Source organism: Dryobates pubescens, chromosome 3 (assembly GCF_014839835.1).
Source record: "Dryobates pubescens isolate bDryPub1 chromosome 3, bDryPub1.pri, whole genome shotgun sequence".
Taxonomy (NCBI): domain Eukaryota; kingdom Metazoa; phylum Chordata; class Aves; order Piciformes; family Picidae; genus Dryobates; species Dryobates pubescens.
In genome coordinates, this window is record NC_071614.1 from 41,269,845 (window position 1) to 41,528,723 (window position 258,879).

At 40.7% G+C, this 258,879-nt stretch overlaps 4 protein-coding genes across 9 annotated transcripts; 2 read left to right on the forward strand and 2 right to left on the reverse strand.

Annotated features, from left to right (window-relative positions):
- Positions 1-8,120: 8,120 nt before the first annotated feature.
- Positions 8,121-131,142, forward strand: EML6 (EMAP like 6). 2 transcript variants are annotated; one of them, XM_054180038.1, is made up of 44 exons: positions 8,121-8,458; positions 50,791-50,950; positions 55,395-55,493; positions 60,391-60,459; positions 63,451-63,636; positions 65,458-65,593; positions 68,899-69,100; positions 74,134-74,271; positions 76,660-76,916; positions 77,276-77,488; positions 77,929-78,096; positions 78,989-79,095; positions 82,117-82,235; positions 82,859-83,045; positions 83,725-83,830; positions 87,492-87,585; positions 91,358-91,458; positions 93,047-93,249; positions 93,975-94,086; positions 94,805-94,932; positions 97,056-97,197; positions 98,353-98,505; positions 98,770-98,901; positions 100,653-100,741; positions 101,342-101,518; positions 101,630-101,831; positions 102,055-102,181; positions 114,428-114,442; positions 115,692-115,700; positions 117,314-117,392; positions 118,569-118,698; positions 119,158-119,256; positions 120,478-120,498; positions 120,869-121,042; positions 121,735-121,943; positions 123,301-123,458; positions 124,063-124,177; positions 125,150-125,338; positions 126,354-126,526; positions 127,265-127,427; positions 128,093-128,196; positions 128,959-129,112; positions 129,252-129,352; positions 131,006-131,142. In XM_054180038.1, the coding sequence occupies exons 1-44, from the start codon at positions 8,262-8,264 to the stop codon at positions 131,028-131,030; spliced, it is 5,922 nt and encodes a 1,973-aa protein (XP_054036013.1). In that variant the 5' UTR covers positions 8,121-8,261; the 3' UTR covers positions 131,031-131,142. The 2 variants fall into 2 exon arrangements, with proteins under 2 accessions (XP_054036013.1, XP_009900364.2); XM_009902062.2 differs by lacking the exons at positions 114,428-114,442; positions 115,692-115,700; positions 120,478-120,498.
- Positions 131,143-132,583: 1,441 nt separating this feature from the next.
- On the reverse strand, positions 132,584-178,971 carry RTN4 (reticulon 4). Of its 5 annotated transcripts, none has more exons than XM_009902059.2 (9): positions 178,444-178,971; positions 163,979-164,035; positions 160,743-163,175; positions 146,514-146,721; positions 142,804-142,942; positions 137,264-137,333; positions 136,535-136,581; positions 135,284-135,342; positions 132,584-134,886 (listed from the first exon to the last, which is right to left on the reverse strand). In XM_009902059.2, the coding sequence occupies exons 1-9, from the start codon at positions 178,895-178,897 to the stop codon at positions 134,844-134,846; spliced, it is 3,510 nt and encodes a 1,169-aa protein (XP_009900361.2). In that variant the 5' UTR covers positions 178,898-178,971; the 3' UTR covers positions 132,584-134,843. The 5 variants fall into 5 exon arrangements, with proteins under 5 accessions (XP_009900361.2, XP_054036011.1, XP_054036012.1 ...); XM_054180036.1 differs by having other exon boundaries at positions 132,585-134,886; positions 160,743-163,064; positions 178,444-178,970; XM_054180037.1 differs by lacking the exons at positions 160,743-163,175; positions 163,979-164,035 and having other exon boundaries at positions 132,593-134,886; positions 178,444-178,959.
- A 53,053-nt stretch (positions 178,972-232,024) lies between these two features.
- On the forward strand, positions 232,025-234,187 carry RPS27A (ribosomal protein S27a). The gene is made up of 6 exons (XM_054178683.1): positions 232,025-232,154; positions 232,240-232,301; positions 232,742-232,796; positions 232,902-232,987; positions 233,583-233,714; positions 234,006-234,187. The coding sequence occupies exons 2-6, from the start codon at positions 232,254-232,256 to the stop codon at positions 234,153-234,155; spliced, it is 471 nt and encodes a 156-aa protein (XP_054034658.1). The 5' UTR covers positions 232,025-232,154; positions 232,240-232,253; the 3' UTR covers positions 234,156-234,187.
- Positions 234,188-234,544: 357 nt separating this feature from the next.
- MTIF2 (mitochondrial translational initiation factor 2) lies at positions 234,545-244,878 on the reverse strand. The gene is made up of 13 exons (XM_009902057.2): positions 244,647-244,878; positions 244,056-244,161; positions 242,701-242,872; positions 242,078-242,238; positions 241,480-241,656; positions 240,825-240,964; positions 239,757-239,881; positions 238,605-238,809; positions 236,971-237,223; positions 236,123-236,263; positions 235,654-235,818; positions 235,299-235,439; positions 234,545-234,927 (listed from the first exon to the last, which is right to left on the reverse strand). Exons 1-13 carry the CDS (start codon positions 244,872-244,874, stop codon positions 234,758-234,760), a joined length of 2,184 nt encoding a protein of 727 aa, XP_009900359.2. The 5' UTR covers positions 244,875-244,878; the 3' UTR covers positions 234,545-234,757.
- Positions 244,879-258,879: the final 14,001 nt, after the last annotated feature.

Below are 258,879 nucleotides of genomic sequence, written 5' to 3' on the forward strand. Positions count from 1 at the left end.
TGGTTAAGTTTCTTATTTCATTTCTGAAGATGTTAAATCATAATTTTGAAAGAAGATAAAAAATAAAGTTATTTTAAAATGCCATCTCTCCTGTGCACTGAAACTCATGTCTTCAAATGGAATTCCATTGCTTGTGTCTGGAAGTTCATACTGAAATTGTATGAAATTTTCTCTCTTCCCACTTTACTTTACTTCCCTTTCCCTTCACTTCCCACTTGCCCTCCCTTTCACCTTGCCCCTCAAATGAAGTACCAAAGAATAAAGAGGGAAGGAATAAAAGCAGTGTTTTGTAAAATATTTCGATGTAGGTATTTTTGTGATAAATAACCCCATCAGAGCTGATCAATCATCATTAAACATACACTAGGGCAACTGAACGAGTTGCTGAACATCAGACTTGGTTGGGGTAAATATCCATGTGCTGGTTTGCAGCAAAAGAATATTCTTGTGAGGAAGCCCTAAGAGGCATTAGACGTTTTTAAAGCAGTGAAGTGGAATCTGGGTTTTGGTTTGGGGTTTTTTTTTGTTATTAAAATACCCTCAAATATCATTTTAGATGGAAAGCAGACTAATGTGTTTCCATGCCAGTTTTCTGAACATATGACCAATACAGTGTCTTCTTTTCAAGGAGTACGCTGTGTTTTCTGGGACTTCCTTGTTTTCCAGAATGTTTAATTGTTAAATAATACTCATGCATATGAGTATTTACTCCTGTAATATTACATTGTTCCAATCTAATTATTCATAAAATGTAGGATAAACCACTAGTCTTGTAAAACTCAAGAAAATAGAGAGAGATGAGATTGAACATTAGAAGAGAATATGAAGTATTTGTCTTAGCTGATTACACAAAAACATTGCTGCCTTACCATATTTATTGCTGCAATTAAGTTGTTATGATGAGTAACTTAACAGATTGATCTTGACTACCTGTTGTGTGTAATCCTGTAGTGCTGTGGTTGAACATGCCTTCAGAATTATTTTTATTGTTTATCTTGCCTCTTACTGCAAGTTTTTCCTGAATACTACTTAAATAAATAATGCTACTTAAATAAAAATCTTTTCTGTTTAGGAACTGATTTCAAGTTGCTGAGGAACACAAGTAAGTGCTAGTAAGCTTGGACTGTAAGGGTCCAGTTTCTGTGCAGAGAGAATTGGTGGGAGCCTTGTATCGCATTCTAAGCTGAGAGAAGGTATCAGAGAGCTGCATCTGAAGGGTCCCTTCCATGTCCTGATGAATTACATACAATGAGGGGGGGAAAAACCTCCAAACTCATTAACCATAGGAATTAAGCATGTGAGGGTTTTCTTTTAGATGGATTAACAGATTATGTACATCAATCTTCTCTGCATAGGGAACATGTTTTATTGTAGGATTGTAGTCTGTATGAGGAAGATTAGTGGTGAAGTAAAAGAAATGCATGGTTAATCTTATCCTGGAAAGTAGGTCTTGGACATTTTTCACTTCACCATGTTGTCTTCTTCATGACTGAGTTCACAGCAAATGGACTTTTAAGTGTGGAGGCTCATTAAGAATACACTTCTGCAGTAAATAACTTTCAGGTGTCGTCCAGGTTTGCTTTTGTATGTGTATCTTGGTTTTCTCCTACCTTAACTAATCACAGGTGGATGAATAAATACAGAAATGTAAATCACAATGAGTTGGAGTAAATGTTAGTCCTTTTCATTAAGAAAAGCAACTCAGAAAATCAGGCTGTGCTAAATGACTGACTTAAGAAATTGCCAGGAAATGCAGAATTCACCTGACACTACAGCTCCACTTGTGGAGTGAACAATCAAGGCCACATCTTGATAATGGGGAATGAACAAGGGGTTTTGACAACCAGAAGGATGCAGATTGCTTTTCTGTGTCCTTCTCTCAAGAAGTTACATTCTGAGATCAGGCAGAACAAAACTCAGGTAAGAAAGCATTGTTCTCAAGCGCATTTGGATTTGACTTGTCCCCATGGCTACAGGAGTTCAGAGCCAGCTGAGTCAGTAGTATGCAGTGCTTGAGATCTGTAATTTATTGCCTTCCTTACTGCTGAATGTAATTTATCAACTGTATTCAAGCATTTTTCTCTAGTCTTGTGACAGCAATTCAATAAATATTCTGGTTCTGGTGCGTTACTGGTTTTTTGTTTTGAACTATTTTAAACAAGATTAAAATGCAAATAAGGCAAGGCATAACCCAACCCCACAGCGCAGTCTGTAAATGCTGCAGTACCTTGAATGACTAGTGAAAGCAAATAGAAATATATTACAACATAGAGCAATTAAATGCAAAAAGCATAGCACTCGGGGGGGGTTGCTTCTCATTTGGCTTGTGCCCTTTGTTGCTCTGCATTCTGATCACAGTCTAGTGGGACGACATCTCAGATAATGTGCAAATACTATTGAAGCAAACAGAGATGAGTTGTGTGTGCTGTTGCCTGGCATCTGAGTCACTCCTCCCTGTAGCCAAGGCAGCAGTCTCTTCAGCAAGCCCACGTGGTCACATCTGCAGTGTGTCATAATGCAGCATATGCGGCACCAGCATGGAGCAGCCAAGGGGGAGAGCCCATTCTCCCCACTCATCACACCTGCAGAAGAGTGCCACAGCAGATCCTGAGACCCAAAGTTCTCTACTTTGCAATGAAATAAATTTATTCTGTAAAGTATGAAAGGAAGGATTTTGTGCATAGTTGTATGTTTTGTAATGGATCTTTCCTTTCTTCTGAAACTCAGTATCCTGATGAAGCTGGAGGTTGTGAACATCAAATCTACAATGCAGTTTAATGACATGTGTTGTTGCATGTTTGAAGTATCAGTTATTTGTATATTAATGATTTTCACATAATCACCTTTTAAGTGTTATATGGGGGGGAAGGGTGTCATTATCTTATAATGGTAACAATTATCTGGGCCTAACATGAATTTTATGACTAGTTTCTTATTAAAACTGCTATTCTTTTACTCCCACACCTAGATGAAAATCAGTTTTCCTTGTTTCCAGAACACCAGCATTATCCATGAGAGGTCACTGTATCCAGAGACATTCTTAGCTGCGACAGACCTGCTAACACCTGAGCAATACACCAAGTAGTACTTGTGCACTCAAGAGAATTAAGAGCTTGAATGAAAGTTTTCTTAGCATGGAAAAGTCAGATTTCAGAAGATTTATGTAAATTTGTGGCAAGATTTAGACATATCTTGGATGAATCATCATAGGAAGGAAGCTGAGTCAAGTGTGGCAGCCAGGATACTGAAAGGTAAGGAACATGAGCCACCATCCTTGCCATGACAGAAAATGTCAGAAGTGCCTGTGGGAAGAGCAAGATCTGATTGCTGAGATTCCATGAAAGGATTACTAAAATATAGCCCCAAATGCATGTCTGGATAAGGACAGGCAGTAGCCTGTGAAGAGATGAGGTCTCCCATTAGGTCTGGAGCCCCTTCGGGCAGGAGGTACAGCAGGGCTGTGTGGTGGTAGCAATGCAGGTGTACAGTGGACTCGGGCATGCTGTTTCTGAGGCTTCTGGAGACTCTCCAGACGATGCTCTACCTCTGTGCCACTGGGCTCTAAGCAGGGATGAGTACAGTAGACTAAGATGAGATTTATTGATCCACTGTACATAGCAGTCCTGGACTGCACTTAGACATGCAGCAAAATACATGTGTTCTCGTTGGTCAGAAGGACTTTCTCTCCAAGCTAGGATTTGAAGGAATATGGTGTGTCGGATCTTCCAGAAACGGGCTAGCTTTGCATTTGAGGGAGGATGGAAAATGCTCAGTTTTTTTCCTTTTCTCTTTTTCTCCTGACACTATTTCTGGCCACATCTTAGTATTTCATGAATGCAAATCAGTATTTCTACCCACAAGGAATAACAGCTTAGAGCAAATTCCACTGCTAATATTTTGTAGTTAAATTGTAAAATCACTGCAAGGCATCAGTCTGGATTGGATTAATGTAATGCCAGGCAAGAAACAAATAAATCACAGTTCCTGCTTCTGATCCCTCCCCTCAAGTTATGACAGATTTTATATAATTTAAATTATTTGCATCTCAGATAAGAAGTACTTATTTTGCAATAACCAATTAGTATGCCATCTCCATGCATCTGCTGTACCTTCATCCACAAAAATATGAGTTATGAATGATACTTTATGTAGCAAAAATCTAGAACATAGCATAGGTGTCTCTGTGGGGGAAAATCTCAAGGTTCATTGTTAATCACGGCTCTTATCTAAGTACAAAGTCAGAATGTGTCACAGAGGGTGAAGATAATCTGAGATATGTTGGGTTTGGGCATTTTCTGTACTAGGCATGCTTTAAAACACACACACAAATTAATAACAACAAACAAAAACCACCCCCCACACACAAAAAATAAACAAACCCCTCGAAAACCTCATCAGCCCTGGTGGTGTGGAGTATGGTATCTGTCATTCGGGTACTACTCACACAAAATGCTCCATTAGTTTGTTTTTACATTTAAAACAAGAAGTAGATGTCATGGAATGTATGTTCTAGACTAATAGGTTTCTTGCCACAATGAGAAAACCCTTTGTTTTCTTGATTTTTACAGAGTTATGATTGGAAATATGTTCCGACTACACTTTTTTTAAACATAAATGTGGGGTTTTTTTGACTGAGGTTGATGCTCTGCCTTGATTTGTTTAGGTTTCTCTCTCATTCAGAAAGGACCTCTAAGATCATGGAGTCCAACCCATTTGTGATGTTCAGTATTCAGTATACTGAACATCAGCTTTATTGTAGATGGGCAGCTGTGAAAAACACACCAGGAGTTCTTAAAAGTCCCTAGCATTAGGTCTTTATCTCAAGAATTATATTCAGTTAGATTTATGGATTCATAGAATAGTTAGGATTGAAAGGGTCCTTAAAGAATTACACCCAGTATGAATGCTAAAAAGAAAGCTCCTAATAGGAGCACATGAAACTCACTGTGGAAGGTAATTCAAACACCAGAAATATGTCACAAAGTCTTTGGGAAAACAAATCAAGCTGAACTTGCAGTTCCACATATTTAAGGTAAAGTTTTTTGTTTGTTTTAAGGTTTTTGGGGTGTTGGTTCATGGCTAGCTATGCTACAATAATGGTGATGATTTACAACACATCAGGGTTTTTTTCTAAAACTGAAGATTTATTTTTAGTAAAGCAATGGCTATTGTTTAATGCCTCCACACTTTGACCATACTAAATATTACAAATTAAAAACAATAAATATATATGCTAAGGTTTTACTGACAGATGAAATACAAGGTTCAGCTTTCTAGCACAGGTGGATTTGTGTGCCTGTGGGTAATGAAAACACAACATCTTTAACGATGTTCTTGCTCCTGCCCTTTAGAGGCTACAAGAATGTGAGAGGCTACATTAAGCTTCTCTTCTAGGAGGTAAAGCTCTTACCTACATTTAGCTGACTGGCAGCAGCATCAGTGGGACCACCAGATCTGTTACGTGACCAACGGAGAGAGGTGAGCAGATTAAGTTGGCAAAATGCTAGCAGTATTTTACTAGCGGTTTTCTGGTGATGGGAGGGAAATAGTAACTAAGAGAACAGTGTAAATAGTTACTCACATTCTGGGTAACTAAAACTACCATGGCATACCTAATGAACAGTGCCATAAGTGACAATACTGTGTTTGTGTCAAGACTGTTATCTTGAATTAATGCCTTATTTCCTAATTACAGTGTGTCTGAGCAGTTTGATGTACAAAGCTAATTTATTGTATTATTAATGCTGTTGACATGAGAAATATTTCAGGCCATGCTTTATTGGACAGAAACTTGTGCTCAATATTAAGCCATTTGCTTTTAAGACAAGAAGCATCTATTCAGGGACATCAAGGTTCATCCAAAAATTAATTTTGTAAGAAAAAAAAAAATCAAAATAAAATCAACCATCAGAAACCCTTAAGTATTTCTTTATGATGAAAGTTGAATATATTTTATAGCTTTAAACATATTTTAAACAGTTACCTTAAAGGAGGGTCGATTTAGTAATCACATATTACTGACATTTTCAAAGTCTCTACATTTATTTATCTAAATGAATGGGAGATAGTCACAAAGGCACTCATAAAAGTGTTACACCCTGTATGAATTTGAAATACAAAAAATATAGGTTAAAACCACGGGAAATGCATCACAGAGGTAACCCACGGTGTGACGAGAAAGGAAAACCAGGGTCGCTACCTCCACCAGAGGCAAAGAGCGGACCCTGGGAGGCCGGCCAGCCCCGAAGCGCGGGCAGCCGAGCGGCCGCCCGGGCCTGAGGGGCCGCGCGAGACCCCGCCGCGGCCGCGCTCTCTTCCAACAAATTAAATGGGCGGGAAGAGCTGCGGGCGGCCGTTGGGCGGCGCGCGCCGGCCCCATCTCACGCCGCAGCCATCACCACAGCAACCATGCGCGCGTCGCCGTAGGGCACCCTGGAAGCTGCAGTTCCAGCTGCCTCCTGCTCGCCAGCACTCGCGTCCCAGTGGGGTGCGGCGAGGGCTGAGGCGGGACGGGCGAACGCCGCTGTTGCCAGCCAAAGCCGGTCTCCGCAGGCGACGGCGTGGGCGCTTCCATGCTCGCCCGCTCGCTGAAGGAGCGCCGTCGCTTCCCGCCGCTTGCCGGCCTCCTGTGCTTGCCTCCGTTGCGCACGGGGAAGGGGCGGCTGTTGTCAGGTGGCGGGGAAGCCGCTGTCCCCTCACATTCCACTTCAGTGAGGGGGTGCGAGGGATAAGTCCTTTGCCGCTCACACGCCCAGGGTGTCGTTCCCCCGGTGCTGCCGTGAGGAGGAAGAGGGCAGTGCACGGCCTTAAGGCACGGAGGCAAGTCCGTTCTCAGCGAGGGCCGCCCCGCTCTCCCGCCCCTGGGTGCTGGGTACAGCGCTAGGCTGATCGCGATAGGAACTGCCGGCTTGGGGGCCGCGAGCGATAATACCGCCTTTGGGAGAACGTCGCTCTGGGTGTACTGCCAGTTTGCTTCAGGTGTTGAGCGTAATTCACTGAGGGCGGGTTGTGGCGCTTCCGGGTTCTATTGCCTGTGTCCCGGGGACCCTGGGGAGTATTGCCAGTGCTGTATCATCGGGTTTGGGCAGACAGTGAGTGTGAGGCGTGTTGTATGGGAAAAGCTAAAGGGGTTACCATTGCAGCGGGTACTTTAATCCTTCCTTCCATCTGGCACTATGCTCTATGAATGAATCTTTGGGTTTGCTGGTTTGATTTTAGCATTCTCTTCCCTGCCATCGTGGTTGCGTTTTTGGAGGGCTGGCTTTGGTCTCTTACTGAGTGATACTGTAAAGTGCTGGATGTCTTATAACAAACAACATGCAGCAGCTACTCTCGGCTAAAGAAAAAGACGAGCAAGGAAATGGGTTCCTTGGGAATATCTATCCAAAGGATAACAGTAAATAAAAGCACAAGGTCCCAATACTTCATGGCAAATTGGAGTGGTTTGTCACGGAAAAAGAGAAATATAACATTGTTTTAATTACACAGTTGATGTAGAGCCTGAAAGGAGGAAGTTCTGCATTGCTGGGAAGAAGGGAAAGTGGATAAATATTACCATATTTATGCTGGGTGTTGTGTATAATGCCTCTTTTTTTTCCACGGCATTGCACCCTGCTGAAAAGACTTGGAAGACCCTTGACCAGTCAGAACTGCCACAGCACGGATCCAAACACGGATCCTCCTCCCTAAAGTAGTCCCTTTGCATTTTTAAATGCACATGCATTCCGCAATTCAAACCCCGGGTTTTGTTACTTTGTATTTTTCAGTTACGGCCCAAAGATAGCTATATTGAAAAGAGCACCCAGGAAGCTTCGTGCAGGAAGCCAAGAAGGTGCAATACAGGAGACGCAAAACGGAGCCTTTGGCAGGTGGTGGTGACGTGCAGAAATTACTTTGCCTTCGGAAAGGAAAGGCCCTGTCTATTGCTTATGTAGGTGTATTTTTGTGCACTCCCGTCTCCGCCAAGAAGTTGTCCGGGTCGCGCAGCAGCGGGGAAACGGCGGCTGCTCGTCCTGAGCGGCAGCGGCAGCGGCAGCAGCAGCTGCAGCAGATTATGGTGGTAGCGCGGCGGCAGCAGACCTGATCCACGAATGCGTTTTTTACTTAAGATCGTCGCTCGAAAGTGCCACCTGAAGCTTCAGCAACTGGGCAGGGACCGCTTAACGTTTTAAAGGGGAAAACCCTGAAGGGGGAAGGAGTTAAGGGAAGGAGGGGCAGCGCTAGGTTTTGTGTGTGCTTGTGGGGAGAGGGGATTGGTTATCATGGCGGATCGGACAGCTCCTAGATGCCAGCTCCGTCTGGAGTGGGTTTACGGGTACAGGGGTCACCAGTGCCGCAACAACCTGTACTACACGGCAGGCAAAGAGGTGGTTTACTTCGTGGCTGGAGTCGGCGTGGTTTACAACACCAGAGAGCACAGCCAGAAATTCTTCCTCGGGCACAACGATGATATTATCAGGTAAGGGGGCTGACTTTTCTGGTGGTGGGGTGGGGTGGGGTTTAAAGGAAAGGGAGGAGGCGAATGTAGCGTTAGCAGAATACCCCCTTCTTGCTTTCTACAGCTCAGTTTGTACCTGTCATTTTAAAGCAGCTCAGATTCGTCACCATCAGTCTGGGTGAAAGATGGATTTCTAGATACTGTTCTTATTATTTTTCTTGTAGCAAAGCTTCAAAATGTTGCAATAATGACAGAAGGTAAGTTTTTCTCTTGCACTGCACCAAAAGCAAAGCGTTTTGTTTCAGTGTGGAAATACACTGGAAATACCTCGGTGCTGCAAAATTGTGGATCCAGCTCATTGATCTTTCCAGAGCTGGGACCCCAGCTCACTGAGGTTTTACAGGTGTGTGTAGTTCTCCTTTATACTCAGCAAAACCCAGCACAAGAGTGCTGTAAACCTGGCATATAGGCCAAACTAGGATTTTTTTAATATGTTGTCTGGAATATTTCAATCAAAACCAAGTTTAGCTGTTTGTACTCCATCCAGAAAAACCACCCTTCCAAACATGCTAGTGCAAGATGGCTACAGAAGCACAGGTCTTGCTCAAGATAGGATCAGGTTTTTATCTTTCTCTCAAATTCTGCCAAAGCAGTCGGTTTAATTGATGATGTTGTCATACAGAAATATTAATTGCACTGCAGCTCACAAAGTAATGCAATAAAAATTTGGTTATGGAGTTCAAGGTAGGATTTAAAAAGAAATGTCCAAAATACAGAAATTTACATCAGTAAAATAGAAATGCTGTCTCTACTACTTGGTGACAGAAATGTGAACCTAGAACATCTTTATAAAGGATGTTGCCTGATAATGACACTCCTCCAGGCACAGCTACCTGCTACCCTCCCTATTCACCAAATTCAGCATGAATGAAGCATTCCCTTGATGCTGTGAAACCAAAATAGTCCCAGGTGACTCATGGTGCAGTAATACTGTGGAAACTTCTGCTAAACTCAATTTTGACACTCAATAGCAAAATCATGTAATTGTGTAATCCTTCTGAAGCTTGTCTACAGCAAACCATCTACTTCTAGTGGGAGCTTTTGGCTGCTGTGTGTCCTTGTAGTGGTCTTCTCCTCCCCTTTATGATGCTTTACAGAGTAGCATCTCATGAAGTATGTTAGATATGAATAAAAGTTTATTCTTCTTTCAAAGATATTAGGAGTTTTAAAAAGGTGTTTATTAAATAGATACTTGGCTGCTGAGATACTTCAGAGAGGAATTATGTAGTTTAGATGCATCTGCAGTATCATGAAATTAAAATTTTGTGTTGTGTGGACACAAATTTTGATGCTCTATGGGTCCATGGCAGGGCGGTTGGAACTAGATGATCCTTGTGGTCCCTTCCAACCCTGACTGATACTGTGATATGGAATGTAATCCCTATACAGAGTTGTGTATTTCTGAGCTTATGTTTGAATTCTCATTAAATACTAGAAATATAATTCATTAATACACAGCTTCCTGAAAGGAGATTGTGGCGAGGCTGGTGTTGGTCTCTTTTCCCGAGTAACTAGCGATGAGAGGAAATGGGTTTAAGTTGTGCCAGTTAGTTTGGACTGGGCATTAGGAAAAACTTTACTGGGAGAGTGGTGAGGCATTGGAACAGGCTTCCCAGGGAGGTGGTGGAGTCACCATCCCTGGAGCTGTTCAATAATTGTGTAGATGTAGCACTTCAGGATGTAGTTTTATGGTCAGGGTAGTTGGCTTGTGGTTGGACTTGATCCTAAGGGCCTTTTTCAACCTTAATGATTCTGTAATGACATATCTGCATACATGCACTGGGTTTTGGTTGGACAGTGATGCTTTGGTTCTCTCTCTTTTCCTTTTTATCTTTTTTTGCAGTTTCTTTACCTTTTTTTTTTTTTTTTTTTTAGTATTCACCTGCTGAGGAAAAATTATTATACTTGACATCACCTCTTGTGTCAAACCAAATGGTACGCTTCTGTGGCCTTTATTTCCAGACATCTCGTATTAGGAGACTGCTTTTAGCAGTGTCACATTTAAAATGTACAATGGGAATATAAAGAATCTGAGTACCTGGTATTTGTTGTTTGACACTGCATGTGTCTGTTCTGCTCTTTAAGAACAACTAGCAACCACCTGCTGAAGTTCACAGGTGTTTTGAGGGACTGGCCATATATCCAGCTAATGGTTTGGAAAGATGAACTTGGGTTCTGATCTACAAGAAGATCAGAATTCTGTAGGACAACTGTAGTTTCAACACGGAATGAAACATCTGGGTCCAGCATGAGCAGGACCCAAAAACCGGTTAATTTCAACTTTCAGTGGTAAAGAAACATTGCTGTCACATGTGGTTTAAGGAAGCAGAACATCTCCAAAATACTCCTAAATGTTTTTTTTTGCACATGGTAATGGTTGCCTCCTTTGCTTTGATACATTTGCAGTCTGTTTTGCTGTAATAGCTCACCACTGTAAGTATTTTTAACTAGGTAGTTCCTTTTGTGGTCATCACTGTCGTGGCTAATAAATGCAGGGGTACAAGTTCTTATAATCTTACAATGCACAGCTGTCATCCGGTTGAGGAGAATGGGATGAATGCACTTACCCAATTTTTCAGCAGGTTGTAACTGCTAAAGAGATTTGAAACATGGTTTTAAAATTGGAAAGTTGCAGATTTTGGAAAATACTGCAAAACCATTAAGACTGGAAGGCCTTCAAGCAGGAATATCTGCTGCCAAGAATAGCCCTTAGCTCATTCTGTGTTGAAAACTTTCAGGAAAAACTGTTTTGTGGAAACTAAAATAATTGTCAATCTCCCGTGCTCATCAGAGGGGTGGAGAACTTGTGTATTACCCTGATCTGTTTATTAATGAAAATGGATGTTTGTCCTTGATGAAAAGGTCAGATGTTTAAAGGTATATGTTTAATGTGTTTTCACAAGACTAATAGTGATGTCTTTTGCTTTGTGTCAAGATAATGCAGTTGAACATAATGTTATTTGGGCTAAAGCAGACCAGACACTGTTGCATTAATGGAGAAATGCCATTTTTTCCCAGATTCTGTTTGTGTAAGGAACTTTACATACTGCATTTGGCTAATAACGTGTATGTTCAGAGTAAGCCACAGTGTTCTGTTTTCTGTGCCTTGCCACTATAAAAGGTGCTTCCAAGTCCTTCCTTTTAACCTTATGATGAAAAGAGCTCCTGAACTACACCATTTAACTCTGAAACGAACCCTGCTTTGTGGAGGGGTTGGATTGGGTGACCTCCAGAGCTCTCTTTCTGACTGAAAGTATTCTCTGATGATTTTATTACTTCCACTTGCATGATACAGTCCTCCTTGCTTGTTATTTAGTTGTGGAATAGTTAATACTAGTATCAACATGTACTGACATTCTAAAAGAGGATCAACACATGGTTAAAAGTAATAGTGTTAGTTGTAGTCCCTGAACACTACTGATACATCTTGTTTGGCAACTAAAAAGACATGTTAATTATGAAGTTTATAATAAAAGAGCATGAAACACAGCCTATCAGCTCAGCAGTGGTGAGGATCAGAACATTCCTCCTTTCCCTGACCTGGGAGCCCTACAGTTTACTTACTCTAAGGTCTGTGTTACAGACAACAGAGCAATCACAGAGTGTCTTGCACAGGAGCCCCACCTTTGATTGTTCTTTAAATAGGACCTAGCTGACGCACCACAGCTAATGCATAATAACTATGTGAAAGAGTAGCTATTGCATTGTTTTAATGGAGAAAAGTGTTGTGTAGAGAGATCATGACACGTATAACTGATTTTCACTGAGTTCAGTCATTTGTGCTTTGCAGGATTAGGTTTCAGAAGCTGTACTATATAGAAGTGGGCTTCTGCAACAGCTCATTGCAGTGGCTGTCAGTTCATGCATTAATGAGGGGCTTGCAATTCATGCAGCATCACTGCCTTCAACAGAACTGATGCAAGTGTAGGGTTTACATTTAGTATAGCCACTTCCACAACTAGGTAATTAGTTTTGACAGTAACTGAGCACTTTCAAAAGAAGAGAAGATTTTATTCCATATCATGCATTAGAAAGCACTTAGATGACTCCTTTTTTCTCTCTCTGTGATTTATGCATACAAAAGCCACATGGTGGGGGGGACAAAACAACAAACCAATAGTTGAGCTACTTCTCATTATAGTTTAAAATACAATGGGGTTTGTTTTTACAGAGTGAATTTATAACTCACTTTGAGAAATCTTTCCAGTGATGTGGTAATAAAGTTGTTGCATCTACATGTTTTTGTAGTTCCAAGAATTCATGCGCTCTTGAACTCTTTTGCTGAATATGTCAAAACTTACTGAGGGAATGCCTTTGACAGCATATTGAAGGCTTCACCTGCACTTTTTATATACCCCAGCTTCTTGTGTTTTCTGATGTGTTGTAGTATTGTGGATTTGCAAAGGTATATTTTGCATCCCAGTTGTCATCAAGCAAGTCACTTGTAAGGCAGAATGCATGAGAGACTGCTCCCTTCCTCGGATCTCTCTGTAGTGTTTACTGCCTGGGCATGGTACCTGGAAAGCCTTCCTGTTATGTGTGGATGCCAAGCATGTTATTTATGTAAGACTGCTTAAAATGTAATAGCAATGTCGGATTTATCAGAATATTGCAGTAAGTATGCTGGGTTGTGTGTTCTGCTCTGCTGACAGATTGAGATTAAAAATGCGGATGTACCAGTGGTGAGGAGATTTACTGGGCTGAGGCTGTGAGACTGAACAGAGGCCTGGTTTGTAGAGCGAACCTTGCAGGAGACAGGATGCATACTGGAACGTGGGGGAGCGTTTTCTTGTCTTTCTGCAGCTGGGAGAAAAGAAAATCTGTTGCTGTCATATGTTGCTGACTGTAGTAAAGGTAATTTTGGACTGAGTAAATTGATGGCAGAGGTAAGAAAATCAAAAGCTCAGAGATCAGATATCTAATTTTTACTTTAGTATTTAGTTTAAATTTATCTATTATAATAATAATTCTGTTGATAGGGTCATGCTTGCATTTATACAGCATTTATTTGCTACAGAATGAACTTCAGGTTGCTGTGGTTCTTATCATAAGTGCATGGAAGACTATCTGTAGCTTCTGCTAAGCCTTGACTTTACTCACAGAAAGTTCACATGCAGGACTGCTGTTGTGACTTTGTAGTAACCTCAGAGACAGCAGAGTAGCAATGAAGCCATCCCAGGTTTTCAACCACAGAAATTCCAAATGTGTGTCTTAAGCAAATGCTGTGCAGGTTCCCATGCAAAGCCAGTAAACCTTTACAGCCTTGGCTTTGGAACAGCTAGGGTGATGCAGAATCTGAGATTCATGTATGCTAATGTGCTTTGGGAACTGTTTTATTAAAGGAGTTCCATATTAGAGAACTTAATCCCCATAAAAAGCTCACCTAATCAGCTTTTGCTTTCAGTCTCAAAAAACAGGGGAAAATGCCATTTATTTCATGAAGTTCTGGTGGCTGCTCTTTTTGCTCTTCTGGATTGTTGTGCTGCTTTTAAATTCTAAGTCTTTACTGGGGCATGAGCTGCTATAAATATTTGTTTCTTAAATATCCATATTAAGGCATCAGACATTGGAATATATAGTCACAGTTTGTTGTTGAACATGATTTAAAAATACATACATCAGTTAAAAATGCAGAGAAACTCAACAGGCTTTTGCATCAATCTGTGAGAACAGCTGTCCCTCACCTACAGTATTTAAACAGAGCAGTCCCTACATCCCAGCAATACCTCAGATATGCCAGCAGAACAAGTGCCACACTGTTTCTGATACAGGCCAGGATGCCATTGGCCTTCTTGGCCACCTGGGCACACATATTGATGCATCTACACAAAAATTGGTTGTGTCTTTGTACATTTTCAGGAATTCTTTCATGTGCAGAGATAATTGCAAATGCCATTTACTCTTAGACTGTCTTTAGTGGTAACTTATTACTTGTAAGTATTAATTGCAAAATAGGAGTATTTGTAAGTTTTGGGGCAAGATGAACTGAACTTTTGAAGAATTCAGGATACAGTGTAGTATTTTCACCTTTTTTAAAAACCTTTTTTTTTATTCTAGAAATTAAGTTAACTATAGCCATCAATTGTAGGTAACTACATTAATCCACACAATTATCTTCCATAGGCTGTCATTCCACAGGCTATGAGGACAGGCTGAGAGAGCTGTGGTTGTTCAGTCTGGAGAAGGCTTGGCTCTGAGGAGACCATATTGTGGCCTTCCAGTATCTGAAGGGGGCCGACAAGAAAGATGGTGAAGGACTTTTTAGGGTGTCAGGTAGTGATAGGACTAGGGGGAATGGATCCAAGCTAGAGGAGGGTAGATTTAGATTAGACATTAGGAAGAAGTTCTTCACCATAAGGATGGTGAGACACTGGAACAGGTTGTCCAGGGAGGTGGTGGAAGCCCCATGCCTGGATGTCTTTAAGGTCAGGCTGGATGTGGCTCTGGGCAACCTGATCTAGTGGAGGGGTGTTCCTGCTCATGGCAGGGGGTTGGAACTAGATGATCCTTAAGGTCCCTCCCAACCCTGACAGCTCTGTGATTCTGTCTAGTTTAAATTTATGCAGTGAATTGGTGAAGGTGCTTTATTCCCTGCTAATACAGATTTGAGTAGGTCTTTAAAGCTTACATACACCTTTCTAAACCAAAGATTGTAATCTTATATTCATTGGGTTAATTGTTGTGGGGTCTTTATAATTACTGTACACTCTAATATTTCTGGTTGAGTGAAATTATTAGTTCAGAAATAGAACTAAGATGAGAAAATGATCAGGGATCTCCATCAAAAATCCCTGTGAAGTGAAGGACAAAATTGAAAGACAGTAATAAACCATGTCCATATACTCATACAAGGAGTGGATATTGTTTTAAGGATAACTTGGATGTTAAAGAATTTTGATGCAATGATCTCCAGATACTGATGTTTTAATGATATTTGCATTTAATTAAATCCCTCAATTTTTATCTAAAGATAGAATGAGATAAAAAATTATGGGGTTTGGTTTTGTTTTTTTTTGCTATGAGCAAAATGTATTGGGCAGTGTCTGGAGCTTTCTCCAGCCAGCTAAAAGGGAAATTCTAATCATTGAAAAGAGTGGGGAGCAGTGAATTGTCAGTTGCATTCTATTTAATTGAGCAGTAAATTAATCGCTCTATTCACTTTATGTCACAACTTTGTATCACTGATGTACAGTTCTATAGCTATTCTAATATTCCTGTAGCTTACAGATTTCAAGCTACTTTGCTGCTCTTGTACAATGCTGCTTCCATGAATTGCTTTAGCTGAAGATAAACTGCCAACAAAATAATTTTCAATACTAAAACATCTCTTCTATGACTAATGTCCTAGACTGTATGGCAGCCTAAACCAACTTGCTGCCTTTAAAAATTTCTTTTATCCTTTTAAATTATCCTTATATCCTTTTAGAAATTAACTGTCATAAATTCAAGTCTTCCCTGGCAGAACACTAATAGTTTTATTAAAAACACAATTTCATGAATAATCACTTTCTGGAGAGAATAAAGTAATTTCTTTCTTTGAGATAGTGTAGAGGGATTTGTATTTTTTCTGTTGCCTTGTTTTAATACTTACTTTTCATAGGATTCATGGGATCATTTTAGTTAGTAAAGACCTTTAAGATCATTGAGTCCAACCATTCTCTAATTCTGCTAAGGCTGGTGCTAAACCACAGCCCTCAGCACCACATTTCTGCCTCTTTGAAACCCCTCCAAGGATGTTTTCTCTTGGCTTCTATTAAATTTTCAGCTTTTTAAATTTGATTGTGTTTCTTCTTTTAAGAAGATTAATTTATTGGAGAGAGAAATAAAATACAGTATGAAAGAATATATTTAGTTTTGTGGAGTGGCAGCTACTGGCTATGCTAACGGAGGTCTCATACCTCCAAGGCATCACTGCTGCATTACAAAGCTAGGAAGCAGGCAATAAAGAGTTGTGATAAGCTGCCAGCAGTATCATTATGATAGAATCTATGGAAAAAAACTCCCCTCTTCATATAGTCAGAAAAAACAGAAGGTGATAAATGCTGGTACTGTTAAAGGTTTTTAGCACAATATGACCTACTGTTTTGTTATCTGCTCCATAGGTGTAGAGAGGAATTCTACAATCATGACTCTTCAGAATCACTGTGCTGGGTTCGAGGCAGCCCCCTCTCCCCACCACGGGCAGGAATAAAACACTCAGGACAAACGGATTGCAAAAGTGATGAAAGTTTAAATAGAAAGCAGTGAATGTTACAGAAACCCCAAAGCGCAGTGACAAAGAAAGATCCCAAAGCAAACCCAGAGGCATCCCATTCCCATCTGAGGGTACACCCAAGACCCTCAGGGCTCCTTCTTCCCCCTCCCTCTGCTGGGCTAGTCTCAGCTGGCCAGGCCTGAGAGTGCCCATCCCCCCGTGGCCTTGGGCCTAGCCAGGCCCAACGCCAGCAGACATCTCCCCCAGTTACCGGCTGGCGGAGGAGGAAGAAAAGAGAGAGTGCTAGACCCCGCACTGGATCTTACAGTGGTGCAAAGAATTATGGTAGGAAATACACACAATTTCCTGTGTCCATCCCTCTGGGCTGGACTTCTGGACACAGGAAGTGAACACATCAGGGGGCACCCAGCCCAAACTGCAACAATCACATGTGGCAAAAGCCTACAGTTGTCAGTTCTGCATTGATCTAGTTATTTCTGCGTCTATTTTAATAATTGTTATTGCAGCATAGATTAATGAATTACCAGAGAAATTATAAAGAATAATAATATCATGCATGAACAGAAAATCATGTTAACAATAAATGCCAGGAGTGGGGTAAATTATGGAGAGCTTGCCCATTGTGTTTTTTAGCTTAGGTTTATACTGAAGAATAAGGTGTGATACGCTTTTTTATAATAGACATCTTGCATGAGTGCAGTGTCATTGTCAATATTTTATGGAGACAGGATATTTTCTCAGGAAACCTATGAGAATAGAAGAGGAAGTTGGTATCTGAATTGTATACAAGGACACATGCCATCTTCTTTAAGAGCTTGTATTTTTAAAGCTCTGCAACTAGTATTTTTAATCAGTGAAGAAAAGGCCTGTGTCTTTATGTCTCTGCACACAATTAAGTCTATTGCTGTTTCACATTCCTGGCTGTCTGCCGTCATATGGTTGAATCTGCAAGTCTTCTAAACCAAACTGAATTAAGTTGATTAGCCTTTTTGACTGAAACACTTCCATCTTTGTACACTGGGATTATGCTCAAATACTCTGTTCTGTTTTAGGCAAGTATCGTATGAGCTATCAGCAGAACTCATTTTATATGTGTACAATACTTTGTCTATTGAGTAAATAGAAATGATGGTATGAAGAGGTAGATACATTTTGTTCTTTAGATTAACCTGGGAGTTGTGATATGAAGCCTACAATCTCTCCTACTGTGACATAGGAGACAAAAAGCCCTGTAACACCTATGATACCATAAACTAGAGAAAACCCAGAGTATTGGATGATGACAAGCAGAAAAACAGATTAGAGCTGGCTGAAATGATGTGCTGCCAAGCAGTTACGTAACTGCATGAAACTCTTCAGTCTCCACCACAGTGCTGAAGTGAAATACAGCAAAAAAGTCCCTGATAAAACTTGCTGAAAGCAAAACTCCAGAATCTCTGCTTTGAACAGTTTTCTAAAAAGTCAAGAGAAAAAAGGTAAATAGTAATAGGCAAGAGAATGAGTCATTGTGCTTACATAAAAAAGTCGTAATTCCACGTCATCTCTCTCAAATACAGCCTTTCATGGGTTTTGGTAGTGTAATAGCTTTATAACATTTGCTCTTTCTTATTTGTGTCCATGATTAGCTGAACATACAATAAACCAGGTAAAATTAATAACTACATAGCTAATTAAAAACTGTATATTAAGAAAAGATACTTATGTTTTGAATAACAGAGGGACCTATATTATGAGGGTTCCTAGTGCAGATGATTCTACTGAAGGGAAAAAAAGCTGAAGTGGTTTATGAGTATCTTTTATGAATGTATAACCAGTCATTGACCAGAACATGAAAATTAATGAACACTTCCAGAGTGACTCTGATTTTTCAGAAATTTAATACTGAAAGTTTGATTTCCTTATGTAAAGTGTTTATTTAACTACATGGCATTACTTTTTATGCAAAACTTGCTGTATTTACATTTTATAACAATGCCTTTTCTAAGCAACTATAAAGCAGTCCTGTCAACAATGTATAATTCAGAATAAGTTAATATCAAGTCAGATTGTGCATATAGTCTGTGGGCTTTGAACAGTGAGTCAATTATTTGCATAGTTTCTTTGTTACCTGGCTTAGGTGCTTCTTGAGAAACTGAAGTCAGGAGCCCAAGTTGTCAAAAGATAACTTTCTAGGTAGGCAATTCAAACCTCTACCAAATTTGTTACCTAGAAGTACTGAACAATTTCCTTTCATAGCTTTTTTCCATCCCTCCATTTTATATCTGGCACAGGAGAAGCACCCTGATTTAAAGAATGTGCTATATTTCCAAACTTCATCATTATTTTTGCTATTTCCTTTTGTAGAATTACCACAGCCAGAATCTGCATTTCAGTGATCATGATGACTCTGTGGGCACTACCTTATGTGCAAACATATAAACTGATCTGTTAAAGCAGATGGATCATTTTAAAAGTTTAGAAGTATATTATTCTTCAATGTCTGAAATTTCTAGAAAGTACTTAAATTTCCAGGGCTTATTTCTATGCTGTGATGGGAAGCAGGATGTAGATTTTTAACTGGACAATACAAACACAAGAAATCTAAAATTTTTTAGGCTTTTCCAAAATCTTTACAGTTACTAATGAAACTCTACTGAAAGATTTTTACACATTTCTGGGATTCAGTGGACAGTGAATCTAATTCTGAATGGTGTGTAAGAGAGCTGAAAGAGCAGCATCCATTTATCTGAGCAAGGAATGTGGTGGCACTTGTTTCTACATCGGTACAAGTTTACAATTCTGTTTCGGTTAACTGTCAGACCTGATGATGGGTCAAAAGATAACTTAAATTAGGAATAACCATTTGTCCTGTTTTTGCTGGGACAGAATCCAAGTCAGCTATGGGCTGCAGGCCATTAGTAGTTTGAAGTCAGCCAGGGTGGATGACTTGAGTTGGCTACAGGTATATCCCAGACCAGAATGAACACATGTGGTGTAAGAGGGTAAGTTTGCTGAGGAAGGGCTTCTTCCTTCAGTTCCTGCAGGGGAGCATTCTGGTCCTGCTCCTCTTCCTTCTTCTGAGGCTGCCTTTTTGTTTATTGTGATCACTGTCCCTTTGCTGGGCTGAGTGAAACTTCATATTGGTATTAGTCTTGCTGTTTCAACAAATCCATTTTCATTTCAGACCTCAGATCTCTCCTTTTCTTGATTTCCGTTCTCTGCTGAGGAAGGGTCATGGGGTGGTAGAGCAACTGCTTTGGTTTAGTCTCAGATACAGGCTAAATGTAGACATTTTGCTTTTCAACAGAGGACAGGTTAAATCAAGTATGAATATGCTGGTGTTTAAATAAGACAGCTTTTTACAATGTTTCTTGCTGTGTTTGATGGCATTGTTCAGAATGTGCTGTGTACACGGGGTATTGGATTTCCTGGTTTCCCTCTTGTGGTCGTTTGAGGCTGTGCCTTTAAGAACAAACACTGCTGGAACACACTGGCTAATGTTTTTGGTACTAGAACCAAAACATTCTGATATTCTAAACGAATTTCATTGGTTGATAAACAAAAATTCAGCTTTAGATTGTGAAGCGGTTGGAAAATTTTTTCCTCAGTTCAGTTCGGTTTGGGAGTTGGGGGAGTTTGGTGTTTCAGCCTGTTCTCCCTGCCTGCTTCTTCTGCGAACTGCTGGACTTGGCCTTCAGATAAGCAAACACTAATCCTGCATGGGCTTTTGAAGCTTGCTAACAACTCTTTTCCTTAGTAACTTGCCTTTCTCTCTCTCTAACCCCTTTTTGGGGAAAAAGGGAGGTAAGGGGGGGAGAGAGGGGGTTCCAAAGAGGGGATCCCTCCCTGAGGGAGGGATTTTTCAATGTGTTATTTGTCTTTGCTGTGTATTTCTGTGTATATATTGTAAATACCTGTATATATTGTGTTATATATAACCTGCTTTCCATATATGCTTGTAAATATATAGCTTTTGCTCTTCGACTGAGTTAGCTGTGGCTTCTTACTCTGTGGAGGAGGGAGAGCTAAGCCCTCTCTCAACCTACCACATTTATTGGCTGCCCAACTCGGGGTTTGCTGACAAATTAGTTTGATTTATTGCTTGCTTAAGTCGAATGAGCAAACATGAAGGTGTTTTGGCTTTTTGAGCGTCTGTTCTTCTCGGTCTTTGGTGTATTGATCTACAAGTATTGCCTGGGTATGATTATCGATAAGATAGGTAAATATATAATGCAAAAATTATATTTGTGGTTTAAGTACAAGATTCGGCTTCTGTATGATCAGTGCCTGGAATTCTTTTATGTTAAAAAGTACAGGAATGTTACATCTAGCACACTCCCTATTGAGATAAAAGAGTTTAAGATTCCGCTCGGTGAAAGGGTAATTTTAAGTGATGGCTGGGATTCAAAGCTGATTTTCTTGATGTGTGTAGTCCTGCTGCTGATGATAATTAATGTGTATTTGTTGGTAGCACTGTACCGGGAGAAAAAAGTGTCCAAGGCATGTTTTGTTATAAAACGGAGGGTTAAGAGACGAAAACGCCACCCTAGCTCTGTTTCAGGAACATCCAGTGAGGATGATAATGGAGAATCTGTGTCAGTTAAAGATAAAGCTAAAAAGTCAATCGGCAAGGCAGCTCTGAATAGCAATGGTGATGATTCTGGCAAGCAGCCAGGGGCTACAGTAGCCCCAAACATGGCGGCTCCTGTGTCCCCAGCAGCCACCATTAACGAGGCAAAGTCATTTCCTCCTTCTTCCATGGCAGGAGCGGAAGCGTCCTCCAAAGCAACTAATCTGTCTCAAAGCTTATCAGCTTCTGATAATAAGGCAGCTGGAAACCCAAACACAGCTCCAGTAAAGCAAGTAGCAGTTTTAACAACAAGGAAGGGTAAGACTAAAGCTGATTCAGGAGCTGACGGGGATGCACAGCAAGGTTCTTCTGCTGGGGAGGAAGAGAAAATCTGTCTTAAAAATATAGCTGACTTATTGAGATCATCAGAGGATCGAGATGCATCTCTTGGTAGGACAGCAGCTAGTGGTGGTGCTTCTCAGCTTAAAGGGATCTTTGAGAGGTTGTTGGGACCACAAGTTGAGGAACAGGAGGCAGAGGAGCAAGAACAAGATGACATAACCGACTGCTCTTCACCCCGGGAGGAGCTTAGAAATGTAAGAAAAGACTATCTCAGAGCAGATAAGGAGCCAGTTCTCGCTTGGCTTGGTAGATGCTATGATACAGGTGCTCCAGCTCTAATGGTTGGAGACAAGTCAGCAGCCCAGCTAGGAACTCTCTCAAAGGATAATGGAATAGATAGACATCTAGGCAAGGCTCTCGGTAAGGTTAATCTGTGGATACGCCTTCTGATGGCGGTTCTCATGAGATACCCTTCCCGAGATGATCTTCCATGGAATCCTAAGCCCTGGACTACCATAGATGAGGGAATCAAGCGTCTGAGAGAATTTGCTGTTAGAGAGGTACTCTATGGTGAACATGAATCTCTGAATCCTGATGATGTTCCTGTAGGAAATGGTCTTACTAAAAAGCTCATCAAGCTTGCTCCTTCCAATTATGCAAACATTCTGGCAAGCAGAATTGTAGCAAGAAATTATGGTGGAGCTCCTCTTACGGTTGGCCAATTCACTGATCAATTGAGACAATTGGATGATAGCATGACACGTGTTTCTTTGGTTTCAGCCATTGAAACTCTGTCTGGAAAACTGGAGAATTGCATGAAAGAGCTGAAGGATGAATTTAAAAACACCATCTCCCAATTGGCACAAAGAGATGATTCCAATTCTTCCTCCAGGTGGGTACAGGTTTCATCTGTGAGGAATAGACATCCTCCAAGGAGGTCATTCCAAAACAGATCAAACCAAAACAGACCACCAAGGCAGTCACGTAGGACTATTTGGATTACCCTGCGTGATCAGTTTGGTGAGAACATGAACAGGTGGGATGGTCAACCAACTTCTAATCTTTTCAGGAGACTGAGAGAACTGCAAAGTGGCAGAACCCGAGGTAGCAATACCAGAAGGGTAGCTGTTACTTCTACAGTTCCCCAGGACAACTCTAGTAGCTCCAACAGTGGCTCCAGTTCTAACACTGCACAGTGTGCTCGTTGCACCTGTGGACATGTTCCCCATAACTAGGGGTGCCCTGCCTCCCGCCAGGGGGAGGAGAGGGGTAATACAGATAACAGAATCTATTGGGATGTGTACATCCAGTGGCCTGGCACTTCACACTTTCAGAAGTACAGGGCCTTGGTTGACACAGGAGCTCAGTGCACCATATTGCCATCAAATTATCAGGGATCAGAGTCCATAACTATTCTGGGAGTCACTGGTGGATCTCAAGAGTTAAGTAAAGTGGAGGTTAATATAAGCTTAACTGGTAAACAATGGAAAAAGCATACAGTTGTGACCGGACCTGATGCACCTTGTATTTTGGGAATTGATTTTCTGAGAGAAGGGCGTTTCAAAGACCCTAAAGGTTACAAATGGGCTTTTGGAGTAGCTTCTGTAGAAATTGATGGACAAAAACTGAAGCTGTCTGCTAGACCTGAGCTTTCTGATGAATCTGCAGTTGTGGGACAACACAAGATTCAGGACATTAAGTTGCCGGTTGCTTCTCGGACTGTGCATCACAGACAATACAGAACCAACCGTGACTCTTTGTTGCCCATTCAGAATCTGATTCGTCAGTTGGAGAGTCAGAAAGTCATCAGCAAAACTCATTCACCTTTCAACAGTCCAGTGTGGCCTGTGCGAAAGCCGAATGGAGACTGGCGTCTGACAGTGGACTACCGAGCCCTGAATGAAGTAACTCCGCCTATGAGTGCAGCAGTACCAGACATGATGGAACTCCAGTATGAGCTGGAATCCAAAGAGGCCAAATGGTATGCTACCATAGACATTGCTAATGCCTTCTTCTCTATTCCCATAGCAGAGGAATGCAGGCCTCAGTTTGCTTTCACCTGGAGAGGAATCCAGTACACTTTCAACAGACTGCCAATGGGCTGGATCCACAGCTCCAGCATCTGTCATGCAGTAATCCATGATGCTCTGGAGGAAGGTGGTGCTCCAGAACACATCCAGTTCATCGATGATATCATCGTCTGGGGTAAAACTGCTGAGGAAGTCTTCGAGAAAGGTAACAAAATCATGGACATTCTCCTGAATGCAGGTTTTGCCATCAAGAGAGACAAAGTGAAAGGTCCTACCACAGAGATCCAGTTTCTGGGAGTGCAGTGGCAGGATGGACGCCGACACATTCCAGTGGATGTGGTAAATAGAGTCTCTACCATGGCAAATCCCACCAACAAGCAAGAAACTCTACGTTTCTTGGGGATAGTGGGATTTTGGAGACTACACATTCCTGGATACAGTCAGATTGTGAAACCTCTGTATGATGTGACTCGAAAGAGGAACAGTTTCCACTGGGGACCTGAACAGCAAGCAGCCTTTGACCAGATAAAGCAAGAAGTAGTTCAAGCAGTGGGTCTGGGACCTGTCCGAGATGGTCCAGACATTAAGAACATTTTGTACACGGCTGCAGGTGACAATGGTCCAACCTGGTGCTTGTGGCAAAAGGCTCCAGGTGAGACACGTGGACGACCTCTTGGTTTCTGGAGTCGAGGTTACAGAGGTTCAGAGGCTAATTACACTCCAACAGAGAAAGAGATTCTAGCTGCCTATGAAGGAGTGAAAGCAGCTTCTGAAGTAATTGGAACTGAGTCACAACTTCTCTTAGCTCCCAGATTGCCAGTTTTGAATTGGATGTTCAAAGGCAAAGGTTCCACACCACATCATGCCACAGATTCCACCTGGTCTAAGTGGATGGCCCTGATAACACAGAGAGCTCGAATGGGAAATCTTGAAAGACCTGGTCTGGTGGAGGTGATCTCAAGTTGGCCTGAAGATACCAACTGTGCTAAACCTCCAGAGGAGAGAGTAACTCGTGCTGAGGAAGCTCCTCCTTACAATGACCTTTCTGATGATGAAAAGAAATATGCTTTGTTCACAGACGGTTCCTGTTGTCTCGTCGGGAACAAGCGAAGGTGGAAGTCTGCCGTGTGGAGTCCAACACGCCGAGTTGCAGAGGCGAAGGATGGAGAAGGAGAATCCAGTCAGTTTGCAGAGGTAAAAGCTGTCCAGCTAGCTCTCGACGTGGCTGAACGTGAGAGATGGCCAAAGCTTTATCTCTACACCGACTCATGGATGGTAGCCAATGCTCTATGGGGTTGGCTAAAGAACTGGAAAAAGAATGGCTGGCAGAGGAAAGGAAAACCCATCTGGGCAGCTGAACTGTGGCAAGACATTGCTGATCGAATCGAGAGAATTCCAGTGAAAGTGAGACACATTGATGCTCACATTCCCAAGAGCAAAGCTACTGAGGAACAGCAGCACAACCATCAGGCAGATCTAGCTGCAAGAGTTTCTCAAGTAGACAAGGACTCTGAACTTGATCTCGACTGGAAACACCGAGGTGAGATATTCTTAGCTCGGTGGGCTCACGATTCGTCAGGACATCAAGGCAGAGATGCAACATACCAATGGGCTCGTGACAGATCCATAGACATTTCCATGGATGCCATCACACAAGTCATCCATGACTGTGACATTTGTGCTGCTATTAAGCAGGCAAAGAGAATTAAGCCCTTGTGGTATGGTGACAGATGGTCCAAATACAGGTATGGTGAAGCTTGGCAGATTGACTACATCACTCTACCACGTTCTCGTTCTGGTAAGCAGTACGTGCTTACTATGGTAGAGGCAAACACTGGATGGCTGGAAACTTACGCAGTTCCACATGCAACTGCACGCAACACCATTCTCGGTCTGGAGAGACAGATCCTGTGGAGACACGGAACTCCAGAGAGGATTGAGTCAGACAACGGAACTCACTTCAAGAACAACCTTGTAAAGAGCTGGGCAAAAGAGCACGGTATTGAGTGGATTTTCCATATTCCTTACTATGCACCAGCTGCAGGGAAGATTGAACGCTACAACGGTTTGTTGAAGACCACTCTCAAAGCCATGGGAGGTGGATCTTTGAAAAACTGGGAGAAACATTTAGCACAAGCAACCTGGCTGGTGAACAGTAGAGGTTCAGTGAACCGAGCTGGACCTGCACATTCTGATCTGCTACAGAAAGTAGAAGGTGATAGAGTTCCTGTTGTTAGAGAAAAGAACCTGTTAGGTAAAACTGTTTGGGTATTTTCGCCCTCAGGAGAGGCTAAACCTGTCCGAGGGGTGGTTTCAGCAGAAGGTCCGGGTCACACTTATTGGGTAATGCAAGAGAATGGTGAAATTCAGTGTATTCCACAAAGAGATTTAACTTTAGCTGAGAGAGTTTAATTTCAGAATGTTGTACAGCTACAGCGCGTCCAAAGGAAAGAGTCCCTGAGGAATCTAGGGTGCACGAACCCTGAGAACCCTGAGAGCCCTGAGTCAACTGAGAGTCCCTGAGTCCCTGTTTCCCTTTTTCTTCGCTTCGTCTGCGGAGAGACAAACTGTTTTCCATTTTCTTGATTTTGGATTTTCTTGGACTTCTGAATCATCTACATCTGAGTATAGCCGGAATGGACGATGAACTTAACTTACGAACTGTAAATATTGTTCTGGATTGGATGGACAGTACGAACAGCCAATGAAATTGTTTAGAAAGGGGTGGACTGTGGTCGTTTGAGGCTGTGCCTTTAAGAACAAACACTGCTGGAACACACTGGCTAATGTTTTTGGTACTAGAACCAAAACATTCTGATATTCTAAACGAATTTCATTGGTTGATAAACAAAAATTCAGCTTTAGATTGTGAAGCGGTTGGAAAATTTTTTCCTCAGTTCAGTTCGGTTTGGGAGTTGGGGGAGTTTGGTGTTTCAGCCTGTTCTCCCTGCCTGCTTCTTCTGCGAACTGCTGGACTTGGCCTTCAGATAAGCAAACACTAATCCTGCATGGGCTTTTGAAGCTTGCTAACAACTCTTTTCCTTAGTAACTTGCCTTTCTCTCTCTCTAACCCCTTTTTGGGGAAAAAGGGAGGTAAGGGGGGGAGAGAGGGGGTTCCAAAGAGGGGATCCCTCCCTGAGGGAGGGATTTTTCAATGTGTTATTTGTCTTTGCTGTGTATTTCTGTGTATATATTGTAAATACCTGTATATATTGTGTTATATATAACCTGCTTTCCATATATGCTTGTAAATATATAGCTTTTGCTCTTCGACTGAGTTAGCTGTGGCTTCTTACTCTGTGGAGGAGGGAGAGCTAAGCCCTCTCTCAACCTACCACACCTCTGGAATCTGTTATTTTTCATTTTGAATCTGTGGGACTCCCTACTGCCTAGAGGTAAATGTTCTTTTACCTTGTCATTTAGTTTGGTATGAATCACTTTATGCATGATGACAGTGACATTCACTACACACTTTTTTCCCCCTGCCTTCTTCATCCCTATCAGATTTAACTAGTTAATCAGCCTAACCCCCTCAAAACTGAGCGTTTTCTGCAACTGGCAGAGGTTACTACCAGTTGAGCTAGAGTTTTCATTACTGGCAAACCTGAGATTTATTTATTTTTTTCTGAGTTGTGACAGAAATTTAGGCTCCTAGGAAACAGTAAAAAAATTGTAAGGTCTTGTATTGTGACAGCGGGGGGGGTTTGGCACTGGTGTGTGCTAAAATTTGTTGTTGGTGGGTTTTTTAAGTAATAGCTGGGGGGTGAGGAAGTGCTAGCCACAACCATGAATTGTTCTTTGTGCTTTGGTTTCCTGGCCTTATAACATAGCCAAATGTGCTCTATGGGCAATAGCATATTCCCAATAAGTTACAAACAGAAGAGCTTCACATAAATTTTAATGTAAATTTAAGGCAAGAGCATAACACATTACATTCATGAGGATATCTAGATCCTGTTTCTTTGTGAAGACAGATCATGGCATTTTGCATGTCATTTTGAGTTATCTCTTGAAGTGATTTTTCCTCTGGGAATGTTAGCATACTCTTCCTAACATGTTATATTTCATCTGTTCCTTTGGCTCCCTTGAGTCAGTTAGCTACAACCAGTTTCTTGTTATCTTTGGCACCTGACACCCCAAATAAAATAGCTTTGATGGAACTGAAAACAAAGTACATTTGTCTCTCTCCTGTCTTGGATTACTCACTGATGTGGGAGTTCCCACAACCAATTGTTTTTACAATGTGCCAAATATTTTTTACCTTTTTTATTTTGAAAATTTTAGGAGATCTCTTTGATCAGCTCTTTCAGAAACCAGTAAAAACTCCAGTGAGTTATTTAGTTAATAGAAAAAGTTGGCAGCATGTCATAAGTTTTGAACATAATTTTTGTTGATAGACATTTAGTCTTTACTTTTCTTCATTGTAATCTTCATTTATATTATAAAGTATTCTCCTGATCTAATAAATTTGAGAAAAAAATGAAAATTATTAAACTTATTACAATGTTTTAAAAGAAAGCTCAGCTGACACAGTGAATAAAACAAATGTTTCTGGCTGGCCTTTCAGGAATTGACTTCATAGTTATCTATCAAACTCCCATGCAGCTGCGGCAATCTGCTTTGACTGATGACCCCATAGTCACCTCCCTAAGGGCTGGCTAAAGGTCTCTCTTCTGTACACTGTCTCAGAGACATTTAGAATCATAGAATCGACAAGGTTGGAAAAGACCTCAGAGATCATCAAGTCCAACCTTTCACCCAACACCTCATGGCTAACTAAACCATGGCTTCAAGTGCGTCATCCAGTCCTTTTTTGAACACCTTCAGGGATGGTGACTCCACTACCTCCCTGGACAGCACATTCCAATGGCCAATAACTCTTTCTGTGAAGAATTTCTCCTCATCTAGAGCCTAAATGTCCCCTGGTGCAGCAGAGTCTGTGTCCTCTGTCTACAACCTTCTTTCAGGTAATTGTAGACAGCAATAAGGTCTCCTCTGAGCCTCCTCTTCTCCAGGCTAAGCAACCCCAGCTCCCTCAGCCTCTCCTCATAGGGCTTGTGCTCAAGACCTCTCACCAGCCTCCTTGCCCTTCTTTGGACACGTTCAAGTGTCTCACTGCCTAGTAAGTGGAAAGTTTCTTTGCTGTCTTATTTTCTCTTAGTTCTGTTCGGCTTGCATTTTTTGCCCCTGTTTTCACTGTTATGTCTTAATCTAGATACTGATGTTAGAGTTCCTTACAGCCACCCTTGGGTGAAACAATTAGTTAGGAATCTGCATTGTTACACCATATCTGTGAGAGTTAGATGCTGAATTACACAGCTAAGAGGATTTATTTGTCTATGAAAATGAGGTTCATATGATTTTGACCTTTTGACATGAGGAGTTATTGTTGGGCCAAGGGACATCTGACTTCTAAATAGAGGAGTGAAGGCATTTGCTTCTTCAGCCTTGATATCAAATGGCACAGTACATCTTGCTCCCACACACTTTCCTGGTTTTCTTCCTCAAAAGAGGGTGACAGCATCCAGATCATAGGAAATATCTGTGCCATGTTTTGTCATCCAAACATTGTCTGTGAAAGCAATAAATACCATTGTGACAGATTAGGCTGTGTTTGGTGTGGCTGGGTTAAACCATCACAACCATGGGCCAAAACTGCGGCTGTTTCAGTAGCAGAGATGATGGTGGGTCCATGCTGAATCCATGATCTGGAGTAGTTTATTTGCTAGCATAGGCATAGCTATTAACATAGTTTATACTGGAGCTTGGAAATTAAATATACAATTCTAAATGACAAAAGTCAGTCAGGAAATTGCTAACAACCATATCTGAAAATTTGAAGCCCCTCTCTTATTGGAATTCTAATAGCATATTCACATCAGGCTGCTGTACAAGAGATCCTGGAAGTACCACAAGCCAAGATGGATACAGGCTGACAATCAACCACTTCAGAACTTGGTCACTGGTAGAACCTTTCAGGATCATGCTAAGTGTTTCAGTATGATCACATGGGTAGAAGCAGGTAAAATAAAACCCATCAGTGCAATGGTTTCCCTTTCTCTGCTCTGTGCTTGTATGGACTTGTATACAAGTCTGAGTATCTGAAAATAATTTCCTTTGGAAATAATAGGTGTGCAGCACTATTACACTGATTTTCAGGAAAGATTGCTTTCCCAGAAGAGTAATGCAGAAACTATTGGCATTTATCTCTCCTGCACTTTGGTGGCTAAACTTTCTTGTCCAAACTATCTGGACTAGTATAAACCGCAAAGAAATAATGAGATATCTTTCCTATTTGTAAATAGTTTATTTTACTGTACACACCCATAGTCTATTGTAGTTTCAGTATAGGTTTCTTATATTCAGTTGTGCAGAAACTAGTGAAATGTTCACCTTGTTTATCACTAAAAGTGTTTCTCCTGAATTAGAGATTTTGTTTCTTTTGAGGATTGTTTCCAAAACAATCAACTGAAACCTAAGAGAAAACATCTTTATATTTAACAAGTCATTTCCATCTGGCTAGGAGAAACTGTGATTCAAATGTGTGTATTATCTGTAAAGAGATTAAATGAAAGCACAAAAGGGATCCTTTTCCTAAACCTAGCATATAGATATGAAGGTGGGTTTAAAATGAAGAATTGTTGGAAGAATGTATGGCAAACTTAAATTTTTGTTTAATACTGTTGAACTGCACCTGGAAGGGTATTTAGGTTTGTTCTTACTGCATATAAACCAACTGAATGTATAGATTTATTCTGTTGTTTTCAAGAAGCCAACAAGGGGAAACATCTTGCTGGACCTCATAGTTACAAAGAACTGGTGAGGCATGTCAAGGCCAGGAACAAGGTTGGCTGCAGCAACCATTGAAATGTTGGAATTCAGGATCTGCTTGGCAGAACCCTGTTTATTATCATTTTATATGTATTGCTGTCGCTAATCTGTTATATACTTTTCATTTCATTACTCTTAATTTCAAATCTTTCTTAGCTGTGGCACACCTACTTGCTTCAATGTCGACAGGCCATCCCATGAAGTTATAATAAAGAGTACAAAAAGGTCCAGTGAGCCATATTTTCAGCTACATAAGATTGCGTACGCAATCAGTCCAGTCACTTCCCCGCCTGCCCCCCTCCCCCCAAAAAAAATTTATCTAATGCCATGTAAAGAAACCCCACAACTATTTTTAAAGGTGTTCCAGTCAAGTTATGAAGCACACTTACAAAGCAAAAATGCAAACATTTTCAAATAGATTTGACTTCATTATGAGATATAAAAGCTAAGATATATAATTCTACTATTTTAGCATTTAAATCACGAATATGGCATGAAACTTTGGCTTTATTCTGAGGTGCTTAAAGTTTGGTTTAGTTTTGGGTTTTGTTGTAGTTTTTTAGTTTTGTTTTGGGTTTTTTTGTGGTTTGGGTGGGTTTGGTTTGGTTTGGTTTGCTTTTTTTTTTACTTATCCCAGCTGCCTACATAATGCAAAAATAAATTTAAGCAAAATACACTACACAAATTAACATATATTACAATCCTGGTTGTTTCTCAACTAGTCTGGTATTTTTGCAAGAGAAAAGAAGAATGTAGATAAAGTGTCACACATCAGTTGGATGTATTAATATTTTGCTTTCAAAAATACAAGTGTAATCAGAAAAGTTGGCTGAGTTGCAAGTGTGTTGGTAATGCAGACTGTAATGTGCCTGGAGGTATTTTGAACTAACTAGCTTAGATACCACTATCAGGGAACTCAGAAAGGGCAAACTTATCCTTAGTTTGGTCATTCCTTCTATGGCAAACCTGGGAATTTCTCCAGTGCACCATTACTTGAAATATGTCTGCTGCCTGTTTGCCTACCCTGAGAGAACCACACAAAACTGGAATACCCATGTCAGCTCAGAAGCTGGTTTGTACATTTTAAAAGCTATCCCCTAGTATGCTGTGTATATGGTATATCCTATAGACTTTGCAGTTGAAGCAATTTGTATTGGGCAGATTTATTGTATTCAAATCTTAAATTCCTTTTTAACGTGTACTTAAAACACGATTGTGTTAAAAAGAAGCAGGGAGGGAGAAACACTATTTTGGTTGGTTTAACTTTCGGGACTTGTATTTACTGTCATAAGCTTCTCTTATGAAGCTAATAAAGAACGAAGTATTAATGTAAGTTCTAGCATTGCAGGCAAAGCTTGAACATATCAAGTAAGACAACTTTATTGTATGTCCTTCTCCTTTATGGAATTGCACATCTATGAAGGCAGTGCCAAATAATAGGTTTGTCTGGTGTCTTGAGAAGCTGCACAGGGCACTCGAATCCTGTTCTTTGACTTTCTCTGGTAAACATGACTGTCCCCATGACAAGAATTGACAGAATTTAACTGTCATTTAGATAGACAGCTTGATTCTCTTTGACCTTTCTTATCTGTAATTTCTATTGCTTTTAGTGATACTAATTTATGATGCCTCGCTTTGTAGAACAGAGACGTTTGGGACATTCTGCAGACCTGGTAGATGTTGGTGGCAGAGCAGAGACGCCTGGATCTTGTATCTGTCAGTATAGACTGTCTACTACCTTGCATGTGCATACTCTTTAAGGTGTATATAAATTATTACGTGTGTGTGTGTGTATATGTATATATAAAAAATATGCTTTCAAAGAGGTAGAGTGAAGATTACAGGAAGTCCTTGTATTCTTCCTACGTATCATGTGGCCATGGTTAACACAGTCTGCTCTTACAGTCTGCTGATTGACACCCGCCTAAACATGAGCCAGCAGTGTGCCCAGGTGGCCAAGAGGGCCAATGGCATCCTGGCCTGTATTAAGAATAGTGTGGCCAGCAGGAGCAGGGAGGTCATTGTGCCCCTGTACTCTGCATTGGTTAGGCCACACCTTGAGTACTGTGTCCAGTTCTGGGCCCCTCAGTTTAAGAAGGACATCGAGACACTTGAACGTGTCCAGAGAAGGGCAACAAGGCTGGTGAGAGGCCTTGAGCACAAGCCCTGTGAGGAGAGGCTGAGGGAGCTGGGATTGTTTAGCCTGGAGAAGAGAAGGATCAGGGGTGACCTCATTGCCCTCTACAACTACCTGAAAGGTGGTTGTAGACAGGAGGGGGTTGGTCTCTTCTCCCAGGCAACCAGCACCAGAACAAGGGGACACAGTCTCAAGCTGTGCCAGGGGAGGTTTAGACTCGAGGTGAGGAAAAAGTTCTTCACTGAGCGAGTCATTCGTCATTGGAATGTGCTGCCCAGGGAGGTGGTGGAGTCGCCGTCCCTGGAGGTGTTCAAGGGGAGATTGGATGTGGCACTTGGTGCCATGGTCTAGTTGTGAGGTCTGTTGGAACAGGTTGGACTTGATGATCCTTGGGGTCTCTTCCAACCTTAGTTACTGTGATACTGTGATACTGTGATACATGGGAAGGAAAATAACACAAAAAATCCCTCTGGGTTGAGATAGAGTTTAATGAGCCTATTTGCAGCAAAGCACAGCAAAATGCAGAAGCGGCAACAGAAGCCAGCGACCTACCCATATGCCCCCCCAACCCACAGCCAGCCCGGTGGAAAAGACCACACCTCAAAGCTGCAATCGGAACAGGAAGCATTTTATGTTACGTTCTAAACGTGAAGCCCCATATTACTTTGCTCCAAACACTGATTTGGAAGCTGGCATAACAGCAGCGTAGTATTGAATATCAGCAGCAGATTCAACTCAACCCATGATTATGAGTTGGTATTAACAGGCAGGAGCCTGGGGGTGATAAGCTTGAGCCAGAGGTGAAACCAGCAGCCCAGCTGAGGTGCATGTACACTAATGCACGAAGCATGGGTAAGAAACAAGAGAAGCTGGAAGCCTTGCTGCAGCAGGAAAGTTATGATGTAGTTGCCATCACAGAGATGTGGTGGGATAACTCATATGACTGGAGTGCTGCAATTGATGGCTACAGGCTTTTCAGAAGAGACAGGCAAGGAAGAAGGGGTGGAGGGGTGGCCCTGTGCATCAGGGAGGCACTAGATGCCATTGAGCTGGAGATCAGGGATCATCAGGTTGAGTGCCTGTGGGTGAGAATTAGAGGGAAGGCCAACAGGGCTGACATCCTGGTTGGAGTCTGTTATAGACCACCCAACCAGGAAGAAGAAGTTGATGAAGCATTCTATAGGCAGCTTAAGGCTGTCTCAAGATCGCCTGACCTTGTTCTCATGGGTGACTTCAACCTGCCTGACATCTGCTGGGATCTCAACACAGCAGAGAGGAGACAGTCCAGGAGGTTCTTAGAGTGCATGGAGGACAGCTTCTTATCCCAGGTGCTGAGTGAGCCTACCAGGGGTAAGGCTATGCTTGACCTCCTCTTCAACAGGGAAGGGCTGGTGGGTGACGTGGTGGTCGGAGGCTGTTTAGGGGCCAGCGACCACGAGATAAGTGAATTTTCAGTATTCGGTCAAGCTAAGAGGGGCAGCAACAAGACCTCCACTCTGGACTTCCAGAGGGTGGACTTCAGGCTACTCAAGAAACTAACTCAGAAGGTTCCTTGGGAAACAGCCCTTAGAAACAAAGGGGTCCAGGAGAACTGGACCTACTTCAAGGAGGAACTCTTGAAGGCACAGGAACAGGCTGTGCCAATGTGCCGAAAGATGAGCCGCCGGGGCAGACGGCCAGCCTGGATGGGTGATGAGCTTCTAAAAGAACTAAGGGAAAAAAAGAGGTTGTATCATCTTTGGAAGAAAGGTGAGGCAACCCATGAAAAGTTTAAGGATGTTGCTAGGTCTTGTAGGAAGAAAATTAGGGAGGCAAAAGAACATTTGGAACTTAGACTGGCCTCTGCTGTGAAGGACAACAAAAAGTCCTTCTATAAATACATTAATAGCAAGAGGAAGGGCAGGGACAACCTCCACTCCTTGGTGGACACGGAGGGGAACGTTGTAACAAAGGATGAGGAGAAGGCAGAGTTACTTAACACCTTCTTTGCCTCGTTTTTTTCTAGCAGGACAGAACGTCTTCCAGACAGCTGGCCTGCAGAGCTGGCAGAAAGAGTCAAGGAGCAGCATAGTTTTCCTCTGTTCAGAATGGGGTAGTTGGTGATCTGCTTAGCCACTTGGATCCCCACAAGTCCATGGGACCAGATGGGATCCATCCTAGGGTGCTGGCCGATGAGCTGGCCAAGCCGCTCTCCATCATTTTCCAGCAGTCCTGGCTCACTGGAGAGGTCCCAGAGGACTGGAAGCTGGCTAACGTGGTACCCATCCACAAGAAGGGCCGGTTGGATGAGCCAGGGAATTACAGGCCTGTCAGCCTGACCTCAGTGCCAGGAAAGATTATGGAATAGGTCATCTTGAGTGCAGTCACACAGCACTTAGAGGATGGCCAAGGGATCAGGCTCAGCCAGCATGGGTTTAGGAAGGGCAGGTCCTGCCTGACCAACCTGATCTCCTTCTATGATCAGGTGACCCGCCTGGTGGATGTGGGGAGACCTGTGGATGTAGTCTACCTGGACCTCAGCAAGGCCTTTGACACCATCCCCCATGGCAGATTCCTGGCCAAGCTGTCAGCCCATGGATTGGATGGGAGCACACTGCATTGGGTTAGGAACTGGCTGGAGGGCCGAGCCCAGAGAGTGGTGGTGAATGGTGCCACATCCAGCTGGCAGCCAGTCACTAGTGGTGTGCCCCAAGGATCAGTGCTGGGCCCCATGCTCTTTAACATCTTTATTGATGATCTGGATGAGGGCATTGAGTCCATCATCAGTAAATTAGCTGACGACACCAAGCTGGGGGCGGGAGTTGATCTGCTGGAGGATAGAGAGGCTCTGCAGAGGGACCTCGACAGGCTGGACAGATGGGCAGAGTCCAAGGGCATGAGATTGAACACATCCAAGTGCCGGGCTCTGCACATTGGCCACAACAACCCCATGCAGGGCTACAGGCTGGGGTCAGAGTGGTTGGAGAGCAGCCAGGCAGAGAGGGACCTGGGGGTGCTGGTTGATGGTAGGCTGAACATGAGCCTGCAGTGTGCCCAGGCAGCTAAGAGGGCCAATGGCATCCTGGCCTATATCAGGAACAGTGTGGCCAGCAGGAGCAAGGAGGTCATTCTGCCCCTGTACACTGCACTGGTTAGGCCACACCTCGAGTACTGTGTCCAGTTCTGGGCCTCTCAGTTTAGGAAGGATGTTGACTTGCTGGAGCATGTTCAGAGAAGGGCAACAAGGTTGGAGCACAAGCCCTATGAGGAGAGACTGAGGGAGCTGGGGTTGCTTAGCCTGGAGAGGAGGAGACTCAGGGGTGACCTTATTGCTCTCTACAACTACCTGAAGGGGGGGTTGTAGTGAGGCAGAGGTTGGTCTCTTCTCCCAGGCAGCCAGTACCAGAACAAGAGGACACAGTCTCAGGCTGTGTCAGGGGAGGTTTAGGCTGACGGTTAGGAGGAAGTTTTACACAGAGAGAGTGATTGCCCATTGGAATGGGCTGCCTAGGGAGGTGGTGGGGTCGCCGTCGCTGGGGGTGTTCAGGGCAAGGCTTGACAGGATGCTTGGTTGCATGGTTTAGTTGATTAGGTGGTGTTGGATGATAGGTTGGACATGATGATCTTGAAGGTCTCTTCCAACCTGGTTTATTCTATTCTGTTCTATTCTATTCTATCTCTTGATTTTTGGAATTATAGTCTTAAGGTTTTACAGAAGACTAAGAGATCATTTGTTTTTTTCTAGTCCTGATGAGCTACTGTTTCTCATCTGAAAGCACTGCTTGTGCCCACATTAGCCTGAAAAAATTAGTATTTTTAGAGCTGATACACTCTTCAGTAAGATTCTAAAAAGCAAAAGCAAAATAAGATTTTGCTTTGGCATGTGTAATTAATATTAGAATTTGCATGTGAAGCTGCTTCTTTCTTTTTCTTTGTTAAGCATTTAAAGCCATCTTTGAGGTTTGTGGAATGGTGTCTGTATTTGTGTTATACACAATTAGATGGTGCAGAAGAATTTCTGGAGTTTGACAAGAATGTGCTTCAGACTGATATAATGATCTTGTCACTAAAGCCTGGTAACTAGAAATTTAGGGTATAGACTCATATTTATGGTAAATATTGTTTCTATATGCTCTGCAGTATATCCTGTTCCAATGCAATCTTTGTTACTCAGTTCAGCACTCCAAACAAGGTGTAGATTTTCTGTACAATCTGCTATTTTTTCAACCATTGTTATACAGGGAAAGATAATTTCTCAGAGAACCAAATGGAACACGGGCTTTCATCTGATTGCAGCAAAATGGCATTAATAATTCTGTCCTCTTCGCAGTTTTTAAGCAAGGGGTCTTGGTTTAGTTGAGGCAGAAATACAATTCAGAATTACAAGACAGCATAGCCAATCTCAGACCTTCTCCAGCACAGGAAACATTTTCTATCTCCCTGTGACCTGATGATCACACAGTGTGTGATACTGCATTTTCAGAAAGTAGCTAAATTGCTTGTCTTGTCTTCATGTTTCTCTGAGATGGAGAAATGTCAGCTGGCAATGTTCAAAGGAGGAAAAAGAAACAGTCTCAGTAGGACTGAAAAGCTAAAAATGTATGTTTTCCTCCAGCTACACTTAGTGTTACCTCATTTATAATTTCTGGTAGACTTTCTGTGTTAAAACATCATCTGCTTCTGATCAATCAAATGCAGCTTAGAACATGTTTGTTTCATTTATTGTTGAATCAAATTCTTACTCTTCTCTACTTCTTTGCATTCAAGTGCTTACAGTCAAAATGTTGCCTAACGACGTTATAGTGAGAGTAATACCTGAGGAGGATGCAGCTGTAACATAATGCATTTATCCCACTTGAAGTAAGAACAATTTGCTTAAGGCTCACAGTCCTTACTTCTGCCAATCATTTAAAGGCAAACCTAGGCAAACAATGTTATTGTGCAAGTGTGAGATCTTTAACATGAGCAAATGAATTTTTTTAAATCATATGCCTTGTCATAGATGTGAATATACCTAGGGATTTCCAACAGAATGAGATGAAACCTCTTCAAATTAAAGTGGGAGTGATCCAGAGAAGTTAGGACAGCTGGAGGTTTTCCTTGTTTTCTGCAATATGTCTGTTTTCTTCTTGACTTTTCTTTTCTTGGCTTTTTGGTTATTTTTAATCATATCTTCTGTATTTTGTTGATTTTGTTGCTTCCTTTTCCCCATTTTGTAAGTTATATCATCTGTCCTGTTACCAAGATTTTCTTCCCATTTTTGATCTTCTCTTCCTCAGATGTTTTCTACAAATGTTTTGACATTTGATTCTGTCTTGAGCGATCTGCATTGTGATAGCTGTATTCACTGATGACTATTAGCTATGCAAAAAGTGGAGTGAATCCAGGAGATTCCAAAGCAGTTGGAAGTCAGCCTTTGTAAAGAATACTTTCAGCTGTGCTGTCAAGCGTAGGACTCATCTGCAGCAACACTGGTACAGCTTGATTGACATCTTCATGCTGTGGGCAATTAATTGGTGCAAAGATTTGCTGTTCATTGTGACCACTAGTTTTAGAGCTGTTGGCTTAATCTTTGTCTGAACTATGATCACATCTCTTTATTTGGGAGAAAAGGCACAGCTACATTCAGTCCACTTTTATTTTTTTTCAGACCTAGAGTGTGACAAAATCAGAACAGCATGAAACTGATTTGACTGCACTCAGAATCTGGTATTTCAACAGAGTTAGACTGAAACAGAGTGAGCACAGGAAATAAAGGCTACAACATGTGACAAAGACCCATGGCATCTTAACTTACAGATTTTATCCGATGTATAAATTGTATTTTCAGCCAAGAGTGTTCAAACTGGCCTTAAAATTATTTAATTTCATGTTCATCTGGTATAAATCTTTGCTGGTTTCTGTTGAGCAATATTAAATTTATGGCAGTGTATAATTTGCTTTCCCTGTGTTGAAAAAAATCATTGAGTTAGCTTGATAATGTTTTTGTTGCCTTTTTTTTTCTGTCTCAACAGCATAGACCAAGTATCTAGATGATGTTTTAGTACACATTTTATTTCAAAATTGTTTACATTGTCCATTTAACCATGATAAACACAGTAGCACAGTATAACTAAGGTTGGAAGAGACCCCAAGGATTATCAAGTCCAACCTGTCTCGACAGACCTCATGACTAGACCATGGCACCAAGTGCCACATCCAATCTCCTCTTGAATACCTACAGTTATCACAAATAACACAATAGGGAAGGAGACAAATACCATGCTGAAATAAATGTAGCTCTTTCCAGATCCTCTTGTTGTTAATGTCCAGTCCTAGTATAATTTTCTTTACAACTGATTGATTCATCTCCGTCTTGCTGAATTTTGTTAAATCACATAGCTTAAATTAAGAGGTGCCATGTGTATCTGTCCTGAGTATTTATTTACATGTCTACAGCCTTGATACCTCTTGGGTTTTAGTGGTTGACAGGGTTTTCAGACTTACATACTTCTCATTTTCAAGCAAGGCAAAATATGAGGCCAAGTAGCAAGAGGTTATGCAGAAATCCTTCAGGTGTCTAAAAAGCTGATACCCTCTCCTTTTTAATTTACAGCTTTGGTAGCTTCCTGCTCTGTTTCTACAGTAAAAATCCCTCTAAGCTTTATTTCAAACCAGAAAAAGTACTATAGCTATTCTGGAAAAACTCCATACCTCAATGCAACTTTACCTAACTCATGTTTGTTTAGCAGCATCTCCATCCTTCTTTCAGCATAGGCCAAGATCCTCTTCCCAGTATACCTTTAGGTCTTGAAAAAAATTGTCATACCATATTACATATGAAAAGTTCTTAAAACTCCATAGTTGTCTTTTTGGTAGTTATTTACAGAAACTGCAGCATGCTGCAATGGTCACAAATGCAAATACAAGTAGACACTGATGGAAATTGCATGGATGTGAAAGCTGAAATTGATATATAATAGTATAGTTCAGAATTACACAGTAAGGTGGTGTAGTGCAGTTAATAAGAAATACTGCATATTTTATCTTGATCATTTCTTGCTCAAAAGGCATAATTCATGAGGACATGAACAGTTGTTTCTGCAGTTTGGTCATAACAACCCCATGCAATACTACAGGCTTGGGGCAGAATGGCTGGAAAGCCGCCTGGCAGAATAGGGAGTTGGAGTATTGGTTGACAGCTGGCTGAACATAAGTCATCATTGTGCTCAGGTGGCCAAAAGGGCTAACAGCCTCCTGGCCTGTATCAGGAACAGTATGACTAGCAGGAGTAGAGAAGTGCTTATGCTCTTGTACTCAGTGCTGGTGAGGCCACACCTCAAATACTGGGTTCAGTTTGGGCCCCTCACTACAAGAAAGACATTGAGGTACTGGAGCATGTCCAGAGAAGGGCAGCAAAGCTGGTAAAGAGAGAACAACTTCCACGAGGAGAGGCTGAGGGAACTGGGGCTATTTAATCTGGAGAAGCAGCTGAGGGGAGACCTCTCCAACTATCTCTCTACAACTATCTAAAAGAAGGTCCTAGTAAGGTGAAGGTCAGTCTCTTCTCCCAGGTGACTAGCAATAGGATGAGAGTAAATGGCTGCACGTTGTTCCAGAGGAGGTTTAGATTGGATATTTTGAGACATTACTGAAAGAGTGGTCAGGCATTGGAACGGGCTGCACAAGAAGGAGGTGGAGTCACCATCCCTGGAGGTGTTTAAAAAAAATGTGTAGACATTGCATGTTGGGACATAGGTTAGTGAGCATGGTGGTGTTGGGTTGACAGACTGGATCATCTTAGAGGTCTTTTCCAACCTTAATTATTCTATGATTTTACATACCTTTCAATGTCATTAAAGAGGTTTTGGATAAAATCTCCTATGTCTTCTTTTCACTGTCAGAAGCTCATAATTGCTAACTGTCCATGACATATCTATATGAAATAAATATGCATGAAGAAAAGACATTGTTAGAGAACTGTGTGACCTTTGTGTTGCTGCAGCCATGTGTGATGAGGAACCACAGTACAGCAGTGTCATTCCTTTTATTAAATCTGCCAGAGTTTTCTGTGTACAGATGCACGAGTATAAATCAGAGCTGGCCTTAATTAAAGTACAGAACACGTTTGCTCAAAGCATTTAATTTTAAGAGTTACATTTTCTTGCTTTTCCACCTCCTGTTATGGAGGAAACTGTAATCACTTGATCAAAAACAATTTAGTCTTTGATGTCTCTGATCCTTCTGTAGCTCCACAGTGCAGCCACAGATTCCATGTTCTGCTGTGTTGTTTACACACCCTTATGGGCCTGATCTGTCAAGGCTTATAATAAGCACTGAGCAGCCAAATAAACTCCACTGAAATACAGAGGAATAACTTCATAGTCTCGAATAAAAAACACTGGCACAGGGAGTAAGTCAGTAGTCATTTCTCAAGGATAAAGAGGAATGACTTCAGGGCGGCATGAGTGCTTATTACTTTGCATGCTTCTGCCACCACTCTTTGCCACCACGCATTCTGGAAAATAGTCACAAATCAAATCCTTAGCAAAGTGCCCTTTGCTTTCCTAGGACACTTTAAATAGACATTGGCGTAACAGCTATTAACATATGTGCTTCAAAGACCTTTATTAAGACCAGCCAAGCTGCACATCCACTTCATAAATGGTTGTTAGACACAGTAGCCAAATTGAGTTAATCAGTGCCAAGCCAAACACAGTTATTTTTCAGTCTACATTGACTTCAGTCAGAACTGTAGGTGTTTACTTCCTCTGACAAGCAGATGGCAGCTGTCTGAGGCAGACCATCAGATTCAGAAACTGATGCTGACAAAGTTAGCCTGCAATGACTTGTTCTAGGTAGGAAGCCAATGCAGAATGATGAGAAATGCTAGAACCTCTATCTGTGTGTGCTGTTCCTACACAGGGAATATGGAAGGGGAAACCAAGCTGGTTAGCAAGAACTTAGACCTAAAAAGTACTTTTTTTGCCAGATGGTCTTAAAAATATAGTTCTATGTGCATATGCTGTTCTGTGTTATATATAAGCACAATATTGCCATATAAAAATCAAGTCAGTAAATGTCATTACTGAGTGGTTTTTTCCCATTCTTACTTTTTCAGGGCAAATATATTTAAAAGTATTACTAGAACTCTCTTTTCACTTGTGTGAAAAGCAATTCAACTGTATAAGTGTGTGTATTCATTGTATTGTACATGTATATATATGCACACACAGAGCCTGTGTGTATCAGAGCTGCTGTATCTGTGCTGTCTCTGTTGTCCCAGGGAGATTTGTTTCATATGCTTGCAGTTCGTTCTTCTAGCCTCCATCACCTGCGCTGTGGTACATGCCAAGTTATCCTGGTACATGCCATTGGTTATCCTGGTGCATGATCCACCTGCCAGCTCTTTACTGCTCGTGGGTGTCACAGGTTTGCACTGGAAAAGCAAAAGGTTGGGAGCTGTGTATGTGCATGAGTAGCAGTTTCCTTCATTAACAGAAGATTGATTTTCCTCAAATAAGAGCTGTGATGTTTGTGTTTCAGAAGTATTCTGGGGGATTATATACATAAAATTATATGCATAACAGAGTAAGTCTATCAGATTCCTTCAGTTTTCTTCCTAAAATTTATCTGTTTTTGCAGTGTGATCTAATGGGGTTTGTGCAGGTTGCTATGTTCTTTCCTTTTTTCCCTTCCATTTTCCTAGGTCCCCTTTCTTTCCTGTTTTTCCCTTGCTCCTGCAGGTCCACCACATCTTGGCTCATTTGCTGATAGTACCGGTCTGTCTGTACAATGATTAATAGTCTTCCCTTTTAACTGTGCAACTGAGGAAGGAAACTCATTTTGTTCTGTGAAATGAGGAATTTGTGAAAGAGTTTTCGTGTTCTGTGACGTGTGAAGACAGCTCTGTCTTTAGCATTGTGTGAGCAGTAAAATGTAGCTGAAAAGCTCCCTGGTCTTCAGACATGCCTGCTGGCCTGTCAAGATCTTGAAAGTGTCACTGCTTCCCATGCTGAGAAGAAACAGTGCAGAGCAGAAGGAGGCAACCAAGAAGAAAATACCTACTGGCACGTAATGGCCTATTTCAGAGCAGGCTTGGAGCTTGTTAGAAATATTTTTTTCTTCAGAGATATTTTTTGCTACAAAGTCTTAAGAAAAAAAAGTAGTTGTGTTATTTATCTGTCTGTCATTCAGGCATAGCACAGTCAGTGTCCTAAGTACTTCAACAAGTTTGACCTAAATTCTGAGGAAAGACCTGCTACGTTCTCTGTTCTGCTAAGCTGTAGGGTATGTAGGAGATTTTGAGCAAGAAAAAACATTCTTTCACTTATTTCTGAAGAGAATTAATCCTATACAAACAGCAAGTGCATTGCTGTGGAATTTAATTTTAAGTTTACCTTGAATTTCTCCCCAAATCTTTATTTCCATTGTATAGCATTGTGTTACATAAAACGGCATAATTCTCTGAAGGTTTGTCTAAGTGGGAAAGTTATTCCAAATTTAAAACAGAATGGGTTTGAAGTAGAGAATAATGTATAAAAGTTATTTTAGAATGGCATCATATTTGCATGCTGCTTTAAGGTGCATCCAGCCCTGGCACTGAGCATGAATTGTGTTGTCAAGAGGTAGGTGACAATTACAGCATGGACTTTATTCAGCACTGTAAGTACTTATTTCCTCTTTCAAAAAGCAGTTCTTCTTTGTGAGGGGGGACATTCTGAAAAATAGTTTCAGTTTGTATGAAAAGTATATTTACTGGATTGGTGATAGCCAAAGAATACTTAATAGCATCGTTATAAATCTATTCAATTTAATATAGCATTTCCTAAATAGAAAACATACTGTCATGGGCTGAGTTGAATCTGCTGCCTTCATCATGCTGGCTTCAAAAAGAAAATGCTGTCTGGAGCAAAATATTATGGGACTTGAAGTTCAGGTTATAACATGAGAGGCTTCCAGTTCTGGTTGCTGCTTTTGATTTCCAGTCTGGGGTGTTGGTTTCAGCTGCTTCTGCATTTTGCTGTGCATTTTTGGAAATAGGCTACAGTAATTGTGCATTATATTATCTCATTTCCAGTAAAACTCTTTATCTCAGCGTAGGGGGGTTTTGTGTTACTTTCCCTCCCATCTGTGTGTGGGGAGAAGGGTTTGTGAGAGCAGGCTGCGTTAACTCAGGACACATACCTTGAAAAATTATATACTCAAGACTGTAAAAAAATATATATATATATAAAAAATGTTCAGCCACTGACTGCTGTAGTGAAAAACTATTTTGACTACCTGATAAATAAGATGGTGCAGTGATATATTTAGAAGACCCAGAGTAGTGACTTTCAAACGGCATGAGATTTAACACATCCAAGTGCCGGGTTCTGCACATTGGCCACAACAACCCCATGCAGTGCTGCAGGCTGGGGTCAGAGTGGCTGGAGAGCAGCCAGGCAGAAAGGGAACTGGGGGTGCTAGTTGATGGTAGGCTGAACATGAGCCTGCAGTGTGCCCAGGCAGCTAAGAGGGCCAATGTCATCCTGGCCTGCATCAGGAACAGTATGGCCAGCAGGAACAGGGAGGTCATTCTGCCCCTGTACACTGCACTGGTTAGGCCACACCTTGAGTACTGTGTCCAGTTCTGGGCCCCTCAGTTTAGGAAGGATGTTGACTTGCTGGAACGTGTCCGGAGAAGGGCAACAAAGTTGGTGAGGGGTTTGGAACACAAGCCCTATGAGGAGAGGCTGAGGGAGCTGGGGTTGCTTAGCCTGGAGAAGAGGAGGCTCAGGGGTGACCTTATTACTCTCTACCACTACCTGAAGGGAGGTTGTAGACAGACGGATGTTGGTCTCTTCTCCCAGGCAACCAATACCAGAACAAGAGGACACAGTCTCAGGCTGCACCTGGGAGGTTTAGGTTGGATGTTAGGAAAAAGTTCTATACAGAGAGAGTGATTGCCCATTGGAATGGGCTGCCTGGGGAGGTGGTGGAGTCGCCATCACTGGAGGTGTTCAGGAGAAGACTTGATGGGGTGCTTGGTGCCATGGGTTAGTTGTTTAGGTGGTGTTGGATTGGTTGATGGGTTGGATGCGATGATCTTGAAGGTCTCTTCCAACCTGGTTTATTCTATGTATGTATTCTAAACTTTTTTCTCTCTTATCTGATACACACATTGCAAGATCTCCATGAATCTATCCATTCTGCGTGTATGTATTAAAAATAACAGGGATTGGCTGCTTTTTACAGTATCAAGGAGCAATTATCTAATGCAAGTAAACTGCTGTGAGCTAAGATGCATTTTTATTTTTATTACTTTGGACTTTCATGATGTAATTCAGTATTTGGAATCACAGAAAATTCTAGTTTGGAAGGATCATCCAGTCCAATTTTCTCTTAAGAGCACAGCTTTAGATTAGGTCATGCAGGGTCCTGTCAAGACAGGTAAATCTCAAATCATTTCTGATGAGGGACATTCTACCGCTTCTCTAGGCAACCTAGCCCAATCTGTAGTTCTTCTGTGCAGTGTTATTCTTCTATCCAGACAGAATTTCCCATGAAGCAACTTCTATCTCTTGCACTTTGTGCTCTCACTGTTCATCCTTGTGAAAAGAATGCCACCACCTTCTCTAGAACTGCTCTTGGTGTTCTGAAAGACTCTCATTAAACCCACCCTGAGCCTTCTCCTCTGTCTTTGAAACGTCTCTTTCTCAACCATCAAGTCCCTTAGCCCTTTTTTGGTTTTCCTGGTCATCCATTCTTTCTAGCAGCTGTGATTCTCTGTTCCCTGACTATGTGCTTCGTGAAGAAAAACACGGTCTATCTCAGTTTTCGAACAATTTAAATACAGATATTAACATTTACTATTCATTTAAACTATTTGTAATACTGAGTTCAACTACTTGAAATAGTTTGAGTTCCATACCTAATCTTTTCTACTTTGTTCAATCTCAATTTTAAATTTGAGGTCTGTATTATACAAATACAAGTGCATGGACACTACCACCACCCTCCAAAACACAATATAGAGAACAAACAAGTATTTTCACTCCCATGAAATTCTCTTGGGGTTGTAAAAGACAAAATAAAATCTTGGAGCTGGATGTTATTGCAACAGAAATTGTGGATGTAGTAAGAGTTTACCATCTGGCAAGGCCCCCAGACCAGATGGATCCACTAATGACTTTTAGAAAGCATTTCATCAGACCCTGCTGGAATGCATGACTAGCATCTTTAATTATCGTAAATTAACAGGACTCCAGCCTTGGATGCTGGAGTCAGAACTGTTGAACTTGGAAGGGAAGGAAAAGAAAATGCTTCCTGAAATTTCTTCTTCCTAATAGACTTTTTTATTAATAAGGTGTAATGTTAAAATCTGACCTAAAGTTTATTGGTTCATCTTCAATGGATTGTTTGCTTAAAATGGGTGCCTATCCAAGTTACTTTTATTAAAGACCTTTTCTGTAAGTGCATCAAAGTGCTTTTGCAATTCACAGGTTTATTCACTCACAAAAACATTTGGCTGCTCATAAGAGCAGACTGCCAAAAATCCCCTTGCTTTCTTTACCTTCCCTGGCAGGAAGGGAACGTGCACTTCCAGAGCAGTTGATCTCTGCCACTTACCCTCCATGTGCATCTGCTCCTATTGCTCTTCCCACAGAGAAAAGGTTGAGTCATGTGGGGAATTGACTGCCACTAGCAGCAAGCAGCACCAGCAGAAGTTTCTGCTACTTCTATCCTTTCCATTTCCACTCCAATTCTTTAGCAAGAGAGCCTCCACTTCTGCCCATCATACTTAAATCTTGTGGGACTGCAGTGAGGATACTGCCTGCACCATGGCTGCTCTGCTCAGCTTTCCTCATGGAGCAGTGCTGATCTCACTGCTTCTTGAGATTAAAGCCATTGTTTGTATGGTTTGTATCAAGTACTTATGGGAAAAACACAGAAACTGTGTGATTTGTATTTAAGGGGACTAGAATAGAATTGAATTAACCAGGTTGGAAAAGACCTTTGAGATCAAGTACAACCCATCACAAAATGCTTGCAATTTTAAGATGCAAGTCTTCATTTTATACTTCCCACTTTATTTTTGTTCTCATTAGGTACTGGAAATGTTATGTATTCTCAATACTGAGGTCTGCAAGTGTTCATCTGCTGGTAAGAGTGTGCAGCCTCTGGTAGATGATCAGAGCAAAGCAGTATGGGCTTAGGGAGGAAAAGTTGCATAGTAAGAAGTGTGGGAGGGAAGAAATTAATTGCTTGCTTAGAGGAGTAAAGTCTTCAGTAGTCCAGCTGTTCACTTCAGTCCAGCAGCTCTGATGTACACTATTGCATTTCAAATAGATGTCTGCAGACCTGTCACCTGTGACTTGCAGAAAACTGTCTGGTTGCATAATAAAGACTTGTGTTTCTAGGAAGTAATTCCCTAATAATATTATTCTATACCATAAATTGCAGGTGTTTGAATGCCTCAACTATTCTAATAATTTTCATATTGCATCGATATCATAGGATTCCTGCATTTTCCAGTGATGCAAATAGCAATGTGGTATTATTAGAAGTGGTATAGACACTGGATAGGATGGATGGTTAGAAAAGTTGAATAAACCTAACAGTTCAAAACACCAAACTATGAAGTTGGTACTTGAAAAGGCAAGTTAGATCATAGAACCTGTGTCAGCAGGAAATCTTGAGAGTCTGGAGACAGGAAGGGACCTATACAACTATATATAGTTATACATACAAGTTCTGTATTTCAATACACAACAAGCATTTAAATCACATACAGGTATCGAGCAGTCACTAAGGTTTGTCTGTGAAATTGGACTCTGTTTCCTTGCTCTGTAACCCACTGTTCTGTCAGCCAAAAATAAACACTCGGTTATCTAACAGCCAGACTGAGCGTAGGCTGTTATGGTGCATTGTAAAGGCTGTTAGCGGGAGACAAATGTCCTCAGTGGCTCTGAAGAATCAGGCTGTTTACTGAGCTGCCAAAAACTGATATTAGTGCCTAATTTTAGTTCCCCAATTAGTTGACTTCATGTATTAAAACCCCCAGCAAATCAACCAGCAAAAAAACAGATACATTTAGTACAGACATTTATGTTGTAGGAAATGTGTTCTTGTTTTTAACCTTATATCCAGGAATGGAAATAAAAAATAGGAAGTTCTGGTATGTGAAACCCAAATTGTAAACCAGTGATAAATGTAATTAAGCTGCAGTTCTGTTCTAGCAGTGAGAGAGACGAGCCAAATTAATCTTTTCCATCTGATTCTTATTATTGAGGAAAAATAGTCAAACTTAATCATAGGTATCACAGCTTAAGCATGGTGAAGTCATCCATTATGTCCATTACAGGTTTTGAATTGAGGTGAACTAGTTGACACCCAGTGCAATATAGAATCCAGATCTGTGAAGGGAAGGAGGAATGAGCAAGTGCACTAGCAGATTAAACAGTGATACTGGGCATTGTGCTAAAATTTGTTCTTTTTGCATGAAGCATTCTTTAACATGAAAAAAATATTGAATACTCTGTGAAACTTCATTAGGGTTTTTTGATGGCTATTTTTTAATAGTGTTGTCTACTTCTGGAATAGAAGAAGTATTCAGCTTCCCTAAGCCATCTGACAAATGTCAATGTATTAATAGGATGTGTTTCCTTATTCCATCTGTAGTTCACATGCTCAGACATGTTCAAACTTGTTTCCTGGCTAACAATATAAAATTGGTTTTGTGACCTTATGGAGGGGTTTTTATTATTAGCAACCCCAAACTAGATTTTCAAACTAGCTTCTCTGGGTTTTGTCAAAGAGAATACTTGAAATGTTAAAGGGTAGCAAAGAGGAGGTTCTGGTACTGTGTCACTACTGGTAGTCTGCATTCTTCCCATTAAGGTTGGGTGAAGTTTGCTAAATGGCAGTCATTTGTGTTACCATGAAAATCTGTTGCGTGATGAGGAAAAGATATATTTATTTTAAATTCTGCTATTGCTTGGTCCTGGGAAATGGTTGACATATAAAAGAAATTCTCCCAATATTAAAAAATAAAATGTAGGTAAGTATTAGTGTTCACACTTAGGCAGAGATGAGAGAGAAGGATTCTGTGGACTCCCTCGTGGAGATTTTTATATCTGAAGAATATGAAAATAGTTTGATTCTGCTAACAGAGCCTGCATTAGAATAATGCATACATAACCTGTCTCTGTACTAATACTACAGAGAAGAAAAAAAAATTGAGTGTTTAATACATGTATAAGAGAATAAGTCAAACAATTGTTCTGAATGCTGGTGGAGTTAATCACTGAAAACTAGGAAGCAGGTTTTGAAACATGGGCACCTTTCTTGGATTTAAGTAGTAGAAGTAAAGTTGGATGTGGCATGTTTTGTGCAAAGTACCGTTTCTGATCAGCTATGAGAGAAAACGAGATACACTTCTTGTACCTTTATTGTACCATCTTTATTGATGATCTGGATGAGGGCATTGATAGAGCATTGATAGAACATAGAATAAACCAGGTTGGAAGAGACCTTCAAAATCATCGTGTCCAACCCATCAACCAATCCAACACCACCTAAACAAGTACCAAGCACCCCATCAAGTCTCCTCCTGAACACCTCCAATGATGGTGACTCCACCACCTCCCCCGGCAGCCCATTCCAATGGGCAATCACTCTCTCTGTATAGAACTTCTTCCTAACATCCAACCTAAACCTCCCCTGGCGCAGCCTGAGACTGTGTCCTCTTGTCTACAGTGCTACAGATTTCTTGAGTCAATTTGTGGATGACACCAAGCTGGGGGCAGGAGTTGATCTGCTGGAGGGTAGAGAGGCTTTGCAGAAGGACCTTGACAGGCTGGACAGATGGGCAGAGTCCAACGGCATGAGATTTAGCACATCCAAGTGCCGGGTTCTGCACATTGGCCACAACAACCCCATGCAGTGCTGCAGGCTGGGGTCAGAGTGGCTGGAGAGCAGCCAGGCAGAAAGGGACCTGGGGGTGCTAGTTGATGGTAGGCTGAACATGAGCCTGCAGTGTGCCCAGGCAGCCAAGAGGGCCAATGGCATCCTGGCCTGCATCAGGAGCAGGATGGCCAGCAGGAACAGGGAGGTCATTCTGCCCCTGTACACTGCACTGGTTAGGCCGCACCTTGAGTCCTGTGTCCAGTTCTGGGCCCCTCAGTTTAGGAAGGATGTTGACTTGCTGGAACGTGTCCGGAGAAGGGCAACGAAGTTGGTGAGGGGTTTGGAACACAAGCCCTATGAAGAGAGACTGAGGGAGCTGGGGTTGCTTAGCCTGGAGAAGAGGAGACTCAGGGGTGACCTTATTACTCTCTACAACTACCTGAAGGGAGGTTGGTCTCTTCTCCCAGGCAACCAGCACCAGAACGAGACGACACAGTCTCAGGCTGTGCCAGGGGAGGTTTAGGCTGGAGGTTAGGAGGAAGTTTTACACAGAGAGAGTGATTGCCCATTGGAATGGGCTGCCTAGGGAGGTGGTGGAGTCACCATCACTGGAGGTGTTCAGGAGGAGACTTGATAGGGTGCTTGGTTGCATGGTTTAGTTGATTGGGTGGTGTTGGATGATAGGTTGGACACGATAATCTTGAAGGTCTCTTCCAACCTGGTTTATTCTATTCTATTAGTTTTGTTAGGCAACAGTGGCTAAATTATCTTTTAGTACATCTGTCATTGTTCTTCAAATGTAGAAGAAAGAATTGATTTCTCTGTCTCTTCTGAGGTTACTTATCTTTACATATTTAAAGATGAGAGGATTTCTTCTATGTACTTTTCACAGTGAAAAATACCCATTTTCCAGCCACTGGTCCGTATTTCAGAATATTGGAACTGAAGTGTAAAAGAGGAATAAATTGTAGAAAATCATCCACTGACTTTATAAAGCTATGAAAGACTGAAAGCTTGTGTGTTCATTCAGATTATTAATCAGAGGTACTAAAATTCTCTGGTTTTCTTTTCCTTAAATATTCTAGTTAAATATTATTGCACAACAAACTGTATTCCACACTAGCCACGCTGGTCTCAGTAAAACGTACTTTAAGTAAACAATGGCATAAACAGAGTTTTGAAAGCAGGTTGTTCCAGTGCATCCCAAGGAGCTGAAGTTTTGAAAACATTAACAAAACAAAACAAAGCCTGAAGGTGTTTGGGTTTTTTATTTGATTTTTACATTTTATGCTACTACAGATTCAGAAACTGTATGGTAACTGCAACTGTGTTCTATTTCAGCCTCGCAGTTCACCCGGATAAAACTTTAGTGGCTACAGGGCAGGTTGGGAAGGAGCCTTACATTTGCATCTGGGATTCCTACCGTGTACAGACTGTGTCTGTTCTTAAGGATGCACATACACATGGAGTTGCCTGCTTAGCTTTCGATTCAGATGGCCAGGTTTGTATATCTTCTTTCTTTGTCTTTGGAGTTTAGTTTGATTACTGATTCTAGAAAATATGCACATTAAAGCATTTTATGTTTCAGTAGCTATACGATTGTAGTGGCGAAACTCCTATTACAGCTTAATTTTTAATGAAAGGACTGCAAATAAAGTTCTTTCAAAGAAACTGGTTTTGAGATTAAAATTGCAGCCTAGCATTCAAGTTGAGGCATTTGGTGTAGGACTAATAATCACAGAAGAAATGACCCTCCGTGGCTTCAGAGTAATAATTTCACCACATACTTGTCACCTACTGCATATGGACATCACTTCCTGGCAAAGTCCTTACAATTGCATAGCTTTCTTGGCAAAGGAGCTCCAGTAATCTTACTGGTAGGAGAGGTTCATTGGCTGGGGTGCACAGCCAATTTAATTTAGTAACAGGGTTAGGACAGAAAGTGCGTGACTTTGTGCAATGTGATTTGATTCTCTGGTATTCTAAGACCAAACTTAAAACATAAAAAATAAATAGTGGGTTGCTCACATCTAAACACTGATTTTTATTTTGTTTTTCCCCTGGGAGCAGACTATTAAAAGCATTTTGTTGTGAATGAAGTACAAACAGAATAGATATACAGTTCATGTAGAATTGTAGATGAGGAATATTTCACATTCATAGGTAATGCTAAAACGATCTATGCAATTTTTGCATTGATATCCAAATGTGTTTTCTGATGTAACCTTGTGGTCATACTTTATAGCTTCTTGCTAAAGTGTTTTCAGGAATGCTTAGATCAGCTGATACCTTGATTCTTACACAGATCCTTTCTGTCACATCACAATTGAATCCCAAGGGGTCAGAACTGCCATTGGATTTTCTTAAATTCATGTACTAGGTGGTTAGCTGTCTGTTGAGAAGTGCTTTATTATCCTTTGCCTAGCTGCTCTTGAAGCTGACGACACACTGTTGTTATTAATCTTTCTGAGATCAGCACTGGCCACATAGTGTATAAAATGGATTTTCACATGAAGAAAAATTACTTTTTATTGCTCTTGTATTCCATTTAAAGATAAAACTGAAAGATACCAGCATAAGCAATTGTCTTTAACAGTTTTTAAAACCATTGGATAACTTGAATTACTAAACAGCACTATGTATTATATTTCCTCATTAAAAATTTGAACCAGCTTTCTATTTTAAGCCTGGTTTTCAACCATCTTCTTTGAGATTTCTTAAAGTAAAGCCATTTCCTCTGAAATCTCATGTGTTGATTCTGATTAAAGAAAGAGGTGTTCCTGGGAATTGTGGAATAAATGAAAAAATCACATGAGAAAACCCCTAAATCCATAGAACAAAATTTTGAATGCTGTAATATTTTAAAATGTATTATTAATTCAGAAATACCTGTTCTTAAAATTTTATCTCATTTTTAACTTTGCAAGACCAGTGCACAAACTATTTTTAAAGCCTTTTTAAGCACCTTAATGGGAAAACACTCACCAAAGAGCTGAGCCTGGATGAGTTAAATGTAGAGGATCTTCTGAAAATCCTGGTGGGTGCTTTCTGTAATTAAAACCCGAACTTAGTTCTGGGTTGACCTTGCAGAACAGTAACCTTCTGTTTCTGGAAGTGCTGGAAATAAAAATTTGCACAGAATGCTTTTATATTTGGAGAGGGACCAATGCTGAAAAACATAAATATGGTTAATGTATCTTGGCTTTTTGCTGCTCTTTCTGGCTTTTGCAGATGAAGCTGCTGTGCTGAGCCAAAAGTAAAGGGCATGGCAGAAAGACTGAGTATTTGGAATACAGAGCTGCTAGCAGTTTCAGTTTTAGTCAGTATGCCCAAGGAAGTTGGTATCTTGGGATAGGACAAAGCAGACTTTGCATACATTACTTGCACCTCTCCTTCTAATGCCTACTTGTAATTCCTTCATATTGAATGTCTATCAATATCCAAGAAAAATGTTAGCCACAAAACACAGATAAATTCAACAATCCCCTAAGGTATAGATGCAATCAGAAATGTATTGTTTTCTCCACTAACTCTGTCATCTGTTCCCTCTCTAAAGAAGAGCAAACTGAAGAAAAGCCTAGATGAATCTGCCGCTCTACCTGAGCTGGGTCCCATAAAGTCAGCTTCTGGTGCACAGCTTCTGGTTCCAAGCATAGCTGCTGTGTTGAGTGTTGTGCAGCTCCAGTATGCAGATTTAGCATGGGTCTCATAATAATGACAGTGCATCTATATTTTAGCCAAGTTAATTAACTCTTCTTGAACCAGAAGCAATGTGGTACCTGTTCCAGGCATTCCAGTGAATTAGTTCTGAAGTATTACTCCATGCTGGACTTCAGCTGACACATCATGGAGGCATCTTAGTTGTCTCTGTAGTGCTTCCCAGGCATAATGTACCACAAACCGGGTAACGAAAAGTGAGCAGGATTTGTTCTGTAATACATGGAGATAAATATGTAGCTTAAGTCAGGGGATAGCTTAGATACTTCCTTTATGTACCTTCAATGCATCTTTAAATTTGGAGACAAATATATTTTGAGTAAATTTCCTATTTTCTATTTATCTATTACTATTGTATTGTGTAAGTGCTGATGGGAGCTGAATATCTTGTAGAACTGCTACTGTTTAAAAATATGCAGTTTAGCTTAGTCTTTTTGGGAGGATGATACTTGGTGGGAGGGAGGCTGCACTTTGTTCAAATGTCTGCTGAAGTCAGGTTGCCTATACTTAAAAATATCTTCTGTTGCATTGAGAGTTAACTACAGTGGCTCCTTAAGAATACTAACATCTGTCTTTCACAGAATTACCTGCAAAGATGATGTCCTTTATATTGAAGTATTTTGCTAATATCCAGCTCAATTTCTGTTCTGAGTATTTTAGATTAACCCTTTTTGTGTTCTTTCTAAATCCAATTTATTTATTTTTTTAATGAAATGAGGAGAGCCCTGCCATAATATACCCATGCATTTCTAAGTTTGACATGAGGTAGCAGCAGGCTTCATTAGCCAGCTCTTCTAAATCCGTGTAGATTTAAAAATAATTGTTTCATTATGTGCCTAAGCTGCTTGGCAGATATTTTCTTCTGCTACTTCTGTGAATTCTTTGAACAGAATTCTGTCAAATTATCTTCCAGAAGAAGGACTCAAAGTAGAAGTGTTTCATCCAAAATGGAAATTCAGCATCTATCACTTTTCTGCTAGCAGGAGGCCTTCCATAATAGACCTATGGGAAAAGAAAGTAGAAAATATGTCTTCATTTCCCTTAGTACTTTCACTGTCCATCTACACCACTAATCGTGATTCCCTGACTGGTCGTTACAGTTCTGGTCTGATGTTGTTCACATCATGAATCTAAGATACTGTAAATACTGCCAGGGTTTCCACAGTGAAGAGATGAGTATCAAAAAGGTAAGAAAAAGTCATAATCAGTGAAGGTGCCATGAAAAATACCTTGCATTCTTTCTGATCAGTACTTCTGAAGACCTGGATAGGTGTAGATTGCTCAAGGGCAAATAAAACTCTTTTTGCTATGATAATAGTCCTTTCTGAAAAAAATGTTTTGATGTTCCATATGTAGTTTTCTTTTTCCTTCATTAACATATGTCTAATAATCCAACATGTCTAAATGCAGACTAAATGCAGACATTCAGTGCACATCTGAGACAGATTTAAGTAAAGTCTTCAAACATATTTTGATGTATCATAGCATAATCCAGCTTTTCAGTTACTTGGTGTCTTGCAAGTTCCTGTAGTCCATGTTTTGATGCTTACACATGGTCTGTAAAGGTGCAGAGTACTCGTGTCTGAATTATTTTGTAACTAAATGAAAACTGAAGCCTTCTGTTTATTTGTCAATAATGATTTAGTCTCTCTGTTGTACAGTAGTTGATAACCTTACCACAATTAGTATTAGCCTTACTGCAATTAGTATTTTTCTCATTTAGCATTTGAAATATACTTGTTTTCTTTGCTACCTCACTTGTGTTATTGTAGAAGTCATCACACTTTAAATGATTTGAGCCAAAACCCAGGTGACATTTCTTTAGAGGATATTCAATTGAAGAGATTCCGTTTTCAAGCCATCTTCTTGAAGCAAATCTTCAAGGAAAAGAGCTGTTCATTGTAGTCTCTGAAACATGTGTGTGTTTAGATCAGATGGTTCATCTACTAATCCTTATCTCTGAGGCCAAAATACAGTCTTTCCTGTAACAGGGCAAAATGCTTAGGGGCTTCAGTGAGACTGTTAATTCCTTGTCATAAGAAGTTGAGAGGACAATGAGAAAAAGGGACAGGTAGTATGGATCAGTGGATATGATGGTACCTTTGCAGTGTTGTTCAAACACAAGTCTCATGTGGGGAAATCAATTTGTACACATAATAATCTGAACTACAGTAAATTGGTTTTGGACTTACTTTTCTGTTAACTGGATTACTATTGTTCTTCCTTAGCGTTTAGCTTCAGTGGGACTGGATGCCAGAAATACAGTGTGTATTTGGGACTGGAAGAGAGGAAAACTACTGGCAACAGCTACTGGTCATTCAGACAGGGTAATTGTATGAAAGGTTTACTGATTTATTTTTTTAGGAGTTGCAAATGGGTTTTATTTTTTAATTTTTTTTTTTATTAGGTTAATGCAAAGGAGTTGCAAATGGGGTTTATTTATTTTATTTTATTTTAATATTAGGTTAATGCAAAGATAATATTGATCATTCTTCCTGGCTTTTGAAATAATAAGCAAAGTATTTATTTATTCTCATTCTGCCAGCCATAAAACAGAGCACTGTTAGGAAATAAAGTGCGTGATGGATTCTTGAGCTGACTCTAGTAATCCTAGGGAGGAAATGCTTTGTAAGTACACACTGATTAGGATGATTTACAGCTCTTCATATGAGATGTGAATGTTCTTTCTGAATATGTCTAAAAGACAGTTTGTCCTGAGGGGAATGTTAATTATGTACCTTCTATTTGGAAAACAATTACCTGTAGGAGTAACATAATTAGGGTAAGTATCCCTATTAACTTCAGTAAATATGAGAACTGAACAGGTTTGAGTTTAGAACATCATTCAGGATTAGGATTAAACTGGTTTATAACAAGCAAAGTAACTCCTCAACATGTATATGCACAAGAATGCATACATTAAAATAAATTATGAACACAGTCTGACAACTTTTATCCATATTATACTGTGTTAGGATGTTATGATATTGAGGGTTTTTTTGAGTATTTATGTATGCAAAGCAGCAGACTAAACCCTTGGGTTTGTGTACATGCAGTCTGTCTAGATCTTATATCATCTAAATTAATCTGGTAGTTTTACTTGCAGTGTTCACAACTCAACAGATTCTTATTTGTTATTCAAATTTCTCTTTCAGAAGTGATTCACTTCCTAGATACATCAGTAGAAGTTTTGTTACTGACAAGATCAGGTTCTGAATTAGCAGAAGACTCCAGAACAGGCGAGAAGTACTAAAATCTTAGTCCTAGTAGACTTTCACAACCAAAAAAAGGAGATTTGCTCAGAAGAGGGGGTGGGAAATGATGTATATCTAATTAGGCCACAAATTCTGATGTTTTATTGTTCAGAAATTATAAAGCATTTCTGTAGGTGACATATCTTGTGTGTTCTAACAACATTTAAATAGTACTTGAAGTACTGTAAATCCTAATGGTTATAAAGAAGATAAATATTTTGCAGGAAGGCAGTTCTTCCTTGTGTATAAAATGAGTGATGGATAAGCTTAAGGTAATACGTTTGGATAACACAATTTGAATTTATTCTTAACAGCTGAAGAGCTAAAAGCAGCAAAATGATCCATTGTCTTTCTCTACAGACATATGTTTTCTGAAGGAGCTAATGACTGTGGTAACCTCTTTGGTTTTCAGCTTGTATACTGAAAAGCTGAATGCCAGAAATAAAAACTCTAAAAATGATGTATTATGGTCCAGATTTTCAACAGTATAAGCTTTTTGTTTCCAAACTTTATACAGTATTTTTCATTTGTTATAATCTCATAGTCCTAGAATACACTGTAAATTTGTGCTGGTGAGTTACATAGGATCCGATACTTCAGTTTTTGATGTGTATTGTTCTAAATGCAAAAATTATCAAAATTAATTTAATTTGAACTCTGTAGATTATGTCAGGTGAATGATATTCACCCATTTTGTCACTGGAGTCTTTTGGTAATCAAGGTAAATTACATACTGTCACTTTTATCTAAAAAGATACAGATAAGTGTACCAGTCTTTCCTCCCTCCCCTCCCCTTCCCCTCTGCCCTTGCAAAACAAATATGGGGCACTGGAAGTTGAGGGTGAGGTGATTCTGATGCCAGAGGACGCACCATCTGAGGTGTTGCCTAAGGCAAAACAGCCTGCCCTCAGCATCAGGACATGTTCCCCCCAAAAAAAGAGGAAGGTTATTGGTGATTCCCTCCTGAGGGAAACAGAGGACCCCAAATGTCACCCAGACCCTTCCCCCAGGGAAGTCTGATGCCTCCCTGGAGCCCGGGTCAGGGATGTTACCAGAAGGCTGCCTAGTCTGATGCAGCCCTCTGATTACTATCCCTTAATAGTTATGCAGTTAGGGAATGATGATGTTGCAATCAGAGCTCCCAAGGCAATCAAAAAGGATTTCAAGGCTCTGGGAGAACTGGTTGAGGGGTCAGGGGTACAGATAATTTTTTCATCAATACCCTTAGTTCCAGGAAGGAATACCGAAAGGAACAGGTCAGCAGCTGTAATTAACAAGTGGCTCAGAGGCTGGTGCTACCAAAAGAATTTTGGGTTTTTTGATCTTGGGGAACTTTCTATGGCACCAGGTAAGCTAGCAACAGATGGAGTGCATCTGTCCCAGGGGAGGAGAAAGATCTTAGCACGTGAGAATGGCCTATCCCCCAAAGGGAAAAAGATTCTAGGGAGGGATTTGGAAGGTCTCATTAACAGGGCTTTAAGCTAGATTCAGAGAGGGAAGGGACTGAAACCAGTCCCCCCAGACAGGAGTCTGAGGGTGGTAAGCTGTAGTCAGGGGTGAAACCAGCAGCCCAGCTAAAGTGCATGTACACTAATGGGCAACAAACAAGAGGAGCTGGAAGCCTTGTTTCAGCAGGAAAGTAATGATGTAGTTGCCAGCACAGAAACATGGTGGGACAACTCACATGACTGGAGCACTGTAATCGATGGCTACAGGCTCTTCAGGAGACACAGGCAAGGGAGAAGGGGTGGAGGGATGGCCCTGTACATCAGGGAGGCTCTAGATGCCATGGAACTAGAGATCAAGGACAATCAGGTTGAGTGCCTGTGGGTGAAGATTAGAGGGAAGACCAACAAGGCTGACATCCTGGTTGGAGTCTGTGATACGACCACCCAACCAGGATAAAAAGGCTGATGAATTATTCCATAGGCAGCTAGAGACTGTCTCAAGATTGCCAGACCTTGTTCTTGCAGGCAATTTTAACCTGCCTGATATCTGCTGCGAACTTAACACAGCAGAGAGGAGGCAGTCTAGGAGTTTCTTAGAGTGTATGGAGGACAGCTTCTTATCCCAGTTGCTCTGTGAGCCTACCAGGGGTAAGGCTTTGCTTGATCTCCTATTTACAAATAGGGAAGGGCTGGTGGGAGATGTGGTGGTTGGAGGCTGTCTGGGGTCCAGTGACCATGAAATAATTGAGTTTTCAATATGCAGTCAAGCTAAGAGGGGCAGCAACAAAACCTCCACTCTGGACTTCAAGAGAGCAGCCCATCCACAAGAAGGGCCGGTTGGATGAGCCCAGGAATTACAGGCCTGTCAGTCTGACCTCAGTGCCAGGCAAGATTATGGAACAGGTCATCTTGAGTGCAATCACACAGCACTTACAGGATGGCCAAGGGATCAGGCCCAGCCAGCATGGATTTAGGAAGGGCAGGTCCTGCCTCACCAACTTGATCTCCTTCTATGATCAGGTGACTCTCTTGGTAGATGTGGGGAAGGCTGTGGATGTAGTCTACCTGGACTTAAGCAAGGCCTTTGATACCATCTCCCTGGCCAAGCTGGCAGCTCGAGGCTTGGACAGCAGCATTCTGTGCTGGGTCAGGAACTGGCTGGAGGGCCGAGCCCAGAGAGTGGTGGTGAATGATGCCACGTCCAGCTGTCGCTAGTCACTAGTGGTGTCCCCCAGGGATCAGTGCTGGGCCCCATGCTCTTTAATATCTTTATTGATGACCTGGACAAGGGGATTGAGTCCATCAGCAATAAGTTTGCAGATGACACCAAGCTGGGGCAGGTGTGGATCTGTTAGAGGGTAGGAGAGCTCCGCAGAGGGACCTTGACAGGCTGGACAGATGGGCAGAGTCCAACGGCATGAGATTTAACACATCTAAGTGCCAGGTACTACAAATTGGCCACAATAACCCCATTCAGTGCTACAGGCTGGGCTCAGAGTGGCTGGAGAACAGCCAGGCAGAAAGGCACCCAGGGGTACTGGCTGAGAGTAGGCCGAACGTAAGCCAGTAGTGTGCCCAGGTGGCGAAGAAGGCAAATGCCATCCTGGCCTGCATCAGGAACAGTGTGGCCAGCAGAAGCAGGGAGGTCATTCTGCCCCTGCACACTGCACTGGTTAGGCCGCACCTCAAGTACTCTGTCCAGTTCTGGGCCCCTCAGTTTAGGAAAGATATTGAGTTGCTGGAACGTGTCCAGAGAAGGGTAACAAAGCTGGTGAGGGGTTTGGAGCACAAGCTCTATGAGGAAAGGCTGAGGGAGCTGGGGTTGCTTAACTTGGAGAAGAGGAGGCTCAGGGGAGACCTTATTGCTGTCTACAACTACCTGAAGGGAGGTTGTAGCCAGGTGGGGATTGGTCTCTTCTCCCAGGCAACCAGCACCGGAACAAGAGGACACAGTCTCAAGCTGCATCAGAAAAGGTTTAGGCTGGATGGTAGGAAGAAGTTCTTCATAGGGAGAGTGATTGCCCATTGGAATGGGCTGCCCAGGGAGGTGGTGGAGTCACCATCACTGGAAGTGTTTAAGAAGAGTTTTGGTGGGGTGCTTGGTGCCATGGTTTAGTTGATTAGATATTGTTGGATGATAAGTTGAACTCAATGATCTCAAAGGTCTCTTCCAACCTGGTCTGGTCTGGTCTATTCTATTCTATTAATACCTAAAGTTGAGGACAATTAGCTTACATCATAATTCCCACTTTATTTAACACAGTAAATACTGTTTATTCAATCTTGGAGCTGAAATAGATTGGTAGTGTGAAGGCAGGAGTGAGGTGTGTTGACAGAAACATGTGAGGAAAACTGCATATTTGCCTTAATCTCTGTTTACAAAGAGTTCCAAATTTACCTAAGTAGTGTCCTTTCACTTTAAGTATAATATATTGCAACAGAAATAATGTCTAAAAATTGGTAAAAGTGAACTGAGCCTTGATGTATAACTTAAAATATCACCTTACTGTATTTCTTAACAGATATTTGATATTTCCTGGGATCAATATCAGCCAAATAGAATTGTCAGCTGTGGAGTAAAACACATAAAGGTAAATAGCTTTTGTTTACTTGTTAAAAAGTACAAGAAAGTCCTAATAGAAATGTATCCTCTTAGATAATGAAGGCTTTAAATGTAGGATAGTTTGTATTTTTCTGCCTCTATTTTTGTAACATTTCAGCAAAGCCTTTTTTGTTTGAAGCTTATTTAGACACGCAGCCGTGGCCAAGGTGTAGATCCACTTAAGTCAGGAAGATCATTTGGTGTAATTTTCATCATTGTGTACTTGTAATTTTTGGATTCTCTGTCCTCTCCATTCTACCTGAATTGTTTCTTAATTGTCTCAGCCTTTAGTGATTTCTCTCATCAAGAATCCCAAAGGGTCACTGAAGAATTATAGGAGGAACTAAGTTAAAAGTATTAATTGAATGAACTGCTGTTTGGCCTGTCATGCTGCCAGCATTTGTAGGAACACCACAGAGAAGGTATACAAGGCATGCAGAGACGAACAGATGAAAACTCTTGTGCCTCACTACTTGCTCCCTCTAAGTCACCTTTTGTGGAGGTGATTTAAATATGAACCTAGACATACAGTAAAAGTTTAGTATAAAACACTTTCTTGTCTGTGAAAATCTTAGAAAGAAATCCTTCTGTTTGCCAATATTCTCTGCAGGTTTCTGGTTTTCTTCTTTCTCATCAAACATGTTCCTAACAGATGGCAATTATTTCACATGACTGAGGTGGGAAGTGCTTTAACTAGAAGTTTAGGAAAACAATTAATATCTCTCATTCTGGTTATTGAGAAGCTTGTGCCCTTAAAACCACCACTACTTTCAAACTGGATGGTTGACAGCAGTGATACCATCTGTTGTATTCTGCAAGCTGTTTCCCCAAACCTATCTTTGTTTGGCACCTGTATTCTGTTTAAAGTGGCTGAAATTACCCTGAACATACATAATGCCAGGCAAAGCAAATGCGTATTGACAGAGGCATGCCAGGGGGGAAAAGTGTGGAGGGGAAATGATTAGACATTGCCCTGCAGTGGTGCTCAAACAATAGTCTGTGTACCTGTGTCTGTAGACTTTGGGAATTAGATAATTACTTTAACTTGCAACAAAGGAAAGGAACAACCCTAAAGTAATTGTATCACTATGAGAACTGGGACGAATACTTGGGAATAGTGCCATTTATTCCTTTAGCATTTCCACTCTATTGGCTCATTTGGCCAGACAGATATTAGAAGCTGTGGTAAAGTCTAGGAGCTAAGGAATCTCACACTGAGCTCAAGATCCTCCTCCATCCATTTTCTAACCCTGCTATCTACCTTCCTGCCCTTCTACAGTTAACCAGAAGTGATGATAATAAATGCATTCCTCACAGATTGAAAGCCCTGGGGGAAGTATTCCCACTGCCTTCTCATAAATTGGCTTATATTAAGAGGCAAAGGGAAGATATAATTGAATTAGAAATAGAGAAGGATGTGAAATAAAAATCCTTGACTCAAGGATTTTCTGGAATTCAGCTTTATAGGGATTTTATAGGAGTAAGTACAAAAATTATGGCACATTGGCATGTAGCCACTAAAAGGTGTAGGCCTGTAGTGGGAGTGTGATAGACATTATGTATCTGTGTCAGACACTTCATTGTCCCTGTTTGGTCTTTCAAGGTGTCTCTCTGGTGGCAATGAATCACAGAGCACAAATCATGGAATTGTAGAACTGTTTTGGTTGGAAAAGACCTCTAAGATCATCGAGTCCAACTGTTGATCTAACACCACCATGGCTATTAAACCATGTTCCAAAGTGCCATACATTTCTTGAACACCTCTAGGGATGGTGACTCCACCACCTCCCAGGGTAACCTATTCCAATGCCTGACCACTTTTTCCTTTTTTTTCCTTTTTTTTTTTTTTTCTTTTTAAAATATATCCAATCTAAACTTCCCCTGGCAAAATTTCAGGCCATTTCCTCTTGTCCTATCACCTGATACTAGAAAGAAGAGACTGACCTCCACCTCATTCCAATCTCCTTTCAGGTAGTTGTAGAGAGCAACTTAAAAAATTTCAGTTCCCTGAGCCATTCCTTATAAGATTTGTTCTCTAGACCCTTCACCAGCTTTACTGCCCTTCTCCAGACATACTGCAGCAACCCAGTGTCTTTCTTGTAGTGAGGGATCCAAAACAGAGCACAGTAGTTGAGATGTGGTCTCACCAGTGCTGAATACAGGGATACTATCCCTTCCCTATTCATGCTGGCCACACTATTCCTGATGCAGGCCATCATGCCTCTAGTAATAAAGACCTGAGCTGGCAAGTCTATTCAGGACTGTGGTACACTACATGGATTTATTGTTCTGATTTTGCCTGTGCCCAGAACATCCTAGTCCTGGCAGGCCTGCATATTCAGCACTTCTTTTGTGCATCTAGTTGAAATTATTTGTTCTGCCTTCCCCTTCTCTTGACCCTTTTCCCTACACCAGACAGTCTTAAATTCTCTTTTGCAGAATATTTCTGTGTCTGCTCTCATAGTCAGAGTTTTTCATATACAAACATTTGCAGTCTTTGTCCAACAGATGGTTTCTCAGTAAATTTGAGGGACATATACCTTTCAGTGCACTGGAATAGGGCAGAAATGTCTACTCCAGGAACATGAGATCCTAAAGATCAAGTATTTGATTACTTAGAACTGTAGTTGTATGTAAGATTTGCAGACAAGAAAAGTGGGATGTTCCTGGGACATTCCTGGCTTTAAAAAGTGTGTGTTCACATAGACATGTATCACCCAGCAAAAGATAGTGAGCTAATGAGAATGGGTAGCGTAGCAATAGTGAGTCAGAATCACGCCTCACTTTCTCAAACAGTTTGATCATTTTGTTTTGCTCTCACACTTACTATATTTGCCTGGGGGTTTCCTTGGTAAATGGGCAGTTTTTGGAGTAATGGGCCATCTAGTAACAGGAGTCACTTAAGTGTCTGTTCAGACACTGTTCTTTGTGGATGTACATCAGTGAGATCTGCTTTCCTAATATGCCATTTCCATTTCAGTTTTGGACACTGTGTGGAAATGCGCTGACAGCAAAGCGAGGAATATTTGGTAAAACAGGAGATCTCCAAACCATCCTTTGTTTAGCATGTGCAAAAGAAGATATCACATACTCTGGTGCTTTAAATGGAGACATCTATGTATGGAAAGGGCTAAACTTAGTCCGCACAATTCAAGCAGCACATAGTGTAAGTTGTGTTTTTAATACCTTTGCTGAAATTAACTGCTTATTGAGCTGGAAAACTTCTCAAAAATGTATCTACAAAGATTTTCTACTGTTTCAGTTATGTCTAAGACTGTTCATCAATTAAGAACTAAGATGTAAGTGTATAGTTTGTTTACATGTTATCAATAGATGCTAGCTGCTGAACTGATAACGACAGAACTGATATTCGTAGCATTGATTTGACAAAACACACTAAATCTAAAGTGAAGTTTCTAAGCCTGAAGTTTTGATCAGTTTACTTTAAGATAGTCGGTAACCAAATGATCTTATTTTGAATAGAATTTTAGCCTTAAAGTTCACAACACTGAAGACTGACTTTTCATTGAAGCTTCAATGTGGAGTAAACCTGGTTAACTGCATTCTGACCCTATTCTTAGGCAATTTTACTCCCATTGGCTCCATAAACAACACCATCTAACTTGGAGCACTTAAAATTACAGGAAGAAAGGGGAACGTAACGGATCATGTTAGACCACTGTAATATAATAAATGTATGTCTCTGTTGCTGCATCAAAGGCACATGAAGATTTTCATGTCTTGCTTCAAATGTATTTGAGAGCTACTCCTGTTCGGAATATGATTGTGGCTGCTGGCATTCTAGTACAGGTTTTCTGGTAAAAAGGAAACAGTATTTTCCTTAGAAAAGTGGTTTGAAATCTAACAGTTGTCACTGTATTTTGTTTTCTAGAAACCTTCTAGCAAAAATCCTGCAAACTTAGCAGTTTTTTCTGGCCTCGCAAAATCAGTTATGCTCGCAGTGCATAAAGATTCATAGTAGCTCTTCAATTGAGTTCTAAGTGTGTGGGAGAGTAGTCACTTATAGAAGTAATCACTAATTTATCAAAGCAGTCAGACTGAAATTAGTGGGACCCCTTACCTGTGATACTACTGTGGAATTGCCAGCATGTGGTTATGTGCAGTTGCAATAATTTGGATATAGCTTTGTCAAAAACTCTTGGAGAATTTTGTTCGCATTATTCTGTTTAGATTCCCTAGAATTATTAAATACAACATTTCTATATAATGTGTTCTGTAAATTATGGGGTTTGCTATGGCTAATATACATTCTCTTTTCCAATTTCTAATGTCTATGTAATTATTATAAAAGTGAATTTAAAACATTGAATGAGGCCACTTTGAAAACAGGTCTTCTTTTCATTGTATTAATGTCCATGCATTTCAACTTGTATCTTAACTGAGAAGTTTTCCTAAAATACTGAATCACCTTGCATTCCACAAGCTATTGCAGCGTAGCACAGCACAGTCATTGATAATGAGGCATTTTAAAAAAAAAGAAGAGGAAATTCAAACTGTGATAGAAGTTTATCTTTCAACAAAGAGAATGAATTGACACTCTTTCAGTTCCTGTCAGATTCCAAATGATGAATTGGAATTCATGAAAGAATGTCTTAGTCATCTCCACATCTGTAAGAATATTTGTATTGTTTGTTTGCTTGTTTTTGTTTATTCTGTGTAACTATTTTATTTGAAGTGTTCTCTGATTTGTTTAATAGTTCTTGTAGTAATAGCTTAACCAAATTTAAAGATATGCATATAGGCTGTATTGCAGCTATTTGTACAAAAAATTCTATGTAAATCATTGAAGTGGGAGCACTTGAAATAAAAGTATCCCCATGTGCTTGCTGATTTGCTTTCTGGATGGACAATATTTAACTGCCTGGCAGTTTCTACCCTTTAACAAAAGTCTGTTCAAAAATATTTACTTTGTGTGTTTGAATCTATTGTAAAGAAATTTATGACTTGTTACACTATTGATTAACAGGCTGGAATTTTTAGTATGTATGCTTGCGAGGAAGGTTTTGCCACTGGAGGGAGAGACGGTTGCATTCGGTTATGGGACACTGATTTCAAACCAATTACTAAAATTGATCTCAGGGAGACTGAACAAGGATACAAAGGTAATGAGCTGTTATTTTAATGGTTTTCCACACATCTGAATAATGGATTATGAGCCAATTTCATCTGAAGCATAAATGTCTGCATACTGCTGTGTTGGGTTTTTTTGACTGTTTACTTTTGAAATCGGTATTCCCTTTTTCCTCTGACAATGATGTAGCCTGAAGAGTTTTCCCTGTTTCATAGTATAAACTGCTGCTCCTCACTATCCAAATAGTAGATAAATAAAACCTAATTAAACACAAAAAGTTAGCTAACCTTTAATGCAATTAATTACTCGCAAGTCATTTGAGATTTCTGAAGCCTCGTATTGAAAGATGCTGAGCATCTAAGCAGCCCATTAGGTTGATTTGGAACATTAGCACATTGCATAATTAATAATGAAAATGTTCTTAAATTCTTGACCATCAAATTTGTTGAATCTCATTGCACTTCCAATGGTCACTTTATGATTAAACACTCAATGCACACTTTATCAAGATCTTAGTCTTCTGGGAATTCTACACATCCATTTTGTGTAAACTCATGGAATTTAGCCATCAAACAAATCAAAACCATCCAACCAGTAGTCCCTTTGCTTGGTAGTTCTGACTTTGAGGGCTTTTTTAATGGCCAGAATCATATCTTTAATATTCCTTTCTAGAAAACAATAGCAGTACCTTCTGGCCATTTGCAGCAGTTTCGATCAATTTAGAAATACATTTTTAAACTTGTGGAGAAATAAGCCTGTACATGTGGGTTAGATCATTCTAGCCAATACTAGACTTGCATACCAGTCCATTACTAATAAAATAATAATACATATATGAAGAGCTGCACAGAAAAACCAGTGGTTCACACAATAACTACCTCTTCAGCTTCATTGGTTCTTGTGAAGTGATCCTGAGAAGGAGCTTTATCACTCACATTTGTGAGGCCAGAGTAGCACTCAGTTTTTGCTCTTAGTGCTGTTTGGGACATGTCCACACTTAAAGTAAAACAGGCTTCGTGGCTTCAGTTACTTTTATTAAACTGTAGTTATCTTCTGTGGCAAATTATTACTTCAAAATTATAATATTACAGAGCCATCATGTATTCATAAATGTGTCCTATCTGCAGAAAGCACCTAGATACTCTTTGACATCAAGGAAAGGCTTATTGCAAGTGAATTCTCATTAGACATGCTATGGAGTGATTCTAACTTGATGCCATTATTTCTACTCAGTGGCTGAGTAAATCCAGCCACTGTAACGGCAGCTACATGTAGGAGGGGTTTTGCTATCTTCCTACTTGGCAAAAGTAGGAAAAAAATTCCCTTTGAAGAAAGTTAATTGAGTTGCCATTTAGTCTTTTGTATGCAGATGTTAGCAAATTGTATTAAAATGATAAATTATTTGATTTCTAAAAATTAAAAATGGGAACCCTGTCCAAATCTTGTCTCCAAATAATTTAAATCCTTTAGATTTATGTTTGTCAAAATAGAAACAGTGATTGCTTCAATGGCAAGAAACTGATGTAAGCAAGTCTGCAAAATTTTATCAGTGCTTAGTCAAAGACAGTGAGCCCATGAGTATAGTCATTGAAACTGCAAAGAAGACCTCATGGTGAATCTGTGAAAAGTGCAGTGGAACTCCTGGTCAGACTGGTGATAGAGTAATTAGGACTTTGGAGATGACTTCAGGTCATAAAATCCAAGCATGCACTTTGACCCTGTCACCATAACTTCTTAAAGATTTTTATCTTCTTTCCTGATTCAGGGCTTCTGCTCTCTGTGTACTTTCAGTGTGATACAACTCTTTCTGTGATGTTCCTGTTACGTTTCTGTCCTTTTCTGCTGTTTCTGTCTGATGCTTGTTTTCATTTAGTGTTTGCTGCTAATAGACAGTATATGTAACTTCAAGCAATGGTGGAAGCATTAACTGCTTACTTATGACCTTCTGTCCCTCCTCTCCAATAACTGCTTTTTTCTGAAGCAGCTTGCCAAGGCATCAGCTTTCAACTTAAAATTTCTTTCTAGGGCACTGGGAAGACATCCCCACCCTCTGTTCTATACTCACTCATTAGTCATCCTGCACTGAAGGGTACTGAACACTTTTTAAATAAACTGCATCACCAGTAACAGCCTGATCATAGGCTTGTCTTTTATATTTAAACATACATGCATATTAGTGAAAAAAAAAATCTGTTAATAGATAATGTTTCTTTACATGCAATTAGTCATGGAAAGCATTCCCTTTCCCACATCAAAAGATGTGATGTATATTCTAAACCTTAACAACAGGCATTTTCCACTTAATATCTAAACATCATTCCTTGTGTGGCCTTTGGCATGTATCAAGAAGACATGAGTCATAACCTCAGTATAAATTTATCAAAGTCACAAAATGAAGTTACCAGAATTAAAATGGACAAGACAATAATTTAAGATTAATTTGCCCCTTTCAAGAACTCACACAAAATGCCTACATTATATATTTATATGATAGCAAATAATATAGCGTATTAGGTTCCAAATCATGTAATATGATGACCTTGACTACATGACATAGGCATAGGTATCTAGACCCATTATCCAAAGTTTAATGTTCATATACTGGAACAGAAAATACAAATGCTGCAGGCAGTCAAGCAGAGTGTGCTGTCAAATTGGTCAGCTTGCAAAGAGGGTATTTTTAAGCTTGTACTTAGTAAAAAGGATCAGATTTGTGGAAGTAAAATCAAGCTCTCTAAAAGTTACACAAAGCAATTGCAAGTTTGCAGTTTGGGGTTTGTTGTTTTGGAGTGGGGTTTTTATGTTTGGTTGGTTGAGGGGTTTTGTTGTTGGTTGTTTTTTTTTTTAATACTCAATTGGGACTAAAGCAGAGAAGTGTGATAACGTGGGCACAAACCATTTAAATTCACCACTAAAATGTATTCAACACTGTGCAGGAAGGTAAAGTACTCAAAAAAAAGGAATAAAAGCAGCTTCCATCACAATTTTATATTTAAATCTTTAAATAATATATTTAATATTTAAATCTTTAAATAATGAGAAATTGAATTGTTTCTTTCAAGTCAATTCCCCAGGTGTATGCAAAGCATATGAGCCTGATCCTTTCAAAAACTGGTAGCAGGAATGTTAAACACATGATGTTTTCCTAGAATTGAGCCTTCTCCTTTTCTATCGAATGGAGATAATTTACAGAACTGTTTTGATTTTTAATGAGCTTTGATGTATTAGAAGGCTTCAGTATCAACAGTTGTCATAAATTAACTCTTGAAGTGTTAACGAGCTTTACTATATCACTTGTGATTGCTATTAATCTAAGATCATTCTGTCTCCTGTCAGGTTTGTCCATCCGAAGTGTCTGTTGGAAAGCAGACAGACTTTTAGCAGGGACACAGGACAGTGAAATATTTGAGGTGCTAGTAAGAGAGCGAGATAAACCCATGCTGATCATGCAGGGTCATTGTGAAGGGGAGCTCTGGGCCCTGGCGGTCCATCCAAAGAAGCCTTTAGCAGTCACAGGCAGTGATGATCGCTCTGTACGGTAAGGCTAGGTCTTACTTATTTATTATCACTTCATTTTTGTTCACATTAATTTGTTATGTATTTATTTTCTGGCATTGTGTTAAGACTCCATTAAGACAACTGGTTTTCTATGTTTTTCTGAGCCGCTTTGTTTTTTCTCTTCTGGCTCCACACATCATGTAAAAGAATCAAGAATTTGTGTTCAAAGTATGTGGATTTATAGACTCTGCTTTAAGTGCTAATTCATTACAGTTCTGAACAGCAGATGCAGGTATCTAAATGGAGAATAGTCACCTCATACTCCTGTTAATACTATGCAATGAACCTAAAACCTTTTGACCATATTCTTACACAGCAGGAATCTGCCTCAGCCTTGAGTGTTTAGAATATCTGATCTAAACCCAATTCAGTTAAAACGCCAGACAATGAGTTTACCATAGTGAAAAAGATTTTTCAGACACTCAGTTGAAGTCCTTGTGCCTCAAGCCTGTGTAGCAGGGATCTGAAGTTCTGTACATGTATTTGTAGAAGTTGTCACAAAGTCAAGGATGTTTCTTCCCTGTCCTTGTTAAAATTTGGCAAATTGATAAGCCTCTGAGTAAACCTAAGCATTTTTAATATGCTTAATAGACTTTACAGTAAAGTTTGCCCATTGTGACTAATTATTTACCTCTAGTTGAAGAGACTGAGATTTTCTAACTGCCAAAGCTACCCATAGGGACTGGAGAGATTTTTGGAAGTCATGGCTTTATTATGGCACTCTCCTGAGCCTTTCCCAACATTGTGGTTCTGATAGCCTTGCCCTGAAGCCCTATCCCTTGCAGCGTATCATGTAAAATAGGTTTCATGACAGCATGGTTTCCCGGGCTCCAATTTACCTAGCTTTCTCCTTAGTGGTTTCTTCTCACCTTACTATCTTAATTTCCAGCCTCTCCATCAGGTTTTTCTCCAACCCTACTCCAAATGTCCTCATATGTGGATTGGTTGTGTGTTTTCAAATCAACTCCAAATGGTTTTTATTATGGACCATTAGTCAACTTCTCTGAAAAACATACACGTGGGTTCTACTATTTGGCCATATTTCAGTGTTAAAAGAAATCTATCTTCGACCACAGATATAGCTTCTAACTTATGTTCCTTCAGATTCCACATTATGATTCACCTCTGCCAAAGCTTGCTGGTCAGTTGGAGTTCCTTTTTCTGCTTTACTTGTACTGGTTTCCTATTCCTGCCATCCCTCATCTCTTTCTAACAATAGCTAAAATCTAAAGTGTGAAAGTAACAGAACTGCCAGTTGTTCACTACAGTGCTATTTTCTCCCTGTTTCCTACACCTTATTTCTTTCTGTTTATAAAATGCATGAATAGTCTCTTCTGCTTGAGTTTGTCTGCACAGTTTTATTCTTAGGCACAAACTGACACTGCCTGCCTTCTAGCAGGCTGCAAGCCAGTTTTGGAGCAAAAGCTGCAAAGATGGGATTAGCATTGTAGTGCCCTCAAGCTAATAAGCTGGGCTAAGACTTTGGGTTTATTGTCTTGGTCTCATCTTCTGGTGAGCCTGGTAATTCAGTTCTGGCTTTGGGCTGGTTAGTGTGCTGCTGACTCACAGCACACTTCAACGGTCTTGTGCCCCTCAATGAAAGGTTGTGCCAGCATGCTCTTTGTGCACATAAAGCCCCCATGAGTGGTGCTCTTATGATTATTATCATGGTTATAGTTATTATTACATTAATTATGCCTTTGAACATCGCCATTCTGTAAAACATGCATTTGTTAGCCTTGCAGGTGTTTTACTGCACTACATCACACATCCATTTAGCTCTTTAGAGAGCATAGCATTTGGATTCTTTATCATATAAATCAAAATTGGTTTACAAATTACTTTATCAGTCAGGTTGTATTCTCATGTCCAAGTGAGATGTCTAAATGAAAAAGACTTCTGCAGAGTTAGGGAAATTCCTGTAGATGTTCCCTAGCACAGCTAAGAGAAGACTAGCCAAACTGAGGCTTACTACATTTTAAATCTCAAAAGCATATCAGCTAGAAAAGCTGCCTGCTTCCAGTCTCTTATAAGAGGACCAGAAAGAAAGCATCATTCTTATCTGAATGCTGAGAGGTATGCAGAGTTATACACTTGTTCAAGGCTCCTTATATGTCTGTCTTTAATGTCACATTAGAATGTCTGCTGCGGGACCACAGGTAGCTGCTGTTCTGGCAGAACATCTCTGGTCTGTTTTCTTGAATAATCTCTGTCTTCCTGCCTTTATAAGAAGATAGTTTTGAAACTTACCTTTATAAGAATGCATTTGAATATTTATCTGATTTTTTTTTTTTGTGTAGAGCATTTTTCTGCCAATCAACTAAAACAAACTAGCAGTAACGCTTTTGCCATCAGCTGTGGCTTGTTCTGCAGATGAAGCGGTTGCTAGTAAGCTTCACAGGAGTCTATAATCACTATGTGCTCCAATAAACAGAATCACCTGTCAGGTATATGACAGAAAGACTGGAATATTGACTAATAAAATAAAGCTTTATGAGCCTATTTGAGTGTTTTTTTTAAACTCAGTCATTTATGTAAATGCACAGAAAAGTTGCCAAAGAGTAGTAAACCACATCATTTTCTTCTTGGATAAAGCATGCACTTTTTCCATGGAAATAGTTAATTTAGCTGGCTTTTAAAAAAAAAAAAGTGTGCAGAAATATTTTGCCAGAAAGGCTACTTTTTCTATTTTCCTAAGCAAAGCTAGGCTTTTATTTTGTCAGTGGCATATACAGATGATTGTATGTGTGCAAATGTTGGGGTTTTTTTTCTGTTATTAAATTTAAAACCTCATATTTAGAATTACTCTTCCAGTAATTTGAAAGTTTTAGTTCTTTTTCTTTCTTTCTTTTTTCTTTTTTTAAACATCAATCTAATTATTCTGCTTATACTGCCATGTATTGCAATTACTCTACTAATGGATTGGACTAAGTGATTTGTGAGGAAGCTATATTCTAGAGGCAAAATTTATCCTGACATTTCCTTTGAAATCTTTCCAAACCCTTTCTGGTTCATACTTTCTTGTACTGAGCTGATAGCTTCTTCCCAGCAAGGCTGCTAAGATTCTTGCTTCTGATCCTACATCTGTTTTTTCTTTGAAAACTTTTCTGTTCTTTTTTTTTTTGCCAGGAATTGGTATTTGCCATCTCTTCCACAGAGAAGCCTGTTCAAGTTCTTTCTCTTCCTTGAATTCTCTTAGCCTAAGAGGTAACTAGTATTGTTCAGGGTTGTTGATTCTAGACTGATCCTCATAATATTAACCTTACAAGGCTCAAAGGGTTTCTGATTGAAAAGAAATGCACAGGTCATCCTTCCTTAGTGCAGGCAGTCAAATTCTTTAATGATTTTACCACATTTATCAAACTCTGTTTTTTTTTTTCTCCCATTACTCTTACATTAAGGCTGTATCTAAATGTTACTGATTGGGGTGGTCAGAAACTTCTTCTTTTCAGGTTCTATTTTTGCTATTTGTTCTTTGCCATTTATCATACTGATGTATTTTTGGAAGCAATACTCTCCTTTCCCATCCTTTGTTTCACCAAGGCATGCAAAGTAAACTCTTTTGGTCTTCTTTAATGTGATTATCATGCTCATTCTCTTAACCATCCTAATAATCCTTCACTACATCTGTTCCTGTTTTCATTCTGATTTCTTGACATAATTCATAAAGATGAGGTCACATCACACACTATTGTTTTTGTGAACCTCCTGGAATACCTCCCATATATATATTTCAGGATCAGATTTCTTTTTTCATATCTGCATTTCACTCATGGATCACAGGCATTCTGTAATAGAAAAATAGTGTGAGATCTTACTCCTTCTTGTTGATTCCGCTTATGTTCAAACCTTAAAGCACAGTGCTAGACCTAAGGTTCTAGAAGTGTGGACTTTGGTGAAATTCCATTCCATGTCTACTTGTTTTAAAATCAAGAAACTTCTTCCATCGCTGGATTCACAGTGCCTCTCAGCTTGCTGTCCATAGCAAAACTCATTACCATTTTCATCTTCTGTGCCAGTGTCTTCAGTGAAAATACTTAATGTTACTATTCCAAAGCTTGTCCCTAGAACTCTCACTAGTATCTCATTTCTAGCCTTTCTGTAAACTTGCTAGAAAACTTTGTCCAGTATCACATTACAGTTCTTGTAAAAACTGTCATTGTTTTTGAGTTTAGTCAATAATCACATATGCTACTATTCAAATATTTTACTTTTACAAATCTTTTAATAAATCTTTTACAAAACCATTAGATTACAGCACTCGAAATAAAAATAGTTGGGTATTGCTGACTTTTTTCTGCCCTAAGAGGTCTTTCATGTGTTTTATTCCATACTTCTCATTTGTTTTACCCTAAATCTCTCATAATACTGAGAGCTGATAACCAGTTTGTAGTGATCTGAGAAACTTCCTCCAGTCCTTCTTAAAAATATAGGTGCATTATTTGCCTTTGCATTATTATGCCATAATTCATTGGTTGATTCTTTTTATTTGAAATAACGTAAATGAACACATCAGCGTGCATGTTTTGTCTGCTAGTTTGTTCAGGGTTCTCATAAGACAGTTTTCCCCATGGTTGGAATATTTGTACTTTCTAAGTATTACTTTCACTTTCCATGCAATTTCAGTCTGATCCTCCTTGACATTTCCTGTCTACAGAAACCACATTTTTATTACCCATCAAGGAGAATTCTGTTAGATCAGTAAAGTCTGGAGATAACACCATCTTCAGTGTCAGAAAATTCTGTGTCTGTGTATCGGTTCAGGCCACCATTTTGCACCCTCTTTCTCATCTCTGCTAGACTGATAAGCAGTTGAGTGCTTAAAAACTACATTTCTGTAAGCTCAAGTCAGAGCTTCCGTGGCTGGAAGGAACTCAATACTGTATAAAATCTTAATACAAGTTGTGCATGAATATGGGCCTTTACCTGATGAGTTGGAATTTTCATAGTTACTCTTGAAATATAGTGCAGTTAGGAAAAATCTGCTACTGGTTTCAATTTCATTTGATGCAGATTGTGGAGTCTTGCTGACCATGCCTTGATAGCTCGTTGTAATATGGAAGAAGCGGTGCGGAGCGTGTCTTTCAGTCCTGATGGATCACAACTAGCACTTGGAATGAAGGATGGCTCCTTCATTGTTCTTCGAGTAAGGTAAGATGAGAAAACCTCACATTACTTTCGTACAATTAGTAGGATTTTTTCCATGTAGCTCAAGATCAGATCATACTTTATTCCTATAAAAAGAAAAAAAATCAATGGATATTTGATCAGAAATAGAGTAAAAATTGAGTGTGTTTCCATAATATCACTTGGTGTTTTAAAAGGTGGTAATTTGGCAATGAGGAGAAAACCCGTGCTTTAGTGGATTCCAAATATTAGCTCTTAATGTTGAGAACATTTAGGATGTTTTTCTTTTTTTTTTTTTTTCCTTAGTCTGAAATTGTACACATTTTTATTTTTTGTAAAGAAATGTAGATGACAGGGATAACACAGTTTTGAGTGGGATCTCCTTGATAGTTTATTTCCTGTCATATATGAGAATGGATCCCAGGCAAAATAATTGGTGATTGAAAGACATTTTTAAGCATTTGCAAAATGCAAATGAATTCTGCTTTTTGTATTAGATGACAAGCCTTTTTCTTCCTGAAGGCATCTTAAGCACTAGCTGTTTTCTGTCTGCAATTATAGACTCACAGAATGGTAGGGGCTGGAAGGGACCTCCAGAGATCCAGAGTCCAACCCCCATGCCAAAGCATGATCACCTAGGGCACCTGGAGAAGGAGACTCCACAATCTCTCTGGGCAGCCTGTTCCAGTAGTATGTCACTCTTACAATAAAGAAATGTTTCCTCATGTTGAGGTAGAACTTACTATGTTCTGGGTCCATTAATATTATCATGAATGATATACAAAAGCAGGGTCCATTAATACTATCACGAATGATATACAAAAGCAGGTTAAACATACAATTGTCTATAAGGTGAAACAGCCACACTAGCATGATTTCAAACCATAGAATCAATTTTAATTAATACTTGGAAGCATTTGCTGCTTCCTTAGCCTTGCTTCATGTTCACTGAGCATATTTAAAATAGTTTGAACCACTAGCTGATAGGTGGGGAAAGCCTGTAATCAATGGAAGATTGGTGAAAACCCTTGTAATTTACTACTTTAATGACTTGAACAAAACTGATCTGCTCATTAATTTAAAAATCATTTCAAAGGCTAGTATTTTTCTAAAGAAGTTAATCTTTGTCTCACAGTAATCTTGTCTTTGCTAGTTGGCCTGATACCTACTATTATTCATGATTCAGCTGGCAAAGGGTCATAATAATAAACCTGTCATTACTCATGGAAGAGTAGCAACACTCTTGCATGAGGCCCTGAATGCAACCACTTCTCCATCTGTCCTTTTCTGTGACAGGGTAACAGATCTGCAGCCCCTAGTACAGGATACTGGCAGTATGCTTTGTTGGCTTTTTTTCTTTTGAATCATGCACTTAGTGATGTGAGTCTTTGTTTTTGTTTTTCTTGGCCATGAAGTATCTGGATCTATGGAATAAACCAGCTGCTTTTCTCAGTAGCACTGATTACCACTATGGAATAGCTGTATTACCAGTTTTCAGCAATAAGGCGGAGATAAGAATGTTTTAATTTTTTCCAACACACTTTTTGAAGGAAAAAATGACTATGAATAAATAAGAATCTTCACAACAAAATTTCTACTGTTTCACCATTTTAAGATGAATTTGTAACAAAATTATTATTGTGCCTTTTTTTTAATTTTATTTTTAAGATCCTGGTCATCTGTGATATTAACCTTGTCATTCATACTGGTGTCACCCAGAAATCTGTGTCTTTGTTTACAGATTGTTCTCCTTTCAGGACTCTGGTTGTAACAGTGCTATGTAACAGCATTTTGAAGATATATTAACAAAATTTATTGTTTTCTAAATAAATTTGAGTATTTTAATGAATTTGACACTGCTGGCAGTAATTAATTTTTAAAAAATCGGGAAAAGTATTAAAAAGCTTAAAGTGGAGAGTAACAGAAGTGTAACACCTGGAGAAGACTCTTCCTCACAGAGTTCCTTCCAGCCCCAGTGTATAACCTCATATGATTGTCTTTGTAAAGAGGAAATTAATGAAACTGTGACTTGGCTTCTTGTTAGTTGACTCAAGGGAAGATTTGGGTTTAATTTGTTTTTAAATTCTTTCCTTACAACTGAAGAATTTGGGAAAAATAGACAGAACTCTTTTTCTGTTGTCTATGTTGTAGAATAATTGTCTGGTGTAGTTTAGACCAGACAGTTAACTGTTTTACAAATAAAATTATATGAATAGTATCATTGACAGATAAATTTGTTTCTAACTTTTGCTTTAGAAGTACTCTTCTGGCCAATGAAAGTAATAGAAACTTCTCAAAAAGAAAGATTTTTTTTTGTGAAGTATGCTTTTTGCCCTATGAATTATCCTTATCTTAAACAGGATTGCATGTTCACAGGTTTACAGTTCATATTTTCACTATTGGCTATTGCAGAGACATGACAGAGGTAGTTCATATCAAAGACCGGAAGGAAGTGATCCATGAAATGAAATTCTCACCAGATGGCTCTTACCTTGCTGTGGGTTCTAACGATGGCCCAGTGGATATCTATGCAGTTGCTCAGCGTTACAAAAAAATAGGAGAATGCAACAAATCTTCCAGTTTTATAACTCATATTGACTGGTCTGTGGATAGTAAATTCTTGCAAACTAACGATGGTGCAGGAGAGAGACTGTTCTACAAGATGCCCTGTAAGTTTACAAGTGGCTCATGTTATGAACAAGTAAACTGCATGTTGAAGAAAACAAGAAAAACATGATATGCATAGTATATCTGCAAGTGGAGTTTCTTGACTGGAACATATGTAAATATCTAACATTTTCCCCATTTTGTATGTTTTTAGCATGTTTGTGTGCAGCTGCACTAGTACTTGTAATGTACGTGATGTTCTCAAATACCACAGAGGCCATACTGTGAGATTACACTTATTTAAAGTAAAATTGTGAATCTTTGTAATTTATTGGGCTTTTTACACAGATAAATCTGATTAAAATAAATGGATATTATTGAAAAACAAATTATTAAACATTATTCATGTGCATATTTTCAGCTGGGAAGCATCTAACTAGCAAAGATGAGATCAAAGGAATTTCCTGGGCCTCGTGGACCTGTGTGGTGGGATCTGAAGTGAATGGAATTTGGCCAAAGTATACAAACATTACAGATGTCAACTCTGTGGATGGAAATTACAACAGCTCAGTGCTAGTGACTGGAGATGATTTTGGGCTAGTCAGATTATTCAGATTCCCATGCCTGAAGAAAGGTAAAACAGTATTTTGTATCTGAAGAATGCAATATTTAGTGTGCACTGTTTACTTCATATCTCTGGCAAGCTTTTGACACAGGTTATTTCCTCAGGATTTGTGCTGTACTATGCATAAACCCAACAAAACTAAATAAAAGCAACCTTTTGGCTTTCCATGATCTTCGCTGTTTAATTTGATATCACGGCAGTGTATTTTCTGATAGTAAATTTGAATTTGTTTATAGTACAGTACATACTATAAACAGTACAGTACTACTGATGTGAACATATAATTTACATTATTCTATGCCATTTATTTTTATATTATAATTACTTTTAATATCAAAAGCCTTCAGTTTTCTTACGAGTTTTTAGACTTTCCCTTAACAATGTAACGAATAAGAGTTAGACTTTTACTCCTTCTTACATACTAACAAGTTCTGGTTTGGTTTGTTTAGGAGCTAAATTTAGAAAGTACATTGGCCACTCGGCACATGTAACCAATGTCCGCTGGTCCCATGATTTTCAGTGGGTTTTGAGTACAGGAGGTGCTGATCACTCTGTTTTTCAATGGCGATTTATTCCAGAAGGGATAACAAATAGCATCGTTGAAACATCTCCACAAGGTAAAAATTATCTCTTCAAGGTATTTATTAAATAAAACCCACATAGAATGCAGCACTGGAGGAAAAACTTGCACTGGATTAACAGAAATTTTTGGATTTTAATTCTCAGAATTATGTATATTTGGCATGTTTGCGACATTTTACTTGTCATAGAAAACCACTTATTTCAGGCATTAAAAACTCTTTGGCAGTTTGTGATGAGGTTTGTTTAGGAATATGTGAGTATTATTCATCAAAGTATTGTGGAAAAAAAGACATTTAGAGGGAGGGGATAAGAACAAATTAAGTTTCCAAAATTAGCCATCTACCTTGCATTCAAAAGTCAGACTGCACATGTTGAATCGTTTCATTTTCTTTTCAGTGCAATGTCACATATACATGTGATAGCTGTACTTGACATTTTTTTTTCTTAAATGCATGACAATTAGAATATTCTACCAGAGCCATGTGAACTACAGTGGCAACTGCTGAAAATTGGATGCTCTTCAACAATTGGGCAAAACTTCACACCCTACCTGCACAGTTTGGTAAAACACCTATGTTACAGCAAGTCTTCTTAAACACAGACAATGATCACAATTAAAGGTTTTATTTACCATTTCTGTATGTTTTCACTCCGAAGCCTCTTGAGAGAGAAAACAGTATGGAAATGTGCCAGTAACTACTCGGTTATTCTCCTTCCCTCAGCCACCTTTCTGCCCCAGGCACTGAAACAGAAGAAACAGAAATGAAAACCGACACATTCAGCCCCCATGATTTTTGCAAGCTGCTTAAGCTTCTGAAGCTCTTGAATACTGCTTTGCATGTAGTCTAAATTATATAAAACATCATGTGCTATCTTCTTGTGATTAGATGTGTTCAATATGTTGATGATTTTTATTTTTTTATGTAGAGGGTGGCATTGATTCCTACAGTGAAGAATCAGATTCAGATTTATCTGATGTGCCAGAGTTAGATTCTGATATTGAGCAGGAAGCTCAAATCAACTATGATCGCCAGGTGAGTGTAAATTAACATAGTGTAGCAATTACCTGACAATTTATCTGGACTGTTTAGTAAAGATAAGTAAAAGCAGTTTGGTGCTAATTCATCTGAGAAGATTGTTTTGGTAGTATTTAGCTGCTTATGCAACATAATCACAGAGTTTACTTCAGCTGGAGATAATAATTTAAAAGGGTTAAGAAGAAAACATTGGTGTGTAGATATACCATTATATGTTAGAAAGCGGATCTATCTTTAAAAGCACAAATTTAAACACAAGATCTTAGTGCTATCCCCATTCTTGTGACAAGTGTTAGAGCAGACTTTTCAGTCCTTTCAAATTTAGAATTACAATTTGTAGAATATGGCTCATGGCGCTTTTTTATGACCTCTCTATATCCAAACCAGAATACTTTCAGTAAGCATGAAGCCTGAGGTGCTAGAGTCACCATCACTGCAGGTTTTCAGGAGGAGACTTGACAGGGTGCTTGGTTGCATGGTTTAGTTGGTTGGGTGGTGTTGGATGATAGGTTGGACACGATGATCTTGAAGGTCTCTTCCAACCTGGTCTGGTCTGGTCTGGTCTATTCTATTCTATTCTATTCTATTCTATTCTATTCTATTCTATTCTATTCTATTCTATTCTATTCTATTCTATTCTATTCTATTCTATTTATGACAGATTCTTTTTTTATTGCCAAGAACAGCAATGTCCAGAAATTAAAATTGCCCTAGTTTATGGGAACTAAGTAAAACTGTTCTCTAATAATCACTTAACATGTTTAATTTTTTTTCTGTTTTCAGTACGAGTGTGTTCTGAAATAAATTAAGATAGATTGCTTCCTTGCAAGAAGAAAAGCAAATCAAATAAGTATCTTTACTGCATTGGTGTTTTTTTTCAGAAACTAATGTATGCCATTCCGCTCTTTAACCTGATCTTTCAGTGGTGATTTATGCTCTGTCACTATGGGCTTTCTGAACTCGGTTAGTCACCATATCTGCTGGGCTTGTGTCATGTAGGCACCATGGGACTGCACCCTGATCTCAGCCGGCCTTGTTGTACACCACTCTTGGCTCTTCTTCTTACCTCCTCTTCATATCTAACAAAAAACTATTCAATCCTTTTTGTTCAGCAGGCTATTCCATGGCCACTTTCACTGCACTTAGCTCAAACATGTCTCTGAAAATAGAGTTATTTTTCTTGTGATTCTTTCTCTTCCATTCATGATACAGAGCACTTGGCAAACACTGATCCTTATTCTGTGATGTGGAAGAGTGCCACTTCCTTGTTTTGAAGGAAAAGAAACATGGACATCAAATTCTACTGTTTTCAGACTTTCTATTTAAAAACACCTGGGACCTCATTTTCAGGAGCTGTTGTCATTGTGAATAGAATATTACTTGTTGTCTTGTACTGTTCCTTTACCAGATACAATGGTGAAAGGTCAGAACATCTTCAGACCAGAACTGGGATGTTGTACCAATAATTATAAATATGCAGTAATCTTTCTTCATGCTAGTTTGGGTGATTTAATGGCTGACATAGAGTTGCTTTCAAGAATGTTCCATGCTTTATCAAGGGATCTTCCTTTCTATTTTCACCTCACTTTCTAGATTTTGCAATAAATTACATTGGTCCTTCTGACAACGATGTATTTTATGTCTTTATTACAGAGATTGATTGTGTTTGCCAAATGAAACAAAGGTTTTGACAAATTTTCTCCTTCCCCTCTCTTTTATTCCAAGTCTCTGAAGCACTTGTCCCATCTTCCTCCTCCTCTATCTCCTGATTTTGTATCTGTCTTCAAATTATCATCTTTCTTCATGCTGTCTACATGTTAGAAAGGACGTCGGCATTTAAAAACTTGAAGTGAAAAACCAGTTGTAGGCAGTTAAACAGCAATATTTCAGGCAGGTTAATGGATGAAAAAGCTAGAAGCAACTTAAAATAGAATCTTACACAGGAAGTGTAAGACAACCCCACGGGTGAGCTACACTTTACATTTTGTTAAGGAAAATTATTTACAAAAGAACACGGAAACAGAAACATGAATCTTGTTTTGAGAGCTAGGTTTGTGGATTTTTTGTTTTGTTTTGGTTTTGTATTTTTGTTAGGGCTGAAGCAGTACAGAGGATTCTAGAATTTGGGATTCATTAGAAAATGATGACCTTATATTCTGTTTCATTGGTAGCATTCACTGAGGAGCAGGAATAAATAGATGAGAATGCTCAAGATCAGGTATAGGACATATGAGTGACAGACACAATGTATTATGGCTATTTTAAAATGGTTAGCCAAAGCTCAGCTCATTATATGAACACTTCTCTTGTAACAGTCCAGTACTGCATTTTTGCAGTTGGGTAGATTTCTGTGAGAAAGGTAATTTCATTATCTTTTGGAATACACAAGGAATGTAGGTGCAGAAAACAACCTTTATTTCAGTATTGTATTGGATTTTGTTTGGTGTCACACCTTTGAAGATGCTTCAAACATCTTTAGCAGCTGCCCCAAGTTTCAGCATTATGAAAGATTTATGGGTATAGTCTATTTAGTGTAAAGTGCTGTAATTCTACTTTATGATTCTGGTCTCTGGCAAATCACTTCAGCCCTGCTATGACTGTATATTTCACCATAATCCCTAGATAGAATGAATGAATGATCTTCATTGTTGTGTATGTACACTGAAATACATCTGATTTTAAAAGACACTTAAAGAGTTCCACTCAATATTTAAATTCCTTTTCAGTGACACTGGTATCTTCTAGAAAAAATATGCTCTGATACTCCAGACTAATGTTCTGGGCCATGTTGCAGGACTGGAAAACATTAATGTTTATGTTTGATTATTATTATTTAGTTATGATGTTATGTTTGTTTATTTATTAAATACTTTCTCTGAAGGTCTTTAAGGACCAGTAGGGCCTAGCTCTCTCTTGTAACTACTGAACATCACATTAACATATATTAAATGTAATACTAACATTTTACTTTGATGCTAATATTTAGATGTAGAATTAACTTCAACAATTATTTTTCAGGTTTACAAAGAAGACCTACCTCAGCTGAAACAGCAAAGTAAAGAGAAAAACCTTTCTGTGCCCTTCCTTAAAAGAGAGCGAGCGCCTGAGGACAGCTTAAAGTTGCAGTTTATACATGGGTAGAGTAATATTAGATAATATTTGTTTTTTTCAGACTGGAAAAACAGCCCAGCAATGTTAATTGATTCACATTGGAGTGTATAGCAAAGCATTTTTCAGTGCTTACAATTAATTTGTTTGTCGTTACTACTGTGGGTAATTTTTGGAATATTCTTTTTTTGATTGTATTTGCTAGGGAACAAGAGGAGGTTACAATACTGTAGCCATATAGTAAATAACACACCAGCATTTCATTTTATATCATTACATTTTAAACCAGCTGTTAACTACACCTTACGTTCCTGGAGCAAAAATTCTGTTAAGCTGATTGTGACAGATTTCTGCTTGAATCCGAGTCTCTGTAAAACTGATCTAGACACAATTCTATGAGAGTTATGTATTCTTGTTCTGAAATCAGCACTAATTTAGCAGTTAGAGGTAAAGTAAAACATGATAAAATCCATGAATGCCTGCTCTTGGTAGGAATAATCTGTCTGCCTGTGTGCTGTGATATTTTTGAGCTGATGCTGACACCACAGCTGTACTCTTTTCAAGTTAATGCGCAAATTATTTTCATAACTTGTTACACAAATTACCAGAATAATTTTTAAATGGAATGTAACTTGGTTTGTGTTTACTTCAGCTACAGAGGCTATGACTGTCGAAATAACTTGTTCTACACACAAACTGGAGAAGTGGTGTATCATATTGCTGCTGTAGGTGTTGTATATAACAGGCAGCAACACACTCAAAGGCTCTATCTCGGTCACGATGATGACATCCTCAGCTTAAGCATTCACCCAGTGAAAGACTATGTTGCTACTGGACAGGTGGGTATTTAGTATAGATGATCTTAGCAAAATATGGAAATTAATTCCCTTTACAACATATAATTAGGAGAGATGTGGTATGCTTGTCCTTCAGTTAAAGTTTTTCCTTCTAAATATGCGTAAGCTGTGTAGCATTTCCTATAGCCCTGAAAAAATGCTGGGAGTACTGGACTGGAAGCTATTTAAGGTGATTATTAAAACATTACTATATGACCAAAAAAACCCCACCTTGCCAGCCTTATGTTGTGGCCTTGCAAAAAAGAAAAATCTTACTTTCCCTTTGAACTTCTGCTTTCATCTGTAGAATGCAAGAACTGTGTTTTAGCTCCATCCTAGGAGGTTTCTCGACTACTGTAGCAGCATTCAAAAGCCTTACTCAGACAAAGACTATTTTATGTTGGGCACTCTGTTGATACCTGGTGATGAATACAGTGTTCTCCATGTACATATATTAACATATGATAAATTATATCATTAATATGATACTGAATACTAGTATTTTAAAGACTAGCCGCTGATATTTCCCTAAGGGAGGAAACGGATCTTGAAAAAGATAAAATAGGGCAAGTGGAAAAGTAGTTACCTCCAGAGTGTTTTGTAGATGTGATGGTGCTAATTACTGATAGTAGTGTGCTTTGAACTTCTATGAGGACATATCGCAGTTAACCCCCTGGTTTAGGTTGGAAGAGATGCTGCTATCCATGTGTGGGACGCACAAACACTGAAATGTTTATCGTTGCTAAAAGGCCAGCATCAAAGAGGAGTGTGTGCACTGGATTTTTCAGGTAAGCCACAACCTACATTTATCTAAACAATTAATTAAAAAGCAGTCATTTAAACATTATTTTAATAGCTAGCCAATTTTACAACCAATACAAATTTTACACAAAATTTTGCTGACAGCTTTTACCAAAAGTAGTGTGTTTGTATAGTCAAGTCAGCTGTGGGCCTTTCCTCAACTGGTCAATAATTGATTCTTTCGATGTCTAACACATAACACCAAGTGGGCAGCAAAGACTCTGTCAGCTGACTTTGTGGTGGTATAATAATTTAAAAGCAGGTGGAATGGTGACTTGAAGTGTGTAAGTGAGGTGGAAATGTTATGTGTAGGCTCATAAAATTCTTCAGATTTGTTAACATTTTTCAATGAGTTACAGAAGTAAAAATGACAGGTGTCTGGCATTTCTCCTGTTTGTCTTTCTGAGATGGATGACCCAAGTTGTCTTCATTCTCAAAAGGTAATCTCCTGTATTCAGCTCAGACAAACATCACCTACATGGTGGTCACTTAAATACTTTTGCATCTTTATGAAAGTGCTTAGAAATCCATTCTCTTCCAGTTAAAGAATAAAAGGACATTACTCTCATTACTCATTTCTTAACTCTGATTTATTTATGTTTTTTTCAATGAGACTTCATTTATTTCATATTCTCCTCTCTAGAAATGCAGTAAGAATTCATTAGGACATAGATGACGTTTATGAGACAGGACTACAGGAAAGAAGTTTTACTTCCACAAAGATAGGTCTGTGGAACTGAGTCATGTTCCATTGTCAGAAGAGGAGTCTTGGTATCACAGTACATTAGAGGTTGGAAGGGACCTCAAGAGATCGTCAAGTCCAACCCCCCTGCCAAAGCAGAATCAGTTAGGTTAGCCCTCACAGGAATGCATCCCGGTGGGTTTTGAAAGTCTTGAGAAGAAGGCTCCACAACCTCTCTGGGCAGCCTGTTCCAGTGCTCTGTCATCCTCACTGTAAAGAAATTTCTGCTCATGTTGAGGTGAAATCTTCTGTGTTCAACCTTGAACCTGTTGTTTCTTGTCTTATTACTGCACACCACCGAAAAGAGATTGGCCCCATCCACTTGACACACCCATCCCTCAGATATTCATACACATTGATGAGATCCCCTCTCAGTCTTCTTAAGACTAAACAGCCCCCGGGGATTTCAGTCTTTCTTCAGTCTTAGTGTTCAGCCAAGAGCTGGAATTCAAATGTGAAATTGTTGATACACTGCAATGTTTAACCTATCCCTGAAAGTAGATTGTAGGACCAGTCTGATGACACTGATTCATGTATTCTGATTGCATTCATGCAATGTTTGGTTGTGCCCTCTGGTGGTTAATTTAAAATATATAATTTTGGGTATTAATCAGCATGCATAGCCCATATAAATGCGTAAAACCTCCTGTGTTAAGCAAATAAAGTTTAGATTGTATTCTTCCCAATAAAATTTTGTCAACCGTGTTCCATTTACATAATTGAGTTACCCCTAACAATAAATGTCATCAAAACACACAAATATACCTTTTAAATAATACATAATGCTTATATAGCTTTTGTATCAGCTATCTTTATAGAATATTATCTCACTAAAACTATTATTGAATGGTTTTTACTGTTTCCTTTGCTTTCCTTTCTTAGTAACTTCTTGAGTCTCCCTGTTTGGATTTTGGTTTTGTGTTGGTTTTGGGGTTTTTTGTTATTTCTTTTATTTTTCTAATAAGCTCACTGTTGGGTTTCTATCTTGTTTGTCAGCTTCTTTCATTCAGCTGTGAACTCTGGCTATTTCCATGATTCCTCTTCTCCCTGATTTGTTTCTCATTGCACTGTCACTAAATACAGTGAGCACAATCTAGCTGTGAGGACATATTCAGTCACATGTGAACTCTGAAGCAGTTCACAGCTTCACAGATTGCACAGGGTTGGAAGAGACCCTCAAAGGTCATCTTGTCCAATGCCCCTGCAATGAGCAGGGACACCTCCAACTAGATCAGACTGCCTAGGGCCACATTGAGTCTGATCTTGGATATCACCAGGGACAGAGCCTCAACCACATCCCTGGGAAACCTGTTCCACTATTTTACCACTCATTGTAATGAACTTCCTCCTTATGTCCAACTTAAATCCACCATCATCTTTGTGGACATCCTCTGGACCTGCTTCAGCAGGTCCGTGTCTCCCTTATGCTGGGAGTTACCTAGCTGGGTGTTCTACTCCAAGTGAGGTTGCACCAGGGCAGAGTGGCAGAATCCCCTCTCTCTATCCACTGGCAACACTTCTTTTGATGCAGCCCACGATGCAATTTGCCTTCTGGGCTGCAGGCACTCATCACTGGCTTAAGTCCAGCTTCTTGTCCACCAGTACCCTCAAGTTCTTTTCTGCAGTTCTGAAACAGAGTAGCTTATAGCAGTGGCACTCCTTCTGCTCCTGCTTAAGAACAAAGTCCTTAACATCTCTTAACTTCTACAAGAAGGAGCATTGTCAAGTCATTGTTTCATTCACGCTTTTGGCCATTGCCCCAGTTCTCTAATTCCTCTACTTTCAATTTCAGTTAACAGTCAGACAACCACCTCCTGCTACAACCTGTAAAGTTCAGTTCTCTTATCATACACTTAAGCAATCATGGTGTAGTTCTTTAAAAAAATTGGATTTTACTGATGGTTTGTCTCTAAACATTTGTTAACAATGGGCTTACATATTATTTCACAGATGTAGCAAGGATACCTAGGTACTGTTGATTTACATGTGATATGCTGGTCTTGGTTTTCTTCTTCTCATTATCAGTAGCACTGTGTCTTTCCTGCAGTAGAAGAGATGGTAGCCAGCAGTTAATGTTAGCCTTACAATTTTCTGTCATATTTGTAGTTTTGCCACATTGCCTATTAACTTTTAACCACGCATTTCATTATACACTAAACATTCTTGTCACTATTTTAAGCAAAAGAAAAGAAGCATCATCTGACCGGAAGTATTTCAAATAAAGTGTAATGTGATTTTGGTGTATTTTGGAAATTAACTTTTATTGTATTGTTTGATCCCACCTACCTTCCTTGTACTTATACATGGGAGTGTTTTGTGTCTACCTTTGGGAAAGACCAATCATTTGATAAGGAACATAAATACAAAAAAATAATCTAAAGTAGGTCAGTCATACAAACATCATAGGAGCTAATGAAATCAAAAGAATGCTTTTTTTAATACCCTCTCTTAGAATCATCCAGTTAAAAACCAAGCAGAAAAATCTTGGTGTGACCTATTAAAGAACCTGTTGTATCTGTGATAAGGCTATGTTTAAAGTCTCCATTTAAATCTATGGATTCCAGTCTGAAGTGTCATCACCCAGCACATATTCATTTTAGTGCTAAATATTGCAATATAAACCCTCCTTGTGGACAGAACTTTCAGCAGATACAGACTTCAGTCGCCTTATGAAGTTGGGCAGGTTGACTAGCTTTCTCAGTTTATTTGTCTAATTCTGTGGTCAGAGTGCTTTAGGAACTGAATCCTAGGCTCTCAAAGTAGTTTTTTGGGGGTTTTTTTTTGTGTGCTTCTTTTATAACACCTCATTTGGCATTCAGGTTGCAGTGTATTTGTGGTGTCCATTGCCTTTTACATTTTCAGCTAAGGCCCTGACACATTTAACACTAAGTATTCCTTTTCTACAGCTGATGGAAAATGTTTGGCATCTGTTGGGCTAGATGACAACCATGCCATTGTGTTTTGGGATTGGAAAAAAGGAGAAAAGCTAGCAACAACCAGGTAAGATTATATCTCTGTATGAATGTGTCCTGTGATTAGATTTTTCCAGCTAATATCATCCACATATATTGCTTTGTTTGTAGGAGAAAACAGAACACCTCTGAAAACAGAATGGTGTTTTAGAGCAGTTACATCCGGATTAAAAACCTTGGCATCCACAGCTTGGTGTTTGGAAATATTGTTGTCTGCTTCAGTCAGGAATTCCCTAGTCTTTCTTTTGGGATAGCTGCATTGGTATTATAGCTCATTTAATGATTTTCAAGTTAAGTTAATGTTTTCACCCAATTTTGTTTCCTGATTCATGGCAGAAGTCATCAGAGATGCAATTTTATTTTTTTTTCTGCGTTAGATTATATGCTGGGCTCCATCAGTATACATATGCAAATTGATTTTCTAAACAAAGGAAAAAAGTGTTCCCTCAAGGTTTTTCAAGGTCTGATGTTCTTGCCTTTCTTCAGAATCAGTGTTTCTGGGGTGTTTGCTCTTTGCAGTTAGTAGCAGAAAGCTTAGCTAATAACCCTGAAGTGAGGAAGCTTTTGCAGTTGCTTGAAGGGACCAGTGTTGGGTGGAGGGTTGGATTACAATTTACACATTTGCTTTTTTTTTCCTTCCAAAATGTTGAATTGCAACATTTTTTATATACCAATCTAGTTGTACCTGTCCAACTGTTTGAGAACCTGATTTCTGTCTAGCAATTCAAAAATACCTCTGAGGTTAAAATACAAGAATTCTGTAGAATTCACGTAAGTGTGGACTTACATACTAAAAAGACAAAGAGTTCATTTCATGTGCTGTCTGCAACTATGTAGGATCTAGCACTGGTCAGCAGAAAACAGTATAACTGCTTTATAAAACAAGATGATGGGCTACCTCTCTGTTTTTACTGAAATGAGAAGATTAAATACTTGGGTTCTTTTCAGTGAGTAATACTAGATGTACACCAATCTATCTACTATTATTGCTAATCTACTATTTTGAAAGTATGCACGGTCCTCACAGAAAGCATAGCAAAAAATTTAGCTTCTAGAAAGTTCCAGTTTAAATTGTTGTTCCATTTTAGCAGTTTCTGAAGGCAAGCACAGTAGGACATGAAGATTGAGAGAAACCCCCCAAGACAGGGGAGTTTACATCTAAATTTTAAACATGACCCTCACATGTCCCTAGCAGACAAGAAGAATAGAAGGATACCTACTTACAATCATATATAACCACAAGAAGAATTCATCTAAAGGGCTAAACCTAAAATATTAAGTGTACATTTACTATACATTTCTGTTTTGTGAATATTCTAATTGGTTGATCTTCTTAGGATGATTTATTTCGGCATGACTTTTCAGTGTTCTTGTCACAACATTCGGACTGTATCAATTTGTTTTAATTTCTCACTGGATAAATTATACAGCTTGTTTCCCTATCTTGACTTTACAGTCTTCTGTCTAGTTTCATTAAAATTCTGATTGAGTAAGTATGTACTGTTAGAATCAAAATATATCTGAACTTCTTTCACTAGCTTCTCATGCCATCAGCACAGCTGATGCAATGCTGGTCCTATTTGATCGCAGTAGTTCATGTTAGCAGACTGCAATTCCTAAGGGAGCAGAAGGGAACACTGCCAAATTCATTTGCAGTCTACATCAGGGAACATCTTGCTCTTTTACCTTCTTCATTCTGTGAAAGCAAATGTCCCATGCTGGTCCTCTGGAACACAAAGACACAAGCTTGCAGTTTGTTCTGGCCATTGCAGGAAATTGGGGAGACGTGGGCCATCCCATCAGGAACTCCTAGGGCATCAATCTTCATCCTATCACACAGGCAGACACACTTATGTCACAGGGGACACCTGTCTCAGTCCAGAGAGGCAAAGAGACTCAGTTCTGAATATTCCTGTGTTATGAAATTCAAGGCACAAACGAGGCCAAAACATCAACATCGAGGCTATTTATTACATAAATAAAGTGGACAGATCAGAAGGAGAGAGAGAGAGAGAGAGATGAGTAAAGTAATTCTGTTACTACCCCCAAGACAGTTTGGGTCTGTGGAGGAAGGGTGCTGCCTTGTTGGCTGTGCTGTCCTCCACTGGAGGAGGGGAGGGAGAGATCCCAAAGTCCAAGTCTTTCTCTGAGCAGCCGCTTCAGCTCCATGAGTTGCAGCAGGTGGAACTTAGGACACGGAGAGAGGGTTCCTCCTGGTCTGCTTCTTCTTGGCTACACGGTGATGTCTCTGACCTTTTCTCTCCTGGTATTTTCTTTGTTTTTCTTCAGAGTGGCATTGCCCAGGTCTTTTCCTTCTCCCGAGCCAGTAGTTGCTCAGGTCTTTTATACAGTTTTTTAGGTATGTGTCCAGGTGGTGAATCCATTGTCCTTTTCACCATTTTCCCTTTCTGGGGTAACTGATGGGTAGAGATGATCTTGTCTATGCACATTCCAGAGAGTCGTTATCCGGTCGTGTCTGCCCAATACACATCAGCTATTATCTGGGCAGGAGCAAAAGTGATTTTATCTTTGTTGATTCACATCGAGAGAGACAAGATTTAGTCTCTTGCAGCACCCAAATTGGGATGCAGTCAGTTTGATATTGGCCTCAGGGTTGTGCATTTTGCCTGTGTGATTATATGCTGCCAGAGGAGGCAGTGTAACTAGCCTGAACCAAAAGGCTGGGCATCACTATAGCAAAATGGAGGAACAGGAGAAGGAGGAACTGCAAGATGATGTACTTTAAATGTCAAAGGTGTAAAGGGCTACTTTTTGTCTAGACTGATTCACCAAAAGAAAGTAAAGAAACCAAGAGGGTTGTTAGAACCATGTGAATTTTCAGATCTGCTAAACCAGTCAGGCTCCAGTGGTGGCATCACAGTACAAAACCTGAAAATTAATACTGAACAGGTAGTTATTTTTTCTCTTGGTGTTTTATAAAACACCAATACAGAAATTATTCCCTGATACAAAGTAGGCTTTTTGGTTTGGTTTTCCTTTTTTTTTTTTTTTTTTTCCTAATTTTTGCAACAGTGAAACTTAAACATACAAATTCCCATAAATACATACTCAAACAAGAATAACTTCAGTTACCTAAGAAGTAAATTTGAAGGTGTATATCTGCTGCTGAATGAACTGTTTCTTAAATTATAGTTTTAAATTTTGTACTGGAATCTTCTAGTAGTATTTGTCCCTGCCTGTAACAGGAGGATTGGAAACAGAGGATCTTTAAGGTCCTTTCCAGCCCAGACCATTTACAATTATTTTATTTTTCCTCTTGAAGCACAGTAGGTTAAAGGTTTCCTCATTTTTCTTGACAGGGGATTTTAAATATTCATGGAGTTCTTATCCATTTAAATAGTTATGCTACCCTTTATACCTTTGTATTAATTGCATTGACCTTTGCTTCCTGTTTCTTTGTTATGATTTATCTGAACTGCAATTCAGCAGGAGACAATTTTTATTCACCACACTTCTGCAGTCTAATTCCTGTACAGTGTATACTCAGCTCCATGGGTCAGACTTCCAAGGCTAAACACTTGCAGATTAGAAATATAGCAGTACCTCTTGTTGGGTAGGGTAATATTGGTAGAGATGATGGACGCATCCTCTGCCAATCCTCAGAGTTTGATAGATCCATACTGTTGGATTTGCAGCAGAAGTATGACAGTCATGGTGATTAGACTCTCCCTGTTAAAGGCTCTCTTTGGATAGTCGAATATGTTGGAATGCCTATTTGAAAGAAATTAAAATGTTAAGTCAACCATTACTGTGGGTTTTAATTTTTATTTTTATTGCAGGGGCCATAAAGATAAAATATTTGTAGTGAAGTGTAATCCACATCATGTAGACAAATTAGTCACAGTTGGGATAAAGCACATCAAATTTTGGCAGCTGACAGGTACTGTACTGAATATTCTTTATTTCATTTACTTTAGCATGTGTATCTTTTTAATACAAGGATGTCATATTCTCACCTTGAGTTTGTTTTGTTTGTAAGGCAATTATATAGTTAATGAAAATACTAAAGAGCTCAAAATCTTCTTCTGAATCAGTAAATGTCACAATCCTTTCTCTTTGGCAGTCATTTCGAGCTAATTGGTTTTTTAACCCTAGTTCATTCCATTAAGGATTTCTCCTGAACACGTATTCATGGTTTTCAGAAAACATGCCATCCTGTAATTCACTTAGGCAGCTTATGACCCTTGTTTTGAAAATGCCAGCTGATAACTAAGAATCTGAGGTATCTCTGGCACACTACAAAAACCCTTATGTGTGCGCTTCAGGTCCTGATGTAACACTTCAGCAATGATGCAGGTTTAGGATAGAGATGTTTTTAAGTCATCAGAAGCGACTTCCAGAGATGGAAGTGCATGTTTGAAGGTCTCAGGTTGGAAAGATAGGTTTAAGAACAGACCTTAATATATGTGCCTGGGCAAAACAAAATAGAAATAAAGAAACAGATATTTTGCAGAAGTTTAATTGCTGTAATTTATGTTTTATCCGGCAGGTTAAAAATCCCAATGTGATATCACAAGAGTCAAAGTAATATTTTTTTTATGACTCAGTAATTTTGTTTCCTTTGCTAAATAATGAAATTGAGTTTTCCATTATTTGAAAAGAGGGTAAGATTCTGCAAACTAACAACCAAACATATTCCGAATGGGCCGTACCTCTCAGTCTAGACTGTTCTGTCAGACTGAGAAATCCAGCAGAGTTGGGTTCTGATCGAGGATGTCTTTTATTCAGGACTGCATTTTTTGTTCTTCATAACTTTGAATTGTATATACACCTCACAAGTACTTGGGGAAAAAAGATCTCAGAGGGCATCTTCTGTGTGTAAAACTCAGCAAAGGTAAGGAAGCACAAAGGTAGCTAAAAACAGAACTCAAGACAACTCAAAATTGGATAGTTTTAAGAAGTTCCTGTACTTTATAACACTGAAGTGGTTCAGGTGCTCTCAATTTTGAAATGACATTTCTCCCCCACTACTCCCTCTCCCCGCCCCCCCCCCCTTTTTTATTTCTGTAGTAATGAAATAGACTTGCATTGCTGTTTGCCAAGTTGTTACAAGAATTTGCATTAAGTGCTATCTTACTCCACAAATTCTCTCTTTGCAATAAAAAGGGTGTCTTCTGAATTAAGATTTGCTCAGTGGAATTGAGAATATTAGTCTGGTGTTACCTGTGAAATACAGTGATGACTTGAGGCAAGGATACCACTCTTATAATTTAGGTACCCTGTGCTAAAAATGTTCTGCCAGCCACTGTATTAATTCTTACACAATTCCTCTCCAAAATAATCTGAAAATAGAGCCTGGAACTGCTTCAAAACTGTCATTGCTAGCTTGCCTTTCTTATCGTTTGCCTTGTGCTCTGTTTTCAGTATTTCTGTTACTGTCTTAGGTGATGCGGCCAAGACATTTGTCCTTTACAGCACTATGGCTACAAATGGGAATATGAAGAGACTTACCTTAGTTTATACTGCAGGTGGAGGCTTTGCATCAAAACGAGGAACTTTTGGAATGACTGGGAAACTGGAAACTATGATGACTGTTTCCTATGGGCGAATAGAAGATCTGGTTTTCTCTGGTGCAGCTACTGGAGACATTTTTATCTGGAAGGATACTCTGTTGCTTAAGACAGTGAAGGCCCATGATGGACCTGTGTTTGCCATGCATGCATTGGATAAGGTATATATTATCTTATGTGATTCATTCATCACTGTCATTTTTGTTGCAGTACTGAATTGTGGAAGCATTTAACTCAGCTCCCAGTAAAGTGGCTCTGGGTTTTTATATGTATATGTAAGCAAGACATTGTCCTTCATTGCACTAGCATTGAAGGTGCTTTAATAATCAAAACCATAACACAAAACAAATTACACTGGATGACTCTGTGATTAAATCACAAACCCAATATTAATGGCTTTTGTTACTCAATAGATAGGTACTTGTAAGCTCCTGTTATATGTGCTCTTTCCCTGGGCAACAGCTTTCTGATCTAATTATGCTGAATTTATTTCTTACTGTTTTCACACATGTCACTTTCAGATTTGTAGACCACAGGAGAGTAACATGTAATGTTCATTGACTCTTCAACCTGATCCCAAAAATATTTTTGCATTGTCAGTTCTCAAAATTTGAAACATGAACTTTGAAATAATTTTATCACCTTATCTTAAACAAGCAAGACTTCAGATACCCAAAGGTTTTGTTTATGAGTGAATTATTCAAGATATCAAAAGTATTTTCTTTCAGTTGCGTCAATAATTCTTCAAAAGAAAAGGTTCAGTATTTTTAATTGGACACAAGAACAAAATGCAAGGGAGAATGTATACTGCCTTTGGACATGTCTATTTAAATGTCAACATATACGTGCTGACATTTTTCTGTGTTTTCATGCTGTGATCATACAGGGGTTTGTAACTGGTGGAAAGGATGGAATTGTGGCACTCTGGGATGATATGTTTGAAAGATGTCTGAAGACGTATGCTATTAAAAGAGCAGCACTATCTGCTAGTTCTAAAGGTATTCTTTTTCAGTGTGTTTTAATAAGGACTATATGCATGAAGGCTGGCAAAATGGCAGTAATAGGTATTAAATCTTAACCAGAACACAAAGGAACAGTAATATACTACTACAATTTTGTGCTGGAATTTTTCTGGTTTGATTGCTACAAGTTGTATTTCACACCATCTTTGCCATTTATAGTTTGCTCTGCTGTTTCCTCTATTCCATGACATTTGGCTTTGTTTTTGCTGAAGACATTACTCTAAAAGGAAATGTCACAAGCCTGTAAGTCTTCATGTTCCAAAATCTGTTCTATTTAGCAACTTCCTCAACTGGCCAGATTTCAGGCAGAGGGACCAGGGTCCCTATGAGTTAGAAAACCTATTAAATTGTACTTCCCCAGGCATCAGTGTGGAAGTCTGTAAAGTGATATTCACAGGTAATGACAGAATTAATGTCTGTGGTGCTGGAGCGTCAGAACTCCTTATACACTGTCACCCCTTAGAAAGCAATCAGATGTTAGTCCTTATATTGCCTCAACGCAGACTAGCATAAGGTCTCCTCCTTGGAATTAAATCTCTGGATTATGTGATAGTTTGATGAGGCAAGTGTATCTCATGTTTCATAATTTTAAACAGATTTTAATTATAGATGATACAAGCTGTATAAACTGTAGATGATATGAGACACTGATTTCACAATAAAACCCTAAAATTACTATCTTTGTATTCTTCAGGTTTACTTTTAGAAGACAATCCCTCTATCCGTGCTATCAGTCTAGGACATGGTCATATATTAGTAGGAACTAAAAATGGAGAGATACTTGAAATTGATAAAAGTGGCCCTATGACTCTACTTGTCCAGGTATGTGTGGATCTTCCACATCAAAATATTTCCTGTAGAATACAAGATCCGATAAGATTTCCTCAGGCATTTTCTTTCTGATTTCATTAATCTCTTGGTCAGCGTTGCTTTCCTTGCTCAGGCAGAAGTCAGCGCTTTCTTATATGAATTACTTTGAGATTAACTGTGGATTACTGAATTCTGAAGGTAGAACAAACAGTCCATTAAGTCCAAAGGCTGATGAGACTTGTTATGAGTTTTTCAGATATATTATTAGTTTAGGACCCAACATCAAAATGAAGAGTAAAGATAACTTATTTGACAGTGTGATTCAATTTACATTATTTTACTGAAATAATATAGTGTATTCTGAAGGATACTATACTTCGATGTGTGCAAAATTGTTTTAGACTTATGGCAGTTGTCATTGCAGATGTGCAAAGCACAAGAAGAGCTCTTTTGGCAAGATGGTATTTTGTGAAGTTTGATTTAAAAATTTTCACATATATGTCCACTGATGTATTCAATGTTGTTTTGGTTTAGTGTCTTGAATAATTGTAATCTCATTCTGTAGAACATTGTCTATATCATTTACTGAGTTATAATTTGTCAAGTTTTAACTTTTTCGGTTTTCTATAATTGACTAAATTAACATTGTTTTTTAAAAAAAAAAATTCTTTGGTTGCTTCTTTGGTATTTTTCTTTCCAGTTCTGATCACAAAAAATGATCTTTCAGATTTGTATTGCCTTCATGACAGCTTTGTTGATCTGTGTGCGAGCAGTTGCAGTTTACAAATTAACTCATTCACTGCTTTGAAATTGCCATCTCATCCTAATGATGAAAGATAGCAAAATTTCCTTAACATTACCTGATTGCTATGAGTTGTCTGGTAAAGTGAAGTGCTATACTTGTCATCCGGTTACATATATAAACTCCATCTAAACATAAGGAGGAACTTCTTTTAGAGCACTGGAATAGGCTACCCAGAGATGTGGTAGACTCTCCATCTCTGGAGATACTCAAAACCTGCCTGTGTGACCTTCTCTAGATGAACCTGCCTTGGCATGGAGCTTGGACTCAATGATCTCTGGAGGTCCCTTCTAACCCCTACTGTTTTGTGGTTCTGCGATTCTTGCATGCATGAAGTTGAGCTGCAATAGAAAATACATGAAGTGTAATCAAAGTGTCATGACATTTCCTCCCCTTTTTCTGTTCATGGTATTTCAACATCTCAAAAAAACCCACCAGTTACCAAAGTGAAATCCAGATAAGATTTAACCATGAAATGCAGCACCAACAAGATGGGTGCAACAAGAAAAGAAGACTAGAACAGGATGTATATGTTGGGCAAAGAGTATTCTCCAGGAGCTAAAAATTTGCATGAACCTTGAAGACAGATTAGCCCATATTAGGATTTCAGCATAAAGTCCTGTTTGGGGCATAGCTATTTGCTGTTTGTTTCAAGTCTGAAATAGCATTGGAAGAATGATAATACTAGGCTGGAGCACCTCTCCTTTGAGGACAGACTGAAGGAGTTGGGGCTGTTCAGTCTGGAGAACAGAAGGCTCCGAGGTGACCTCATTGTGGCCTTCCAGTATCTGAAGGGGGCCTACAAGAAGGCTGGGGAGGGACTTCTCAGGATATCAGGTAGTGATAGGACTAGGGGGAATGGAATGAAGCTGGAGGTGGGGAGATTCAGGCTAGATGTGAGGAGGCAATTCTTCACCATGAGAGTGGTGAAGCCCTGGAATGGGTTGTCCAGGGAGGTGGTTGAGGCCCTGTCCCTGGAGGTGTTTAAGACCAGGCTGGATGAGGCTCTGGCCAGTCTGATCTAGTGTGAGGTGTCCCTGCCCATGGCAGGGGGGTTGGAACTAGATGATCCTTGTGGTCCCTTCCAACCCTGACTGATACTACGATACTACTATGATACAGCTGATAGTAGTGGAGCAGATATGGAAGAGTCTATTTTAGACATTTATCAGAAGAAATGGACCAGACATTCAGATCTCTCTGAACATGGAGATTTTTGAGAGGAGACGGTGGAAACCTTCTTGCCCAACACATGAAAGGAGACAGAGCAGGTGCTTGGAAAATATGTTAACCCAAATGCCTTATTTTCTCTTCTATTAATAATTTCCTTTAGGGACATATGGAAGGAGAAGTCTGGGGGTTGGCAGCTCATCCTCTCTTGCCTGTCTGTGCAACAGTAAGTGATGATAAAACACTACGAATCTGGGAACTTTCATCCCAGCACCGCATGCTGGCAGTGAGGAAACTCAAAAAGGGTAATTCTCATTTGACCATGCTCTGTGGTAGTAATGATTCTGCTCTCTTTCTTTAACAGTTCCATCTCTGCTTTTGATGCACATCTCGGGCATAAATTAAGAGAGGAAGAAGACATGGTCATTAAGAAATCAGAAGCATAGGGAAAAAATTGTCTTTGGCATGTGCCAAGTCAATGAGAACGGTAGAAAGAGAAAAGATTCTAATCTATTGTAATGAATAATAATAACATTAACTTTAATAAATCTTACTCTGATTTCAAGGGGAATGAGTTGACCTCAGAATCATTTTTCTTCATAAGAACACTTAAGGCCATCATGCTGACATTAAAGTTTACTTATGAAGACAAACTGCATGTTGAGTACAATCAGCCTTCAGTGGCAATATGAGTTTACATGTTATACCAACTTCTCTGAAAATTAATAGTTTTCCTGCCCTCTCTTCTACATAGAATGAGATGAGCCATGTGGAAATGCTGCCTTGCAAAATTACCCTTATTTCATTTACTCATTGATGTCTTTCAGAAATTTTGTGATGTAAATTCAGTGTTTTCGTTTTCAGTGACAGATCCAGAGCACATGAACTCTAACTGGCTGAGAGAAAAGAATCAAGTGTTTTGGAGAGGTGACCTCAGGGGCACATGAGGATAGATGTATCAGAGAGTATGGTCAGAAATAATGCTAAGGCAAAAAGTGGAGGAAGTATACCACATCTCTCTTTTAAATGTGCTCCACCTGATAGGAACTATTATTCAATCATACAATGAAGAAGCTTTAGTGTAGTATCCCTGAAAGACATGTTGTTATTCTGCCTTGAGTCTTTGAATTTTCCATCTGAGTATCCTTGCTATGTGTTTGGTTGTTTGGGTTTTTCAATGTTTATCTCTGTCATTGGTGTGTTTAGACTTTCTTGGAAGGTGGTGTTTACACCTAAGCCCATCTCAGGACTGGTCAAGTCACCACTGTCAGCTCAGAGGGTACATTCCCATTTAGTAAAACATTAATCAGAGTCTTCCAATCATATAATAGATATGGGGTTTTTTAAATAACAAATCTATGTACTTGATACAAAAGCCTTTCTGCTGGAGTTTATTAATGGCTTTCTCAGTCAAATAAGTTTGTAAACCTTAAGATGCTCCTTTCCATTTTCTGTTACAGGTGGTCGATGCTGTGCCTTTTCTCCTGATGGGAAGGCCTTGGCTGTAGGGTTGAATGATGGGAGCTTTCTGGTGGTCAATGCTGACACTGTTGAAGACATGGTCTCTTTTCACCACAGAAAGGAAATGATCTCAGATATAAAGTTTTCACGAGGTATAATCAGATAATAAGTGGGAAGGGCACTGTTTGTCTTAGAGCCTTATTTTTCTCCACTAGACAGAAGACTCAATGTTTATAAGGTACACTGGTTTCTGTGTGCTCCATGCATTCAAATACTTCACAGTTTTGCGTGATTATATAGAGTTTAATGTGGGACCCACCCCAACTGATGCATTTGGATGCACTACAGTAATAAAAATATATGACAATAGTGCTTGTAACATGTACACCTTTAATAATCTCTGGGTCTCTTTGCAGAATCAGGGAAGTATCTGGCTGTGGCTTCCCATGACAACTTTGTAGATATTTACAATGTACTTACCAGCAAAAGAGTTGGCATTTGTAAAGGTGCATCTAGCTACATCACCCACATTGACTGGGACTCAAGAGGTAAACTGTTTGACTAAAGATACAGATTGAAATTGCCGGTAAAACAGAGTATCAGAAAACTGTGTTCACACCAGTTACTGAGATAAGCTTGTAACTACTAATACAAATGATTTTTCAGCATCAAGCACCATATGTGTTCAGCACAATTACATTTGTTGGTGGAATGCATACACACTTGTAGCATTTGTACCAGAGCACATGGTACTTCACTGCTGACAGCATATGACTAAAATGTCACTTAGGAACATAATACTGCATTTCTGTCCCCTGTTCTTTTTTCACTCTTGTAGCATGTGGCACGTTTTTCTTTTCCACCTTGTATGTCCAATTTCCTTTCTTCCTTACTGAGTGTGACATAGCAATCACTGCAGTGAAGTTGGAGAGACTTACTGTCACAACTAATTAAGTCTAGCAGGATTGATAATGAGCTCATGCAAATAAGCCTTCCCAAATCTAATATGATTCTGTGTGAAGCCACCTGTGTATCTGAGCCTTGCTTCCCTTGCTGTGCTAGTTCTGAAATGTGGTACAAGATCACTGACAACAACATTAGCTAATGTCCTTTCATAATTCACTCAGGTCCAGTTGCCTTTCTGAGCTAGTAAGCCATGCTGCAGCTGAGCTAGCACTGTGTGCCTGCTGACAGCCTGGTAATCTCAACTACTGGTAGTTACACACACAGCAATAGCAATGTGTCTTGATACTACCTGTGTACCTCTGTACCTCTAGTAGCCAGCTCTCTGATGTGTTGTATGTGCAGATATAAGAACACTGAAAATTCTTAGTGTGTCCTTAATGGTATTCATTGGAAACTATAACTGAACTTCTGGATGTGAAGGATTAATACACTAAGTTGTATGTGTTATATAGATGTTACAAGGATGGACATGGCACTGTTGTAGCCCCATATTACACTTGTTGTCAGTGGTTCCCACAGACTGAATGTAGGTCATGTAACAAAGGGCAAGATGCAAGATGTGCAGCTGGAGCTGCACACATTCATACCAGCAGATAATCTCATCCGGGGATTCTCAGAGTCCTTTCTCTGGCATTTATGCAGTTTAAATATTGTAGAACTGCTTTTGTATTAAATCCTCACAAGAATTCATACTCTACAACTCTACTCTAGAGTTGTTAATTTGAAAAATCCAGAAAATGCCTGTAATTTTCTTCTATCAGAGATACTGTATAGCTGCATTTGAAAGCACTTTTTGCTCCTTCATGCACAAAACCTTGCTAACATACTATTGGTTGCATACAGGATTATCTTCATAAAATCACAGTATTTGTATGGGTACGGTAAACTTCATCTGCAAAGGACAGTTTGCTGCAGAGCTGGTCTATATGGCAGTTAGTGAAAAAGCAGACAGGGGCCTACAGTGTTTCTTTTGGGAAAGTTGTCTTGCAAAATTCTTATGAACATTAATAGCATATGCTTTTGTAATTCTAACTATCCATTATCATGATGATGACAATACAAGTAAAACATTTCTTCTCAGAAGAAAGTGATTTGCTGCACGACTTAATTTTTATCAAGGCTGTTGGATGGTATTTAAATTATTGCTTCAGCCATGAATCAAGAGCATAGGATTTTTATGAGAGTGATTCTGAGCATCTGTTTTACTTTTGCTGTGAATAACTCTCTGGAGGATAATTTCATTGCTTACCCCCAGAAATCCTCACTAAAAAGAAAGTTGCTAATATTCATAATAATGAATAAGATTCACAATAAATTCTTATTTCATATCCAGGAAAGTTATTGCAAGTCAATTCTGGTGCCAAAGAACAACTATTTTTTGAAGCACCAAGGGGGAAAAGGCATATTATAAGAATTGCTGAGGTATGAACTATGCTTACTGGATTTTTTACTGTGAAAGTTATTATTGTGGGCTGTTGAAAATTAGCATCTTTTGTCTTCAAATGGCATTTTTTTTCCTTTTAAAATACTGTAATTGCAGTGGTTAGAATTATTTAATCATTCTATGCAGTGTCTTTCCTAACATTTGTAAAAGGGTAGAACTTGCAAGTTTCTGTTTGTATATCTGAACTTATTGTTTGTTTAATAGCAGCCCTTCCCAGAATCTCCTTTCCTGAACAATCACCCATTTGCTGTGTACTGTGTGTGCATACAGGTTACAAACCATCGTTAAACAGCATGACCTGGCTTTTAATGGTGTTGATTACTTAGAATACACAATTGTTCTACAAAACAGCCAATGTTTATCACCTTAGGAAATCTTTAAGGAGATTTGTATCCAAATCATTGCTCTACCTTGGGAAAGTATTAAGCCTTTTGATAAAGATATGCAGTTTGCATTAAGGAGCTAGAAACAGTGAACCTCGTCTAAAACTTCAGTTAATACATAGGAAAATATATACATGAACTGGTGTGTATTGGCCTGTATTAAGATTACTTCTCATGGGTAAATTTTGATTGCAGGTAGAGAAGATTGAGTGGGACACCTGGACATGTGTTCTGGGTCCTACTTGTGAAGGAATTTGGCCCATGCACAGTGATGTCACCGTTGTGAATGCAGCTAGTCTTACCAAAGATGGAACACTGTTAGCTACAGGAGATGATTTTGGTTTTGTGAAGCTTTTTTCATATCCAGTGAAGGTAAATAAGCATGTGTATTTCTGTTATTAGAAAGTGTGCAAGAAAAGCAATTAAGGCATACACTATTAGCAGTATGTCATCTTGCTAATGTGTGAATTCTTTGTGCTACAGGGCCAGCATGCAAAATTCAAGAAGTACGTGGGTCACAGCACACAGGTAACCAATGTGCGGTGGTTACACAATGATTCTGTGCTGCTGACTGTAGGTGGTGCTGATACAGCTTTGATGATCTGGACCAGAGAATTTTTGGGCATTCAGGAGAGTAAGCTGGTTGATAGTGAAGAATCAGACACAGATGCAGAAGAAGATGGAGGTAAAAAGGATTGTATAAAACAAGTCTTTAATTTCGTCTTCATTACACAGATTCACATGGGTGTTTAACTTGAAGTGGGCTAAGAAAATTTCATGTACTAAAGTCCAGTGTAGGGAGAGCTTGGTAGGATTTGTTTCCTTCCTTTTATTGTTACAGATCTTATTTTTCATTCTTCCACTATGAAACAAGGGTAGTTTGTTTTATTCTGTTATATTTTCCTCAGGTTATGATAGTGATGTTGCAAGAGAAAAAGCAATTGACTACACCACTAAGATCTATGCAGTAAGCATCCGAGAAATGGAAGGGACAAAACCACATCAGCAGCTGAAGGAGATTTCGGTAGAAGAGAGGTACGTCACACAAAGGCATGTGCTTCCAAATGTACATTGCATCTCTTAATTTAGCTAACATGAGTCCTTAAAAATAAGAGAGGCATTTTATCATTCACAGAATAACATTTAAAATAGTCTTCACAAGGTACAATTCTGAATGTGATGGCAAAAGATATGTGTATGTAAGGAAATCAGCTGTGAGCATTGTGTTCTTCTCTGCTGTTCACGTAGCATGTGTAGCTGTGCATATGTCTGCAGGAAGGCATGTGTGATAGGGTGAGCATGTAAATACTTTATAGGTGAAGCTTTCAGTGATGTTTTCACTGAAGATTTTCAGTTGCCTATAATTGCACCACATTGTTACTGTTAATGTTGAAATTCCCCATGACACATGTTGGCCTTATGCTGAATTATTGGGGTGGCGGGGAGAAGCTGGAATAAGAACAATAGTGGAGAGAACAGAAAAGAGAAGAGGTAAGAGCTAAACACAGAGGCTGAGGTCAGTCCAGTGAAACACAGACCTGGGGGAGTGGGAGAGTAAAAATTGCTTGGGACAGGACTGCTGAGACAGAACAGGAGTATCTCTAACCAACAAAGTACATTCTTCTCTGTAATATGGACCAGTAAATCTACACCCATGAATCTAGTTGATGAGTCAACTGTGAATCCATGAAGTGTCTTTTGATAAAATTTATTTTTATAAGCATTCTTTCTTTTATCATGTGTTTTCTTGCTTTTGTTCAGTGTTGGGCACTGACAAAAAAACTAACTGCTATGGGTTAACTCACATGAAGCATAGTTGGTTCCCCTCAGTCTACCCAGAACATGTGGCTAGTAACAATACTAGTGATGCAATGGCACAGGGATCCTGCCCTAGTTAGAGTCCTCAGGGAACAGAGCGGTTGCAAAAGGAAGTGCTGATGCACTGTAGGATCCCTGCTGCAGGTGCTGCAGGAGATGAAAGCTGTGTGTAGAAAATAGTTGGCACATCCATAAAAGACCTCTCTGGAGCATGTAGAGCTGCCTTCTTGCTCTTCCTGTCACACAGCTGCTTGGTGATGGTTGGCAAATAGAATATTGCTACAGACAGCCTCTAACTACCAACTTCTGAGATTTTTGGCTTTACATCTCCTTAGTGTCCCATTTTGTGAGATACAAAATTAAGTTAGTAATACTTCCTGATCTCATGTTTGAAAAATAAATGAGTTTATGTTTTTAAAACTCTCAAAGAATGTGGTGCTGAACATCATGGTCAGAAAGTAATAATAATTTTTCATTCAGTATTTGAACAGGAGAACAGATGCAGGGTGTGAAATGGGAAGAAAAGGGTTGCTCCCCTTTTATTTTTCTGACCACAGCATTTTAACAAATAAAGCAGGAGGATTAGTGATCTTTTCAAATAAAATGTTAGACCATAATAATTTCTTAGCCTGTTCTCATTTACTCATATGAAGTCTTTGTTTCTCCATTTTTCCATAAAAAGGTGTAGTGTGTTATCTAGCAAACATTAATGTTTTGAGATAGAGTTGAAAAAGTGGGAAAAAATATTTTGTTTTGGGTGAATACCACCAAGTTGTTACTGCACATCAACTAGCAAATGCCAGTGGTACAGTGGCCAGATGTTTTACACCAGAGGCCCTTGCACCTTCCAGCTGCTTTATTCTGCTTTGATGATGCAAAAGTAACTTGTAAAAGGAGTTTAATTGACCGATTAAGCTGAGCTTTCAATTGGTTTGTGCTAGTGAATTCCCAACAACATGAGCATAAGCATCAGTCTCTCCTGCAGCTTTTCAGCACTATTTTCAGTCTAGGAGAGGGAAAACACTGAAGTCCCTTTAGCTCCCTGCTAGGAAGCTTTGCTTCTCTTGGACTTGGCTCTGGGTTTGCTCTCTGATGCCAGCAAGTACCCTGCTTTTCAGAGTGTACTAGTCTGCCATGTACACTTCAGGCTGAGTCTGTCCACATTTTCAGTCCTGCACTGCCTAAGCCAATAGCCTGGAGAAGAGAAGGCTCAGGGGTGACCTCATTGCCCTCTACAACTACCTGAAAGGTGGTTGTAGACAGGAAGGGGTTGGTCTCTTCTCCCAGGCAACCAGCACCAGAACAAGGGGACACAGTCTCAAGCTGTGCCAGGGGAGGTTTAGACTCGAGGTGAGGAAAAAGTTCTTCACTGAGCGAGTCATTCGTCATTGGAGTGGGCTGCCCAGGGAGGTGGTGGAGTCACCGTCCCTGGAGGTGTTCAAGGGGAGATTGGACGTGGCACTTGGTGCCATGGTCTAGTTGTGAGGTCTGTTGGGACAGGTTGGACTTGATGATCCTTGGGGTCTCTTCCAACCTTAGTTATACTGTGATACTGTGATACTGTAATTGAGCTGAACCTGCCCTGTTGCTGTGGAGGAAGGCATTAAAATTAAGGCCCTGAAATTAACAGGCACTTTGACTCTTTCAACATACCATACTTCCAAAGCAGGATATTACAAGACAAAGGAGGCTTCCAGTTTGCCACACTAACACTGGTAATCCATAATGTGGGAAAAATGTGGCTTGTGCTGCCCAACATTTCAAAGCAACACTGAAGCTGGGAGCTCCTCTAGTGCTTCCACGCTACCTACTCTGTTTATAGCTGGTGGGTTAATCAGATGACTAGATACCTCCTCTGTGGTGAAGCTGCCTTCCGTTGCCATAATGGTATCTTCATAATGACTGTACATGAAAATAGCATGAAGGAATAATCAGTCCTGTAAGTTTTAGACTGATGAGAGCCAAAAAGGAAGTTCTAACAGGCACTGTAACCTTTTTTCTTCTTACTGTCTCTGTGTAATCAACAATTTTGCCCTTCGTTTTAAAATAGTTTAAAAATAAACTCTTGTAACTGTCCTTTCCATCTTTTCTGCTAAGGAGTCACAGCTATTCTATGTGGTTTTTATATGTCCTCTTCCAATTACAGCTACTTCAGTATAATCACATCTTTGGCATTTGGAATTTGCTGTTCCAACACATTTGTCAGCAGATCCCATTGTTTTCATATATAGCCTGTTAGGCAAAAATATGGTTACACTTCCCTTTTTACCATCAAATTAATATAAATTACCAGAAGTTTTAGTCATACAATTAGAAGCAGAAATGTTATGGTGAGGTGTAGGGAGAACTGCTGTTTCTGAGGGTGGTGTGCTGGGATAGGGTCTTAAGCTGTGAAAAGTACTGCAGCTTGGCTACAGTAAGATGGGACTAATATGTATAGCCTCTGCAGTTGTCAAAGACTTCATTTTTTACTAAAATTGTACCAATATGTGCACAGTTTATGCGGAATCTTGACACTCACAGTTATGAGAGCTCTGGAGTGAAGCCAATTTTTCTCATAAGACAGATGAATTATGAGGCAAACTTCAGAACTGTGCCAGATTCCATATTTTCTAAGAATGCAAAGAATACAGCAACTACTTTCAGCTTCCTGAAAGCACTGAGCTGACTTTTCACCTACAAGAGTACAAAGTGACAAATGATCAAGCCAGCTGAAATAAAAGGCCTACAGGTTCTCAACTGTCAGTGTTCAGGAAAACATGAGTGTTAATTCAGCAGGTCTTCAGGATGTAGAGTCTTGATATTTCTGTGCAGAAGGCTGAGTGAGATGGCAACAAGTGATACCAAAGCCAGTTCACAAAGTAGTTGCCATCACAGAGACATGGTGGGATAACTCATATGACTGGAGTGCTGCGATTGATGGCTACAGGCTCTTCAGGAGAGACAGGCAAGGAAGAAGGGGTGGAGGGGTGGCCCTGTACATCAGGGAGGCACTAGATGCCATTGAGCTGGAGATCAGGGATGATCGGGTTGAATGCTTGTGGGCAAGAATTAGAGGGAAGACCGGCAGGGCAGACATCCTGGTTGGAGTATGTTATAGACCACCCAACCAGGAGGATGATGTTGATGAAGCATTCTATAGGCAGCTTAAGGCTGTCTCAAGATCACCTGACCTTGTCTTTATGGGCGACTTCAACCTGCCTGACATCTGCTGGGATCTCAACACAGCAGAGAGGAGACAGTCTAGGAGGTTCTTAGAGTGCATGGAGAACAGCTTCTTATCCCAGGTGCTGCGTGAGCCTACCAGGGGTAAGGCTATGCTTGACCTCCTCTTCACCAACAGGGAAGGGCTGGTGGGTGATGTGGTGGTCGGAGGCTGTTTAGGGGCCAGCGACCACGAGATAATTGAATTTTCAGTATTCAATCAAACTAAGAGGGGCAGCAAGAAGACCTCCACTCTGGACTTCCAGAGGGCAGACTTGAGGTTGCTCAAGGAAATAATTCAGAGGGTTCCTTGGGAGAAAGCCCTTAAAAATAAAGGGGCCCAGGAGGGCTGGACCTGCTTCAAGAAAGAACTGATGAAGGCTCAGGAGCAGGCTGTGCCAATGTGCCGGAAGAGGAGCCGCCGGGGCAGACGGCCAGCCTGGTTGGGTAATGAACTTTTAATAGAACTAAGGGAAAAAAAGAGGGTGTATCATCTTTGGAAGAAAGGTGAGGCAACCCACAGAATGTTTAAGGATGTAGTGAAATCATGTAGGAAGAAAATTAGGGAGGCAAAAGCACATTTGGAGCTTAGACTGGCCTCTGCTGTGAAGGACAACAAAAAGTCCTTCTATAAATATATTAATAGCAAAAGGAAGGGCAGGGACAACCTCCACTCCTTGGTTGACATGGAGGGAAATGTTGTATCACAGGATGAGGAAAAGGCAGAGTTACTTAACACCTTCTTTGCCTCAATTTTTACTAGCAGGACAGAACGTCCTCCAGACAGCTGGCCTGCAGAGCTGGCAGAAGGAGCCAGGGAGCTGCATAGTTTCCCTGTGTTCCATGAGCAAGTGATTGGAGCTCTCCTCAGCAGCTTGGACCCCCACAAGTCCATGGGACCAGATGGGATCCATCCTAGGGTGCTGAGAGAGCTGGCAGATGAGCTGGCCAAGCCACTCTCCATGATTTTTCATCAGTCCTGGCTCACTGGAGAGATCCCTGATGACTGGAAGCTGGCCAATGTGGTACCCATCCACAAGAAGGGCTGGTTGGATGAGCCAGGGAATTACAGGCCTGTCAGCCTGACCTCAGTGCCAGGAAAGATTATGGAACAGGTCATCCTGAGTGCAATTACACAGCACTTAGAGGATGGCCAAGGGATCAGGCCCAGCCAGCATGGGTTTAGGAAGGGCAGGTCCTGCCTGACCAACCTGATCTCCTTCTATGATCAGGTGACCTGCCTGGTGGATGTGGGGAGGCCTGTGGATGTAGTCTACCTGGACCTCAGCAAGGCCTTTGACACCGTTCCCCATAGCAAACTCCTGGCCAAGCTGTCAGCCCATGGATTGGATGGGAGCACACTGCGATGGGTTAAGAACTGGCTGGAGGGCCGAGCCCAGAGAGTGGTGGTGAATGGTGCCACATCCAGCTGGCAGCCAGTCACCAGTGGTGTGCCCCAGGAATCGGTGCTGGGCCCCATGCTCTTTAACATCTTTATTGATGATCTGGACGAGTACATTGAGTCCATCATCAGTAAATTTGCTGACGACACCAAGCTGGGGGCAGGAGTTGATCTGCTGGAGGGTAGAGAGGCTCTGCAGAGGGACCTCGACAGGCTGGACAGATGGGCAGAGTCCAACGGCATGAGATTGAACACATCCAAGTGCCGGGCTCTGCACATTGGCCACAGCAACCCCATGCAGAGCTACAGGCTGGGGTCAGAGTGGCTGGAGAGCAGCCAGGCAGAGAGGGACCTGGGGGTGCTGGTTGATGGTAGGCTGAACATGAGCCTGCAGTGTGCCCAGGCAGCTAAGAGGGCCAATGGCATCCTGGCCTATATCAGGAACAGTGTGGCCAGCAGGAGCAGGGAGGTCATTCTGACCCTGTACACTGCACTGGTTAGGCTGCACCTCGAGTACTGTGTCCAGTTCTGGGCCCCTCAGTTTAGGAAGGATGTTGACTTGCTGGAGCATGTCCAGAGAAGAGCAACAAAGTTGGTGAGGGGTTTGGAACACAAGCCCTATGAGGAGAGACTGAGGGACCTGGGGTTGCTTAGCCTGGAGAAGAGGAGACTGAGGGGTGACCTTATTACTCTCTACAACTACCTGAAGGGAGGTTGTAGACAGATGGATGTTGGTCTCTTCTCCCAGGCAGCCAGTACCAGAACAAGAGGACACAGTCTCAGGCTGCGCCAGGGGAGATTCAGGTTGGATGTTAGGAAAAAATTCTATACAGAGAGAGTGATTGCCCATTGGAATGGGCTGCCTGGGGAGGTGGTGGAGTCGCCATCATTGGAGGTTTTCAGGAGGAGACTTGATGGGGTGCTTGGTGCCATGGGTTAGTTGTTTAGGTGGTGTTGGATTGGTTGATGGGTTGGATGTGATGATCTTGAAGGTCTCTTCCAACCTGGTTTATTCTATGTATGTATTCTATGTAAGTGTTAGAGTTTCTGCAAAAGGCACAGGAAAGGAGTGTCTCCAAGTCTCTTTAGATATGGAGAAGGGAACCAAGAGGATGTATTCTGTTCTTTTTCAGGCAGGTATGTGGGGAAACCTGGTAGTCTTTTGAGGAGGAAGATTGTCCTCTTAGTAATTGTGCCATGTGTCTGCCTGAATACCCCAAAGACGGTGCATGTAATGGGATGTGCACACTGTTCATATGCTCAGATTGATACACACTTGCCTGAGTTTTGACAACTATGTTATGACCTGGGAGGCCATTAATAAAAGCAGAGTCACAGGAGCTGAGTAACTGCCAGTTCACTTCATTACAAAATTCAGTGAGGTTCTAACAATAAAGCCTGCTTACTGTGTTTTCATTGTGTTTGAGAAAGGAAAAAGTGTGAATTGTTCATAGGTGTAGTGGGTAGAAACCCAGAATTACACAGAGTTTAAGAAAAGAAAGGAAGAGAAAAAAACAAGCTTCTAGCTTAAGCAACAGACATGAATAGCTGGGGCTGTTCTTATGAGCTGTTTCTTGAGGGCCAGGACTTCAGGCTCACTATGTTTATTTTTTTAAATAGTAATATTCAGAAGGTTAATTGCTGCTTAAAACAATTATTTCCCTGCTTACATAATACAAAGTTGCTATGTAGGAGACAGTTTGGTTCAAGAAGTTGGCTGGTTTAGTGCCCTCTATTATAGTTACACGTCTGTGTGTTTGCTAGAATAAGGCAGCAGGACTCTGTGACTCTGTGCTTCGGTAGTATTAGGAGTGGTGAATCTGAAATACTCAAAGCACATTATTTCTGTAGGAATAACAAGTCACTCTTAACAATTCAGGAAGGGTTTGATCTCAGGTATTGCGATGTGTCTCCTAAGACTGCAGGTGTGCAGTTGAGAGCCAGTACAGGCAGAAGTGGGTTATGAGTGCAGAGCTTTGCAACAAGGACCACCTTTCTGGAAAGGAATTGACAACTTCCAAGTCAGAAAAGAGGATCCATCAGTTCTTGTCCCTTCCCCATCAGAAAGACTAGGAGGACAGAGCTGACGAACGTATAAGATAACTGCCTTTGAGCAGCTGCTCTGCACCCTCATCAGCACCTAGCATGTGCTCTAGCATAATCCAGCAACACAGAAAGGAAATCCAAATTGCACTGATCTTTTCCAGACCTTCATGGTATTGAGCTCCTAAGCAAACTAGTCAGAGAAGTTTAATGATTGTAAAGGGCCAAAAAACTTGTATATGACAAACAGAATAAATAAAGCCCTTTATCAAATGTACTTTTCCTGTCTCATTTATCCACATAATGTGAATAATGATTCTGCAAATATCTTGGAGGAATACAGAAGTTACATGATGGATTTTATTTGCAGGACTTGAAATAAATCATAGTCTGGGGGTTTTTGTAGGAGACCCAAAGTCTTAATGTTTCTGTCATCAGTTACAGCTTTAGGATGGAAAAATAACAGAAGATAGGAGACTGAGGAAGAGTTTTAAAATGTTTTGCAGTTGTATTAGTCCATGCTTTTGATTAAGATGATTAACTGATTTTCACTTCTCTCTCCTCTCCCCAACCTTCTTGTTTTCCTTCTTCTCCCTTTCCATGTCTGTCCTCCTATCCCGCCTACCTGCCCTTCTTTTCCCTCTTCCTTTTTTGCTCCTCTGATTGGCATCCCCTTCTTTGCTCTGCTTCTGTGGTACAGAAGAGGGGTGCCAATGAGAGGTGCCACAGGAGCAGTCTCGCGGTGTGGGAGCTCCAAGAGCAGTGCTCCCACACCACGGGACCAGTTGGTCACTGGTGGGACTGTCCCAGACAATCCAGGACAATTGTAAGCTCTGCTGTTACGTAGAAACTGTTCTTCAGCTCAGAAAAGGGCTAACCTTTTAACTGGGACCATTTTAATGGACAAAGGGTTGATACAATAAAAAGTCAAACATGCTTCCGTGAAGACTTTATTTATGTTACTAATATGAAAGGCAAAGATATTTTTGCATTATGCTTTCTACTAACTGCTAACATAGATCTTGTGCTTGCAGCTTCCATTTACTTTGATTTGCATGAGCCTGTGTAAATGAGAATTCTTGTAATATACCTGGTGCTGGAAAATCCTTTAAATCAGGCTGAATGTGTAGAAAACAAAAAGCAACATTAGCATGTTTCTCCAGTTTTCTGGTTTTTAACATATACTGGCTGGTCTCACTCCACATTAATTGTCTCAGGGTTGTTATGCATCAGTTGTAATCATATGTCCTGATAAAGATGATAAGCTAAAAAAGCTTAAGAAGTTGGATTTTTCCCCTTTAAATATTATTCTTTTGATTATTTTTTTCTTTACAACTTCCGCTGAATTATATAAGCTTTCAGAAGAGCCCTGACAAGTGGCAAGTACAAGCCTTTGTGCCACAAACTGAATTATTAGACATATGGCTACAAGGTTTGTTCATGCACTTTTACATGCACACATCTGTGGGTTCAATGTAAAAACTTTGAATGTGACTCTGTGTTGTATTTACGTGTAGGTGGGAACTATTGTGGTGGTGCCTGGAAAAACACATCTCTAGGATGGAGAAATAACTCTGCTTATTTCAGCAAGAACCTACTGTTTGAGTAGCATCCTTTTGAATATGCACTTTTATTTTCTCAACAGCATTATGTCAAGTTAATGCATCCTAAATGGAATTTGGCAGCATGCTGGTTTCATCACATTTTACCCCAAGGCTTGCACACATTGTGACTGTATGTTTTTATGGTCCCTGCTTCTCCCACAGGTCAGCACAAAGCTGGCCCAGAGATTGTCTTCATGTGTGTGATACTTTTTAGGTGTTGAATTGAGGGATAAAATTCCTGTCTCGATGCACAATGTGTTACCAGTATTTCTCTGAACTTGAGTACTCTCTGCACTGAGGTTGATGCAAAATATTCAGCTTTTTTTGAAGGTGATCATGCAGCTTGTAGTCCAAGATGGATCGAAAGAGCTGTGCTTCATTCTTCAGGGGAAGGATGCTTTTTTCCTGCCTGTTGTGTTTTACCTCCAACCCAAAAGGTGTCCATATACTGTTGGTTGAGTATTTTTATTTATACAATGAGCACAGCTTCAAAACAGGTCAGAATTTATGTAAGGAATAACAAATCACATGGAAAAGACTCTTTGTCTTAAATAATCACAACACCCCCTTCCCCCAAAAAAAGCTTAGCGAGACATTCCCAAACAGGTTAAAGTTGGGTTGCTTCTGATGTCATAATAGTACATGGAAAGAGTTATCCTGAAGTTGAATTACTGAAGGAGTTCAAAACTTTTCAGCTCAAACCAAGAAGTTGAGGTTTAGGTGACAACAAGTTACAATGTGTTCCTTGAAGCTGTTCCAGGCAAAGGAGACCGATGAATCTTCCAGCCAGCCCTTTCTGTATGGTGTATTATGTATGGCAGATCTCTATGCCACAGGGCCAGCCTGTTATAGTAGGTACTCAGACTAACAGCTTTGAAAGATCCTTAGAACAATTAATTTGTTAAAAAACAAAGACCTTCAGATTTCATTCAGAAGTGACTACCCTTATTAATCTGATTTTCTTCTCGCTTCGCATTTGGAGACTGAACTAGAATGCCATGTGAATGCAATGACTAGCTTTCCTTACCCAATACCCAGATGGGTATCACCACATACCTTCTGCTATATCTCCTCTTTTCAGTTTTTAAAGAGTGCATCAGCACACATGTGAAATCATAAATACTGTAATCATGCTATAGGCTTTTTTAGTGCTAGGATTTTAATACAGATTACAACTGATGCTTCCCCCTAGTATTGTTTCAGATTTCTTTTGATCCACTGTATTAGTAGTGTGTCTTCATTTTTAATGCTATCCTTTTTTTGTTGTTTTGTTACATACAAGATGTACAGGAAAAGTGGCAGCATGTAAATCTCCTATGTATGTTGTGATGGGGAAATCCTAGGGTCTAGAATATACAAAATCTTTTAATAACTTCTTAAAGATGAAGTTCTGTGGCAGCTTCAGGGTACTTGTGAGCCCTCCTCCATCACCTGTCACCTTCCAAACCTCATTTTTTATCATTCTCATGCAGCATTGTTTCTGAAGGCCTCATTCTGTTCCCATTGGCCTTGGAACAGAACATTTGTGGTCTCACCAATTTATTACTGATGCAGACAGCATCTATTATCAGAGAGACATTACACTGTGTGCTCTAAAAATATGAGTTGGTTAGCCCTTGGTCCAGAGAGGGAAAGAGACTCGGTTCTTTTCAATATTCCCATGTTATGAAATTAGAGGCACAAACAAGGCCAAAATATCAACAGCAAGGCTATTTATTACACAAATACAGTGGATGGATCAGAAGGAGAGAGAGAGAATAGGGAGGGAGAGAGAGAAGAGGAAAGGAATTATATTACCACATCCCTCACCCCCCAAGACAGTTTGAGTCTGTGGAGGAAAGGTGCTGCAGCTTTGGAAGGGCGATGTTGGGTCTGTAGAGGAAGGGTGCTGTAGCTTTGGCTGTGGAAGAGATGTGGTCATCTGGGCATCCTCTTCAGCTCCATGAGTTGCAGCAGGTGGAACTTAGGACACAGAGAGAGGGTTTCTCTTGGTCTGCTTCTTCCAGGCTCCATGGTGATGTCTCTCTCATTTTTTTCTCTCCTGGTATTCTCTCCATTTTTCTTCAGAGCAGCATTGCCCCGGGCTTTTCCTTCTCTCGTGTTTTCCTTCTCAGTGGCATTGTCTTTCTCCTGTGTTTTTCTTCTACTGAACCAATAGTTGCTCAGGTCTTTTTATACAGTTTTTAGTCTTTAGGTATGTGTCCAAGTATTGTCCCCCAGGAAATCATCCTTAGATAAATGTCCAGGTATTGTTCCCCAGGAATTCTTCCTGTGTATTCCTTTCTGTTTGGACAGGGGTCTGGAGGAAGCTGGGGGGGTACACGATGACACGGGACGGGACTCCCCCTCCTCCTTCTCCATTTACCTGCCCACACACCCAATACACATCAGGGGCCAGGTGATGAACCCATTGTCTCACCATCCTCCCTTTCCGGAGTACCAGATGGGGATGATTTTGTCTTATGCATATTCCCGAAGGTATCAATGGCAGTGACCCTGGGTCCATTGTCTGGGCCAACAGCAAAGGTGATTTTATCTTTGTTGAGTCACATCAGGAGAGATAAGATTTAGTCTCTCACACTGTCCCATACAAATTTTTGATAACAGTATTTGGTCTTTTTCTGTCTAAATTGATGTAATCTTCCCCCCCCCGCCCCTTACTTCTGCCCTGTTCTCTAATATCACATGTCTCTTCTCCCTCAAGGTGCCCTCCTCTCCCAAACTCCTATTCCATTTTCTCCCCTGCCTGGCTCTTGCTACCTCCATCTGTTATTCTCTGCCTTGGTGCTGCCTGTTCACGCCACCTGTGATTTAGGCTTCTCTTCCTACTCATGGGTCTTGGCCATTTTAGGTGGCCTTCTTGCTTAGGTGAGAACGAATCATCTGTCACTTGCACTGCTTTACATTTCTGCATGAAGACCTATGAAGATAGTGGGTTAGACTATGTCAGTTTAAATCTGGAGTTCACTCACTGCTTTATAACTGTGCACAGGTATGTGTAAGCTTATCATCAAGATAATCATTAGTAACAGAACTTTTATTTGCTGTATTCGCAGTATCTAAAGAACTGAAAGCCCTCTAATGTCTGCCAGTATCTTATCTTTCCTGGAACTCATTTATCCCATAACGTAATATAAGCAGTTTTACTTTAAATTACTGGAAAGAAACCGTTAATGCTTGTATTATGTTTTAACTTGCTTTCCTTTGGAGGCAGGGAATTGTCAAGTAAGTACTAACGACACTGAGCACAGAAAAAGCACAGATTGCTGTGAATGTACAGGTTGCACTGGGCAAAAAGGGTAAATACATGTAATTTGCTACACTGCAAATTTCTGGTCTTGACACTGCCCTCTTATGTATCAGAATAAATCAAGTGTAGTCACAGACTTGTTAAAAATGAAATGACTGCTTAAAATGTTAACAGTTTAATGCTGCTTTACATTCAAAATTATGATAAGGCAATGAATGTGTACCTCTGTGTGTATACCTGTACCTGTGTATACGAGTGCACACGAGATTGTGTTTGTGTGCTGTGACTAGATAGACACAAAAGCATATGTGTGTATGTGTGTATGTTTCCAGATTGAATCTTGTGCTTACAGTCCAGTAATTATCAATCCTATCATAGTGGGAGTGTTCTCTGGCTTTCATAAAAAAATTTTGGCTTGCTGTTGTCATAAACTTTATCTGAAACTCCTAGCTAAAGAAACATAAACCAAATACCTTTTAAAATTAGACTAAAACAGAAAAAAGAGCGAGAAATAGACAAGAAAATTATTATGATTTCCATAAGTGCTGATTCAAAGACCTTAGTAAATCTGGGCTGAAATGGCTTTTGCTGTTCTAGTCACATAGTGACTTTATTTGGTAAGAGAAGTAAGTTTTGTGCTAATTTCCTCCACTCCTTCTCTACTGGTGATTGCATTGCTGCTTGGTCCAATTACCACTGGTGGTTATGTAATGTGACTTGATGGACCACTTTCAGAGGAGATAAAGCTACTTGTTTCCCTTGGAACAAAAAAGTACAAACTGTCCCCGTAAGTAAGTTGGCTACCAGTGAACAATTGGGAGGCTAAATTGCAGGCTGAGCTAGGACAGAGAACAAGCATCCATTGTGTGAAGTTCTCCACAGTGCTTATAAGGCTGTTCCATTTCTACCACTTTCCATCCCTGCCAGGCACCTGAAAACAAACACACAGGAAGTATGGATGCAGCTTCCTTTTTTCCCCTCCATCCCATAGGATCTTCAGTTCAGGGTACACCCAGGGCTGCCAGGGTACTGTGTTTCCAATTTTGTAGACTGGTGCACTCTCTAATTTCTGTTTTAGTTCTTGCTGGCATGCTTAACTAGCATGTTTTGTGCCACAAAGGAATGACTGATCGACTCTAAACGTGCTTGTGCATGAGTAAAGTGGTCAGAAGTACACCTAAACTGTATTAAGTTTCTTACTTGGCTTTGTTTGCTGCTTACAAGGGGATCAAGGTAACTCTCTTGCTTTTTTAATGTCACAAGATCACCTGCCTAATGTTCTGTGCTAGCACTTAGTGAGCTTGCTTGCTTGCTTGAAAAGTGGGTTAGTGTGTTTACCTCCAGCTTTGTTGTCTTTTTTAGAGCCCAGGTTTTCATGTTACTTACTCTTGAGATAAGTATTCTGTGTCTTGCATGAAGTGTTCTAGCTGTGCATTTTGTCAGCTGTTGCCTTTAATACCTTCCATAAAAAATGCAATTCCAGTAAAGGCAGCTTCCTCTAAGCAAAAGGGAATTAATTTTTCTGCAGCTGACTTTTGCAACATGAGAATTGCTGGTGGTTACAGTCTAAGGATGAGAACAATCTAATTTTTATAGAATAATTAATCTCAAGTTTGCCCCTTTTTTTGGATCTTAAGCTGTGGAAATGCTTTCCAATTGTGAGTGTTTAGTAAATAACTGGAGGCCAGGCATTTTGGATTTTTACTCACAGAACCCTGCTGTTGTTTACCCCTCTCTCCAGCATTTGCCATTAGAGTTTAAAGGCACACAGTGGGGTGGGTTTTGTACTATCAACAGCAGCCATCTAGTGAGGTTTTGGAGCAAGCATTTAACCTTATCCATTTTCATTCTACTGCCATCACCACTTCTGCCCCAGATCAGTTAATACAATTGCATCTTTTCTGTAAGTTGAGTATGTTATGGATGCATAAAGAATCTAGGCTAGGTTTCTGTAGGTTAATTTCTCTAGTAATCCATTGCAATTCTTATGGTTCTTTCTGCCATTGACAGGGTTAGAATTCGCCCTCATGAATTTCTGTTCATGGAAAGGGAGAATCCTTATGCTTAAATTAACACAACGGTCATCTAAAGTGGAGTCTGTGCAGCAGGCTTTTGATTTTGTAAGGTCATTAATTTACAAAGCATGAGCTCTCTCCTCTTAGGTTGGTGCCTCCTTTTTGTTCTCAGAAGGATTAATTGTAGGGTTATCTGTCTTTGAAGTCCATTTGCACAAAGGGAGTTTTGTTTCAGTCTATGTTCTACATTTGTCTTTTTAGCTACTTTTAGCAATTGTAATTGTATTAAAATGCTTTGCTGGCCATAGTGTCTGTTAAATTAACATGGATGAATGACTCATACGTTTTAACATATAACCATTTTACCTCTAATATGATTTTGAGAAGATTGTAATAAAGTCATGCCGAGGTTTTGTGATGGGTTTCTCAGAGAAGCGAGGTCGGGGGGAGGTCAACTGCCAGCTGTAGAAAGTCTTTTACACCATTTTTGAAAACAACAATTTACTGTCACTTAGTACTGAAGGATTTTCCCCATGTATTTAAATAGTTATGATTAAAAAAAAATTAAATTGCTGTACAGTGGTCTGTCCTGACACTCATCCACAATATCAACATTGGTGTTGTTTCTGCTTTTCCCATCCAAATGCATATGATTTCAGTTTATTGTACAGCTCCAAGGGAAAATAAAACAACACCCCAAACTGGGAATTCAGCTCATAGAGTTGCACTTAGCCATTTCCTGTTCATATTCAAAACATCTGCTGTGGCTTTGAAGGTTTATTTTGATTTCCAACATATTGATTGTAATCTTTTTTGCAATGTTTGTTTCAGGCCACCAGTTAGCAGAGCTGCTCCTCAACCTGACAAACTGCAAAAGAACAATATCAACAAGAAAAAGAAACTGGTTGAGGTCAGGCTTAATACCTTTTCTTTTGCTTTAGAAGTAATAAGCAATGAGCAAAATCCATCTCTATTGTGAAGGCAGCTAAAGTCATGGATAAAGAGAAAGAAAAGAATTTTCTAGAAAGCGCTTTCAAGCTCTGGTGGTGAACACCAGAAGATGCAAGACAACAACCTCTCAGAAAGAATCTTTGAGTTAGGGTGTTAAAGCTTACCAGTAATACCAGATCATTCCAAACCCCAGATTTGTCTCTTAATTTGAAGGGCATGTGGACTCAAAGTGTATGTCTGTCCACAGCAGAACCACCCTTGCTACCTAACCCCAAGGGATGCACAGTCAGAAACTGTATTTTCACACAGGAAAAATCATTTGCAGGATTTTGTAAGATGATATTTGCTCATTTACTTTAGAACATCCATTTCCCCCCAACCTGCAGGGCCCTCCAGAAAACTATTTTCAGTTTCTGCATAATGTGCTGAACAAGGAATAGTCTCTGATCTGCATGGACGACTGGCAACAACTGCCTGGTCTGTCAAGAATTCACATTGTTCCAAGGGGACTGTAATTATGTTTAGGACAGATTCAGTAAGTCTGTCTTCTGAGCTAAAAATCAACTATAACAACAATCCATTAACCATGACAGTTGTTCTGGAGGAAGTTTTGTTGGCAATTGCTTGCTGTGAGCTGAAATTACGCCTCCAGTTAATGCAGAGTCATTCATAGCCTGCTTTGCTTCTTGTAAGGACTTTAAGGCCAGAATTTGGTTAAAATTTGACAGCTTACAAGCATGATTTTTGAAGACGCTTCAAGCAGAAGTAAAGATATTTGCAAATACCCAATCCCCTACATAGCTATCAAACTGTGATGGGCAGATTAATACAATTGGGCCTTTTCTGTAAGTTGAGTATATTATGAATGGAAATCTATAGAAAAAAACATTTACAGCTGGCTGAATTATCAAAGAAATGACAATATAAATGCAGTGCCTCAGCTGGCCAATTAAAGCACTGTAGATTCTGTGAGAATGTCATGCCTCAACAAATTAGCAGAGATCAGTTATTGTTTAGTCATTCTACAAGATTTTTCTAGCTTTCACTTTAGAACTGTGCTTATGGGACTCCAAACTCTGTAATCTCCCTGTTGCTTCTTTCATTTCACTCTTATTCTCTCTTTTTATTTGCTCAGGAGCTGGCTTTAGACCATGTATTTGGATACAGAGGATTTGATTGTCGCAACAACCTTCACTACCTAAATGATGGTGCTGATATTATTTTCCACACAGCTGCGGCAGGCATAGTTCAAAACCTTTCTACTGGTAATTCAAATTGAAACCATGCATTGAGATACAAAATGTAGAAGTGAAATATTTCTGATTATAACTCTTAACTTTTTAACATTGCTGTAACTTTCTCACATTGTTCATCTTGATAAATAATGGGGCGGGGGGAAAAATAGGTAACTATTCTATCAGAATGACAGTTCCTTCTGTGCAGGTCATCCTGTTCCCTTCAGGAGGTAGAAGCTTCAGCTAGGAAGTGTCATAAAAACCTGCTCTGTTTCTGCTAAAATCCCTGCTGAAGATGCAGGAATGGCTTTCTCAGGGGAGAGACCTTGGGTTATTGTCTCATATTGAGCTGTTATCAAAGCATTCATCCAAGGAAGGGTACATTTTGATGTAAGACAGTGTGAAAAAGCTAACTCTTGATATGCTGTACTTCACTGGTGGTGGTTCTTTGATACTGTTGTGAATAAAACCATGTTTGAATTTTAATAGGTAGTCAGAGTTTCTACCTGGAGCACACTGATGACATTCTCTGCCTAACTGTGAACCAGCACCCAAAGTATAAAAATGTTGTGGCTACTAGCCAGATCGGTAGGTGACTCACCATATGATAAAGTTCTACTCTAGTATTACCAGGGGCACTGATCTGGGCTTTTCTGTGTAGGAATTTTACCAGGACATACCAGTGCTACTATCCTCAAACTTACTCTTTGATTTTAGAGGGGTGATCAAGCTTCAGGATTTTCATCTCTGTGAGTCATTAGAGTTTAGAGTTAATTGTAGTATAACCATATTTCATAAAGCAAGCGCTGCTAAATTGCACTAAATCATCTCATTAATCTGTACTCATAAGATTTACAGAATTCCCTCTTTCCTTCCTGTATCCAAGGCACTTGATTAGCAGTAAAGCGCCTAGCAGTGAAAATAAAATGACAAATATTTCCTATGCAGAAGTACAAAAGCTATCCAGAAAAGTAAAGAAAGAGTCTGAGATCCCAAGGGAATTTGCAACACATGTAAGGGACCGGTTGTGAAACCATAAGTATTTATGTCTTTGTTATTTACAGGGAAAATCCTGATAAATTCCCTAGGGCCTTTGGCAGGAGTAAACACTGTATTGGAAATGCAGGATCATTTGTTCCAAGCCTTGGAAAAATCTGTTGCCTTTCACTTAAACTGGCTTAATGCTGGGATAATTCACCTATTCTAATTTAGATCATTCTGGAAGGAAGCTGAAGTCCATGACTTCTGTATTAAGTGGGGACAGGGAAATGCCCATAGATGAACACCTTGACAAGCCACTGTGCTAAGTGCTGTCATTTCAGTTTGAATGTGGAGTAACTCCCAAAATCTGTACATATTGTCAGAGCACCAGTTCAAAATATTGATTTCTATGGCAGGGCAAAGGTGACTGTTTAAGGCTGGCTTTCTGTTGTGTCAGTAAGAGCCCATGAAATCAGTGCCTGCTGAGTTTGGTGGCTATTCTCTGTAACTGCACATTTATTTCACGTTTCGATTTAGTACTAGTTAAAAACTGCATGTCTTTAGCATTTCTTTTAAATGTCATTTTTAAAACTGAAAGGTACTAAATATTGTTGCTATATTTGTGTATAAAAAACCAATACACTCAAAAAAGTTCAACAATATTCCTGCTTATTTGCTTTATTGATTTAATCCATATCCATTTTCCAATTTTTAATTTTTTTTTCCCCCCTGGTGCTGATGCTGGCCCTTCAGCATTAGAAACATGACTTATTTCACCTATTGTTTTCCCTTGGTGCTTCCTCATTTGCCATTGCTCTCACACTGCAGGTGATATGACAGAATTCCCAGGTAAGGCTGATTCCTTTGTGAATTTTAGTCAGCAGAGTTCTTTAAAAGTTTCATGTTACCTCATTGTATCTGTGTGCATCGCGGATACAAGCGAAACACCCACGATGGTTTATTTTGCATGAGGGTTTTCATCAATGTTATGTCATTCTTTTAGAATTTGTCTTCTGTCATGAAATACTATTTCCCCCTATCTCCTGCAAACTGTGGTTCTCTTATTTATTTATTTTTAGTAGTGTTAATTTTAAACAAGGCAAAACTCCACAACTTCTGAATGTCTGTTTAGGTTAAATGTTCTTGAAAATGCTTGTTTTGCATTGAGGATTTGCAGATGCTGAATTAATTATCTTTTAACACGTCTTTTTGCATGTAGGTACAACCCCCACAATTCATATCTGGGATGCTATGAGTAAGCAGACGATTTCAATGCTGCGTTGCTTCCATACTAAAGGGGTCAACTATGTTAACTTCAGTGCAACTGGCAAACTTCTGGTTTCAGTGGGAGTTGATCCAGAACATACTATCACAGTGTGGAGGTGGCAAGAAGGTAACTCTGGGAAAATTGTATTCCTTCAGCCTTGCAGAACTGTGTACAGTTACTTGCTTTTCAAGCCTTTGGAATATATTTGTGTCATTCCCTCAGTCACATCATCAGTTAAAGGAGATGGCAAAGTCCTAGAAAATATGAATAAGAAAAATAAGTTTTATGCTTCTATTATGAATAGAAGTAAGTTAAGGAAATAATGTTGTTTACTATAAAGTTCCATGAAATTAAAGGAAGTATTTTCTTTTTCTTCCTGAAATACTTGGCCTGGGAATTCTGTGCCATATATATGCCTTTGGGAAGTAACTTGCAGAAAGGAATTGTCATCTTCAGAAATGATGGAGAGGAGAGGAGAAGCACATCAGCTCCTTAGCTGTGTTCTGTGATTTTGCTGGATGGTAACTCACTGAGGATATACAAAACCTCTGTGTTGTTACTGCACTGACCCAGGAGACAAATCATGCTCTGAAGACCTAAATCGGCATTTCCTGCAGTCGATGCAATGGAGTAGGCAGACAGCTTTCAGCTTGTGTGAATTAAGATGTTTGATACACTAAATGGGATTTGCTTAGTGCTCAGAATCTGGGACACAGTTCTCTAATCCAATATGAGGCCAATTTACTTTATAAATTTGTATCAGAGATTAATTTTGCAAGTAAATGTAACTTTATTTTTATCCTTTCCTATTAAAACAGGGGCCAAAGTTGCCAGCAGGGGAGGACACCTGGAGAGGATATTTGTTGTAGAGTTTCGCCCAGATTCAGACACTCAGTTTGTGTCTGTTGGGGTAAAACACATGAAGTTCTGGACATTAGCTGGCAGTGCTTTGCTGTACAAGAAAGGAGTCATTGGTTCCATGGAAGATGCCAAAATGCAAACCATGCTTTCTGTTGCCTTTGGAGCGGTGAGTTCCAATTACTTGCTACAGAATGTTATGTTTTTATTGAAACCACAGGTGTCAGTGTCCTGTGCTGAAATCCAGTAGTGTGGGCAGTGCAAGACCATGGAGCTCTTGCTTGTTGGTTAGAATTTGAATTTAAAACTTGTATGCCTGTCTTTTTCTAAGCAGGGTTGGATTTCTCTGCTAGTGAATCTTTTGTGTTAATGTCTGTGCATACCTACAGCTTCAGCAGCCATGGCTTTTAGTGCTCTACTTTGCTAGTTGTGGAGCACTTTGCTAGTTAAATAAGCAAAATGCAGTGTTATTTTGCTGTAGGCTCTGCCACTTTATTTTCTCCTAACAGTACTTGGTATGACATGTGCTAGTATATAATACTCTGCAGTGTGCTCATTAAGGAGCTATAGCACCATGTTTCAGCTTCATAGTTAACAAAAATGATGCAAGCCCCTTGGTTCTTTGAATTGTCCACCCTGGACAATAGTACTGCTGTGTGAAACGGGAGCGTATAAAACTGGGCGCCCAAATCTTCATCTTTCTGTCCAGACAAGCGACACTGTTGTCAGAAATTGCTGAATCCATGCTCTGATGGCATTAGCCCAGTATAAAACAGGGGTGATGGAATGGACAGTGAAGACCCCCAAAGTGATTTTTAAAAAGCAGCAGAATTCAATATTAGGACAAACAATTTGCTTGTTTGTGCTTTCCAAGTAGAAACAGACTTTTTCTTTTCTAAAATAATAAAAGCTTCAAACCCAGATGAACCCTGCTCCATTAGCATGTGTCATTACTGTGGGATGGTTTTTGCTTCCTGAATCCCACTTCAAGTCCATGCCACAGGAGTACACGTAAGAGTAAATTGCTCTTAATAAAGCCTTTAGAGCAAGTTTCATGGCTTTGATAAGTAATGACACTATTGCTGTGGTACATAAAGTAGGTAACTGCTTGAGTTAGTTCTGTGTTTAAGTTTAGACACTTTATTTTCAACATCTCAAAGGAGCTGCTTGCCAGTCCAGAGATTCTGACTGACACATACTCAAAGAAATGTCACTTAGCATTCAGCAGGGGTAACCTGCTATCTGTCTCACCAGCAGGACACTGACAGACCACATGTGTCTGAACGATCTCAAGATGAGGTGAATGTGCCCTACACATACACTTTAAACATCTGAAAGAAACACCATTAGAGTGCAGGCATTAAACTCATTGAACTCATTCTCTCAAAATGCAGATGGTTTTAATGCCTACGTTCAGTCCAGTTGACTTTCCCCAGGAAATTCGGGAGCTTAAAGAATTGTACTTCAAGCTGAAGAGAAATGCTAAGGTATTTACTATATCAGAGATGGTTGCTGTTTATTTGCAGAATAACCTCACATTTACTGGTGCCATAAATGGAGATGTCTACGTATGGAAGGATCATTTCCTGGTAAGACTTGTGGCAAAAGCTCACACTGGGCCAGTGTTCACAATGTACACCACTCTTCGAGACGGACTCATCGTCACAGGAGGGAAAGAGAGACCGTAAGACACATCATCTTCCTAAAGTGCACAACTTGTTTTTCTATTTGTCCAATGCCCTACACACACACACTGCACCCCAGAGATCCATGGTATCTCTTGTGTAGCAGTTTCAATGTAAATTTTATGTAACGTGTCCAGGTGCTGTGGTAAGTAAAAGACTAATAAAGCAGGACACCCAAGGGTCACAGTAATGTGTTATGCCTTGCTGTGAACACCTGTATAAGATCCTGCCAGCCCAGCATAAGGGGTTTTTCTGAATTTTATAATCCTGTCATACTACAGACAACCTCTCCCAGTGAACACTCTTGATTACTCACTGCTTCAATGTACTAAAGTCTTAGTGTCTTGGTGGCAGAGATTTGAGCTTAAGAGAACAAATTGGTTGTTACAAATAAGGCCTGATACTGTGTAAAACATGAGGCGTGATAGCATTTAGATTTGTATTCTTTACATTGCACAAGTCAGGACCCTTTATAAACAGTACAAGGTGATTCATTGCATGTTTTTCTGATTCAACAAAAAGAATACCAATGAGATTTACACGTGGAATTTGTTGTATCTTGTGCACAAGGTTCAGTGGGTAACACTGAACACTTTTTTTCAGCACTAAAGAAGGGGGAGCTGTGAAGCTATGGGATCAAGAAATGAAACGGTGCCGAGCATTTCAGCTTGAGACAGGCCAGCTTATCGAGTGCGTGCGCTCCGTCTGCAGAGGAAAAGTGAGTGAGCTGCCACAGCAAATGGTGCACTGCCTGTTCTTCTTGGTGGAAGTTGAGTGGTAGACATAGAGAAGAGCTTTGAAAAACTATGGGAGGAGGCTTTGTCTGCCTACCTATTGACATCACATCACCTTGTCTTCCTGAGCTCAGTAATGGGCTTTAAACTGCATGAGGATCTCATTTCTCACGCTTGGTGCTTGCATTTAGTCAGCAAGGAGAGGGAAAGGCCCCTGAAGGACAGTGCTCAGTGTAGGAAGATCTTTCACCAGGGTAGGACCTTGTCTCCTGTCTTTCTTATTGAATGACAGAAGGATCTTAGGAACCTGCTTTACAAGGTTTACTTCCCATGAAATGTAGACACAGCCTGGGTGCTTCAGTTAGGCCAAATGGATCCTAGCATTTTTTTTAAGTCACAAATAAAACAAGCTGCTGCTGAGAACTACTGATCGAGTTTTGGTAAAGTGGAAAACAGTACAAATAACAGAGTAATCTGACACGCTAAAGTCACTCTTGCCTGTGTTTAAATTGTACCTGTAAACATTGGGAAAGGAGCATGTGACGATGATTCAGCAGTGTTACTGCAAATGATGGGTGGCTGTGCTACCTAACACTTCATGAAAGTCTCAAGGCTTTGATGTGCTTTTTGATAGCCCCACTGAGGAATGTAGGCTTGCATTCCTAATCACGCTGCCATTTTGTGCTTTTTCCAAGTACTTGCCAAGGAAGCTCTAGCCATTTAGGCGATGACAGTCTAGCTGAAGTTCAAGAAGCATACTCTTGCACAGCCTTAACTGCACCTAAACCCCCATTGCATTTTTTTTATTAATGTCCAAATATGATATTTAGTTACCTCAGAGAGATGCCAACGTGTCTGTAAATAATTTTTCTGCAGTGCATTGGTACTTCACTGCTATTGCTATATTCTGTTTTACTGACAGTCCATCTCTTCTACTTTCTTGTGGCTACAAACAGGGGAAAATTTTAGTGGGAACAAAAGATGGAGAAGTTCTTGAAGTAGGAGAAAAAAATGCTGCTTCAAACTTGTTGATAGACTGTCACATGGAAGGGGAAATCTGGGGCTTAGCAACTCACCCCTCAAAAGACATATTTATCTCTGCAAGTAATGATGGAACAGCAAGGATCTGGGACCTGTCTGACAAAGTGAGTATTACTGTATTTAAAAGGCTATGATTAAAAATTATTATCAACTGTGCATTGTTCTGACTGTACCATGTGCCAACTACATATGCACTTTTGAGCATGTAGAGAGCCTTATAGAGAGAGCAGTGTTACTGTTCTGGTTTGGTACAGTTCCTTTTTTTTTTCCAAGGCAAGTTCCTGGGTGAGGTAGTGTGCTGCTCTTCCCAAAAGCAAGCCATCTGCAGAGAACTGCAGTCTGATGGAGTGCCTCTTGTGGTGTATTGCTGTTTTGATCTAAATGTACAGGCTGCCCTGGATTAAGGAAGCATTTCAATTCCATGCTGACAGACTGGCTGACACAGATTGTCCTGTCACTATCCCTGACAATAAGCTCCCTCCTTTCTAGTGTCTTTCTTCTGCTGCTTATGTGTAGTTCAGGATTTTTTTTCCTTTCAAATCCAATTGCATAACACCAAACTTTCTAAAAAATAACAAATAAAACAGTGTTTTAAAATAACAAGTTTCTGCCCATGCTAGTCTGCAGAAACCTTTTCTGAAGGTAATTACCTGAGCTAACAGGGATAATATGGAAAGTAAATATGTTATCAAGGCAATCAGCTAAGTGAAAATGCAAGAACATTCTAGTATGTTTTCACATAGCAAATCAAAGGGAAAAAGCCTACCCTGATCAGCAGTGGTACCAAAAGCGCTTTTAGGACAAATCAGAAATGGATTTTTTTTTCAGCCTGGTTTGATACAGTATTCTTTCTGGTGTCAAACTCAAAGTCACCCTGCAGCAAGAAAAATACACACTCCAACCTCCCAACTGAACTACATCTCTACTTCTTGGTCTGTTTTGTGACATATGCCTGGTGGGGTGTGATTTTCTGGGGGCTGAAATTTCAGATTTCTGTTTGGAGGTAACTGCAGACCATTTGTTTTTAGTAAGTGAATTCTATACTTTTTGTGGAAGCCTCCCATTTGCTTGGTAGTTTTCTTTAGGGGAGGTATGAGCCTGTTGATTTTGTTGTCACAGAAACTGCTGAACAAAGTGAATCTAGGTCACCCAGCAAGATGCGCTGCATACAGTCCTGACGGTGAAATGGTTGCAATTGGGATGAAGAATGGAGAATTTGTTATTTTACTTGTAAACAGCCTTAAGGTTTGGGGCAAAAAGCGAGACAGGAAGTCTGCAATTCAGGATATCAGGTATGTCAGACATTTCAGTTGAAGTTCTTCCCAGAAAGAGTAATTTGGCATTGGAGTGTGCTGCCCAGGGAGGTGGTGGACTCACCATCCCTGGAGGTGTTCAAGAGGGGATTGGATGTGGCACTTGGTGCCATGGTTTAGTTAGTCCTGAGGTGTTGGGTGACAGGTTAGACTCGATGATCTCTGAGGTCTCTTCCAACCTTGATGATTCTATGATTCTCTAAAAATACAGCCCTTGCCCCAGAAAAGACCATCACGTTCCACGCTGATTTCCTTTTCTTTTGTTTTGTTATTCTGTTTGTTGAAGCCTGCATGAAATTGTGCAATGCATTTCCTGTCTGACTGGTGACTTCATGCATACCTAAAGCATGTATTTACATATAACTAAAGAGTATATATCTTCTATTTCCCACCCCCACCCCAATTCAGTTATATCCACTTGAATATAGTAGTTTGTACACTGTCGAGCTGTGATGATAGGAATGAATATTAGCGTACCTTTTAAACCGGCAGTTCCTGTTGCTCTCTCACCGAGTGTGCCCTGTCCATTATGCAAATGCAATGCTAACATCAGTTCACTGCATACAAGATCCTCAGTCTTTCTTACCTGTTTCTTGCGCATCAAGGTTTGGGTTCCATCTCAATTTCCAGTGAAACAAGAAAATGCTAACACAAGCAAAAGAAAATCCTGGCACTGAACAAATATATTCTATCCTTTTCCCATGCTTTATCGTCTAGGATCAGCCCAGATAACAGGTTTCTGGCAGTGGGTTCACAAGAACATACTGTAGATTTCTATGATCTCACTCAAGGCACAACCCTAAACCGAATAGGGTACTGCAAAGACATTTCAAGTTTTGTCATACAGATGGACTTTTCTGCAGACAGCAGGTACATACAGGTACGTCTCAAGTAGTTTGTGTTTACTGTGTCTTACCCATTATCAGATATAATGACAGGAAGGAGGCAAGGAGGAGTGAATGAAACTTTCCAAAGTTGTTCTGAACTTTCAGTGCCCCTAACTCTCCTGAGGTAGGCTGGCCAACTTGGATCGCCTGTAGGATGTTCACAAAGCAATATTTAAAATCCACTCTACTTCTCAATACTTAGGTATTGCCCTTGGGGTCTGTATCTGTTAGTGTGCTAAGGGCCAAATATTCTCTAATTTTGAGGGAATGGGTACAGCACCAAGACATAAATAGTGGATTATAGTGGAAAATACAGAATCAGTTATCCTCTTCCCCAGGATAGGGGGCATATGATAGCTGGATTAATAGGGGAGGCTTCCTTCTGAAATGTTTCTGATTTAGTAAAATTGGGTTGAGATAAACGAGGCAGTATATAACTAAAAGGGAAATGTTAGCTGTGCAGTATGCAGCATCATCCTCTAACACTACTGTTACTTCATAGTGCATAGAACAAACTCTAACTAATTAGGAAAAAAGAGATGTTTTATTTTTATTTCCCTATAAAACCTGTTGAGCCCACCAGTGCTGGAAATCTTACAGATAAAAGAAATCGTGTATTTATGGCAAAGTTAGTAGCTTCTCCCTTTCCTACCTTCAGGTATCAACAGGTGCCTATAAGCGTCAAGTTCATGAGGTGCCGCTGGGAAAGCAAATAACAGATCCTGCTTTGATAGAAAAGATCACGTGGGCCACGTGGACAAGGTAAAACAGCCCAGCAAGAAACTTCTGCCTGTTCAGGGATGTCTGTAATACAGAACTAAGTTCAGACTGTAAACCAAGTGCTTGGAATGTCCCCAGGGCAAACCTGCAGAACAAAAACTGAATATATTGAGTGAGTTGTGGGTAGCATTAAAATCTCTTTCCTGATATGGATTCATATAGGACCCTCCCAGTGATGACAAAACCTCAGCTGTGCTCTTACTGTAGAAAGTGGCACAGGCCAAAAGCAGCTCTGCCAGTGAGCAGTGGGTGATTAACACAGGCAGGTTTGAAGAGAAGACATGAACCCTCCTACTCTTCTGCCTGGCTATAAGGAAGCAGAAAAAAAATCCGCCCAAATTCCTCATTGCTGAGGACAGCTTGTGGGAGTGGGCAGAGGCATTAGACAGCCAATACATGAGTAAAATAGGAATGACTGTATAGGAAATTCAAGGGAAGAAGAGCTACTTCAAAAAATACTGTACATCCAAACAAGCATCCCTCATTCAGGACCTTACAGCAAAGAGAACATTGCTGTCGAAAACCCCTGTGGGAGCAGGTAACACGTGCAGACGGAAAGGAGACCGTAGCTTGCCCAAGCTGCTTGTATAGAATGACGCAAGTGGTTTCACAGGAAGTAAACCTCAGCCTTTATGGGTAGAGATGGTTTCAGGGTCACGCAAAAAGAGTGTGGTGCCCTCTGAGAATATACTCAGTGCAATGTCTTACGGCCTAACGCTTTCTTCCAACTTGGTTTTGGAACAGCATTCTTGGAGATGAAGTCATTGGAATTTGGCCACGAAACGCAGATAAAGCAGATGTCAACTGTGCATGTGTGACCCACACTGGCCTCAACATAGTCACAGGAGATGACTTCGGTCTGGTGAAACTATTTGATTTCCCATGCACAGAAAAATTTGTAAGTGGGTATTTCATTCTAATCTCACCAGTTTGCTTTCCCAGTTCAGACACCTTATCTTACAGATGTTAAGATGTCCCAACAGGTTATCGCCAGGCAGCTCCCAGCCAGTGCTGAATTCCTGTTCCTTTCCCAACAGGCCAAACACAAGCGGTATTTTGGGCACTCGGCACACGTCACCAACATCCGCTTTTCTCATGATGACAAGTACGTCATCAGTACTGGAGGAGATGACTGCAGGTAACTCTTTGATATGATCAAAAATTTATCTGTGTGTGCCTACAACAAAGCATTTTACAGCATTCTCAGCCCGCTCTGCATTCAGTGAAGCCTGTTGCTGTGTGATACTTTCAGCTTTTCTTACTCTGGAAGTGCTGTCTTTTTAGTCACTCATGCCATTCACAAGGTCATCTCTACTAGGTAAAGCAACTTGCATTGGGATTTCTTGTGTTTACCATACCAGGTATCAGCAATGTAGCCCCTTGCCTTGCTCCCTGCAACAGGGTAGATGAAGCATGGGAGGCATACTTGTACCATAGCTGTTGCTGTGCAGCAGCACTGACCTCTTGAGGCTCTGGGCACCTAGTAGTTGAAAGAGCCCTGGCTGCTGGCACAGGAACTGCTTGGTGTGTCTGAAGAACATTTAGATCAGAGAAAGACAGCTGGTGGGGGTGTCAGTCATGCAAAAATAACTGAACAGCTTGCACCCAGCAAAGGCTAGGATGGGAAGTGTGGCTGAACAGGAAAGAGACTTAGAAAGACATTTCAAATAACAGCAGGCTTGAGCTTGTGTTGGGGTGGTTGGGGGTTGTCATGGGTTTTTTCCTTAAACAACAGGGGGGGATAAAGGGCCGGGGGTGGGGGAGGGAATAAGTCACACACAGAGAAAACAAAGGCAAGCCTCTGTGTGTGTATGCCTATGAGATTTCTGCCAGAACCCTCTCTACCCCAGTCTGTCTGAGCTTCCAGTACTGCTCAGAAAGATGAGGAATAAAACCTGTATGTGGTTAAAAGACACACTGTGAGAGACTTTCTCAACAGGACAATGTAGAAGAACCAAAAAGCAACAAGGTACGAAATGCAAGGGCACAAATTCTCACAGGAATAAGCATCAGGAAGCCACAGTCAAGAACCAGGTATTTGCGACTGCTTATTCAGCAGGAAAGATACAAGCCATAGACTGCAGGATGGAGTGATTTTTGCCAATGAACGATACAGCTCATCTTTTCCAGAAGCAGGAAACTAAACACTGATGTATGTTTTCTGCCACTGGGTTCCTCTCAGTAAGTCTGCAAGGCCTGCAGCATGTATACAGTGCCTGTTCAGTCCGTTTAAGACCCTGCAGTCATTTACCTCTCCTTACAGCACAAGATGAGCTGTTCTTCAAATTCAGCATTCATAATCTTTTGTATAATGCTACTGGAAATAAAATGCCACCCTCAATAGATGGTTTCATTTTCCACTTTGGGGGAAAAAGAATAGAAACAAGGAAGGGCTTTTAAAAAGGGGTTGCACAGGGGCTAAGCACTAAGTTCTGTCAGGGCAAAGTGTCTGCATAGGAAGAGAGGCTGCATTTATCTCAGTTCTCACCCTGCAGGCTAGACGTTACATAAACTTATAAAAGCTTATCAGCTGCCATTTTCCAATGCTATAGTTATGAGGGCTTCTTGATTCAGTGTATTTCCAACTTCCAGGCAGTCAGTAACACACACAGCAGTTTAGTTACAATGCTTTTAACCCCCTCCTGAACAAGAAGTGCATTTGCAAACTAGTTCACGTCAGGGCTTAATATTGCTTTACCTGACATCTTGCTGTAGCTCTGCCTTCATAGCCCTGCATGTATGTAACACAGCCTGTCACTCAAACATAATGCTCTCAGTCCATTTCTTGTAGCGTGTTTGTATGGCGCTGTCTTTGAATGGAGACTCCTGCTGCTGCTGCCACCACCATGGGACTGCTCTGGACTGGACAGTCATGAATGCCTCTACCCCTCTGGCTGCTGGAACTGCCACACAATGCTGCATGGGTTACACTTTCAGATTAGGTACAGGAATTTACTGAATGTGATCTTGCATTGAAAGAACAAAAGCCTTGAGAAGGAAGCTGAAGTTTGAAAAAGAGAATCCTTTTGTAACCTGGGTAGGCCAAAATAACAAACAGTTCACTCATAAAGCTGCTTTTGCCTAATACTGTGTTATTCAAACCCTTTAAGCATTTTTGGAAAGGGAGCACACTGAGAACAGGCTGAGCCCTTTCATTTGCATAATGTCAAAAGTTGTGGTTCAAACAGTTGCTCCAGTTGGTGGGCTCTAACCACACCTGCTTAAACCTGTGATTTGGTACACTGAGCACGGTGGGGTTCACACTTCAGCTTTCAGTAATCAAAGGAACAAAGTATCTTGGTTTTTTTTAAGTCTATTTTATTTTTTATATATATGTATTTGGCAAATGTTTCTATCCATGAAGTGCCTTTGAATAATTTTCTAGTAGTACAGGCTAGTCTTGCCTCCCACCAACTGCTTTCAACACACGGTGCTATAACTTTCACACAGAGGAGGGCTAACCATTAACACCTTGTCCAGCTGTGTACTCATCCTGATCCCTGTTCTCTGCTTTGGTTTCTAATACCTTCACAAGTGAATGCCAAAGTGTTTCTGACAGCAAGTAGGCAGGTGCTGCAGCACTAAGGACAAATTGCTGATGGCATTACCCTTCTAGATAAGCTGTTCACTGCTGGTTCCTGAAGGTAGCTTGACCACAGGCAGAATGTGAGGGCTAGCTCAAACAGGGAGTAGAGGGGGAGAGCATGGAGAGAGTTGGTTAAAGGTGTTTGAACACAAATAGTGAGGAGGGCGTTCCCCAAGTGTTTCTACCCTTCCCTGTCCATGGGAACTACTGTCACAAGCACAGTAGACGGACACTGCCTAAGAAGTGGTTTGAAAGCTTACAAGAATGACTATTTCCTATTATGGAGGGGCTTCCTGAAGCCCCACAAAGGAACACCTGGTATGGCACTAGTGGGGACTGTGTCTTCCCCCTATGGCTAGTCTCCTGTGGCTTGTAACTAGAACATAAATCACTCTGATACCAGAAATCCACCTGTCCTTGAGAAAAAGCATAATCTTTGCTAAATTTGGACTCCTCTCCCCATCATCACTCCTCTTGCACCTCATGCAGCCCCTTTGGCTGTGGGATCAGAGGGCAGGAGGGTAGCAGGTTGAAAGGAGAGTTGCCTCTCTGTGTAACTGGAGACGAGGAGCAGACGTTCACAAAAGGCAAGTAAAGCTGCTCAATGTCTGCCAACAAACCTTGTGTCAAAACCAAGAACTCCAGAAACGGTGGAATCTGGAGAATGAAAAATAAGTTCAACTTTTTTCCCAGGAACAGGAAATCTTGGGTAATGTGAAAACAATTCTGGCCTGGAAGAACACCTGTATTTTGAAATTACCTTTCTTTTAAGACAACTGTTTGTTGATCAAAAGAAGGAAAGGCCAAAATAAAACAGACTTACATTTAGTCTTTGAAAAGAAATGTTAACTAGTGCTTTAGTCCCAGTTCAGGAAAATGGCATGGTGAACTGTGGAGACTTCCTGCCAATCCACTTCTGCTGCCCAGCTGCCCAATGCATAAAAAGGTGGCTGTTGGCTGCAAGGAATACCCAGTTAGAGGAGTGGATCAATGTACATTTAACACACAAAAGTGCTTCAGCAACCTCAGAGAATCACCTTTTTTTAAAATGGAATTTATTAATGCCTTATATTACTACACAGAAGATCAGTTTGTCAGATACAACACGAGGCCCTATGCAGTCTTTTGTTTTTTAAAAGACACTTTCTTGCTCAAATCATGTAACCCTGTTAGGTGGTGATCTCAGTAAGCACCTTCTTTGCCTATGTTGTAACGATGTTTGCCTTCCTTCCACACCGATTGTATCCCGACTCAAACCAGTTGTGTGGCAGAACAAATTAATCAACGCTGACGTGGAATTTATCTTAAGCAATAGTGTCTGTCAGGAAAACGATTTGTATGTTTATATATGGTTTGGCTTTATGTATAAAATGTTCAGAAGTAATCATGCAATATATTGCAAACTAAAATAGTAGTGCATGAATTTATTTTTCAATGGTCAAGATGCCATTAATTAAAAAAAGTCTGTCTGAAATAAATTTGGATACAAGTTTTCAATGTATTCAATCTCTTTAAATCGTATCCAACATGTTGACCTGAAAAGACAGCGACTTGCTTTCCAATCTCCTTTAGACTAGAACAGGGCATCACACATTGTCTCAAAAAGAAAAGAAACCACAGCTCTTCACTTGTTCAGCAGAAGCTAAAATGGTATTTCACACTTCACTAACAAGCTCACAGCACTGAAGCGTCACTGAGCTGCCGGCGCAGCTGGCAGTGGCAATACAGGGGCCTCCAATACTCAGCGTGGAGGCAAGAGCCTGTGCTGCACAACCTATGCCTCACTGGGCCAGCAATTCCATATGCAGAACTGAACAAACTGCTTCACTCTGCACACACCAGAAAAAAGGTATCATGAGAAATCCACCTACACACATTGTTATACTTCTGACACACTAATTCCACCACCATATACAATGGATATATATAATCATGAGGAACTTAAACACAAATATATTAAACTTGCCTCAAAAAAGCAAAATACTGGAATTATTTTATGTCTATAAGCTTTATTGATACTTGGGGTTTGGGGCTTTACGCGCTCTTTTTGGTTGTGGGGTTTATTTTTGTGGTTTGTTGGGGGTTTTGTTGTTTGGTTTTTTCTTTACATTTCACAATGCATTCCACAGACTTAGTTCAATACAGCTTAAATTGCAAGTGTAGAAACTTTCACTTATTTCTTACATAACAAGGTTTTAAGTTTCCAAACACCATCTGCAGCATTAGATATTCAGTCCACAGATTATCAGAGTTTGAGAGACTGTAGGATTATTCACTCAAGATCAACTACTGTACGTTTGTGCAAAGTGTGTCTGCTGCAATTTTAATACCTGTGGAGGTTCCTTTGTTCATTTCTCTCCTGTTGTTTTAAACAGATGCTAGTGTTTACAGAGACATTTTAGGTTTTCAAGCTTGTGAGCTATGGAGCTAGTCCAGAAACCAGTCAATTCTCTGAAGTATCAAGCACTGTGGAACAGCTGAAAGATCTAAGCTTTGTGAAACACATACATATATATTGGCAATTGATAAAACAGTAAAATCACGATACAGCTATACTCATACCAAAAAGGCAAGGTTTCCCAAAAACTTGCTAAGATGGAATAATTCTTCTAGAACATCTCAGTTTATAAAATCTGCATCAACCTACACAGACCATACACAGTGCACAACCTGCGCAGTGCCACCCTCTGCTCCATCTGCACTACACCTCTTCTGGGACGCAGCAGGAACTACCGCTGATAAAGCAAAATGTACAGCTTCCTCAAATCTTTTGTATTAGCCAGTGCTGCACACAGGATAAAGAAAGATGATTAGTTTTTAGATCCATACATAGCAGCTTACAATACTTAAGATGATGAAACACATGGCAGTCAAAACAGTTATTTTCCTCAAACACTGCGTTGCTAAAAAATAAAGATCTGTGAAATTGCACTGCAATGTCAAGGGGTTTGCTATTCCCTGACCCTCCCCATGTAAATCCAAATGAGTATTTTTTTTCCCCCTTAAAAGATGAACTTCCTATTGATAAGTTGCTTTAGACTTTTTATTCAGTTTTGCGCTTCAACCCAGGGATCTTTGCTTGGATCCTACAAGAGAAACAGGAGAGGAAAAAGAACAGCATTTAAGTGACAAAAAAAGGTGTAAATACAGTCTTAAAACCAGTAACATGCAGAAATAACTATCACAGCAGCACAAAACTATTACACTCAAAGCAATGAAATGACTGAATTACTTCATTCACCCCTCAACTGCAACTGCTGAGGGCCTCACGTGTCGGTAATTGCACACAGATTTCTATTAGAAACAACGTAGGAGTAACATCAGCAAGAGAGGAGCTGGTGTCACAACCATCCCAAAGTTAAAGGACTTGGTCCTCTCAGGATTGATGCAGGTGAAGCATTTGTAATTTACAGCACCACACATAGCACAAGCTGTAAACATTCCTTATGAGGTGATATAAATAAAACACAAACCACAACTCACTTAGCCATTGCATCTTTGACATTCTTGTTCACGAGTCCCAAATAATGGTCAATTTGGGCCTGGAATGGAAAATGACAGATGTTACAGATCAGTCCTTAGGAACAGCTACTACTGTGATGCACAGAAGGAAGGTCCCTCCCCAAGTTTATTTCCCAGTTTTGATGGAACCAGAGCTCCCACAGCTTCAGCTACAGTAGGTGCTACTGCATGCCTCCAGGAACACACTCAATCACAGGGAGTAGTGGCTAAGTACCCAAATAGATCCATCCCTGGCTTCTGCATGTTACAAACCAGTCACCAGCATGTCTCTAGGCCACCCCAACATGTGTGTGCACATCCAGGGTCCTTGGTGAGGGGCAGTTCTCTGGGCACCGTGGAGAAGGAAAGCTGCTTAGGTGGGCTGGGCCTGTTAAACAGCTTACACCTTCAGAGAGCAGCCTTCAGCTTGCCAAGAGGATTGAGGAGCCTGGATTAAGCCATACAAATGGTCCATCATTTTTCCTCAGGCCTACAGGATTTCCTTTCACTGCAGAGTACTGTTCTCTCCTAGGAGCTCACAGAGGAGTCCAGGAGGCCCTGCCATCTGCTCCAGGCCGGCCTTCCGCCCTTCCCAAGCTGGCCTCCGTGAGCAGCATTGTTTTGAAACGAGAAGAGGGATCTGCGACGCCAGAGTTGGCTACTCCCCTCTGTGCTATGACCTGCTGAAGACAGCCCTTGCTCAAGCTTGGCAGTAATTTAACCGTTCCCAATTTATTTTGACTCCTTCATATCCTGTCTTTTTATAATCAGCCTCTCTACAGGAGAAGCAGCAGACTATACCAATCATGTCTCTCCTACCTCTTGTTTTCACCAGGGCTTCAGGACATGTATCTTGAACATCAGCTCTAAAGAGGTTTTTCAGAGACTGTTTTAAAAGGACTTAGATCAGCATTAACACACTGTGCCCCCTGCTGCTTTAGTCCTGACCAAACTGGATCAACAGAGAAGGCCTCCAAGCTAAATCAGGCCTTATTCATAACTGTTTGCTGGGGAAGCTTTCTTAGACTGCCACCCAAAATGAGGGGAAAACACACACAGTCTGGACTTCACAGTGAACTTTGTTTTCTCGGCCCTGGCAGTGACTTCTTGCTCTGTCTTTTAAAAGCTTTACAGACTTTCAAAGACTGCAATTAATTTCACTTTTATTCACTTGTGATTTTGCTTCACAGAGCTATTTTATAAAGCCTTTAGTGAGACATCTTAAACACTCACCTGATGTCTCTCATAAATAACAGGAACACTGAAGAGCGAAATCAAAGCTGCAAAGGCAGACATCAAAAGGTGTAAATATTGACAAAAGGGATGGTGGTTAGGTGAAACAAAGACTACCTTCCTTGCACTTTTTTTTTTCAAGAAGGTACAAGAAAAATAACTAAAGCCACATTAAAAAAAACCCCACCCTATTGGCCAGTAATTTAAGTAATCTCTACAAAGGAGAAGCTGGGCTGTCCTCCAGGGCTCATTAACAGTACAGTAAGTCTGGTCACACCACACTTCCTTCACTGTGAGTTATGCACATTCTTCCAAAGGAGACCTCAGGCTTCTGCCAACATCAGCTGCTTTCCGACACCTGAAGGCAGCCTGCCCTGGGACACAAAATAAAACTGTCTGCAGTGGGACAGGGACAGAACTCTGTACCTCCTCTGAAGTCACACTTCAGTGGGGCTAACCTTGACAGGGACAAGCGCAACAGAACACGCTTTTGAATGATACAGTGTCTGGAAAAATCAGCAAACTCGAGGAATTGATCAAGACAAGTCCAAGTAGTCTGTCCTGCAGTGCTGTCAATGTGCTAGAAAAAAGGCACATGATTGTAACATCTTGCTACGCTCACAAGAACACTCAAAAACGCAGGAATAGCCTCGCAGCATCAAGCAGCCCTCAGTTCTTTTCCAGGGTTATTTTGTGCAGCAGGCATTGAAGACAATTTAGAACACTTACCCAGGATCAGTAATGTCAGACCATTAAACAAGGCACCAACATAAGTGAACACCCACATCAACACTGCAAACTGAAAGGGAAAAGAGTACATTAGCTCAGTCTGTCATACCAAAACATACTAACTAGTTGGAGAACTTTTCTAAACATGTGAACCTGAAACACCCCAAACTCCACTCAGCCCCGTAAATCTCGTGGAATTACAGATGAGTGACAAGATGGCTGAAGAATTCAGTAACACATGTGGCCTCTTGCGTCTAGGCCACGGGGCTGAATTCAGCCCAGGTCAGCAGTGACCAAAAGCTCTCACCACTTGGCTGCTCTCTGTGTTTATACTTATAACATGGAGTTGGGAGGACTGTTAAGAACAGGCAAGTACAGTTCCTACTCTATCTTTACAAGCATTGAACGAGACAGGCAAGTGAGAGGTTAAGAACTGGCCTAACATGGTATTCAGCACTCAGTGGCAGAGCCAGAAAGAAAGCAGGTCACTGCCCAGCAGCCAACACAACCACATCCACTCTGGGGCTACCGTGCAAACTATCACAATCACATGCTAGCTCTGCAAAAATCTCAGTGAACTGGTGCATAGACTAGGCAGAGGGTTCGGCCACGTCAGTGGAAAAAACCTGCCAGGAAGGTTACCTGGCAAGGTTGGCTTAATTGACTTTTGAATACTAAAAAGTTAAGGAAAAAAAGTCAACAGTTCCAGAAAAGGTAAGGTGTCAGAGACTAATTCAGAAGCAAAGATGCCACATCTGTTAGCAGACACCCAAACCCTCACACTGCCAAAATTGCTGGCTTTATACCAGCCCCTAACTCATACACAGCCCCTGTTCCTCACCCAGCACCACCCTGCTGACTGCACTTGTCCAGGCTCCACTGTGTTTCATTTGTTCTGCACAAAGATCTCCAGAAGTTCAAGCCCCTCAGCTCTATGTCAGGTGAAGAGTGTCCCAAGCACACCTTTGACCTATGCTAGGCTGGGAGCGGGGTTGAATGCTGCCAGCTCTATTTCTGTGCAGGATTCCTCCCATTTCTTCTAGTGTTGCATAAAGAACTGAGCAACAGCCAGGATCTGGATGTCAGATGTGGATTTACTAGCACTTGTTTCTCGCTAAGCACTGCATTACGCTTTGCATTGCGCAGAGCACACAGAGAAGACCCTCAGCCCTGTAACCAATAAGCATGTCTAGTTATTTGCTGTGCAAGACACTGCAAAATGCCAAAGCAGAGTGGAGGGAAGCTGCTGTGGACATCAGGGAAAGAAGCTCTTATTTCTACCCATCTAGGCATTGTTAACAACCAAAGATGAAGCTCCCCAGAAGCTCTTCCCAATAAGCAGGAGATAAACACAAGGAAAAGATGGCTACAAAGCACTGGAAAGAAAAAAAAAGGCATCTCAAAGGACTGTGGGTGTGAGCAAGGATCCAGCCTGCAGCCAAGTCACTCAGAAGTTATGTAGCCAAACATCCATTTTTAGCTTTTAAAATGCAAAATATCCAAACTAAACAAGATCAACATCCAACAATTAGGGCATGACAACCAATAGCAGTTCAACTGCATGACCCCCGTAAGGGATTTAAGTTTACTTAAGACCTTCACTCAAAGCCTGCATGAATTCAAGCATGGTTCATTACAAACAACATAGCCCTTTATCTGTCAGTCCTTTCTAAATGTAACACAGGCAGACCTAAGGCACACAGCTAACCCTCAGCCCAGGTTGCAATGCACCCCCATCGCTGGATTGCAGCAGTTTATCAAGAAAAATAAAGCAGAACGAAAATAATTTCCCTAAACTGTCTCATGACTTACTCAAACCTTGGCCCAGTTCTGCTTTCCACAATGCCAGGCTGAGAGCTGGTTGACAGCTTCTTTGCAGAAGGCATTTTAATGAAGCAAACACTCTGAGCAAATCTGAGCATGCAGAACATCCCACTCCTCAGCCAAGAGTGGGAAGTCAGTAACTTTTACTACAGGAAAAAGCCCCCTAGTCTGAGATCCTTCAGGATGACTCTCTTGCAGGCTGCACATTCAGTAAACTAGACATGCTGGCTTCAAGGACATGCAGCACAGCATCCTGACAGCCACCTAAGATCTCTGCGCGAGGCACAGCTACTGAAGCTAGGCACCACCTTGGGTGGGTGAACTTTCAGTAATACTTCTGAAGACCATGACCAAGTCACGAAACTTGAGTTTATGTAACATACAAATCAGTTCCACAGTCCCACTATTACCAGAACTACCCAATCCTATTTAATGAGCACTGAATTTATGGCCCAAGGAAGGTAAAAATCTAGGAGTTAACATTTGACAGACACAGGCTTTGATGCTTCAAAAGTCTCTCCAGAGCAGCAGCAGAGTCTATTGACGAGCTGTGCTGCATGTGCTGTTTCTGATCCACCCTGCTTGCTTATACTGGGTGGGAGAGGGAAGTGCTGGTCCCAGTGAGACTGCTCCCCTCTGCCTGCCTCATCAGTCAGGACACCTGTTTTGAAAGCTGTGGCTACCAACGCAAATGGGAGTTCAGCAAAAACCTCAGAACACTTCTCCCCCTTTCTTCACACCCTTCTGACAGCCAAAACAACACTTCCAGGACTAAGAGGAGTTGATCTCAATCCTACAGTTCCCATTTTCTATTGGCCTCCTCTTCCCCGACCTTATAAATGACTCAGAGAACCTTAAACCTGCAAAAAGGCTCACCTCAAACACATCTAAACACTTAAAGTTCTAAGAGCAGGGAAAACAAACAAAAGCAGAAGGCAACCCAGGACTGACGTACAAAGACAATATTGCTCTTCCCACATACTCGGGACAGAAGGAAAGCACAGGGCCCATGCTCAGCCTAGACATCACAGCATATAAAAGGTGAAATGGCGCATCTGGGGGACTGAATCAAGTTACTGCCTGTCTCACGCCAATGACTCCCCAGTCCCAAAGCACACTGCAATTTAATGGCAAATCCAGAAGTGTCCACATGTTTGTATCTGAACTATAGTAAAGGAACCAAGAGCCCTGTTTCTCAAAACATCAGTTAAGCAGTGACAAGTAAACTCTGCCCCATTGTTTGAACAGTTCCCACTGCACTGTGTAACAGCAGAAAGCAGTTTCTACTGGGATTCTCTGGCAAGGGTTCCTCAAGAGCTGTGAGGAACCTCTCCTTGTGCTACATAAATATTTAGAGTCCATTTTAAGACTCTCATGACTGAAGCATCAATGAAATTTCAAAAAATCTTACCGAGACAGGTTTTACAGCCAGAGCTATTACACACACACTGACCTGCAGACACTTTCTGCTTGAAGGCTCTAACTTCAGTTATACACAAACTCACCGTTTCCTATACCAAAATGTTTAAACTACACAAGCCAAGATTTTTCCCTTTTCTTAAATAGGGCCATTATATTACGTAAGACCCCAGCATCTTGATGTTCTCCTCGAGCAAAACCTCTTCAAAATCAGTAACTTGTGCTTGTGAACTGTCCTGACATTCACTGGTTTCATAAGGGTTGCTCTCAACTACCGTAAATTAGACTAATTAACCTACATAAAACGTTTCAAATGTCAGAAGAGAAGAGGGAAAATGAATTAGTTCAGCTGAATAAACATGTCTTTCCTATGCAGCATAGTACTTTAAAAGATTAGAGTGCCTTGGAGGCATTCTGACTGGGATTCTGCTTCTAACACAATTGCTCTGAAAGGCCTAGTTTTTGAAACAGCATTAACTGAAACAGCAGTTGGCTGTTCGCCGCTTCCTCGTCCTTTATGGCGAGGGACTGCGATCTCAGAACAAATGGTGTGGAAATTCTTGTAACTCAGATGATGGAACGCATCACAAAGGGATTAATTATTAAAGAAACACAAGTGACCTTGCACCTAGAAGTTTTTCTGTGATGATGTGTAATCCTACCCAAACACAACTTACTCAAAATTCCTTTTCTTTGAACATCGTAACTCAGTGCCCTTAAAAGCATCACAAGCAGATGCCAAGTTCAAGTTACCAAAACGCAATTCTTTTTGGTCGAGGCTGCGGCCTTGAGATGCTACAGAGATGAATCCTAAGTACTCAGTCACTTAAGCATAAAGGCACAGCTCATTACAGGCCACAGCGACAGGCAGTGGTGCTTTAACCATCAAAATGCAACTGTTATGTGAAAAACACCGACAAGGTGCAGACAACAGGGGCTTTATTTCAGCTGTTTTGCTATAAAATAGTTGCACACAGTTATCAGCCATGTCCAGGAAATAAGAATGTGCAGCCACCTCAAAGCAAAATTAATTACTGCACAACTCTTTGGGAGCAGGAAGATTGCACAAAACTCCAAGTCCATATTCCACCTCCTCTTTCCCTTTCCTTAACATGAGCAGCAAACCCCAGGTAAAAATCCAACAGCCTTATAATCTTTCTGTTTCCAGAGGGATTGGATTTAACAACAGCAGATTTGCACAGCTTCTGGTGCAACTCTGTGTTTAAGCTGGAGCACAACAAAAATCTGGAATCTAGAAAGTCTTGGTAAAATCTCAAGATCTACCTTTGATTTCTATTACACAAACACAAAAGCTTTCACAGCTTTCCTTTTTGTCCAGGTTTCACTTGAAAGCCCTTCCCCCAACCTCACAACTCAGAGGACTTTACAAAGCACTAAGCAAGGGATTTACTGGAGGATAAATGCACCTTTATTTCAAGAAGATTAAGCAAACTGAAAAAGAAATGGACAACACTGTACTGAGTAAAGGAAACAATTGTTTGAAAACCAGAGAAAGACCATTAGCTTGAAAGAAGAGAATGGAATTCCCACAGAACAAAACTGAAGGGGTTTGGCCATTTCTTTTTGTTTGGTTTGGGTTTGTTGGGTTTTTGTGGTTGGTTTATTTTTCTTATTATTCTTTACTGTTAGTTTTGCTCTGCCACCTTCAAATAATGCTACTAAATACTACCTGGACATACTAAATAGACCAGTTAGGCAGTATTACATGCCCTTGGCAGAGTAACTCACAAACCCCGTTTTAGTAACTCCTTTCACTAAAAGCAGAAGCTATTCACCCAAATTCAGAGGGACTGAAACAAATGTTCACCCTCCTGGTAAAACAAGGACATGACTCAGTCTCCACTCTTCCAGCAAAATGTGGACTCAAGAAGTCCCACTGTTTAAAGCATATAACCATACACTAACCACTGTCATTTATGGACAGAAACAAACAAAACAAATGAGCCTCTGGCAGTCCAGCCCACAACACAGGTTTTCAAGAAGGACAGATAAATGTTAGCTCAGTATTATACTGGCAAAGTGTAGATAAAGTTATCCACGCTGTTACTGCACACAGCGCTGCACGTTCCGCTTAACGTGGCTAGCAGAAAGCCACGCTTCTTGAAAAAACAAGAAGGATAATTACCTTCAAACAAACTCATTGTTTACTTGCACAGAGCCAAATATGCTATTGTTCATTCATGTTCATAAGGACTGCTGGACTTTGCAAACCTAGGCCAGTCAGGGATATATTTACACAAGGCTTCTCTATCTATCCACAGCTGAAGCAAACTTACCTTCAGAGAATCCACTAAGTCATCAACTAGGAAGAGACGTCTCAGCTCTCTGACAGTGCCATTAACGTGACCAAGCACAACATTACTGTATTTCTGAATAAGCTCTTCAGACACAGCTACATTAGACTCCAAGTAAGCCCTGCAAGAAAAGAGCTTATGAAACTTTATTGTAACAGTGGTACCAAACTCTATCAACGTATGTTCTATGAAGAGTAGCAATCTAAGTTGTTCTTATGATATAGAGCAAAGAAACTTACCTACAAGGTGACAGAACTGATCGAAATTGCTCTTTGAAGGTAAAAGGAACCACAGCCCACCCCCAACATCTTAGAAAGAAGGAAATGTTTCTCGCATTGCTATGTAGTGCTGGTGCATTTACTAAGTCACACACAGAGTCTTACCTGGGTTAGGCAAAAAGGCTGCACTGGTTAATGTGTGCGTGAACAGACACAGCAGGCAAGTGGCCAAGAGTGCCCAGCACCACTACCCCACGTGATGCTTGGTCTAGAAAGTCTCTTCTTACACCTCAGTATATGCTGTACTCTAGTAAAATGCCAGCGTGCATTTGAAAATGCGAGACAGAAAGGCTGGACCTTGAGATTCCTTCATTTGTCAAACAGAGAAAGTCCTACATAAGCAATATCCATTAATCCCTCTGGAAGATACTTCCAAAGTCACCACTAAGCTCCAATACACCAAGGCACAGCAAAATGGTAAGTTTTTCATTTGCTAAAAAAATGTCTTACAGTTAGTGACAGCAGCTCTTTTAACAGCAAGACAGAAGCTCCTATCTGGTGAAGTGTTCTCTGCACTACACTGTGACTTTTACCTGTAGTTGCAGTGGCAATTTAGACTCTTTAAATAGAGAATAATTTGTTTAATTTGCATGCTGGAGGGAGGAGAAGCAATGTAGCACAACTGTAACAGATCACTCCTTTTACAGTTACCACAGTTGCTAAACATTTGTTTGGAAGGGATTCTGCTTTGCAGTGCCTTTGATTTTCTTACAATTGAAACATGCACAGCAGAGGCTCCTATGTATGTCACTTGAGACATAGCTGAACACGGCCTTGTAGCAAATCCAAAACTAAGACACTTTAAATGGTTAACTACAAAGGTTGACTATTTCAAGGCTACATTCTACTAGCCACACTTGGGTTCCTTCGTAGCCTTCTCAACTCGAGATACTCAGGGTCTGAATCAAAAAATTATTTGATCTCATGACCGTGCTCTTCACTGGCAAAATACATGCAAGTAAAAATAACCTTCTTGAAGTTATACAAATGAATAGTAAGCAGCCAGGGATGTTGGGTAAGAATGTCTAAAAGTTCCTTTGGATTACCAGTATTTTTAGAAATAAGCTGCAGAAGGAGCACAGGTAGAACACGTTTTGCTTATTCTTGCTAAGAACAAACTCAGTGGTAAACTGGGAAATGCTGTTTGGATACTGAAAAGCACTACTGGGTAGTTAGAACAAACAGGATTTCAGATGGGAATTAATCTAATGTGGTAACTAAGGAGGGTCAAACAGGCAATGATGGTGGAAAAAACCCCCACAAGACAAAACCACCCCCCACTCCTCACCCGAACAAGAAGTTTACAAGAGATACATCTTTCAAACTGCTATACTGGATATTGTTGCCAACTACAGATGTATGTTAGATGTAGTCTTGAAAGCACATACTGCCTTTCCCCCCACCCCTCCGTAGTTTGTTCCAGAGCTGTTATATAGGCACCAATTGCCTTCTATTAGGCAACTGAGCCACTGCAGTCAGAGAGGAATGGAGGTAAACCAAAGGGAACGTTTTGCTTTGCCTTATTCAGGCTGAGAGGAAGAGAACAAAAATAACTGGAAAACCCATTTCTGAGAGCTGTAAATAGGAGGGAAAGCAGGAGTTTCTGAAAGCTACAAGGGAAGCTGAGATTGAACCATTTCACTCATTAGTGAGAAGCAAGTCAGAGCAGTGTTGGACAGGGATGGTTAACAGGAAACACGCACTCTAACACATGACTAAGTTCTTATTTCTCTTAAGAGACAGCTTTGCAATAATGGGCTCTGCTGTCCTCAACACAGGAAGGGATGAATACCACAGACACCATGTTCTGACACCGCAGGAACGCGCACACACTGTATGCCCCAAGGACTTAGCTCATCACTTAAGAGCAAATCCTACGATACAACTCTTCAAGCTTTAGAATCCAGCAGAGTCCATGTTTCTGGATTTCTGATCTGGGCAGGCTTCAATGAACATGGATTCTGCAGGTGATGAGGCAGCCTTGCATGTGGAGAACACAGCAATGCCGATACATATGAAACCAACAGTTTTAAGAGTACTATTAAGATATAAGTTGCAAAAAGATCAAAGTATACTCTGCTACATTTATTAATTTTTGCTAAGTATATTGCAGTGGAAGTTCTACATCTCCTGAGTGTTCTTTTCAATTTTGTACATCACCTGTCATTGGTTCACGTTCTGAAGACCTTAACATTGGGGGCAGTTCTCTTCAGTATCTTTATCAATGATCCAGACGAGGGGATGGAGTGCACTCAGCAAGTTTGCAGATCAACCGTGTTGATCTGCTCAAAGGCAGGAAGGTTCTGCAAAGGGACCTATACAGGTTGGATCAATGGGCCAAGGCCAGTTAAGACCAAGTGCTGGGTCTTGCACTTTGATTACAACTACTCCATGATGGCTCCAGGCTTAGAGTAGAGTGGCTGGAAAGCTACCCAGCAGAAAGGGACCTGGGGTTCTTGTTGACAGTCATCTGAACAAGAGCCAACAGCATGCTCAGGTGGCCAAGACAGACAGCCTCCTGGCCTGCATCAGGAATAGTGAGGCCAGGAGGAGTAGGGAAGTGATTGTGCCCCTGTACTCAGCACTTGTGAGGCTGTACCTTAAGTTTGGTGTTGGACTAGATCTCCATGAGGGTCCTCCAACCCCTATCATTCTACGATTGTGTGTGAATACTGTGTTTAGGTTTGGGCTCCTCATTACATGAAGGACATTGGGGTGCTAGAGCATATCCACAGTAGGCCAATGAAGCCAGTGAAGGACCTGGAGAACAAGTCTTGTGAAGTGCAGCTAAGGGAACTGGGATTGTTTAGTCTAGAGAAGAGGAAGCTGAGGGGCAATCTCATTGGTCTATAGCTACCTCAAAGGGGCCTGGTCTTTTCTCCCTAGTATCAAGTGATAGAACACAAAGAAACAGCCTCAAATTGCATCAGGGGAAGTTTAGATTGGGTATTAGGAAAAACTCCTTTCCTGCAAGAGTGATCAGACATGGAGCAGGCTGCCCAGGGAGGTGGACATGTCACTGTCCCTGGAGATGTTAAAAAAAATATGTAGACATGGAACTTTAGGACATAGTTTAATGGCCATGGTGGTGTTAGGTCAAGGGCTGGACTCAATCTTAGAGGTCTTTTCCAAACAAAACAACTCTAATTCAAAAACGTGCATATTACTCCATCAGATTGAAGTATTTAACGTTTGTTAATGTGAGAAACCTTAGCATTCCGTGGGAAAGCCCCTGTACCAAGTGCTCAGCTCACATTCCTCACCATTGGGTATGCCTGTTGAGAAAACCTGAACAAACAGTAGTCATGGGCTGGGACTGCTTACAGCATTATGTAACATTTCACGGTCTATGTCATGTTCTACTCTTAATGGCACCATTAACACACTTTGTCTTAACTGAAAGAAGTATCTCACCTGAACGGGTGGCCTTCATCAGACTTCTGGATTGCTTGGATAACTCCCTTGTATATCCTAAAGCTGATGGTCACAGAAAGCAGGGCCAAGGCAATGTAAGCTATCACACTCACGATGCTGAACACTGTTAATGAAAGCAGCAGGAACAAGCTGGCACCAAACACCACTCCCGTCTTCTTAATGTCTCGCCAGTAAAGGAGGTCAACAACTAGAATTTTAAAAAAAGGTAAGTAATTAGAACAAGGTACATTTTGCATCCACACAAATCCAGTAAAACGTGATTCAATTGACTGCTGAGAGTCACCAGAATGGAACCTGCAATCTCACTGTCAAACCAGAGCTGAAGTGACAACTAGAAGCAGGTTATTTTAGCACCCAGTCTGCATTTGACTTCAGATTATTTGGATTATTGTTATTAGGATTACCTCAAATGTAATTGCTACAATTTAAGAACAATTTTGCCCTTAAGCAATGTCAGAATTAATCTCTTCATCTCCTGTGCTGTGTTCTGCACCAGAACCACAGCAGTTTCTGTTTCATTACATACTTTTTTCCATGCGTTTTGTGGAGGTCACTCACTGAAGAGACCGATTTCAACTTCCTGTTAGGACAGATGGCAAGACACTACTCTATACTGTATAAATATATCCTTGCAAGTCTGACAAAAGCAAAGGCACAAAGACACTGCTCAAGACTCATTAACAATTCATTTTGTTTCCTTTAGTCTGAAGTCATTCCCATGAGAGTTTATAATGTTACCTTGGGTGACAGAGTAAGCCATCAAGAGGAAAGAACCTCACTGACATTTCAATCCAGGCTAAATCTGCTGTGCCTCAATGCAAAATACAGCATTCATAAAACAAGTTTATTTTTCCCTTAAGTGACCTCCATGAGAGAATACCATTTTTAGCATCACTGTTTAAGAGTAAACACTGCCTCTCCACAAGTCATAGGTAATGGCTTAATACACCCACTGCAGATTTGTTTATTTCGAGGTGCTGATGCATTTGGTTGATCACCTTACTGAACTAACAAAATCTGGCCAACACCATTCTCCACTGCTGAGTACACAACATAGAACAGGTGTTGCTGCCCAGTTGTAATTCATACTGAGACACATAATATAATTTGCTCTTCATGATTTCTACTTCCATGGCTGACTAGATAGTCACAAAACCAAAATCCTCTTCTGCATCCAAAATGCCTCTTAATAGCAACAGATCAGACACAGAACTCAAGATAAATGAGAGAGAAATTACTACTATTACACCACAAGTTTAGTCATCCTATCTCATTCTAAACATCACCAAAAATAGTAAGACGATGCCTAACAGTGTATCACAATTCAGAACTGGTTCTTACTTGGAATGACTGTAAAAGAAAATAATACAAGTAAAACCTGACTACTATTACAGACTGAAAATCTGGTAATGTACCAACATCAACTTAGTATCCCCTGCAGGGCAAAGTCTGCATAAGCACTTTGTAGGTACAACAGGAAAACATCACTGGGGCTATGGTGCCACTTCAGAAGCTCAAGTCCTCTCCTAGTCATTTCCTTAGAGAAAATGTACTGGGTATCAGACACAGCAAAGATAAGAGCCCTGGTCATGAATTTAAAGCCACCATTTTCATAATGCAAAATACTTTATCCAAATATTTAATTCACATTCTCAGTAGAAGTTTCCTGAATTTCTACAGACAAAGACAGGTTACTGTTGCATGAACATCTTCCAATTTATCACAAGCCAAAACCCTTGCAGAAAGAAACAATCTCACCCTTCCACCACCATTAAATTTCACTCCTTTCCTCTGCACAGCCACACAGAACCAGCCTGGGTTTCTGGATGCTCCTGACAACTACTGCACCAAAATAATAAAAACTAAGCAGCCAGCCAGATCAGATTCTGGTGGTGGTTCACCATGTGACTCCACAAACATATGGGGTGAGAGATAGAGCAGCCAACTGAAGGAGGTGACACTCCTGCTCTCAGAACTGCCCCCTTCTAAAGTCCTCATCAAATTGCAGCCAAACCTACCCATGCACCCTGCTGACCTGTTATTCTGTAGAGTCTCTTCATATTACAAAGCTGCACTTTATTTTCCCTGCCAAAGGAAGGTCTAAGCACGACAACTTTCCTTTAGTGCTTGTAAAAAATCAACCAAAAATTAAGTCATTGGAGAATTCCTTTTGTATGGACTCTAATCCCTAAAGTTAATTTTCTTTGGCTTTCTTTCTAATCACACAAGTGTCTATTAGCACCTCTGTGCACCTTAGTTATGCAAGTTTAGCACGTAAAAGGAACTTTACCAATGAAAATGTGAGCTTGATCTAAAAACTGTTGTAAACTGTAAACCTAAATTGATCTGCAAGTATCCTTATACCCTGGGTGAGATTTTCAAAGCCAGTCTTGGCGGGGTGGGGGGTGGCAAGGGGGGAAAGTTGGTGGATTTTGTATTCCTAAATCATCCAAGAAATCTTTGACAAAAAAATGATTTCTTTTGGAGCATTTTCTTCAAGTACAATCATTAATTTTAAATGCTACCATTTGAGTACACATACTTTCAAGTTTGCTGCTCTCCTATCATGTGACACAAATTAGGAGTCCTACTCCTCTCTGCTTGCAGACAGCATTAATTCTGTACACAAGATCACTTTTTACAAGCAATGACACATTATACTTGAACCCAGTCATAAGGAATGTAAGGACAGCAATCCATCTGTACAGTAGTTTTCAAAACACAAGAAACAAAAGTTAAATTTGCTGGAATTAAAGCACACCAAAACCATTAAATGGCTTCTAGCACACGAAAATCTTCAAGTCTTTTGTTCTCAGTGATCAGTATGAAACATCCCCAAACTGGGACCTAGCTCCCAGACCAGAGTTAAAAATGTATACAAAGCGTTTTTCCTCACTGTCTCCAAATCAGCCTCAGCTTAATGAAACAGATGTGATTTCACTGTAAATTCCTCTAAGGGAAATTCAGCTTTGTAAGTCATGTGTGGGTTTCAATCTAAGAGAGTAAGTGAGGAAATTGATTTACATTCTCTACTTGATCAGAAACAGGTATTTGTGTTTCTAAAACAGAATACAGTATTAGAAGCACTACTAGATGAAGCTTTCCGTCTTTAACTTACACACAAGACATTCACAGCACATTTTAAACAGGAGTAAATGTCCCAACCCACTCCCAAGAACAGCCCTGCCAGGCACTACCTTTCCTTGTGGAAACCATTTTAAGTTTTATTTTACAGAATACAAACTATAGTATCACACATTTAACTCAAGTATTCCAGGCCTATTCTAAAGCAAGAACAGCTGCCTACATTTGGTAAGCACGAACTGTCACTTGGCACATCTAAAAATAGTACTGCTAGCATCCGTGCCTTACATGCAGAACTCATCCAATTACAATTTGCTTTTAAAGCAAGTGCTGCAAGAGGTTTATCACTGTATTTTTCAAAGTCTTTTCTTTCTTTCACAGAGCTTTAGCTTAAAACTGAGTAATTCATACTGCTGACCCCCCCAAAAGAAAAATTAATTTAAAAAGGGGTTAATATACACAACTTGTTATTTTTCTCCTAAAAAAGCCTGAAACAGGTAACCCTCTCTTTTTACAGGCAGGAAAATTAAAGGCCTCGAGCGAGTTTAGTTCAAGTCTATCAAAGAAAACCAAGAAAAAGGAACTAACCCATTTTGGCATCCATCTTGAGCGTGCCTGCCCGCACCAGAGCTCGCACAGCTGACTGCCCCCAGCCCGTTCACTTCCTGCCGGGGCGCTCGGAGGTCGCGGCAGACAGACGCAACTGCCGCCTCCTGCCGCCTCGCCAGCAGCCAGCCAGCCCCGCCAATGGCTGCCCCTGCGCTAAGTCCTTGGAACACAGCTGCGGAGCGACAACTTCGCCCGCACAATGAACAACCGCGTTCTATCCAGCGTGCAGGAACAGAACAAAACACGGGTTTCAGCGCCAAAGAAAGGCTGCTTGTGTAAAAGGAGAAGGAAGGGTAAAAAAAAAGAAATGCTAACAGTGTACGATTTACAAACGCTGTATGAACAACAGCCATCAGACTAGAACCTCTCTGTAATCTGAAAGGTAAGCAGAAAAGCTTTTATATGCTACAAATAATGGTAAAAATAGTGTCAAAGCACAAGCAAGAGCCTTTCTGGATCAGCTTAAGAACAGCCAGCATTGTACCAACACAAATATAACAGAAGTGTTCAGAATATGTAGCTTTCAAATATATCTGAAGTGCGCAGTGACAACTGTCACCATAGCACCACACAGGCTGCTACGAAAAAGATTAACTCTCAACCAGCAAACCCCAGTATGCAACCACAAACAGACAAATGGCTGTTAAATTCTGTTTAGAGAGGCCATTTTCCAGTTGCTACATAGCCTCCTTATTTACACAACAGTGATCTCGGGGTTTCCACGGATCTTTACACACTATCTAGATCTGACCCTGCAGTTTCACTTTCAAAACTTGGTCACGTCTGGTGTGGGGCAGCCTGAGTTCGAGACAGATCACTCCAAGCAGAAGCCACCATCCCATCAAGCTGTCAAAATCTGCCAGGCACAAACACCACTAGTAGACTGGGGTTTGCCACAATGACCATTTAAAAATGTGGCTGACATCACAATCACAAAATTCAAGCCTGCTTTTACCCTGACCAGATGTGTTAGAAGCCAGTTTGGTCCCTAACTGCCTTGTTGCAATTCAGTAAGAACAAAATCCCAGACTGGGGAAACTGGCTGGTATAGCATGCATGTGGAGCTGACTTCAGCAAACAGCCCTTTCCCTGTCCTGGGGATGGACAGGAGTGGCATGTCCAGCGAGACTGACAGGCTTGTCTAACTGTATCCCAAAGGTCAGAAAACAAGTTTGCATCATACACATTTCAGACTTGGCACATCTGCTCCACAGGCCTTAGCAATAAAAAACAATAAAGATTTCACAAGGACAAGCTAGAATAAAAACCAAGTCCTGTACTATCATATTGTGTCCACACACACACACAACCCCCCAAAGGCAAATATTATCTAACAATTATTAAAGGGCCAAAGCAGAAATTTGTTTTAATTTCTACTTCATCATGTACCTGTGCACGTATGCACTGGGAAAACCATTCTGAAGCCCTGATAACTCACGATTTAAAACAAACAACTAACTTTAAAAGCTGAAGGGCTGCAACCTTTTCCATCATTTAACTCATCTGAGCCAGAATTCAAATAGATTTTCAGCACATTAAGTTTTTTTAAAAATTAATCCTGGGATAGCCTAGGAGTGCAGCTGTGGTGTTCAATCTGCCATTAGCATTATTCAGCCATTAAAACCTGACAATTTACTGACATAATTTAAGTAGATGCTGCTTTTTAGTACCAATTACTCCATAGAGGCCTGTCTTTTAAAAAGTGCTAAAAATAAGAGTCACGCCATCCTGAGGGTAAACTTATTTCATCCTGCTGATCTAGATGATCAATACCCCAGACTGCACCAGTTTCACTATGCTGGTTTCTCAACTACTACAACTGCAGCACAAGAGAAACATACACCAAGACTAACTTTAGGATTGTATTACTTATAAAACACTGCTTTAGCTGGGAGGTTTAATTATAAACCATACCTTGAGGTCTTCTCTCTCTGGTTTTAGATTCAATCATTACGGGGAGTTTTTTAGGGTTATTTTTTAGCATGGAAAGAACTATGTTGCAATATTTGCTTCTATATTTATTTTGGGGCAAGATGAATAGTATGATCCCTGAACTTTACCCATCATTTTCCACGCCACTGAAGCCTGACCTAATGAAGGAGAACAGATAAAACATGGCATCATCTCATTATAAAGAAATGCTACCAGAAATCACACTACACCAAGCTCCAAGAACAGGTGCAAACAGATAGGTACCAGATTCTTTTGCTTCTTCAGAAGACCTTCTTGCTTCTGCTTCCAATTCTTTTAGACCTTATCTCTACAAGTTATAATTAAACCTCAAGGCAGTAGGGATTTCCATGGAGGGAGAAACAGGAACTAAACCAACTTCCACCTGAAGGGATGCCACCATGTAAAAACAAAGCAGAGGGGAAAGAGGAATTCAAAAGGCTGCTTGAAGCAGTTGTACCAGCAAAAATACACATTTATACCTGTCCAGTAGCATAGGGTAGGGTTCAGGATGGGTTCACATTTGCTTTGTTCGTGTGGTGACAGTTCTGTTACACACTAGTCAACTCTACATTTTGCAAAGTGCACAGATTCAAGGCCTCAAAATTCTAGGCTCATAAATGTCTGCTTTCCGGTGTAGTGAGGGGCAAAATCAACACTAACCCTGCTTGTCAGGTTGTAAAAGAAAACCTGAATATTGGGCCTGAATATCCAAAGGTATTTCGATTCTAACAAAAACCTTCTAATCTTTTCCTTTCCCTTCCCCCATCCCCCAACACACCATGAACTTTAAGCCTGACATAAGTGCAATCAAAAAAGATCTTATTAATAAACACTGCAAAATATTTTTAATACTTCACAGCCCTTTAATGAAGGATTAGAACTTTTTTGAAACTTGTTTTGCAGGGGCAAAGCTTTTTTGGCTACATATTTAGAGTCCGATAGAGCATTCTATGGATTCTAGACAGCTGGCAATTTCAAAGTGGAAAAAACCCACAGATTTTGAACAATCGTTATTAAAGGCAGACCTCGCTAGTACCAAACATGACAGGGCCCTTTAAGAAGGTATTTAAGTATCCAGAGATGATTAAAAATTTTTTAAAGCTTGTCTTGTTGATAAAGTTTGAAGATTACACATTCAAATAAGGCTTAAACTCTTACACACTGAGCACTAATATAATGATCCTCAGAGATTTACACTGGTGATCTCCCATTGGTGGTTACAGGAACAAAGGTCAGAACCACACTAATTTAACATTAACTACTTCTTTACCTAAACCAAGTGATATAAAGGCTGCAAATTATGAAAAAAAAATCAGAGTTTTACCTAAATCCAACAGAATTATAAAAACTCCCAAAGTAGACATGGTTAAGGGTGGGTTCCAAACGTGCTACGCAAACAGAAAAAACAAAAACAAAAACCAAACACCACCCTGCTGTAGTCTGCACGCCATTTCTCCTCAAAATTATTCAGCTACCTGAACTGCAGACACTGCAGCCTTTCAAGTTCATTTGTAGTATTGCTAAATTATTAAAAAGCTAGGAATTTCAAAGGAACATCAACCAGACTATGCTGGCATTTGTGCAGTGCATACCAAAACAAGCAAAACAAAATTCATTCAGCAGGACTGAAAAGATCTGCCGTGTCACACAAGCTATTTCACCTACATAAATAATTTATTCTTCTGCATTGCTCTCATTTACCTGTTTTAGCCTACAGCTTTTACAATTTTGCACACAGTACAAATAGATCTTACACCTTCAGAAACACAGCACAATCAAATACATGCTATTTACTAATAACAACCCACAGCACATTAGCTTTAAATGCAAAAAAAGAGAGAAAAAGGTGAAAGAACAAATACCCTTATCCTTCCAACTGCTCGGCTGACTGTCCATCTCTCCACAAATGATCTACCCTCCAGCTGTGATTATCAGTTATGCATACCCAGAGGAGAGCTGTAAGAGAAGAAATCTACAGCCCAGGATAAGAAACATGGGCTTCCCCAGCAGCGTCTGCAGTCTGCTGCTGCTGCACTGGTGCTGCAGGAGGCTGGTCAGCTGACAGCGTGGGGTGTGGAGCACAACTGACGCAGTGCAAGCTGTAACCAGGCTGCTAAGACTCCGCCACCAAGACTAAAATGCAATCCGTGACTGGTGCAGCCATTTGCTTCTTAGTGCATGCCAAGAGGACTGAAAAGATGCAAGGCTGAGAAAGAAATTTCTGGCATGAAGAGAGCTGGCTTCTCCTGGCAGAGCAGCGCCAGCACACTGGGAATTGCCAGTGGACTGGAAATGCCACCAACACCACTAGGAAATGCAAGTGCAGGCTCAGCAACAGCCAAACCACCATAAGCAGCTTTTCCCAGTGGACAGAAGCTAAAACTAGTCACAAGTGTTAAACACATTGCTTTTCTAACAGTGGTTAAAATGCATTTGCAAGTTTCCTAGATCTACATCTTCCCTTCATTTTATGCCTGACTTCCTAGAAAATTAACAGGGACATCTGTCTGACACACTCCTCCCTTTAAAAAGCATCTTGAAGAAAAACAGTATAGGACCCCTTACTGTGTCTGTAACAAAAGCAAGAGACTCACAACACCAAAAATATCTTTTTGCTGTTATCTTTAGCCCTTGTGAACTGCTCAGTCATATTTAACCACCTTAATGGAGACTTGAGAAAAACTTTCCTAGCTCTCTACCCAATTTCTATAACCAAACACCTCCTGTTTTACAGAATCACCAAGGTTGGAAGAGACCTCAAAGATCATCAAGTCCAACCTGTCTCCACAGACCTCATGACTAAACCATGGCACCAAGTGCCACGTCCAATCCCCTCTTGAACACCTCCAGGGATTACTTTATATCAGCATCCTGTGTTGTCAGTTGCAGACCTGACAAATATCCTCTGAAAGCTTATTATTTTCTGTATGTTCATAGTATAAAGTATTGCACAGAGATGAGACAAGCATCAACTAGAAACTCAAAATGCAGAGAAGAGCTGTGAGCACAATGTCATCATTCCCTTTTCCACCCCTGCTGAAAAAAAAAAAATAATTAAAAATAATTGTACTACTCTTCTCATTTACGAGTCTTAAGATCTGGGATTGGCAATAAAATGCTAAGAACTACTCAGCTCTGCTCCAAAGCTGCTTAAAAATTCAATGTCATTTTCTGAAGAACTAGAAAAGAGCACTCACATTTCCACAAAAATACTGCAGACTGGCTGGGACAAAGATCCTGATTCAGTCCTGAAATTGTTTTCACTTTTCATCAGAACACTCTTAAATGCAGAAAGATTATTACAACTACCTGAAAAGCCTGTTCATTGCTATAATTGCTACAAAAATTTAAGGCCTACTTTGATAGCAAGACCAGTTATCACCGTGAGAGTGGTGAAGCCCTGGAATGGGTTGTCCAGGGAGGTGGTTGAGGCCCTGTCCCTGGAGGTGTTTAAGACCAGGCTGGATGAGGTTCTGGCCAGCCTGATCTAGTGTGGGGTGTCCCTGCCCATGGCAGGGGGGTTGGAACTAGATGATCCTTATGGTCCTTTCCAACCCTGACTGATACTATGATACTGTGATCTGTATTCTTAAGGATATAAGTTTAATTTATAATTTCAACAGGCAAATAAAAAACACATTGCAGAAGGGATGTGGGAAGTATATAATCAAATAGAATAGCACAAGACAACTTGAGAAGTTTCACTATACAAATGAAATACAAAACTTGTCTTTAAGCTGAAGTTTTCAAGATCAACTGGAAACCACCAAAATCTATGGTTCTCCCACCGCATTTGTTTGGATGACCACATAGTCTCTGAATTAACTAGAAACCTGATGCTTTCAGAATTCTTTTCCCTAACTATTGAAGTTCTAAAGGTGCACAACTAAAGCCTCTTTGCTTTTGCATATTCTTTACGTGACATACTTGGAACATTGTCCCAAACAGGTATTTTGTTGCAGCCACCGCAAATCAGCATCAGCCAGAGTGGACAGCGTGCCTACATTACCAGTTTTCAATCCTTCCATCCCAAATGGCTCCCTAACTCACCCTACAGAGATCTTCCTCTTTACACCTTGCACACTCAATGCTCACCCTTGCCACTCCAAAATGTCTGTAGCCCTCTGTGTTCACATCTCTTATTTGAGGCACGATACACTCCCGTAACTCAGTTCTAAGATCTACACCAAGTACTGGCATTTTCAGCAAACTGCTGTGTAAGCTTCATTGTTTTATTAGGCAAACTGCACATCTTTCTACATCAATACTTAAACAAAAACTATCCAACTACTAATCTACTTAAAGGCTGGTATTTGTAAATCATCCAGACAACTAAACCAAATACGATTGATACTAAACATCTTTTTCTGCTCAACACACCTACATTCAAAGGGGCTGCATGCTTGCTGGGTGAATACTTACTCACTACACAGACAGTCCATCTAACAGATGGACTGATAACAGCATTTTGGGTGACTACTTAATTCTGCACTTGCTTAAAGCCTCCTTTGATGCTCCTGGGAAAGCTGGTAACTTCACCATAGACACTCACTTTTCTCCTTAATTCTGCCCCTCTAAGAGTAACTTCCCAAAAGTTCTGCTCTGTTAATGGCCTCAGCTATATAAACAAGCCCTTATCTCTCAACAGGGGCAACACGAGAACTCTGGTGAAACAGAACAGGTCTAGGTATTGCAGAAAAATGTCACATAGAATTATTTGGGGGGGTTTTGTCCCCTCATTCCTCCTTCTCTGCAAATTCTCCACCCTTAGAAGTTATTTACTTGACAGATAAAAGACTGCATAAATAATACAACCAGACTTCACCTTTGAATTTGCACCCTCCAGAAAGTGAGAAATGTGAGATTAGTATTCAGCTGCATTTCCCTAATTCATAGCATATATGAAAACAAGAACTCTGTAAACTCATGAAACTCTGAAATGAATGTCCACAGAGCCTGATGTTCAAACCACAAAACACAGGCCTCCTGTCAAACTGTGCCTTCAGAGTAAAGATCTCAGTGCTGTTTTCACATATTGTTGTAATGCTCAACATGATTATACTGAGTGATTTAAATCAATAATGTGGTTATCTTTTGGTATACAACTTTCTGTATGGTCACAAGTTTGGATTTTGGGGTGGAGGGAGGTGTTTTTACAATATACTTTTAATTTTGTAGTTCAATTAAATAAATAAAAAAAGAGAGTCCTTTACATCCCACTGATCAAAAACAGGTTTATGGAAAGCATGACTTTCTAGCCTGTTTGGGAGACTTAATGCTCCCTATCCAAACATAAATATGGCAATATTAGAAAACAAGTCTGTAGAGCAGAAGGGCTAAGATACATAGTATGTACATTTAGTTTTCAGCTCTTAAGAATATTAAACTGGTATCAACAATTCCAAGCTCCTCAACACCTGGGATGCAATCCTCTGAAAGACACAGACACGTGGACAGGAGTTACCCTCCATATACAAACACTAGATGGCATCAAAGCCCTCTTCTACGAGCACGCCTTGACCCGGACTCCCTCGTCCCTGCTGCACTGTCATGATAGGCACACATCCCACCAGAACAAGCTGAAGCTGCCCGGGCTATGGCACAGGTCAGCAACATCTGCACGATCAGAAAACATCCACGCTGATGTTGCATCTTAATATACAGTGTTTTTATGGAGATCAGAAGTGCATAGTTGGAAGGGTGGTGGGCATGAAAAGAAAACAGCAGGATTACCTGCTAGGAGAAAGGAGAAGGAAAAAAACAACAAAACCAAAACAAAACACACACACACACACAAACACACCACTGTATTGAAGACAGCAGGAACTGATGATGTTGCGGGGCGGCAGGGGGCAGTATTTGCTGTTGAAATTATGAATACAAGTGCCTTACAAGGCAGGGCTCTTTATAGCTAACTACACTTCTGAATTTGTTTTGGTTGGGACAGTTTGGTTTTTAAAGCTGTACAGCTATGAAACATGAGGGGCCCAAGTTCTGATACCATTACAAAATAAAACAGGTTAACCAAGGGGCTGCCCGGCAGAGTTAAGCAAGCCCTGTTCTAACCAGAAGGCTGTTCAAAGGTTTACATTTCCTTTATTGGAGTGGTGGAGTTGAAAAAACATCTGCAACCCTTCCAGAGTTGCTGTTAGTTTCTTGCAGTGCACCGGAGTGCTGGAAGTTTCGCTCAGGTACACACAGGTATGTTGGCATTTAGGTTAGCTTTCAGGATATAGCACTGTTAAGTAAGCATTCAAGAACGCCAATGTAAGCTTGCCAGCAGGGCAGTCCGCATTAATGTTTTAACAAGCACCAGACATACAGTCACACTGTATGATTACCAGAAGTCTCAAGGCACAATAAAATCTATTTTTCCTATCTTCCTGAAAAAGAAAAGCCAGTCTCCACACAAACACACCACCCAAGGTAGACTCAGAAGACAAAACATGTACAAACCCACTTCTTGGCATCGTAATCTATAATCCCTCTTCTCAGAGTGTGGAAAAAAAATTTACATGTTAGTTCTTTGGTGATACTTTGAAATTTTGCTTATGTAGTGTGGTAGTAGAAGCAGACAACTGATTGTGTTCAGGGCTTGTCATGACACTTTTCAGGCAGGTCTCAGAAATACAGTTCTGCTGTATTACAGACTACAGAAGTGAGCAAAAAAACAAAAAAAGTAACAGTACATTGAAAGAAAATTAAACAGCCAGAAACTGTACCATATTCTTGAGTTAGTGCTGTTTCTTTTTCCCCAGAGTAAACCAAAAATTTTTTAAACTGTGCAATTTTACTTTTTGAATTGCTGTACAGAGAGAGCAAGACCATGACAGAAAGACTGGAGACAGTTCCTCAGTTTCCCCATATATGTAGCTCAGAACGCAGCTCCCACCCCTCAACTAACACCAGTGCTGTTCAAATGAATGCTGTCATAGCACTATGCCACCAAATCAGAGAATAAAGGCGTGGTTCAACTCTCTCCTCTCCTGCTATGAAAAAGTTTTATGTGCAGCTTCTTCAGCAGTTTCCCATAGACAGGGAAGCAGCAGCTGGGTCCTTGTTAGACCCGGAAGCAAATCTTTCTTCCCAAGGCAGTGATTTGCCACCCCCACTCGTGCTAAAAACATGCAGTGACAAAGGACACCTCTGCAAAGGCTTCCTGTTAAAAAGAACTAACCAAAAAAGCTAGTATACCAATTGTGACACTGGGAGTTTTTCCATAGTCTGATCCTTAAACAATTAACCTCTTGACATGAAATATAAGACACGCTGTTCTCTAGACAGTACTATGTGCTAGAAGTCAGAGCAAGAAAGAAGTCTTCACAGAACATTAACAGTGCTTTAACATTGCAGTTATCACCCATATTTCATCGGAAGGGAAAAGGGAAGCTGCCTCCTTTCTGCCCACCTGTACATGTAGAAAAGGTGAGACAGAAGTAATGGGAAGTACCATGCAAAGCTAAATGCAAAATTTACATCTTCTACCTTATTTTTCCAAACCCTTTTTCAGTTGGACCAGCATCCTGACATTCCCCTCAACATGCACCTGGTATTTATTCCCTTTCAAAACACATTTGCTGTAGAAGACATACATTAGGAATGTAGTATGTTATGAATCATATACTGCAGTTACTGTCAACCTAGTATTTGGGTTTACTTAGAACAGAGTTATTGTGCTTCCTGCAGTAGCTGTTTTTTTTAACAGGAATGCAAATTAATAGTGGAGGGCTGTATCAAAAAGTAAAGTACTCCCCTCTAATTTCAATGAGTTAGAGGTCAATGAGGCATTTGGTTTAGAGAACAGAATGCAATGTAACAATGGTCTTATCCTTCTAACTGTTAGCAGCTTTAACTACACATTACCTGAAGAAAAATTATACTGAAGCATAAGGTCCACCTGAAAATTGGAAACGAATACCTGTACTGTGTATAAACCAATGTTAATGTTTCCAGGATACTCAACTTGTTAATGGTCACTGGGTAATCTGAACACTAAGCTTCCCCACATGCACTATTTATTTTAAACTTCATCTAACACAAGGTGCAAGTCAGCAGTGAAGTAGAGATGCACAAGTTCTTTTCCAGATTTCAGACACATACAGTAGCAAGGAAATTCCCTCTCAAACTCTGATGTCTGAACTGTGTATGAGAAGAAATAAATTCCTCTTCAAATCATTTTAACACAGCAGACTGAAACACCATCCTTGGCTTACTATCACATATTAAGAGCTCCTCTGGGAGGCCACCAATGCCCAGCCTGTAGACAACCACAGAAGAGCTTGCAGGGAGTAGCAACTTATTTCTGTATCAACAGATCACCAGCAGGAGAACTGAAGGAGAAAACTGGAGACAGTGAGTTCATCCTGAATAAACAGAAAAAAAAGTACTGAAGTAATCAGAATAAGGTTAAAAAGTGCAGGCACTAACATTTTATGTTACCCTTGGCCTACACAGAGAAGTTTACAGACGGGGACTAGAATAGTAGTAAGTCATGACATGCTTAAATTTAGCTAAAGAATTATGCAGATTAACAAGCTGCAAGACAGCAAATACACAGATTACCTGAAGATTTATTCAGCTTTGCAGAAAATACAGCAGTAGGTTTTTCCTTTTCTTTAATAGAAGCAGCTTCTTGCTCAGCTTCTTTCCCAAAAGCTTCTGGTTTTACTACTCTGACTATCTCCTTTTCAGCAGATACAGATGAGGTATCTGTGGCCATTAAGGATGTCATGGATACTTCAGGCACTTCTCTGTCCACAGCCTCCAAGGACTTTTTCAAGACATTAGTATCTTCCTTGGCTTTTATTTCTACATTCTTTATAGACAGATCACAGGGTAGCTCTGGGCAAGGCAACTGCCTCTTCTCACCTTGCATTGCCTTACTTATCTCTTCACTTTCATCTTTGTGCATTACTTCTCTATCAGTAGCTTCTGCCCCAAACTCAGGAGTGGTTTTAGGGTGAGCTAGCATCACAAAGTCTTCTTCCACTGGGACTGGGGAAAGCTCCATGGGTGAGAGGTCTTTGTTGTCTCCTGGTTTTGGTTCCCTAGCAACAGATACATCAGATGAATAAGCCATAGCATTCAGCTCTTCCATTTGAAGAGGAATCTTCTGTTCCTTGGCTATTTTTGTAGGTATTGGCTCAGGCAGCAGAGCAGCAACAATCGTGGAAGAGTCCAGTTCAGGTTGGAAAGACTCCAGATAAGGCTTGCCCATGGCAGCTACTGAATTCACCAGCTGCTCCTCATGTTCATCATCAGTTAGAGTATTTTCAGTTGGTTTACTTTTTAAGGTGAGAGATGGATCTTCAGTCACTTTCTCAGTAAAGTCAGGTATCACCTGGCTATTAAACAGGTCAGATTTTCCAAACTGCGGAGATGGTTTTTCATCAATTTCCTCGTGTTCAGGCACATCCTGAGAAATGCATTCTGTTACTGGTGGTTTTGAATAATCTGTAAAGGATGGAGAAACAGATTCACCAGAGACTTTTGTTTCCTTAATTAAGTCGCATGCAATAGATATATATGGAGTCTCTAGATCTTCAGGACTGGAGCTAGTCTCATGATCAGGCTTTTTAAATGATAATGCCTCTTTTACTTCTTGGGCCTGTGTCAGTGGTACATTCACTGCTTCTTGGTATAAGGGAGGTTTTTCAGTCTCTTCTTTTACATTCTCATAATTAGCAGTAGGAATAAATGTTTCTAATGGGGAAGCTGCAATCTGCACAGCAGATGCTTCGGCACCAGTGGTCCCAGTGCTCAGTGGGGCTTCCATAACAATATCTGGCAATATTGGTGATGGAGCAGCTTCCGACTCTTCAAAGGAGGGACAGATTTGTGTCACAGGTTTCAGAGACTCTTGTATTGACTCTGAAGTTTGAACTAAATCAATCTTTGTTTCATAAGCAAGTTTTGTACATGCCACATCATGCATTTCACTTTCATATGCTTCTTGTACTAGATCAGGAGTAAGACCTTCAGGCATATTTGCTGCAGCATCAGATGGCATTGTTGATAAACTCTCCATTTTAGCATAGTCAGCTTCCTGGCCTTCCTGCTTGCCAACTGCTTGAGTGCTAAAATCACCTTGTTCAGTGCTCATCTGAGCTTTCATTTCTGCAATTTTTTTCTCATCATCAGTTCTATTTTCTGAAGTGCCTTCCTCTAGTGGAGAAAGGGATTTGACTTTGTTAGCATCAGGACTCAGGGAGGACTCAAATTTAGTACAAGTGATGTAAGTCTGCGAAGGTTCTTCTACAGCTTCTGGGGTACTTGGGAAAGAGCGATCTTCAGTGCTGCCTTCACTGTCTCTTTCACAATCCTTCTGCACATTCAGCATATCTATACCATATTTCTCATCTAAACTGCTTTCCAGTTTGGCATCTATCTTACTTCTAACATCTTCTCTCATGTTGCTCAGTCCATGACTAGCACCTTTTGCTTCCCACATTGGCTCAAATGGTTTGAAATCTGCATATTCTTCCCTCCTAAAAGGATCTTCTTTTAATGTCCCTTTTTCACCAGGACCATCACCTCTGTTGTAAAAGAGATCTTCCTCATCTTTCTCAAACAAACCTTGAGGAGTTTCTGGAGAGATTCTGAGCTGCTCTGCAGGCATTTTCTCCAGATTAGGTAATTCTTTAGGGCCCTCTAGCTGTGTTTCTTCCTTCACTTGAGATAAAATGGCTGCTTCTGCTTTAGCAAATGGAGGTTCTGAGTATTTAATTTCTGAAATGTCTTTTTCATTTCTCTCTGCAAGAAATGGATTTCTTGAATTTTCAGTAGTTTCTTTATAAACCTCACTTGCATTTTCTTTGTAAATGCCTCTTGCGTGTAATCCATCTGAGAGTATATCAAAGGCTGCATGCTCTTTAAAAGGATCAGCTGAGATAGAGGAGGGAAGAGAAGGAGCAGTATCAAGCGGGACTGCAGTAAAATCCTCTTGATCAAGTGACTTAGCGCTACCTGGCTGCTCCTGCAAGTCCATAACTTTTTCTGTGACGACGGACAGAAAGCAAAGTTAGAGAGTGCAAGTGCTCTTACAGTCAATGCAAGCTTTCATGACAGGTTCACATGATGTTAGTTACTAAGAGATTCTCCCAAGTTCTACCATAAATACTATTAGTCATTAAAGCATCGGTTAAAGTATGCTATTCTATTTCACCTCTTCTAGCAGGTAAGTACACAAGAGGCTAGACAAGCAGCAACTTTATGCAGCACAAGATCACAGTAAAGCTGAAGATGCCAGACAAGTATAGAGCATCCAAGTAGAAGGCAGCATTAAAGTGAAAGAGAGAAGGTGGGGTGGCAAGGAGAAACAGAGAGATGGTATGCATGGATGTTTGTGCATAAACATGCACAAGTGTGCATGCCAGTAACAAGTCTTTTTGACACTTCTAATGGGAATTTGATGGACACTGTAGCTAATAAACATAAAATACTACAGGTACAGATTTTACTTATATGAAATACTGCAGAAATTTACAATGGATTAAATCTTTCTGCTGAATCAGTAAAGCAACTATGCTTTTAAGCATTAACCTGTTAATAGCATCAACCTGACTCCTACATCAAGGGTCCAAGAATTCACAGATGACTGTAGCTTGGTTATGAAACAGTTTACCACAAAAGAAATTCATGTATATTAAAATCTTGAACAGATAAACTGAAAAATGTTACAGACGCTATTCTTGGACCCGTGCTGACTTTTTGTAAAGGCAGACTAACTGGAAAGGGTTAATGAGATTGGATTGGAAATGTCAGATGTATTCAGACAAAGGTGAGCAGAAAGAACTTGCCTGCAGAGGAGTGCATCAGAGGCGCAGATGTAGCAGGAAGAGCAAAAAGGGTCTCATCTGAAAAACAAACAAACAACCTCAGCAGAAATAAAGGGCAAGTTGAAGAGGGGAGAAAGTGCGCAAGTAGTCAGTTCCCAGTAAGTCCAACAGATACACAGTCAACATCCACAGAGAACCACACATCTAGATACAAGAAAGGTAACTTGCAAGAGACAATGCTCCACTCTGTGTACAATGGGATCTTTACTGAAGCAACTCAGGGATCTCCACTTTCTAAGGTAGCTACGAATCTTAAAGCAAGATATACAATAGCTTCTCTGTTCTTTTTCCCCCAACTTCCACACTACTGCGCAGCTACAGCGTCTAGTACCAGAAAAAACACCTGGCACTGACAATCACACAATGTCCTTAACCAGCTCACTTTGTCAGGGGTTCTCCTAACTTGTGTGTGAACAGCAGCACTAAAGAGACTCCACCAAAAATTGTGCAAAGTTAAAATGACTCAAGCAGTCTTTGCAACTCTGCACAAGAGCATGAATCAGGTATGAATGGTAACAGTAAATTACTATACCAATTGCTTTATTTTTATGTCTTTCCTATTTTTGTTGCACTGTAACATGGGCAAGTTCCCAAATGAAGGCATCATTTTTAAAATCACCTCTACCACGACTGACGGAGTATTTTTTGCTTTGTTGAATGTTTTAACCCTACTATTTCACACAACCATCACAGCTTTCCAATTTCCACTCAAATAACTAAGTAAATGTAAGGAAGGACATGCCTCTCCAAAGCTAAGGAAGTCACCATCCTTCACTAAAGCATGATGGCAGAAGCTGGGCAATCCCAAAGTTTATACTGCATGTTATCTGACATTGTCTCTGACCTTTTACATGCCCTGGCTCATTGAGATCCCTTTGCAAGCAGATTGCTCACAAGGGGCCCACCACTCCATGAGGTAAGTTAGCAAGGCCCCTGGCATGGAAAGCAAGACAAGAGGCTTCAGTGAAAACACAGCTTGGGACTAATCAGTCTAGAGAGCTGCTCTGCATTCCTCAAAATCAGTCTTTTATCTCAAATATCAGAGGTTTCTCTTCAGTATCTAATGTGCCTGGTACATCAAGGGTTACTGATAACTTTTAAGTTTTAGATTAGCAAGCCTCAGGGATTGCATCAAGCAGCAGCACACTCTCCTCCTTCTCTCAACACTATGCCTAGCTGGACCGAACAGGCAACACCTACCCCATGTATGTACTGGATGTTGATCCTGCTGTGGAATAGAAGTATCCACACACTCCATACCTGGGCCAGTGTCTACCTATCACCACCCATCCCTTACCCACCTGTGGCACACTCCCTGTGGAGCACTGCACTGATGTAGTAAGTCCAAAGTCTCAAGGGACCTGTGATGTAGCAGTTCACAAGGAAGGTGGCAGAGCCTACTCCTCAGCCTGCACCTTTGCTGAAACCACATGCTCTCACCTCTTCCAGGCCAGAGCAGCAAAACCTTTATTTGTTGGAAGGGGGCTACACTTTGGAGGGGAGGAAACAGGACAAAAAGCAGAATGGACCTGAACAGACTGGACTGTGAAACATAAGAACACTACTGGGAAACCAGGAGCAGTGGAGTGCAGGTGCTAAAAATGTAGAAATAAAAGAAGGGCAAAGAAAGAAGACAAAGTCCACCGGGCTAAGGAATCCAAAAGGAATATGTACAAGTCCCTGAAAGTGCAGCACACGTGGGTGTCCAAAAGCTCAACTGCATACTCCACCAAAAATTCTAAACTTTAAATACTACTACTAGCCTCTTTAATGCTTTCCAACCTCAGAGAAAAGTGTTAGTTTCCGGTTAGGAATACCAGTTTTAAGAAGCATTGACACTTTTCAGTGTCTCCATTAAAACACTCTGTATTCCATTTACTCAACACAGAAGCACACAATAGCTGTGCCAGCTATTGAATTCCCAGGTTCTCTTAATGGAAGGATATTATGCCCACACCCAAAGTTTATTTTCCACACATAGCTGGAGTGTGCAAAGAGATTACATAAAAGCAGTATTTCCTAAGCAGCCAAGGAGAACCACCCACTTTCCCTCCACCCACATCAGAAAAGCATTTTTTCCTGCTGAAAGGAAGATGATATGAAGACTTTTTCCTGTTGTGAGCCCTGTATGAGAATGCCAGGTAAGCAAGGAGAACAGAATAGGACCTCCACAACTCTCACATCAGCAGAATTGCTGGCTAAATAAACCATTCTCTTCAGATTGTAATCCAAATGACGTGCTGAAAGGAATAGTATTTTACCCAAAAGTGACATTTGCACTGAGGAATCCTTAGCTGCGATGTTAGAGGTAGAAATCTTCCAGAAGCAAAACCTTGGGAAACCTTCCAGAAGCAATACCTTGGGGGTGATTTGGTAGATGAGAAAATTCAGTATCTATCAGACCATCACCTGGTATTACAGGAAGACTGCCCAGGCACAAAGGCATATACACCAGAACGAACAAGCAGAAGTCCCTTCAGCTAACACTTGCAGAACACTCTGGAGAACCTGCTGCCTCTTCCCACCCATTACTCAACTGTTAGCACTGGGAATAGCTTATAAATGGGGTAAATTTTGTAATAAGGTACCACGTTTAGTGGAATAACCTGATTTTTAAAAGTAGTGAGGAGGACAGATCTTCCCGAAGGTGGCGTTTCCTTTTGCATATCAGTGACAGAAACTATGACTGAAACAACAGTACATTATTACTAGAATTGAGTGAAAAAAATATTCAGAATATATCAAGCTCTATAAGCAAGATTTTCAAATAAAGGTAGAGAGTCAAAGCTTCTTTCTTGATGTACATGGGCCTTCACCCAAAAAGAGACAATCCACGAAGTCTTCAGTTCGTAGAAATAGTAACAAAAAATTCAGGAAGGTGAACTATTAGATTACTGTTTCCATCAGTAGACAGATTTTGTTTCATGAAACACAGAAGAATTAGACTTCCAAGAGAACATTAAATCTCCGTATTACTCTAAAATGTATATGCCAAAAGCCTGTAATGGTGCAGGTTAATAACCTACCTTCAACATCACAGTTAAGGGAAAGACAGAGCTCCTATTTGTGATTGGTATTACTCTTACTGGTCCAGTCAAGAACTTCAAAAGGGAACTTTATAGACAGACTGACACTTGTACAGGTGATTATAGAATAGAATTAACCAGGTTGGAAAAGATCTTTGAGACCATCAAGTCCAACCCAACACCCAACACCATCTAATCAACTGAACCATGGCACCAAGTGCCTCATCCAGTCTCTTCTTAAAACACCTCCAGTGATGGTGACTCCACCACCTTCCCAGGCAGCCCATTCCAATGGCCAGTCACTCTTTCTGTGAAGAATTTCTTCCTAACAGCCAGCCTAAACCTCCCCTGGCACAGCTTGAGACTATCCTCTTGTTCTGGTGCTGGTTGTGTGGGAGAAGAGACCAACCCCCACCTGGCAATACTAATATTGTATTCAATCATTATACACCCTCACATCACCAAACCAAAGACTCCATGTCTGCTTTTAGCCGAAAAGAGAAAGGTTAACAGAATTGATGCACAACGCAATTCATACTGATTGCATTTCTAATTTTAGACAAAAACATTCTGCAAATTTTACTTTGGCTTTTACCATTAATTAATCCCTCAGAAAGAGCCACCCACAAACAACCCTGTAGCTTCACCTTTCATTGGCATGGACACTAACACTTTGTATTATGGTTTCAGCTAAAACATAAGCTGCACCTACATGTTTAAAAATAACAAACCTGACAAAAGCATGACAAAGAAGTGTCATTTTCAGCTCTCAATTTTTGCTCATTCCTCACTAACTGGTGTTGTTAGAAGATACAGATACTACCAGCCCAGAAATAAATGGAGAGAGATTTCTCAGACAATTAAGAACAGGAGAAAAAAAAAAAAGCAAAGTTAGCCACACAAATTTCCAGAGAAAGAAAAGAGCATTCAAAATGAAAAATGAGTAGACTGACTATTCCAAGAAAAGCAATTCATGACAAAAAAACCAAACCATCCTCTCGCCCCCACCCTCCTATCCCACCTCCCCGCCACCCCCAAAATAACTCAGCAAGTACAAGTTCTAACCCTCGTTGGGATTTTTGGTAACTGATGTGCCCTTCCATCTGCTCTCACATGTGATTCCTTCCCAAGCATCAGCAGCAGGTCTGTGCTGAAGTGGGTTTATTGTTCTGGTATTCTCCTTATTTTCATGTGAGCGCTCAGCATTAGGAGGAAAAAAACCCAAACAAATCTTAAGTATTTCATTTTCCACACGCTGAGCAAACTTTGTCCTGATGCACAGCTTAGCCTTGGTCGCACGCTGTTATTAGGGTGCTGGAAGGCAGTTTCAGTCCTCAGAAAATAAAAAACATTTCCTGGATTAGCTCTGCTGGAGAATATACACCATTATTAAAAAAGCTGGCAAGAGTACTGTTTACCATACATCACCTTTGCATGTTTAGAAAGTGAGCAAAATGCCTAACTAACAAGACAAGGACTGCTTTTATCTTATAGGCTTACCACATCGGACATTGTTTTTGAAGGGCCTCTCTTGTTAATACAAATATTTAACAATAAAAGAAAACAGGGTAATAAGCAAAGGAATGGCATCTGTGGTGTGACTCCTGTGTCATGTAAAAGTTAGATTTGCAGCAATCCCTCTAAGACAGGTATGAAAGAGAAACTGTCTGCTTTCTCCAACATGTGGCATTGTTAATTTGCCCACAATGGAGGCTGCCCCAAGCAATTTCTGATCTCAAACCATCTTCCAAGCAAAACACAGGTATGTACTACTACCATTAACTTTTATTCTGACAGATTCAAGAACTACAAAAACCTCAAAAGGCTTTTTTTGACACTAATGCAATACCCTCACACTTCCTAACCATAGGGAAGTACAGTTATGGTTTTTCTTCTCTTCTGTGTGTTAATGTTAAATTATTTACAAGTAAATTGTTACCTCTTGGTACTAAGTGTCAAAGACAACATACCTGACCATCTAAAAGTTAAATGATTTCAAGAAGCATAAAGTTCTTGGATGCCTGAATTCCTACTGCAGAGTAAACAAGGGCACACAACTTTGCAAGAATTTCCTGAGAAAAGCAGCTGCCTACACAAACTCCATTTAAATCCTCTCCTGTTATGATGTAATTGCTCTACATAAGGTATTTCAACAAATATTTATAGGATTAACGATAACAAATATTGACTATTAATAGCATCATTAGATCAAGCTGCAGGGCCACAACGTGCAATTGTGTTTTCTCGTTTGGCTCTTCTAGTTATAGGTGCAAGTTTATGGAGAGAAGTTACCAGTTCAGGAATCTCAGACTGCTAAGTACTTGGACATCTCTGAGGCAAGTATGCAAGTTGCTACAGATGGGAGATTGTTGAAGTTTTAAGGGAACACAGAAGCTCCATTTTTAACATCTTGAGGAGATCACAGCTAGGATCACAGCAGGATCCAGGAGTTTTGATTATTAACAAGAACAGCTGCAGGTCATCTGGGGTCTTCATGGAAATTACTGGCAAGTGCAGTCACTTTCAGAGCAAGCTGCACTAACCTGCAGATATCTCATGTTATTCAAAATAGATAGAGAAAACAAGTCCAACCCCAAACATTTCAAACAATGCTTGCTGCTTTAAATATACTGTTTATGGAAACACAAGTCTCCAGCATTTGCTTATTGTCCAAGCAAAAAGAAAGAAAATTTAAAAAAAAAAAAGAAAATCTATAACCAAACTGGTTTAAGCCTTTTTTCAGTATCATATTTACAAGGTCCAACTACTATAAAGTATGACAGGGGCATAGTATACACCATTTCATCCTCCTTATGTCAGCTACAGAGTGAAAAGCAAGACAGACAGTACCACCGCCCTGTGCTACCCAACTGCCAACCAAAGCAAGAATAGATGGACAAAAGATGATACATAAATTCTGGCTCTATTTCAATTCTTTCCATTACAATTCCCAGATTGCCAAAATAAGTACTCACTACAAGGGTGTTTTTAAATGGCCATTAAATACTTCAGACAGCTGCCACAGCCCAACTGCCAGCCTCAGCTCACTCTTGCATTCATTTTGATTAAAAACAGAATGGCCAAGATGCAAGCAGCATTTCAGAGGACGGTTCCATAATGCCACTTGCTGATGACATGAAACTGAGACGGGTGGCTGACACCCCATCAGGTTGTGCTACCATCCAATGAGATGTGGGCAAAGGCAAACCTTGTGAAGGCCAGTAAGAACAAGTGTTGACTACCACATCTGGGGAGGACTAAAAGCAGGCACCAGGAGCCATCCTGCTGGAAAGCAGACCCATGGAGAAAAACCTTGGAGTTCTAGTGGACAGCAACGTGTTCATGAGACAGCAATGTGCCCTTATGGCCAAGAGGGCCAACAGCATCCTGGGGGCATCAAGAAAAATCTGTCCGGGAAGTCTAGGGAGGTTCTTCTCCCCCTCTACTCTCCCCTGGTGAGACCACACCTAGAGTACTGTGTCCAGTTTTAGCCTCCCCAGTTCACGAGACAGGGATCTACTGAGAGAGTCCAGCGGAGAGCTACAAGGATGACTGGGGGACTTGAACATCCCTCCTATCAAGACAGAGAGAGAACTGGGACTCCTTAGTCATGAGATGGCTGAGAAGGGATCTTGTTAAGGTCTATAAATATCTGAAGGGTGGATGTCAGGATGAAGGTTATGATCCCTTCTCAGTGGTGCCCTGGGACAGGACAAGGAACAACAGGTATCAGCTGGAACACAGGAGGCTCCACCTCAACAAAAGGAGAAAGTTCTTTACAGTGGGGGTGATGGTGCACTGGAACAGGCTGTCCAGAGAGGTTGTGGAGTCTCCTCTTCTGAAGACCTGGAAAACCTGCCTGGATGCATTCCTGTGCAGCTTGCCTTAGGTGATCCTGCTTTGGCAGCAGGGTTACACTAGATGATTTCTAGAGGTCCTAGTGAAAGTCCCTCATCCGCATGAGTGCCACTATTTCCTCTCCGCAGAGATGGTACAACCTGTTACATTTTAAGTAATCAAAAAGACGACACATAGCTCAACTCCAAAGAAACTTTTCATTACTTGTACCAAGTTTAGCAAGAGAACAAGGATTTCTCAGAAAAAAGATGGATGCACATACCCATCACAGACCATAAATCCAGTGGTGCCTCACCACAAGGAAAAATAAATCTTCTGAAGAATACAGGTAAGCTGTTTGGCTTCTGAGCATAAACTAAGCTCACAGATAAAAGAGACGTACCACAACAAGTGCCACAAAGATTAACTGTGCACTCAAGGCTGGTTGGTGCCTTCCCCAAGTGTATCAACAGACCAAATCACATTAATTCAGCTGGCTTGCAGAATGAATATCTGGTGGGGAGTAAATACCTCCCTATATAGAAGTCAGGTGACCACAACTCTGAACTTCAACTAGTCACAGCCCATTTCTGATGGCTTGCAATACCCACACTTCAGAATCACAATTATAATTAACATCACAAATACATTTAACAAGTCTTAGAATAAATTTAGAACAATCTCAGATACATACACAGATCCAGCATTTACAGTCACCAAATTATTTTAATATATTTAAAAAGAAAGAAACAAGAAGAAACAATCTAACTAACTGCTAAGATGTTAGCTCAACATGGTTTTAAGGACAAGTATCAAGAATTTGGCAGTATTTGTAACAAAAAAAAAAAAAACAACACTGATAGCCTGGGTCTGGAAAAAAGAGAACTATTTGACCATAAAGTAACAGAAATTTGGGTTCTGGCAGTGTCACAGTGCAGAAAAAAAAATAATTACACCAGAATTTGTTCAAAGGCAGGAGGTCTGAAGAGCCAATCCTATCATTATGCAGGCATTATCCAATTTAGTTTTGGAAATTGCACCAATCATTAAGATTCCTTTTCATTGATTTGTACAGATGGAATTTTCCTGCTTTCCCCACAATTAAACAAAATAAGCAGTATTTAGATTAGCAACTTCATTACTGAGGAATAACATATTTATTAGCTGAATTAATCTGTAAAGGATGGAGAAGAGATGCTACTGATTTCTTTCAGCATCTACTCCCAACACATTACCTTGTGTGACAAGCCTCTGACATAAGACTTTATAGTCTGTAAAATAAAAACAAATGGATGCATGAGATTTCTTCATCTCCAAAGAAGGAAAAAGAACATTAGAGGATTCATTATGGCTCTTGATCAAAACAGATTTCAGCTCTCCATGTTTTTGTCACTGACAAGTCATATACACAGGAAAACTTACTTTGTTATGTGATAATACAATCTTTTAAAGGGTTTAAAACCACTAGACGTTCATCCTCTTGCTCTTCAACAGCATTTCGCAAGCTGAAGGCATGAATACATAAAGAGCTGGCTAAAGACAAAGAAAGAAGCAACCTCTCTTCCATCACTACCACATATGTTTTTCTATTTCCTCCAAATCTTGCTTGTTCCTTCAGATCTGCAGCTACAACCTGCTTTTGAAGGCCTCACACATGCTCTTTCATCTGCTTGACTTGGCATTTATCACACAAAGGACAGAGGACAGGCATTAAGGAATTTTATTTTCTGCCAGAAAAGAGGCAATATCAGAGTTCAAGAAAAACTGTCACAAATCAGTACCAAGTGGACAAGCAGTAGGATTTCAGCATTGGACTACGAGCATCTAATAGACTGAGAACATTTAACTGGCAACATAAAAGTTTGTATTTACCTCAGCCCTGTATCTTATTTAAAGACATCTTAATTAACATATTCTCTTAGCTGATGAAGTTGATGACATGATTGCCCTGGTCATTAAGAAGCTGCAAGTTCACAGCACATTCCTAAGGCAGAGTAAGCCTTCCAGCAAAAACACGGAGGGTCAAACTGGTATTACTAGCACTTCTACATGAAAGGTGGGGGAGGGGGGAAGGTAGAAAGTGGGATAAATCCAGAAATATTCTTTCCATTTACATCACAAAACAATGGAGCCAACCCACTAAAAACCACCGGGAAGAGCAGGAATTCCGACATCTCCAACTTAAAATCTGACAGCTACAGTTAGTAGATTGATTATTTCCACTTGAAAGAAAAACATTCTATTGAGATAATTTGATTTTCCTCAGACTATGAATACTAATAACCCCATTATTTTACCACTATTGTAATAGTTCTTATTGATGTAAATGGCAATTTAAAAAGCCATCCACCAAACATATGTCATCGAGATGTAGTCCAGTGATCTCTGTGCTAGCTATGCCTCACTTCCCTAAAGTTTTAAACAACAGAAAACACTACACAGCATTTGCAAACAGGAGTAAATTCTGGTTTAGATCATTCAACAAGGGAAAATGCCACCAACCACACACGAAAGCATACTCAACTGCTCTACTTAGAACAGGTCTCACTAGTTTTATTTAATAGCCTTTTCTTTTGTTTCTAATGTAGCTTTATACTTAGTTTTCCTCCTGTTTCATGCATCAGTGTATTTGAATACCTCAGAAGAATTTATCTATAGGTTGCTTTACATTTTCTAGCCATCAAAAAAACAGTAACTCTTCCCTGGCTTACAAAATATCTAGAACCCAATGGGCTTTTTCACATTGAACTAGGCATTGGTAATTTTTGTATCTTAGCTTCATAGTTACTATAGTAACAGGCCAGCTCAAGAAACACTGATTTCATTCAAAACATTAACAGAAAACAAAGAAACAATTTAGGCACAGCAAGACATGCCTCAAGTTGTACGTTTAACTGCCCTTTGTTATTCTAATACCTTTCCAGCACACAAAGGCCAGAGGAGTCCAATCAGAACCACCAAGCTGTTGGGTGTGGTAAAAGGGACACTGAAACATACAAAGCCACCAAGCTTCCTCAAAATTGGGTGGCAAGCAATAAAGCCACACCCTCATCCCCAATTCTAACATGGGTCTCCAGAGTTAGAATAACTGAGCCTTCTGCTAGTAGCCAGGCTCTCAGACAGTGCTCTCCAAAGTCCGCATCCTCCCCACCTGGGGCACTGGAGAAGAGAAAATATACTCAACAATAAACCAACCAGAAAGTGACACTAGAAAAATGCATCACAAACTACTCAAATAAGACACATCTGCAAGTTACTACGGAATCATGTTTTCCCAAATACAGATCTAGTTTAAGATTCTCTTTTTTACCATACCATCTACCACTGCTTATTTCTCTTCTCCCAAGATGCAAAGTTTGAGACTCGACTTTAGCATTCTGTATTCCCCCGACATTCACTGCTGACCCACCTGTAGATTAGCTGTGGCTAAAGGACTTCACACTTCTCTAGCAACTTTGTACCAGTCAGCAGGTGAAACCACTGACCAGGAGGCTTAAACACAATCCTCATCTTACAGGGGTACTCCTGTTAGTGGTTATCTGTAAGAGGTTCAGCAGTGACACAAGATGGACAAGACAGTCCTCACATCGCAGACCTGCTGCAAACTTCCTTAAACAACAGCTAGGAAGGAAAGGATAAAAGGGAAAAAAGGGGAAATAAACAGCAGTTCTTCACTTGTGGTTTGTAGGTTTTCATCTCCAAGGGCAAAATTCACAACATAATTCAAAACTACCCTGAGGGCAACATCATTATGTTAGGTGTAAGATGTGTGGTTTCATCCTGGAAAACAAGTCAAAGAATGTGTGAAGCAAATGTATTATCAAATTTGGCATGACTATCTTTGCACATTCTTCTGGTTAAGAGAAGAAATAGCTGTTTGATTTTAGACACTCTTGTACTGGCTGAATTACAGAAGCAGGCCCACCGTGCTAGACATGTACATGCTCATGACAACAAAACAAATCAAATAGAACCATCCCTTGTTGAATTCACATAGAAGATGGGAACACAAAATAAGTAAAAAACACTAGCTTTATTATACCAAATGGCTGGTCACTCTCCTCCCATTACACCACTGTAATGGTGATTGCAATAGGAGAATAATCACATTCTACCTTTCATACAACTGGGTTATGACCATCTCCCCTACAGCTTTACTGACCACATTTAGGAAGAAAAAGGGTCTTGCATCTCTCAGAAACATTGAAGAGCAGAGCACACATATTTTAGTGTATGAAAGGTGCAAATGAAAGTCACCAATGTATTCAAGGACAAACATTTTTCCCAAGTCATGCTGCATTCCATCCTTAAAATCCGCACAACTTCTCTGTGCCAGTGTGCATACAGAGCAGCACGCAGAAAACTCTGGAACACAAAAAAAGAAATCTGAGGAACAGATATTTTGCTTTAGAAATTATATCATACAAAAATTACAGGATCTGCACATCCCCACACTCTAGAGAATGAGCAGAATCAGGTATAAATCACTCAATTTAACCACCACCTACTGCAGCTAGGGCTGACATGGTGAGGCTGAACTCACCATGTTTATGTGCTCCTAGCACAGCTTGGGGCATCCCTGATGACCTCCTCTTGACACTGTCTGGCACATCAGTAAACTATTAATGAAACCTCCTCTCAACACTGATGAATTAAACGAAGTTCTATAAAACTAAATGGAAAACCAAGACTGACTAATATGCTGTATGCAAATTTTGGTAATCAAAACATTTAAGTAGTAATCTCTCAAGAACTGTAAGGTTTGCTACCCATGTGAGTAGCAAAAAAAAGGAAGCGTCCAAGAGCGTAAGTTTTACTGCAGTCCTCTCACTTGTTTCCTTCTCCAGCAAATATTTATATGAGCTCTGAAGAAGGTAGGCTGCTGATACACAGCCAGAGACTTGCATTTTATCTAATTATGTCACAGTCTCTTGTAAAAATGACCCTGAACACTCCTAATAGTAGCTACAAAGATTAACTTTTTAAAACACTTCCAGATATATAAACAATACATTTTAATGGGCTACCAAGCAGTCCTCACAGTTGCTCTGTTACACTGGCCAAAAGCAGCACTATTGCCTTAGTTTAATTATGAAGCAGATGGAATATTTTTTAAATTTCTAGATTGTGAACTTCAGTTCTTTGTTGCAGAAGTTCAAGGTACAACCAGAGATCAAAGTAAATGAAATTATAACTCCAGAGGAGAGGGAACTGTCCCAGACACCTGGCTATCCATGTAATGGTCGCCCTGACACAGGTGGCAAGCATCAAATCAACTTTGCCAATTGCACATCAAAACTGAAAGTGAACCAGTTTGAACTAAGAAATAATTTTGACTGAGTTTTAACACCAACTGTAGGATGCAAAGCTAAAAAGTGCTCAATGTTTAAATAGATACCTAATGTACTCAAAACTAAGTACTCCACACCAACATATTCATGACTAGACAATGCTTTTACCAAAAGTTTTTTCCCATCTAATAGTTTCAAGTAGTTAAGACACAGCCTCTAATATTCTAACTGATCAGATGAGCATTGTGTGTTACACCAACTTGTCTTCGGAAATCATAGAATGCACTAGGTTGGAAGGGACCTTTAAAGACCATCTAGTCCCACCTCCCTGCAGTAAGTGAGAAGACACCCAACTACATTAGGCTGCTCAGAGCCCCATCAAGCCTCCCAGTTCTCACTTCAGAGCTCTAAACTAATCACCACTGATTAAATACAGTAATTCTGACACTACTCAGCAACACTACCCAATAGCTCTCAAAGTCAGGTTTTCTCTATTCTAATAGAAAAAAGATGTATTTCAGGAATTGTCTTCTTTGTCTTGTCCCTCAGAGGTCAGAGTAGAAAAACAAATCAGCTCCAGAAATAAACTTTTATCATTACTTTTCAAATAGGATTTGGTTGATCCTACTCCATCCATTCTGTTCTGCTCAAACCTTTCAAAGAACCTGCCTAGAAAAAAAAAAAATTCTGTTCACCCATTACATAGAGTCTCTTATCTCAAGTCTGTTCCAAGCTTTTGTCATCATCTCTCTTCTAAATGGTGGAAGTAAAAAAAACTAACCATAAAGTCCTCTCACATATGCAAATAAGATGCACTGTGAAACTCCCCCAACAAAATTAAATTCAAGTTTAGTAGGCCTGTGTTATCATTCCAGATGATTTTTGTTATTAAGTCTCAAGTATTGTACCCACTCATACCATGACTTCAAATTATATTACCAAAATCCTGCATCTTCTAAACATCAGTTTATAATATACAAACAGTATACCAATGACAACAGCAATAAAGAACGCGCCATCATTATAATTAGGCACCTTGATGTGTAAATTTTCACTGCTTTAATGGCCTCAAGTTAGTTCCTGTATTTTGAGCTGACCAGAAACAGAGCCACGACACAACTGCAATCCACATGCAACATATTAGTCATGCTGGGTCAGCTCCTGGATTAGATTTTACAAGAAGGCACACATTTGCAATTGGCAGCCCTACCACTGCTCAGGAGGTGACACGCCCTCCACTACAGCAGTTTTGAACTCCAGAGTGTCTCAGCATTAAGGGGTGACCACCTCAGACAAGCTCCAGGTGACAGCTATGGCTAGCTGCAGTCATCCTGGAGGCACAAGCAGGACGTGAGGCTGACATTTTACTCTGCCACACCTACAGCAGCCAGTACGCCTTTTGTTGTTTCCATACATACTTCATTAGTTTACATTCCCTCTTGGGGTTTAAGCTTCATTGTCTGAAGCCGGAAAGCGGCACTTCCCACAAAGGGCAACTGGCCGTAGGGCTGGCCGTTTGGCCAAACCGGCAGAGACGCCTATCCCCTCACTTTTCGCAAGGCTCCATGAGGCGGGTTTAGGAAAGGGGCAGCGCTGCTCCTTCATTCCTCAACCTCGCCTCTCCCTGCGAGATAATTTGTTTGAAATGAGTAAGATTAAAAGCATCGGTATGTCCCTCCACCCCCGCCCGCAGCGGCAATCCGCCGCAGGGCTGCCTGGCCTTCCCGCCGCCCAGCCCAGTAGATCAAGGCCGCCCTGCGGGTGAATCGTGCCCGGGACAATGCGACGAGGAGCCGTGAAAGCGGGCAAGCAGATTTGGGGTTCGGAGATGCCGGACCCAAAGGGGCGGCGGCGGCAGTTACATCGGCTCTGTCCCGCGTACCCCCCCTCGACACGGCCGTTGCCAGGCGGCGGCCTCGCCCCCGGGCGGCCCATGTGCGAGGCGGCGGCCGGGGCGGCGCTTCTCTCCTCTCGCCATTAGCATAACAGAACAAGAAGGAGTACGGACAGTGAAGAAACTAAAAATAAAATATAACAAGAGAAAGGGGAGTCCTTTTTTCCCCGCACGATCTACGCCGAGGCCACGAGAGGTGGGGCCGCGCCCCGGCTGAGGGGCCGGAGCGATGCCGCAGTTGGCGGCCGAGGGCCGGCAGACAAAGGGAACCCTCCCGGCGGGACAGTGAGGAGCGAGAACCGGAGCGATTCGGGGAAAAGCGCCCGGCTGCGAGGGCCACTACCCTCTCCCTCCCCGACCCTGGGCAGGGGCGCTCACCAGCCGATCCGGAGGACGATCCTCTTTTCCGAGGGGCAACGGCGGCGGCAGGCTCGGGCGACAGGGGCTGAGAGGGCCGGATGGGGGCCGAGGGCTGCTCCTGCGCGGGGGACGGTGTGGTGGCCGAGGAGGAAGAGGAGGACACGGCTCCCGGGGGACTCCAGCCGGACTGCGGTGGCTCCGGAGCGGCAGGGCGCGGCGGCTCGGCGGGGCCGCCGAGGTCCAGCAGCTGCGCTGGCCGCTCCTGCAGGGTTGTGGTGGGGGCGGGAGCCGCGGCGGGTTTCCTCTCCATCACCTCCAGCTGCTCGTCGAAGTCTTCGTCCTCCTCTTCCTCCTCTTCTTCCTCCTCCTCCTTCTCGTCGTCGAGCACGAACTGATAATTAAACTGGGGCTGCTGCGGCCGCGCCGGGCCGGTGGAGGAGGAGACCAGGGGTGACTGGTCCAGCTCGTCCATGGTGCCTGGAGGTGACGGAACAATGAGTGAGCGGCGCTAGGGCTGTGCCTCTGCCGGCTGCGGGGTGGGGGGGGGTGGGGGGGGGAAGGAGGCAGGGCGGGTTGCGCCGCCGCTGCGGGACCCAGACTCCACGCCCTGTTGAGTCACCGGTGGTGGAAGCGGTGAAGCGCGCGCTCGCCGCCCCGCCCGCCACACCGCCGAGCGACGGCGGCCACGGCCATTGAGAAGTGGAGAGGACCGCGGGACAGCCAATGATGGGCGGCCCTGGGTGCGGCTGCCTCATGAATATGCACCATAAAGGCGGGGCGAGGGGATGGCGAAGCCGGGATGAAGAAGTCGGATAAAGTTCAGCCCCGAGAATGCGGGATAGGGTTGGAGTGGTCGCTGGGGCGGACCCACCTGCGCGTTGGTCCGGGGCCCCGCGGAGGGGGGGGTCCTGGGGGCAACCTCTCTCATTGTCGGGGCGGGGTAGGGGGGGGTGGTGTTCCTCCTCCATCCCTCCGTGGGCCGGGAGCAGGCAGCAGCAGCAGCGTGACAGACATTTTGAGAGTGCGTGTCGTGATTCATCACTTTCTTCTTCCAGGCGCAGTTACTTTTTTTCTATTTTGTCCCCGGGTTTATTTTGTTGGGTTTTTTTACATTTTCTTTTTGTTTGGTGGGGTTTTGTTTGTTTGTTTTAACAACGGCCAGAAACCATCTTAGGTCTTCCGTAAAGAAGGGGAGACTATCATGGGGCTCCTCGAAGACCCGCGCTGAAAGGCACTGATCGTCTGTCTTATCCTGGATGTGACGAGTGGGTCCCACGGCATCCCAGGCGCATCCGCATGCGGGGCCGGGAGCGGGACAGGCCCCTCCTCATCGCGCAGGCAGGAAGATCACCCCCGCGGTGAGAGGCGGAGCCAGTCAGTGCCTTCCTCCGAGGGGAATGAAAGTTTTAACCAAGACATGATGGAAAAACAAACAAACAGCAAAACAAACAAAAAAACCCCACCACAACCACCACACAAAACAAAAAACCAAAACCCCACACCACACCGAACTTGCCATGTCTGGATGAAAATAAACGAAAAGCCAAACAGGAGACATTTTCAGAAAAGAAAATTGTTTAGGCATTCGTATCAGCTTAAATCAGTAATCTGAACAAATCTAGCCATCTCTTTAAAATCCGAATTACGCAACTTGTGCGGAAAGAAATGGCAGCTTGTTCACAAAGGAAAAATTTGGTGTCTAGCTCTGTGTTAGGCTCTGGTGTGGTCTGTTTCTTTCTGCTCAGAGATGGTACCTTGGCCAAAGCCTTGTGGGTAGCACTTTAACTAAACGGGCTTATGTTGGGATACGATTTCCACCCACACGGCTACTGTAATTAGACCAAAAGGACTTATAATTTATATTTAATCATATTCCAACATTAGTATGGATTTTTAACCCACAGATGACTTATGCTCACACATGTATCTGAATAAAGAAAGCAGTTTATGGAAACGTTCAGTGTAAGCAAACTGCAGTATCAGTGAGATGCAATGACTTAGAGAAACCACTCCTGTTACTTCCATGTGGGAAGCAGCGTAGGCAGAGATTGATATTCAGGTGAGCAGCCCCATTAAGTAGAAGGACTGACACCCTGTGATGCACTAGGAGAGGTTCCAAGTGGGCTCTGCTTAACTTACCTGAATGTGTGGAGGCAGTGAGGGGGCAGCTCAAACTGCAGAGGGAAGATTCTCCACCATCATACCCAGGGCAGATCTCCAGCATTCGGTCTCTTTCTGAAAAACAGGATGGCAACACATGCAAGGAGGGACTATGGGGTCCCAGAACTGAGTCCTCTCTTGCCGCAGAGAAACGTATTGCATTCTTTGCATGAGTTGCCTGAATCCAAATATTTGAGCATGGGCTAGGTTGTTGCTGCTGTTTGTGTTGGGGAGGGTAAATAACATAATTTTCTAAATAAGAGACTTCCTACTAATTTCCAGTCTTGATTTGATCGAGGCGAATGTACATCCTTTTCTAACTTTTACCATCAATTTAAATTATTACTTTCTTTGAATTATATTTTTTCAGGCTGCTTAAAAGAATATACTTTCTTAAGCTAAAGCTTAAGAATTCCTCTGTCACATTTATCCTTGCTCCTCCAAGCAGCTTTTCCCTGCACCCTATCCCAGCTCAGCTGAGGCACAGTAAGTTTCAGATCAGACTTTTTTCCAAGGATGCACAGACACTAATGTTCTGTATCTCCATAAATTACTAGAAAGAATGTGAAAAGTATTTTGATAAATACAGTGAATGCAACACTGTTATCCTGATGGAGATAAAAAAAACTCCCAGCAGGTGAATAAGCACTGAAATGCCTGTGAGGTCTTTAGGCTTCCATTCTTTTCCTTTAAAATGTTGTACTACTTAGGACGGAGTGTAACCCAATGGTCAGCCTAGGTATCAACCTGTATTGCACATCTATTGGTTAAACAAGCAAATGGTATTTTAGCATTCCATTAACATATAAGGCAACAAGGTACTTTTAACAATGTGTGAAATTCTGTGTACAGACACAGCACCGAAACTCATTTTAACATAGCTAACTGCAGTGATTATTGGTCATCTGCAAATAGGAAAAATCTATATATAATTCAGCTGATTTTATCAGAATCCTTGAAAGGGACTCCATCATTAGCAAATGACAAGTGAAAAGGTTTTGGTTTTTTATTTAGAAAAAGGAAGTGACTAAAGGTCTTGAAGGGAAACAGGAAGGGAGTTCCAGATATCTGGAGTAAGTCAAATTAACACACCAAAGGAAATTACAACTTTCCAGTATTGAAACTACATTGCAAAACACCCTTTCTTTTATTTTTTTGGAAATATATTTTAAAAGTCTTAGATGCAGATTGTCAATGTACTTTGCAGATATTTGGAAAATCAGGTGCTTGTATGTACCGAATTTTGGAAGACAAGTATTCACCATATGGAACACCAGTTGGTGAATTTCTGGATTTCCATAGCAGTGCTGACAATGGCTATTGCACTAGTTGAATTTTTTCCTGTCCACTGTGACCTTCTGCTTGATCTCACACAGAAGTAATATGATATCACAGCGTATCATAGAGTAGGAAAATAATTGTGATGGGACAAATAGAGTATTATCACTTCACAGTGGGATCAAACAGAAAAAAAACCTATTTGGTCTCAAGCAGCAAATTAAAAAGATGGAGTTAAAATTGCAAGGATGGTTGGATTTTTGTCCCTCTTTTTAAGCTCAAAGTACAGTCCTCCAGGTATCAAGCATCATGTCTTCATCTCTGGAAAGATAAAACTCTGATTCTGTTGTTTTCAGATTATGCCTGTGCTGCAGTGCCTTGGGCATCAAGTGCATTTACCTAGCAGGTTTGTCTCCATTTGAACACCCACTGTACTTTTCCAGATCAGTAGAGGGATATTACAACAAAATCACTGCTTTGTTTATTCATACATCTCTTGATAGTAACCAAGTTGGGTTCAGCTTTATGAGGCTCTCTGGGGCCTGCTTTTCAGCCAGTTCCTCTGAAATAATTAACATTTTCTTGACTGCAGCTTTTAAAACCTTTTATTTTCTTAGTGTTCCAGGCACTTCCTATTCTGGAATTGTTTCTAATACCCCATAGGCTGACTTAGATGGAGCAAATTTTCCCACTTTTTATGACCCAAAGATCACCTTGATCAATCAAACCAGACCATTTCTACAGTAAATGTCCTAATAACCATGTCTTTGTACAGTGTTCTGATTCACATCTGTCACAAAATGGTCTTTAAAACTTTCTTCAGCCAGCCTGCTGGATGCAAGCTGGTCCATCTCTATAAACAAGTCTGATTAAGGACAGCTCTAAACTACACCAACTGCAATGAGCACTAAGTTGCCATTAGCTGTAGCTTTAAATTCCTACATCCAGGTCATTTTCTTCTAGGCCACAACTTGGTCCATTTAAGGTTTCATTCAAAGGATCCAAAGCTGATGCATAATGTTAAAAATTATGCTACAACAGTGAACAAGAATCTATTTGCTCATCATTAAACTATACCAGCATTTGAACTGAATCAAAGCAATCACAGCGCTCTGCAGCAGATGAGACGATGAAAGAAGAATTCACCTCACTAAAACTGCACAGGAATCCACTGTCATTGGATTTTGGTCTGATTACTCTTTGTCTTGGAAAGAACCATTTGGTCTTAAAAGACAATACACAGATAAGATGCCACTTGTATGTCTTACTGACATACAGGACCCTTAGCAATGGGGTCCTTCCACACACAAAGAATGTGTTGTTTATACTGAAGAGAAACAAGACTTCTGTGCAACAACCTCAAACATTTCCTGTAGCACTTCCATATTCCTGGAGAACCTCCTATCTAAGAACTGACTCCAAAGAAGTCTGCTTAACTTGCAGGACTAACAAGCAGACAGTATGGATTTACTATACATCTTTTCCTTTGAAGCCCTCTCTTCTCTGCGCAGACAGGGGAGTGAGGTTTGGACACTCTGAGGGAGCATGCAGTCAGTCAGAAAACTTAAGTGAAAATAAAGACTAAAGATTTATCTTCCATTATTAAAAGGATGAGATATATTAATAATAAAAATGAACCAAATGCATGTATTCACATGTTAATAATGGTGTATTAGAAAAACAAAGCCATGAGATTGTGACAGGATGATGTACACTAACTGATTTTTAATACCCCTTTCTAAATTCATTAAGTCACCACAGAAAATTTATGAGAATGTGAACTTCTGTGACTGTGAGCATTCATAAAACTTTCTAAGTAATCAGAATTAATGGTGAATAGTTTTCAAATTACCCAGAATAGAAGTAATTCCCCACTTTGGGTTTAATATTAGATCATAGAATTGTTTAGGTTAGAAAAGACCTTTAAGGTCATTGAGTCCAACCACCAACCCAACACTACCAAGTCTGCTGCTAAGCTATGTCCCTCAACACCACATCTAGACATCTTCTATTGCTACTCTTCAGCCCCTCACCTGTTTATGATATGCAATTAACTTACCAGTTTATTAAACAGAACAGTTTTACAAGTTAGAGGTGTACTTTTAGAGCAGAAAAAGAATTTGGATGATGTGTTATTTTAATAACTTTTCAAACTTAGGAAATCATCAAAGTTATAGTAATCTTGGAATTTAAACTGGTTTACCACTTAAAAAAGAAAATATTTAATTTAAATTAAAAATCCATATTTTTTTTTCAGTATTAACATCTACCCACTTAAAAAAGAAAGCCTAGTAACCGACATTCAGGTTATTCCCTTGGCTGCCAAATATGCCCGGGGAGTAAATAGATTGAGAGTAGTGACATTTGCACCATTACTGTACAGACAAGGTGGATGGCATTGCTCCTGGGACTATGAAACTTAAATATACAGGCCAAGTTTGCACTGGAAGCAACAGCACTGATTTCAGATGGCACCAGCCCACCATCTTCTAGCACTTCGCTCACTGCTAATAACTTGTCCCTTGTGACTGCTTTTATCCAACCACAACAGCTGGAGTCTTCACTTGACTTTTAGGGTCACAGTGCAGTTTTGACTTCCAAAGACAGAAGGTATGGTACACCACCGAAGCTGTTGACTACTGCTCTCTGTTTGTGAACCTTTAGGGAGCTCTTCCTTTTATCTGGGTCAGGCAAAGATAGGACAGCTAAAAAAAATTTCAACACAACTACCCTGCTTTCTCAGTATCACATCAGGCTGATCGTACACTGAAGCCTTTTATCTTCCTCACCTTTCCCTACATAAAACTCTCCAGCTTCTGAACAGTTTGGACAATTCAGGTAACTATGGCAGTGTCAGAAGATTCAAGAATTTTAAATTCCTGATAGTTCTGTAAAAATCAGCAGCTGGCTAAATTACAGAGAGCTAAGGTGGGCCATGAGAACTTGGTTGTTACCCATTCCATTTGGAAGCTATTGGCGAGTAAGTAGTATTTACAAGCATGTCTGTCTTTTACCCAGATGGCAAAACTAAAAAGGAGAACAAGAGAGATGTAAGAATGACTGAAGATATTCCAGGATAGAGATGCAAACAATGTAAGACCTGAAGCTACAGGAAACCTGAATTTGCTAGTTTTACTGGTTTTGGAACTAGTTCCTGGCTGTTATAGATAGATGTGTATTTTTAGGTGAGTCATGCCAGTGGAACTGTGTTGAAGATTACCCAGGTGCAGACAAAAGTTTTGGCAAGGACAGGAGAAAAAACAGAGATAAATCTAGGCTGAATTCTCTCTCATCTATCCAGTGAAAAGGAGCAGAAACAAAAGGAAAATATCCTGAAAAAACAGCACATGAAAAAGCAGCTACACAGGGCTACTATATTCCCCAAAGAAAAGCAAGGTTCTTCAGACTTTCTAGGGCATGTTTGGTAGGTATCTCTAAGGTATTTTCAAATGCATTTTTTTCAGTACATATATAGTTTTTGCTCTTCTCACTGTAAATTGTGAAAAACTTAACATGTTTCAGTAAAAACAAACTACCTGAATACCATGTAAAATCTGCTGAAGTTATTACTTCAGCAAAGGCTATTAGCTAAGATTAATGCGTTTTATTCTATCAGATAGAATCAGGTAGCTAAACAATGCAAGTTTTAATGCATGAGCCTGGAAACAGCTGTAACTTGACAATATCCTTGGTGGAAATCCCTGGGTAAATCAGAAAACAAACCAGTTTGGCTTTAGAGATTGCTACGTACATGTTACTTGTTTCTCATACAAATCTTACCCATGTCAAGCTTTAGAAAATAAATCAGACTTTAGAGCCATCAGTCTTTAAGATTTATCCAACAGAATTGTTTCAACAGAGTTCTTTTAAATTGTGAGTTATGCCATTGTAATGTTGATCAGATCTCTCTGATTACAGCCTTTCTGAAGCTAATACAGATTCAGAGTCATAGAATGGTTTGGGATGGGAGGGACCTTGGAGATCACCTAGCTCCAACCTCTTGTCATGGCAGGCGCACAACTTCCACTAGACCAGATTGCTCAAGGCCTTATCCAACCTGGCCTCAGGGAGTGGGCATCCATGGCCCCCCTGGCCAACCTGTTCCAGTGTCTCACCACCCTTACTTTGAAGAATTTCTTTCTAATATCCAGTTTAAATCTTCTCTCCTTGAGTTTCAATCCATTCCATCTTGTCATATTGAGAAATGAGGTAATGGAGGTCCTTCCCTAGTCTCACCATCAGACTAGACTAGACTAGACTAGACTAGACTAGACTAGAATAAACCAGGTTGGAAGAGACCTTCAAGATCATTGTGTCCAACCTATCATCCAACACCACCTAATCCACTAAACCATGCAACCAAGCACCCTATCAAGTCTCCTCCTAAACACCTCCAATGATGGTGACTCCACCACCTCCTCAGGCAGCCCATTCCAATGGGCAATCACTCTCTCTGTGTAAAATTTCTTCCTAACCTCCAGCCTAAACCTCCCCTGGTGCAGCCTGAGACTGTGTCCTCTTGTTCTGCTGGTTGCCTGGGAGAAGAGACCAACCTCTGCCTGTCCACAACCTCCCTTAAGGTAGTTGTAGTCAGCAATAAGGTCACCCCTGAGCCTCCTCTTCTCCAAGCTAAGCAACCCCAGCTCCCTCAGCCTCTCCTCATAGGGCTTGTGTTCCAAACCCCTCACCAACTTTGTTGCCCTTCTCTGGACACGTTCCAGCAAGTCAACCTCCTTCCTAAACTGAGGGGCCCAGAACTGGACACAGTACTCAAGGTGCAGCCTAACCAGTGCAGTGTACAGGGGCAGAATGACCTCCCTGCTCCTGCTGGCCACACTGTTCCTGATACAGGCCAGGATGCCATTGGCCCTATTGGCTGCCTGGGCACACTGCTGGCTCATGTTCAGCCTGCCATCAACCAGCACCTCCAGGTCCCTCTCTGCCTGGCCTCTCTCCATCCACTCTGACCCCAGCCTGTAGCTCTGCATGGGGTTGTTGTGGCCAATGTGCAGAACCCGGCACTTGGATGTGTTTAATCTCATGCCATTGGACTCTGCCCATCTGTCCAGCCTGTCGAGGTCCCTCTGCAGAGCCTCTCTACCCTCCAGCAGATCAACTCCTGCTCCCAGCTTGGTGTCGTCAGCAAATTTACTGATGATGGACTCGATGCCCTCATCCAGATCATCAATAAAGATATTAAAGAGCATGGGGCCCAGCACTGATCCCTGGGGCACACCACTAGTGACTGGCCGCCAGCTGGACGTGGCACCATTCACCACCACTCTCTGGGCTCGGCCCTCCAGCCAGTTCCTAACCCAACACAGTGTGCTCCCCTCCAAGCCATGGGCTGACAGCTTGGCCAGGAGTTTGCTGTGGGGGACAGTGTCAAAGGCCTTGCTGAGGTCCAGGTAAATTACATCCACAGGCCCCCCCACATCCACCAGGCGGGTCACCTGATCATAGAAGGAGATCAGGTTGGTGAGGCAGGACCACCACCATGCTGGCTGGGCCTGATCCCTTGGCCATCCGCTAAGTGCTGTGTGACTGCACTCAAGATCACCTGTTCCATAATCTTGCCTGGCACTGAGGTCAGGCTGACAGGCCTGTAATTCCCTGGCTCATCCAACCAACCCTTTTTGTGGATGGGCACCACGGTGGCCAGCTTCCAGTCTTCTGGAACTGAGGACAGAACTGTAAATTGGTACTTCTGAGTACCAGACAGTGCAGCTTCTGCATACACTAACCATGCTTCATGACTGAGCTTAAGTGGCTAATATAGATGAACTAAGATGGAAAGTGGTGTCTACTCATTCTTCTTTTCCCTTTGTTTTAATTTTTACCTAATTTTACCTAATTCTTTTTCACCCATATTTTTCATTAGAATAATTACTTTCTTAAAATTTCTTTTTTTGCCTCCAAAGTGTCACCCAGCAAATCAGTTTCAAACTACATCTGTTGTACAGCCAACCTCACTGACTGATGAAAAACATCTTCTTGATACTACACCAGTTGTAATTTCTTTTACCTAGAGCTAGAGGTAAGAGAAAGCTATGCTTACCTGCTACTCTTCTCTCAGAAGAATCTTCAAATTTAGTCCACTTTATAGACAAATTCCCTCACCGTATCATCACTGCCACCATATTGCTCACTGCTCATCTTCACACAGATACTCAATAGCTGCACTGAACTCTTGCTTTGAAACAAAGTACCCTTTATTTTTTTTCAAAAGTATAATAAAGGTTGTAAGACACATTTTATATTAACATACTTTATCTCATCTTCTATCCTGGCTTTCCCACAGAGAGGGTGATGGGTACTATCTCTGCAGACTCAGCTTCTCTGCCCTGATCTTAGGCACTTCCCCCTACTCCCTCCAGTTTATTTCTATGGCTGCCTCAGGATGCTGAACTTGTAAAAGTAATTTATGCATCCCTCTATGGGATAAGAGGAAAGACAGCTGGGAGAAGACAAAAAGGGATGCTAAAATGGACTAGACCTCCAGCTGCTGATCTGCAGAATAAAAAGGTCAGCACTGACAACTGGCACAGGCTTAAACTATTGATTTTAGTTCCTTCAGACTAAAACAGCCCAGGACTGCTTAGTTCTTACTTCTCCATATAGCATCCATCTAATTGCAAACAAACAAAGATAGACATAATATTCCTAAAAATAGTACAGGTTCTCATCTCCCATATTTTTCAGAATTAGCAAGTGCTATTTGAACTGCTTTAACAATGAAATCTGGTGCTCCCATATAAATACACACTACATGATACATAGATTCAATTTTAGGTCATTAATGGCAACTGAATGACATTTATATTTTTACTGCATTCCTACCAGTATGTAATTTTTAAAAACACTGTGTTAGGAGTTTTGTCTTCCTCTCTGTGTGGACATTTCAGTCCAAGTTATAGTTGTGTGTGGAATATATATGTATGTATGTGTCCTCCACATGTATGTATAAATGTGAACCAAAAAAGCAAAATATATTGTCCCTGGCCTGACTGGCTGTTTGGCTTTAATTAGGCTGATGTTTACCACATAGAGTGCTTAGGCTTCCCAGTCAAGGAATGCTCACTGCATTATGCAATGTACTGGCACGTTCAGAAGTCGATTCCTCCTACATGCAGTTCACAGAACACAATGCAACAGGTGGATGAAAGACATGGAAAAATCAGGTAACAACAAACCAGAGAGGTCAGTGGAAAAGAGCAGTCATTTTGTTACTTACTATTACTGATTAGTTAATTTCTCTTGCAGATGTTTTGGATTATGCTTGGATTTGAAAGACAGATCTAGATGCAAGTGAGGAAATACATACATGCATTGAAGAAAAAAAAAAAAAGAGTAAAAAATGAGCAAAAAATGAGCTTTGGTGTGCTAAGAACAGCATCTCGTAATACTAAATTTAAATACATAAGAAGACCAGGTAGTATATACAGGCACTATGTATTATAGTTAATCGCACACACTTCTATGCATTCTCCTCAGTTGTTCTAAGGCAAAGACTATAATCTCCTATTTACAGAGCATAACACAATGCACCCACAATACTGATCACAATCCCTGCATGGTATACAGATGTTATATATATATACCTCCTGCCAGATTTCTCACAACTTTACAGACAGGCCAAACATGTCAGCTGGAAGCACTGATGAAGCAGGTGCTGGTAACCCATGCTGCAAAAGTTCACATTAAGCCCAAGACACAGAACAATTTAATTTCCATTTATTCTGATTCATGTTAACACATGACTGATGTGTTCTAAAATCCTGAGTATTGGCAATGCATAGACATGCAAGATATGTTTATGCAATGTTTGTAGCCACGTCACCTGGGCAGCATCACATGAGATGTGACAAGATAGGCAGGTTTAGGGTTTGGCAATACATGGATAAGGAACCCACACAATTACTGCAAGAGATAATGTTAAGTATTTGTGTTCTGAGCACTGCTACACAGAAACTCTGACACTGTCATAAGCTGTGTGGGTATTCTTCCAAAAATAATGGCTATCTAATACAGCAAGCATGGGGAACAGCTGGCTGTTCCTGTCCATGTGTCAGGAGTAAGTCATCTTCTTAGGAAAAGCAATACACTACTGAAGCGATGAGTTTTGGTGCTTGTCAGCAATGGTTGTATGAGGATCAGATTGAAATGGGAAATGAGAAAGGTGGCAATTTGTGCACAGAAACTATGACAGCTGAGCAAGCTCCTAGTCCTTTGAAGATGGAATGGGAGGACAAGCCAAGCAGTGTCAGTCAGCCACAGCTGGAAAGAAAGAAAATAGGAAGAACAAAATGGAATGTATATTCCTAAGTTTTTGAAAGGGTGGACTGTGGCCAGACATGAAAGGGTTAGGAGAAAGAGAGTGAAATTAATCATGAGCCCAATATACAGAAATTGTAAAATACGAAGACAATAAAAGAAAGGGCAAGAAATCCCCTTTTCTAGCACAGAAATGGATGAGGTAGAGAAGCAGTGAAAAATGTAATTTCAGGTTACCCTCCTGTACTGAACGCATTAATAGTTTGATTTGGTTGTTATCTGAAACAAAGACAGAAGAAAGGAAAAGGCATAAAATTCTCTTTACAAGCAGAAAAAAGAGCTAAGGCAGAAAGCCAACTAAAAGTGTAATTTTACGTTCCCTCGCTACACTGAGTGTATTTATCATTTGACTCAGTTCTGTTATTTTGGATATATATTCAAGCCTTTATTATTCTCTGGTCTCCCTTCTCATTCAAAACTTACTTCTAAGGACCAGTTTTATTCTCAGATGTGCATGTAAGTGTTACCTCAGTAAAGTGCAGCTGCTTATGAGTATCTGAAGGCAACAGGACTAAAATCTGCTGCAAGACATCTCAAGAGGCAGTTGTTACAGTGTTTTAGAATGACAAGGACTGATTTTACAGCCTGACCTTCTGCATTTTCCTGTTGTATAAAGATATTAAGCCAGGAAAGTGTCACCCTAAATGACACAATATTCTGAAACAACAGTGCATTTATTTAATGAATCAGAACAAATTTGAGTCTCTGCATTTATGAATACCACGTGGATTAAACTTGTAGACTAAGAATTCATCCTCAAATTACTATTAATCAAAAAAACCCCAACACCTACAAATAGAAGCTGGAAAGACATTTGAATGTTTAATAATAGGAATAAGCAAACCCGTTACTATGATTAAACCTTCAACATGAAGGAAGGATTACACCTGATTACACTCTACAAAGCACAACAGAGCTGAGGAAAAAAGTCTGAAGGTATCTAAACTTGGAAATTACCAGTTCAGGAGCTGAAGAAACCAAAGTTTGGGAAAGCAATGTGAACCACAGCTCATGGGGGGTGGGGGGAGGGGGGAAAGGATGTTTAATAATAAATTGTTGCTGTTCTAACACAAAGCTACCAATATCAATATAATCCTCAATGCTTGTGAGAGTTCCAAGTTCCATAAGAATAGATCTGACATCCTGCTGCATCAGTCTGAGACCTGTAGATCACAGACCACTTTATGGACATGCAGCAGCCCTGCAGAAATCATCTCCCCCTTGTTTCTCCAGAGAGAGATTTCTTTTACCCAGCTCTGCAATATAATGAGTACAACTTCATGCTAAGAATACCACTACACTTTGACACAGCTTTACAGGTTAGTGACATTGGCAGACAAGACTATTTGCAAAAGAGAACCCCAGAAATATATGAAATCTTGCAAATGTCTATTTGCTTCTGGGAAAAATGAAGTGACCCTTATTTTTTACCAACCTGGGTAAAGATTAAGTCTAGCAAGTTCCTATTATCAGATCCAGTCTTTTTATGTACAAAGCGACTAGATTAGATTCTCAGCTTGTATACATTCAGGCTGCTTCATTGAAATCAGCTGTTGGGAATCAGTGTTAACTGAGAATCTGGCTTGCTACAGTTAGGCTTAAAAAGGTTCAAAATTAACTCAATGAAACATAGGCTCCATGAAAAGCACAGTATTGGAAGACATCTCTGTGCAGAATAATACTCCAAGTTAAAGTTCGATACCAAATTCATCACACATCACCAGAACATAGAAGTGGATGGGATCATCTGACTCAAAAATCCACTTTCTATACATTTAGTCCAGACAGGTCAAAGGATTCTTCATTCTTCACATACCCATATACCACAAGCTAAAAAATCCCCCAACTTCTCAATACCCTCCTACAAATTTTTAGCCCATAGCAAAGACCAAAAGCTAGAACTGTTTTTTTTCTTGTTGTTGGTTGGTTGTTGGGTTTTTTTTTTAATGAATGAATGATAGTAGGTCTCTTCACCTACTATCATTCACCTTCACTAACTTTAGCAATACTTCACTTCAAAAATTAGTTACATTGTGTTTTCTGTGATTGTCTCTAATGCCCCACAGCAATCTTATCCTGTGTATTTAAAGAAAGCAAACCCAAACTGGGAATACTGCTATTGTTCAAACTTGAGCCCATGTTCCCACTACTTTAGTAAGGCAGTTTCTGTTTGGGATGGTATGCAACACTGACACCAAAGAAATCAAGAGACAGGTTTAGTAGGCCCATGCTGTGATCTCAGGCTGGCAAAGAACAAGCCATAAAAAGCTCTGCAAAGTCTAAAAAATCAAGAAAACAAACCTTTAAAGCAACTGTTGCTTATGATCTTTTTAGAGCTGCATACCAGGTTTTATGCCACATGAATTCTTAATGGTATCTGGCTTAACTATTAACTGTGTCTTTGAAAGGAAGTGAATGTTGCCACTCTGTATTTTTCAGAAATTAATGGAAGGGGATGTACCCATAAAACCATCTTTAACTGCACCCATGTTCTTGCACCCACGGATCTCATCTAATCATTGTACTTAGTTCTAGGGTGAACATTCTCCTGGATAAAGCCCGCATATTTCTAAAAACAAGCAGTTCAGATATTTCTATTCTAGTTACCACCACACCACAAGAACTGAAATAGCATCAATTAAAATTGTCATTGACCTCTTACAGAGCACTGATATAAGTGCCATTCTCCCTGTGTCCCAGCTGCTTTTTATACAACAGGGTGTTTGATTTCCTCTGAACACTTGATAGAAAGATTAAACTGTCCAGTGTTTCCAATTAAAAACACTTTTGTGTTTGTATTCCACAGTGGATTTAACTACTTTGTTAAATCACTCATTACAAATCTGCTCTCAGCACTATTTTCAATTCTTTCAGTCTGCAAATTTTTTCTCTTATGGCTCCAATAAAATCATCAGGAAGCTTAAATTTCATTCATATGCCAAGTATCACAAAGATGTAATTAAAAATCATTACCACTCTTCCATCTGCCACTTTTGTGCATTGTCAGTGCACCTGACTCCTCTGTATGCAGAGTCTGCAAATCAATGCAGCATGGACAGAGAAAATGTCTGGGTTATCTAGATACAGTTTAAACTCCATTTCATTTACAACATTTCACACTGCTCTTTCTCAGCCCTAGGAATCTCTGGTCCAGCACACGGCCAGTGTGCCTCATGGGAGTGAAGTACTTCCCTTTTCTCTTTGGGAATGAGGCCAATATACTTCCATGCCTCTTTCAGATGCAACTGCCCTTCTTCATGTCTATGTTTTCTTCCATTTAGCTCAGCGTAATGTTAGACCTTTTCTGTTGTATGTGTTTGCATGCAAAATTAATAGATTTCATCTACTACAAAAAGATGTTGGCAGGGCTTTTTTTTGGCAGCAGAGTAAGCACATAACTCCCTTAGTGGCTTAGTTACCCTGGTTGCCAGCCACATTCAATATTGGTCTCAAGGTGCTTTCTCTTGACCTTTAAGGCCTTGTGGAATTTTGACCCGTTTTCTCCAAGGCAACAATTCCCTCACCTTCCCAGGTGCCTACCTGAGTCCTCCCTATGTTATCAGCAGGTATACAAATATGCCCAGCTAATTAGCAACTTTGTAGCTACTGTCTTTCTCCTGCAGAAATGTCCAACCTGATGTGATCAGCAAAGTTACACAAAGATTGTCTTCAGGTTTTTTTTCTCTCCTTTACTTTTATGTAAAGGCGATCTTTGGTTGTTACAAATTAATGTTGTGACTCTTAGATCACACTCTTCCCTTAATAAAGCAATACTGAGCTTTAAGAAGTAGGTGACAAGCATATACTGATGCTGATGGCAATTCATATTACTGTGTGAAAAGGTTAAAAATAGTGAGCTCCCTTTAGTATAAATCAATCTACTTTTATTTCAGTCTAGTAAAACTTTCAGTGAGTAAATCCTAGTTGTATGCAATACATAATTCAAAGATTATATCGATTTCTAATTCTTTTGACCACTACATCCATTAATAAACCCATAAGCATTCTCATTTGTTTGTATACTGGCAGGTCTGTATTCTGCAGTGCTTGTGTATTTCCATTCCTTTTCATAGTCACAAATGGCCCTATCCAGTGTCCGAAATTCTGTTTAAGAGCAAAGTATTTGCTGGACTGTACCTAAGAGCAGGATTTATATTAAAAACATTTTTACTTTAAGAAATTTGGGTTATAATCTGAGAACAAAACACAATTTAAAAAATTTATAGCCAGCTTTTGGGGGGAGAGGTCTAGATTATGCTAAAGATGTGGTAGTTACCTGAATAGTCTTTCTGCTCTCTGACCCCTTTGGCCTTCCTGGCACTTATTTCAATGTAACTGTAATTATAATAAATTCATCTGCAAAACAATTGCATGCAAACAGTCACAACTGCTTTTCAAAACACAAAACTCAAACTAACTGACAAGATTGTTTAAACACTATGCAATAATCAGATTTTTTTTTTTATTTCCTTTGCACATTGTCCTCTCATAAAAATGGTTTTCATAGGTAAAAATTCTAAGCTTTTTAACCATTCCATACTTCAGCTTCCCAGTAAATATTCAGCTTTTCCAAATATCAGCGCATGGGAAAAATGGTAAAGACATTTTTTCCAGAGACACACATCACTGTGTTTGAATGGAGGACACAGCTAGCGTTTTTCAGATCCTGGTTATACTTAAGTAAGTACTGACACAGGCCTGTATGGCAGGCAGCTTATTTCAGAGTGTTAAAAGGAGAATCTTCTTTACTGCAAGGGTGCTGGAGCACTGGAACAGGCTGCCCAGAGAGGTTGAGAAGTGTCCTCTCTCTACAACTCTCTACAACTACCTGAAGGGAGGTTGTAGTGAGGCAGAGGTTGGTCTCTTCTCCCAGGCAACCAGTACCAGAACAAGAGGACACAGTCTCAGGCTGCATCAGGGGAGGTTTAGGCTGGAGGTTAGGAGGAAGTTTTACACAGAGAGAGTGATTGCCCATTGGAATGGGCTGCCTGAGGAGGTGGTGGGGTCACTGTCGCTGGGGGTGTTCAGGGTGAGGCTTGACAGGATGCTTGGTTGCATGGTTTAGTTGATTAAGTGGTGTTGGATGATAGGTTGGACATGATGATCTCGAAGGTCTCTTCCAACCTGGTTTGTTCTATTCTATTCTATTCTATTCTATTCTATTCTATTCTATTCTATTCTATTCTATTCTATTCTATTCTATTCTATTCTATTCTATTCTCTGGAGACTGACATTTCAAAACCTACCTGGATGTCTTCCTCTGCAACCTGATGTAGGCATACCTGTGTTAGCAGCGCAGTGGCACTACATCTCCAGAGGTCCCTTCCAACCCCTACCATTCTGTGATTTTTTGAAAAGGTAGCACAAAACAAGAAAGCTAATCCTGGCCTCTTTTCATCATGCTGGAATGTCTGGCTCAGCTCCAATCTTCCCTCAGTTTTGGGAGTAGTTAACAAATTACTTGTCAGCATAAGAAAACAAAATTACTCAGCCACTTCACCTTTCTGGGATCATTTTTCATGGGGTCTGTTTCCTAGTTCTACTCCATCTGCCAGAGATTTCTGTGACAGAGGTTAACATAAAGTGGATGTGATAAAACCACAAGAGATACCTTCACTGTAATTGCTGCTACAGGTACACTGCAATTGCTACAAATAAGCAATATTTTTAATCATAGTAAAAGAAGGTGTGGTTTGGGTTGTGCTTGTCAGAGGGTCTATAGGAGTGTTCACAACTGAAAATCAACACTGCTTTTATTTTAGCAACAAGAGCTGTTCAAGTGATGGTATTTAAGGAATGAGGTCACATATTCAAGCTGTTTAAACACAACAGTGTTCAAAGATGTCACTCAGGCTCCAGGCAGATAAAAAGTGCATCAGCTTATCAGCCAGGCATTTTTAGCACTGCTGTGCTTCTTGTGTTTAATAAAGCAAGACATGCAACGTGAACTCCATCCTGGCACAGAAAGATGCTTCTGAAGCCCTTTGCACTATACACTACAGTCAGAAAATGTTACAAGGCCTGAAGCATGCTTACACTTTAGTGGTTCAAGAAATAAAATCAGTCTTCTTACCTGAGTCAGCAGGTTTTTTTCTGTGTTACAAAGTATTTCAGGAATACTGATGTGATAGCAGGAAATCCTGTGTAACAAAACACATTTCAATTGCTGTATTGTCCAGTAGTGTAAGGTATTAATATGACTTTCTAACTTCATCCAGATATATTTAATAGGGAAGATTTAGCCCAGGATTTTTGGACAATGGCAGAATATATGTGACTGTTCCCATGCATCCATAAAAAACAAGCAAACAAACCCCACAATGAACAAAATCTACTCCTTTAATTATCCTTTTTGTAAAGAAAAAGTAGGTTGATAGCTGACATGGTCTGAAATTAATTGGTATGACTGTAACCTCGGTAGAAATTTTCTTGATCACAACTAGACTTAAGATTAACAAATTATTGATAGTCAAGTGGTCCTAAGCTTATTTACCACATGCAAATCCACAGGACTATAAACACTGATACTAGTTTTTATTTGGCCCACAACCTTTAAAGTTAATTTCTTTTCAAATGGAGACGGTTAAAAAAAATACCTCCCTTTCCCTAAATACATGTAACATTACACAGACAAGGTAATCTGAGAAATTTCAGTCTTGTCTCCCAAGATACACAAGTCCAATGTTTTTACACTCCTGTAATTTTTTTTTTCTTTATAGTCCTTTCTCAACACAGATTTCAGAAAGAGTATTTGCCACTGAAGTTCTGACGAGGCAGACTTTACATGTTTAGGAGACTACTTGGCAGAGTTCCTTGGGAGGCAGTCCTGAAGGACAAAAGAGTCCAGAAAGGCTGGACACTCTTTAAGAGGAAAGTCTTAAAGGCACAGGAGCAGGGTGTCCCCATGTGCTGTAAGATGAGTCTGTGGCAAAGAAGATCAGCCTAGCTGAACAGGGAGCTCTGGCTGCAGCTCAAGGGAAAATAAAAAAAAGAAGAGTTTATGGCCTGTGGAAGAAGGGGCAGGTCACTTGTGGCGACTACGAAGATACAGTGAGTCTATGCAAGGAGAAAATCAGGAAGTCCAAAGCCCACCTAGATATTAGTCTGGCTGTGAAAGACAATATGAAATCTTTCTAGAAATACATTAGCAACAAAAGAAAGGCCAGGGAGAACCTCCACCGCCTGTTCAGGAGGAAACATGGTGACCAAGATGAGGAAAAGGCTGATGCCTTTGCATCAGTCTTTAGTAAGAGGACCAGTTGTACTATGGGAATCCAGGGCCCTGAGCTAGAAGACAAAGACCAGGGGGAGAATGATCCCCCAACAATACAGGAAGAAGAGTGACCTGCTGTACCACACAGATGTACACAAGTCTATGGGACCAGATGAAATCCACCAGTTCTGAGAGAGCTGGCAGAAACGCTCACCAAGCCACTTTCCATCATATTTCAGCAGTCACAGCTGACTGGGGAGGTCCCAGCAGACTGGAAGTTAGTCAGTGTGAGACCTATCTGTAAGAAGGGCCAGGAAGATGATCCAGGAAAGTATAGGCATGCCAGCTTAACTTTGGTGCTGGGATAACTGATGGAGCAGATCATCCTGACTTGGACCATCACACAGCACATACAGGATAATCAGCACGGGCTTATGAAAGGGAGGTCCTGCTTGAATAACCTGATCTCCTTCTACAACATGGTCACCCACTTAGTGGAGGAGATTTGAAAGGCTATGGATATTGTCTACCTGGACTTTAGTAAAGCCTTTGACACCATTTCCCACAGCATTCTACTGGAGAAACTGGCAGCTCATGGCCTAGATGGAAGTGTACTTTACTAGGTAAAAAAATGGATGAACAGCTGGGCCCAAAGAGGGGTGATGAATGGAGTTAAACTCAGCACATGGATGGTCACAAGTGTTGTTCCTCATGGCTCAGTGATGGAACCAGTTCTCTTTAATATCTTTATCAATGATCTGGATGAGGGGATCAAGTGCACCCTTAGGTTTCCAGAAAACACCAATCTGGGTGGAAGTGTTAATCTGCTTGAGGGTAGGAAGGCTCTGCAGAGGGATCTGGACAGGATGAATCAACAGGCCAAGGCCAATTGCATGAGCTGCAATAAAGCCAAATTCTGTTTTCTGCACTTGGGCCAAAACAAGCCTCAGCAGTGCTACAGGCTTGGGGGACAGTGACTGGAAAGCTGCTCAGCAGAAAGGGTCCTTGGGCTGTTGATTTACAACCAGCTAGACCAGCAATGTACTCAGGTGGTCTGTATCAGGAATAGTAGGACCAGAGAAGTGTTTTTACTGCTGTGCTCCACTCTGGTGAAGTCACATATTGAGCACTGGGTTCAGTTTTGCACCCCTCACTACAAGAAGAACACTGAGGTACTAGACTGTGTCCAGAGAAAGGCAAAAAAGCTGGTGAAGGATCTAAAGAGTAAGTCTTATGAAGAGTGGCTGAGAGAACTGGAATTGTTTAGTGTGGAGAAAATGAGGCTTATAGAAGACCTCACTCTCTGTAACTCCCTGAAAGGAGGCTGTGGGGGTTAATCTGATCCAACAAGTAACAAGAGGAAATGGCCTCAAGTTGTGCCAAGGGAACTTTAGACTGGATTTTAGGAAGAATTTCTTTACTGAAAAAGTTGCTAGTCATTGGAATAGGCTGCTCAGGGAAGTGGTGGAGTCCCCATCCCTGGAGGTACTTAAGAGATATTTAGGAATTCAGTGTCAGGCCAATGATAGGCCTTGATGATCTTAAATGTCTTCTCCAATATAAGCAATTCTGTGATTACATATTATAAATGAGCCAAAAAATAGGTATTATAATGGATTCTCTGAAGAATTTACACTGGCCAAGGCTCCACATTTGAAATATTTATATGTATTTGTTCTATTAAAGTATTCACATCACTGAAATAATTCATCTGTATAAATGTTTCAGACTTCAGCCTAAAAGATGATAGCACTCAATACAAAACCACAGGAACTGTCTTTAATACACACAAAATACACTAGGCTGTCGGGTAGTGACCTGTACTAAATTTTTATGAAACAATTTTTTTCCACATGTATTTCCTCTGACTTCACAAATGCAAAATTACTTATTTCCAGGCCTTGCATTAGCAGATACTTTCATTAGGCTTTAATAATTTACATCATTACAGAAATATCAAGACTGGGCCTTTTGCACTGGTAGGCAAATAAATCTTACTATTAAGTTTCTAGTTTCTCCTGAATTACATTTTACTGTTTGTGTATTGAAGCAACAGGATTGCGACAGCAATGAAAATGCTTACGGCCTGGTTTGATTTGCATGTCTACACAGAAGCCAAAACTATTCAACAAGCCTCAGCTGTACATGTGAATTTTACTCATGGAAATGAGTCTGTGTTGCTTAATAGCAATACTTAGATGCATAAATAATTAGCTTCAAAGAGAGGACCTGAATTTCAGGAATTAACCCTGAGAACTTGCTGAAACACTCGCTCCCATTCTTTTATACAGCCCCAAGGAATGGTAGAATTAGTCCTAATAAAATACCTGAAATCCAAGGATACTTATGTATACTTGAAAGATACCACAACCACAGACTTTTCCAGGTACAATCTTGTTTAATATTTGTTATGTTAAAAAGGAATAGAAGATGGATAGGTAAAAATCTTTGTCAAGTATTTCACAGTATCACAGTATCACAGTATAACTAAGGTTGGAAGAGACCCCAAGGATCATCAAGTCCAACCTGTCCCAACAGACCTCACGACTAGACCATGGCACCAAGTGCCACGTCCAATCTCCCCTTGAACACCTCCAGGGACGGCGACTCCACCACCTCCCTGGGCAGCCCATTCCAATGACGAATGACTCGCTCAGTGAAGAACTTTTTCCTCACCTCGAGTCTAAACCTCCCCTGGCACAGCTTGAGACTGTGTCTTCTTGTTCTGGTGCTGGTTGCCTGGGAGAAGAGACCAACCCCCTCCTGTCTACAATCACCTTTCAGGTAGTTGTAGAGGGCAATGAGGTCACCCCTGATCCTTCTCTTCTCCAGGCTAAACAATCCCAGCTCCCTCAGCCTCTCCTCACAGGGCTTGTGCTCAAGGCCTCTCCCCAGCCTTGTTGCCCTTCTCTGGACATGTTCAAGTGTCTCGATGTCCTTCTTAAACTGAGGGGCCCAGAACTGGACACAGTTCACGGTATATTAGAGGTTGGAAGGGACCTCAAGAGATCATCAGATCCAACACCCACCCACCCCCCCCCGAAAGCAAAAGTAAATCAGAAGTATTTGATTCACTCGATTTTACTGATAGAATCCTCCCATTAGAAGTATTTTTCAATCATGAAAAATTCCAAGCAGGGAGTTAAGCAGACAATTATTTCACTAAATTCTGACCAAATAAAATTAACAATTCAGCCACTATTGCTTTCCCCCTTTTAAGCTGGGCAACAGGCATCTGATCTGTACAATATTCAGTATTTATCTCATTAAAGAAAGAACAAATGTGCAATGTCCAACTCTAGAAATGATTAGTGAAATACTGGCATATATAAAGTGAAAATACTGAAGGGAGCAGCCAGGATATTCTCATTCCTTTTGAGCCCTCTCCATGGTGGAAGCTGATACAGAGAGGCACAGAACTCTTAAGGAACATTCACATTAACATTGGTTGCACACAGATTTCACTCAGGGTAATGACAATGAATTAGTCCTTCAGATAATGGAAGGTGTCATGGCAGCTTTTTTGTTTTTGTGTTTTTGTGGGATTTTTTAATTTGGTTTTTGTTGTGTTGTGGGGGGGTTTTGTGGTTCATTTTTTTGCTTGGTTTTGGTTTTTTTACAAACATTTTGGCATTCCACTGAACATCCATGTGGACACATGACAGGTTAGATCTGACAACTACATCGTTTCTTAAGAGTCATCCAAACTGAAGGATTTTATCAGTGATGGAAATGTGGTTTTCAAGTTTAGGCTAGGCTTACTACCTCTCTTGCCTGCACCATAAAAGAAGCATCTTAAGATGGCCATTAAGTATTTTTCAACAAGGGTAACGTATTTCCCTTATAAACATTTTGCCACTTCATTATTTACCGTCATCAACATTCTGGATGATCTGCCATGTTCAAATGTCTCCTTTCATGGCTGAACAAAAGCTATCAAAGTAATCTTCTATATCTGATTCAGAAAATTTGCCATTGCTTTTTCCAGATGGACATGAAATAGGAATAGCTTTAAAAAGGAAGACCCCCAAACTGGAACGTGTTGTCATCTTTCAGTCAGCTGTAGTACATATTACCTCACAAGCCTTTCTGCCCCAGCAGAGCCTTCTCCAGTTTGAGCTTTAGCCAGCAGATCTCTGGAAACAGTGTTAGGGAACTGATTTAGCCCATTCACATGATGATGCTGAGTAACTATGATTCTCACTGGGAAAAATTTCTGCTGCTGTCTCTTGTGAGTCATTGCATTTTCTGAAGAAGTAACCTTCTCTTCTAGCTCAAACTTTGCTACATTGATGCTGAGTTCAAAGTATGCTGGTCAACTTCCCACAAGAAAACCAAATACACAAATAAGTTCTTTTGGGGCAGGAACAATAGCCAATCCCTAGCCATGACTTATTAAATACTTCAGCCTTATTTTTATTTCTTTTCTTTATACCAAAGGACTAAAAATATTTTTTTAATAACATATATCCAAATCCTCAAAAAGAAAATTTTCTGAAAGCAACATCTGATCTCAATTCAACACTCTCCATTTTCATTCCCTTTGGTCCACATCGCCGCCTTCTTTCCCTCTATAGATATTTCCATCTTGCTGTCCTTGTTTCCTTCAAAACCTTTCTCATCTCTTGATGTTTTTTTAAATAAAAGCAGATTTAAATTTTTATTTTGGTAAATAGTGATAAGATTCATTGCTGGATAGTATAGTGGACACAGAGCTTTGAGGTGACAGTCTTAGACTCCAGACTACCCCAACTCCCTAGAGAATCTTTCCACAGGGTTCAACAGATATAAAATCTTCATCTAACAGAAACATACAAGGCACTGTTCTAAACTATTACATGCTTTACTGTTCTGTCTTACTTTTAGAATAGTAAACAATAAAATTAATATTCCTTTGTAAACATAAAGTTTATCTCCATATGTTACCTAGTTAAACCAAGTGAATTTATTGCTTGAAACACTGGATTTCTCGTTCAGTGCCGTAAGGGATGATATGGAAAAGTCACACTGCTCTGTGCATATAGATACAGATTGGTGGAAGAGGGAAGGAAGGCAGAGAAAAATGAGCTGTTTGATGCTTTCTGTCAAGTGTCTATTGAAAGCCAGTGCTCTGGGAGGCCACGTCCAAATAATAGGTATTTACAGATTGTTAATTTACAAGCAATTTAATATGTTGTGCAATCTATAAATACTTATGGCTTTGTGGTGAGGTAAAATGACTCCATAATATTTAAATTTTTGCATGTCAGGCTGCAAGCATATATGTTCTTTCCTTGCTCAGATCTTTTATACAGTTTTTTAGGTATGTATATTCCAGAGAGTATCAATAGCAGTGGCCTCTGCCCATTATTCCCAGGGCATCTGCAGTCTGGTGAGCAATCTTTATCTATGCACCTTCCAGAGAGTCGTTATCCAGGGACAACTGCCCAATACACATCAGCTTTGTCTGGGCAAGCAGCAAAGGTGATTTTATCTTTGTTGAGTCACATCAAGAGAGACAAGATTTAGTCCGTCACACAGCCTCACTGAAGAAAGGACATATAATCAAGATGGACAGCATTGCTTTCTAATTGAATGATAAATGTTTCTTCTTTCTTTCCTACACAGACAGGAGTATTCTCAGTTCATGAATCTCCCTCATTCTTTCCTCAAGACTTCAAAAGCAAAATATTGATGCAACACACTTCCTACAAACACTGTGACATCACATATGCTAAGCTCTCTGTAGATAGAGTGCAAGCATTTTTGTCGTACATATTCTAGATAATGAATGTCTGGACTTCTGAAGCCTCCAAAAATGCAGAAGGTGAGTTAAAACAATGCAGGACATGAGGGTTTGCAGTCTTTTCTCTCTCCACAATGCTTCCGCAGCATGTTTCTGAGTGCACAGATATAGCTACTTAAAGAGGAGCCAGGTACTCATGATGGCTGCAGAAACTATGTGTCCAGAGCCTAGTAGGTCACAAGCAGTAAGGCCAGATGTGTCTTGTAACTCCCTTAGAGATTAACAGCATGCGAGTAATTTTTTCCCATAGAAACCCCAGTAGGAATTGTCACTTGGTAACTGAAAGGTCTCACATGGTTACAGTGCAAGGGCTGAGCACAAACCCTATGGATATTGGCTGATCACCGTGCTGATTTTCCCAGTGAAATGTAGCAGCTACAGAAAATCCATTTACAACTTGTCAAGGATAGGTGAAAGAAGGAAAGGAAAATCACAATGGAGCTAGTTCTTCATCTTTTTTTCCCTTTTAGTCATTAATCAGAGCCCATTAAGCCCAGCTACAAGTCCCCTATTAAGGACAGAAGACCCCTGCAGATATAATGGGAAATTTGAATGTGCGGAGACCCCTCACAGCAGTCTGTGCACTGCCATCTGCCTACCACCAGTTTCCTGTTGACAATGTTTCATTACCCTGAAGATCTTCCATTAGGAATCTTAAGCCAGCTGTGTTCTCTTGGTGCGAGTTGTGTAATGTGCCACTAAAGGAATACCAATTGAACCAGGCCATTACTCTCAGGTTGTCTGTCTAAGCAGCTATGGCCTGAGAAAATGTTCTGCTATTTCACCACTGGGAGACCACACTTTTATTTTAGATATAATCCTTCGGTTTCAGTATTCCCCATTTAGGGCTACACTTAAAAAATTCCAAGAATGCTTGGCCTTTACTGGATAAATGCTGGTGAACAGCTCCGAAAGGAATCCACAACTAAGCTTCATTTTTTTTTCATCCTGAGAGTTAATGAAGGGATGACAGGACACAAAAAAATGGACATAAACCCAATGTTGCAGATACTACAGTATGAATGAAATTTCTGTTGTAAGTAAAACATTAACTAGAACTGTTCTGCAAGAATTTACTAAATCTAGTACTAAATCAACTTGTCTTTTCAAGGGTATGGAGAAATACTTAGTAACCCTGAGTCAGATGCTCCTGGCTAAAGGACTGTATAATAATACAGCAGTAATCCCACATGCTGTAATTTAATACAATATTGACTGATGCTTTGGAACACAATTCATAACTAGATGCTGCCTTTTATTTACTATTTAAGAATATGGGAGTTGAGTATTCACAAAATCTTTCTGACAGAAAATACATTAATTGCAGAAAGGTTGCCTCTCAGGGCAGTAAATGTGGTGCCAAAAAGTTAGTAACTTTCTGAGCACACGGAAATAATGCGGCAAGCTCTCACAGGCTGACTACAGATACCTCCCTCTTTACATTCTGCACACACTCAGTTCTGTACTGCATGAACCATTTCTGTTTGCAGATGACAGCATTTCTCAGCAACATAAGAATGTGAACATTCTTACGAAACAGCATGTGTCAGTAAGAACAAAGCAAAAAGTCAGTGTTGGTTTTCTTTCGCATCTGGTAGTTTTCCTTTCATGCATTTCCCCTACTATGCTTTTTGCCTGCAGATTACCCAACAAAATTTTCAGAGCTCATCTCAGGTGCACTCCTGCTGTGTACACAAAAATGACCCCAAAGGGGAATTTAAGTACATAGATGAAATGGTACTGCTTCACACACAGCTACAGAATATAAATAAATAGATCTAGGTCCTATTCTATACGGTGGGGGAAATCTCAGACCTGGTGTAGTTTTAGGGCTGCTGATATGCAGAAATGCATCTTCTTAGCTTAGCTCTAACATTCATCCCACCTGGCTATTATGAGTGCCTCTGAATAATCATACAGATTTCATCTGACCCAAAGGGGACAAGTTAATAGGGCTCTAAAGGTTAGTTTTAACATTCTGGGAATAAGCATACTAGAAAGCCATTTAAAGCTTTTTTTTCTTAATGGTTATGTCTTGGATTAGAACCATTGGGGGTTTTTGTCAACATACAATTACCAACAACATTTTTCAGTACTAATACCATCATATTAATTAGCTTTTAAATGCAGCCCCCTAACTGTCCCTGAGAGCTGTTTCTTTACCATCACTGAAATTAATTTTCCCACCTCAAACTGACAGGCAAGGAGGTGAATCACAAAAAGCAGCCCAATATAGTCAACACCAAAGTGCTCTCTGTGATTCATGCAGCCACTCCTCAGTCTCAGAGAAGCAAGGGCCACCTTGAGACTCAGCACTGCGAATAGGGTTCAGAAAGCCATCTACACCATATTCACTTACCAGCTCTAGCTTTGTTTGCAGAAGTTGAAACCCAAGTGGAAAATAATACCAACAACTCCTTGCCACTCGGTTCAATTTGTCCTCTAATGGCTTATCTTGGGGAAGGAAAGAAACTTGTTGCTGAACACTCTCCATGCCTTCACTGAAGGAGTACAAAAGAAGGAAAGAAGTCATGTCTCTGTTTCACTATTCCCAGCAGGCTTATGTCCTGCAAACTGTCAATCCAGTCCTGAATATTTATATCACTACTAGTCAGTCAACAGACTGTGTTCTTTCAAAAACTGCCAGGCAAAGTGATTTCTCACAGCCAAGCAGCTGCTATTCTTTCTCTGTCCTTTCCAAGGGCTCAACTTCACAGTCACTAAAGGGAGAAAGATCAGGCTAAACAAGGGGGAAACTCATGTTCTTAAATCTCAAAACAAGAGAGCAGGCAGATTTCACCCACATTCACAAGGATCAAGGGCACAAGAAGCAACCAATTTTTTTTGATCCAAGATCTTTTGGAAGAGGAGTTTCATTAGGAAATGTTATAAAAACATTTTGGTAGCTAAGTCTGTGAAGAGGGTGGTTTGAGCATCACAGTCGCAATGACATTTAGCTGGCCACATGCCAGGGATCAGTCTGCCTGATAGAAGAGGTGATGGATTTCTGAACAGTACAGGAACTATAACTCAGCACTTCCAACACACTGGATGTCACCCTGATTGTTCAGCTAACACATTTACCGCATAACTAAAGTAACTGAGACAGAAGTTCTTTTTGTCAAGTGTCACTCCCCTATTTTGTCATCTCTTAAATTACCATGTGATCAGATGGGATAAGTGTCAAAGTGTTCAATCTGCAGCATCTGTCCCAATCCTTCTTAGCAGGATGAAGGGCATTTAACATTTTATTAGTAATATTTGAAGATGTTACCTTGTAAAAAGAGTCACAGACCTATTCTGTGACTCATTCATCAAACAAAGGCTAATTTGGCCTGCTTATGGTATGGAGCCAGAATCAACTTCTCAGGATGTTTTCTTTCCAAAACTTCCCTCTAACTGAGGCAATTTACTTATCCAAGGTAGTTCAGTTTTATTTCAATAAACTGTTCTCTGGAATGGTTATGGAATTTCCCAATGCTCTGCAGAAGCAGGGTTCTGCTTTGTAACATCAAACACAAATTTTTGGCTAGTAATTTTTATTCCTCTCCCAGGCTGCTTACTGTTTATGACAGTGGGTGAGACTCAATACTCAAGGACACGCCAAGAAAACCACTGCTATGTTCTGTAAGGACTGGAGTTTTGATCCTGCACAGCATTTAACTTTCTGGCTATCATCTTCTGTTATGAAGCTTGATATTTTACAAACTTCATCCCCAGTCTCAGTCTAAGATGGACTACTTTGACAACATGTGTATGCACTACCTATAAGCCATATTACTGTATGCGTGTCTCAGCTGTTTCTCTAGAACAATAAAAATGCTGAGGAAAATATTAAAGTGTTTTTTTCTCTTTTTTTTTCCAAAGCAAATGTTTTGGAATAGGCCCTAGGACCATGTTTAGATCAAACAGTTAAAATAAAAATTGGGAAAAGATAAAAGTTAATAGAAGAAACTGCGAGCCCTATTCAAAGGTGGTAAAAAGAAAAATCTAGAATATAAACCTTACTTTTCTCCTGCTTCTGAAGCAAAAGGAACGAGCTCAACCTACTCCAGGCACTGCTAGATGATGGATGACTTCATTCATTCAACTTGTAGCATTCCCTGAGGCTGCCAAGATTCAAAGGAGACAAAAACTGCTTCTGTAAATTCCAGCACAGGTCCCCAGGCTTTGCATCAGAACAAGTCAGCTCTGAAAAGTCTAACGTTTCTTTTCATGGGAAGTACTCTCCTGCATGGGAGATCGATATCGCAGCAACCCTTAACTGGCCAGGTGAACCTTAACAGAATCAGAAACTGTTGGCTCAAAAAGGTATTGAAGCTGTAAAGATGCTTTACCAAATTTAGCCAAGCTCATTACTTAAAATGCCAAACAAACAGATTCCAACAGTACTGTTATTTCTAGCTCTCAGTCTCTTCTAGCGTAAGCAGCAGTGCAGTTTTAGGCTTCTGGCTCTTTTATGCAAGACAAACCTCTGTTAATCTAGTGCTACTGAAATAGAGAACAGTTTCTGCAAGCAAAAGAGGAAGAAAGCTGCAGTCACATGCAGTATCACACAGATGAAGTCATACACTGGCATAACAGCAAGTGTTGTCGGTTGTCAAAGGCCATCTGCAGCCAGCAGACTTAAACTGTCATCCTGGAAAAAGATGCAAACAAGCCTAATGGGAGATTGCATTATCCCCTCTCTGGCATTCAATCAAATGAAGCTTGTTCCCTAAACAGATACAGAAAACAAAGGGCCACATTCTTTCATTTTCTTTTTTTTTTTATCCCTAAAAAAGAAAAGTTGTTTGCAGTTTATATATTTTCAAAATGACAAGAAAAACAGGAAGAAACAAAGTCCAGAACTGAAGAGTCACCTGTCAAATGCAGGTTGTAAACTCATTTGCTGCTATGGGGAAAAAGAGGTTGCTCTGCTGAATGGACCTGCAGACTTGATGAAAATTATTAAGTCATTTAGGAGTTTGCTATTTCACACTGTCTGTGTGCTATCCCTGGTTTTGGGGTAGGAGAAGTTATTTTTACAGTGCCAAATTCACTGTGGCAACTGCTGGAAAAGGGTGTTAAATAAGAGATCCATTCCTTGGAGCAGGAAATGGGTACACACTTGGAGATGTTGCATGAAGTGTTCTTGAGGGCATGTATAGGGATGACTCCCAGTCCACTTTGTGTACCCTCTAAATCAACCGGAGCAGAAGACAGGAGAACTGTTTGGGGAGCAGTACACATTTCACCACGTGCAGGCCTCAATGATTCAAGGGAAGTATTCTTATTCTATATTCTAGGAGGTAAAGATAAATAAATATGCTTGCTTGGTTGGTTCTAGTGCAAGCAGGAGCCAAAGAAGAGGAGCACTAAAAAGTAGCTTTGGGATCTGTGCCTGGTACTAATGCAAATGAAGGTGAAACTAACAAACAGCAACACAATCAGACCATTCATCATTCCTTCATTAGCAGCTTTTCTTTGCAATACTACCACCAAAGAAAAACCCTTCCCTTTTTCTATGAACGACAAAGAGGACTGAAAAGAAAGCCTAATTGGTGAGTGTACACTATGCACAGTTTGTAAATCCATTTGTTATGCAAATAAGAGAGCCCATAATCTATAGGTGGTGTTAGTGTAATTCAATTTACACAACATTTGTAGTACAGAAGTTTGCTGAGTATGTGGTATGGAATCTCAACTTCTAGCAAAACAGTTGTCTGCTATGAACAGAAAAGCTTCAAGCCACAGTGCTAAGCAGATTCAAACTACACTCTAGATGAAATTAAAGAGCTGCTGTCTTGCTCAGATTTGTAGGAAAGGCCAGATGTGTATAATAGAGACAATTCTAATATGCCATCCTTGCTTGCTTACATGAACGTAATTACTATTAGTGAAAAATTATTACATGAGTTTAAAACATTTTACACTCCTTGAAAAGAATAGAAGTCTTTCATGTTCTATTCATTCAGACAATCTAACATTAAGGTTATGTTCATATGTGTGTATTATACCCCGGGCCCACAAAATTCCATTCTGTACAGCTGCCTGTCACTCTTCTGTGAAACCACTTCAGTTTCTTATAAATACTTGTGTGAAAATTTTCCATTGACTGAAAATTCAGGAGAGCTTTTCAGCAAGAAATGATTCAGAAAAAGAAATCTTGAGAGGGTTGGGTTTTGTTGTTGTTGTTGTTTGCATTAGCTTTGGGTTTGTTTATTTATTTTAAAATCTTTAAGATCATGTAATGGGTAAACTGTGTACCTTAATGTCCCTGAAATAAATTTACATATAATCCTCAGGAAAATTCCTAAGCATTTTGCAGAGTTTCTTGAATTTGATGCTACTAAATTTCCAGAGATCCCAATGTCTTTTACAACTCCATAGGTAATCAGACTGTGCAAGCACTGTCCACTCAGAGAGGGTGAGCTCCAGGGACTCACAAGGACTTTCATCTGTAATTGCTGAACCCAGATGCTAGAGGGCGGGGCACTGAAAATTAGGTCAGGAACCTCCCTGTACTGCTTGCAGTAACCTTCTCGGTGCAGTCACTCAGGAGAAGGTAGCTCTTTTTTTCAGAGTTCTCATAGGAGAGACAGGGTGACACAAGGATATTAAGGATAAAAGGAGCAGAATGGGAGAAGATGCCTTGCCAGCACAGCAACAAACAGTTGATTCTACCTGTCAAAGATTCTACTATTAAAAGAAACCATTACCTACAAAGATCACAGACAGGTATTTTGGGCAGCACAGCTTGCTTCTTAATTCCCCCTTTTTGTTCCAGCTGTAATATTTGTAACACTCATTAATGCACCACACGGACTAAACGATTGAACTGTGGTATGATGGTGCTGGGAAGATTTATGTGCTCACTTTCCAACTTTTAATCACGGGGAGACTAGTGGAAGTGATGTGCTCAGCTCAGTCTTTGTGGGAGTGCTCTGTGTCACGCCTGGATACTGCCTCTGGCTGACAGAGTGGCACCGATGCAATTCAAAGTGTGCTTACACATCAGCTGCAATGGGGTGCTGCAGAAGTAGGATTCAGTGAAACTAACACTTCAGAGAGTGAAAAAAATATTAATAATCCATAAGTGATGGGAAAGCCTGCTTCAAGAAAAACAAAACAGCAGCAGAACTATCATTAAGCTCTCTGGAGGAATAAGGAGCAACAAAAGAAACTCAGGACAAAAAGGGATTAAGGCTTTGGAAACAGACCAACAGTCAAGGATTCTTTGGATTTAAGGTCAGCCTTAGCCACTAGCTGCATTGCAGAAATCGTATCTGAACAGATTAGAATAAATGCAGATTTCAGCATTATGGTGCCTGAGCCTGAATACTTGCCAGCCCTGTCCTTGATTTGACTTATGCTTAACTCCAGCCCAAGACTGAATAGCACTTCTTCAGATCATGACTGATCAATAAGGATCTTTAATGCATGAGCTGCCCTGTTATAAAATATACAACACAGATAACTGACAGTAGGAGACAGATGAATTCACAGAAGAAAGCTGAATTACAACATATGATGTACTATTAACATATGTAGTGTGTGCTTGTGTGCCTGGATCTTATGGATGGCTGGTAATATGGATATGCATATGTGTTTCTCAGAATCAAGTACTAGTGAAATAAAAAAGGCAGATGGAAGTTTGATTATAGTTGGAGCTTATCTGAGACATCCATGCAAGACATGGATGGCCTGCATTAGGAATAGTGTGGCCAGCAGGAGCAGGGAAGTCATTGTGCCCCTGTACTCTACACTGGTTAGGCTGCACCTTGAGTACTGTGTCCAGTTCTGGGCCCCTCAGTTTAAGAAGGACATCGAGACACTTGAACGTGTCCAGAGAAGGGCAACAAGGCTGGGGAGAGGCCTTGAGCACAAGCCCTCTGAGGAGAGGCTGAGGGAGCTGGGTTTGTTTAGCCTGGAGAAGAGGAGGCTCATTGCCCTCTACAACTACCTGAAAGGTGGTTGTAGACAACTACCTGAAAGGTGGTTGTAGACAGGAGAGGGTTGGTCTCTTCTCCCAGGCAGCCAGCACCAGAACAAGGGGACACAGTCTCAAGCTGTGCCAGGGGAGGTTTAGACTCCAAGTGAGGAAAAAATTCTTCACTGAGCGAGTCATCCGTCATTGGAATGGGCTGCCCAGGGAGGTGGTGGAGTCACCGTCCCTGGAAGTGTTCAAGAGGAGATTGGATGATCCTCGAGGTCTCTTCCAACCTTAGTTATACTGTGATACTGTGATACATAAAAGCCAGCAGAGGTTTATAATATAAGGATGACCAAGTACAGAAGTTCAGAAGTTGTTCTTCCTTGGAAGGAAGCTTGGAAGGAACTCATTTTTTTCCATAAAAAGTAGGGGATGCAAAACAAGAAGAATCAGAACTGGAGAAATCACTTCAGATGAACTGTCTGTGACATTCCTAAAACACATACAGGCTTGAACAGAAGGCTTTAGTTCTAGCAAAAATGAATACAGCTGGTATTTGTCAACCTGGATTTTTTTCAGACGCCATTTTCACATCTACCTATATATGAAAATAACATGCCTTTGGAATTAATGCACAGTTGCTGAACCTGTTTGAGCATGGCTCAGAAACATGAGCTGCACAGTAGGAAAATATAGTCTTTGCACAGGCATTTTACAGTCTCAGGGTTGTTACTCTCCATTAGTCCCATAGATCTCATTTGACTTCAAGTGTACTACGCTTAGGCAATGTCCAACAAGCAAGTGACAATAGTGGGGCATAAAAGGACTCAAATCAGGATCAGAAACAGAGCAGAGTACAGAATACTGGGACAGTTTACTTCCTCTCCAATTGAGTACTTATAAATTGGAATTGTACAAGAAATGCAATATCTTGTTTTATAGAGAGGAGAGATGCTGAAGCCTTTAACCACCCCTTAGGTGCGGTTCTGAGAAAGAAGAACAGCAACCAGCTGATACAAGGCTTCAGATGGCCTGGATGGGTGAAGGTCTAGGGACCTTGACCGACTGGACAGATGGGTGGAGTCCAGTGGGATGGCATTTAACAAGTCCAAGTGCCGGGTGCTGCACTTTGGCCACGGCAACCCCATGCAGAGCTACAGGCTGGGGTCAGAGTGGCTGGAGAGCTGCCAAACAGAGAGGGACCTGGGGGTGCTGATTGACACCCACCTAAACATGAGCCAGCAGTGTGCCCAGGTGGCCAAGAGGGCCAATGGCATCCTGGCCTGCATTAGTTATAGTGTGGCCAGCAGGAGCAGGGAGGTCATTGTGCCCCTGGACTCTGCATTGGTTAGGCCGCACCTTGAGTGCTGCGTCCAGTTCTGGGCCCCTCAGTTTAAGAAGGACATCGAGACACTTGAACGTGTCCAGAGAAGGGCAACAAGGCTGGGGAGAGGCCTCGAGCACAGCCCTGTGAGGAGAGGCTGAGGGAGCTGGGATTGTTTAGCCTGGAGAAAAGGAGGCTCAGGGGTGACCTCATTGCCCTCTACAACTATCTGAAGGGTGGTTGTGGCCAGGAAGGGGTTGGTCTCTTCTCCCAGGCAACCAGCACCAGAACAAGAAGACACAGTCTCAAGCTGTGCCAGGGGAGGTTTAGACTCAAGGTGAGGAGAAAGTTCTTCACTGAGCGAGTCGTTTGTCATTGGAATGTGCTGCCCAGGGAGGTGGTGGAGTCACTGTCCCTGGAGGGGTTCAAGAGGAGATTGGACGTGGCACTTGGTGCCATGGTCTAGTCATGAGGTCTGTGGAGACAGGTTGGACTCGATGATCCTCGAGGTCTCTTCCAACCTTGGTGATACTGTGATACTGTAAAATAAATCAGTTTGGCTATATTTATTCTGAATGCTTGTTTTCATCTTAAAAAACACAAGCCCTATGCAGAAAAAAACAGAGCCTTGCACATTTTCTCTGGAGGACATACAGCACAGTCACCAAAAGTGTTCCTTTATAATTCCATATTGCTTCCATATGTAAAGTATTCTCAGTCTCAAAAGTTTGAGATTGACTAACTTCAGGTTTGCTTCTTTTTCAAGTGAAGCTTACCCACATCTTGCAGATTACTAAACAAACAAAATGTCAGGAATGAAATAAAAAAGGTTGCAAAGAAAACTACTCAATGTTTCTGACTGGAATTTCAACCTTAAAGACCATTTATAGAGAAGCCTGTGACAGAATAACATGGTCACATTTGCTCTTTGAATTAAAAGCAGTGCTAAAGCCACATGCAAACATAACCAGACTTAAAACTGGATACCTAATTAAACTCTGCAGATTAGATCAAAAGAATTATTTTTTTTTCCTCCTTCATCATTCTCAGGAATTTAGTTTAGTAGTACCAAAACAGAGTTATTGCCATTTTGATGAAACATCTCTTTTAGAAGGATAATGGATACAAGACATGATTCCTTCAACATATTTTCTTGCCTGGCTGCTGATGCTAGTGCAGCCTTTTAAAAAATAAAGACATTACACAAAACCTCCTGCCCCTGCCTAACATTCACAACTGATAAAGCTTTTCCTGTAGCACACATAACATTTTCTCTAGATTAAACAGGGAAACCAGAGCTAGACAGATCCTTACTAAAGCCTGAAATACATGTATAGAAACCAGAACAAGTTTTAAACGAGTCCAGCTTGTTTGAAGAGAAGCTGCCATGGGCTGATTTTCCCTGTTTCTGGACAGTCTAGTTCAGGGTCAAGTTGGATACCTTTAAGCTACACTGCAATCTTCAGTGCAGACAGGTCCTGAGGGAGAAAAACAGTGAACTGCTAAAGCCCATGCGTTCAGCCTACAGTTAGTAGGACTATAACATCAGAATTCCATCACCCCTTGATTTACTTTTCCTTTTAAAAAGCAGTCTTTTTGTATGCCACAGCTCAAAAATAAAGCAAAAGAACAGCAACAGAAGTAGACTAGTTTCTTCAGGACAGGGACAATAACTGTGGTGATACACTAACAGTTGTTATCAACAACTCTTATTTATATATCCTTAAAAAGAAGCTTAGTTATTCATCAAAAGTCCTCGGGAAGGTAATAATAATGAACCCTGATGGATAATTTTTGTCACTGATGCATACTTATGAGATAAGATAATCTATCTGCAATGAAGATGTCCTTTTGACCAGACATTAGTCCGCAAGAAAAAAAATCTGCTTTAAAGCAAAGAAACAAAATGACAGTCATACTGATGCAGTGAAAAGGAGGGAAAAAGAGAGTTTACAGGAATCACAGACACAATTTGTTTCTGGCCATATTGTGATTTAAAGACAGGCTGGATGTGAAGACCCCAGTATCTCTGCCTGTTTAATCTGAATGAACACTGCCAAGAGAACAGAATGCCTTTGTTAGCGTATGTACTGTGTCAAGGGCAGCAGAGCTTGGCACATTAACCAGGTACTCTTAATCTGTCATAAGAAAAAGAAAGACATATTTCTATTGTATCAACATCGCCTCAGTGCTAGGGGAATATTTATTCTTCCAGTTTCTTCTGTGAAGGGTGCAATTATTATCTTCTAATTTTGCACAGGGGAGAATGGCAGCAGAGACAAATCAGATAACTTAATTAGCATCCACAGAAAAATTGACAGCATAGTTTCAGGTTAAACTTTGTTCTCTAAGCTAATGTATTTTTTTCAGCATCTACCTCCATCTTCATCCTGGGAGACATGAGGAGCTCAAAAGGCACGTTTGAAAACTGCTGCTTTCCTCTATTCCAAGCATCACCTGTACTTCAGGCTTCATCAACTGCAGACTCATGTACCCAACTGGGCAAAGCAGACCTATGGCAGTCACAACTTCTAAACTGTAAATATGCTTTAGACAAGGATATTTTCAGTCCACAGGGGCATCATCTGCTCTGCAGGTATCATCAAGTCTGCAGAGGCACAGCTTTTTACAGATAGTCCAAGAAACATGATGTGATGTCATGCCTGCAAACTAAGTTTCATTTTCTCTAGCAGCAATTCAAGATTGGTATTTAATGCAGAGAGCTTTTACAAGGGTTGCATAATGTTAGCAGTGTGCTGTGAGCATGAAATATGCCTCCTACCATTAAATATGTGACAGATGTACCTGCAGAGAACTCATTAATTCTAATTTCTATTCCTGTTAGTCTAGAAATATTAGCATATAATTGTTGGTTTCTAAAATATTCTGCCAAACTTTTTTTAACTGAAAAACTGTGTCAGCATTTTTTTTGGAATCACAGATGGAGTTTGTTCTCTTGCATGCCCCTCAAGTAACATGTTACAATAACCTCAATTACCTAACAGGAAATGTCAGAACCTCAGCAAGGCTTTCTGCAAGCCTTTAAAGCTGGAGCAGTGAAATTTCTTCCTAGTAAGCCTAAATGAAGAAACCTTCCGTGTGACAAGAAAATTCAGAACGCACTACTCTGAAAATGAACACCCAAACCAACGCATGTCTGATACACACAGAGACTGTATAGCAATAGTACATGTATTCTGAGATCTTATTGCAGTTCCTGCCATGGAACAAAAGGCTGAGTGAAGCAGCAGCCAGCCGCAGAATGCCCTAAGTGCATTGTTAGCTGTAACTACGGTGTGAAATCCAAAGGAATTTGTGTATCTTCTTCTATGGTAGCTGAAGAAACGCTGAATTTTTCTCATCTGATGTTTGGATTTTTTTCCCCTTGGGAGTCTCAAAATCAGTTCATTCTACCCAAAATCAAAGCCTGGAAGTAATATCAGACCAACAGACAGCCATATACAAAAGCCCTGCAAAAGTGAATACATCCATCTTAGTAACAGAAACAGCTCGCATTCACAAACACTGCTTCCCAGCAAGAACGGCAGAAGACCACATGTTGTTCTGTATAATAGCATATGGGGACCAGGAATTTATTGTCTGTTTCCTCAAGCTGAAGCTTTAGGGACAAGTCTTCTCAGACTGCCTTTGTAGCATCTGGTGACTTGAAAGCCTGACAAAGGAAAACTTCATTTCACCAGAAAGATACCAAAAGATAGACGTGCAAACAAAGCACAGCAGTGTCTCTGCAAACAGTGCATAAGAATACTAACTGTATCTGAGAAACTATGCTATGAAACACAGCTCTGTTTCATAATGTCTAAAACACAGAAATTTGCAGCAATTACAACCCTGGCCAACAGCACAGTAGAAAGTAAACATAGGAGCCAAAAGATCTTTGTAGGAAATGAACAATTTAATTATGTTGGGAGGAAGCTAAAGAGAGAAGAAATGCATTAAATCAAAGTGTGGGAATGTAAACACTTGCAGAGCATGGTATCACAAGTGTGGACAAGAGAAATCACAACGTGGTCTTGCTGAGCTATTTCCCACAGAATCTGATTAGATGATTAAAGGCTATACAATAACCCATGTGCACGGCTGGGGAATGAACTAAATTTACATAGGCAAATCAGGGTAGATCTCCCTCTCTGCTCACTCATGCATACTTTATTTCTGATTATTTTTATTTCAATGTTCTGTTCATCTAGAACATAGATCTGTCTTACTGAAGCTGAGGGTTGTCTTTGTTTGTGGCATAATATGATCAAGCACTATGCAGCAGAATACTGCAGAGAAAATTTCAAAAGCACCAGCTATTCAAAGAGACTGTCTTACAAGGCTTTTTTTCCCCAAGTATGCACAGTGAGATGCAATACTTTTCATAGTATCTGAGATGGTTCACTGCTTCAGTTTTTCTTTTAATACCTACCTCTGACTTCTTTTAGTTTGTGGTTGGTTTTTTTAATCAGCACAGTGTGGCATCCTACCATGAATAAGAATTTACATCTGCTCAAGCTCTTGATGTAGATTCCTACAGTATCTTGCACGCTGCAGTTTCATAGGAAGAGTCCCAACTGATCGGGATAAAAGCCTCTAATAGCCTTTGTACTTTGAGAAAACAATCTAAATTTGGGTTCTTGACTAGTATCTGTGAAAAACAAACCAACCAACCAACTACCACAAAGCGGTTTGTGAGAAACAAATCACGATGCATAAACAAACAGCAGACTGCATTTCTGACCAATTGCTAAGTGAGGAATCAAACCTTATTAAAGGATAACATTTCATTGCATTGCAAGTGCAGCACAGCTCAGAAAATGTTTCTGACAAATATATGTGATGAACGTCCTTTCAGTGTGGTACATTTTCTATGTGCCATCCTGAACTACACTCAGAATTCTAAGGAGCATATTTAAAAGAGTACACATGGAAGAAAAGAGGCAAAGGAAAGGAAAGGATCAATTAGTTTGCCAAAGTCATGGAATAGATAGAAATTATATACATCAATTTTATACTTTAAATCCAGCATGGAACTTCAGTAGAATAGTGTCATACAATTCATGTTAGATATTAAACAGACATAGGTAGTTAACACATTGTATGCTGTATCACATTGCAAACAGTATTTTAAAGCAACTTCTGTTCCACGTACCATGCAGGATTTTATCTATAGGACTAATGAAGGGTATTCATGCTACTGTCTCATAGTAGAGCTATTAATATAGATGAGACCAACTCCTAGTATCACAGACAGCATAATGCTAAAAGGTTTAATAGGCTATTTGGCAGGAGACAGACAGAATAGATTCAGCTGCTAAAACTGTGCCACTGACATTTGGCCCTTCGTTACCAGTGTTCTTATCTTTCCCCACTGGAAAATAAGTGTTGGATGGTGCAAGCTGTCAGTCTCAGGCTGCACTACACCATCCCTACTTCACATAGAACAACTTCTTTCTTTGTCATCTGTTGCTATTAAATGTTTAATTAAATATAGCTTTAGGGCACTAATTAACACATAATAATTATATGCCCTGACTATCCTCCACACCCATCATCTGGAAAATATATAAGAATACATAAAAATGGGTGCACAAAGCATATACATGTCCCACTGAATTCAATAAAGTTCTGAAGTAATCAGGCAGAGAGAACTGCTCCAGAGAATTGCCTAAAGGTGAAATTGTATTTCTTAACAAGTTGGAATTATGCAAAAGTTTTAGTATTCATTTATGGGTCATATTTCATTTCCAGTCCTACTGATATTTTAAGAAACATGGGATAAATCAGAGAAAGGACATCCAAATAGAATTGTGAAGACACACTGGATATTCCAAAACAGTTAAACAGAAAAACTGGGAGGAAAGAAAAAAAGAAATAAAGAAAGAACAAGAAGAAAGCTGTAAATGATGTAACAGGTACTGTGCTTTTACTGTGCTTTTCCAAGCCAGGAAAAAGCCAGGCAGTTTTTGCCTCCTTCACAATTAATAGGCCAGAGCACTGTTCCCAGAGTTCTCTACTCCCTCAGGAATGCTTATCTAATCCATTTTTAATCCCTCTGTGTCTCACCTGAATGCTCAGAGTAAGAGATGAAATCTTCCACATCTAGGCATCCCACCTTATTCTCTACAGTATTTATGAGAGTAAAGAACTGTATGAACATATACTACAATGCATGACTAAGGAAAAAAAAAAATCATTCCTGACATGCCATCAACATAACACCCCACCCCAAATAATTATTTATTTGCAATTAACTGGCCTTCTGCAAGGCTTTATAAGGGTTTCGTTTACCATATGAATTTGTTTCAGACAAGTCACTGCTTCTGAAGTGAAGCCACATCTGGAACACAGAATTTCCTCCCCCACCCTGCCATGGGCATTACTCCATGCTTCTGTCACTAGCACTGCAAAGCCACTTCTTGCTACAAGATAGTTTCAGTTCTTATATGTAGCCATAGGTGCGTGTTGTCACGTGGAAGCTCTTTGGAGAAGCATTTAAAACTACGTTCATGTAATACATGAAAGCAAATAATAGGATGCCGTGACTCTGTTCTCGGCTCTCAGTATTCTTGGGCGCCATCTGCAGGCAATTTATTAATTACTGACACTTCCAATGCCAAAGATGCTCAAATCAAAGTGCAAGGCTCACTTCCAAAAGGGGTTTCCCTTTCCAGAGGTGAAAGTTATATTCACCCACAATTTCCATCAAAGGTCTAGAACACAGATGCTTTCAGTCTTCCTCCACTCCCACTCATAGCAGCTAAAAGTGGGTGAGGAAAGCCCACCCAGCAGAGAACACAACACAGGTGGAGAAACCCACGGTAGCACCTTGGACTTTCATTAAAAGCCCACAACCTGCAGCCAGCTACTCTGCCTCTTAAACCTAGATGACAAAATTCAGCAATGTCGATTGCCATATTCAAAGGTTTCCTACCACCACAGCAAATCATCACAGCAGCTGAATGTGACTTTTTGCCTAAGCTGATAAACCCCACAATATATTCTATTTATACTGCTGCTGTTAACCCACTATAAGTCTCATGTTTAGATAGAAGTTGAGCCTAAGCCACAAAATGTTAGCCTTGACTGTGAATATGACTCTAAGTCTACAGTCATTCTTACCAGCAATAAAGACTGTGATTCACCTTCTTAATAAAAGCTAAAAGAGTATTGATCTAAGATCTGCACTCAAAAACTGTGAATCCCCATTTCCTTACAACTCAGAAATCCATGGATGTAGGATTCCAGTTTGTGCTTCTTCCTAGTCCAGACATGTTCTCTCTCTGCATAATACGGCTCCACATGCCACTCTAGAAAGAGCAAACTGTACAGGTCTCATTCCAAAGCCAGTGGAATAAATACCTCTAAGAGTCAGACATCCTCATGAGGCTCAGGAGAATCAGGCATTACTAATGTGTGACAAACAGAACCTAAACCTACAAGAGGCAACTTTTCAGAAATGTTTTAGAATGAGAGGATTTAAGCTGTCCCTCTTCAAACAAAACTTCTGCCACATGTTGGCTCTGGAATGAGGAAGAAATTAATCTCTAACATTCTTTGCCAATGATGCAGAACTCATTTTGGAAATATTAGCTAATGAAAAATGCAAACCTGTTCCTACAACCACAGCTATGAAGATAATTTGAGTATACTCAATGAATGGAAATTAGAAGTATTTTTAATAGCTGGGCTTAGCAGAAGCATGTGTACAGCCATTAAACCCTGCCATACATTTTTTTGCTGAAGGATCAACCCCAAGAATAACTAAAATGACTGCTGTGAGTACGTGTGCAGCTAATGAGGGATGTATAAATCCTTAGGCATACGGATATCTATGCCCATATTTGGTGCTGAAGGGAAATTCTGAATATAACGTCCCTATTGAAATATTCCATGAGCAGCTGACGGTTCCCAACTGCACTTCAGATCCCAGCTTGGAATGCAACTGTTAGGAGTCAGATTCAAATTCATGCAGTGTCACTTATACGCGAGTCTCATTAAAGAAACAGATCTGCTGCCAATGTTGAGAAAGCCATGGTGCTCCCGCTGCCGTGACACAGCACATTGATTTGGCATCACCCATGTTCACACAGAGAACATTTAGTAAATCACTAGTCACTTTCTGGGCTCCTGTCCAGTCCAGTTTAAAATATCCCAAAGGACAAAACTATAATCTCCCTTGAACAACACTTCCATAATATTCACTCTGTTAAAGAATACCTCCTCATAATGAAAATAATTTAACCCAACTCTTGCAGCCTGCCCTCACAAGGAAGGTACACCAGTCCTTTGGTCATCTTTGTGACCCTTCCCTTGACCTGCTCCAACAGTTTGATGTCTTTCTTGTATTGGGGGCCCCAGAATTGGATGCAGTACTCCAGGTGGGGGGTATCACAAGAGCAGAATAGAGGGGGAGAACCAACTCGCTCATCCTGCTGGTTACACTCCTTTTGATGAAGCCCAGAATACGTTTGCTCTTCTGGGCTGCAAGTGCACATTGACAGCTAATGCTGAGCTTTTTAATCAACCGACACTTCCAAGTCCTTCTCCACAAGACTGCTCTGAAGCCATTTTTTTCCCAGACCAGATTTATGTTTGAGATTACCCTGACCCAGGTGTAGGATCTTGCACTTGTGTTTGCTGAACTTCATGACGTTGGCATACGCCCACCTCTCAGGCCTGTCCAGATCCCTCTGGATGGCATCCCTTCCCTCCAGCATGTCAACCAGACCATACAACTTGATGTCATCTCAAAACCTTATGAGGGTACACTCAATCCCACTATCCATATCACTGACACTGAAAATCACTGGTCCTAGTACCACCCCCTGAAGGACACTACTCATCATTTGTCTCCATTTGGACATTGAGCTGTTGACCAAAACTTTCCTTGTGTGAGCATACAGCCAATTCCTTATCTGGCAAGTGGCTATATGCAATACACTTTCTTTCTCCGCTCTTTCTGGGTTTGAGTCACCCATTCTCTCACTGACAAAATGTGTAGCAAAACAAAAGCAACTATTTATGTACCTGATAATGTGAAACTTCCATTTTTATGGAATAATACTGCACATTTGTGGTACAAATTTGCAGGTTTCCATTAGTGCAAGATCCTGGATGCCCTGCCACAAGACATTAAACGCCAATTAAGTGGCTTGGATTCTTAACAATGAATTACTGCCCCATTTGCCAGTTCTGATCTCCCGTTCTTTCCATAGTGCTCTCATTACAGAGTTCTTTATTTCACCTTCCAGGTGAATCTTAAGTAACTCTTCTTCCCTTTCTGACATTTTTTCCACTAACCTTACCACTCCCTCCCCTGATCTAATGAAATCTATTTATTCCTTTTACGGACTCTGAACTCTGCATCTCATCCCAAAGTATCACCTCTGCCAGGACTGATACAAATTCAGCCAACTGTTTGTTTCAAGAGATGAGCTCCAAACGAGGACACGAGAGGTGAAAATTTGAGTATTTGTTCTGAAGCAGAAGGAAAAATGCTTCCCTCAGCATACTGCAGCCTTTGGGAGTGCTACACAGTGCCACACTGTTAACATCATCATTCTGCTGCTGCCAACTCTACCTATTTTCACAGAAAAACATAGAGGAGGAGGTGATTTCAATTACCATGCTGCACGAGGGTCCCAATTATAAACAAGACTTCATTTGCAGGGTGCTATATATAGAACAAAAGACAACCAGTGCTCTGAAGAATTTACTGTCCAAGATGAGAGACAACATATGTAAATTTTCTGCAAAGGGAGTAATGAGATAATAATATTTGCCAACATGAAAGTACTAATCATGCAGCTGTGATCAAGATTTTTGCAAGCATGGCTGTATGAATTCACATCAGAAATCTTAAAAATCACTACAAAACCAAACAGGTTGGTCCAGAGAATATCATAATATAAAACATTCCATTCAACTTTGACTGCAATGCAACTTTTGAAGATTTAAATGCCTTTTTTTTTTTCATATTAAATGTGTCAGACAGACTGTAAAGATTTTTTTTTTTCCCAGAAAACAGCTAATGGAGAACAGCAATAAAAGACTTGTGAAGGAAAACCTGGATCCTTCATAAGATGCTACAAAAATAAATGTTACTTTGGCCAAACAATATTAATTCATTGGAAATCAGAACTGCAGAGTGCTGTAAAGCCTACAGAGTGTTCATGTTCTGTTACTTATTAAATAGAAAGTAATATCACAGTATCACAGTATAACTAAGGTTGGAAGAGACCCCAAGGATCATCAAGTCCAACCTGTCTCGACAGACCTCACGACTAGACCATGGCACCAAGTGCCACGTCCAATCTCCTCTTGAAGACCTCGAGGGACAGTGACTCCACCACCTCCCTGGGCAGCACATTCCAATGACAAATGACTCGCTCAGTGAAGAACCTTCTCACCTCGAGCCTAAACCTCCCCTGGCGCAGCTTGAGACTATGTCCCCTTGTTCTGGTGCTGGTTGCCTGGGAGAAGAGACCAACCCCCTCCTGTCTACAATTACCTTTCAGGTAGTTGTAGAGGGCAATGAGGTCACCCCTGAGCCTCCTCTTCTCCAGGCTAAACAATCCCAATCCCAATCATAGTGCTTATGCTCAAGGCCTCTCCCCAGCCTTGTTGCCCTTCTCTGGACACGTTCAAGTGTCTCGATGTCCTTCTTAAACTGAGGGGCCCAGAACTGGACACAGTACTCAAGGTGTGGCCTAACCAATGCAGAGTCCAGGGGCACAATGACCTCCCTGCTCCTGCTGGCCACACTATTCCTAATACAGGCCAGGATGCCATTGGCCCTCTTGGCCACCTGGGCACACTGCTGGCTCATGTTTAGGCGGCTGTCAATCAGCACCCCCAGGTCCCTCTCTGTTTGGCAGCTCTCCAGCCACTCTGACCCCAGCCTGTAGCTCTGCATGGGGTTGCTGTGGCCAAAGTGCAGCACCCAGCACTTGGACTTATTAAATGCCATCCCATTAGACTCTGCCCATCTGTCCAGTCGGTCAAGGTCCCTCTGCAGAGCCTTTCTACCCTCTAACTGACCAACATCTGTTCCTAACTTGGTGTCATCTGCAAACTTGCTGATGACTGACTCAACCCCCTCATCCAGATCATCAATGAAGATGTTAAAGAGGATGGGGCCCAGCACTGATCCCTAGGGGACGCCACTGGTGACTGGCCGCCAGCTGGATGTGGCACCATTCACCACCACTCTCTGGGCTCGGCCCTCCAGCCAGTTCCTAACCCAGCACAGAGTGTTGCGGTCCAAGCCACGAGCTGACAGCTTAGCCAGCTCTTAAAACAATCAGTACTGATTTTTCATCAGTGTTAAAGACATTTCAGTAACAAGTCCTCACCTTCAACAGCTTTGACAGTGTATCAACATTGCAAATAACATTTGTAGAAGCATTGGATGGAAAGTGTCTGAAGGTTGTTTTTTATTATTATTATTTTGATTTAATATTTCTCAGCTCCCAAAGGAGGATGAAAACAGACACCACCTTCCCCTACTCTGTAAGTCAGTTACCCAAACCCTGAGATACATACTGTATCTCCCAGAGCCCAGGGAGAAGATGGCCTGAGTATTGAGATCCCGTTGTTCCTCTGAAGAATGCAAATGTGTGCAGGAACAGCTCTGCTGTTGGCCCAACACAGCCCTCAGGCCCGTATTTGTCTGGATCAGATGCCTCATACTAAGTTCGCCACATAAAGACACCTAAACAACTCCTTAAGAATGCTGTTCCAGTGTACAGGAGAACACTAATGCTAACACTAGGCACCTCATTCAACCTGCTGACCTCTTCCAAAAGACAATAGAGGGAAAGGATCTACTCCAAACAGGAAATTTGGAAAGATGCTTAATTGAAGTACTTTGAAGTAGCCTCTAGCAGTAACAAGGGCAAATATCTACTCTGGGTCATGTACCAATACTCTCCCTCGTCGTTCCTCCGCCCTTTCTGTAGCCCCTGGGAAATCTCTCTGCACCTACTCCTTACAGTTTCCTTCTGTGCTTTTCTGCCGGTGAACAATCTTGTTACCTAAGCAACTGCAGCTGAGGAGGGAAGCAGGGACACACTTCTGGCCCAGTTGTGTGCTATCAGCAACAGCACTGTGTTCTGACCCTGCAATGCACAATAGCAATGGTAGCAGCCTCAGGAAATGAACAGCTGAGTTAGGTGCTTTGAGCTGGGTGTAACCTCCTTATTAGGTGCTGGGGATTTTGTAGCCACCTTATATTTTTGTTCAAGTATGAATAAAATAATGTAACACTCAAGACTGTCAAAGTAGTTGTTAGGTTATATTCACAAAGCAGGTACATTTAATTCTGGTCCTAATAGAACTCAGAAGTACAAATTGATGGGCAATTAATCTCTGGAATCTGAGCAATGCACTCTAGAAATTCCAGATTATTGCAACATTTTTCTCTCTCCCTTTGTTCTTTTCATTGTGCATCTTAGAGTTCAGAAAACTAACCAGAACAAAAGCATCTATCAATGACCTTTCCAGATCCACTTCAGCATTTGTACTTTGCGTTCTTTTCATCTTTGCTGCCTGCCCCTTGGTATTTGAACAATAAAAATGAGAAGGTAGCCTTGGTGCTATAGCCATACAAGAAATAATCATCTCTGCAAGACATCCATCAGAGATTTCTTTTCTAATATTGTTTTTGAAACACAATCAAACCAGCCCACAACTTTTTTTCTTAAATACCATTCTGCTTATAAGGTTTTGTGTTCCTACAGTATATAAAACATTAGAGGCTGCCTTCCCCCTCCTGCAACAGTTTGTGATCAAAATGACTGTCACTGACTACTTGCTGCTCTGCTGGCTGCCAGTTTTCCTGCATTTGAGCAAAGTGTCATTTTGAACACAAAGCATGAAAACTGTCTGCATCTTAACAGACATTAGGGCCAGTCTTCTTAAAGCAAAACACAAAAGATCAGGGACTGCAGACCTAAATAAGTGTAGCTACTACAATACTTCAATACTTCAGTCTTATTTAGTTTTTACCTCTGAAGCAGAAATGCAGTTAGAGGTTCCAGATACATCAGGAGGTAATGGTGAGAAACTGGGAAATTATTTGACCTTTTAGATTTCATATTAATGTGAGCTTCATTGAAAATTAATTTACTCCAGTTTATCAAATCTGTCTTTGGAAGCTACATGCTTGCACTGTATTAATGTCTTTTTTAGCCTCTGTTTATTTTTGTTGACCATAAAATAGAGAACAACTGGAGTTTAAGCTTGACAGAACCCAACCACAAAGGCTTAGAAACTAATACTTCATTTTTTGTTCTGTTGTCTTCTGAGAGAACCTACTTCCACCTACAGCTATCCAGCAGAATAGTCAAAGTGAGTATCACTAGAGCAAAACACAGTACAGAATTTATGGCTTACTAAATTCAGTAAGAAGCTTTAATTAATGAAGTCTGGAGCACTGTGACTGGACAGCAGATTCCATCAATTATTTCAAACAGAACTATCAGGATTTCTTGAAATATCTGGAAGTTCCAAAGTCATCTGTCAAAACAATGTTACTGCATCTAGGACACAAGTAGCTGTACCTGGGAGTGCTTTGTTAACTGGTCAGGTACATCCAGCACTGCCTCTTCAACAGCTCTTTCTGACTAATGGCGTCAGCAATGATGAAGATCAGCTGACTGTATACAGAGCATTCAAAACCAGAAGGGAGGCTCACAGAGTCATAACACACAGTGAAGGAAAAGGCATAAGGCCAAACATCCTTGGTGTGACTCATGGATTTCAGTGATGTTACAGAAGAATGAAAATAGAGCACATTTACCATATTAGGGTCACCATGCTAGTATCATTAACTTCTGCCAGTGAAAGATTGCTCACAACCATTCTGACTTGTTAATTGGCTGACGGGGATACAACTAACTTAGAATGAAAACCTGAAATAATGGGAAAAGCCTGAAGAAACCACATTAAAAATATTTAACAACTGAATAGCTTAATTTTCCTTAAAAGGCCTTAATGACGATCAGTGATGGCACTCATCACTATAAACCCTTATTAATGTCTATCATTTATCTGTTTATTAATACAAACTCTTTTATACTCAAACTCTGATCTGCAGTTGGTGAAAGCTCAATCACAAAATTTTATTCTGCTTTTGATAACTTCACAAACCTAACTCTCATATCACACAAGGGTTTTGTGATCAAAGCATACAATAAGCTATCTATGGTACAGCCATCTCCTTCTCTCTGTAAAACCTGCTGGAGCAATGTAAAAAAAATATTTCACAAAGACAAGAATGCAATAAAAATAGTAACACTTCTTTAATGCTCTAATGAAATTTCTTAGTGGGAGGTGGAGCAAAACCTTGTACGTGTAAGGGCACGCATGTGGAAAGTGGATCTTGGATGGGCTTTGCACTTTTTTATAGTGAATAATTAATTAATTTAAAGATATCAAATATTAACAATTAATCAGTTTTAAGACAGAAGAATTATACTAAACAGAAAGCCCAGCTGATAACTTCTTCCTCCAGGTAAATGTCCTGGGCACCAAGCTATGTAACTAACCTCACAAGCTTTCATCTTCCTCCAGTACCTCTAATCTCCCATTCCTGTGAGACCATAATTTCTTCAGTAAATCAAGGTGCAGCACTGTGGCTCCCCTTTGTGAAGTTTGCATTTGAAGGGCTGAGTGCAGCACACCAATTAAGGAATTAGGTCAACTGTTCAGAGCTTGGCAGTATAAATTGCAGAGGACGATGATGCTGTGTACCCATAAATTTTGTTAATTCTTGAAGTGTTTTTAAAACTTCAAACCACTTTATTATATTTTGGACCACATTTCTTTATCTATGTCTGCCAAACACTGGGAAAACCATACATTCTCAGTCTGATTATTAAATAAGAGGTAAAGGAGAAATGTGAATATTGTCAGCAACCAAAATGTTTCAGAATCTCTTACCAATGAGTGACCAGACAGCTCTCCTGCCTCTCCATCTGTGACATTGGATAACACTGGATGAGAGGAAATGGCCTGAAGTTGTGCCAGGGGAGGTTTAGATTGGACTTTCAGCAACGAGTGGTCACGCATTGAAACAAGCTGCCAGGGGAGGTGGTGTCCCTGGAGGTATTCAAGAACCATGTAGATATGGCAAATTGGGATGTAGTTTAATGGATGTCGTGGTGTTAGGTCAATAGTTGGACTCGATAATCCTAGAGGCCTTTTCCAACCAAAACAATGATTCTACGATTAGCAGGATTACACTAATTTCAGTAACACAAATGGCAAAAGGCACTCAAAGGGAGAACTATATTCTTAATTTGTAGTTCACCCTCAGTAATTCTGGGAAAATCTACTTGAACATTGGCCAAAATTCAGATGCAGGTATGCAGACATCTAATTAATATATTCATAAATACATTCTTCAAAATGGAGGCTTTAAAAGACAGATTCTCTTGACAGTATTATCTCTTTTGCCTCTCTCTTGCAAACAGGATTATATCAACTGCCCTTTGACCTTTGAAAGGGGCTAGAAATTCCCTCTCAGCATAGCAGATGGAGTACAGAAAATGCTGCATCCAATTAAAAAAATCTGACCTAGGATAAAAGCATCCTGGCAAAGCCCTACTTCCCAGGGTCACAGAACTTTACGGTACTTCAGGCATCACTGAACTGGCCAGTCTTTGACAGATTTGAATGACTGATTCTTGAAGCACAAGTTTTAATGCTCATTACAAAGACTGTATCCCTAATAAAGTGTGCATAAATTTCAAGCTCTTCAGAGCAGTAATAAATCACAAGCATTTGGAAACACACTACCAAGTGGCAGACATTACTAGAAAAAAATATTTAACACTAATTTCTATCATAAAATATCTCCACATTTATATGTTTAACTTAAGGGTTATATTTACAGGACATATTATTCTACATGTTGAAACTGAACTTGCATACCTTTCTGTGTTCCTCATCCACACAATACTTATCTATAGACTTGTCATTCTTCTCTTTTAAACAAAGTTCTCTCATGAACCCTAAGTTTTTAGATCTATTTGCATAATAAATATGGCCTAGCAGCTTTTTAAAAGTACCAAAACATATTAAATTCAAAACAAAACTGCAGTAGTTATAGCTAGAGCCTAATTATAAAGAAATTTGTTATTTGGGAACATGTAGCACAGAGGCAACTGCAAATGACATTCAGTGTTCTTCCTGTTCATACTGGTTGTGGGCTGACAGGTACAAAGAGGTTCTGCCAACATGCACCCAGTGAATGTGCTGGCATAGGACTGTATTTGGACATCTTCCTTTGCCTATCTCTTAACAATCAGTTTAAGCTATGTCCCTGTAGTGGCTCTTACAATACAATATAGTCCTCAAATCACACAGTCCCCACAGCAATCCACAGAGTAGGTAGATGCATGTAATTGAAGCCTAAATTCATTCAAAGTGGACATTTGTTGTATTTCATCAGGATTTGTTAGATTATCTTAAGCTACATTCGGAAAACCAAAACCAAACCAAACAAAACCAGAAAAACCTGAAAGACCTGCACTACACCGGAGGACAGATGCGATGTATCGAAACTGAGAACAGGGTGGAAAGTGTGTGTATCCTGTTACCATACCATAACATTGCATGGTGCAACACACCAACTTTCCTCCACACAGAGAATGTATCTTTGGTTAACCAAACACAAATATGCACACATTCTCACACGGACACATTAAAAGGGACTGATACTTGATGCCAGAATAATTCTCAGCACTGTTTCTGCATGCACAGTGTTTACTACAGTTCATACAAAGAGCTGGAAGGCTTCTTCGCTTAACTGCTGTAAAAGCTCCCTCTGTTGTTACACAGCCAAACTACCAGGAAACAGGTTCCATTATCCTCACCTTTTTGATCTTGAAGCGGCAAATTCTCACACAGGCCACCCTGTTGGGGGAGAGTCACCACCATTTTCTGAGATAACTTTCCACGCTTATTTTCTACACAAGCAACTGCTGTCTTGGTTTAGTCCTCCAAGGTACAGACGGTAACATTTAGGATAACCTGCTCCAATGTATCTAGGAAAAAAAACAACACCACACTAACATTGCAAGTGCAGATTCTGCATTGGCTCTCATAAGCTTTGTACTATTCCTATTAAGCATACTGCATAAATCATTCAATGTTTTTATAGATGGATTATAAATCCTAAAACTGTAAAGAAAAGTAGTGTTGAATTAAAAAAACTTAAAGGCCAAAATCCCCACTCGCACTCAAAATCACTTCTGACACCCATAAGAGCAAGAGAATGACAGGGGAAACACAGGCTTACTGGAGTCCAAGACATGCACAACAGATGCCAATTATCATCCATTGATCCAGAAAATCTAATTTTCAGGAATATTATATTTAAATGTAAGCATTTTTCCTGACTGACTCCAGGCAGATAAGCATTAGTCTATCTGCAGAGTAGTTTGAAGACCTGGCATTTGCTGCCCATGTGGTTTATTGCAGCTGTCTGCCCTTCGCTTGATTTCATGCTGCTTGGAGAACTTCTGTTGCTGTCTGGCATTGTTAAAAAAATACCCTCTGAAAACTTACAAACCTCACCACAAAGTAGGACTTTGTTAATTTTGGTGTGTTCTAAGCAGTTAGTGCTGAGGTTGCAGGTGACAGGCTCTGCTGCAATCAAGAACAGAGCTTGCAGAGCTATTTCAGTGGCAGGGCTGCCCCAAGGACTGTTCAGCACAGACTGAACCTGGGTGTAAGGGCAAGCGGGATGGGCTGTCAAATGTGACACTGTGACCCCCATCCCTGTGGGAACACTGGAAAACATGGGAATGCACAGTACAGCCCACTGAGGGAGGAGCTTTTGTTTAGTCCACATTGTAAAGAGAGTCCAAAGTAATTTATAGGTTGAAATGGGAGCTGAATGACAATTTCAGGTTTGAAAGTTTGTTACTAAATTTTTGCTGTGCTTACTTTTCTTGCTCATTTCCTCATGGAAAATGTCTCCGTTATGTGGGTTTTGTGATCAGATCAGACTAAAGACAGGATTGTAGCCCACATAAATGAAACCAGTGGTTTTCTAATCCACTATTGACTGAGATATCAAATTAATGCTGTGCTAGGGCAGTGTTCCAACAGGAAAAAAAGTAATTATCTGAAAAATGAAATACCAAGATTATTATGTATTTGCTTACCTCTCCCTTTCCTCACCATACAACCCCACAATGACCTTTACTGATATCCCTGAATACAGGGGACAAGCTAGTGACATTAAAAGCTTTTACTTAAAAAAAACAAAACAACAAACCCTACCACATATGAAGAATATTTTTCCTGCTGTAATTATTTTAGAAATCTATAAAATGAGAAAAACAACAAACACTAGAAGAGATGATAACCTGAAAATTCTTCCTTAAAAATCACCTGAGAACCCCCACGACCTCCTACTGGTGTGACTGGCAAAATGCTGTTGAGATTTTTTAGCAGTTGTACAAAAGCTAATTCCTAATTTCATTCAGACCATGCCTTTTTTTTTAACTGAGCCTATATTATTTTTTAATAAGTGAAATAATCTCAAGCAGATGATTAAGAGACACTTTTTGCAGCATTAGTTAAAATTTTCTCATCAGTGCCCACCAAAGTAACTAAACAGGAATCAAAGGCACAATCTCAAAGACCAAACTCCTAGTCCACTATTGGTGATTGTCTAGTCTCACACTCTCCCTCATTTGTTTTGATGTTTCATTTTTAACGACCTCTTTATTTTTCTTGATCTGAGAGAGAAAATGTGAGTGTTGTCCAATTTTGGCCTAGCAAAACTAGCATTTGCAGCTAACAAAGCACTGGCGTATCTGTGGTCAGGGGGAGAGATGTCTATGATAAGCAGCTATCCAAACCCAGAAATCTTCACCGTAGTATCAACAGTATCTATGTTAGTAATTGGCTAATATGCAGAACCTCAACCTACAAGACAAAAAACAAAGTTTATGTGGCATAAGGAACTCATCTAAATGAGAAATATTTGCACACGTGGTCTTGGAGCTCAGCTCCACCTTTTCTCTCGTTGCTTCATCTATATCTTGCAGGGCCAATGCAGTGCTTAGTCTTATTCTGCCAAGGATATACTTTTTCCCCCTCTTGCTTTTTTTCAGTTCCAGCACCTGTTTGTCTAAACCAGACAGATAATTTTGGTATTGATCTTGGGGAATCTGCAGGTGGCATTTTCTGCCTCCACAGGACTGTACCAAGGGCAGGGCACCGACTTCACGCTGCGGCGCAGACTTGTGGAGACACAGCCACCTGAGAGAAACCTCACAGCTATCCCAAGACCAAAGGCGACCAAAAACCCCACCCACAGTGCGGGAAAATCTCTGCACGGACACCTACTCGGTACAACGCCGGCGCAGCCTACGCCCGCCTCTCCCTCAGCGCTGACGCGGGCAGAAGCACCCTGGCCCCTCCCCACACGACCACTGCTCGAGGCCAACCGCAGTGCACATTGGAAGCTGCAGTTCCGCTTCCTCTCCTCGCCGCGCCTGCCTACGCCTCCCATGAGACCCCACGGCCGGGACTGCAGCTCCCGACAGGCCCCAGAGCAGCCGGCGGTGGCAGGGTGAGCCGGGAGGTGTAGTCCCGCCACGCCTCCAGCCCCTCCTCCGGCGCGGGTGGAAACCCCGTGCAGGCCGGGGCCGCGCTCTTTCGGGGAGCCGCCATTCCGCGAGCAGGTCGTGGGTGAGTCTTCGCTCCGCGGCTGCATGTCTGGCCGTACCGCCTCCCTCCCCCAGCCCCATCGCATCTCACTGTTTCTCCACTTCAGGTGCCTGCCTCGCCATGCAGATCTTTGTGAAAACCCTCACGGGGAAAACCATCACCCTCGAGGTGAGTCGCCGCGCATCCCTCCCTGCCCCATCGGGGAAGAGGAGGCGGGCGGGAGCGGTCGCCTGTGAGGGTTTTGCCTGGGGAGTCGCGGACCGTGGTCCCGGAGCTGAAAAACGGCGAGGCCTCGTCGCATCCCGGTCTCGTGGGGTAGTAGGGCCCCGCTTGGTCTCCCTGTGGTTTCCGTGCTGCTCCCGGTCTGCAGGCCGCAGTGCACTTCTGCTGCACCGAAATAGGATAATGGAGAAATGCCGACCCTGCTGCTGCTCGGGGTCTTTAAGGGCCCCACTTGCTGGGCCTGCTCAGAACTGACTGCTTCACCGGCGCCGAAATGGCCGTGACTGCAGAAGTGCTGTGCTTGAAGCGCCTTGTGGTTCTTCGTGTTTTCTAGGATAATTAAAAGGCAGAGTGGATTTTCACTCTGTTGCTTTGTTTCATAATAGGTTGAGCCGTCTGATACTATAGAAAATGTAAAAGCCAAGATCCAGGATAAAGAAGGTAAGTTCAAGATACAGAGGTTTTTGTTTCTGTTTCATTGATGTATTTTGTGCACAGGTGTGATGGGCTGCAGCAGCTTACTATTTTATTGTTTGTCACCGTTAGGCATTCCTCCTGATCAGCAGCGACTGATTTTTGCTGGCAAGCAGCTAGAAGATGGACGTACCCTATCTGACTATAACATTCAAAAAGTGAGTAGGAAAAGCTGAATGGAGCGGTGTAATACTAACTAGATGGCACTGTCAGGGCTGAATGACCTTTGTGGAGGGGTCTTTGTGGAGGGTGGGTGGCACTTGTGAGTAGGGAAGTACTGATGCCAAGAGTAGCACTGAGTTGCTGCAGCCTTGCCTATAGTTTCAGGTTAGAAAAAAAAACCCCAACATTTCTAATAGCTTCCACCTACAGAGCTTCCTTTCTGTGGGCCCTGACACTGGGCATGCTGTGGTAGACTGCTTTAAGGGTCTTGTAAAAAGTCCTCCTCCTTTCTGACAGGCCAGTGAGTGCTGCTAGAAAGGAGAAGCAAGAAATAGCTGTTACACCATGAAATTGTGCAGCTGCAGTTGAAATTGAGGAACGTAGTTACAACGGGTTTTACAGTAATTGAACATGGTGGGGTTTCAAATGCAGCAGCCCACTGTTACTTAGTGTCTAGTCATTTCCAGGCTTAGTAATCCTTTTAGATTCCTTTAGAATCCTGGCAGCTGAGATACACTTTCTGTAAATAAAACTTTAAATGCTACTCTTGAGAAAGCATTTATAGAGTCTATTCCATGCATTTTTAAATAGGAATCAACTCTTCACCTTGTGCTGAGACTTCGTGGTGGTGCCAAGAAAAGGAAGAAGAAGTCTTACACTACTCCCAAGAAGAACAAGCATAAGAGAAAGAAGGTTAAGCTTGCTGTGCTTAAGTACTACAAGGTATGTAGAAGTAACTTTAGGAGAAATGTAATAGAAATTTAGCTCTTGCCAGGGGGAATGTGAAGCTAGTAAATACTCTGCATGTAGCCAGCTGTATTTATAAAGTCCCCCTTGTAAAATAGATGTGAAAGTTGACTGTAAAAATTGGACATTTCCTGAACATTGCCTCAAAAAGTCTGATGTAGTAACTATAAGAAAAAACACTTTGCCAAAGAAAAATTTACTTAATATTACCCTGGGTGCTAAAGGGTGGAGAATATGTATGAGATGTTGTCTCTTTGCCTGTCCCAGGTGGATGAGAATGGCAAGATCAGTCGTCTGCGCCGGGAGTGTCCCTCGGAGGAGTGTGGAGCTGGAGTCTTCATGGCTAGTCACTTCGACAGACACTACTGTGGCAAGTGCTGTCTGACATACTGCTTCAATAAACCAGAAGACAAGTAAATGTAGTAGAAAAATAAAAATCTGAAGTTCTATGTCGTTTAAGGATTTATTTCTCCTTCCTGCAGCACTGTAGTTACTCTCTACTGATAAGAAAAATCTGAAACTGGATGCTGACTGCCAAGTAGTATGAAATGCTTCAACTTTAGAACAAGCAGGAGCTGCTTTTGAAGAGTGGATTTGGTTAGTCAGGTCTTCAAAGTTGTAGATAAGGAAGGGGTAGCAATGGCAAAGGGAAAATAACATTAATAAACTAGTAAGTAGTTTCTTTAAACAGGAGAGAAGTAGACAATACAGTACTAATATGGAAAAACAGACTGAGAGATCCTAAGTTGTGTCTACGTGTGGGTCAATACAGACTGCATACTGAAAAGTTGTACAGCTGCACTAAGGGGAAGAAAGGGCTCAGCTGTTTGGAACCAACAGTCAACAGAAGTGGTGTAGTTGATCCCCTGTTCCAATGAAATAAGCTGGTTGCTTGACAACATTTAAAAGCAAAACACTGTTACAATCACATGCATGTGCATCTCTGAAAGCCCATTTAATATTAAAAGAGTTCAAGTCTAGCCAGGAAAAATCTACATGTCTTTTAGTGTTAACTTATTTTAAAATCCAGGATCCCAAGAAGTTGTTGGTTCAACTTCTTTCTCTTCGTAACAGATAATTTTATCTCCGATACTGAAGTCTATATGCTTGTCCAAACTCAATCCACAATCCATACCAGTTTTTATTACGGGGACATCATCTTTATGATGCTTCAGTGATGATAAAGATCCTACAAAAAGAAAGTATATCAAATAAAAGAGAGCCCTCTCACTTGGGAGCACAGAGGTGTTTTGGTTTGCACCTTGTAGCTGCAAAATGAAAGCAAGAAAAATACAGGAAGTGGGAACATTTGCAGCTATTGAAAGGCAGACACCAGTTTTCTTCAGCAGGAGAATCCTGTGATGTTCCTGCTTTCCCTAACAGAGTTGCTTAGAAGGAGGTCTGGATAACAGCACAATGGCATTTTCCAGCTTTTCTCTAGTTGCAGCAGTTCCATGTAGGACTGCCTTACAGTCAGATGTATACATTTTGCACTAACTTCAGAGGGAACAATTGGTGTCCAATTAATGCAGATGCATTGTTTATAGCAATTGTACTTACCTTTCCAAATCACATCCCCTTTACGGATTAACTTAAATTTCATTTTTTTGTCTAGCAGCCCCTTCTGTACTCTGCATCCAGCTACTGGTATTTTGTTCTTTCCTACTGTTACAGAGAAGGTATCCAGAACAGAAGCTTCCCCTAAAATTAAAAAAATGAAGCTCTAAGAAGTATAGGAAAATAACAAACTGGAAAAAACAGGAGCAAGCTACACTCTTGCACTTTCCAAACTTTAGAACAGAAGAGAAGCCCCAGAGAAATATAAAAATATTTGTTGCAACAGGAGCACTTAACCAAAGAATAAACTTAATGCCACATTGTGAAGGAAAAAAAATAACAGTCAGTGAAGACTCACCTACTGTATTCTCTACCACAGATGGGGGTAGTCTGCTATTTAGCTCATCTTTCAAGTCTTCAATAAGTTTGTAGATGATAGTGTGAAGTTTAATTTTTATTCCCTTTTTAGCAGCCATCTTTTTAATACTTTCGTTGGCTTTCACACTGAATCCAAATACAACACCTGACAAACAAAACAATCGGTAAGCAATGGTTGCAGGAGATGACTCCTTAAAACAGTAAGTGAAAGCATCTGCTGGGCCTATTCTGTCATGCTGAACTTGCTGCCCAGATAGAATTAGTGGTCAGCAAAATCAGCATTTTGACACCGTTTCCCTTCCAAGGAGAGATCATTAACTTCACCCACTATTGCACATCAACTGCTACTTGTGTCACAACAAAGGGGTCAGAGAAGCCCTCAAAGAAAGGGAATGAGACCTACTTATTTCAATAGTTTGTCATAGTTGAAAATAGATTTTTATACACACCATTAAATGCTTCAGCAAGACTGATATCATTCTCGCTGATGTCTCCCATTCCAAAATGAATCACCTCCAATTTACATTCATCATTGGCATCATAGCTATCCAGGATGTTCAGAATAGCTTCAACAGATCCATCCACATCACCTGAGGGTATAAATGAAGCACTCCTTTGTGTACATCAAACACTGACATAGAACTAAGAGCATGGCAACTCCACACTATGAAAGCCTTATACTGTACTTTATTTTCTGTAGTATGTTAAAACATATCTAACAGGCCTATTCACAAAACAATACAATAGGACCAGTGGCTCCATGTCTGCCATTACTTACAGGTCAAGTGTACAGTTTCTCAGCCACTGCTGTCCCTGCTTCTATATCACTGTGAATTTAAACCAAGTTCCTCCTGTTCTGCTTGTTACTGCTACATAATTGTTCTTGTCCTCCATATCACTGATGAAGTACTGCTGCTCATACAGCCTGTATTTTTTTTTAATAGCTGTTTTTTAGTTTAGATATACAGATAGGCACTTGTTTGGCACTTGAGTGTTCCTGGATATCACAGTACATTGGAGGTTGGAAGGGACCTCAAAAGATCGAGTCCAAAAAATAAAAGGGTAAAAGGGATGGGCTCAAATTTTCCTGTTGCTCTGGCCCTGCTGGAGGTGCACCCTGGCTTCTGGATATTTCCTGATGCCCATCCTCTTACTCAGAGGAATTCACTAATCTATTCAGTTTTTAAATGACTAAACTGATAACAGAAATGTTGCTAATAATTTAGAGCTATGCTTCAGATTGAGCATTTGGGAAGCACAAGACCAATGGTGCAGTAAGCAGAATAGAACAGCATACCTTTAACAATTATTGATAGCACATTTTTGTCCATCTCTGTTCTTTCTTTAGGTTTTAAAAACATGAGATGCTTGTTGGCCTTATACAGCACCGCCTTCCTCTGTCTCCAGGTTAGGTGGGCTAGATTCTGTTGCTGCTTCTCATATTCCCTCCTGTGTTCCTTTTGCTTTGCTTCAATAACTTCCACATCCCTTTTCATCCTCTCCTGCTGTTCAGCATAGGTTCTCCAAGACATAACTTCATGTGCCCTTTGCTAAGCAGGAAGACAGACATGTCACGTTTTAAAGCACTGTATCAGAAACCTCCACATTAACGCACTTCCATCCTTTTGTACCTTCTCTACAGGCTCACTTATTTTCTTTTACATTTAACAACCCATTTTGCTGCAAGGATAGCAGAGGACTACAAGAGTTTCCTCCATGACCAAAGGCCTATAGAAGAGAATAAATTAATGTTCATTCTTTCACCTGTTATTTGTCCAGCTCTCGCAACATCCATTTCAGGCTCTCTTTTATGCACGTTATTTTGTCAGAAACTAGTTATTCTAAAATTAAACACTGTTACTGCTAAAAACTTCATTGTTCTCCAGGTAAAGTGTGGTGGTTTTAGGCTATGCCTTTAAAATTTAGCTGCAGATTTCGAGTAGAAAAGTAGAAAAACATAAATAAATCACTATTGGGTGTAAAAAGGAAAGCAAGAGAGTACTCTAAACAAATTCACTGGATAAGTGTCTGGGATAAGAGGAGCTGTACTGTAACAATTTTCCCCAATCCTTTTCTCTTCTGATCTCTGGCTGTTTTGCTTCGCTCAGGAGAGAGAACGTGCTTCTGGTTGGCCTTGGATTAAGTCTAACCCACTGCTTTTCTCTCTCCACTCCTCACTCTCTTGGGACAGGTGGGTTTGGGGGGGGGGGGGGTCAGTGGAATGGCTTCCCTGGTCTTTTTGACCGGGGCGGGGGGTTGTGTTGTTTGCTAATTGTAAGTATCTGTATAATACTGTAAATACTGTCTATTTTGTACATGTTCATTGCATTCCATTGTAGAGTGTAGTTTTTGCTTGTAAGTAGCTTCATTGCTTCTAACTGAGTTGGTCTGGCAAGAAGTTAATGCTGGGGGGAAAACTTCAACCCACCACATAAGGTGATAGTGTGATCATACAAATGAGAAGAGAATTCTGTGCCTTCATAAACAGACCATGTTTAGAACAGACTGCACGTTACCCTAACAGAAGCCATTCACAAGTGCAGTCACTGCAAACAAGGATGAAAGAAGGCAGGATGAACATGAGAAGCAAAATCAGGAACCGAAGGTGACTCATCTTTAATTCCAGAGGCAGCCTGCTTCCTTCATGTGATTGTAAAGCAGGTTGAGCTGTGACTCATGAAGATGAGGAGAGGACAGTCTGGCAAAGGAGAGATGGGGGCAGTGGAAAATAAAGAGGCAATATGCAAATCTTTGTTCCTCTTACAGAGCACCTAGCTCAAGTCTCTTAATATCCATGCCTGGACTTTGTCTTTCATCGTATTATCTAGGGTATTTAGAATTAAAGTGAGCACTTCTTTTTGTTTGTTACGCAGCTCCTTCCCATTCACCTTACTGTGTTCTAAGTTTTCCATTAAACAGTTCTTTATGTACCTCAGATTCTACTTCAAGGATTTCATCTCCTGCTGAAGGGACTTCCTTCCAGCCCATGATTTCCACTGGGATGCCTGGAGAGGCTTCTTCTACAGCTTTGCCATTCTCGTCAAACATGAAACGCACTTTTGCCCAGGTCTTTCCTGCAACCAGGACACAGCCTTTTCTCAGAGTCCCCCTTTGGATGATGGCTGTGGTAACTGGACTAGCGAAGAGAAAAAGAGAAAAACAACAGAAAAAAATTGAACTGACTCTTCTCCCCATTTTCACTGTTAGTGTAGCTAAGTAAACACAAAACAGAATGCACTTGTGATCGATCACAGCTAGAATACCTCTGACACATTTTATTAGAGCACTAACAAAAGTTTTAATGTGACCTGCAAAAAGTCCCAAACCTGTGCTCGTTTCTGCAGATCAATACAAAACTTGGCATTTGTGAAATCAGTAACTGAATGTTCTGACACAGACTCCCTCACCAAAAAAATAACCCCCAAACCCTAGTAACTTTCTAGAATTCAGTTAATGCATGTTTAAAGAGGGCAGAATACACCTTTAGAGAAAACATGCAAAACAATGGAAGTATTTTAAAGGGTAAAATATCACGTTACACACAATTTGCCAAAACCTGTGTATGCATTATTGACTAGGTAGCATATGGAGGCTGTGAACATCCCCTCCCTAGAGGTTCAAAGCCAGGTTGGATGAGGCCTTGAGCAACCTGGTCTAATGGAAAGTGTCCCAGCCCATGGCAGGGATGTTGGAACTAGATGACCTTTAAGATCTGTTCCAACCCAAACCATTATATGATTCTATGACTATTAACCATCATACCTGCTTTTCAATGTCATCTAAAATTACATCTGTTCTAGCATGTCAAAGTCCTTCCTGGGATTACAGTATTTAATTTCAATGATATGAAGAATTTTGCCTTATCAGTTTAGCAGTTTCCCCCCCCCCATCTCTCATGCTGTAAAAGAACTTTTCAATTATTTAGTTACAAAACACTGCAAAGAAACTGTTACTGGTTTATCTAACAACTATAAAAAGTTCAATGTTAAACTTAAGTATTGAGGTACAGAGCACATAAACCTAAGTATCTCTGTATTGTTACAAACTGTTTTGTTGAAGGTGTAAAGACTGCAGATTACTTACCCTTTCCCCTTGTCTTTGCGAGACTCAATCACAGTACCTTCTACCGGACCTGTGGGATCTGCCTTCAATTCTAACATCTCTGCTAAAGCAACAGTTGCTTCTGCCAAAACCATCAAGTTTTCACCCTGTAAAAAACCATAAACATACACACAAAATAGAATAAAAGGAAGTGCTCAAATTGTAATTTACTAAAAAAAAAAACCCAAACAAACATCCAACAAGACACCTGAACAGTCAGATTGGAACCTGATGACATTTACCACCCTCTCAAGACTCCACACAACATCAAAGTGACCAACACTGTTGAACTTGTTTGATTTTCTGCTTGTTTTGTTCTTATTCTAATTACATTTTATTTTTAAGAACAGATCCAATGAACCAGCTGTCACTCTGCAGATCCAGTTCTACAGGAATTAGGACAACGTGTGCTAAGTAAGTGAATGGAGAAGCCATTTTTAAATATGCCTATTTTAAGTGTAAGGGCATGACTTGAAAAGGTCCTAAAATTGTCTGAAATCTTAGGAAATTACTTGGAACACACTGAGAAAGACAGCAATAAGGCTAAGATACTGCTCCATCAGTTTGGACAAAGCTACTTTGGCCACCCAACACAAAACTAAGTTTCAGATTTTAATTCAGTTTTTAGCTATCAATTGTTTGCAAGGATAAGATGATAAATCTTTTAGAACATTACAAAGCTATGTTCAGGAAATACTTATTTACCCTTGCTTTGATTTTTGTCTTAATGTATAGCATTATCACCAACCTTGATTTTGCACTGATTTCATACAATGAGGAAAGAGAATTATGATTAACATGACAAATATCCACCAAACTTCCACACAAGAAGAAAATGGTGTAATTGGTCAGTGAAGGCCTGAGCCTCAAAATACAACAGGAGTATGTTCCATGTAACTCAGGAGAGAGCTAGCAGCAGTGAGCTTATGATAAGGCATCGAGTACTAGGAAAATAAGCATCTTATTTTCCAGCTGCCAAACAAAAATGCAACTGTATGCACATGTAAAACATCCATGATGTTTTCTATAATTTTTCTACCAAATCTTTACCTTGAGTGCAGAAATATTTACAGCTTGAACATCACCACCAAACTCTTCACACACCACATCATGAGCCAGCAATTCCTTCTTTACTCTTTCAGGATCGGCCTCAGGTTTGTCACATTTATTAATGGCAAGGATAAGTGGAACTAAAAAGACAGCAAACTCATTACTAATCCAAACAAAATTTGCTTCTACCTGCACAACTGCAATGAAAGATTAGAGCATGTTATAGCCACTTAGAACAAATCATCTCACTTGGTGCCTATTCTCTGCCATTTGAGGCCTGAGCTACCATGAGTAAGCTGGAGGAGTTACCCTGGCAGGGAAGGGAAATATCCCACAAGGAAAAATCTTCCACATATACCCTATGAGTGCTTCTTTGGCAAATCTTAAAGCTCAGTAAAACTGTCACTATTTTAACATCTTTATGTATTACTGCAATATTCATTATGTTTTCAAACACCTTTCTTAGAAGAAGGAACAGGATATGACAGTTATTTCCCAAGGTCTCTGGATTCCAGTTCAAGGAGGTTTTTGAGAAGTAAGGTAAGAGTCTGCAAAGCACCCATTAATTAACTGCACAGTAACACGTATCTGGTATATTAAACTTTGTGTACTGGGCTTGCCACTCATTGTAGTATTTACAAGTTGAACACCGTACCTCCTGCATTTTTAGCATGCTGAATGGATTCTATAGTTTGCTGCATTACTCCATCTTCTGCTGCTACCACCAGTATGACAATGTCAGTAACATGAGTACCTCTTGCTCGCATGGCTGAAAAAGCTGCATGTCCAGGTGTATCGAGAAAAGTTATCTTTTCCCCAGAAGGCAAGCACACTGCAAACACATACATACAGTGGATTTTAAAATCTGCATTTCACAAAGCTTTATTTAACCTGTTGCAAATAAAGCACCGTTCCTTTGAGGGCTTTTTAAATAACAACAACAATGTATTTTAAGGAGACAGATAACTGCTGTCATGGTGCATTTAACGAAAGTGCTTTTAACTCCTCAGAAAAGTGTCCTGGGGTCTTTCATAATCCCAAATAGTCTAAATATAATCTTAACTGTGCAGACTGCAAAGTTTCATTCATGTAGTTATGACAGTTATCACAAGTTATTATTTCCTTTGTCACTGCTTACACATAAGTTGTTCATATTGTAACATTTTTCCCCAGTGAACTGGCAGCAAATCAGTCCATTATAGAAGATGGAGACTAAACTGTTTTATACACAAGCACATACACTTGAATCATACCAAGAAAAGCACCAATGTGCTGTGTAATGCCTCCTGCCTCCATCGATGCCACTTGAGTTTTTCGCAGACTGTCAAGTAAGGTTGTTTTTCCATGATCAACGTGGCCCAAGATAGTAACAACTGGGGGCCTTGGGGTTAGTACTGCTGGGTCTGCAGGGGGTCTGCAATAAAAACAATAATGTGCTTTGTAATATTGAAGGGTTCTATGCGTGCCCACTATGGCTATGAAGATTCATCTACCAGAACCTGGTGATGAACAAGTGAGGTTTAACTTCTCCCGACTGTGATCGCAAATCATAGGTACACCAAACAGCCCTCTTAGTACTCTGTCTTAATTGCTGCATCAATTAATACAGTATAGCAAAGAAAAAATGGCTTTTCTTCAGAAAACATCATACAAAAAGCTCCTCTAAAACAAATCAAATCAGTTTTATGGTCAAAGAAATCAAAACAGGAAAGCTGACCTTTTAAATATTATCAGATTGTGATTATACTGTGACTAGGTTGGACCTGATTATCTTAAAGATCTCTTCCAGTCTAAATGATTCTACATCACCATACCACAAAAGAAAATACAGTATATGAAAACCCAGACACAAACAGGATAAGAAGAGCCAACTTACCTTCTCACAGCATCTGTGTTCTCTCTTTCTTTTTCCTCTTTCAGTTTTGCTGATTTATACTTCATTCCTGATTTTTTAACAATTAGCTTGATATGGTCTTCATGTAAGATGGAATCTGGTTCTAGTGAATCAAGGTCAACATCTGTGTACAGGAGTGCTTCATAAATATGATCTGAAAAGACAAAGGCGTTTAAGAATTATGTCCACAAAAATATGGGACAAAAATCCACCTGCTTCATACATTTCAGATATTTTCATTAAACGTTTATATCTTGCTTATGTTTCACTCACAGCACATTTTCCCTTCAGTTAGATTGATCTAGAAGCTCCTGTTACACTACAGACTCGCACAGAACTTACTTCAGAATGGTTTACGGCCTCATTTAGATGTTACAATCTTATTTTCATTCAGATTTTCATAGCATACTGAAACTCATCTAAACTAAATAGCCAAAGAGGAAGGAGATAGGATAACTGTGTCTATTGCCTCTTTCTTCAACAGTAAAAATATAGAACATATTGCAGTAGTCAAAAATGTTACATGCCAACTGAAGTACCATTACACATGTATTTCAGAAATGTACAAACCTTTCTGCTTCTCTCCTCAATATTGAGAGGAAGTCTGCCAGAAGATGGATTAAAAGATTTTGGGGATTAGTATTATACAGGTATGGGATTATTTCAAGAACCAATAGTCACAACATGCTAATAACCCTCCTAAAACATCACTGATGACTGGTCAAGCTGAGCCACTATACAACCAGGAATGGTTCATGGGGTTAAAAGCACAAACCTGCTTCTGTAACCCAGGTGTTAGGCTAGCCACCTAAAGAGAGGACTGTTTGCATCAAGTCCTGCCTGCTCTCAGTTAATCAAGTAACTGTTAAAATGAAATATACACTGCTCCTGAATCCAAGATGCCTGATTCCAGGTGAGTATCTAAGGGTTGGGTTATGGGCTGAAGCGCTTTTGTGTCTTCTTTTTAGCCATGGGTTCTTTACACACAGGGTTTCAGGATGCAATGTTTTTTCCTTCCAAAATAATTTAGGACTTAGAAAACACACAAGTCATCAAAAGCCTACATGTACATGAATCCTTTCTGCTGGAGATAGAACAGACTCCTGGCTTCTTTGCATTAAAGTGTTTTGACTAGTAATTTTGATGGCCCAGGTTTTTTTCCTCTTTAGTCTGCCCTTGTGTCTACAAGCATTTTCTTCATCAACCTTGCTAAGGGTGTGATTAGCAGCCGCTAATGTCATTGTAGACATCTTGGCCTCTACCACTCCTGAAAGCGGCGTGACGAATTGTTAACTGTTGTGTTTCATTCAATCTCAAACAACAGACCAGGCTCTCACCTATGTCTTTACCCATAGCTTTTGCAAGCTCTGCAATAGTCATCTTCTGCCTTATCTCCACTTCACCTTTTGTCAGTGGCATCTTCTTTTTCTTCCTTTTTGTCTCCTACATGGAATTAGACACATATTTAGGAACGCACAGCGGGCATAAACTAAGAAATAATAATAACAATATTAAAAAGACAACGGTCTGAAGCCATATGATGTAAACAGATCTTTTTGACTATAGTCCTAACATATTGAGTATCTAAACACATATCATACTACACAATATTTTCTCACTTTTAATTGTTTAAAATATGGGCTGGGAATCAACAGTTTTTCCTTTTTGTTTATAATAATTTCTTCATGCCTCTGCAAGATTCATGATGCTGCTGGTTTAAGTGCCTTAGGTCACCATTTCAGAGGGAATCACAAGAGGTGACACAATAGGACATACATTAAGTACATTCTGATTATAAATTTATACTGACTTCTCTCTATTAATTAATAAAGCTTCCCCTCGCCCCCCCACAATTAAAATTTCCAAATTGATCTCTTGCACCTGGAAATTTCACATGAAACCATAAATTACTGGCCTTTGTTAATTACCTCCTTTGTAGCTAGATGTCTGCATTGTGGTAAGGCAACACTGATTAGCTTGCCACTTTGCCATAACTGTGGATACAAGAGAACAGACCACAGAACAGGACATGCAGATGACTGCACAGGCTTCCATTGTGCTCTGTAAAGTTTTTTGTGGGAAAGAGTATGCAGTTGTCGGTAAGCACCACGTAACCGGACCAGATTTTCCAACTTTAGTATCAACCTTCGATTCATTTCCTCACTGAAAACACAAACACCACATTAAAATCAGTCTCAAAGCTGAAAGATACTCATTCCTACAATAGGGACAGGAACATAAGGCACAAATGTTATATTTCAAAATAGACTTTTTAATGCTGAAAAAAATTGAGCTACCTAGTAACTGTTCTACAGTTTCCTTAAGTGCTCCACCTTTCTCCACTATCCTAATGCAGATCCAATGTTGCCACAGCTTCCAATTTTTCACCCATTTCCAATGATTTTACATATAAACCACCAAAATCCCTACTTCATGTTAACACCACGTAAGGATTCCTCATGAATTCAACACGAGGGACTCCTTGTTTGCACTCATGCTATACTAACAGTTAACCAGCTGCACCCAACTGCTCTAAGCCAGTGTAACACGTTTGCAAAATGTCTCTTACATGAGATATGCCAGCACTAAAATACTGTAGCACTAGCAATACTAGTGCTGTCACATGGACATTCTTTGAAGCTGAGCCCTGACTTAAAAATTATGCTTTCCAAGAGGCATCTTGTATGATCATCCCACATCTTGTTTTAACCATCATAACTTTGGTTTCAGTAATGTTGCTAATTGTCCTGCACAGTCTCCTCTTTCATCTTCTCTGCTTGTTCAGTTGCCTATTTTGTCACTCCGCTGATGCCATTCTCTGTACCTTCTTATTGCAATTCTTTATATAGCCAAATAGACACATTTTGAAAAAAAGGTGCAAGCAAAACAAGTCTTGGAAGGTGGAATGAAGCTGGAGGCCTTGTGTCCTCTAGTAGGGGGGGGAAAGGAAAAAACCTGCGTCTTCCAAGCAGCTCTAAATGAGTGGAATACTATCGGCACCTACTCAGAACGGCTGCCGTTCCTTTAAAAGCCCTCCTGTATCCAGATTCCTGCAGGAAGTGGGCAGATGACATACTACCCCAAACCAACCGGGCAGCTGTTGGTTTTGTTTCTTTTTCCCCTCTAAAGAAAAATTAAAGGAGCGTAAGCGGTAAAACTGAGAAACCTGGGGACTCTGAATACACCAAAAACTAACATAAGGTCCAGCTGAAAGAGGCGAAATCCATGCTAAGGTGCTAACCACCAGGGCCCCTGGGTCACCAGTGTCCGGGACAGGTACACGCCTCTAGCCCACACTACTCTCACGCTCATCGTTTCGGCTGCTGCTGCAGAGCAGCCACCAGCCTACACAGACCCTTCGCCTAACGAACCGCATTCACCCGGAGCGAGACACACAACCACGTAAAGCTGTCTCAGAAACAGCCTCACTTGGCTGCGAGCGGGGCTGCACCGCAACGAGGCCGTCAAGCCCCCGAGATCTGCCAGGTGCAGCCCCCCCGCGGCCGCAGCCCTTTCATACCATTCCCTCGCTGTCCCCCGCTCCGGGACGGCGCTGGCCGACCTGCCCTGGCGCCCACTGTCACAGACCCGCTGAGGGTACCCAACTCCCACCTGCGCCTGATGCCCCGCAAGCCGCTACTGCGCGGGCGCCGAGAAAGGACAGGGCACTGCGCCGGCGCAGTGGCGGCCCCTGGGCAGGCGTGGGGCCACCCCCCAGAGGAGGCGGGACATCCCCTCAGACGGCGCGGGGTGTTGCCTGAGCGGATTTAGTTTCACCCTGGGGTGGTTTTGCTTTTGTTTGGTGGTGGTGGATTTTTTGGTTTGCTTTTTAAAATTTAAACATATATACACTCCATTTGGGTTTCTCCTACCTACCAGGAGACAGTGACTTTTGTTTGCAATGTCATCCCGTCCACCTCCCCTCTAAAGCTTTACGTGGCTGATTCTCTCTAATTTGGCATCTCTACAATGGTAAATATAAGAGGAAGCTCTCTAAGTAGTTTTTAAAAAAATCCTTTGTGTTCCCTCAATGCCATTTGTAAACCCAGAGATAATCCCCAATTCCATCCTATGATGTCCTTTAGTCCTGGAGACTGTGGGGTATGTCACTACTGCAGCGACCTCCATCACGCAGCTGCGAAGTGTTACAAGTAATAGCCATCGTTTCCTCTATGTGTTTGAGGTGCATTGCCTGTAATGCAGGACTTGCAGTATTTCACACCAGTGGTTTTCTGCATGTATGCAACAGGCAGTACTACTTGTTTTGCTGTACTCAGTATCTTGCTTTGGTATGTGGTCATTTATGCCAAATATTGCCAAAAAACGTGCCCTTTATTTCAGTGGCATCACCTGCTGATGAATGTGCCAGGTACTGATATCTTCAAAGGCACACAGCCCTCAAGAGCATCTCCAAAGATAAGATGGGAAAAATAATCTCAAAAAGAGATCACACTAAAAAAGCTTAAATATCAAAAGTTGTACAAATGGCATTAAATGCAGTCTGTGCCCAGAACTGGACACGGTACTCAAGATGTGGTCTAACCAGTGCTGAGCACAGGGCCAGAATGACTTCCCTGCTCCTGCTGGCCACACTGTTCCTGATACAGGCCAGGATGCCATTGGCCTTCTTGGCCACCTGGGCACACTGCAGGCTCATGTTCAGCCTACTATCAACCAGTACCCCCAGGGACCTTTCTCCCTGGCTGCTCTCCAGCCACTCTGACTCCAGCCTGTAGCACTGCATGGGGTTGTTGTGGCCAATGTGCAGAACCCAGCACTTAGATGTGTTAAATCTCATGCCATTGGACTCTGCCCATGTGTCCAGCCTGTTGAGGTCCCTCTGCAGAGCTCTCCTACCCTCTAACAGATCCACACCTGCCCCCAGCTTGGTGTCATCTGCAAATTTACTGATGATGGACTCAATGCCCTCATCCAGATCATCAATAAAGATATTGAACAGGATGGGGCCCAGCACTGATCCCTGGGGGACACCACTAGTGACTGGCTGCCAGCTGGATGTGGCACCATTCACCACCACCCAGCACAGAGTGCTGCTGTCCGAGCCACGAGCTGACAGCTTGGCCAGAAGTTTGCCACGGGGGACGGTATCCCCTTTTCCAGGCTAAACAGCCCTAGGTCTCTCAGCCTCTTCCTGTAAGACAGATTATCCAGCCCCCTCATTATCTTTAGGGCCCTCCCTTGGACTTTCTCCAGTTGTTCCTTATTTCTCTTGAACTGGGGAGCCCAGAACTGGCCATTCCAGCTGCACCCTCACCAGGGCAGAGTAGAGGGAAAGGAGATCCTCCTTCAACCTGCTGGCCACACTTTTTGATGCATCCCAGGGCACCACTGGCCTTTCTGCGCCACAAGGGCACATTACTGGCTCAATGTCCTGTCACCCAATGCGACTCGAGAGACCTGCTGATGGCCAAGGCTGCTCATTTTCTGAAGTACACCCTGTGCTCACACACTCCAGATCCAAACCAACTTCCGAATGAGAACTCTTAAGGCAACATTCAGCTCCACGGCAGCACTCCCACAGCAGGTGGCCAAAACAGACCGCCGCGACCTCCCGCAGGGGCTAGCCGCCATTTTGAGGATGCGGAAAGCGCCGCTCGGCGTAGCGCCAGCCGACGGAAGGGGTGGCGGTAGCGGCGGCGCTTCCCTCCCCTCCTCTCGGCCCCGAGGAGCAGGAAGGCGATGGCGGCGGCGCCGGAGCTGCGGGAGGTGCTGACGCAGCGGCTACGGGCCCGCACATCGCCACAGTCACCGCCGACCACCCCGAGTTCGGCGTCACGGGCACCCCATTTTCCCCTTGGCACTTCTGAGCGGCGTGCTGCTTGAGCCCCGCGGCCGCTTGGCACCCTCGGCCCTTTTTAAATCCGGAAATGAAACTGTACGTGTAAGCAGGGCAGAGCCGGCTGCTGGGCAGGCTTTGGACTTGCATGTGGTTCTTGTACTGTAATTATCAGTACGGACTTCCTCGCCAAAGGGACTGCGGGCTATTTTGAGTGCAAATGGTGAGTCATTTCCCTTCCACGCCTCAGTCCCCATATCCCTGTGCCCCTTCCATGGCAGCTTTACGAGATACGACCCCATACACTTCATGAAATCACCAGCATCTGGGATGCTTTCCAAACTTTTAATTCCCAGTTAAAGGGTACACACACCACATTCCAAGCTGTGTGGTGGAGCTGCGAAAAGGAGTGCTGTCGGGGCGGACTTTGTAAGTTTTTAGAATGCGAACACATGAGACAAAGAGTGCAGAAGCAGCATGTCACATTTTATTGACGTTCTTTTAAAATGCCTTCATAAAAGGGTACAGTTTTTAGGCCGAGGATAACATTCAGTATTTTTTAAGTATTTAACAAAAGATCCCTGCCAGTATGCAGCTAAAAGTTCAATGGAACATAGAGTCTCATGCTACACTGTTCTTTCCAGGTGTTCACTGTTGAAGAAATGATGCTTCGTATCCAACACATGAAAGGAGGTCACAGTAAAACCTTTTTCTTAAAAAGAGGAAAGGCTTCTGGCTGGTGACTGTTCTGCACAACAGGCAAATCAATTTAAACAACCTTGCTACAAAATTGAGTGTCGGAAGTGGAAACCTAAGATTTGCTGATGAAAACACGATGCTGGAAAGACTAGAAGTGGGCCAGGGCTGTGCGACCACCCTCGCTTTTTTCTGTGACCAGGGGGATGTGAGGTTTGTGCTGGATGCTGGCTTTCTGGAAGGTGGCCATGGAAAGGTGTTTTCATCCAATGGCAAATTCTGCAACTATGGGCTTAAGCCCTGATGACTTGTTGAAATTTGTGAGATCAACAGACCACGATCCCATTGTTGAAAACATTAAGTACGTGTCTATTACGAGAACAGATTTGGTAGAGCAAAAATGGTACAAATCTCATTACAAATAAAATTTGAAACCCCAATCTTACTCCTTTTTAACTGGGTAAGTTTATATTGTATAACCTGACAGGAAAAATACTGCCTTCAGGCTGTTAGAAATGTAACAGAATATTTACAAAAGGACAAGACATGTTTGCAGTCTACCACTAAGTAACCAGTAAGTAGTGGTGGTGTTACTTAAAAATTACAGAGTTTGTTAATAAAATGGATAAAACTGGAACTTCCCATTTGTGGTATTGGCCTTGAAGGTTTAAACTTAAAACATTAGGAAACAACAGATAAAAGTTCTAAAATACTTGTCAATATGCACAACTGCCTAGATTGTGCTCCTGTACCCATTTATCCCTTATTATATGTTGCTTTCTTTTTACTATCTTTAGCTAGGAAAAAACAGCTTACCTATACTACAGAAAACGTATTTGATTGTCTACATTTTTAGTTGCATTTTCACTTTAACAGTATTCTCCTCTTAAGAAATAATAAGTTTACTGGCAATGGCCCCATGAAGTCAGGCATGTGCTTTACCTATTTCTAGAGCCTCTCTAAGAATGGGAAGACAGGACGGAGCCATCAGCAGGTGGGGCAGAGGTGAGCCCCAGTACCAAATTCTCTCCTGGCAGAGACACTCCAAAGAATAATGTTACTGCAGGTTCCTGACCAGGCTTAGTATGTTCTGGGAGAAAAATTAATACAGCCTAGAACTGTATTAATTTTGTGCACAATTTCTGCAGATTAGCCAGACCATGGAGAATGTGCATCCTCTCTGCTTCACAAAATCAGCACCTATAGAAGTGGAAAGAAGGCTGCAAGTAACTGTAACTTGATCTTCCCCATTCAGGAGAAAAGGACTGCACACACAAACATCCCTGTGCTTAAGAAGTTGAGGGGAGGCTGATCTGTCAGTTGATGAGTAAAAAATTAGTATAGAAAAGTATCTACTTCCACAAGACTGCTGTTCTCAAAGTCCCTAATCTTTCTCCTCTCTTTGCCTAAATGAATAAATCTCCCTTCAAACAGATTGTGTGTTGAAGACAGAAGCAGCAGAAACTTCAGTAAACATACTGTGGCAATAAGAACCTCCACAAAGCCCAACAATGGCAGTTGTGAAAGCAAGGGACAAAATCTGGAGGGGATGGGGAAAAGGTTTGTTTAAACACAGTTTAACAAAAATGTGTACAAACTGCCTAAAGGCAAGCAACAGTGTCAATACAAGTTGAGACACAAAGGAAATAAAGAAGAGTGATTAAAAAAAGCCCTCCACAAACATAGAAGGATTTGTGTTCTTGGATGACTGCATCACACTAATGGATGTGATACTAGCAGTGATAAGGGGAAACACTTCAAAAGAAGCACAAGTCAGAAACTGGCCAGCCTGCCCCAGTTTCATTCTATATGGCCAAGATAGTTCCATGACAGTATCAACATTGGTGCATTGGTGTTTCTTCCTATTGAAAAAGCGAAAGCTTTACTTCTATATAATGGAGTAAGAAAAAATAGTGCAAAAGGCAAGTTATCTCACAAACATCCTCACCACAGCTTCATTCAGTTCTGAAGGATTTGGCACCTCTGTTCTCAGAGATGTGAACTTAGTAACAGAATACTTAACAATGCAGCATTTTTAAGTTCTCCCCTCCACCTCACAAAGACACTTAACCCCTTCTGTCATGGCAGTTTGCTCAGATGGGAAGGCGACTTAAAAATTCTGAAGCTCTAGAAAGATGTACGGGGTGTGGATGAAGGGGTGTACTAAAAGGATGTACGGGTATGTGTGATTTTACATGTGTTGTTAAATAAAAGACACACATCTGGTATTTAGGAATACTGGGTTGATTAATGAACTCTGTACTGACATTACTAAATTAGCTAGATAAAAAATACAGCCTTACATATCTTTAAGATTTATCTTACCCTCTGTCTGCCACTCACTCTTCCTCCCCTTTAAGGGGATTTTGTGGTACCCCTAAAATCCTTTGATGACTTCAAAACAAACAAAAAATGTAAATTTGACTTGTCGAGGTTTTTACATCCAGAAGGCTTTAAATGTTAAATGTGATTTATAGAGATGTGCACAATAGCAGTTTACTTCATGAACCTCAAAATCTGTACTACCCAAAATTTTAACTGCTTTTGTCCTCAAAGGAGTCTGAGATTTGTGTCAGCAAAAATAATGATCGAGCAAAATCAAAGCTTCCAAGACTACATTTGGCAGATCTAGAATGATCTCTTTTTGTATTTACTTGTGAAATTAGTGTCTTTTTAAAGTAATACCAAAATAGTGTATAGTTAAAAGCTACACAGGTCTATGCAAATAACACAAAACAAACTACACATCCAGGAAAAATCTGGAACAGTTTTATGGGTTTCCTTCTGGAAGAAACACTGAAAATGTCACCAGCTGACCACCATGCCATTACTGAACACCAACAGCCTTCCAGTAATATCCATTTCCAGATAAAGTGTGTATAAATGGACACACAAATATAAAAATCATTTGGTTTGGCATTTTAATAACATAACAAATGTATACAATGGCAAACATTTAAAAAAAAAAAAAGGAAAAGATCTATGTAAAGGAAATTACAGTTTTAAATAAGAGCTTTAAGTTTCACACCTAGTTAAATTCCTTTAAGGCAGTTTTATTGATATCAAAGCATTGTTTTACATAAACATTATCATCTACCTCTAGAAAACACACACAAAGCTCCTATATGGAGGCTGCGTCACGTCTCGGAGACAGCTTAGAAATAATGTGTTGGGAATGTTACTAAATCCTCAGCAGATGATTGGAAAAGTAAACAAAAATTACACACTACGTAGTACTACAACCTCCTTTGTCATCTTGAACTGGATTTGGCAACTCTCGTGGTAAAAAGAATTCACGTGCACTCTTGTATGCTGTCAATAGCTGCCATGTTGTCCCCTGGGAACCTGCTTCAGAACATGGGAAGCAACTCCCAGATGAAATTCAGTTTTTGCTTTACTTTGATCTTAAGGGCACAGAGAAGAAAGATTAAGAAAGGACAAAGAAAAGAAATTTAAAATCATCAAAGAACAGAGAACCTTCTGACAGCTTTTCTGCTCTGAAAGTTCTTGGTCAAAGAAAGTGCCGGGAGAAACAGGTTCTGAACTCTTAAATGCAAATGTATCCCTGCAAATAGTGCTGCTTTTGGCTAATCTAGCACATGAAACTCCAAATGCTGCTCTGGCCTCTGTATGGAAGTGGGTCGAAACCTGCTCACAGTGGCTTTGACAGGCACCAGCCAGGACTGGCACACAAACCTGACCTAATGCTCAACTCTGACCTAGCAGGGTGAATTCTGCTCCTAAACTCCTCCTGATGGACTCACACAAGGAAACTGTTTCAGTTAAATAGTAATTTTAAAGTTTGTTAACTGTGCCCTGGCTGTGATTGCAAGATGCTCTAAGAAAGTGTGAACAATTTGCAAAAAGCAAGCAGAGCAGTTATTCAGGTAACCTTGCACAACTCACTGAATACAGGAAACAGCTGAGGTACTAAATTAAACATGAGGAATCGCCCATGTGATCAAAACACCACAGCCACGTGTGGCAAGGGGAAGTTTTGTGTGCCCTGCCATGCTCTTCCTAGAAAAGAGCCAGGCAGTCATAGCAGTGACATGGCAATCTTGCCTAATTCCCAGGGCCTTAGAGAATCTACCTGAACACACACAGCTGCTCAGATTCTGTGAATACAAGCAGCATTTGGCACTACAGTTTAAATCCATTAATTCAAGAAATGCATGTTTTTCTACAAATCCTAATGTTACTGAATGGTTAGGGTGTAGTAGTTTGATCAGTTTGAAATGCATCAGTTCTCTGCTGTCAAGAAAGCCAGAAACAGCCAGTCACAATCAGACCACAATATGAGCTTGGAAATACCATAATTTAAAATCAGCTATTTTCCTAGCAATTACAGTATTTCAATTGTTTTCCCTAGCAGCTCTGCCTTTAGTAAGGGCTACTAACATTGCAGATTCATATCTGTCTATGAAATTCTCTCATGACAATTCCTTTAGTCTCTGTGGCTTGGCCCATACTGCAGTACAGGAGTGGCACAGAAACCAGGTGAGACACCTCATTTGTATTGCTTCCGGGTATTCTAACCCTTGCCAACCCCTCCCCCCGGCCCCTTCAGTAACATCTCATTGCTGTCAGTGCACGGCTTGGACTGTCCCAAATGTGTCTCAAAATATCACACTATCAGTTACAAGGTGGGCAATTACTCAAGCTGCCTACAAAACCATCCTGGATTTCAGGAGTGCGCTTGGCTTCAGATCACCCTGGGGACTGCTCATTTGTGTCGCTAACCTGCAAAACTCACTATGCTTCCACCAAAATCAATGGAAATCTTGACACTAAGGGACCAGAAGTGTATATGTGTCAACTGGTAACCAAAATATTCTGTGTAGTAAAAAAAAAATTGGACCTTACAATTCTTGAGGTCCTTTCCAACTTGGTGTCCTGTAATATATGGTTGAGAACTACAAAACTTATGAAAACAGCAACTAGCAAACCAATGGATGCTTAAATTCTCTGAGAAAACAATCTGAAAAGTATTTGTAATGTAAAACAAACAAACAAAATCTCATTAGATCTAGTGTATTTTATCACAAAAAATATCTTAGAAGTCACTTTGAGGAATTTAAACAAGAAAATTTTGCCTTTAAAGCTTGTTGAACTTTCCTCTCTTTTCCCCCCTTTTGACGAAAGTTCATGAAAATAAAACTTGCTAGAATGGCTTTTTAATCTCTGAACTGCAGTTTCACTCCAGTGAAAAATGATTACGTTCATGTTGTCCTTGGTATCCTGAGACTTTAAAAATGATAAAACCTACATGTCTGAATAATCAAGTGTTGCTGAGTTGAAGCTGCAGTACTACGCAACCTGAGCAGCTGTGTGATCAACCTACAGGGAGTCTGCTAGCTTGTCACGCTTAACTGTACTCTGTGAATGGAGACAGCTGCAGATGAAGTTATCTACCTGCCTGCTGGAAGAAGGGATGCTAGGAGGTCATACAATTAACCCTTTAGAGCAGATACCTGAATATGCTGATAATTCATTTTGGATCTGCTTGTATGTTCACGTACACTTCCTTTGAGCTCTGTGCAAATACTTTCAAGACCACAAAGGTATGCAACCATTGAATGTACCAACAACATTTGTTGATTTTACTAGAAATCAATAATGAAGAAAATGTATCTTACTAGTAGAAGATAACTTTAAGGGGAAATGATTGTAAAATGCATGTGATAGTATTTACATTTCTCCTTGCCATCAAGAAACCTCCTAAGCCACAAACAGCTCAAGTCAAAAGACAATTAAAAAAAAAAAATCAGTCATTACACAGACATTGTAAGACAGTCTTATTCTGGAAATGCCATTTAATGAAAACAGCCTTATATTAAAATAAAAGTTATAGAAAAAGCATACCTGACAATTTGCTGTCAGAAACACCTGAACATATATATATATGCAGAGTAACTTGGGAATGTGGAAAAGACAAATGACGATTTCTAGAGAATACGATCATCCCATGACTCCCACTTTTGTTAGTTACCCAACTTTTTCATGGATGTAAACAAATTTATCTCTTACAGTATGCAACAAAAATCAGCATAAACCTTTTTAAGAGCAGTTTCATGCAGATTATGCTAACCAAATAAGGCAGTGAAGTGCCAGTAAGCTGTGAGGTTTTGGATCTGTATATACAGTCAATTTCAACAAAATACTACAGCATTTATTCTAGATTTACAGAAGTAAATATAAACTGCTAGTTATGGGGGGGGGGGGGGGTTGGTTAATTATTAGCAGAAGCTTAAGCAAATCAGTGGCTAATTTCTTAAACAGAAGACAAAAGGAATTTCTTTTTTATTCCCCTGGAGTAATTCTTGAGACCTTAAGATTCTTGGTGTTTAGGGATATGAGAACTGTCCTTTATTCAGTAGATCTTAACAGTGCAATGTGCAGTAATTCCTAAGATCATCTACAAATTTTCGGCAGTAGACTCCAGTAGAGCTCCTTGATTCAAGGAAGGAAGGTAGGTAGATAGGTAGATTTTTATTTCTTGCCTGCTCTAGTCACGAAGAATGTAAAAAATTCCCTTAATTTTTATTAATGAATCCTACAGTCGCTGTCTTGTTACTTCAGTTATAAAGGCTTCACATTGAGATACTGAAGGGCACTTTTCTCTCTGTGTTCAGTTGAAAGGTAGAAAGAGAAAAGAACATAAGAAAAGCTTGAAGTGCAGAAATGTAAAATACAGAGTTAAGTCACTAACAGAACTAACAGCACTAATAGCATGCATCAAAGACGTTTTAATGAAGTCAAGAGAAGGACAGAATGCCAAAGGCAAGCTTTATAAAAAGACAGCTTCTGTGTAGAACAGAATAATTTATCCTTTGTTAAAACTGTTGTTTTAGATTTATCTGCCCCTTTCTAAGGTCTGACTTCAATATCACTTGTGATTTCTTTGCACTTTCTTCTTCAAGAGATTTAAAAACTGGAAGTAAATGTAATTTTTACAGGCAAAAGGCTAAACAGGATGCAGTTCCCTGCCTAAACAGGCAAAATAACTGCTGCAAAACAACCTGTTCTGGCTTACATAATAAGCAAGACAAAAGCCAGTTAAGCAAGCGGTATTTACATCTGGTTAATGCAATATGCACTTGGTCTTACATGTAATGCTGTTAGTTTGTTGTAAATGAAATTAATCTCATTTACATTTTGGGCACGAAACTCACCACTTGGCCTACATCTCATGTAGTGGGCAACAGAATTAGGAGCTTTGTTGCTCCCTAGACCTGCTTTTTGAATTTCTGCTTTCTGGGATAGCTTCCACATCTGCAGAGAAAAGCATTTCATGTTATTCATTGTGTATATCAGGACATTAAAAAACCCCTCATGCATTAAAATACATTCTACTTATTAGTAGAGCAAAATAATATATAAACTTTTTTTTTTTAAATTTCAGAGAAAAGGGGAGAGGAGAAACTCACTGGATGTGCCTGTTCAACTACACTCACTAGAAATCATCTTAGCATGAAGAATAACTGGGTGTTCCTCACAAAGCTTAGCTTTTAGATATACTAACCCTAAATTTCTGCCTGTATGACAAGGAAAACAAATGTAATCAAGGATGACTGAATCTAGCAGAGAACTTAACTCATCTTTGCAGTTTCACTTGCTACAACACACTGACAGAAATGTTCACATTCAGTTCTGCAAAACAGAAAATGACCTTTGCATGCAACAGCTTGAACGTGCAGAACACAGTATCTCAATTTACTATTCCTTTAAGCCAAAGCATCAAGCAAACCTTTAACTGCAAGCAAGTAATCGAGCCTGAACAACAAAAGCTTTTCTGGTTGGCAGCCACATATTTAGTGTTTATCATCACCATGCAAAGCCCAAACTTATAATTTTTAAAGACAGCAGGGACCAAGGAATGAACAAGTGTACCATCTGTTTGCAGTCATCTATTTGAATGGCCAAGGGGCAGCAGTGAAAGAATTTCACAGACCCCTCCCCTAGTTAAGCACAGACCAAAAGAACCATCTGTAATATATGTGTAGTTAAAGCAAAAAGACCATAAAGCAGAGGAAAAATAATCCTTCTATATATTAAAGCATTTGTTTTCTTTCCTATGCAATCAACAATTGTTGACCACTTCTCAGTAACATTGAAGTGTCTAGCAGCATGCTTTTGCTGCTGCAGCTCAACTCAATGGAGCTAAATTAGGAGAACAAAGAGTTATCCTCAGAAGTGAAATACAATTAATTAAAAAATAACAAAATGATGCAAAATAGCAGCTTGATCTGGACAAAATTAGTCTAGAGCTCCCACAGAGAATCTATGGGACTAATGTTCAAAGACACTCAGGTATTACAAAGTCCTTTGTGTTTAGCAGAGAAGTTGTTTTAATGCTGTCCCCCTCCCCAGGGGAGTGAGGCGGAAAGGACATTAAATATCAGGCATACAGATTTACTGTCAATTTTTGTTTTGTGCATTAAAGCTTAGTACTTTGAAAAGAAATGAAATAATACAAACTGAAGTGTCCCATGAGCAGCAGCTGGGAAAAATATACTTTGCTGCCTTGATAGCAAGCTTCAACTTCACTCTACAGAGGTAACTTCCAAAATTATTCTTTAGATCTAGGCCTTGCTCATGATTACATTCAGGGTTCAGTGGTCATGATGGAGTTTTTGTAGTAAGTATCTCTGGAGACAATACTGAACTTTCTGTAGCTATGACAGTGCATAGGCCTAGGCAAGACAAGGCTGGCAAAGGAGATAATAGCATGCCTGAAAGCTTATCCCATTTCTCCATCAATAGCAGTTGATCTACACAGAAGATACCACCTCCAGCTACAAAACATGTTCTGCTCACAACATGCAGTCTTGATGCAAGACACAGACTTGCTTGTCATCAGTTCAGAAAAACAGAGGCACTGGTAGCACAGTGTGAGTTTGTATTAAGTGCTATCAGAGCTAAGAAGGTTTTCTAATTCCTTAAATAATTTGCAAACACCTTATGCGCACATTGCTTCAGAGAACAGCGCTGTTTATCTCAAAGCTAATTCAAACACATCTACAGATTGATGGAAGCAAAGTCAAATTACATGACCCAAGGTCAGAGCATGGATCTTGCTGTGTGGCAGTAAATGCAGGAGAAATTAAGGTTGTATTTCAGATCTGGATTTCTGTTTCTTTAGTGTGAGACGATTCTAGAGGAAATACATCATTAACTAAAAGCGTGCTGTGAACACTGAAGAGAAGTAAGAACTTTTTGGCCCCATAGTATTGGCTGCCTGCAGACAGGCATATCTGTCTGGATGGCTGCTTTACATTGCAAAACAGTAATTCTTCCTTCCACAGAACGTCTCTGGAACATCCCACCTTCTCCTCTTATTCCTTGTCCCTACCTTGAAATGTAGATGGAGCTCTGGAAAGTCTATCTCTGCATTTTATTACCAATTCTGCTATACGAAATTGAGACCTTATGGACTACAATACAGGATGTCTACTGCTTTTCCTTGGGGAATGGTGCATTTACAGCACACCTACCCCTCCCTAGTTAAGCACAGGAATTTAAGTTCAACGCACACAGCAGTAACACAACTGCCACAAAACTGCTGGCAAAATAAATTCAGCTGGAAAAATCAGAGTATGACATTCATAATTTTTAATACTTATTTTCAATTTAAAATATTTTCCCTCTAGATGTATTTTCATTCA

Coding starts and splice junctions, on each gene's coding strand:
- EML6 (XM_054180038.1), top strand. CDS start 8,262: ATGGCGGATCGGACAGCTCCTAGATGCCAGCTCCGTCTGGAGTGGGTT. Junction 77,489..77,928: donor ATTCCCATGCCTGAAGAAAG/GTAAAACAGTAT, acceptor TGGTTTGTTTAG/GAGCTAAATTTAGAAAGTAC. Junction 83,046..83,724: donor ACTATGTTGCTACTGGACAG/GTGGGTATTTAG, acceptor CCCCTGGTTTAG/GTTGGAAGAGATGCTGCTAT.
- MTIF2 (XM_009902057.2), bottom strand. CDS start 244,874: ATGAATCGAAGGTTGATACTAAAGTTGGAAAATCTGGTCCGGTTACGT. Junction 241,657..242,077: donor GCACATTGGTGCTTTTCTTG/GTATGATTCAAG, acceptor ATGTGTTTGCAG/TGTGCTTGCCTTCTGGGGAA. Junction 235,440..235,653: donor TGTGGTAGAGAATACAGTAG/GTGAGTCTTCAC, acceptor TTTTAATTTTAG/GGGAAGCTTCTGTTCTGGAT.
- RPS27A (XM_054178683.1), top strand. CDS start 232,254: ATGCAGATCTTTGTGAAAACCCTCACGGGGAAAACCATCACCCTCGAG. Junction 232,797..232,901: donor CAAGATCCAGGATAAAGAAG/GTAAGTTCAAGA, acceptor TGTCACCGTTAG/GCATTCCTCCTGATCAGCAG. Junction 233,715..234,005: donor CTGTGCTTAAGTACTACAAG/GTATGTAGAAGT, acceptor TGCCTGTCCCAG/GTGGATGAGAATGGCAAGAT.
- RTN4 (XM_009902059.2), bottom strand. CDS start 178,897: ATGGACGAGCTGGACCAGTCACCCCTGGTCTCCTCCTCCACCGGCCCG. Junction 142,943..146,513: donor GATGAAGGCCACCCGTTCAG/GTGAGATACTTC, acceptor CTTTTCTTGCAG/GGCTTACTTGGAGTCTAATG. Junction 135,343..136,534: donor TTATTTATGAGAGACATCAG/GTGAGTGTTTAA, acceptor TTTCCATTCCAG/GCCCAAATTGACCATTATTT.